General features: G+C 48.2%; 3 protein-coding genes across 3 annotated transcripts; 2 read left to right on the forward strand and 1 right to left on the reverse strand.

Annotated features, from left to right (window-relative positions):
• Positions 1-33,766: 33,766 nt before the first annotated feature.
• Positions 33,767-202,049, forward strand: Hipk2 (homeodomain interacting protein kinase 2). Its single transcript, XM_051174732.1, has 15 exons — positions 33,767-33,964; positions 91,470-92,553; positions 161,420-161,543; positions 162,069-162,188; positions 162,560-162,646; positions 165,210-165,394; positions 169,673-169,835; positions 174,006-174,132; positions 174,920-175,041; positions 177,780-177,922; positions 180,535-180,714; positions 184,808-185,089; positions 197,161-197,399; positions 200,695-200,861; positions 201,464-202,049. Exons 1-15 carry the CDS (start codon positions 33,946-33,948, stop codon positions 201,923-201,925), a joined length of 3,504 nt encoding a protein of 1,167 aa, XP_051030689.1. The 5' UTR covers positions 33,767-33,945; the 3' UTR covers positions 201,926-202,049.
• Positions 202,050-221,994: 19,945 nt separating this feature from the next.
• Clec2l (C-type lectin domain family 2 member L) lies at positions 221,995-236,081 on the reverse strand. Its single transcript, XM_051174717.1, has 5 exons — positions 235,822-236,081; positions 228,238-228,312; positions 224,656-224,822; positions 224,066-224,166; positions 221,995-222,192 (listed from the first exon to the last, which is right to left on the reverse strand). The coding sequence occupies exons 1-5, from the start codon at positions 236,000-236,002 to the stop codon at positions 222,081-222,083; spliced, it is 636 nt and encodes a 211-aa protein (XP_051030674.1). The 5' UTR covers positions 236,003-236,081; the 3' UTR covers positions 221,995-222,080.
• Positions 236,082-258,410: 22,329 nt separating this feature from the next.
• Positions 258,411-272,349, forward strand: Klrg2 (killer cell lectin like receptor G2). Its single transcript, XM_051174712.1, has 5 exons — positions 258,411-259,178; positions 266,996-267,097; positions 267,453-267,598; positions 270,436-270,539; positions 270,903-272,349. Exons 1-5 carry the CDS (start codon positions 258,428-258,430, stop codon positions 271,021-271,023), a joined length of 1,224 nt encoding a protein of 407 aa, XP_051030669.1. The 5' UTR covers positions 258,411-258,427; the 3' UTR covers positions 271,024-272,349.
• The last annotated feature ends 6,716 nt before the right edge of the window (positions 272,350-279,065 follow it).

Consider the following 279,065-nt stretch of genomic DNA (forward strand, 5'->3'; position numbering starts at 1 on the left):
AGTGAGCAACTCAGAGCAGAGGTCTGGGGATGGCTTCTCAAAATACTAGACAGAGAGATGACTCAAGCTCAGATGGTTTCCAGCAACAAGGGGCTGGTGTTGTCAGAGCAGAGCGTCCTCCAGGCCAGACAGGAAACACAGAGAGGCTGGTAAAAGCAACACTGAGTCCTGTGACCCACCCTAAAGAAACACCCATCCAAAGGGAGCCAGGCAGGGACAAAAGCAAGACCCAGCCAACAGGAAGGAAGCATCTACCCTTTCTTCGGTGAGTGGGGAGGAGCCAGAAATGAGGAGGTCCCAAACCCTCATCTCATCCATCTCTTACAAGGAATAGATTCCAAATGCCACAACTGTGACCAAAAAGAAAAAAAAAAAAAAAAAAGAATACAGATTCTATGTCTGTCATTGTAAAACCTAGTATTTGTCAGACTTTAATGTGAATAATGAGTATAACGATGGATAATAATGGGTAATTATGGATAAGTATAATAATGGATAATTCAGAGTCCTTGAGTTCCAGAGTTATTGCAGCCCACAGCCACAGGGAAGGTGGCTTCAGGAACATACTTACAGACAAGCAGCAAGACACCCAGTTGCACATCTGGACAGTCTGAGGACTTCAGAAAGTCTATAGTGGGATTTCTTCCCAAGAACCAGGTTTAAGTAATAAACTGCTGGAAAGCCCAAGAACCCTGGACTTGGCCCTCTGACCTTAGCACTTCTCAGAAGAACATGAATCCCACCAGCACTAGACTAGAGGCACAGGCAAATGTTGGTTTCTTTGGAGGTTCTTGTTTGTTTCTGAGGGAGCTGTTTTGCTTTCAGACAGGGTCTTACGATGTAAACTTGACTGGTCTGGAACTCCCTCTGTAGATCAGGCTGACCCCAAACTCACAGAGATCCACCTGCCTCTGTTTCCTGAGTGCTGGGATTGAAGACCTGTGCCACCACATTCAGCCGGGATTGTTTTGTTTCAATTTTGAGACAGGGTCTCTCTGTGTGGTCCAGTCTGGCCAGCTACCTGCAGAGATGCTGCAGCTGTCTGTCCTTCCCAGGCAGGAGTGGGAAGGTGGGCCATGGACATAATCTCCACTCTCAAATCTCCACCCTCAAATCTTCCGTGTTCTTCCTGCTCATTTCCTACTCTTGTTCCCTGAGAAAGCTCCTTTATTTATGCAGGGCCTACACAGTGCACCAAAAGACGAAAGACATCTTGGTGTACACACACACACACACACACACACACACACACACACACACACACACAGAGAGAGCGCAAAAGCAAAATGTCTTTTCTGCCTTATATCTGTCTGAGCTTAAATTTTAAAGGGAACATGCTTTGCTTTGTCTGTGTGTGTGTGTGTGTTCCTATGTGGGCAGGTACACGGGTGTGTGATCACGTGTCTGCCTTTATGCAGAGTCCAGAGGACAACTTTAGCTGTCATTACTCTGATACCATTCATCTAAGTTGTGTTTGCTCACTTGTTTATTTCAAGACAAGGTCTCTGACTGACCTGATATTCACCAGTTCAGGCTAGGCTAGCTAGCCAGAAAGACCCCCATCCCCAAGAATCTGCCTGCCTCTGCCTTCCCAGCATTGGGTTACAGGCATGCATAGCCATACCTGGCTCTTTTATTTTTTTCCCTACACAATTTCTGGGATACCATACTTAGATCTTAAAATTTGCAGGGCAAACTTTTTACTGACAAAGCCACCTCCCCACAGCCCTCATAGGTTATCATTATTGTGATAAGAAAAGAGTTCTGGAATATCTTTTGGTTTCTGTCAAAGCACCTGATTTGAAGACCACTATTCTGGGGCTGTACATCCCCCCATCTCTGACTGAAAAGGTCACCCCCACAACGCGGGGCTGATGCCCTGTCTCTGTGTTCATGCATACTTGCTCAGTAGGAATTCAGCCTTGACCACATAGTGCAGAACAGTTCAGCCCGATCCAAAGCCTTTGCTTTGGAGAGACCTCCCACTACCTTTTATGGTCCAGAGGAAGATGTCAACTGTTTGGCATTCCTGAGCATTGCTGCTTTCAAGGATGGCAATAAGAAACAAGTGTAATGCACTGAATTGCCACCCATAGAAGACTGTTCTGTGACGTGAATTCCAGTTATACCAAGGCCAGCATTTGAGAGCCTGGAATATAAGAGCTGGAAGCCACTGGGCCTAGATTTATGACCATCCCTACATTTCAACCATCTGCTTCAGGCACACACCTGAAATTTATGAAAGGCAATTGGTCTGGCGGATACAGGCCAGGAAGCACAATGTCGAGAAAAAAATAAAAATAACAAAACCTACCTAAGTAGAAATGGAGTCATGTGGCCCAACTTCAAGCTTTGCTTATTCTAAAGGAGGCCTTTCTTATCATAATAGAGTATATTCTGGGACACTGCAAGATTACAGATCAGCCCATCTTGCTTCAAATGTTCTGGAATATCCCTACCCAGAGGTCCCTGGCCAATTTCCATCCTTAGAGTGACTCCTTAGTGGCTCTTTCAGAATAGAACAGTACCTTTCTTTTTATTTTTATTCCTTGTCCTTTCCACTCTCTTTCTTACTCCATCTTTCTGGTGTTTGTTTGTTTGTTTTGGGCTTTTTTTTTTTTTTTGAAAGATTGAGAATTACATTTTTACTGTGTGTGTGTGTGTGTGTGTGTGTGTGTTGATGGATGTCTACCATGTGCATACAGATACCCAAGGAAGCCACAAAAGGGTGTCAGATCCCTTTACATAGAGTCATAGGTGATTGTGGGTGCTAGGAACCAAACCTGGGTCTTCTACAAGAGCCACCTGTGAGCAGGGCGGTGGTGGCGAACGCTTTAATCCCAGCACTCCGGAGGCAGAGGCAGGTGTATCTCTGTGAGTTCAAGGCCAGCCTGGTCTACAGAGTTCTAGCACAGCCTGGGCAACATAGAGAAACCCTGTCTTGAAAAAAAACAAACCACATGTTCCATTGGCCACAAAGCCCTCTCTCCTACCTATTCAGTCTTTACAACATGTCTAGATGCTTGTTTAGAAGTTAGTCCAAAATGTCTCTTTTCAAGAGATCCAGTCATGCTATGGACTCATTCCTAGCCTACAGTCAGCAAGCTTAGACCCGGATAATCCTCCCAATCGACATCTCAAGGAAGGAGACCCTGCTCCTTCTCTTTTGACTTCTCCAGAGAGGACAATTTGGCTATGCACAGCTCTGCACAATCCCATTTAGTCAGCCCTGTACTTCTGGAAGCAGGAGGGTCAGGAGTTCAAAGTCGTCTTCAGCTATATGAGTTTAAGGCAGCCTGGGCTCAAACAGTAAACAAGCACTTATGGGGGGGGGTGGCTCACTGGTTAAAAGGCTTGCCACAATATGAGGACCAGAATTCAGATCCCCAGAGCCCAGATAAAAGCTAGGCTGTTGTGGTAGTCTGCCTGTAAGCCCAGCACTGCAGAGACGTAGACAGGACAGTCTCTGTTAGTTGGTTACGTAGACTAGCCAAAATGGTGAGTTCCCGGTTCAGGAAGTGATCTGACCTCAGGAAATAAATTGAGGAGTGATCAAGAAGAGTATCAGCCTCAGGTCTCTACATACAAGGACACACATATATGTGTGTGCACCAACACGCATCTGTGTCCACACACATTCAGACGTGCATGTGCACACGCATGTATGCTATGCACATGCACATGCAAGCCAATAAACAGTCTCGTTGGGGAAGCTCCCAACCCCTCCAAGTACCGCCTATTTGCATGAGAAGCTTAGATTCCTTCTCAAATTTGTGTATGACATCTAATAAGTGTGTGTGTGAGTGTGTGAATGAGTGTGTGAGTGTGTGAGAAAGTGTGTAAGTGTGAGTGTGTGAGAAAGTGTGTGAGTGTGTGAGAAAGTGGGATGTGTGTGTGTGTATGTATGGCACACACACTGGGATCAGAGAAAAACTTGCTTAAGCCTGTTCTCTCCTGCCATGTGGGCCCTGGAGATTGAACTTGGGTCATCAGACTTGGCAGTAAATGCCTTTTCCCACTGAGCCATCTTGCCAGCCCAGGAGTCTAAGCTTCTTGGGAAATTTCTGCTAACCATGAAGGTGACCCAGTGCTGAACCTGATGAGGCATGGCCAAATGCAGAAAATTTATAGATCTATACTTATCATAAGCAAGAAATAATATTTCTGCATAGAGATTTTTGAGAAATCTAAATCAAAATGGATAAGGTTGAATCCATTTTTTTTTTCAATTCTACCAACTGAAATTTGAATGAAATATGAAAAAAAATCCATTTTTGGATTTTGCCTTTCAGACTGAGGCCATTTGTAGATAGAATCTTAAAGACATCAAACTTTTTTTTTTTTTTTTAAGGAAAAGCTCCAATTTCTCTCAGGTTTCAGTAACAATTTCTACAAGACCCATGTCTAGGCGAACTGGCATAGTTTGAGGCTGTGTGATATGGTTAGCTTTAGCTCTGTTATGGTCTGCTTTTAAATATTTGTTTGTGAAATATAAATCTTGCTAAGATTGAAATCTGTTCTGGAGAAGTGATGGCAACTTTGGCCGTTACTTAATGGAACCGTTGAATCTGCTCAGAAAACAAAAAGATTCTGTGTTGTAAACTAGTCATCCTTGTAAGAGATGAGCCGATTCTGGAGCGTACGTTATGACTCGCTCCTGGTAAGATCTCAGCTCAGTTTCTGTAGATGTGTTACAACTTAGAACCAAAGACACCATCTAGTGTAGTTAATTGGCTGTGAGACTCGTGGAAAAGGCTTGGAAATTAGAATCTATGTCACCATAATAATGAGAATCCCGCTGATGTCAATACAACTGTGAATTCATCCAATTGCAGCAGTCAATACAGCACCTGCCACACAAAAGAAGCTGAGTCTCAGGTTTGCTCTGTCCCCTAGCTAACTAGCTCTTACTGAGGACAACCCTGCTTTCTGTCCATCCTAAAGTGATGAAATTTATTTTCACTCAGTAAAAGAGACAAGGCCACTGCTTAGAACACCTCATAACGTCAAATATATAAGCACCTTAATTGTTCGTTGTGGTGGATCTTTGTGTGTGTGTGTGTGTGTGTGTGTGTGTGTGTGTGTGTGTGTGTGTGTACCAATTTGGCTGGGCTAGGGGATGCCTGCCTGACTATTGAAGCATCGTCTATGGATGTGCCCAGGAGAAACTTGCACATGAGTTGATGAAATGAGTTGGAATGATTTGCCCTCCAATCTGCTGTGTTCTCCAGTTCCCCACCACCCACCCTCAGAACATAAAGACAGGAAAGGCAAGTGTGCTCTCTATCTCAGGGATGGGGCTCTTTCTTCCAGCCTTCGGGTTCAGAACACCAGGCTCTTTTGCCCTTAGACTCTGGACTCAATGGCTGCCCCTACCTTAGGTCTTTGGCCCTGCACAGAGATTCCTATCACAAGGGTCCCTGATTCTGGGATCTTCAGACTTGGGCTCAGCAAACTACTGGCATTGTCAAGACTTCATGTTCTAGACAACCTATCATGGGACTTCTCCAGCTCCACAGCTATGTGACCCAACCCTCATAGTAAACCCTCTTGTTCATCACTCATTTATTCATCCACTCACCCACCCAGCGTCTGGACTCCATTTCTCTGGAGAGCCCTGCCTAACACAGCCAGTTTCCCAAATGTAGCCTCAGTCATGTTATCATGAGCATGGGGACCTCATGTCTAGAAACCAGCAGGGACCTGCCCTGCTCCAAATCCATACAAGGAAACTGCTCCTCCCTACAAATGCTCTAGTCACATGGTCAGCTCATGCAATCACCAAGCATTTGGTCTTTCTCTGATGCCTGGTGCATGCTTCTATCATGTATCAGTTTTCCAAAGCGATTAGAACTAGAGATAAGGAAGGAGAAATGGAGAAATGTTGCCACCAGAAAACGCCCACTCGCTCACTGTCTACTGTGCATGGACTGAGAACTGTGCTGGGGTGACAAAGAGGAGGCGTAGCCTCTGACCTCAGGATGCTCCCTTAAGAGGGACAACGGGCCCTTGTCCCTACAGTACGGTGAGAGCCCTGTCAGAGTGGGGGAAGGGCACATGCCATGTGGGCAGAGCTGACCCAAGCTCAGAACGACCATCAGAGACCAGGGATCTCCAGGCAAGAGGTGAGATGAGCCACACCCATAGCTGCCTAGAACAGGCTGAGGGAAGACGGTTGCTACATGTTTTGGAATCTTACCAGATGGTTGCTAAGTGTAGCCATTGTTAAAAAAAATTAAATTGTATAAATGAATAATTAAGTGGAGAAGTAAAGATGACAAATACCAAAATTCTATTTTACCATTCATTATCATTTTGCTACGTTTTTACCATTTTCTCTGCTCTGGGGTAATTTCTTTATGTCCTTCAAACCCGGTAGACATATTATACAATGGTGGCTACTGCACATCTCTCTCAAGTCCACAGACAAGAACGCCATGCTTAGATTGAAGACAGACTGGCCATAGTGGGAAGGTTTGCATCAGTGGAAAGGGTCGGGGATTGTCCCCAGTGTGGAAGGCCATTTTGCAAGCTCTCGCTTCAGCGCTGTGGCAGAAGCAATTGAGGGGAGGACCCACTGTGGCTGGGAAGGCACGCCGTGAACGCAGCAGAAACTGACGGCAGAAACATGAGGAGGTGCCACGGTGTCCGTAGAGGAGAGAGAGGCGAGCTCTGATGCTGTTTGGCTGCTGGTTTTGAGCCCCAGCCCATGGGCTGCCACCGCCCACATTTGAGATGTGCTTCCTGATACATTTTCACCTTGTTGGGTGCCCTTCACGGACACATTCAGGTTTGTTTCCTGGGTGGTTCTGAACCCACTCAATCCGCCATGGAAGATCAACTGTCACGGCCATTTGCCAGCAGACGGAGCCAGTTTGGACAGGGAACCCTGAGCTGTGCAGGAAGCCAGGAGCCCGAGGCAGCAGCCACAGACTGGGTGAGGTCAAGAGGGCCCTTTGAGAGTCTGTTGAGAAACCGGGAGCTTGTGGTTTCGAAGGACTTAAGGAGAGAAGAGATCATCTTTGCAGAAGTGTGGGAGGAGCGTGGGGCAGGGTTGTTTAGCTAGAGAGTAGCTGAGCTAGAGGTGACTCTGAGGTTAGATGAACTCTGTCACCACGCAGGAGACAGGTCCTGTGAGAAAGGAGGACTTGGGTGGCTTTAGACCTGTGGAGTTGCAGTGTCTGGTCTAGGAGACCTCTGGCTGAGAATATCCGACAACGGGCTACTTAAGGCAGCCTTGGGGATATCTAGGTTGTGCCTCTGGACCAGACACCAAGTCTTCAGGAAATCTTTGGAGGCACGAGATGACGTAGGACAATGGGAAAAAGCAGAAAGACAGAGCAAAGGGCAGTCAAGGTACAGGTGCATGCAAAAGAGAGTGGGTTGGGGGCGGACAGAAGGGAGCTCCGGAAGCAGGAAAGGAAGAGGGATCCACTATTTATTGTTGTTTTGTTTTAGTTTTCCTAATCTTTTTTTTTTTTTTTTGGCATGTTAACGTGATTGGTATATGTGTGTATGTGGTGTGGTGTGTGTGCACGCGGGCTGTGATATGTGTGTGGTGTGTGTATGTACTTGTGCGTGTGGTGTACATGCATGCATGGGCAAATGGCGGTCAGAAGTCTATGACAGATGTCCTTCCCTGATTGCCCGCCAGCTTTTGTTCCCTCGTGTCCTATCTGTCTCCCCCAATGAATGTCACTGTCGACAGGGCCTGGACCACGAATATTGTGGAAACCATTCTTTCCCTGTCTACGAGCACAAGGCTCGAGGCTTAGCCTAGGTGTCTCGCAGAGCCAAAAGCTCGGAATTCAGCCAGGCCGGCCGGCCAACGGTCCCCACCTGTCTCTGCCCTCGCCCCTCGATGCTGGTGTCGGAGGGTTCTCTTTTGAAGGCTCCTAAGACTGTTTCTGAAATTAATATGGAGTACTTTAAAAAATAGGAAGAAGTTGAGTATGGGGAAGAAATAAACGGAAGGAGGAAAGTCCAGCAAACTGAAGATGGTTCCGTTAGAGGGCGGCGCCCAGGTGGCCGGTAATAAAATTACCTGCTGCTCTTGCAGAGAACCTGAGTTCAGTTCTTGGCGCCCAAGTAGGGCAGCTCACAACTGCCTGTACTCCAGGTCTGGGAGGTATGATGGCTTCTTCTGGCCTCCAAGGGCACCCACACACACATGTCACACGCACGCACACACACACACACACATATAAAAATATATTTTCCCATATATATGTGTGAAGAAGCATGATTGGATTGAATCAATAGGTTGATTTGTTTTTTTTTTTTTTTGTTTTGTTTTGTTTTGTTTTTTTGTAATGAAATGAGTGAAAGAAGAAAATAAACAACCATTGGGAAAACCCTGAACATTTAGGACAGTCAGAATGTCAACCAGGGGGCAGGAGGAGGAGGACATAAGAAGGGCACAGACAGCCAGAGGTAGAAGGGAGAGCAGAGAAACAACAAAACAAGAAAAGAAAGAAAGAAAAAAGAAAAAAACCCAAACAAACCAAAAGCCGTAACGTTGAGCCTCCTGCTAGGAGATAAAGGATGGTTTCCAAGATGTGCATGGTTCGTGCCCTATTGACATTGACAGTTCAGGGGAAAGTCAGATAAGACACAAGAAAACAAACAAAATGATCGAAAATGATGATTAAAATGTACAAGGGCGCCTTTAATCCCAGCACTTAGGAGGCAGAAGCAGGCAAATCTCTATGAGTTCAAAGCCAGCCTGGTCTACAAAGCAAGTTCCAGAGCAGCCAGAGCTGTTACACAGAGAAAACCCATCAAACTGGAAAGTGGCTTTTCTGAAGATACTTACCCAGCACCAGAGAGGTGAGGGCTTCTGCCAGCCAACAAGCAGGAAGAGGTTGGGCAGCGGATGCTTCTCCTGAAAGCCTGGCAGGAAGTAGGGAACAGTGGTGGAGGAAGCTGTGTGAGACCCACCGATGTCCAGGTAGAGGGAGGCAGGCAGTGAAGTGGGCAGGACCCTGGAGGTCTTGACAAAGATTTGGGGCTTTATTCTGGTGCAATGAGAAGCCGTGGCAGGCTGGTTCAACCTGACCTGCACTGGGAAAGATTGCTCTGACCCCAGTGTGAGAACGAGTTGGAAGGGTTGGGGAGGGCAGTAGGTTGTAGTTATCCTAAGGTGTGAGGTGAGCCCCATGGTAACCATGGAGATGGCGGGTGTGGGGGGGCAAGTTACTATTGTAGGGGTACAGTCTACAGTGTTGTACAGAACTGGTTAAGGGAGACAAGAAAATACAGAATGATCCCAGTTCTCTGCAAACGCGTGTCTTTTTAGCAGAGGGCTTCTTCGGGAGTTGCATGAGGCAGGCTAGGCTTCCTGCTGCAGACAGCAGGGACCTCAGAGACTCCAGGCGTCAACTGTGCTAGGAGCATTGGTCTAAATTATGTGCAGGATGACACAGAGTGAGGTTAGTGAAGGATGGCCCGGACCTCATTAAGAGATCTGAAAACGGCACAGGAGGAGAGGGAAGAAGATCTAAAGAAAGGCAGCGGGAGACAATCATGCTGACATCGGACAATAGACAGGCAGAGGGGTGACAGCCAGCCCTGGCCATGGTTTCCAGTGATGGCACGTCTCCCCGGTACAAACACCCAGACGACAATTGTTCCTCTAGAACCAGGACAAGAGTGTTGGATCCAACCTGTCTGGCAAATGGACCACATTCTAGGTCACCAAGGACTATCTGTCTTTCCGATAATCGACTCACTCTTCCTTGGCCTGTAGTTCTAGCTACTTGTGAGGCTGAGGAGGAGGATCACTTGGTGTACACCATGAGCTTAAGGTCATCCTGGATAAGTGCAAGGCCCTGTCATAAATATATATATATATATATATATATATATATATATATATATATATGGGCTGGGCATATAACCCAGAGGTAGAACACTTGCCTAGCATATGCAAGGCCTTAGGTTTAATGCCATGTACTAGAAAATGATGGGGATGATGATGGTAATGATGACATTTAGAATCTAGCAACATTCACACACATCTACTCTGTTGTACTCAATATAATCAATCTTTCCCTAAAAATTAGTTTCCTTCAAGTTTTTTGTCACATTTCAGAGATGAAGTCAGGGTCCTGAATTTTTGGTGGTGCATGAAAACTCTATCTAGGGAATGAAGATTTGGTGGCCACACATTCTCTTCGAGCTTTGAGGTATGGCATTTACAAAGGTGCTGATCTCTGCTGTGGATGGATCCTGTTCTCACACTCCCCAAACCTCCACAGATGATGGTTTTTCACTGTCAGGGCTATCGCCTGGCATTTTGTTTCCTCATGCACCTCAGAAGCCAGATGGCAGGTGGTGAGTCGTGTGTTTGAAGAACAATGTACCTGCTCTCCTTCAGTGGAAGCTTGGCTCCTCCCATCCAGGGCTCCCTGGTTTCTGCCTGCTACACCTCCCCTTTTGATGACCCCCACTCTACACACACACACACACACACACACTCACACACACACACACTCTCACACACACACTCTCTCACACACACAATCTCTCTCTCACACACACACACTCTCACACACACTCTCACACACACACACTCTCTCACACACACTCACACTCTCACACACACACTCTCTCTCACACACACACTCACACACACTCTCTCTCTCACACACACACACACTCTCTCACACACATACACACTCACACTCTCTCTCTCACACACACACACTCTCTCTTTCTCTCTCACACACACACACTCTCTCTTTCTCTCTCACACACACACACTCTCTCACACACACACACTCTCTCACACACACACTCTTTCTCTCTATCACACACACACACACACTCTCTCACACACACACTCTCTCTATCACACACACACACTCTCTCTCACACACACACTCTCTCTATCACACACACACACACACACACACACAGCTTCCATCTCTCACTCTCCTTTATTTCTTTCTTTTCTTCCTGCTTCACTAAATTCTTTCTTTCCTTTCTGGCTTGCTTCTTGTCATCTTTCTCAGAATTCCTGCTTCATCCATCTTCTCCCCCGCACAGCTCAGAGATCCAGGGCAGCCCTTGCCTGAGTCTCATTGTCTGACTGCCCTCCCTGACTTCTGTCTGTTAAAGAAAAAAAAATCTCCATCATCAGAGCTTTGTGACTGCTGGATTCTCGATACACTAAGATTTATTGTGTGTACACAATGGCGACCCCCAGGCTAAGCACTTGGAATGCAGAACGTGAGTGTTCTGAGAAGAATTTAAGCAAGCGTTTCTTTGCTTTAGTTGGTAAACATGCTGTTCATAATTGTTTGAGAAGGTAATAGATGGAATCAAATGAAGTTCATGCAGCCAGACCAATGCTCAGGATCCAGGGGGTTCTGGGAGTCTGGTATAACCCTTTTATGATGCTTGAATAGTCTCTGCTGCAATTGGACCCTTCAGAGTGACCAGGAACCTTTGCCGCTTCTGCTTACCGACTCTCCTATCTCTCTGCCTCCCTTCCAATACAAAGAGTTCATGAGCAGGTAAAAAGTTGATGGACGCTGTTTATTTGGTACAGGAAATACTGGCCGACAGGAGCGGGGAAGCCCCTTTTTTCCTAACTAATAATGAAGCAACCTCTAGCAGCCAGCTGGGTTTTCCATGGTTATTAGGCAAGCCACTGAGAGTAAAGGACTTGGATGGTTTTGTCTATCGGTTCAGCCATTTTAGTTGCCACACAAAATTATATTAGTTACCACACATGATTACATGAGGAAAATGTCCAATTCTGTGGCCCAAATCCTTGCCTGACCTCAAAAGTCATTCCTTGATATGCTCGGAAGAATTAGTTCCAGAATTTTGCAGACACTAAAACCTGCAGACACCACAGTCCCTTGTGTAGTAAAATGGTGTAGTGTTTGCATAGATGCCTCTTCCCACGCCTCTTCTGCATATTTAAAATCATCTCTAGGTTACTTGTAATACCCAACACAATGCAAATCTAAGCAAATAGTCATTCGATGATGTCATGTTGTTTAGGAAATAATGACAATAAAAGTTGGAAATGTTTAGTATGCACGCAATTTTTCAGGAATGATTTTGAACCTCAGTTAATTCATAGATATGGAAGCTGTGACTACAGACAGTTCAGGATGAACAGTGCAGGAGTGGTCCTGGGGGGAGAAGTCTCCTGGGCCAGTTATCTCAAGCATATTCTTTAGAAGTTGAAAACAACACTGAACTGGGCTCCATTGCTAACTGAGCCTGATTGCCTATGGCTTCAAATACTCGTTCCCTTCTAAGTAGATGTGGCTTTTTCTCAAATCATCTATTAAGAATACAAAAAAAAAAAAAAACCAAAAACAAGAGTTGAGCATGGTGGCACACGCCTTTAGTCACAGCACTTAGGAGGCAGAGGCAGGTGGATCTCTGTGAGTTCAAGGCCAGCTTGGCCTACAGAGCTAGTTCCCGGACACCCAGGACTATATAGAGAAACCCTGTCCTGAAAACAAAACATAACAACAAAAGAATATAAAAGCAAGGCTGGGGGCTGGGGATGTAGCTCCTTCAGTAGAGTGTTTGCCTAGCATACATGGAGTGTTGGGTTCAATCCCCAGAAGTATATAAATCAGACATAGAGGAGCATGCCTGGAATCCTGGAACTTAATAAGTAAAGGCAGGGGAATTAGAAGTTCAAGGTCACCCTCAGATACATAGTAAGGTCAAGTTCCAGAGAAAAGGGCGATAGTGAAGGGCTTGTTGGGCAAGCACGAGGACCTAAGTGTGACCCCACCCCCACATAGAAAGTCAGCATGTGCCTGTGGCTCAAAGATTGGGGATGCAGAGGCAAGAGGATCCCTGGAGTTTGCTGACCCACAGTCTAGTCAAGTGAGGTTCAATAAGAGTCCCTACCTCAAAAAAAATCAGATGAAGAAAAGCTGAAGGGGACACCTGACTTTGACCTCTCACAAGAAAAAAGAAAGGAAGAAAGAAAGAGGGAGGGAGGGGGAAAGGGAGGGAGGGGGGAGGGAAGGAGAGGGAGGGAGAGGAAGGGAGAGGGAGGGGGAGAGGGAGGGAGATGGAGGGAGGGGGAGGGAGGGAGGGAAGGCAGGCAGCTTTTAAATGGTAAATTTGTGCAGTCCTCTTTCTACTGGTAAGACTCCACTATTATATTATAATGGATTTTCATCCTATTAAATTTTTGTGCTAAGTGCTGAGGCTTTCTTCAACACTGGGATAAGAAAGAACCTGGAGCACTGGAATGTATCTTTCTTTTGTATACTTTTCTACCAGTTCCGTTGGCTTGCTTTAAACTCCTGGATATCGACACCCTACCAAGTGGCAAGTTTAAGTGAGTTTAAACAGTGGACACAGCTGTAGAATACAGATTGCATGCAGGTATAACAGATTTTCTTTTTTAGTTTGGGATTACTTTTTTTGGTTATGTTTTGAAACAAGGTCAACAATGAGCTGGAAAAGCAATGCTTCTGAGGGAGTGTGGATGACCCCTGGTTTGCCTAGGACTTGCCATGAAGCCCAGGCTACTCTCCAATTCACAGTACTTTCCTTGCCTCCATGTTCCAGGAGCTGGGATTACAGACATGAGGCAGCCCATTGCTCTCCAGATAGAACATTCTGTATCCCTGTGCTCATTAGCTTACAGTCAGGATCTTTAGATTAGTAGCATTTGGGGGTTTGTTTGCTTTATTTTGTTTTTGTTTTCAGGAAAATGAACAGAAAACACAGAAAGTTTCCATACAGCCCTTTGTATCCCCTCCCCCACCTCATGCCATTTTTTTTACCCTGTCATTAACGACTTGCGTTAATGTAGTACATTTGTTACAACTGATGAACCAATATTGACAGAGTATTAGTCACGGAAGTCCATTGTTTACATTAGGGCTCATTCTTCCTATTGTATGTATGTTCTGGAGTTTTGACCAATGTATAATGATGGATCTATTACAGTAAACACACAGAATAGTTTCACTGTGCTAAAAGTCCTCTGTGTCCCACCTGTTTTTGTCCCTCCATCCTCCCCACTTGTCCCTGGCAATCGAGGATTAGTGGGATACTTCTCCATCCTTGATTATCTTAAAATGTCACAGTTAGAAGGACCCAGGAGCATGTCTTTTCACGCTGGTCTCTTTCTCTTATTGCAGCGTCCATGGAAATTCCTTTTGTGTCTTTTTAGCTTGCTACCTCACTTTGGCCCCTGGATAATGTTAGATGGTGTGGATAAATCATAGTTTGTCTGTACAGTTATTTTTAAATCAATATATTTATCCGTTCTGTGATCTACCATAACATGATATGGATAAGAGATGAGAAAATCAGGAACTTTCTAAAATGATTCTATCTTCAAGTTTTGTCTATCAATGAGACATAGGTTAGACAAAATCATATAAAAACATATTTAAAACATTCATGTATATGTTTGTACCAGACTACTCTGACATAGAAAAAGCAATGTTTTTAAGGGAGTATGAGTCTCCTGAAACTAGAGCCATAGGCCTCTTCCCCTGCCTGCTTGAGCACGTGTGTGTGTGTGTGTGTGTGTGTGTGTGTGTGTGTGTGTGTGTTTGCCTGTGAGCATGCTCATGCATAGCCTGAGACTGAAGAGCAATGACAGACTACTAAGGAGAGTCAGCTTCTGCAGGTTGTCCTCTGACCTCCACATATATGCTGTAGAACACACATGCACCCCTGTAATAAATGCTAAAATAAAATACAATGAAATAAAGTTATTACAAACACCCAACCAAGCATGGTGTCATACACCTATAATCCCAGTACGTGGGAGGTAGAAACAGATAAGAAGTTGAAGTTCATCCTTTGTTACCTAGCAGGTTCAAGACTAGACTTGAGAGTGTTTCAAAACAGACCCACAAAAACCCGCTCTGGACCCCAACCTCGTTGGTTTGTTTTGGTTGATTGGTTAGAGTGTATATGCAGGTGTAAATGCCCACATATGGACATACAGAGATCAGGGGAGGACTTTGGGCATCTGCTTCTATATCACCTCATTTTCCAGATAAAGTCTCCTTTGAACTCAACCTTTTGGCTAGGCTGGTCCTGTTACGAGCAGTTTTCCTGCCAGCCTGGTTCCAGAGCCGTGTCAGCCCCAAATAACACACAGAGACTCTGTATTAGATATAAAGCTGTTGGCCAGTTACTAGTTTCTTATTGGCTAGCTCTGTCTTAAATATTAACCCATTTATATCAATCTAAGTATCTCCACATGGTCTTATCGGAGAGAGGGTCTGGACCTCTTCCTCTCTCAAGTCTCTACATCTTGAATCTCCTACTACATCTTCCAGAATCTCCTAGTCCTGCCTATCTTGCTTTCCTATTGACCAACAGTGCTTTATTCATTAACCATGTTCAAATGTTCTTGAGGCCTGCCTGCCTCTGCTCATCTACCCCCACTCCCCCCTCATCCCCACAGCCCCCCCATGCTAAGGTTACAGGAACTTGTGGCCATTGCCCACTTTTATGTGGGACTTAATCTCTGGTTCTCTTGCTCTCACAAATGCCCCTACCCTCTGACCCTTCTTCCCAGGCTTTTGATTTATTTTTTTGAAACAGGATCTTGTGTAGCCCAGACTGGCCTCAAATTGACCATGTAGCTGAGGATGGCTTTGAACTCTGGCTCTCCTGTCTCCACCTTCCAAGTCCTAGAATTAGAGATATGGACCACCATCCTTGTTCGTTTGCTTGTTTTTATTAGTAATGACCTTTATCCAGATGCTAGACCAAGTTTTATAAGAAACTGGCAGTCTTTAACTTTTGAGATCTACAGGGGAAATACAGATAAGAAAGTGGCCAGGAAATAAGCCACCAACCAGGTTGTGGGTGAGGTCTGTTAGCTGTGTGTGTGTGTGTGTGTGTGTGTGTGTGTGTGTGTGTGTGTGTGTTTTGTTTGTTTGTTTGTTTTTCAAGACAGGGTTTCTCTGTCTTAGAGCCTGTCCTGGGACTCGCTCTGTAGACCAGGCTGGCCTCGAACTCACAGAGATCCACCTGCCTCTGCCTCCCAAGTGCTGGGATTAAAGGTGTGCACCACCAACGCCTGGCCATGAGCTCTTTTGGCCTCTTAAGGGCTGTCTTATAGAAGAATCTCTGTGTATTGGTCATGGGGAGGATCCGGGTCTCAGCTTTGAGGTCCAGGTACATCTATTCTGAGAGTTACCAAGGACCTAACAAGTTGACCCAGTCCACTCAAGCCATAGGTTTATATTGATTCTTCTTAAAATCAAACTAATAATAATGCACTGGAGGGGGAGAGGAAGGGAAAGAGGTGGAGAGGAGAGAGAGATCCTTTTAGGATCCAAATATTTAGGTGTCAAATACTTAGTAACCTTTGATACACCAGAAGCTGATACAGTAAGTATTGTGTGAGGAATTAACGTGCTATGTATGGAATCAGCATCTTGTGTTTCTCCAGAGTGTACTGTATCTTGATACATGCAGATACCCTGCCCCACTTTGGAGAGAAAAAAATAAGTATCATCCGAAGAACCAAAATGGACGTGTATACATACCCAGATGCTTTGTTTTCTCTTTGATTCTTTTTTTGCTAGTTTTACAGAGCCCACCATCTGCTTACATAAGCCATTATAAAATACTTGTTTTTATTTTTTTTTTTTCCAAGACAAGGTTTCTCTGTGTAGCTTTGGAGCCTTTCCTAGAACTCACTTTGTAGACCAGGCTGGCCTCAAACTCACAGAGATCTGCCTGCCTCTGCCTCCCAAATGTTGGGATTAAAATGTACATCACCAGCGCCCAGCTAGGTTTTTGTATTTTTGAGACAGAATTTCGCTATGTAGCCCTGGCTGGCCTGGAACTTCCTATGTAGATAAGGCTAACCAACCTCAAATTCACAGAGATTCACCTGCCTTTGCCTTCTGGGTGCTGGGTCTATCACCACGACCTGTTTATAATTAATACCTTAAAAAAAAAAGTTCAAAGTAAGTGTAATCATTATTAGGAGTGAAACAAAAGCCAGAACTCAAAGATGTAGAAAGAAAAGTTTCAGAGTGACACATTCCCGTCCCTTGCCTGTGAATGGGCAGATAGGCAGAGTCTGGAGTGTGCCAGCCTTCCACACTTTCTACTGGGCTTGTGTGAAGACACAAAACACCACTGGGCAGTCTCGTATTTCTTTTATAAATATTGTATGATGCACCTTACTGTGAAACTTACTCCATCACTAATGTATCATGGACACTTCCCCTTGGTCAACAGAGATAGTTCACACTCATTATTTTTAGAAGCCATATCATATTTGATCATTCCCCAGCCGCCTTTGTGGTTAGACGGTGTCACAGTGCTGAGTTTTGCCCATGTAGTGTGGACAGAAGATAGGGTGCCATTCCTCGGCTTGACGCATGGAGCCCACCCACAGAAGGGGGCATGCTGTCCTCTGCTGTCCTCCCACTGAAAATGGGGCACTCCAAGGGTCACCCACACTGGCCCACTGTGGGGACAGGCTTGCACTGTGTCAACCACGATTTGAATTATCTGCTCCTGCAGTGCGTGTTGTTTTACGGAGATAACGGGCTCACTACATTGTTGTTTTGTTTTCTTTTTAAATGGATAGCCAGATATAAAACCCCGATTATATGTTGACCAACTGTGTATTAGCCTGTCACACACTTTCATAAGATTCATTAATTCATATGAATATAATCTGGAGTCTGGCTACTTATCTATGAAAATAAATATGTAAGAGCAAAACCAAACCAAAACAAAACAAAAAACCCGAAAACAAAAACAAAACAAAAATCAGTTTGCCTGACCTGCAGATGTTTTCATCCTTACTACAGAACTTCATTTAGTTTAATCAAAGTGCAAATCTCATTTCCTTTGTCCATTTTCCTTTTTTAGTGCCATCTTCTTGTTCTTTGTCCCTGGGTCATCACTCAAACTGTGCAGATTTTGTTTTAATGGGGATAGAAACTTCCTACATAATTATTCCAGTTTCATAAACGCTTTGTTTGCTTGTTTGCTGGTTGGTTGTGTTTGTGGTTTGGGGTTTCCCCCGTTTTATTTTTGAGATGAACTCTCAATTCTACACAGTCGGGTCTGCAGGCCACGTCATAGTAACGAAGCTGGCTTTGGTCACGACTGGCCTGTCTCGGCGTCCTGATTGCTGGGGTTACAGGCATAAGACCTGGCTTGTTGCTTGTTTTGCTTTGCCTTAAAGGTAGGGCAAAGAACAAATGAGAAGATGTTGGAAAAGTGAAAGGGAGGGGAATTTAAAAACAATAAGCAGGACTTTCAAAAATCGTATTTGTGGTGTGGATGTTTAAGTCATGGACCTAAAAGAGCTTCATTCTCCGTGTATGTGCTTCAAACTACCAGCTTCGTGGCGGAGACAAACCATACAGTTAAGCCTGAGATCTCGATGAAACAGTTCGGGGTAGAATAGATTGTCACTTGTTAACAGGTTTGATTGGCAAAAGGGAACAATCACAGAGGTGAGTATTACAGTGGGGAACAAACACGAAGAGATTTTTAGAATTTAGCTGAGCTGCTCAGATCCACAGCCACAGTCAGGCTCAGTATTGCTTGATGGAGAACCTGGCCCAGCCCTAAAAATGTTATAAGAAAAAGCACACTTTAGGATACATGGACTCGAGGGTATACACAGCCACTGGGTCATGCATTTTACTAGTACACCAAGCACACTAAAACTATAGGCATTTTTGTGATTTCTCAAATTATTACAAAGCCCCAAAGATGGAGGATTCATGGTCCCCAGAGGTCAACTCACTATTACTGCTCACGAAATGGACATGGTAGCACCCTGCCCCCTAAATCTGTATGTCTATACCCACAGATGAGTGCAGCCCTCAGACTTCATCAGATTGTGCTGCTGGTGACCGTTAACGTGGCAACACACAGCTGATCGAGGCACAGAGAGTAGGTGCCATTGGGGTGGTCAGTGACAAATGGAATATCTTTATTACCACCACTACCTGCAACGGCTCAGAGACCATTACAGAAGAGGAGGGTAAGAACCATACAGCGAGAAACACCAGGGTTAAACAGGGTCTTCTAGACCACTGCACTCATGAGCTCATAGCCCCTGCACAGCACAAGATCATGACCACACAGGGTCAAGACAGTTAACATTCTAGCACGACGGGAGGGACTAGCAAGGTCCTGCCCCTAACAGAGGAGCTATTGATAACTGATGGCTTCTGGGAGAGGGAGAGTGGGTTTCCTTCTGCTGTTTCTTTTTTAAGGGCATAGCCCACGGTAGGTTGACCACCCTCCAGTGGATGACCCTTTGCCCATGAGTCTGTGGGCAGTACAAATAGGGTGTGGTGGGTTATTGAGAGGAGAGGCAGACAGAGGCGGGAGTGGCCAGGGAGACGGAGTAGATCTGGGAAGGGTTAGGGTGAATATGCTCAAAATACATTGTGGTATAGAGTTCTCAAAGGATAAAAAAAAAAAATCATAGTTTTCAAAAGAAAGGACAAAATGTGGCTGCATCCCTGATGGGGTGCTGAGCCAGGAGACAATGGCTCATTATCCCACCAGGACCCTTGATGAGCATGGGTGACTGTCACATACACTGAAGCAGAGAAAGTGTGGGATGACAGTTTATACACCGACTTTCTACTCAGACTTAAAACATTTCAGTTTTTATTTTCCAACCATTCCTCCCCAGTTCTCTCTCTCTCTCTCTCTCTCTCTCTCTCTCTCTCTCTCTCTCTCTCTCTCTCTCTCTGCTGTGCTGCTGCTGCTGTTTTATTGAATTAGGTTGACATACCTTTGCCTGGTATTAAAGGGTCACCCCAGTCCAGTAAAACTGCCTAGCCTATTGTGCACGCTTTATTACCTAACAGCTCTGTGATGTCTGGGCAGGGCCATTTTGGGCGCAGGGATTTCGAGTGCCACGTTCATTCCTGCATCCCCAGCCTTAACCCCCAAATCCTCCTAGTTTGTCCTTGTCTCTCCCACAGCCAATCCTGGCAGGGCTGCGTCCTGACATCAACACCCCAGGCCTCCTCCACATAGCTGATTGGCTCGCTACTCCTCAAAGGTGCACGTGGATTGGGCAAGGCAGCTTCCGGGGTGTAATGACCTGAGAGCCCTAACCCTTAGGGACCACGCACTTGCTCTGCTGTCATGATCTTGAGAGCTGATGTGTCTGGGGTAGGAAGTCCTTGGACTCCAAACATAGTTACTCTTGTCGGATGTGGTAGTAGATGGCTGCAATCCCAGAACTCAAGAAGCTGAGGCAGGAGGATCACAAGTTTGAAGCCATCTTGGAGTATATAGCAAGACTCTATGTGAAAAAATAAATGAAGGTGGAGAGGAGGGAGAGGAAAAGAAGAAAGAAGGAGGACAGGATAAAGTCCAAGAATGAATGGATTCTGGCCTTGCTGGCCTTGGGTTTGGGGTCTGCATTTGGTAGTTGTGTGGCAAGAGAGAGGACTTCAGGTGTGTGAAGCCTGTTTCTGTACTGTGTACCCTTGGACTCTGGAGCTCATGGAGTTGCAGAGTGAGGATCGTTCTCTGGGGAAGGTGTACCAGTGCATTGTATTTCCATGTGTCTCATGGCCTTGTGTGTGCAGGCAGTCAGCCTTCAATATCTGAGGGTCTTTGACCAGGGTTTTAAAACTGAATCTATATTAACCATTTTATCACTTTCCCTAAACCGGCTCCTTATACAACATTTACATTGTATTAGGAATTACAAGTAATCTAGATAGTATTTGAAGTATATAGGAAGAGGGCAGGCAAGATGGCTCAGCAGGTAAAGGCACTTGCTCTACAAGCCCGAGAACCCGAGTTCAATCCCCAGACCTAACCAAGGAAGAGAAGAACTCACTCTCAAAAGTTGATCTCTGACATTCATAGGTATTCTGTGATGTGCATTCCTGTATTCACACATATTAAGTATATACAACAATAATAAAAGCAAACAAAATAAAGCTCAGACCTTGTCTCAAAAGCAAGAGGGATAGCTCCTGAGGAACAACACTTGAGCTTGACCTGTAGCTCGAGTGCACACACACACACACACACACACACACTCACGCATATGCGCGCGCACACACTCACGCACATGCTCATACACACGCATGCGCGCGCGCGCGCACACACACACACACACACACACACACTCACGCATATGCGTGCACACACTCACGCACACACACTCACGCACATGCTCATACACACGCATGCACGCGCGCACACATACACACACACACACACACACACACACACACACAGACACTCCATTACTCCATAGACTTCATACGGACTCTTGAAATCAGCCATTTCTCTGCCCCCTCACTTTCACAGCGGCCTCCTCACACTGCCTCCTAGCTGTGGGCATCTCTGTAGCCAGTAAGGGCTTTTAATGGCCCGCAGCTGATCTGTGACTCCTTAACTTCCCATTACCGCTGAGAAAATCGCGATGAGAAAATGGCGATCCTTTGATGCAGTTTAGAAGGCCTTGCCTGATGCACCTCCCTGACCCGCCCCTTTTCCCTTTGTCCTCTCTCAGCAGCCTCCCGGTCATCGTTTATGCTCTACACAGACTCCATGTCCTTCAGCTGAGGGCTGTGACCTCTCATTCCATGGGTACCCTGCTGCTGGGAGGATTACCCTTCTTTTCTAACATTAAGGGGTTGGCTTTTTGTGTCACTTCCTTTACAATGACCCTATCCTGTGTGCTCCTGGGCGTGGGCAAAATCAGTGCAAGAAGGTGGCCGCAGCCTTTTCCTCTACCAACCACCAAAGAGAATCATGAAATCCTTACCCTGCCTCATCCCGTCTCCCCTAGGAAGAAGGCAAGAGTTTAATTTAATCCACACAAGGAAACCCTGGGATAGCTGGGGTGGAAGGGAGAAAGGAGATTTTCTAACTCTTGGTGTGTACTGTGAATACAGATCCTCCTTGGTGTTGTTCCAGATGTGGAGGAAAAAGGAGAAGGAGATGTGGAGAAAAAAATGCGAGATAGATAGATGATAGATAGATAGATGGTAGACAGATAGATGATAGATAGGTAGATAGATAGATGATAGATAGATGATAGGTAGATAGATGATAGACAGATAGATAGCTAATAGATGATAGATAGGTAGATAGATGATAGATAGATGATAGACAGATAGATAGATAATAGATGATAGATAGGTAGATAATAGATAGATGATAGATGATAGATAGATGATAGACAGACAGATAGGTAGATAAATAGATAGATGGTAGACAGATAGATGATAGATAGGTAGATAGATAGATGATAGATAGATGATAGGTAGATAGATAGATGATAGACAGATAGATAGCTAATAGATAGATGATAGATAGGTAGATAGATAGATGATAGATAGATAGATAGATAGATAGATAGATAGATAGGTGTTAGATAGGTAGATAGGACTTATTGAAGTCTTCTTCATGACTGTGGCAGTATGGTAAGACTGAATCTGGTGGGGCTTAGGAGTCCCATGAATCTTGTGCCTTGTTATTGGTTCATCAGAGCCTGATCCTACTATCTTGGCTGTAACTGGTGTTTACTTGTCTCTTTCCCCACTGGAACGCTAGTACAGAGCACAGGACCAGGCATGTAGTAAACCCTCTAACGACTGACTAATAAATGAAAAAGAAGCTGTACAATAAAACAGACACAACAAAGCAAAATAAACACTCAAGTCACGGAACCGCTAGCAAATGTGCCTGTGGTCACATGGCAACTGAGCTGTGGAAGCAGATGCTAACTATATTAGCTTACCTCCAGAAATCACACCCTTAGTAACTGCCCAGGCACTGACAAACTTCTGATGGCAAGGGTCTTGATCTATCTTACATACTTCTTGAGCTACAGAATATTTCAGGAGAGGTGGGGGGGAGGGGGGACGAAATTACTGAGAACTAGAAGGAGCATGTTCTAGGCCCTGCCTTCTTGTCCACATTGGTGTGGTCTGGCCACTGTTGCAAAATTAGCACTGAGGAAGCCCCTAGTAAAAATCAGCGCTATTCTAGACACTCATCAATGCACAAAACAGTCAAATGCTGTAAGGAGCTCACATATTACCTTAATAGGAACAATAGAAAATGTACTTTAAAAACAAGAAATAAATAAATAACTTATGGTGTTAGAAGACTATCAAATCTATATAAAAAACAAACAAACACAAACAAAAAAAAGCAAACAGCAACAACAACCAAAAGGAGAGAAACCCCAGGGAAATAAGATAAAAATAGGATTATTTTTCCTTTTTCCTTTTCTGATACAGAATCTTGCTGCATAGCCTAGACTGACCTTGAAATCACTATGTAACCCAGACTGGCCTTGAACACAAAGTAATGCCGTTGCTCCAGGCTCCCAAATGTTGGGATTGTTGGTGTGAGCCACTGTGGTTTAAGAAGGGAATTCTTTTTCTTTTTTCCTTTTCAGTTTTTTTTCTTTCTTTCTTTTTTAATGGGAATTCTTTTCAAGAGTGTCTCAGAGATAGCAATCAGGGGTTCTGTGAATTTGAACAGTCAGGGGGCAGGGGCGGTTTTTTATTTTCATTGATCTTAAAACCTCAAGCCTGGGTGTAACAGTTTACTAGTATACTAATAGCAGCAATTGTAACATTGTTACCAGAAATCACATCTTTTCTATCTTTGTGGCAGCTGTTATAATTATCTTGAACTATTATCTCTATTCATTGCTACTTTGTAGCCATTGGGCTTTCTGATTAAAACTTGTTCTTTAGTGTATCAATAAATGGATACTTAGTAACTATGTGTCAAAATACTTTGTTTCATTTGCAACTATGTCTTTTATTTACCTCATGTATAAGCATCTCTTGGAAGCCTGTAATCCCAGCACTCAGGAGGTGGAGGCAGGAAGATCAGGGATTTAAGGTTACCCCAAATTACACAGAGTTAAAGGCTAGCTCCTATTTGAGACCCTTTTTCTCAAGACAAAGCAAGGGTTACAAACAGGAAAAGTAGGGAAAGAAAAATGGCTTCAATGTTTTGTGCATTGATGAGTGTCTAGAATAGCTCTGATTTTTACTAGGGGCTTCCTCAGTGCTGATTTTGCAACAGTAGCCAGACCGCACCAGAGGATAATAGGAGTGGGCAGGGAAAAGGCCCCACTGTAATGTCCCATGGGTCCGAGTTTCTAGTGCATACTTTCCCTGGCCATCCTCATGCCATTGCCTGGCTCTCTCTGATGCTCAGGGTCAGATGTGCAGTGCTGACATCTTGTTGTTTACTAGCCTATTTCATCCGGAAAACCTTCCACTGCTCTCCAGTCTCAAAGTACTTAACATTCAAAGGCTTGTTTTTGCTTTGTTGAGACAAGATCTCATTATATAGTCTAGGTTGGCTTGGAATTCTCTACGTAGCATAGACTGGCCTTAAATTTGGGGGGGGGGTGAGGTGGAGGCAGTACTAGGAATTGAACCTGGGACATCATTTGAGACACTCTACCTCTGAGTCACTGCCCCCTGCCCCCAGTCCTAGCCTCAGAATCTTGATCTTTCTTCTCTGCCTCATGAGTTCTGGGATTACAGGTGTGTATCACAACATGCTGCCAACTTTGGGAATCAATGAAATACTGTCAGAATGTCTAATAAAGTGTGTGTGTGTGTGTGTGTGTGTGTGTGTGTGTGTGTGTGTGTCTGTGCTAGAAAGAGAGAGAGAGAGATCGAGATCTTTTGTTGTTCTGTTTTCTATTTAAGCATCCGACTCAAGGAGATAAAATAAACTAGCTCAAATCAGCCAGCAGTGTCTGTCTCCTAAAGAAGATAAGCAAATTGGCAACACTGGCTGCTGATTAAGTACCACCCAGGGCAAATGGAATGTGAATGGAAAATATTGCCATATTGCAAATTATTTTAAAATTCTAATTCATCTCACACACACAGTGAAAATCCTCAGGATTCTGTGACAAAGGATCCTTTGTTTCTTAAAAAAAATTTTTTTTTACACTTTGAAGCTGTAGAAATATTTTTAAAGAGCTACATGTCAACTGTGATAAAAATACTATCAAGAAATGACAAAAGTTGATTGCTTAAATAAATTAAGATTCTATTAGCTGTGAGGATGGCTCCTCCTGTGATGGCTATGTTCATGGAGAGGTCTGTTCTGTCAATCACATCAGAGGTCAGGGTATCCAAGGTTGGTTCCCCTCCTCACTCCCACCTCTCTCTGACTCCTGAAGCCTCCAGAAGCAACTTAAGTATTTCGTGTTACTGTGACTGGCTGAAGGAGTGGTGTGTGTGTGTGTGTGTGTGTGTGTGTGTGTGTGTGTTTGGTCTCTTCCTATGGAATGATTATATATTATACACACACACACACACATATATATATATATATATATATATATATATATATATATATTCCCCCAGTAGCCCCAAATTTCACCTTTTACCTCCTTGGCTAGAACAGGCCACCATGCAGGTGCCACTGGTACGTGATTGCTTTTCCACAAATTGACTTAGACTGTCACTCCTGGGGCAGGTACATTGCTGTTCAAATAAAACCTGAGTTGCATACCTCATGGGTCTGCCTCATAGATTGAAAGCTCCAAGAATCAAAGCAAAAAGAATCTAGAAGCTTTAAGCTGTGGAAATATATGAGCCTCAGCTAAACTAAAATAAGTGACCCCAGACTAAATTCTTCCTTACGTTTGATCTCTTACATTTTGTATCCCAGGTCACACTTTAAAGATTACTCAGAAACACCCTTCTCCACAAATTGGTGTGCCCATTAAGCTCTTCCTTCGTATCCAACAGTACAATGCTTCACTTGCTGGAAATGCCTGTGTGCTCCGCTAATTTCTACCAATGATGCAGACATCATTATCCAGGAAACTGAGGCTTAGATAAATTCCATATCATCATCTAGTTGGGATGTTCCATTCTCGTTCAGCTGTTTCCAGAGAGGGGAAGATAGAGAAAACAAACAAACAAAGGGAACGAAGAATTTAACCCTGTGTGGGGTGGTAGAGCAAACACGGGCCTGGTGTGTGCTCTGAGGAGACGAAAGGATAACTAACAGCTGGTATGGGGGGGGGGGTCAGGCAGAGCTTCCTGAAAGAGCTTTAGCTGGGGGTGGAAGGAGGGAGAAGACAGGCGGGAGGGTGAGGACAGGGACTAAAGCGTGAGCCCATTGCTCAGGGCAGGTGGGGCAGAGTGGGCAATGCCATCGGAAGCTTAGTTTGGGGCAGATGACAATGAGCGTCTACTGTCCGGTCAAGGTGATTAAGGTTTACTGTGTAGGCAAGGCAGTGGTGACTCAACAGCTCTGAGCAATGGTGTGACTGCAGGAAGACAATTTTGTCAACAAGTTGCATGCGTTCAAGAAGGAATAAAAGACCGGAGTGGGGGTGTCTGGTTAAGCAGGGCTGACTGGACACTGACAGCCTAGGGAGAGAGGAATGTGAACTAGGGAGGTGCTCTAAGAAGAGAAACAGTGAGCGTTCCTACGGACTTGAGGTGGATGGTGTTTCTTCAAGAAGAGCAGATGAGTTAGTTCCATTTGTAGCGGTTTCTAGAAGGCTGTTGGGAATGTAGGACCAGATCTAGGAACACTCCATCAATGCCAAGATCAGCCTAAAAGAAATAGACAAGAGCTTGTCAAGAGAGAGCAAGCAGCGCAGGGAGAGCTACCCTTGGTATAGGCTATCAAGGGCGAGGAGGGAAAGCAGCCCCTTGCCTCTCCTCAGATCAAGTGGTTACCGATCACTAATGCTAATCCAGGGACTGCCCTAGATCTGCGAGTCAGCAGATGCTTGGTCCAGATCCTGCATCTCCAGCTGTCTCCTGCGGGGTTTTGGTGCAGGTGGTTCAAGGACCACACTTTGAGAAACACAACCACATAATCCCCCCCGTATGACCACCCCCTTCCCGTGGATAGCATCACATTATACACGTATGACTCAAAACAGCCCATCTCTGTTGAAATCTCTTGGCTGGGCTCCAGGCTCTAACACCCACCTGCAGCTGAGCAGCTCTGTCTGAATGTCTCAGAAACCTTGAACTCGGTATGTTCAGAACCCAACTCATCTCCTACCCACACCTGGTGCACATGGGATGCAGTACAGGCTCCTCAGTTTGGCATAGTCTCCCAGTGTCCTTCAGCATAGCCTCTGGCAGTGTTCTCATTTTGTACAGATCCTGGATGCAAAGACTTTTCTATGCGCTGTCCTTTGCCGGAATCCCCAGGCTGGCCATAGACCTGCCATCGCCCCTGCCCCCAAACACACTCCTTAGCATCCATCCCTGTGCTGCCTTTGGACCACCTTTAGATCCATGTCATGACAATGCTCCAGGTTGTATTGTGCTCTTTCGCTGATGGTTTTTCTTTGAACTTCAGCACCTCAAAAGCCAGGGCCGTGGCTTTTATACTCCCAGCTCTCACTACAGAATTCAGCACAAAATAAGCCGTCACAGGACAGGTGATGAGTTGAATTTTTCAAGAGGAAAGAAAGAGGAGTTGGAGGAGGGGAGGGGTAAATAACGGAAGAAGAGAATGACCGGGGAAGCTGAAGGACGGAAATTGGAAACAGTTTGGTAGAGGAGCTGAGGGAGGGCACTAGGGTTGGCGTCTAAGAGGTCACTAGCAACTTTAGATCAGTGTCAATCGAACAGTCCTCTGCCATGAGGGCCAGCCTCTCCAGGGCCTGCCTCATAGGGCAGGCTCATGTCAGCAGGGGGAGATTTACAACATAAACACGATACACATTGATGCCCAGGCCCTCTGACTCATCCCTGAGCCAGGTTGTCTGGATTTAACAGGACCTGCTGGCCTTGTAGGCCACTTACCTTGTCCCTCCTCTTGCTGTGTCCTTCCAAACTTCTCTGTGTACCCTGTCTGCCTAGTTTACTCACGTTCAGCCTGAGCTGCATGCAGACAAGGAGCTCCTGCCTGCCTGCCTGCCCATTATCACGGGAGGTCTTCTGCGGGGCCTGGCCACCTCTCAGAACTACTTCTTAGGAACACATCTCCCCAGTCTCCAGCCCTGCCTTCCCGCACCTTTATTGTGGCTTCTCTTTTGTGCATTGGTGGGTTCCATCTTGAAATTTTGTGCTTCCTAACTCCTTTCGGCTGAGTGCTCTTGGGCATCACCATGCCTGACCGCCCCCCCCCCGCCCCCCGCCAAGGTGTCTGATTGTTTTTCTTCTATAAACAGAAGCAGAAAATGAACGATGTTTCCCTGTCATCCTGGCCTGGTCGCACGTCCTCTAAGGCTGCGTGCATGTCTATTTAACAGTCATGTCCCCTTTGCCCTGCCAAGTCTCTGGTCTGATCTACCCTTTGCCCTTAAAGCTGTAGCTGCTATCAGTCTTCATTTGAATACACTATCTACTCTTTCAAAATCCCCTGTGGGTGTGATATTTGTCAATGAACTGTCATTATTAAACACCACTCTCTTACAAAAAGATCATTGAAACAAAGCTAAAGTTGAAAGTGGAAGTACAAACGAATTTCCTAAGAATAACCGAGAAAAAAACTAATAAAACAACAGTAAAACACAAAATTGGCTATGTTATGATTTTTTTAGGAAAATTTTTTAGAACCAAAAGAGAAAAGAGGAGTAGATGAAATAAAGAACGTGTGAAAAAATAGAAACAAAAAGAGACAGGCACAGGGTCAGAAAGAAAACAGAGGTAAATAAGCCCAAAAGAAAGGTCTGATTCTAGAGTCTCTGTGTGAGTGTAGCCCATATGTATGCATGGAGGTCAGGGGACAGCCTCCGGTGTCAGTCTTCAGGAGTTTCTACCTTACCGTAATCTGTTTTCTTTCTTCCTTTTGTCCCCCCCCCCCCCTTCCATCTTTGTTTGCTTGCTTTCTGAGATAATTCTCTTAGGGAACGGAACTCACCAAGTAGACTAGTTTGTTGGCCTGTGAGGCCCAGGGGTCTGCCTGACTGGATTACAAATAAGTGTTACCACAACCAACTTCTTTTTATTTGTGGGTCCTAGGGATCTAACTCAGGTCCTCATGCTTGCAAGGTAAGCACTTTACCAAAGAAGCTATCTCCCTTGCTCACAGAGGTGATTTTGGGAGCGAGAACTTGAGGGTGACCTCCTTCCTCTAGGCACATATTTAATAGACAGACCACAGGTTCAGATTCAGAAATAAGACGCTGTCAGGAAAACAAGAACTATAACACCAAGTCAAAATAAGATGCAACGTATACAGGCACTTTGGGTGGGCGTAACAAGACCCACATCCCTGAAATATGCACCCTAAAGACCACTATCCCTTTCTGGTTGCCCTGAAGATACTGGGATATAGTTTTTTTTTTTTTCCACAACTGTAGGCACAAATACAGAAAGAGACTCCTTGTCATTTGTCATGTAAACAAAAGGACACTGAAATGGGACCAATGCTTGTCCATACTTACTATCTCCTGAGAGAGCTATGGCTTGTTCCAATTTGTAGAACGGTGAATTAAGAAGTGGTATCCGGGGCTTATAAAAACAGCTCTGAGGTTAAGAATATTTGCTGCTCTTTCAGAGGACCCAGGTTCAGTTCCCAGCACCCACTTGGTGGCTCACCACCGCCCATAACTCCAGTTCCAGGCACCTGAGCCTGCCTTGGTTAGGAAACATCATGACCAAAGGCAACTTGGGGAGGAAAGAGTTTATTTCACTCAGTTCCATCAAAAGCAATGAGGGCAGGAACTCAAGAAGGGAAGAAACCTGGAGGCAGGAGCTGATGGACAGGCCATGGAGAGGTGCGGCTCACTGGCTTGCTCCCCATGGCTTGCTCAGCCTAGTTTATATAAAACCTACGGCCACTGCCCCAGGATGCCACTACCCACAGTGAGCTAGGCCCTCCCCTGCGATCACTAAGTAAGAAAATACCCTATAGGCTAGCTCACAGCCTGGTCTTATGGAGACAGTTTCTAAATTGAGGTTTCCTCCTCTCTGATGACTCTAGCTTGTGACAAGTTGACATAAAACTAGCCAATACGGACCACCTTCTTCTGACACCCTCAGGCATCAGGCATGGATGACATGTACACATATACACAAAAGGAAAATGCTCATACACATAAAGTAAAATAAATACTCAAAAAAAAAAAAAAAAGAAAGAAAGATGTGTTTGGCATAGATGATTACCAACTCCCTCCTAGTTTCCTTGCCTTGTTTCCCCCCCCCCCTTCTAAACATTTTGAAGTTGCTTTGCGTTTTGGCCACCTTGAGTTCTATGAATTATAACACATCTGATTTATGAAATGAGTTACTAGTTACACACTCCTCAGAACACAGAGCGCTAAGGTGTTTATGGAATGAATGTATACATGCCTTTCCGTCTCCTCTCATGGCCGCTCCCAGGGACAGCAGCATTGCAACTCAGCCTGTCAGGGCACAAATGCGCTTTTCTCTGTGGAGCTGATGTCCTTTCTGCCTGACTGTCCACCTGTCTCTCTGCCCTCTGACCTATTCCCTCTCCCCACCATTTAGACACTGGTGCTCTCAGGTCATTGTCTCAGACACCCCCCTCCCCCCCATGCCTCCCCACAGCGGCATGCACAGCCAGCTTATGCCTGGCGCCCACTTGACTGCAGTCACTACAGGGAAAGGACATAATTAGCTCTCCTCAGCCTGGCAGTTTGTAGAAGAAACATTGAAGTTCATTTCAATAACAGTTTCCCCCCATCTATTTGATACCAATAATGCTAGTTCAACTGAATTTTTCAGCTGAAGTTTTGCATCCACAGGGACAATTATGGTCCCAGTGACCTCAAAGGGAGGTGGGTGTCTTAGCAGTGTGGCTCCCCCCCCCCCCCCCCCCCCCGTGTTCCTGTTTCGTGAGACTTGTTTCTTTGCCCGCTGTGTCTGCATTCCCATGGGAAGGAACATCAAGATGCTTTCACCCAATACAAGCAACTTTCACTTTAATTTTATTGCAGGTGTGTGCGCGCGCGCGTGTGCGCGCACACACACGCGCACGCTTGGGAGAGTTCCATTCCAGAGACTAAGACTACCCAGACTATCTGCTGCTCACCAGCTTCTCAGATGGAGTTAGAGGCCATTACTAATCAGGGACAAGTGCTGAGCTAAGGGGTTACCCGTGCAAACATGGTGCAGAGCTTTGCCCCAAGGAGCTGCCAGTGCAGGTGTCGGGCAGGATAGTCACTCAAAAAAAAAAAAAAAAAAAAAAAAAAAAAAGGAGAGCCAGCCCAAGGGAAGGAGAGATAAAATCAGTGGGGCTGGTCACAGGGAGGTGTTTGGATAGTAATAACTACCTCTATTGAGCCCCTTCTATACATCAGTACTTTAACACCTTCTCTTGAATACAGTCTCAGAAGCTGTGGTGAGAACGAAATGAACTATCTTAAAAAAATAAATCAAATTCCTAAGTGTTTGGTTGACACAGGTGAAGACAGCGTAAGTTGTCACCATCACCTATTGCCTAGGGATATGATGATAAACAAGACTTGTGTGGTTTCTACCTTCAATGAGCTTATAGACAGAAATACAGTCCCCAAATATGTTAGCCACTAGCCACCCTCGTCCATTAATATTAATGTTCAGTTCCTCAGCCACACTAGCTGCGTTTGGTGGAGACCACCGACCCTGCAGAAAGCTCTGTTGGCCAGCCTGGAAAGAGGCAGAGGAAGCAATAAGTACTATTGCTGCTATTCTTATTATAATCAAGGTGTAGAAACCAACACTAGGTGACATCACACAACGAGAACAAGTTCACACGCCTACCAAACGGAAGAACTGGGATTTGAACTCAGGTTTGTCCTTTTCACGTGCCATTTGGGTTGTTTTATGAAGGGAATGAGCCGACCCACAGGTAGAAATCATTTAAAGAGAGACAGCCCCACTGGGGGGGGGGAGTGAATTTTTGGGCAAAGATGTGGATGAGCAAGGCTGGCAGAGGACCACAGGTAAACCAGTCTGGCTGGAGAGGCCGAGATTTGCTGAAATCATGTCCCAGGAGAGGTAAGTTGGAACCTGCCTGTCTTGAATAAAAGCCAAGGAACTAAGAAACTTAGCACTACACGAGGTTGAGGCTGTATAGGATGCAAGCAGGAGTACGGAGTGGCCAGAACTATGTATGCACCAGGAGAAGGCAGCAGTGCCTAGGAACAAAGCTGGGCAGGCCAGTTAAGGATTACAAGGAGACAGGAAGGGATGAACCGAGAGTGTGAAGAAGGCTCAGCACTGGGGCCTGCAGAGCTAAGGTTAAGGTTCAATACTTTGCATCACTGGCTAGTTTCCTTTATTATTGCGGGTTTCGTTTCTGCAACTACGTGGCAGGCCCAGATGATCTCTGAGGGTCTCCTTACCAACAATAAGTAGCTCAGGAGTCTACAAATGTAAATGACATTAGGGTAAGCGAAGCACTAATTTATGTAGTGTTAAATACAGAGGCAAAGAGGATGGCCATCTAGGACCATCCCAAGATGAAGAGAAACTTATTTTCCAGTAACAAGCTAAGTGTGTGCAGGAACTAGCTTGCCTTTTATTCTGGGAGGACGATGAGCTCCGGGTTCAGAGGAGAGAAGGAGAGTGAGAAAATAATGGGCTTAAAAATAAAACAATGGGCTTGTTTTTTAAAGAAAGTTGTAGAGTTAGAGGCCGTCGTTTTACATCACCACGCCTCAAGATAGCCTTTAAACTATTTTGACCTATGATCCACAGATGGGGAATAATACCATTCACATCAGGTGTCCAGTATTTATACGAGAAAACAAAGGGTTTATCAGACAGCATTTGACCTTCCAAAGGGCAATGAGCTCTAATATTTTGTTGTTGTTGGATTCTGGTAATATATTTTGTTGGATTTTCAAAAGCACTAAATTTGTCCGATGGCGTATTCATGTGTCAGGACTCAACAAGTTTTCTTAAGTTGGAGGCAATGGCAGGGCGTCCTGTATAGACACATCCAGGAGCGAGCTGGAGAGGCAAACCAGGGCAGGACTCTCGGCTGGGCGAGTGTAAAGAGCGTGTCGCTCCGATCGCTAGGAGCGCGCAGAGAAAAGCAAACCCCTGGAGCCGCTAGGTGGGACCCTCCCTCCGGGACGGCGCAGGAGAGGGCCAGGCTCCCTCCCGGCGCTGCCTTCCTTCCCGCGGCGGGCGGGCGGGCGGGCGATCGGGGAGCCCCCCGGGCACCCTGCACCCACTGCCGCGGCGCCGGCGAGCACCGGGCCCGCACGCGCCGGGACCGAGGCACTTTCCCCGGCCGTGGCAGCCGGTTCGGCGCGGCCGGCGCGCGCGCACGCCCACACGCGCGCACCCTCGGGCACGCACACACAAAGTTGTGGCCGCCTCCACCGCGGAGCTCCGGTCGTCGTCGGGTCAGCGCACGGCGCTCCCGCCCGGCCCGGCGCGCACGGCCTCTCGGCTCCCCTCGGGCCGCGCTCGGCCCCCGCCGACGCCGGGCTCCGTCCTTCGGCTCGGCCTTCCCCGCCTCGCATCCGTGCCATCGGCGCTCGATTGCGCGCGGACTCCCTGGGGCTCTTCCCGGCTGGTTCGCTCGCGCCCGCCCGCCCGCCCGCCCGCGCGCCCGCCCGCCCCGCCCGCGCGCCCGCCCGCCCCGCCCCCGCCCCCTGCTCCTCCCGGGCAACTTTTGCCGGCGCCCCCGCCTCGCAGCCATGCGGAGCTGAGCTCCGGCCCGGGCCCTGGCCGCCGCAGCCCGCCCCGGCTCCCGCCCTCGCGGACCCGCCCGGCCCTCGGCCTCGGCCTCGGCGCCGTAGCCGCCCCGGGCCGGCCGAGCCCCCAGCGCAGGGCCCGGGCCGCGGCCACGGCGGCGGCGGCGGAGGCGGAGGCGCGCCCGCCCGCCCGCCCGCCCGGCCCCCTCCCCCGGCGCCGGCCAAGTGAGGCGGTGATGCGGGCGCTGGCGGCCTGGGCCGAGCCGAGAGCGGAGGAGACGCAGGCTCAAGATGGCAGATTCCCACTGAGGCCGAGGGGGCCGAGCTCGCGCGCCGCCTTCCCTTCTCCGTTGCCATGAGCCGCGGACACCCCGGCCCCGATGGCCCCCGTGTACGAAGGTAAGGGCGCCCGCCCGCCCGCCCGCCCGCCCGCCCGCCCGGGCCCCGCAGCTTTGTTCTGCCCGCGCGCGGCCGCTCGCCCCGCAGCCCCCGGCGGCAGCCCCGGCCCGGACGGCACCGCGGCACGGTGGTGCTCGCTGCAGCCCAGGCGCCCGGGCGGGGGTGTGTGCCGGGTGGGCTGCTGCCCAAAGAAAAGGGCCGGGCGGCGGGCGCGCAGAGCCGGCTCCCGGGCTGCTTTCTGTGTATCTGTGATGGGTGGAGGTGACGCGGGGCTCCCCCGCCGCCTTCACGCGCTCTCCCCACTCTTGTGCGTCCTCTCTGCTCCCTTCCCAAGCGTCTGCACTCCCGCCCCGCACTCCTTTATTCTTCCCGAGCCCCCGATATTTTTGGGGGGCGGCGGCGGCGGCGGCCGTGGAATCCGATTATAAGGGTCCAGGCGGTGAGAGAGGGTAGAGATGAAAAGTCCATTCCAGACCCTGGCAGAACAATGACACGGGCTCAGAATCTCCCCGCGGGCAGCGGGTGCAAGCGAGGATGGAGTTTGGCTGGGGCGGGGGCCGGGGGCGAGGGAGGCTCCCTGGCTCGGCCGGGTGCGCCCGTGCGCTGGGCACCCTCACCTGGCGTCGGCCGATTGATTTTTCCCATTTGACTGCCTCGCTGAGAAAGGAAAGGTAAGGCGATGCGGCTGCCTCGCACACTCTTTCGGTTCCCTTCGGTCAGTTCCGTCAGCTGGCAGCGAGAAAAACCAAACCCGAATCAACTAAGTTTCTACACTTCTCTGTGTGTTTTTGGGTGCGTGTAGTGCGGGGGCTTTTTCAGCCAGAGTGTGACCGATTTTTCAGGTATTTTTCAGGTCGTGAAAACGTTTCTCTCGTGAAGTCACTGAAATAGCAGCCTTTTTGCATACTTTTTAGCGTGGGTCCATCTGGCTTTCTTTCGGTTTTGTTCAGATAATTCTGTGGATGAAATCGCAAATGAGAGGGAAAACGGGTTTGCCCGGAACCAAGAGGAGGGGCGAGGGGAGATTGTAATCCTAGGAACCCGGGGAACTGTTGGGGCCCAGTGAGACAGGGATCTCATTAATAGTTTTTATCTCTGCTAGGAGAGGCTGGTTTAAAGGGGGGGGGGACTTATCTGAAAAGAAAATCTGTTATTAGTTCCAGGGCTCCAAATGAATTAGGTTTCTGCACGGACTAAAGTTACCAGTCCGGCTCTGAATAATGAGGCTGTAAATAACCTGTGTACTGTAAATATTTTTTTCCCAGAGTCTCTTAGAAACAAAGAGGCTGTTTAGAAAAGCGACAGAGAAATGTTATTCCAGGGGCTTTCCTCTTTGATTCTGAAGAACACAAGGTCCATTTAACCGTTCCACAAAACAAAACAAAATTTCTGATCATTGCACCTCATAGAACGGGAACAAGCCAGTGGGTATGTGAACACGTAGGAGAGACTGTGTCGGCCATTCATTGTTCATCTGTTGTAGGGGAGGGGGTTGCAGTCAAAGCTCCCACTGTCTGGAGTGTTAAAATGAAACAGTTTTCTCTTTATTAAGTGCCTCCTTGACACTCCCTCTGCTGGACACTCGGGGTGAGCGTTCTAGAAGGAACTTGGCATTGAACCCACAACTGTGATAGAGGGCTGCTTTCCTCTTCCAGGGGGCTGGGTAGGTGGGTTAAGGTGTATTTTGTCAACTTTGTACAAAGTCACCCTGGGGGCTGCATTCATCATGTTGATTTCATTTGGAATCCATGAGGAATGTAAGCTGCCCGCGGGGGGGGGGGGTGGTAAAGGCCTAGTATGGTTGGCCCTATGACTTTGTTCTTTTAGTGATTATGTCAGATAAAGAATTACAGGTGTGTAAGGTGTTACAGTGTAGGACTGTGGATCTCAGGGGGTGTCAGCTCATAGTTTTATTTTCCAATCCTTCTCTGTCCCAGGCAACCTAATTTGTTACCTCTTTCAAACCTGGGCTTCCTTGGATCTTGTCCGAGGGTTCTCTGAAGTGTTCTTTTGTTTGTAGCTTCTATGGGAACATCTCTGTACATCTCCATAATTATCTTCCTAATCTTGCTCAGCACAGTTTCCCTCCCGGCCCAGAATCACTCAGTCCAAAGCTCAGGCCTGTTCTCTTTGAGAGAGACCGTTAGGCATGCTGTGAGACAGATAAATGACCTCCATAGTCAAGGACTATGCTTTGAGGACCTACATGAACTCAGTGTGTGTGTCCAAGACTACAGTGGCCTCTCCTTTGACCCAAAGTGACAATCTGTGGATTTAGTGAGCCTGATTTTTACCATGTCTCAACCAGAACCCCAGGGACTGACTCTCTCTCTCTCTCTCTCTCTCTCTCTCTCTCTCTCTCTCTCTCTCTCTCTGTGTGTGTGTGTGTGTGTGTGTGTGTGTGTTTGTTTGTGTGTGTCTTAAATGAGCAGGGCTTTTCCTACAGACTTCTCCTAATATCCCATATGATCCTTCTCAGAAGTCTAATGACACATGAGACTTTTTAGCTGGAATTTCTCAAATGGAATGTGACTGGAGACTGAGTGAAGCCTGGAATTTAGAAATTTAGACAGGCATGCTGCTTTTGAAACAAAGCATATTTGATTATACAAATTAATAAATGGCAAAGTGTAATAAGTCTTCTAGGACTTTCTTAAAGAATAGGTTTATAAATAGCACATTAGTTTTCAGTGACTTGATACTGATCAAGTTAAACTTCTTGTAAAACAAAAAAAAAAAAAAAAAAAAAAAAGGGAGGGGGTATTTTCTTTAGTAGGTTAAGCATTTGCCTTGTGATTGTTCCTCCATCAGCTTGCTTCCCAATGCCTTTTTAGTATGTAGTGCAAAGGTCAACCACAGGGGTCCGTATCTCTATGGGTTCCCAATTAGAGGGACCTAACTATGTCTCACTTAGCTGAGATGTGGAGGAAACCAGAGAAGTTTTCACACTTAGGCTTACTGTAAACACTGGCATGTTGAAATCCCTCATCAGATGGCCCCAAAGACACCTGGCCACCTAGCTGAGCCATCTCCTTGCAAAAGGATTTTGTGATGTATCTTTGCCTGTGTTTGTTTAATATGTTTTAAGTTAGTAGTATAACTATTGTTTTCCTTGTTGTTACAGTTGAATAGCGAAGCAAAAACTCATTAGTTTTATTTTTAATACTGGACAGGATGGCAGAGCACTCAAACCAGAGAAACTGGAGTTTGTATCTAGCTTATGACCTTGGTATCTTACTTTTCAGAACTTTGAGCTTTTATTGGATTGTGTGAGGATGCAATTAGAATTTGGTATTTAGTGGAGTTACTGCCTAGAGTAGGCATTTTCTCAGTATGTGTTAAATCCCCCAGTCTTCTGAGTTGCTTACAGGCATGACAACCCCAGGGAAAGTATAACCCACAAATAGTTTAGCGAACCAGTAATAGCATTACAGTTTGAATTATCAATCTCCTGCTATTCCTTTTCTAGTTTGGGAATCAGCAACAATAAACCCCCCCAGCCATGGAAGAAAGAACCTTTTTTTCCCTCCTCTGTGACCTTTCCAGAGTGTCTTCCCACCGAGCTTGTGCTGGCTCAGGTAGAGAATGTCTCTTCCATGGCAGTACTCTTGTGTTATGTTACACGTGTGCACACAGATCCTGAGACAGACCTGAGGGGCCGCAGCTGTGCCCCTGGGAAGGCACCCCTAGCAAGGACCCAGTTGTATACAAGGTGGCTGCAGGCTGGTAAGGAGTCCCCAACAGTTGCTTGCTGGTTCTTCTTAGAGGAGAGGCTCCCACCCAGCCAAATGCTAGGGTCTGCCTCACTAGGCATTAAACATGAATTTCTTACCAAAGAAAATTGGGGGCTTTATGCAAATGCTTATATTATTCACATTTTACGTTTCATGCCCCTTTATTTCTTTCTTCCTTTCTCCCATAGAGCAGTCTTAAGGATCGACCTTTGAGGTTTGCACAGAACAAAGTAGCGATGACCAGAGGGTATGACATTTGTGCATTTCTTATTGCTCTCTGAATGCATGCTTTGCTAGTGCTCTCTGGCAGCCTTAGTATGACGGTTCAACCGCTTGGGGTTGCAGTCAAAGGCTGGGTTCGGAATAATACTAGCAGACTTTGTGTAACCACTAATAGAGTGTGAACTTGAAAGGCCCAAGCTCATAATAGCTCCATTTCACGTGACAATATGTTGTTGAAGAAAGGGGGGAAAAAACCCCAGAAAATTGAAAACCCAGAGTACAGGAAGATCTTCGTTTTTTCTTTAAAAGGAACTGAGAATCTTGGGGCTGGTAATGGTGACTGTGACTTGGGTCCTGTTCTTTCTGCACTCTGCATGCTGATCATCCTGTTTGTTCCCTCGCTCCCTGCGCAGACCAGGGCGCATCTTCACACATTCCCTGTGCCCTGGGCCTCCTGGCAGGTTCTGCATTTGGAGAAATGGCAAAGACTTGGCCTCTGACCTCTGGGAGTTCAGGAATGGAGGAAGCGAAAGTCAAAACATTTAAACGTGTACAGACAGACTCACTGGGGAGAGGGTCACCCAGATGCAGTGGTTGCTTGCTTGCTTTTTTACTTGTATGTGACAGTTCTTACATCCTTTTGTTTTCTTATAATGTAAAGGGATGACCCCAACTTCCTTTCTCTTTAGTTGAACTAAAAGAATTATGTATGAATTTCAAAGCTTCCCATTACAGATTTCCTTAGACTTTCTTAAATATTAGCATCTCTTTTGCATAGGATGCTGTTTTCCTCTTTCATTATTTAACTTTTATCATGTGTCCTCATGAACATGAATGCAGTTCTCACGTGCACACGCTGCTGGGGTACGTTTTGCTTTCTACATCTAGCGTTGAAGGCTGGTGTGGTACCCCGTGCATGTGCGCCTGTTGGAGAAGTTGTCCTGGCTTCAACATCTCCCTTGTGTTGCAGATAGTCATGTGCTGGGGACTCACCAGCAGGATGTGTGGGGCAGTCAGCCACACAGCAGCTTTCAGCAGCTCCTTCCCAGGAGCAGATCTTTCCCAGAAAAGCCTGGCTGAACCCTTACCTTGGGGAACATAGAGGCCTGGAGCAGGGGCCTCTGAAATGATAGCTGCCTCCCTGCCTTCAGCAGACTCGACTGGGTCAGGGGGAGGGCGATGCCCTTGTTAGATCATGTATTAGATGACATTCTTTCTATTCCCCTTATGGCCACTGAAGAAAGACACCTCCCCCCCCCCCCCGCACGTGTGTATGTGTGTGTGTTTGTGTCTGTCTGTCTGTCTGTCTCTCTCCCTTCTTCTCCTCCTCTGTGACCTTTCCAGAGTGTCTTCCCACCGAGCTTGTGCTGGCTCAGGTAGAGAATGTCTCTTCTGTGGCAGTACTCTTGTGTTATGTTACACGTGTGCACACAGATCCTGAGACAGACCTGAGGGGCTGCAGCTGTGCCTCTGGGAAGGCACCCCTAGCAAGGACCCAGTCTCTGACTTGAAATCTTCTGCTCACCGGTAGCTGTTATTTAGAAAAGAACATTAGCAAGCAACTCCTTCATCAACCAGTGCTAATGTCCGTGAATCTGTAGGTCCAGAGATCCCTGGGCCGGCTAGAAATTTCATCTTCTTTTAATCCTACTTGTTTCCTTTAATTTTTCCTCTAAAGCCTTTCATATACTTGAAGATAATAACTATACTCTTTACTTTTCCCCCACAGAACTTGTTTTTGTCTCAGAAACATCTCCTTTCTCTGTTGTGAACTCTCTAGTTTCTCTCCATTAAGAACAATAGTGGTAATCAAATCTGAATGTAATTCTTTAGTAATATTCTTATTAGTATGAGATATGCTGGAAAAGGGACTTTAGGGTTCTTACTTCCTGGGGAAACCCTGGAGGGCAAGCACCTTTGTGCCCCACCCCCTCTAGCTGTACAATTCCGTAACCCTAGTAGGAATTTTATAAAACATCCGTGGCATTGCATTGAGTGTTCTTTCTAATGTCATCGAAGCAATACTTTGCAACAGTTTTGCACTATAGTATTTTTTTTTTTTTTTTTTTTTTGAGATGCGGTCTCACTATATAACTCTGGCTGGCCTGGAACTCAATAAATAGACCAGATTAGCTTGAAATGCACAGATATCCACTTGCCTTTGCCTCCAGAGCACTGGAATTAAAGGTATGTGCTACCATGCCTGCCCCTCCCCCACAGCATTTCTTATACTCGTGTCTGGCATCCGCACCTCCAACCAAGCTGTCACCTTCTGATAGTCCATATACACCTCTTTGAATTTCACTTCCAGCTCTTAGGGCTTTTCTTAACTATCTGCTGCAGAACAGACAGAATTCAGGGCACAGACAGTGTCACTAACTTGAACTGAACTTGACTGTAGAAAAGAGTGCACTGTGTTAAAATTCAGTGTGATATTAATTCACCTAGGTTAGAAAGGACAGTCTGTCAGATCCCGTGTAGATTCTGAGTCAGCAAAAGCCATACCTGTTTTACCAGTCAGTGAGCCCGGTGTTTATGAGAGTGGTTATAAGGCCAGCTTCCAAAGAGTGACAGGCTGGAGCCGGTAGAAAGGACACAGCTGTAATGGACAGCCTCATTGCCACTGGACCATTTTCAGGTGGATGAGTTTGCTCTTAAAAAAGCAGGTTAGGGAGATCATTGCCAACACAAAAACAAAACAACAACCACCAAACAAAAAAACCCTTCACAACTGAAAATTAGTTTTGTGGTATCACTTATTTGTGAGCATGATAGCAAACAGATGTGTAGTGACTTCGGTGGTGCTCTGGGTTAACACTTCGTGTCTGTCTTCTTTTGCTGTCGTCCATCCTGATCAGTTAAGTGCCGTGTTTAAACAGAAGTAAGACCGATTGACTCTTCGGTGTGTGCTGATGTGTAGACGTTATAAACCCTGTCACAGAAGATGCCCTCTAATGCATCCTGGAACAGGGCGGTTCTGTCTGTCTGCAGTGAGAACCCCTGCGGATCGCTTCAGAGGAGGGATGGAAAGAGTACTCCTGTACACACTTACACATTGCTTCCTCACTTAGAGGCTGATTTCTGAAAATTGGGCATTGCCCTCCATACCGATATTTCCTTACTCAACCTGTGAATTATTCTTCAATTATAACATGACTTCCAAGGATTTGTCAAAATCCGTCATGCCAGTCCTGTGTAGAACTTTGGCATCATCCTATTCAAGACGTCCTGTGTGTGTGTGTGTGTGTGTGATGTTTGTACCTGCAGCCTGTAAAAAAAAAATCACATGATAAAGATTTGGAAAACTGTTGCTAGTTGTGGAAGTCCCCCTCCCCCAAATAAAGAGCTTACCGAGCTCTGACAAAAACCAGATTGTAAATTCCTGGAATTCTGCAGAAAGACAGTGAGTTTACTCTCCACGTTCTGTGTACCTGTGTCCAGCCATTAAAAACACACTGACAGCAGTAACTTCAGATGGGAAAGAAGTTTCAGAATCTTGTCACCAGGACAGAGTGAAAGGACACAGAAGAATGCACACATGTACTCAGCTTCAGTCTGGGTCATTTGTATCTGCAGCCACAGCCTGGAATGATTACTGTTACTCATTAAGTATGACCTACACCATAAGGAAAAGATTAATCCATATTCATTATGTTTTGCTTACTGAGATGGGGAGGCTTTCTAATGTATTTCAGAAATGAAAATGGTCAAAATAAGGTTTCATTTGATTATACCATGACTTACTCTGTAAAGGATTTAAAACCACATAAAGGGTTAAGTTTCTGGTAGAGAGGAAAATTAATTTATGTAGATCAATTTTGTGGATCGCCCTATTTCAAGGGAAGTTGGGTAAATGAAGTAGTCCTTTATAAAGACAACAGACACAGCCAAAGCTCTCGTGCTGGCTTAACAAGGTGAATGAGCAGAGTGTATAATGGGATTCATTTGCAAAGTAATTTTTGCTTGGCTGGAGTGGTAAGCACAAAATAGACCAGCAGATGAGGACAGTAAGTGTTTTGGATCAGCTGTCAAAGGTTTAAAAGGGGTTCCAATTCGAGAGACATTTTATGGTGTGGAGAAGGGAACTGGTATCAAAATGATACTTGAGCCAGGTAATTTTTAGTGGCCTGGGTGTAATAGGATGAGGGAGGAGACTTGGGAGAGCCTGCCAGGGGGCTGCGCACTGTGGAAGAAGGCGTGGGCGCTCTGGAGTTGGGGCTGGCGCCTGGGTTACCTAAGGGTTTATTCAGAGCGAGTATCTGTCAGTGGCGTCTGGTCCAGAGGGTCAAGAAAGTTTTGTTCTGTTTTGCTTCCCTCCAGTACCTCTGGCAGGGTTCTAAGATCAGGGAGACTAGCTGGTTTGAACAAAACATTTTTTCTATTCTTTAAAGAATCTCTTGGTTTGGTAGGCTCCTTACATTGTATGGGGCCTTCTTTGACCAAAGTACAACTTTGTGAGTTAATGTCCCACCTCTGACGCATGAGGATCCTAAAGTTCATATCAATGAAGGGGCTGTAGATGCATACTAGGGAGGTCAGGGTAAGGGTGGGTTGGGGTTATAGCAGTGTGCAGAGAAGCCCACAACAGTCTAGAATGCTGAGGACAGCTTTGCTGGACTGTGCTGCTAGCATAGCTTCAGCGTCTAGGTTTCTAGGGTTCATCAGAGCCACATCTTCTTGTCCCCAAGCTATGGGGGAGCTACTGACTTCTGGTCTCCTGGGGTTTCTGGAAGCCTGCAGTTATTACACAAAGGCCAGCAACTAAAGGGTGTGTTTTTCTATCCCCCTAGGAGGAGAATTCAGTGCCCTCAGCTCTAACATTTTCAATTTTCTGTTAGGAACATTCCTTATGTTTCCCTGAACAAGTTTACAGCTTGTTAGTATGAGCTACTTATTAACAACAGAAAATCACAGACAAAGGATCAGTGCAATCACATTAGTTTCACAGACCCCCAAGCACTCTCAAGCCACTAAGCAGCTGTGAAACGACTTTGCCTTCCTAAGGTTCAGTTTTGAGTCATTCTTGCCCTTTGACAGTGACCACAGAGACCTGTGACTGGTGTCAGTAACGACGTGACCCCACGTGGACCCTGTGAGGACACTTGACGAGTGGTGGCTCTGATGTGGCTTGGAAAGATTTCTGTCCTGCTGGGTGACTTCTGGGCACAGACTTTAACTCCGAGAAGAGTGCAGACTAAGGGCAGGCTTGCTTTGGCATTGGCAGATCATGGGACAAGAGCGCATCACCAGCCCCCGTCCCGCTACCTGTGCCCCTCTGTCCTTCTGTGAGTCCATACTGCAAACCATCTCAGTTCCTCTCGGGACCGGGGTATCCCAACTGTGCTTGTGAGGCCCATGAGTACACACCCACGGAGCCCGGAAAGGCTTGAGACCTCTGGACAGAGAGTCCTGACACCCAGGGGATGAGAGACAACAAATGCTTAGCCTATGGGTGGGCTCACGCCTTGCTTCGCCTATGGGTGGGCTCACGCCTTGCTTCGCCTATGGGTGGGCTCACGCCTTGCTTAGCCTATGGGTGGGCTCACGCCTTGCTTAGCCTATGGGTGGGCTCATGCCTTGCTTAGCCTATGGGTGGGCTCATGCCTTGCTTAGCCTATGGGTGGGCTCATGCCTTGCTTAGCCTATGGGTGGGCTCATGCCTTGCTTAGCCTATGGGTGGGCTCACGCCTTGCTTAGCCTATGGGTGGGCTCACGCCTTGCTTAGCCTATGGGTGGGCTCATGCCTTGCTTAGCCTATGAGTGGGCTCATGCCTTGACTCTGGGAACTCTCAGCTGTGGAGTGGGGTGGCGAGGCTCTCTGAGTCTTGCCTAAAGGGGGCGGTAGGGGGCTACCTTGTGTTTCAGATACTTGAGAAATGGCGCCTATTTGAAATGAAACAGCTTTCTGTGCAGATGCCAGCTGTTGACTTTGTTACTCCCTGCTCTGCCCCTCCTTTCCCCTCCCCCTCTCCGTCTCTTACTTGCAGTTGCTCTGTAAGCACAGGGATCAGGACACTGACCCATGTCCTACGGCTTGCTAAGGTTGCTCCAGTGGTCAGCATGGCCCTCCCACCCGTGAAACTTCACGGAAGACCTAGTCAGTCTAATGGTAGCTTCTCTGTTTATACATTTTGGCCCCTGGCACCTGGGGCCTCCCCTCCAGCTCATCCTTGACAGCATCTCTTTAACGCTCATTATCTGCCCACAGGGCCCCTCTGCCTACCTATTTATTCTCCTGACTCTCTTCATCTTGTACATGCTTGTGCCTTGTTATCCTGGCAGGTGCGAGGGTCTAAGGGATGTCACGGAACTCTCTGAAGTGTTCTGTGTGGGGTTTGTTAAAACAGGTGACCCTGCCCCTAGAGTTTCTAATTTGGGAAGTCTGGTAGGCCCCAGTTGCATTCCCAGTGGACAGCCATTGTGTGGAGAAATGCTTTCTTAATGAAGAATCGGTGCATTAACGTCAGAGGGCTGTTTTGGTGAAGCTTCCCTCGGATGTTTGGGAGAGAGGCCTATCACGAGCCCTGCTGCCCCTGTCCTCTCCCAGCCGTTCCCATCCCCTCTGTCAGGTCAGCAAGCTTCCACAGCCAGCTAGTCTGCAGGGTACAGTTTGGCCCTGGGACCCTGGAACAGACTGGGCAGCCATCATTCACATAGTAACATATTATTATTAGCTAACATTTAAGAGCTCTGTTATTTTCTCCATTCAGGGAAGGGGAAATTAAAGCTTAGCAACATTTAATAATGTATTCAAAGCCTTCTGACCAGTCATAGAGCCAGAGCTTAAACCCGAGTCCACCTGACACCAGCCTGCTCTTGTCTTAGCATGCAGACTGCCCTCCTCCTCAGCCCTCCTCAGAGGGCTGTTAGAATGGCCCAGACAACACACAGTAACGATCTGGACTCCTTGAAAGAAATAACTTAGCCAAGGCCATTGGAGCTAGATTGTAATCTCCCTAACATAAGTGTTCCTCATCACCCAAACCAGATGACGTAGTGATGGTCAAGCATGGTGTGGAGTAGCTGGCAAGGCGGAGGGGTATGGTACCGGGCAGCCAAGGGGTGCCTGTTGCATTGTGAGGCTTTACTGCATCCCCATGGCGATTCTTCAGGGTTGACGGGACTGTTACAGACAGCGTAGGACTGTGAGGCAGGACAGAGTCCCTCCCCTGCAGGAGAGGGCCCGCCAAGCAGTCATCAGGTTGTGGCTATGTAGTGGAGAGACTTCCCAACCCTTGTAGATAACGCAGTGGATTTGTAAATATGTTGGTTCTTTTCCAGGTCTAAATGACTTTTATTTCAGCCAAAGTTTAGGTATTTTAAAATTGCAGAAGCAGACTTATGTTCCTTTCTTTGAAAGATAAGGTGGTGGACATAAAAGTCAGGCCTGAAAGGGAGTAGTTAACCCAGTGCAAAACCAAATCATACTACTCCCTTCAGTTTAGGATGACTTTTTGCTTGTTTGTTTTTGTTTGAAACCGTCTCTTTCTATGTAGCCTATACTGGCCTCAAACTGTCCATGTAACAAAGGCTGGCCTAGATCTCAAGGTCCTCTGGCTTCAGCCTTACTCCTGCTGGGATTACAGGGTTGTCTTGTCACATTCAGTGTGTGTGTGTATGTGTGTGTGTGTGTGTGTGTGTGTGTACACGCACACACCTGCATGTATCCATATGCATGGGAATATTACTTGGGATCAAACCCAGGACCTTCCAAATTTTAAGCAGATGCTCCACCACTGAGATACAGCCCTAGCTGGCCCCTAGCAGACCATATGACATCTTTATCTGTGGGACAGACTAGGTGAGCCAAACTGTGGACTCTGCTGTTTAACTAATGATGGAGGAATCTCCAAGTGAGGAGAGGAAAGATTATTAGACAAAGGGAATGGTACAGATAAAAGCTGTATGATTTTGCAACACACTCTTATAAATCTTACGTGATTAATGCATGAGATTAACTGAAGTCACCTGGCACACTCAGCACGCCATGTTCTAGGTGTCTAGTGGACAGCATTATGCCAAACGGGTGAAACTCTGCCCTGAAGCAGCTTGTGTTGTAGTAAATGAAAGTGAGTAATCTCATTTATTTTTTAAGCTTGAAGGAAGTAGAAATGGACATTTATTAAATCCTTGGAACAGCTGAAATTTCTAAGATTGGAATCTATAGATGAAATCACAGGAACATATCATTAATATTGTCAGAGTAAACAGTCCCCAAATGTTAAGATTATTTCTGGCTTTGCCATCATGAATTATTCCTCAGGATAATTCTCTGTAACATTAAAGTTTGTCTGAATTTTAAGATCTGTTCTCCACAGTATGTTGACCAGGTCAGGGGCTATGAACATGTTTTGTTTTTTAGATATACATCACTTTCAGACTAAACAGCCAAACTACCTAGGTGAAGAGCTCAGTGACCCCTTACCCACTACTTACTGTGGAAGTAAAGGGTTCCTTGGTGCCCTTGGGCCGGGATCCTGCCCTCTAATTCTTTGACCCTTGAGTGACATGCCAGTTCCAGACTTTGAATTTCAGTGTATCAGTGACTCTCTAACTCTTCAGTACCTGCACATTTTTTTTTTCTATTTTTGAGCTCTGGAGTCATGAAGCCAACAGTTTACATGACATCTCTATGTAGAGGTCTCGTAGGCATCTCAACTTCAATATATCTAAAGAAAAAATTCTTGGTCACCCCGTGAAGTACATTCCCATCCCATGATCTGTGTCCAGATAGTGCTGTGCACACAGTACCTTTCTTCAGAAACACGGAGCCATCCATGCCTTTATTGCTTCATAGTTAATCCATTACCACTGTTCATTGACTTTCTTTTTGCTTCCCAAGTATAGCCATTTTCATGATTAGCTGTAGTTATGTCCTTGAACCTGAGTTAGTGAACAGTGAGCCATCACTGGTAAGAAAAATATAGGTCATATTTTCATCAGTTGATCACTTCATGGCATCAATAACATTGGTGTACATAGGATGTATTCTGATGTTATATAAATTTGTATAATTTTTTTATGATTCTGCTTACAGACAACCTAATTTTAACTTGTATGTGCGTGTGTGTATGTGTGTGTATGTAAGAGGGGTAAGGAAGGGGAATGAGTGTGTGTGTGTGTGTGTGTGTGTGTGTAAGAGGGGTAAGGAAGGGGAATGAACATGTGTGTTTGGGCATGTTCATGCCATGGCTCAGGTGTGGAGGTCAGAGGACAACTTCGTGGAGTTGGTTCTTTCCTCCCAACTTTACATGGGTTTCAGGGATTGAACTCGGTTACTAGGGTTACTGACAAATGCTTTATCTGCTAAGCTGTCTTGCTGTTGATGAACATTGAACTCACAGTCAACAGTGCTATCACTCAAGCTGAAGTGAGCTCATCAAATGCTTGTTTTTTTCTCAGAAGGAATACCACAGCTTTCTTTTACTTTGGAACTCATATGAGCACCTCAGCACAGTGCTTAGAACCTCAGCCATTTTAAACAGCAAAATCACCAAATTAAAAAAATTCACATAAAAAGACAAAAAAAAAAATCAAAGCATCAAATACATGGTGTGTAGGACAGTTGTGGATGGTGTAAGGGCTGAAATACGGCAGAGCATCGCTGCTGAGCGTGAGCTGGGTGCGCGTGAAAGCAGCGTGGCCCCCAGCTGTTGTGCTCTTGCTCGGGAATGAGAGAACGTGCCCTGATCATTGATTTTGGGGTTGCAAAGCAGTTGTGATGAGTGGATGAATTCACAGCACAGAACCCTGAGTAAGGAAGGTGGACTATGAATTGTGAACCCAGTTCTCTCCACTGCTATATCTCCCCTGGGCTGCAAGCTTTCCCCATGAAGGTCCAGATAATATATCTCCTGGACTTTGAGCCACATTGTGCATACTGTAGTAGCTCTGTAGTTGCCATGTGGAAGCAACGTAGACTGTATACTGGACAGGTTGGGCTATATTCTGTTTACAAAAGTAGACTTTGGGCTGAATTGGGTGTCAGGCTGAACCTCCATTAAAAGGTTGATATCAAATGTCTTCCTCAACCATTCTACTTTTTGAGACAGGTTCTTTTCACAGAACTCACTGAGTTGGCTGGGCCGGCTAACCAGTGATCCCCAGGATCTGCCTGTTTCTGCTTCCCCAGCACAGGGTTATGGTAACTGCACCACTGTACCCATTTTATGTGGGGGCTGGGAATGAACTCAGGTCCTCATGATTGTGCCCCATGATTTTAGTCTTCTAGATTGCCTCCTCGTGGCCATTCTGGTTTTTGTTTTGTTGTTGTTTGTTTTTTTGTTTTTGTTTTGTTTTGTTTTGTTTTGGAGACAGGGTCTCTCAACATAGCCCTGAGTGTTCTGGAATTTGTGGCTTTGAACTCGCTGTTAATCTGCCTGCCTCTGTCTCCCAAATTATGGGCTTAAAGGCCTGTGCCACCACAGCCCGCTCTCGTGCCCTCTCTTGAGTGTCCCCAGCATGTTCCAGCAATGACATGAAGTGTACAGTGGACCCTGTCACTCTGCCCCTTAGATGCGCAAGTGCTTCCCGCCCGCTCTCAGCACGGGACCGAATTCTCCGGTCCCCTGGGATGCCAGCCTCCTGTCTGCTTGTCACATCCTGGTTCTTTCGGGTCTGTGGCTGCCGGGTCTGTTTGCTCCTGTGCCATCACACACAGACTTTCTGCATGGGTGCCATCGGCCTCCTGTTCCCTGAGTCCAAATGTCACTTTCCACACCCGACATTCCCTGGCCCTCACTGCCAGTGACATGTTTCGTTCTAATATCCGAGCACCCTCTTTTGCTTTTCAGCCATAACATGTACGGTTTTCAGGTATCACTGGTTTGGGTGACCCTGTTTTCCACTCGGAGAGGAGTATGTTTGCAGCAGTCCCTGTGGTCTTCACATTACAATTACACACTCACTGCACAGATGCCGAGTCAGTTAACAGTCAAACAATATAGTTGTGTTCACACTCGTTTTACATATTGTTACAGTAGAGAAGATGCTGTGATAACGCTCCACAAACATACCAGTCAGTGGTTATGAGGTGCGCCTCTGTCCTCAAAGGTGACTCTGCAGCAGGTCAGGCCTGTCTGCTCGAAGCTTTCTCTCCCAGATAGGAGTGCTGTGTGAAGTCTGCTAGTCTCCAACCCCCTGCAGCCTTGTGGACTTCACTGATGAGGTTTTCAGGTGGGGAGGGGGAGGTAAAAATGTGCTTGTGGAGGCAGGTGAGGATGATCTAAGGAATGGCGTTCCAGTGTGGAGATTATTGTAAATTATTCCAAAAATCCTGCTTGATAATCACTTTTCAGGTGGGCTTTTGTAGGTTATTGGGATTGTTGAAGCTTTATTTAACTCCATTAAAGCACTGAGCGCTACAGAACATTAGGAAATAAGCAAGTAATATACAATGCATGTTCCTGCCCGTTCCCACAGAGTCCATCATGCTTTTTAAATCTCATACTTTCTAGACATCACCACAGTTACACTTTCCAGGTCTTTCTCTATAAATAGAAATGTGAATTTTTCTTTAGATAAAATAATGTTAATCATTTCAAAATCTGCTTTTTTTTTCTGCTAACTTTATATTTCAGTGACACTTATCTTATTTAATAATTTATTCATACCGTGTTTTTGTAATTGAAATGTCTTTAGAATCTGATACACTGAAATGAGCATCCACTCAGGATGTTGTCCTGTGTCTGGTTGTGAACTTCCTTGTAATTCCTTAATCCTGGGCAGTGTCCTGTTGAAGAACACGGCAATTGCTGGGTAGACATGTGTACGTGCTCAGTGAAGAAAGCTGAGTTTCTTTAGAGAGGATGAGCTTGTTTCTTTGTCCCCTAATCCCCTATGCACGAGTTTTTGTTAGATTCAAGTTGACTGGAATGCAGCTGCGCTGGTTTTGTAGTTTGTCTCTGAAATGACCCAATTGGCGATGATATGGTTGTGCCATACCCCACTCTCATAAGCCATACACGGAAGTATTCATCCCCTCTCTGCCTGATGTTAAACTTTTGGAGCTTTGCTGGTAGTGAGATATAACATTTCATCCTTCCTTCCTTTCTCCCCTTCTTTCTTTCCAGACAGGGTTTCTGTGTTTGGAGGCTGTCCTAGAACTCACTTCATAGACCAGGCTGGTCTCAGAGCTCACAGAGCTCTGCCTGCCTCCGCCTCAGGTGTGGGCCACCATTGCCCAGCTCAGTTTATTTTTCTTTTGTCATAAAGACGGTGGAGTGAGTTTTCATGTACTTAACAGGCATTTTATATTTGTTTTGTGTAAACTGTGTTCTGAACTTTACACATTTTGAAAATATTTTGCTGCTCTTTTCTTCTTTATTTCTAATAGTTTTTTATATATTGTCTTTAAGTGCGTTGTAATTTTTTTCCCTAGTTGCTCATGATGTTTAGCTGGTGGAAAGTCTTTTTAATTTAATGAAATCGAATGTATCTCTTTAAAGATGGCTTGTATTTTGAGTTGGAGTTACACTTTCTCTGTGTCTTGTTTTAAGTTCCTTTTGGGTATTACTGAAATCTGATTTTCCCCCCAAATCATTTATATGTTGGTTTGTTTGGTTTTTAAACTAGGATGGTATATGTCCTGAGGTTTGAATGTGGCTTTATGTTTTCCCAGTACTCAGTTGTCCCAACACCATTGTTTCAAAAGTTTATACTTTTTGCCGTGGTATCATAATGTCATAACATGTTCTGTAATTTTGGGGTTCTGCTTTTGGAGTCTGTTTCCACTGGCTGGTGATTATTGAAGCCCATGGTTTTCAGTGTCTGGAAAGACTCATTATCTTTCATTGTACTTCCTCTTCAGAGTATCTCTGGCTCCTCTCTATGTGTTTTTCCATTAAAATTTTAGAGTCAACATAACTTTATTCCAGGAAAAAGTAAGCCTGTGAACCTTTCCATTGGGATCACAGTAAATTCATAAAGTACTTAGGATGGACAGATGTCTTCTGAAGTTGAGATTTTCCCCGTGTATTCTTTCTTGCATATTTTAATAATTTTGAAAGTTTTATTTTTATAGCCTATATAACTTTTAAGCTTCCTTTTACAAATAATGAATTTCTTATTCTAATTGGTTGTTCGAATCACTGGAGTGTTGATTTCTGTGTGTTTTTGACAGCTTTATTGAGAGTCACACAATTAACCTATATAAAGTATATAGCCAGATGAATTTTAGTATATTCACAGAATGTGTGTCCATAACTACTTTGTAATTTTTACATCTTTCCTATCCCCAAAAGGAACCTACCGTCATTAGCAGTTATCTCCATCTTCACCCCCTCCTTCTCCTGAAACCCCCTAATCTGCTTTATATTCTAGACGTTTCTTATAGATGGGGTCATAAAATGTGTGATCCCCTGCAGCTGTCTCTTTTTACTTAGCACAATGTTCTGGGGCATCACCCATGTTGTAGCATGTGTTTGCATGTTATGTTAGTTTTTCTTGTGTGTAATGATGTCTCATTGTATGTAGCTGGTCCCCCCCCCCCCCCCGATTCTCTATATATTAGTTCTCACTTGTAATTCACATTGGTGAGATTTCATAAGGACAGAAAACAGGCTTTCACCTCTGAGACCACAATTCTGATATAGTGCCTGGCAAATATTTGGTATTTAATAAATGCTTATTGAGTCCGTGATTGGATTTGTTAGAGGCCACCTCTACTTTTTAAAGTTAAAATATGTTTTAGCACATATGAATTAATTTCTGTTTTTCCCCAGGCAAAAACATAATTAGAGGGAGGGTTGTTTTTCTCCTCTGGGAAAGTCATGTGTTATATCCAACAGCCTGGCAAAAGTAATTTTGTATGATGTATGGTTTGTGATAATCAACATTACTTTTCTTACATTAAAACAAATGACTGCGAGTTGCTGATATATATGTCTACGAGTCTCATTATCTTTTCAGAAGGATGATTTTTACCACTAGACCGTGGGTACTGAACAAGTTGCTAGCAGATAAAGAACCAAAGTGAGAAACTGGGCGAAGGCTTTGTTCTGGGTTAGGGTTAGGGAGGAGTGTCGAATGAGCTTGGCTGGCTTATATGCATTTCAGAAATCCTAGGTTTACCAGGAGCTGTGTTCCAAAGATGGTTCTCTACATTCCCCTCTAAATTTATTTTGTGAGGTGGTTATAGAAAAAAGTGATGCCGGACAGATTTGGGTGTCAGGCTAGTCTTTAAAAACATATGAGAGGGCTTAAGAGGTGGCTCAGGGGTTGAGAGGGCTGGCTGCTGTCCCAGAGTGCCTGGGTTCTGGTCCCAGCAGCCCTCTAGCAGCTCACAACCACCTGTAACTTCAGACCCTCTTCTGGCCTGCTTACACATGAAATAAAAATAAAAACTAAAGAACGTGAGAGAGAGTGTAGTTGATGCACATGTTGGGTAGGGGTCATGTTGGAATTCCATTTACCTTCCACTCACATCTTTAAGAGACCATAGCTGAAATACATACATTTTATAAGTAAAGGGAAATCATTGTCAGAAAAATAATATTTTAAAAAATGTATTTCAAGGAACCAGGCGTTGGTGGCACACACCTTTAATCCCAGCACCTGGGAGGCAGAGACAGGAGGATCTCTGTGAGTTCAAGGCCGGCCTGGTCTACAGAGCTAGTTCCAGGACAGGCTCCAAAGCTACACAGAGAAATCCTGTCTCGAAAAACCTGTGTGTGTGTGTGTGTGTGTGTGTGTGTGTGTGTGTGTGTCTATGTGTGTGTGTGTGCATATATATTTTTCAAGGAAGATGTTTTGATTATATGTTTGCAGAGGTTGGCTGAGATTTTTGGACATGGTCCAAAGATTTATTAGAGATATACAGTATTAGATTCTTATATGACTTCTGTTTTGTTTCAAAATGTATGACTATAAACATGATTATTACTCATTAGACATGTTTGCATTGGGATAGGAAAAGAGAGGGGAGAAGGGAAGGAGGAAGAGAGAGAAAGATTAATTGATCATTTATTCATTGATTAACTGAGACAAATTGATTTCCCTAAAGTGTCTTGGCCTGAGAGTTGGGAAAAGTTAAAACACAATTCATGCATTTACTGTAAGAAAATACTTGTCTGAATGGAACAAGGACAGAAGTAATATTTGAAGGCCAGATAGATAAAAGGATTAGCTGTGGGTCTAAGTTGAACCAAGGATTTGAAAGCCACAGGAAGCAGATCTCACCAGACCGGAACTGTGGCCTCATGCTGAAATCTCTTCGCCAAAGCCCTGAGGACAAAGGTTTTTTTGGTCCTGGAGGTGTTCAAGATGAATGAGCACCCTTGGATGCATAAAGTAGCTGGTGGACTAGGTGAATTTTACAGACAGCCTTCCCAAATATTTCACCGCAAAGAAGCCGGAAAGGAGTCACGGGTCCCTTGTTGGTCGGACATATCTGTTTGGAGAACAGTGGTGTGGTAGAAAGCTGTTGTTCTGTTTTGGACTTATGTACTGTGTGTTAGAATGTTGGTTGGGGTGCTTTTAGCTTTAAGGGAGAGAACCAAACTCAGAGTCTTAACATAAAGGAAAGCTCACTGTCCCACTGCCAAGAAGTTCTGGAGTCTGTTATAAAGAACTAATGTGGGTTGGCAAGATGTCTCAGTAGGTAAAACACTTGCAAACTTATGAGTCATATACAGGAGAGAACCGACCCCACAGAATTCTCTTCTGATCTCCATACTGAGGCATTTGTCTGTCCTTACACAACACACACACACACACACACACACACACACACACTAAGGATAATGATGATGATGATGATTGTTTTTTTGAGATGTCTCACTATGTACCATGTAGCCCTGGCTGGCCTGGAACTCACCAGACCAGCTTCAGATTCACAGAGTTGTATCTGCCTCTGCCTCCTTAGTTCTACTATTAAAGTCATGTACCACCACATCTGGGCATAGCACTAAATTTTTTTTGTTGTCCCATCCAAGCTCAATGTCTGTAGGAAAGACAGAGTAGTTCTTTCTAGTTAGGCCTTTTGCCAGCAAGAACACCTTTTCTAGGAACTCCCTTCAGCCCTTCCTTCACATTTCCTGGTCAGGACGTTATCACACATCAGTCCCTAAGTCAGGTGATAATTGCAAGGAGGTTGGGTTCACACCAATCAGGCGCTGTACACTCAATGCTGGGAGCACCTGTCTGATCAGATCGATCCCTAAGGCCAACTGCTCACACATAGTCAGGGATGCCTCTGTGCTTTCATTGTATAAACCATGTGCACCCTCCATTTCTAGTCAAAGAATCATAGACTTGCACATGACTTCAAGAGTCCGTCACCCATATTTCCTGTCCAAGGCAGGGGAATGTGTGGTCCCATCATTGTTTACCCTTCTTCTTCCCCTGCAGCTGTGTTGTTTGTTTGTTAGCTTTTAATTGTCATAGAGTCTTGCTGTGTGATTTGGGATGATCTCAAACTTGAGATCCTTCTCTTCAGCCTTCCTAGTGTGGGGTTATAGATGTGCACTACCAAAACTGGCTAATTTCTAGAAAAATGTAAGTTCCTTGTTTGTTAGTTTCTTCAGTGCTGGGAATCAAACTTTGGGCCTTGTATGGTACACAACTCATCTATCACTGAACGAACTTCAGCCCCAGCCCTTGAAATAACGAGGGATCGCTGAGCAGCTGTAGATTTTATTAGCATGCACCTCCCCATGTTTGCACTTATGCATCTGTCTGTTCATTCTGACCTGAGTTTTTGGATGGAGCTGGTTTACTTCTCTACACATAGATCTCTTCCCCTTTTTCCTGGTAGTGTTAGTCATGCTGTGAGGGCTCATCTGAAGCATGCAGACACTTTCATTCAGGGTTCTGGACATACCCAGCTATGCTCTCCACTACACTAACACAGAATGGCTCTAGAGTTGTCTGTTTCCCTGACAGCGAGCTAGATATCTGCAGATTGTCGGCCAGGGGTGCGCCTTCCATCGTAGGAGACCTAGACAAAGTAACTAACACTCCTCAAATGGTTCTGCAGTTAAGGGCAAGGGCCTAAAGGACAGGGTTTCCTTTCTCTTTGCCTTCAGGCCTGACTGCTTAGCAATATGCAACCCCCAACTTTCTTTCTAAGGGTGTCTCTTGGGCCAACATGGATCTGAGGTAACTAGGACTACCCTGAGTTACCCCAGAGAGCAGTCCAGGGCCTTGAGCTTCCCGCTGACCTCTCTGTGTCCATGTCTGGCTCCTGCGTGGCTCCTGCCTTTGAAGTCAGGTGCAGACCAACAGGTGAGGCCGCAGCCCTCCCCTTCCCTCTGCTTATTCAGTGCAACCTTTAGTCTAGGAAAAGTGCCAGTCTTCATTTCCAAGAACCATATCTCCCTAAATGGGGCAATCTGCTTTAAATGCCTCTTCCACTGGCGCCGTCCCCACCTCACAATTGGCACAGTCAAAGGGACAGGTGCACTTTTATTTTCTCAAACTGCTGTAGTGTACTAGATTGGGATAGGTGGCCCAGCACCTACTGGGGTATATGTACATGTTACACACGTGCACAAATAACCAGTCTCCACACTACAAAGTCACTCAACTAGCGTGAAAGAGCAATGCTCTCCAGAAACTTTACTTTTGCATTCTCCTACATTACTTTCTTTCCTACCCCTCCCTCCCTTACTCCATCTGTTTGTCTGTCCTTTTGTCTGTCTGCCTCTAAACAAGTGGGCTATGATGATTGATAAGGTTTTATCTGTCTTGTTGGAGAACTCACATGCAGGGTTGAAATCTATTCTGTCTTTATGGTGCAGGTGGGGGTTTTCTCTGTCACGAGTGGCATCTTTCCCGCCTCTGCTTCCCCTCCTCTGGCACTTGATGCTGTGGGTGTGCCGTGTTGTGTTGGTCATCCGCAGAGCTGTGCTGTTCTCAGGAATGTGTAGGAAGTCTCCAGTGGTTCCTGTCCTCCCTCATTACAGTGTGCTGGCTGCCTGGCTGCCTGGCTGCCTGGCCAGCCCCTTCCATCGAGCTCTTTGGGAACCTGGCTTTTTATTACCCATCACTCAGCTTCAGCCAGTCAGGGCATTCTGGTACCTCTGCTGCACAGAAGCAGCTAACTTTGTTACTTCTCTTTCAGGAGCCAGCCTCTGAACGGCATTGAGAATAAACTAATGAGCCCATGGTGCCCTCCTGAGTCACTTCAGAGAGTCATAGAAGAGCCTTGGGACAGATGCACAGTCGCCCTGTGGTGGGACTTGCCCTTGGAGTTGGTTTCCTAGTAGTGAGGACAACTTGGGCTTGTTTCTGTCCTGTTTGTCACCTAAGGCCACTGTGACAAGGTCCGATGTACATAGTTCCAGCTGATGGCAGTTCACTGGACAGGTGTGGGTAGTTCAGGGGTGAAACTGGAGATTTTAAAGGAAAGCATCTCCCTTTGCAGCAGGGCAGGTGCGTCAGCATAGTGTGTCCATTTGATTGTCTTCTGCTGCCTGTGAGAAAGTCACAGAAAGTAGGCCATGCTTCCCGGAAGCTGACATTGGTGGATATCCCTCAAAGGGAGAAGAAGTCTTCAGTCCTGAGCACCGAGGGAGCAGTAGGTGCAATGGGCCCAACCTCAAGAGACACACTATAGTGCTCCCAGGGAGAGTTTGGTTTCAGTGTCTTAGAAGGAAGGGATGGGCATGACTTGTGCAGAAGGGAGAGGACCGGGTGGGGAAGTTATAGTAGACGGCTCCGGAGTGAGTAGGGGTGAGCTAGACGTGGTGTAGCTGGGGGAGGGCCGCAGAGCCCAGCAGCCGGGGTAACTAGACCATTAACGTGCATTATTTTATTCCCCACCAATAAGGGAGTTTGGAGAAGAACTCTGTGCTGTGCTGCGTCTGTGATTTATCTATTTATTTTTTGGATGTCGAGGTGGACATTCTCTAGGTAGCAAGAGGAAGGTGGACATAAGGGGTGGTGTCTGGACTCTGACTTGCTGTGCCAGTTGTTCAGCCACAGGCTTATCTGTACATGCGAGCGCATATGTGCCTTGTGATACATACATGCTTTTAACCCTAGCTCAGGATGCAGGAGCAGTCACGGCAGGTGGATGTCTGTGACTCTGAGGCTACCCTGGGCTACACAGTGAAGTCCAGACCAGCAGGGGCTATGCAGCAAGGACTTGTCTCAGGAAGAAAAGAAAGCCAGATAGCTAAGCCAATTGTTGGTGGCTTGTGAGCCAATTGCAGTGATATAGATGGAAAGAATTTTCCTAGGCCTGAGAGATCTGGAGTATTCTATGAAATGGGGTCAGCGGATCTGCCCCAGATGCCTGCTTTCTTCCCTTCTTCCTTCCCCCACTGACTCTCCTCACCTTTATCCTTCTTTCATGTAATGCTTATCAGAGGTGAGCTTTTAAGGCTTCCCCCTCCATGATTCTGGGTAGAAGCTGGAGAGGAGCATCTCTGAAAGCCTTCTGAGGAGTGTCCAGCTCCTGCAGCGTCCACCTTCTCCAGCCCTTGGCTGCTCTTCGTTCTTAACTCTCAAAGTGCAGCCTTTAGCAGCCCCCAGTGGTGGAACCAACTGGTATACATGAGTTGATTCAACATTTCTGAATTTATCTGTCCATCCACCCAATCATCAAATAAGAAAACCCTACCCTTCTTAAAGGGTAGGTTTGGGTCAGTTATTCACGAATATACATAATGATTCACTTAAGCTAAGCAGGATTGACTCTGCAGTTACAGAAAGGAATATGGCAGGTATTGGGAGAGGGGACATCAGGGTCAAGCCAGAGTTCTGCCAGATAAAGAGGGATGACTGGCAGAGAGGCAATTCTGACCATCAGCTTTAACATGCTAAGTTTTTGTTTGTTTGTTTTGTTTTTGGAGACAAGGTTTCTCTGTGAAACAGTCCTGGCTGTGCTGGAGCTCACACTGTAGACCAGGCTGGCCTTGAACTCACAAAGATCCGCCTGCCTCTACCTCCCCAGTGCTGGGATTAAAGGTGTGCACCACCACTGCCTGGCAACATGCTAATTTTTAATAGTTTACTTTGGCTACCATATCTTTTCCTATAAGTTTTGACTTGTTTTAAAATGTGTCCTCATGTGCTGTTATATACAATCCAGAAAAAGAATTTAGGAAAAGGATCAGAATAAATACAAATAATTAAGAGTAGTTTAAAGTCAGGGGGAAAAGAATCCCAGACATGAAACTATAGGAGTTTCACATTGTCTCTGAGCGTCATGGCATTAGAGATAAAATGCCAACGTGGTCAGTGCTGTAAGTTCTACTTTTAAAGACACACCAACCATTCATGAAAAGGGAGGGTCTGCAGAGATAGCTCAGCAGTTAAGAACACTGTTTGTTCCCGTTGGCCCAGGTTCAGTTCCTAGCACCCACATGGCAGCTCACAACCTTCTGTAACCCCAGTTCCAAGGGATCTGACACCCTCTTCTGGCCTCTGAGGGCATGCATTCCTACAGACAAAACAAAAAACACAAAATAAAAATAAATCTTTTTTTTTTAAAAAAAAGAAAAACAGGGATTTCTTTAGCTCTTTTTTCAGTCGTTTTGTATGTGAACCATAATTTAGGGTGCAGTAAATACAGCATTGAACAGGGTGTTCAATGTTCCCTCCAGCAAATGAAAAACCGGAATGTCTCTGTTTCATAGTTTTTTTGTTTGTTTGTTTGTTTGTTTTTCTGGAAATTCAAGATAGAACATTAGAATGTACCTCAGCAAATTTCATGTTCTGGAACTTGCAAATAACCCGTCTGAATACTTGTCCTTGGTCTTCTGCTGGCGGTAGTCCATGCCCTGGAACCCATTTAATCTGCAAGATCGCTTCATGTCTGTCACAGTGTTTACTAGAGCTAGAGAACCTGTGTCTGTGCACAGGTATAATAGATCTCCAATATGTGTGAAAGACAATATGAAATGATGTTCCATTGCCCACCATGCTACTTGCTAGCTCACTGATACGAGTCTAGGAATCGACCTGGTAAGGTTGACATCTGTAGGAATTAAGGCTCTCTTTGGAACACTCACAGAGGAGAGTTCTATTTTTGTAAATAGGATAATTGGGTGGAAACTGTGCTAATGTCTATCTTTAACCACTCCTGGGGATGAAGTCTAACTGTTAAAACCATGGAGCCATAACTAAGATGCCTCGTGTCATCTCTATACAGGCCAAGTGTTTAAAGGAGTACAGAAGTCAGAAGCCAGACTGTCGGGTTGAGCAGAGGGGAACAAGAATGGGAATGAGCAGGGAGACCAAGGGGGGTGAATCGGGATAGCAGGGCTTCTAGCTGCTGTGAGTGTTACTAGGGAAAAGGCATGGAGGCTTCCAGCAAATGTCAGAGGAGACTGTGGAGCACTCACTGAGTCTCAGTGAGTTTTTGATGGCCTGACCTTGGGAGGGTTTGGGGATGGCCAGTGCTAGCCGGGCATGGGCCGCTATACAGAGGAGGGGGAGAGGTGGCATGGGTGGGAAGGGGCAGGTATCCGCTCAGTGCTGTGCCCAGGCACCGCCCCTCCCCTGGCCTCCTTAGAGGAAGTCAAGAAATGGCTAGGACCGTGACCATGCTGTCAGACGCTTGGTTCTAGTCCTAAGCCCATTTCCTCATTCAGAGCATTGAACAAAATGATGTTTGTCCAATATCTTTCTTCTGATAAGTGTCAGAGAGGATTGAAACTAGGATTTTTGTTTTATTTTATCACCGGAAGCTCATTGGTCTTGCCTGTTACCTGCCAACATCATTCTCTTATTTATTATGTGTGCCTTGCACCATAGCACCTCCGTAAGAGGTGCTGTCAGGGAAGATATACAGGATTTCAAGAAAACCAAGCATTCCTTTAGCCCTTTGCTGCTGAAGTTCGCATATGGGCCTTAATCTTGGAAGCAGTGATTTGGACAACCAACAGGATTTCAAGGTCCCCATAGCAGATAAAAAACCTACAGTCAACAGCTCTGTCTCGTAGCATCCTCACGGGAAGCTGACTGCAGAAGTAGCACCTGAGGCTCACTGTACTGGTGGGTGAGTTTGTCTTTGTGACCCCATTGGATGAGTTAGGCAGTGATTTACGTGAGGACTGTGGCAGGCTCCATGTGCCTGAGGAGCGATGTTTCGTTACCGGCTTAGAGAATACCCCTGACCCATGAGGAGATGAGCATGGAAATTCTCACCAGTACTGTGACTGCGACTGACAGTTTTTCTTTCTCTTCTCTCCCAAGTTCAGATTGTGGTTTTGGTTTTTAGACCTTGTTGAATCTAGTATAATAGGCTTTAGTTTGCTTGATGTATAATGGAAATAGCCTTGTGTGGCATAAGCTTCTGCCCGAGGTCTCCACCTGCTCCTACAAAGCTGTGCAGCCAATAATTTCCTAGTTTTTTTTTTTTTTCTTCATATTAATAGAATAATGGAAGGCAGATGGCGTGCTAGGAAGAATGCTTTTTCCTTTAGGCTTTGAGGGCCTGTAATGGGGCAGATTACACCCCTCCCCCAATTCACATGCTGAAGTCCTGACTCCCTGCACTTCAGATCGTGACCTTATTTGGAAATATGGTTGTTGCAGATGCAATTATGTTAAGATGAGGTCACACTAAAGTAGGGTAGGCCCCTAATCCAATATGACTGGTGCCCTCATAAAGGGAAACATTTGGGCACAGGCACACCCACATGAAGGTAGAGATTGGGGTAATAAGTCTGTTCACCAAGGAACACCAAATAATTGTCATCAGACACTGGGAGAGAGGCCTAGCACAGTATCCGTGGCAGTCCCGGAAGGGACAGTCCTGCCAACACCTTGATCTTGAACTTTTACCCTCCACATCTGTGAGGCAGTAAGCTTGTTGCTCAAGACACCCAGTTCTTAGTCCTGTTCGCTGCAGTCTTTGCAGGCTAACACCAGATCCCTGGAGAAGTGTAATTTGCAAACTCCAGAAGAGAAAAGAGAGCCCCTGATGTGCCCTGATTAGAGTTTCCGCTGCAGCATGGGACTTTGGATGGAGGACCGAGGGTTCAGGAAGTAGAAAGGAGTAACCCAGACTAACAGAGCAGCTTCTGAAGAATGCAAGTGCTTGTTATGTGAGGACGTTGCTCTGGGGTGACCTTTTACCTCATTACAGAAAGCAGTATTGTTCATTAGAGATGGTAATATATTTTCTTCAAGACCGCAAAGAGCATTGGTTGAAGGTCGGCAAATGAATGAGTGAAAGCATAGAAGGCTCTTGCTTTGTAGGCTGGGCTGGCTTTGAGCGTGAGAACTTCTCCCTGTCTCAGCTTCCGGGTTACAGGTGTTTGCCACCACACCTGGCTAGCTTTGTTTTGTTTTTTAATTGGCCACCTATAGTTTAAATGTTACCATCTGGAACACTAACATCTAACAGGACTTTCTGCAGTGATGATAGACTTCTGGATCTACACTTTCTAATACAGTAGCCTCTTTACCACCAAAGTGCTTAGAAATAATGGAGTCCAGGAACTAAATGTTTTATTTTGTTTAACCTAAGAATGGCTACTGATAGCTTGTGGCCACTGTCTTAGGTGTTGCAAATCTGAAACATACAAATAGCTAAGGCCAAGGTGAATTCCCAGGGTGCCCGGATGCTTTGTGGGACTCTTGGGAAGGTTACCTAGGCTCGCCCTTGCCTGACATGTGTGCAGAATTGTCCTCAGGTGCAGGGGATGGTAGGAGTGAAGAGATGCGATGCCAGCAAGTTTTCTTAATGCTTTACTAAAACAATGGCTAACCCTTCTGCACGTCCAGGTTGCTTAGGTTGTTTAGTACTTCACAGAGATAGGCAGACTGCAGCAGTGAGGGGGCTAAGCTTGTGGTTCAGGGGCACAGGAATCTCTTCACGGGCTTTGCATGCCTGCCCCTGACGTGCTTTGAGGGGCCTCTGGTGTCAGCATTAGGAATGTAGGGGTGTTCAGCTGGACCACTTCTCAGGAGGTCGGAGGGGCCCTGTGGTATCAGTCTGTGGCCTGAGCTGGAGCTGAGCTGAAGCTCAGCCCTTAGCCCCCGTTGGGCTCCCTTTCTCTCTGCTGCCATCACATCCTGTCCCCCACCCCATAAGCTCAGGGTGCCACTGCGTAGACTGCATGTGGGGTGTTTCAGAATCTAAAATGGACCCCGACTGGGCATCATTAGATGCAGTTTCACACTGAAGAAGAATGAGTCCTTGTGAGTGCTCTGGCCATCCTGGACAAATGGCTGTTGTCATTGTATCACTACTGGCTTTGGCTCCGTGCCCAGTATAATTTAAAAATTGCTTCTTTTTCCAGCTCTCCATAGTTATCATTCTGATCCAGAGAGAAACAAATAACTCCTCAAGCCTCATATTTTCTCTGAACCCTGAGACCAGCTAGTGTCATTTGGAAATGCTGTGTGTCAGTCAGAAAGGAACCCGCTCTCCCTGGGCCCCACCCCTTTTGGCAGAATGGCCTCTAGGCAGCTGAGGAGATGCTTTGGAAGGAGCACTGGAAGAGATGTTGTTCGGCCAGAACCACTGGGTTTTGGGTGCGGCAGAAGTTCTAGCTCCAGAAGAGATTGGGAAGGGAGAGGCAGGTGAAGGAAAGCTGCTTTCGAATTTAACAGCTTTGGTCCTGGGCACTTTTTACGCTTGGGGACCTGGGAGACGTTAACAGCCGAGAGTAGCTAGTGCTTATCTGGTTAAGGCTTGCAGTGTGCCAGGAGGGTTCCACGCACACTGCTTTACATACATTAGTCTACTTAAGTACAGACTCTCTCTTCTCCAAGAATTTATCAATTCATTGCAGACAGATTAAACAAAGCAACAAAAGACTTGAAGAGGTGCCAAGTAACGTACAGGGAAGACCATTAGAGAGGCGCAAAGAGAAAGCCCTGAGTGAGGTCCCGGTGTCCAGGGCATGCCCTGGAAGAGGCGCCCACCTTTGCCTCAAATTGTCATAGGACAGTGAGTTTCTAACCTGTCATGACTGGATCAAGTTTTCGGGCACAGGTTTTCTCACTTGAATATAGTTATTTGACTGAAGTAGCCATCACAGATGGAGAATTCAAAGGGACTACACAGAGATAATGAATAATTTGCAGGTGCCGTTGGCAGCCCTGGTATCTCCGTGTGCCTTTCTGTGCCAGCAGGGTGCACACAGACAGGGCTGCCCCCAGCCCCATCTGCTCTGTGCTCCCGGGCTCCAGCCAAGCTTTAATAACTTCCCTGTCACCTGCTGACAGGGGGCCATCCATCTCTTCTGTGTTTAAATAGTTCTGGCTATGACTTGCCGGGTCATGCCTGATTGGCAGCAGGACTGACTTCTGGGTAGAATGAACGTTTACGGAGTCTACAGGGTTCCACCTGTAGTGAACAGATACTGGGGTAGGCGGGCGTGTGGAATGAAGAGCATGGGGACTTGGTGCTTGATTGGAACATTTGAAGTTGGGGATGTGACATCCCCATGGTGACATCCCATGGCAGATAGTAAAAAGAACCTCCAGCTTAGCCTCCTCCAGCTTCCCCTCCCAGTCCATCCTAAGTGGTCCCCAGCAGATCTCAAGTCGTGTTAGTCTGGAGGAGGGGACGCGTCTTCCTTGTCTCCCTGGCCTTTTCATGTTGCACTTGAACACCAAATCTAAAACCCCTGTTTCTGCTAAGTAGTCAAAAGGCTCTGAGGGATGCTTGGAACAGTTGCACCCTGGTGGGCACTTTTCAGGGCACTCCTGGGGTGGGAGGAGGAATTTCTGGGTAACTACAGAACAGCACAGCTGTAAGCGGCCTGAGTGATCTTCTAGTGGGGGCCTGGAGACGAGGCTGGCCCATTTGAAGGCTGGGGATGCCTGGTGAGTAGTATACACCATCCGGTGAACTCTAGCTACTTTTAATTCTTAACTAATTGCAGAGAGCCATGCAGCTGCTCATCTTCTGACACGAGAGGGTGGATGTATGTCTGTCTGGTGTTGCCACTTGCGTCAGGCCAGCCGATGTGATGCTCTCTTTACTTATTTATCTGGAAAAGGAAAGAATTTGGCAAGAATGCCCTTTAATGTGACTTCTAACACTAGCATCTTTTATTTAGGGAGTAATCTGTTTTTCCAGAAAGCCATTCCATAGTTGCTGGTTAGCTTATTATCTTGGCAAGACGCAGCATGGTAAGGTGAATGGAATGTGGCCTCAGGAGTTGGCAACGCTAGTTTAAATTTACCCTGTCTGTCTGTCCATCTGTCCATAATGTGGCTCCATTGTGGCCCTTGGCAACAATTCGATGTTCCTCATCAATTCTCAAGTTTCCTCATGTGTAAAATGAGGGGTGACCTGAATTTCAGGATCAGTGGAGATAATGTATACCAGGCATTGTAACAATTTCCCCTTACCCACAGAGGATCCAGGGTTCCAAGACTAATAGAAGCCTGTGACTGCAGACAGCTCCGAATCTCACACACGATGATGCTTTTCCTACATGCATACAGTGATAATGATAAGAGTTCATCAGTGATAATAAAATAATCCTCTTTCTCTCAAAGTATCACTGTGACATATTCACATATTCATAATGTGAATTTATCTGATGCCTACCCACTGAGTTGAAGTGGGCGGCTGGCCCTTTGATGAAGCATTAGTCCACTGCCTGAGTTCTTACAGCATAAGCACCGTCCTGTTGACTGTTGACTGAAAGATGCCGGTGTGACTGGAGAGCAGGTAGTGTGTACAGTGTGGGCACAGCAAAGAGCAAAGAGAGGAGCCTCAACAGCTCACGACTTCCTCATGCTCAAGTCGTGTTTCTGCCCGGGGTTTAAATTAATATCTTCAGATCTTGGTACAACATCGAGGACTGAATTTATGGAAGCAGAGCAGTGGATTGGGAGGGCTGCTGTACTTTGTGGCCTACTTCTTAAAATAGCGTTATAGAGTTTTAATTCATGCATCATGAAGTCCACCCTTTTGAACTAAGTTACTGGTTATTAGACTGTTGTACACAGTACATCACTGCTGTCTAATTCCAGAACATTTTCGTCATCATCTTCCAAATAAATCTTCTTCTCCTGGTCCTTGGTAGCCATTAAGCCACTTTCTTTGTTGGATCTGTGTGTTGGGAATTTTGCATGTAAGTGGAAGTGTGGCCTTTTGTGCTTCACTTTGCACAGTATTGTCAATTCCCCCACATTATAGCACACATCAGTGCTTTTTTTGCATTTTCATTGCCGAATAATATTTTGTGCTATAGCTGTCCCTCCTTTTGTTTGTCCATGAACAGATGAGTTGCTTCTACTGTGGGACTATTATGCATAATTCTGCCTTAAACGTTTTTGTGTACAAGTTTTTGTGTGGACATACATTTTCAAATTTCTTAACTTATATTATGTTTGACTTATATTTACCTAATGACTAATGATGGTGTATATGTGTTTATTAGTCATTTTCATGTATTATTTGTAGAAATATATAATACATTCTTGTTTTGTTTTTGGAGACAGGCTTTTTTTCTGTGTAGCCCTGGCTGTCCTAGAACTCGCTCTGTAGACCAGGCTGGCCTCGAACTCACAGAGATCCGCCTGCTTCTGCCTCCCAAGTGCTGAGTTTAAAGGTGTGTGCCACCAACGCCTGGCTCTCTTACATTCTTCACTCAGTAAAACTTTGGATATTTGTCCTTCTGTTGTTGAGTTGTACGGATTCTGTGTGTGTTGTGAATTCTGTGTGTGTTGTGGGTAGTATTCTGTTGCTGAGTTGTACGGATTCTGTGTGTGTTGTGGGTAGTATTCTGTTGTTGAGTTGTACGGATTCTGTGTGTGTTTTGAATTCTGTGTGTGTTGTGGGTAGTATTCTGTTGTTGAGTTGTACGGATTCTGTGTGTGTTGTGGGTAGTATTCTGTTGTTGAGTTGTACGGATTCTGTGTGTGTTGTGGGTAGTATTCTGTTGTTGAGTTGTACGGATTCTGTGTGTGTTGTGAATTCTGTGTGTGTTGTGGGTAGTATTCTGTTGTTGAGTTGTACGGATTCTGTGTGTGTTGTGGATTCTGTGTGTGTTGTGGGTAGTATTCTGTTGTTGAGTTGTACGGATTCTGTGTGTGTTGTGAATTCTGTGTGTGTTGTGGGTAGTATTCTGTTGTTGAGTTGTACGGATTCTGTGTGTGTTGTGGATAGTGTGCCTGGGTTTGCAACAGGTCCTCAGTCTATGTTTGCCCCTTGTGTCAGGGTTCTCACCGAGATCTGGAAGCTTCTAGGTGACCTCTAGGACTAATTTTCCTAACACTGAACCCTCTTAAGCCTTCACCTTGTATACTGTCGAAGGCTCTTCTTAGCTCAGAGCCTGAGCCACTCTGGTTCTGGAGTGGGCTCTGGAATTCAGGAATTCATAGCGGCAGGATGGCTGGAGTCTAGAAGTGAATCCATTTAGGACTGCTACTGGGCCTCAGTTTCTAGATAGAGGTGTCACAGCAATGGCACAGCTGTGCAGAGACTCTTCCATCCTGTGCTGTGAGCGCTGGGATAGATACCGGGGAGCACCGGGATACCGGGGAGGGCGACTACAGAGATGCGTGGCCTGGCAACTTGAAGCCACGTTCAGAAACAGCTCAAGGGAAATCATGAAGGGAGCTGTATGGACAGGCCTCGATTGCTGACACTGAGCTCCGGGTCCCAGGGCACACTTTCTGCCTGTGCCCTGCTGCCCTTAGCCCCCTCTTCCTCTCCCCTTCCGCCTTTTGCCAGTGTGGGTTTGGCTATCTTACCAAATCAAGATGGGTCTTGCATTCTCCTGGAAAACTCCCTTGGCTTTTGTGGCTGGAGCCTCTTCAGAGCTGCCCGGGGGAAGGGCCTGTGGTGATGCAAAGGTCTGGCAAGTCCTCCTGGGCTGTGTCCCTGAGAGCCATCTCTACCGCTCTGAGAAGGTGTGCCCCAAACTTGGGCTCGCCTTAGTCAGAGACTTGGATGGGTGTGGATAGACGCTGACCCCTCCTCTCGATTCTTCCTTGCGCCTGGGAGATGTGTGTTGGAGGACAAGGCCAGCCCCACTGTTGGGAAAGTGCCTATGACTGCACAAGGCCATTACAGGAATGGCTGTCCGCACACTACTACCTTGGCATCTCTGAACGTTTTGACCTGCTTTTACTTAGCTGAGGTCTTAGAAAAACCTTCAGAATGTTCCTTACTACTTAGAACTCTTAAGTTTTAAAGTTACTTTGTTGTAACTGGAAGATGGTCTTGGAATATCCAGTTCATTATTTTCCAATCTTTTCTCCTGATTAAACATATTAAATATTTGGGTATAGTTTAAAAGTTTGTTTTTGATAAACAGATTGGGCCATGGGATATATTTGCATGACTCTGTTGGTGATTCATAGTGAGCACAACCATAATAGCAGCTTCGTGAAGTTCTGCAGTAAAGACAGTAGCTTAATTTTATTTACCCTGGCATTTCATAAGCTGCTTGCCCCCAGTCCCTTTCCCCTTAAGTGTCAGTGCCCTACAGGGTACTAAGCACACTTTGGAAACCATGCCTCCTGTGCACACAAGGGAACTGTGCTATATTTGCAAATATTAAGTGATTTGTTTAAAATCAAACTTGAAAGTACAGTTCTTAACTCCTACTCTTGCTCATTCTATACATTATTGCCATCATGTTTGAATAAGGGAATAGATTTGGTTTGTTGTGTCTTGAACTCCTGATCCTCCCATATTAGTCCCCTAAGTGCTAGGATCTCTGGTATGAGCCAGCTGAATTATGTTTTAATTTCATTTGTATTGTTAATAACACACACACACAAACACACACACATAGGCATTAGAGTCAGACTGTGAAGCATTTGAAGCCTGTCCCTGTCCTTTTGCCAGTCTACGACCTTGGGCAGCCAGGCCTTCTGGTGTCCCTGAATATTTTCTTCTGCAGAGAGCCTGGTGACCAGGACAGGCTCGCAGGGGTGCTGTGAGGGCCAGGTGAGGGTACTGGTAAAGACCCTGACTGCATTCTTTGTTTCCTCTGAGTTTTTCTTCACATCAGCAGCTGAGCTCAGAAAGCCGGTACTTTAAAAGCTGAGCATATTCCAGATGCTAACAGCTAATCAAGGTAATTGTAGTGGGTGTGCACCGAAAGGTAACTGAATGGATGCACATGATGGTCCGACTGCCTATGGAGACGCAGAGCTGCTAGCTTCTCATGGGACTGGAGGTGACCCAGGAGGGATGGCAGGTGGACAGCTGCGTGTGGCGCTCTCTCCCTGTCCCTGTCCCTGCCCCTGTGCTTCTCCCGCTCCCCTCCCCTCCCTCTCCCTCCCTCCCCCTCCCTTCCCTTCCCTCTCCCCCCTATCGGAAGGATGTCTTCCTTACCTCACCAGCCTGGCCCACCCCAGCCCCGAAGCTTGTTTGTCTAGCTGTGGAATCTGTACTTGTGCCTAGAAAGGACATGAAGCGTGGCATTTGCTTACTGCCAGCTCAGAGAGGATCCGCACCCAGCACCTGCCATCAGTTGTACTGGTGGTAAACTTGGCCTCTCCTGGTTGCCAGATCATATGTGTGTAGTTTCCTCATTCACGCTAGAATATACCAGGGCTCTAGAGCACCGGTCTTCCCGCCACCGTCCTTCGGTCACTGCCCTCTTCTCCGCCCCTCACGCCCCCTCTCGCTTTGTCTCTTCCAGTTTCTAGCAGGCACTTTTAGGAGTATAATCGAGAGCAGCAGCAAATAACTCTACCGAGGTCCTGAGCAGCGGCCTACGCTGGGCCGGGAGAGCTTGCCAGTGTGCACCGGCTGCAGCTGCTGCTTACCCAGAGCAGCCGGTGCACAGTGCCAGCCTTGACTGCCATGCCAGGTGCCGGCATGCTTTATGGGAGACACAGGCTAGACGCGCCACCGACAGCAACTGCCTCGCGGCTTCCCCTGCTCGTTTACCTTGAATTGAACAGACGCCGACTCCTGCTCTGAATTTAGACTGTCTTTTATAGTGACAGGAGGGCAGCCATTTCTGTGGGATTGCTTTCAGGGTGTCTTGTGTGGAACCATGTATGTTGGGACTCTTGGGGAGTTCAGAAGGCTAATTTAGAAGACATAAAAGTTGAAATACAGAGTTCTCTCGTGACCCAGCAACCGCACTCCTATGCCTATACACAGAAGAGGGATAAAAACACTTGTTCACACAGGCTTGAGCTTAAGTTTATTGCAGCATTGTGCACTGAAGCCAGAAAACACAAGCACCCAGATGTGCATCGCTGAGGAGTGGCAAAAAGGCTGTACCATATCATCTATTCAGTGCACTCTCATGGGGCAGTAAGTGAGAATCAAACGCTGATGTGTGCGTGGAGGAACCTTGAAAAACTTGTTCAAAGTGAAAGAAAGAAGACGGCAAAGCCCACAGGTTGTGTGATTCCATTTTCACGGAATGTGTAGACTAGGCGAGTCCACAGAGCAGGAGGTGACCCAGCGGCTGCCAGGGCCTGTGGGAAGGGCGTGGGGAGAGCGCTAATGCCTGTGGGAGTCCGTTCAGCCTTAGTGATGCCGGTCACACAGCTCTCCCGGAGGGGAGGGGCCAGGTGGAAGAGCAGCATGGGGGGGGGGCGTGGGGGGCGTGGAAGGCTCCTGTGACCTTGGTATTACTCACTGCCTGTAGCTAAGTTTCCGCTGGGGCCTGTGTGATTACAGTGGCTAATGAATAAATGACAATCCTTAGACAGTTAGAAATATTTTATTTGGAAATAATTTCAAACAGCTGAACAATCACAGGACCCTGGGCTGCGCGTCTCCTGGCCACTGTCATTGGCCTTTGACGGGCAGCCCCCTTATATTTCTCTTTTGAATGTATCCTCACACCTATTCCCACTTATTATTTTGATTTAGCAATTTTTAGAAACAAAACTATTTAGCAGGGTAAGGGCCACTGAAGAAATCAGCCAGACTCCTATATGAACCATCTCATTTGAGCCAGGGCAGAAAAGGGGAAAAGGTTTCCTCAGGGAGAGTACCAATGGAGCCTATTAGTTTGTACCTAAGTAAAGCAGAATGAAAGGGCTTGGCTAACAGGCCCAGGGCCCAGAACAAGCTGTGAGAACCACTTGGCCATAGTACAAGACACTTGCCTTGAGGGAGTCAGCTCCGTGTATTTGCCTCCTCACACCCACCACCAGTTGGAACACAGACTCGTATGTATTTCTTTATATTATGGGCAGCAGAGGCACCCTATACGATTTGAGTTAGTGTGTTTTCCCTCCAGGATGGTGACCTCCCCCCATTAAGTCCCACCCCTACCTGGGACTTGGTGATTGTGGCTCTGTAGTGTCTCTCAGCTTTGACCGAGAACATGGTCAGTAGAACATTGAGGCCAGGATGAGAGCTGATTTAGTTTCCAGTCAGCTTTGGCCTTGGAAAATGGGGGCAAGCTGGACAAAAGATTGGCCAGAAGTGTGTGTCTTGTGCGTTCCGCTGCTGGGTTCCCTCGGGGATGGGCCTCGGTTAGGGCACTGGTGGGCCGTATCTCTTAGTGGTGGCAGAGTAGGGTAGGGTGCCTTGGTTCAGCCTGGACCCTGCACTCCGGGCATGCCCTCCCCTCTTCGTCTAGCTCCTTTGCCTGAAGTAGTCATGTGAGCCTGGGTCTTCTCCAGACTGCTGTCTTCTGTCATCAGTCTCTGGACTTTAGATGGGGCTCACCCTTCTGTCTCTGGCTAGGCCTTACCTTTCTGCTGGCATTAGCTTTTTTTTTAAAATGCATGTATGCCTGTGTATGCCTGCTGCCTGTAGAGGTCAGAAGAGGGCATCGGAACCCCCTGGAGCTGCCAATGTGAGCTGTGCCATATCAGTGCTGGGAATCAAGCTGCTAACTGTTGAGCCATCTCCAGTGCCTGGCGCCATCTTTCTTACAGGCTCCCGTCAGCTCACACAGACACCCCCACAGTGGGCTTCCGGCTGAGATGCTAACAGCCATCAAGCTTAGCTGTACTACTCATTCCTCATCCCGAGACCCCACTGCCTTCCCCACTGTATCCTTTATGCCTCCAGGATAGAATCAGAACCAGGCGCTAAATACCTGCCTCACACAGACACCAGCCTATCTCTCCAAATCCACCTGCTGTTGTCCTGACGGGAGCTCAGCTATGGTCGGCATCTGCATCCTTCCCTGTGTCCCCTGTAATTTGGCCCTACCTCAGCTCATCTCAGTTTTGTACTGCAAACCAACCCTGGTTCTGTGGGAGACGGGCAACTCACACATCTTAAATAAAAACGACCCTAAGGCGAGGTCCCTAGCCCTGATATTTCAGCCCCCCTGGGGCCTCTCTCCTGTAAAAGATCACATCCACCACTAGGAGGCCTCTTTCTCTGAGTCGGTGACATTTGACTGGTGAGGGTCACAGCTGCCTTCGGAGCACAGTTATCTTTTCTGGCCTTGCCCCACAGCATGCTGGTCTTTTCAGAAGCAAGTGGTAGGTTAGTTCTACATTGCTTGTATTTCATAGGCACTCATCAGATCATTTTGGCTATTTACCATGGCCTATAGAATAGGTAGTTTAGCGGATTTGGATGAGCAGATTTGACCAGAAATTCTAGGATTATTTTATCAAGCTAATTAATCATCTCAAAGGCTGGTTAGTTGTTCAACCTGGATCATTTAAAGGAAGATGATCCTAGCGTCCAGCCAACAGGGCACCCTCCATGGTCCACGGCCTTTTCTGGAATCTCAAGAGAACAGAAGTTACTCATTGAGCACAAAGTTAAGCAAAAGCACCCCTATGCCTAAGTACAACATCTGCTGTAGAGAAAATGTTTGTAAAGAATCTGAGCAGGACCTCCAAAAACCAGAACCCTCAACTCCTTTATCAGTGGGAAATCAGCATCTTATTTCATGACCACTGTCAATTATCCTTGATTTGGTGTGTTTCATATATTGAGGTTGCAAATTTATGGATATTCTAGTTTATTACACTTTAGGTTAGTAATTTTGGAGTCAGAAATAAGATGATTTGTTAAGTTCTGAATCTGTAGATTTTTAAGGTTTCTTTTCCTTAAGTTCTGTAAGTCCCTACAACATAATAATACTCCTACTAGGGCAATGGGAAATGACTATGTCTCAGAATCCTGCATACAAGATTGTTTAAATTAGGGATCCAGAGCAGTATCAGTTCATTATTAATGAATGGCTGGTACTCTGGGTGTGAAAGCAGTGCTATTTTTAACCCTATTGCTAACTTCAGTGATAAACAGGGTACAGAATGCTCCTTGCTGGACGTGAGAGCGTACCATGAGTATTGCTAACTTCAGTGATGAACAGGCTACAGACTGCGCCTTGCTGGACGTGAGAGCGTACCATGAGTAACATCCATTACTACTATGATGTCAGAACTTGAATATTCTTTACCAAAAAGATAACCATTGCATCCTGGAGCTGAGGATCACAACTGGATCAGGATGAGAAAGGTCCATTTCTCTCGTAAGAGACACTGGTACATGATGAAACAGGTAATCCTGGGGGAGCTCAGGGCTGTGATCAGCAGTGCCCAATCCCCGTGGCCAATTTGGAAGACAGCTTCTCATTTTAGTCACCAGAAGGTGATTTGGTTCAAAGTTTCCAGACCAAACTGAAGGCATTTTTAATAGATAATCCTGTACCTTCTGCGTGTTCAGAAAACCTATTAGGTAGTAATTGCTGTGTATATGCTTGAAGTCACTAACATTTGTAATGACCACTGCTATTCCATTATTTATACCTTAACCTCATTGAAGCATTATTACATTAAAATAAGGAAAAAGGAGATTAAACTACTTACAGGTTTTACAGTCATCCTTACAAAGGTGTGCTCTGGTTTTGATGGGTAAGCACATGGTGCATCAAGACACAATCACGTTCATACTTGCCAGGGATGGTAATATTAAGAGCAATACAGTGCTGGTGAGGATGGGCCCTGATAGCTGGAGGCCACAGGTGACTCACATGACGGTCCATCTTGGGCTGCTGAGGTCTTTGCTTCCTTCAACACACCTTCAGTTTCCCAGGCAAAACAGCCTGTCCTCCCTGGGTGGCTTCAAAGTTCTGGACCAGAATCAATGCCTCTCACTCATTTATTGCCAGCCCTAACTTTTACATTATTCAGTTTGAGTCAGTTGAGTTCTAGCAGGAAATTTCTGAATGGAAGGCTCAAGAAAAGTTACTAAGATTGGGGGGGGGGGGAATCTAAACATTCATATTTTTCTAAGACTTTTCTATTTTTGTGCTTTTAGTAGGTATTAACATAGAACATGAAAATTTATAAAAATAAATACTGTGTATGAGTTTATATGATGAACACAAACCTGCGGTGTGCACATCACACACGGAATCCAGGTCTCAACTACAACCATAAATAATGCTTTTGAGAACCACAAGAGAAATACAAAGTTTATAAAAGCAAATTAAGTGAATATACTTTGCACCCTGCACTCTATGCCGGTCAGGTCTCCCTGGACTAACTCTGCCTTTCCTTCAGGGTTAGTACTGAGGGAGGGGACACCCGTGAGCTCGTCCAACCTCTTCCCATTCCACTGTCTCCTGCTCTGTGGCCCACTCATTACAAACAGCGTCTGTACCCTTCACCTTTGCCAGACACGGCTGAGTATTGCGAGCACCCGTTTTTAGAGCACCGTGGTAAACTGGCCAACCTCCTCCTCATTCTCCACTGCCCACCTTCTTAGAGTTTACTGTGAGCCAGAGTTGCACACGCAGAGAACATGTACACTTGTGTCAGCCACCCAGAGCCCTGTGGCAGACTGTAATAACCCCACTTTCTAGATGGAAGAATTGAGGCACCAAGAGCTTAGGTGCTGTGCCCATAGGGGTCCAACTGCGTTTGACATAGATTCCGGAGACTCAGAAGGCCACAGACAAATTGGAGTTTGCTGATCCCGCCAGAGGCCATCCCATCTTCCACATCCGTACCCACGGACACCGCCAGACACCTCAGCCGCGCCTGAGAGGGGCGCAGCAATAGTGGGCACTTCCGCCAGCAAATGGGAGAAGCCTTAGCAAATGGAGCTGCTGAGTAATAACACCGGGGCAGGGTCAGTGACAGCGGCTCGTAGTATAGAGGTGTTCTTGCGAAAGGCCACAGAGCCCACTTTGATTCACACATGTGAACAGGGACTGCTGGGATCCCAGCTGACTTCCATACAAGCACACATACAATCACATATTACATTATTGTTCGTAATAATTTCCCAAATGCATGGCAGTGTTTCCTTATTATTCTGAGTGTGCACCTGATGTGGGGCTGTTTTGTTTTGTTTTTTTGAGACAGGTTTCTCTGTGTGGCTTTGTAGACCAGGCTGGTCTTGAACTCACGGAGATCTGCCTGCCTCTGCCGCCCGAGTGCTGGGGTTAAAGGCGTGCGCCACCACCACCCAGCTGATACGGGGCTTCTTATTTTCTCAGCTTCTTTCCTGTTTCTCTCCTTCCCTAACTCTGTCCCCCCACCCCACCCCCATTGTTCTGCTTCTCCAAGGACCCCGTGGCCGAGTTTAGTTGGAAGCAGCTGAGGGGATGCCAGAGGTCTCCCGAGAATTAAAGTTGGAAGGCAGAGCTGCTGTAGCAAATAGCTTGTCACATAAAGCGACAGGGGGGGCAGAGTGCCACCCTCTCAGAGGGAAGGTCAATGAACCCCGCCTTGAGATGACTCAGGGGAAGAGGGTCCTGTGTGCTTCCCATCAGCAGCTTCACTGCCTAAGCAACATCACTCACAGCCTTCTGTGAGCAGTTACCTGGCAGCATCTGAGAAAGTGCTGAGAGGCAGCATGCGGGCGTGGCACTGATGGCGCACCTCCTCTGCTATGCAAGAAGGTGGGCTGGCGTTCCTGACGCCATGCTGTTGGTGTCCCCAGTGAGGGCAAAGTGAGGGTTCATGTGGCTCCATGTTGTTCTGAAGTCAGACTTCAGTCACGATACACAGTGTTTGCATAAGGAGGGGTTGTTCAGCCTCTGGCAGTGTGGGGGAAAGCTGTGGCTGCTCTGCAGGTTTTCAGTCTGTAGGTGACAAACGGGCTGTGAGGCCGTGAGGACAATGGCCACTTGGCTTAAGTGACTTTGCAATAGCTAAAAATACTTTGTCGTCGTCGTTTGAGTGCAGACATTTTTTTCAATGAGAATACCCCTGGCGTGTAGTACGGGGTGTGTTTGTTTCCTGGCACTACTGTCACAAAGTAACACCGACCAGGTGACTGAGAACAGGAACTTAGGCTTCTGCAGTGGAAAATGCGGGGCCACCAAGTGGGACCCTCCTCTTCTGGTCCTGGGCTCTTGTGGCCCTGCAGCCCTTGGTGGATCCTGGTTTGCCTCTTCACTCAGTTTCTGCCTGCGCCATCATGTGGGATTTCCTCCTCTCATAGAGGCACCAGTCAGGTTGGACCAGGACTCACCCCGATGACCTCATCTTAACTTGATTACACCTGTAAATACCCTGTTTCCAGGGTCTTCATAGATAGCTGCTGGGGGCTAGGAGTTCAGCACACCCTTTTGATGAATGGAAAGAATTTACCGGTGTAAGACCCAACACTGTTTTTGAATGTCAGATTATCTGGATAACCTTAGAAAGACAACTCAGTAGTGGGCTGGGCATGGAATGAGCAAGCATTTGGGGGTATCTGAGTTTCTTCACAGGGAAATAAGAGCCCGCCAGCTTATGAGCCTCAGTTGATGCTTTGTGAGACACTTCTAAGGGAAAGCATCATTCATGTGAGGCTGACTCACCAGGCAACCGCTCAGCCTCCTCAGTGACTGCTGAGGTCTGCTTGCTGACGTAGTCACTAAGGACTCCATGCACCTGCCAATGTCAGGGAGGGGCTGAAGGGGTCAGGAAACTTGTGAGGAGCGATGACTCGGCACCTGAAACTAAGCCCAGTGCAGGTCTGCTCATTCTAATTTAGAAAACATTGTGGGGCCAAAGCCGTATGGAGTTTGGGGGCAATTCTTAGATGGATTTCATCTGTTTTGAGGTCAGAACTGCAGCTACTATTGTTTTAACAGTATTTGTGGGTATTTGCTGCTTTTCATTTGATTAATAGGTTATCTTATTGAGATCTTCCCTTGGAAACAAATACAGGACTAGGAAAAAAAATTACTAGCCTTTGGAACCAAAGGACAATTTAAGTAACAGGTGAGAATTCATTAACCCCAGAGTGGGCATGAGGACGGGCTCTCCCAGCCTCAGTCGATTCCACACTCAGTTGTAACAGCTGTCAGTTCGAGGGTCTTCATGCAGCTAACGTCAGACCTGTTCACATACTCAGATTCAGACCCAAACCTCATGGTAGTGTTACCAGCCTGCCACTTGCAATTGTCCTTGATGCCCAAGTGACTGCAGTGGTTTCTTTGCAAGCACAGATCCATCTCTGTATGGTCTTTTCCAGAAGCTCAATGACGAACTTTGCAGACCTTAGCTCAGTGTAACTACTTTGCTTGTACTTGTTCCCATATGTGTGATGGAAATATACCTACATGTTATTTAAGGCAGGGTTTAGGGAAAGCACCAAATGGATCATCTTACCTTGAAGGAGAAAAGGCAAGGATTTTTTGTTTGTTTGTTTGTTTGTTTTAATGCCATGACAGCCTGACAAAATTACACTTTATTAAAATGCTTCCAGCCTTCTTAAACTTACTGTTACAGTATGAATTATGTGCCCCCACATTCATGTGTGGGATCCCCGACCCTTAGGACCTCAGAGTATGAGCTTGTTTTTACAGAGGCTATGGAGTGAAAGCTTCACTACGGTGAGTCATAATCAAGTATGGCAGGTGTCTTAATCACAGGGGAAATCTAGACACAGGGCAGACAGCTGAAGAGGTACGGGGAGAAGATGACCATCTAAAAGCCCAGGAAGGAGGCTCAGAGCTCCTCCCTCTCTCCTCCAGCTCTCACAAGGGACCATGTCTGCCAGCCTCTAGAACTGGGAGGTGACTTTTTGTTATCAGTCATCCAACAACCTACCAACGCTGTGTTCAAGAGCCATAGCAGATGAAGACTCCTGTGTTTAGCAGATACTGGGTTTCTGTTTGTTGGCCAGGCTTGGTGACCCATGCCTATAATCGTAGGATACCGAGGAAAGGGAATTGTAAGTTTTAGGTTATTCTGGGCTACATGGTGAGACCCTGTCTCAAGCATTATTCTTAGGTTTTATTTGTTTTCAAATAAGTTTCCATTATTGCAACTCTAGTTTTAAAAGGATTTTTTTGGAGGCCTTCCTTCCCTCCCTCCTTCCTCCTCCTCCTCTTCTTCACAAGCTTTTTTCCTTGTCTCTGCCTGTTATTGTTGAGCCTGAAAAGCATGTGTGTCTCATCCGTAGTCATTCTTTATCTCACCAGCATCAGATCGGCTTACTGCGGGGAATGTATCGTTGCCATGTGCTGTGTTAGACATGGAATCCAGGTCTTGCACAGGGTAGGGAAGAGGTCTGTCTCTGAGCTACCATCCTAATATTCAGATGTCTTGCAAACACCAACACTGTAGGGGATACACCAGACTACAGCTAACTCAGCCCCTGCATGGGAGAGCAGCTTTGGCAGGGCGTCGGCTTCATGCAAGGCCAGTGTAGAGAGGCGAAAAGGGCCACTAAAGAGAAGCGTGAAGTTGTGAACAAGGTTGGCAATTTCCAGAAAGAGAAGAGAGTTTGAACATGGAGAAGGACTGATTTTGACAAATAATGAACCAGTTGATAGGTAAATGTATAAGGAATTTGCAAATAGCAGGGCAAAGATGTTTTCTGAATTAAACACAGCTTATGGTAAAATTTGAAGAAACACAGCTCATGACAAAGTCTTTGAAAAGGCTTTGAAAGCCCTTAAGAGAATTACACTTCTTGGGAAAGCAAGGGGCATATGTGGTGTGTCTGTTTCTCTTCTCAGGAGGATATTCCACCTTTTTTCTCTGACCTCGGGGGAAGGAGAGCTGCTGGCACATTCCCAGCCAGACTTGGTCACTCCTCCCTCTTTTTTGACTCCCCTGAATCAATCCCCTAATCATGTTTATTCTTGCTTCATACGTGGCCTTTCCCCATGAGTCCTCATACTATCTGACATGCTACCTGTACCCTCCAAAGATGACTATGCCTACCGTCTGTTCATCCTTCTGCTATGGTTCCCCTGGGAAGCAGCTTTACTAACGTGGATTCAGTTTTCGTGGAGGTGCCAACCTCTTGCTCACTCTCTTGCCTGCCTTTTGTCTTCACACACAGCATAGTCTCTTTGTTGGCCCTGCACCTAACAAGAACCTTCTCTGAGCAAAGTTCCCTAGCTGGGCTGGGCTTTCACAGTCAGTAGTAACTCTCAGTGTCTTTGGCACAAGAGCCCCCCCCCCCTCCGGTCTCTGTCCTTTAGAAGTCTGTCTCCATTCTGCCCTTCAGTATTTTGGACCTAGCCCGTTGTTTTGGGTTTATCTATGAATGAGGTTAGGGCCACCTCGTCCTCTTCTCTTTCTGGTTAATCCTGTACAGGATTAGCTCATCCTATCAGTTTCCAGTCTCTTTTCAAAATGGTTTGTCTTCATTTACACATCACCCAAGACTAGAGATGACTTAGTAGGTAAAGTGCCTGCTGTGTGAGCGCGAGGAACTGTGGTCTCCCGTGTCCATGTAAGCTGAGCATACGCATGTCCTCCCAGCACTGGGAATGGAGGCAGGAGGCCTCTAACGCTTGCTGCCAGCGGGCCTACATGAATTGGGTCTGTTCTGGGTCTAGTGAGGAACCTTGTGGAGAGCAATTGAGGAAGATACCTTATATCAGCCTCTGGCCTATACACACACAGACACACCCCCTCTCTACCTAAACACACAAACATGCATATGTACACACGTGCACACATACATATTCTCACACCAAAGTTTGCACAGAGGTACTAGATACTGCTTGTCAGATATCACAGCTCCTACACTAACTTGGGAAAAGTGAAGCAGTTACTTTCTGTGTGTTAGTAGGAGTCGATGACTGGGTCACCCGGCACAGATAAGTCATCACCGCTTGGCATCTGGCTCATTCTACCCTCTTTCCCCAAGAAAAATGGCTGGCACTAAGTCCCTCCTCCTGCAAGCTCACTTCTTTGCGTCTGTCAAGTGTGTTTTGGTTCCTCCCCATCCCTCGCCCGCGTGTTCTGGAACCTGTCACTGTCTCACCCTCCGTGAAGCCCTGTGGCTTTGCTCCGTCCCTTCTGCTCTCGCAGACAGTCACTTAGGTTAGACCCTCCTACCCTCAGCGCCGGGCTGTTGTGACCTTCCTGTCTGCCATGCAACCTCTCCAGGCCGCTTAGTTCAGTTTCTTATTCAAGACCAGTGCTCTGGCCGCTGTTCCATTTTACATTAGAAAACATGACTGTCTCTTAAAAGAGATAAAATACATTTCTCAGATGGCATCCTGACCAGAGGAGGCAGAAATGATAGACGCCATGGGCATTGCTGTGGGTGTCCGTCGTGGTTAATGTAGTCAGCTCTGTCCTGTAGTTTAGACCTGTGTTTTCTCCTTTTTGGCTTTTACCGGTCCATGGTTGCTACTCTGCCTGACCTCATGTTTGATGCTTCTAATCTAAGAACCTAACAAGTGAAGCAGAAGCTTGAGTCATGACATGGATTTGAGATCCAGGTAGACCTCAGTCCCAAACTCAACCCTGCTGGCAAAGTGACTTTGGGCAACTTATGTCATCTCACTAAGCACATCCACCCATTTCTTCAGTGCGGGAAGTGTGCTTTCCTTCACAGTCTGAGGTGAGCACCTGGAGGCTAGGAAAGGGCAAGCAAGAACATGAAAGTCCTAAAAACTTTTGTTAGTTACATGTGAATGCCAAAGGTGGGTCAGGGGACAGCTGGGGCACCACACCAGCTTCAAATGTCTAGAACCATTTCTAGAATATTGGTGCTACCAGAATTAGGTAAGCAAGCAGTTGGTATGCACAATATCTATTGGAGATTGATTATTGCAATTCCTGTTTGCTAATATATTACTGATGTGCAAATGTGCTTCATCTGTTTCCAAGCAGAGCAGAAGCTTCCTAAGGACAGAGAACACTGGTGCCCCTACTGTGAGATAGATGGAATTACGGCCTCCTAGTAGGATCTGGGACACCACCCTCATCTTTCAAAAGGTCATCCATCTTTTTAATCACAGCTCATATCTTGTAAAATCTTGCCTGACTATAACCTGAGTGACTCCTGATCTGAACTATGCTGTTTTCTTTGGCAGTTGTTCATGTTGGTTAAAATTGCCAGTTGTCCTTTTAAATTGGCATAAGACTTAACGATGCTATGAGATTCTATGCCCTTTAGGACAATGGCGATGCCCCGACACACACACACGGGATCATACTTTGTGTACTGGTCTCCAGTTCGTAGAGCTGTGCCTATCTCTGCCTCAGGCACGTGCTCCGCATGCCCAGCCGATGGCGATGCCAAGGGTGGCTTTCCTTCTAACCCGTGCTGGCCTTTGATACAGAGGACCTGTCATACAGAGCTGACGAATGAGTTATTCTACTTTTCAAATGCTCAGTGCTGCAACAATAGTGTTATCAAAACAGATTCTGCAGAGCTCGTGGTTAATTCTACACTACTCTAGTAGAGTTGTATACTGTCACTATAAAGCTAGTGGATAAACACCCTCTGATTGAAAATGATAGAAAAGCCCCAAAGGTATTTAGTACACACAGTTTTGAAAATCTGTCATTTAGAAACATGCTAACCTGAAATTGCCTCATATTCTTTTAAAATACAGATTTAACACACAGAATAATGACTACAATTTTATGAATATTCTGTAATATATCAATGAAGAATTTTTTTCTAATACTTTTCAACCCTCCAAAGCATTAAACCATCACAAGTTTATCAAGGGTTGTACATATTTACCCTACTCTACATGTTTAAAACTTCCCATTTAGATACATATATATTTCGAGGGGGAGGGGTTTAAGATCGAGTTTCTCTGTGTAGCCCTAGCTGGCCTTAAGCTTAGAGATTCCCCTGCCTCTGCCTCCCAAGTGCTGGGTTAAAAGCCTGACTGTAGATATGTATTTCTAACGTTGCTTCATTTTAGTGTGTTCCATATCTTATGTGCAAAATATGATACAGAAGACAGGGTATTCTGTTGAGTATGGGAATTAGTTCTTTGAGTTCTGTATGGTGGAGAAACAAACTAACACTGTAGCTTCCATCAGATGCTCATTATTCCGTCAGTGTGTGCCCAGAAAGGGTTAGGGAGTGAGGAAGTCGGTACCTCTTCCAGTGATCTGGACTCTACTCTTTAACTATACCTGGATTCTGAGTGGCAGTCTATTTCACATCTGCCAAACCTGAATTATACCTTAAATACTGATAAAAATGATGCCTAGTTTTACTTATAATTCCTTCTCTTGAGCTTTGCTAAATTCAGTGAAATTGAATCCAATGAAAAAAATTAATCATATAGTTTAGCCCTCACTTATCCCTGTAGCCCACCAGAGCCTGACCGTCCAGGAGATAATCTGGGTAACCCACCAGAGCCTGACCTTCCAGGAGATAATCTGGGCAGTCCCACCAGAGCCTGACCGTCCAGGAGATAATCTGGGTAACCCACCAGAGCCTGACCTTCCAGGAGATAATCTGGGCAGTCCACCAGAGCCTGACCTTCCAGGAGATAATCTGGGCAGTCCCACCAGAGCCTGACCTTCCAGGAGATAATCTGGGCAGTCCACCAGAGCCTGACCTTCCAGGAGATAATCTGGGTAGCCCACCAGAGCCTGACCTTCCAGGAGATAATCTGGGCAGTCCCACCAGAGCCTGACCTTCCAGGAGATAATCTGGGCAGTCCCACCAGAGCCTGACCTTCCAGGAGATAATCTGGGCAGTCCCACCAGAGCCTGACCTTCCAGGAGATAATCTGGGCAGTCCCACCAGAGCCTGATCTTCCAGGAGATAATCTGGGTAGCCCACCAGAGCCTGACCTTCCAGGAGATAATCTGGGCAGTCCCACCAGAGCCTGACCTTCCAGGAGATAATCTGGGTAGTCCACCAGAGCCTGACCTTCCAGGAGATAATCTGGGCAGTCCCACCAGAGCCTGACCTTCCAGGAGATAATCTGGGTAGTCCACCAGAGCCTGACCTTCCAGGAGATAATCTGGGCAGTCCCACCAGAGCCTGACCTTCCAGGAGATAATCTGGGCAGTCCCACCAGAGCCTGATCTTCCAGGAGATAATCTGGGTAGCCCACCAGAGCCTGACCTTCCAGGAGATAATCTGGGCAGTCCCACCAGAGCCTGACCTTCCAGGAGATAATCTGGGTAGTCCACCAGAGCCTGACCTTCCAGGAGATAATCTGGGTAGCCCACCAGAGCCTGATCTTCCAGGAGATAATCTGGGTAGCCCACCAGAGCCTGACCTTCCAGGAGATAATCTGGGTAACCCACCAGAGCCTGACCTTCCAGGAGATAATCTGGGCAGCCCACCAGAGCCTGACCTTCCAGGAGATAATCTGGGCAGTCCCACCAGAGCCTGATCTTCCAGGAGATAATCTGGGTAGCCCACCAGAGCCTGACCTTCCAGGAGATAATCTGGGCAGTCCCACCAGAGCCTGACCTTCCAGGAGATAATCTGGGCAGCCCACCAGAGCCTGACCTTCCAGGAGATAATCTGGGTAACCCACCAGAGCCTGACCTTCCAGGAGATAATCTGGGTAGCCCACCAGAGCCTGACCTTCCAGGAGATAATCTGGGTAACCCACCAGAGCCTGACCTTCCAGGAGATAATCTGGGCAGTCCCACCAGAGCCTGACCTTCCAGGAGATAATCTGGGCAGTCCCACCAGAGCCTGACCTTCCAGGAGATAATCTGGGCAGCCCACCAGAGCCTGACCTTCCAGGAGATAATCTGGGCAGTCCCACCAGAGCCTGATCTTCCAGGAGATAATCTGGGCAGTCCCACCAGAGCCTGACCTTCCAGGAGATAATCTGGGTAGCCCACCAGAGCCTGACCTTCCAGGAGATAATCTGGGCAGTCCCACCAGAGCCTGACCTTCCAGGAGATAATCTGGGCAGTCCCACCAGAGCCTGACCTTCCAGGAGATAATCTGGGCAGTCCCACCAGAGCCTGACCTTCCAGGAGATAATCTGGGTAGCCCACCAGAGCCTGACCTTCCAGGAGATAATCTGGGCAGTCCCACCAGAGCCTGACCTTCCAGGAGATAATCTGGGCAGTCCCACCAGAGCCTGACCTTCCAGGAGATAATCTGGGTAGCCCACCAGAGCCTGACCTTCCAGGAGATAATCTGGGTAGCCCACCAGAGCCTGACCTTCCAGGAGATAATCTGGGCAGTCCCACCAGAGCCTGACCTTCCAGGAGATAATCTGGGCAGTCCCACCAGAGCCTGACCTTCCAGGAGATAATCTGGGTAGCCCACCAGAGCCTGACCTTCCAGGAGATAATCTGGGTAACCCACCAGAGCCTGACCTTCCAGGAGATAATCTGGGCAGTCCCACCAGAGCCTGATCTTCCAGGAGATAATCTGGGCAGTCCCACCAGAGCCTGACCTTCCAGGAGATAATCTGGGCAGTCCACCAGAGCCTGACCTTCCAGGAGATAATCTGGGCAGTCCCACCAGAGCCTGACCTTCCAGGAGATAATCTGGGCAGTCCCACCAGAGCCTGACCTTCCAGGAGATAATCTGGGTAGCCCACCAGAGCCTGACCTTCCAGGAGATAATCTGGGCAGTCCACCAGAGCCTGACCTTCCAGGAGATAATCTGGGCAGTCCCACCAGAGCCTGACCTTCCAGGAGATAATCTGGGCAGTCCCACCAGAGCCTGATCTTCCAGGAGATAATCTGGGCAGTCCCACCAGAGCCTGACCTTCCAGGAGATAATCTGGGTAGCCCACCAGAGCCTGATCTTCTAGGAGATAATCTGGGTAGCCCACCAGAGCCTGACCTTCCAGGAGATAATCTGGGCAGTCCCACCAGAGCCTGACCTTCCAGGAGATAATCTGGGTAGCCCACCAGAGCCTGACCTTCCAGGAGATAATCTGGGTAGCCCACCAGAGCCTGACCTTCCAGGAGATAATCTGGGCAGTCCCACCAGAGCCTGACCTTCCAGGAGATAATCTGGGTAGCCCACCAGAGCCTGACCTTCCAGGAGATAATCTGGGTAGCCCACCAGAGCCTGACCTTCCAGGAGATAATCTGGGCAGTCCCACCAGAGCCTGACCTTCCAGGAGATAATCTGGGTAGCCCACCAGAGCCTGATCTTCCAGGAGATAATCTGGGTAGCCCACCAGAGCCTGACCGTCCAGGAGATAATCTGGGTAGCCCACCAGAGCCTGACCTTCCAGGAGATAATCTGGGTAGCCCATCAGAGCCTGACCTTCCAGGAGATAATCTGGGTAACCCACCAGAGCCTGATCTTCTAGGAGATAATCTGGGTAGCCCACCAGAGCCTGATCTTCCAGGAGATAATCTGGGCAGTCCCACCAGAGCCTGACCTTCCAGGAGATAATCTGGGTAGCCCACCAGAGCCTGACCTTCCAGGAGATAATCTGGGCAGTCCCACCAGAGCCTGATCTTCCAGGAGATAATCTGGGTAGCCCACCAGAGCCTGACCTTCTAGGAGATAATCTGGGTAGCCCACCAGAGCCTGACCTTCCAGGAGATAATCTGGGCAGTCCCACCAGAGCCTGATCTTCCAGGAGATAATCTGGGTAACCCACCAGAGCCTGATCTTCCAGGAGATAATCTGGGCAGTCCCACCAGAGCCTGATCTTCCAGGAGATAATCTGGGTAGCCCACCAGAGCCTGACCTTCCAGGAGATAATCTGGGTAGCCCACCAGAGCCTTATCTTCCAGGAGATAATCTGGGTAGCCCACCAGAGCCTGATCTTCCAGGAGATAATCTGGGTAGTGAAATGGGAAGGAAATGTACCCACAAGTGAGGTGGCTTCAGTTCACCCAATTGTGAAATAGAAAGCTGTGAAGACACTCGGCAGGTACACTGGGAAAGATGCACTAAATGACCCAGTCTTTGTTATATCTCTGTGTGTGCATGTATGCTGATAATTTTTTGATAATTTTTATCTGCAGTATATTCATAAAAATAAGACAGCACATGGTTTGGATACTTACTGGCAAATGAATAACCCAATCTTTTAACAAATGTTGTTTTAAAAAATAATAGGTTTAAAAACTGAAGATCTTGAAGACTTTTAGCTTTTTGTAAATGAACAAAGTTAGGCGGGCATGATGACAGACACCTGTAACCCCAGCACTTGAGTTCAAGGCCAGATGGTCCTACTTGAAGTTAGCCAGGACTACATAGCAGGATTCTATCTCAAAAAGCCAGGAAAAGTTGTCTATAACTCTGGAAAAAAGAATTTCTCTTTGGACCTTGAAGGTTAAGAAAGACAAAGAGTCACACAGAGTTACCTAGGCTTGAACTTCAGATCACTGTTTGGTTTTCTCCCTAGAACATCGTCTGACTTCATGGTGAGAATGAGCATGCTGAGATACAGGATGTTTCAGGCAAAGGCTCACTCACCCTACCCCAAAGACACACCCAGGAATGACCTAAAAATATGTACTTTAATTCTGTTGTGACTGTTTTAAATCAGATTTATAGGCACTACTTTTTATTTGTCATGCAGTGAAGTATTTATTGTGTGATATAAGTTGGCTGAATTTGTAATGAGTTTATAAATAAGTCTCTCTTACTGGTGGTTTGCCCATCCATACCCCCAGGAGCATGGGAAGAGCTGGTGTCAGTGCGTGAGTTTGGCCTGCTCGAGAGCCTCTCGCTGGGGTAAGAGTTCCCCTTTGCAGCGGCTTGCTTCATCTACGTCTCAGTAACCGATGGTTGTGCAACCATTGTGAAGGGTTTACCTTGAGAGGCCACCACGCGTTTACAGAAAGATCTGGATGGGTTAACACCTCTAAGGAGCAGGTGTAATTATTGCAGATTTATTGTGTTATTCCCCGGGTCTTTCCTCCAGGGAGTTAAAACCTATCCTCCCACTAAAGAGAGGCAAATCCACCTTTTCTTCCAAGAGCCTGAGAGGCAGAAGTGAACATTTGAATAGGATCAAACTGAAAATGTCCAGTCGGCTCCTGACACTTACGGAGGAAATTATTACTAGTATCGTTTTGTGTGTTCAGGGGGTCAGTAGTCCTTGAGGAGTACGGGACCATAAGGAAATGAGAGGAAACATTTAGCTCTTCCTTTAGCATGGAAAACATACTGGTTTGCCCGCCCTCTTCCCTGTCCCCTGCCTTAGGGATCTGAACAAATGGAGTGACAAAGGTTGTAGGCTTGACTCAAAGAGAGCTAAACTAATCAGGAAGGTTTGTCCCAGAAAAGCATTTCAAGGAGAAATGTTTGGAAATAAGTTTGATTGTGGCTGTGTGATTATTTTAAAATGAAGCTATAAAACTACCAGTGTTTTATTCCTTATAAAAATTTTAAGGCTTTAAAATAATCATTAATGACTTTCTTTAGGTATATTTTGTTGATCATTCTGCTTCCCAGAGGAAAATGGGCTGTGCCATTGAAAAAAGGTAAAAAGGTTGTTGGAAACATTAGGTCTGGTTCTTGGAATAGAGGCTGTTGACCTCAGCAGTGACCACAGCAGCCCCAGCCAGAGTCTGAGGCAGCTGGCCACAGTGAAGGGTGCAGGAAGGTTCCAGCCATGCAGGTCTCCTTGCTGATCCTGGGCATCTGTCACCCAAAGCAGCCAGTGATGATCTCCACAGTTTTATGACCCTTGGCTACCATCCCAGTAACAAATAAGTCATAAGCTACCCTCTTCCCCTTTGTAAAATTCCACTCTGCAGTGTGGCCTTCCACCGAGAACCTCTGAAACAGTGAGGACCTATGCCTCGGAAGCTTTGTGTGTAACCAGCTTATTTCTCCTTCTTCTTTCCCTTCTCCTCCTCTCCTTTCCCCTGACAGTGATTTGAAGAGTAAGGAATAAGGGACAGTCAAGGGACGGAAGCTGAAGCAGATGTTAATATTGCTTACTCTTTTCTGGGGATAGGTAGCTAAAAGCCAAGGACTGCTCTTTTCTGCAGTGCTTCAAGGATGTCAAAACTTTTGACACTGTAAGGAAATGTCATCTAAAATGTGTTGGGCCACATTCATAGGTGTACTGGGACACACGAGGCCTATGAACCATAGGCTGGATATGTCTGGTTTATAGCATTTATAACTATATGAATATTTAAGTGATGCTAATAAAGAACAATCACTTTCTGTATTTGTAATATTAGGAAGATATTGACATAAAAAGCAGGTGGAAATATGATTGCATAACAAACCAGAATAATCATGCCAGCAATAGTCATGTCAGACATACACAGGCGTATCAGTGATAGTGCCCAGATCAAGGTTGGAGCCATCTTTCAGACCAGAAGGGAAGTCTCTGTTGACCCACGGGTCACGGTAAAGACAGATTCAGGTGGGACTTAGGGTTAGACCAGACCTGCCTCCAGGGAGTCAGAACACAGGGGCAGGGGCACCACAGGGCGCGGCCGCCCGGCCCGCGGAGGAGCTGACGGCCTCTGCTTCGCCCTTGTTTGTGCTGTTGTTTTCATTCTAGAGTATTGTTTGTTTGTTCTGAGCCGGGGTCTTGCTGTGTGGCCCAGAATTTCCTCAAATTCTCAATTCTCCTGCCTTAGCCTTTCAAGTTTAGTCAGGTACCGCCATGCATCTCTCTTGCATTTTACAAATCTTTATTTGGGTAGAAAAGTACTGATAGGTTTTTCTCTGATTTCGAGTCAGGCCTGCTTCTTAGATATATGTGTGCCTGGAGACGCTCCAGGTTTTCGACAGTTAGCAGTGGTCAGGGTACACTGTAAGCTTGGCCTGCCATGGGAAGTGTGAGGAAAACCAAAGAGGTCTGAGGTATCATTGTGGTCCTTGGTGTCAGAGTGTGTAGGAACATGACTTAACCATGTAAAGGGTTAAGAGAGGAACTACTTAGCGGTGTGGTGACTCACACCTGTGATCCTAGCATTGGGGAGATGGAGGCAGGAGAATCAGACCTTAGTCATCCTTGCCTACATAGAGAGTTCGAGGCCAGCCTGGACTATATGAGATCTTGTCTCAAAAACTCAGGCTTGGGGCTCTAAGCGGGATAGTCTTTAGATCAGTTGAGAAGCGGGGACTCCATGCAGAAGGCAGAACCTACTGGAGAGTGAGTGAAGTGAGTAGAGAAGGGACTCTGTTCTGGGAAGATGAGCGCGGCCAGCCTAGAGATGAAACTTCTGGAAAATCAGTGGTTGAAGACAAAACTAGCAAGTGTTTGGGATCAAGATGTGTGTTGTCTCTCCAGCTTTACCTTCTGGATACTAAGGAGTCACTATTAGCTTTTGGACAGAGGAGCAATGCTCAGAAGCTTATGTAGGAAGACAAATCTGGTGGCCAGAAACAGGAGCGTTAAAGGATCATTCAGGTAGGCCAGGTTCCTATATTTACTTTAGGGTTACTTTTGAGAAGTAATCATTTCAGCTGGGTGACGGTGGAGTACGTCTTTAATCCCAGCACTTGGGAGACAGAGGCAGGTGGATCTCTGTGAGTTCAAGGACAGCTTGGTCTACAAAGCAGTCCCAGGACAACCAGGGCTGTTACACAGAGAAATCCTGTCTTGGAGGGGGAAAAAGAGAAGTAATGATTCCAACTTGGGAGTGAGTGGCAAAAAGAACAGGAACTAGAGCGTTGGATTCAAGAGACATTTTGCTTTTTATGGTTAGTTGCATTATATGGTTATTTAAATACTTTTTAATAAAAAAAAAAAAAGGAAAGATAAATCTATCGAGACTGACTACCTTATGCCTGTTGAGGAAATCGGGACTCATCGAGGTAAATCCACAGTTTGGAGCCAAGCAACTAGATAAGTAAATACTGTATTAACAGAATTGGAAATGTTAGAATGGAGGGTTAGATCATTGACGTAGCAGGAGACAGGAATGTATGGGTGGGACATTCCGGTGGGGACGGCTGCTTACGCTGTCTGAATGAATGGTGCCGTCCACGGGAAAGAGAATGCTGGGAGCACCGGCATTTTAGAGGAGGGGGAGAAGGAACTGCCTTCACCCTGTGTAATTAGCCGCAGGGAGGAGGAAGGCAGTTAGAGATTCGCATTAGTGTAGATAAGAGCTTCAAGAGGGAAGACACGGTCAGCAGTGTCAGATGCTGCAGACAGGCGAAGGGAAGAGGCTGAAGGGAAGTTTTCACCTGAAGAACACAGGGCTACCGTGTCTGAATACGCTGGGGGAGGGTGGAGAGGGAGCATGGGAGAGGAGAGCTTCCATTTACAGGTAAGGAGAGTAAGAGAGGGCTGTGACTGCCCTGCTGCTGCCCTCGACTTGGAAGTTTGTGCATGCACACACACCTGAAGGGAGAGGCTAGGCCCATAAGTCACTTGGACAACTTTATTCAGTACCAACTCAAGACCTGTCCAATAAACGTAGAGAATCAGCAGCTTCGAGGAAAAAGAATGGCTGAAACAGGATTCGGGGGGGGGGGGGATGGAAAAATATGGATTAGGAGACTAGCAGGACCTGAGACAGACGTTGGAATTCTGGAAGAGACAGGTGGGGATCTGCTGAAGAGGGAACATCAGGGGACAAGTGATGGGCTTGAGAGGGAAATGTTAAACCATCACTCTAGGTAATGCCGGGGGGTCAGAGAGCAGCTGAAGCTAGATGGCTAAATACCAGGGAAGCTTGACAGACTCTCCACTTTGTAACTGCTGTGTAAGAAATGGTGGGGGTGGGGTGGGGTGAGGGTGGCTCATTCAGTGTGACACATAAGCACCAGCACTTGAGGCCCATCCTTAGCATTCACCTAAAAAGCCAGGCGTTTGTAACCCAGACACTGGGGAAATGAGACAGGAAGACCCCCGAGGCTTGCTGGGTAGCCGGTCTAGTCAAGTGGTGTGCCTCAGACTCACTGAGACTTGACTCCCAAAATATGGAGCCTGAGGAAGACGCCTGTTGTCAACCTCTGGTCTCTGTACACATATGCATGCACACTCAGACGTGTGTGCACATGAACACACATACATGCACGAAATGGTTATCAGAGGCAGCTTAGAAGGTAATTGGTGTTAGTTCCTTCTTGTACCTTTAAGGGTTTTCCCTTTCTTATCACTTAGTGTGTTTTCACATATATAATGAATTACATTTAAAATATTTTCCAGTATTACCATAATTATAAATTGTATGGTTACTCCAGAAAGATCTTAAATAGTTCCAAGATTATCTAGGTTATAGATATGTCAGTATGAAATCATAGTTCTTTCTTTCTCTCAACTTCCACTGTGTGTGTGTGTGTGTGTGTGTGTGTGTGTGTGTGTGTGTGTATACAGGTACAAGTTGACATCTATCTGTGCCTCCTTTAATCACTTTCCACTTTTTTTTTTTTTTTTTTTTTTTTTTTTTTGAGATGAGGTCTCTCAGTGAATCTGGAGCTCACCAATTAGGCTACACTGGCTAGCCAATTAAACCCCAAGAATCCAAATCCATGCCCAACTTTCTCTCTCTCTCTCTCTCTCTCTCTCTCTCTCTCTCTCTCTCTCTCTCTCTCTCTCTCTCTCTCTGTCAGTGCTAGAAATCATGTTCAGTCCTTTATGCCTGCATTGTGAACACTTACTTAGACTGAGCTATCCCCCCCCCCAGCATCTGAAATCTCAGGACTTTCTAGAAAAAATTATTAATGTGTAGGTTGACAAAATAGGTTAGCAAGGAGCCCATGAGTGTTGCTATTTGGCCCTGTCTGAAAAGTGATGCATGTTCTAAGCCAGCTAAACACCAAATCATCTATCTACAACGCTACATAATTCAAGAAGACCAGGATGCCAGATGGTAGGGAGTATGTCTCATTCAGAATGCGGAATATCATGAGAGTCCCTATGATGAAGTTTGTGTGGGAACATGGTCCTTAAGAGTGGTAGAACTGGTTATTTGGTTCTAATTGAGAACCAAATTGAGAAGGCTAAGCTGACTGCACGGAAGAACTAAGTATGTAGTACTTATCTGGGTACTTGATAAGAGTCTCCAGATTTAACAAGATGCAACCTGAACAGGAACGAAGAATTGGTTTCTGTTACAAGTACAGTTACAAGAAATAAATGGTGGACTAAGCCCCAGTTCTGTATCTGATTCTGACTCTATTCCTGAGCCTCCTGTCCTCCTAAGGCTGGTAGGTCTGAAGGCAGAACCCGGGAACCGTTAGTCTCACAAACAAGGGGACTAGAATGCTTCTGAGTGGGACTGATTTGCTTTCCAGGCTGCTGCATTTTAAGTCATTACGCATGCATATGTGTGTGTGGGCACATGTGCGCACGTGAACACCAAGGACTGTGTGGGGACCGGAGGACAGCGCCAGGGTTAGGCCTTATCTTTGGCCTTGTTTGAGAGACGGTCTCGTGTTCATTGCTGTATATGCCCGGATAGCTAGCCCATGAGCTTCTGGAAATTTTCCTGTCTGTGTCACCCATCTTGGTGTGGGAGCTTTGGGACCACAGGTGATGTGACTGCCCAGCTTTCCTGGGTTCTGGGGGCCTGTATTCAGGGCTATACGCCACCGCGACACTTTACCCACCAGTCCATCTCCTGGCCCTCAGCTGCTTCTGAAGTGGGAGGGCGATCTGACCAGAGCCTAAATGAGTCAGTGGAGTCCGCTCATGGAGGAGTAACTCAGATATTTATTTTCCCTTTTCCCTCCCTCTTAGGTATGGCCTCACATGTGCGAGCTCTCTCCCCTCACACCCTTCAATCAAGTGCCTTCTGTAGTGTGAAGAAACTTAAAGTAGAGCCAAGTTCCAGCTGGGACATGACTGGGTACGGCTCCCACAGCAAAGTGTATAGCCAGAGCAAGGACATACCGCCTTCTCAGCCAGCCTCCACAGCCGCCAGCACCTCCTTGCCGATCCCAAACCCAAGCCTACCTTACGAGCAGACCATCATCTTCCCAGGAAGTACTGGACACATAGTTGTAACATCAGCAAGTAGCACTTCTGTCACCGGGCAAGTCCTCGGCGGACCACATAACCTAATGCGGCGAAGCACTGTGAGCCTCCTTGACACCTACCAAAAATGTGGACTCAAGCGGAAGAGCGAGGAGATTGAGAACACGAGCAGCGTGCAGATCATTGAAGAGCATCCACCCATGATTCCGAATAATGCCAGCGGGGCCACTGTGGCTACTGCCACCACGTCCACTGCCACCTCCAAAAACAGTGGCTCCAACAGTGAAGGCGACTACCAGCTGGTGCAGCACGAAGTGCTCTGCTCCATGACCAACACCTATGAGGTGTTAGAGTTTCTGGGCAGAGGGACATTCGGGCAAGTGGTCAAGTGCTGGAAACGGGGTACCAATGAGATTGTGGCCATTAAGATCCTGAAGAACCACCCTTCCTATGCCCGGCAAGGCCAGATTGAAGTGAGCATCCTAGCCCGGCTGAGCACGGAGAGCGCTGACGACTACAACTTTGTTCGGGCCTACGAGTGCTTCCAGCACAAGAACCACACGTGCTTAGTCTTTGAGATGTTGGAGCAGAACCTCTATGACTTTCTGAAGCAGAACAAGTTTAGCCCCTTGCCCCTCAAGTACATCCGCCCAGTCCTCCAGCAGGTGGCTACAGCTCTGATGAAACTCAAAAGCCTGGGCCTTATCCATGCTGACCTCAAACCAGAGAACATCATGCTGGTAGATCCATCCAGACAGCCATACCGAGTGAAGGTCATCGACTTCGGGTCAGCCAGTCACGTGTCCAAAGCCGTCTGCTCTACCTACTTGCAATCCAGATACTACAGGTAAGACTGTTTCCATGGAGAGTGTCTTAGGGTGAAGGAGGTCCACTGGCATCCACAGGGGTGTAGAGAGTGACACAAACATAGCTAGTGCTTGCTGCTGCCAGAAAGAGATCTTACTGTGGGGGCTGGGAAGATGCTGAGTGGCTGAGAGCACTTGCTGCTCCTGCAGAGAGCTGTAGTTTGGTTCCCAGCACCCACGTGGCCGCTTACAACTACCAGTAAATCTAGTTCCCGATCCGTCACGTCACCCTCTTATGGACTCCAGACATACACATGGTATACATGCATACGTTCAGGCAAACACTGTTATGAACAAAAATACATAAATCTTTTTAAAAACAAAAAGAGAGACCTTAATGTAGTTGAAAATTAAAATATACGCAGATGGGAATGTCAATGAGAAGCCAGCTAAGAAGGCATCCAAGTAACATTCTTGGTCTGGTTTTGGGAGTTGGAGAGGATTGTGGGAGCTAGGTGAAGAGCAGAGTGGAGAAGTCAGGGTCTTTGGGATGGAGAGGACCAGGTAGCTACAACAGGAAGGGGTGTGCCAATAACACGCCCAGGGCAGCAAAATGCACGGCTCGTTTAGGGGACGAGGATGAACTGCCTGGCCAGACGGGATTTATGAGCAGTACCTAGGAAAAAGTTCTGGAAACTTCAGACAAGCAGGGGTTTGGGGGGAGGGTGTAATAGGTTGATAGCAGTGTTCTGAGAAGACTTACGTTCCTGTGGAAGGGACTGGAAGGAGGGAAGATCTTTGTCCTGGGACCAGTTACACTCCCGTGATATGTTTATGTCAGGGGACATCTACCCCTGCCACCCTGTGCACCGCTATTATTATTATTATTATTATTATTATTATTATTATGAAATAACCAAGGCTGGATAATTTTGTAAAGAAAAAAGGTTTATTTAGCTCAAGTTCTGTAAGTTCAAGGTCATGATGCTACTAACAGCCTTAGGTAGATGGCCTCACAGTTGTGGGATCATGCACAGGAATAAGAGATTCAAGATTTTAAGACAACTTTTATTGAAGAGAAGTATCTCAGGGGTTAATTCCTTCCAAGGAGCTCCCACCAGACCGTCCACCTCCTGCCATCAGTACACTGAGGACCATTCTTTCAACTGATGACCCTCTGGGCAGGGGTGGGGGTAGGGGATGGGGGGTGGACCTTGCACAATGCTAGCTAGCTGCAAGGCTGTAAACAAGGCCCTGGCCACTCAGGAGTCTCCAGCATGCTGCAGGCTTTGGCATCAGTAGAATCCAGAACAGGGCTGATCCCTACACTGACTAGCTGTGTGATTTGTGCTCACTGCCCACCTTCTACGTCTTCTCATTCCCTGATCTGTGAGCTGGAAGCTGGGGTTTTTATGCCAGTTCTAGTTGGCATAGCCTAGGGCTGTAGAATGGCAAAGGGCCATGCTGGAAGTAGTAGTGGCCAGTCCACAGAGGCAGAAATTGGCAAGAAAAGAAACTCAAAATTCGCATGAAAAGGTAGGCCGACCGTCATCTAAGAGGTTGGCTTGTGGCAGTAATAGGAGAATCCCAGGACTTCTTGCACTGGTGGTGGATGTGCTCCCCACACCTTCTTCAAGGGTGCAGAGGACAGACTGGACAGACTTGAGCTGACCTTCGGCGGTAACACCGCTGACCTTCGACCTGTTCTGAAGGCTGACCACCTGCCTGTGTGGCCTCCTCTGACTTGCTGCTCTCACGGATCAGTCACATGTCTCCTGTTCCGTCCATGCTCTCCACCTTCCTTTGTCTTGTGTTTTGATCTGACTCAAAACATGGGTCTCAGGTCCTCTCCGTCCCTCTGAAGAGGGACTCCTGCGTTGTAGGAGCTCTTGCTAGTGATGGTTTTCTCTCTGACTTCAGATACACCCTCTGCTCTTAGGACGAGTTCTCACAGGTGTCTACATGTTTGTGAGGATCAATCTACCCCTGCTCGGTTTCTTTCCCCCATTCAGCCTGGGGGGAGCCATGGGCCCACTGCTGGAGCCGCCCAGGAAGGTGGGGCTGGACAATGGGAAACGGTACGCTCCTTGGTAGAGGAGGCCAACAACCGTTATTCTCTGAGAGGTCCTGGCCCTTCCTTGAAAGCCAACTCAGTATGGGTCAGTACAGGGAAATGTCTCAGAGGTGGCCATTGCTGGAGCGTTTTTCTAGTTACTGTACAATGGAGGCTGTCGCTGCCACTTTAATTTAGACTTACAAATCCAGGGTGCCAAAGGCTGTTTCTTCCCAGTTCTTGGCCTGAATATAGGGAAAACTGTGCCAAGTCAAGGGCTGTGTGAAAGTTCTATTATTTAGTTAACCTGTATTGCTCTAGTGAACACAATCCAGCTTCACTGAAGTTTGCTAAAAATTAAGCATGGAGGCTAACTATGTTTAATAATCAATGCATCCTTGTAGCGAAATGTGACTCAAGTTACATTTGGGACTGCTCCGAGGCCCTCTGTGCCACTGCTAAGAGCTCACTGTCCACCCCTCCTGCTGAGGACTCTGCAGTCACCATAACTCAGAAAGATGTTCTGAGCTAGGATGGCAGTGACGTATCCATGGGAACTGGGGCAGGGCTAAATCCTCTGCTTGAACTTCATGTTCCTCCTCACCTGCTTTCAGGCCTAGTCAGCCATTTGAGGGCCTCATTTGAGGGGTGATGAAGGCTCTTTGCGTCCTGTGGGCACTTAGGAGCCTGCCCGCCATTCCTCAGCAGGCAGTCATCCCTCCTTCCTGCGTCTGTGTCCTTACTTCCACAGACCTCAGCTGCCTGCCACCCAGGTCTGCGGGACCTTTGAGAACAGCATCCAGCTTTGAGCCATTTGTCATTGCTGTGGAGGACCGGCAGTGTAGGTCCCACAACTTCACCTTTCACTTGAGGAAAGGGGACAAGAGAAACTCTTTGATTGTCTGTCATTAAGACCCTTGTCCTAGAAGAGCACACTTTCATGGACATTTTGAGAGAGGTGGGGTGTTTTCTGGCTGCCTGGACAGAGATGCCATTACATTCCCACATGGCCTTTGTCCTACAAGGCCTGTCTTTCCCGAGGGGTCCCCCGCCTTCAGCCTGGCACATTAGCCACTAGGGACACCTCACCTCCAAAGGGTGACTGTGCTCTGCCCTCTCATTTTCAATACTACTATATTAAGTGCCACTCCCGTGACCCCCTGTCAGGCATGATTGAAAATAGTGTAAATTTCCTGTTTTTAGCCGGAGGGGCCTGGGAAGGAAGGGGTGGCCTGGAAACCACCTAGTTCCCCAGCAGCTAGGTGTGTGCTTGCCTCTGCCTGCACCAGTCACTGAGCCCAGGGCCCCTCTGCCTGCACCAGTCACTGAGCCCAGGGCCCCAGTGCCTGCACCAGTCACTGAGCCCAGGGCCCCTCTGCCTGCACCAGTCACTGAGCCCAGGGCCCCAGTGCCTGCACCAGTCACTGAGCTCAGAGCCCCAGGAGCCTGCACCAGTCACTGAGCCCAGGGCCCCTCTGCCTGCACCAGTCACTGAGCCCAGAGCCCCTCTGCCTGCACCAGTCACTGAGCCCAGGGCCCCTCTGCCTGCACCAGTCACTGAGCCCAGAGCCCCTCTGCCTGCACCAGTCACTGAGCCCAGAGCCCCTCTGCCTGCACCAGTCACTGAGCCCAGGGCCCCTCTGCCTGACCAGTCACTGAGCCCAGGGCCCCTCTCCTGTCAGCGGTCTGCTCAGCTAAGCTGGATTCTCAACAAGGCCACGGAAAGAGCTTTGTGGAGGGCCGGGTGCAGCAGAGTTAGAGAGTTGATGAAGTATTTAGGCAGAGAGGCACAGGGCACGGAAGAGTATGCTCAGTACAGGGTGGGGGGGGGGGGCTTCTCAGACTCACACTTGGCTGCATACAATTATGTGCATTACTCAAAGGTTGAAACTGACCAGGTTTAAAGATTAAGCAAAGCTTAAAATTTAAGTAAAGTTTCAAAAACAAGTAAAAACCCACGAGTAGGTTAACTTATTTCTCTTACATTAAAGGTTTTCCTTTTGTAAATGAAATAGTTTTATGAGGTACACAGTTTAGATTTGGGGTGAGAGAGGTATGTACTAAAAGGTAAAACTCAAAAGTCTCAAAATTCTGTCCCTAAGTGGACCTAGCTCATTTGTTTGCAACATCCTAATTTGAAGTATCCTTAGAAAAACGCGATTACTTCTGTGGGCAGTGTTGGCTTTGTTGGTTATTTTGAACTTTCACTCAGTCAGTATAGGAAAGGAATGCCTGCCTTCCCTTCCCTTCCCGTGCGGCCTTACTCACGCTCTATTTCTAGCCTGCCACAGAACTGCTGTGAGGACAGTCCCATACGTGCCGTAAGGAAACAGGGTTGCTTTTTCTGGTCTTTGTGAGTCTAACGGTGGGGTGGAGGGGGTCTTCCAACTTGACTGTGTCCTGAAGGTTAGCCCTGAGGGTAATGTCAGCAGAGCTAAGAAGCTGGAGAGCTTGTTGGAGAGAATTCTTTCAGACCCCATCCCAGAGCTACTGTGCCCTCGGTGGGGAAGAGATCCCTGACCCGTGGAAGTCTCCGTCCTCTACGCCACCCCAGAGACTGACTCTTGAGAAACCCTGTTTGGGCTGAGGGCAGGACCACACACGCACACGCACGCACGCACGCGCGCGCGCACACACACACACACACACACACACACACACACACACACACACACACACGGTGCTACCCTTCAGGTGCTCATGCCCCCAGAGCACAGTGGCAGATGACCGTGTGCCTTTACCAACTCACTACAGAAGTACCTACCCGGTCATTATTTAATTCTACATTGGTCCCAAGGTTTTGGTTTTTTGAGTAAGCAATTAACTGGTGCTGGGTTATTTCTGCTGTCAATATGACCTCTAAATTAAAAACAAATATTAAACTCTGAAACACACACACACAAACACTACTGTTGGACAAAAGATAGTCAAAGGTGACAATGTGTACAATTTTGTTTCTGCTCTGCGCTATTCAAAAGTATTCTGTATAGATGTTTTCTTGAGAGTTGTAAGACCATCGTTCTGAATCCCAAAAGTGAACATAAAAACCCAGGCATAAGGGCTGGTGAGATGGTTCAGGGTAAAGGCGCTTGCTGCCAACCCTGACACAAAAAATAACTAGCTATGTAGGTACACAGATAGACAGATAGGTAGGAAAGACATAAAAACACAAAACCTTAGGACAGTGTACATGCATGTAATTTTCTTTATTCGTTTTCATTTGATTCTTTTGGGTGCAGAGGTTTTTAGGTAAAGATGGAAATTTTAATTCCATTCATTATGTCATACACTGAATATATACATATTTGAGGATATAGCAAGTAAGATATGCTCTCAAATTTTGAGTTAATTTCCTCTTTCAGATGAGAAAAATTCCTAGAAATATAATTCTGATATTTGGTATTCCAACAGCTGCTTCTCACAAACCCATTGTATACGCGATTGAAATGGATGGTAGAAGGGAATAGACAGCCTACAAAGTTCAGTGAAGGAATTTCGCAGCATGGGCTGAGTACGGAGTGAAAGCTGTGGTGAAGGGATCTCGGGGTAGATCTCCAAGGAAGTGTGAGAGGTCTGGGCGCCGTTTATAATGAGCGGGAATGTGGGGGAAACACAGGGACATGCAAGCAGCTCCAGGCCTGGGTTGGAGCACAGTGGTAGAGATGTGAGGTCTGACAGTGCAGAGTTTTGAATAAAGCATCAGGGGCTGGATGGTGTTCAGTCGAGCTATGAGTTGGAAGCTTCTGTACATTCTTGAAGAAGCAATAATAATCTGATGAGGTCAGTGATGGTATAATCAGTTGGAAAAAAGGCAAAATAGACCAACACTTGGTGGGAGACACAAAGGCCAGCAAATAACTGCATTCGGGAAGGAGGACAGAGGTGTAGGTTGTATCATTACCCTCCCTGTAGTCGGACTGTGGACCCTTTAGTGCATTTGACTTTTCTGATAGTTGATCACAGAACTGATTTAGCAGAGAACAGTTTGGTGTTTGTATTCTTGTTTTGTTGGGTGGCTTTGCTCCCTCTTCCAGAGTTCCGGTCTGCTAGGACCTGGTTTCAAATCCCACCACCACTACAAAGTAATAGTCTTTAGCCTCAGTCCTGGCCCCGCCCCCACGCCCGCTCCCCTGACTCACTGGAGAGATTTAGCTGTGAGCCTCCCACACTGTTCCATCTGGCTAATTGTGGCCAGGACTTGTGCTTATCAGGCTGTGGGTCAGAGGTGGGGATTCTGGCTATGGTAGAAAGTCTTTCCTCTGTGGGTGACTCTGGTATCATTAACCCCCAGGGAACCTTCCTTCATTTCCCATGAACACAAACAGGGCATATTCCGCAGTACAGACTGTGGGCTCCAATGGAGCCCACAAACACAAGTTTCAAAAATAATCTGGCTAATTGTGGCCAGGACTTGTGCTTATCAGGCTGTGGGTCAGAGGTAGGGATTCTGGCTATGGTAGAAAGTATTTCCTCTGTGGGTGACTCTGGTATCATTAACCCCCAGGGAACCTTCCTTCATTTCCCATGAACACAAACAGGGCATATTCCGCAGTACAGACTGTGGGCTCCAATGGAGCCCACAAACACAAGTTTCAAAAATAATATAACTTACACAGATCATAATATATAAAAAGTGACTGGCCCATTCTGGAAAAAAAAAAAGAGCTCTGCAAGCAGTTATGTATGGCAAACGTTAGCTCTTAAACTTGCCTTCTGTTACTAATAGAGGCAGCAGGAGAGGCATGTGCTGGCTCACATTGGAGGATAGATAGTATGTGAAAGCTATCCAGCGTACTGACAGTCTCATGTGCCAACTTACACGTGAAAACAATCGGAAACACTGTTCTGCTTCTATGAAGAAGTGATCAGTAAGTTACCTGGGCTGGTTAGCTGCCTTCAAATCTCCGTTGTGTCTGGGACCTTCAGTTATATAGTATACATTTTGAAATTAGTCGTTCAGTAATTATTAATTTATGTTCATAACTACCTGGTAATTGTTAATAAATACAAAATAATTTTCAGTGCTGTAGTCTGTGGGTACTTGAGTATCTCTGCGCTGCAGCCTCGCCATACACAGGAGAGCAAGGGCTCGTGTCTGCCCCTGAACTCTGACTTAGGTACACAGTGAAGCCCATACACGACATGCAGCCATGGGCGCGTATGAGAAAGGGCGACACGCGGTACTGTGCCGCACTCCACACGGGTGCTGATGCGCACAGAGACAGAAAGGAGATGGGTGCGCATGAAAGGAAAGCCGAGAGCACATGTTCAAAACAGGAGATGAGCATGCGCCCCAGACAGCAGAGCAGCCGCCTCCCAAGTGTCCCTGGGGCCTGAGGGCCCAGTCGCACAAGTGCTGCCGCTGCCCTGGAAACAGCGGCTCTCGGCCTTGGTGTAGGGCTCCAGCTGCATCCCTCTAAGCCCGAAGATGGGAGGGCTGGGACCACCCTTGGGCTCAAGGGTTAGGCCAGTTGTTTTCAAAGTGAGCTCTAGGGACCCTGCAACCCCATGGTGCTTGTTAGGAATTAGGGATAGCTACCGTGCTAAACTAATTTAGTAGGCAGGTATGCCGGGAGTGGGACCAGCTATTGGTCAAGTTTCCCAGCAAATGCTTTCCTCCTCTCCTCCCTTTCCCCTTCTTGTTTTCCTTCTAGTACTGGGGATTGAACACAGGGCCTTGGGCATGATACCAAGTGCCTCATACTCAGCTACATCCCTGCCCACCCACCCCCTTTACCCCTCTGTGTGTGTTTTATGATAGTGTCTCACTAAGTTGCTTGGGTTGGCCTTGAATTCTGTCTGTTACTCTAGGTTAGCCTTAAACTTACAGTCCCCCTGCCTCAGCCTCCTGAGTAGCTGGAATTACAGGCCCGTGTCATTGTGCCTGACTGCTTTTCTTCTTAACACTTTTAACGAGGAATTTACATTCAGAAGGCTGTTGACAAGTTGCAGCTGTGAACTGTAAAGTTTGTAGATAAAGACCACACATCTCCATCCTTCTGCAGTCGCCTCCTGCCGCCTTTGTTGCTATGGTCATTGCCGTTCTTTGCAAATGTGCTGCGGAGGGTGTGGGCTGCATAAGTCTCCTCTCAGTGCGTAGCGCGTCTTGTCAAGGTTAGAGAAGGGGATACTGGTGCCAGCCTGGCCCTGAGCTCTTGATCTTTCTTCTGAGTGGTAGGTAGCTCCTCGGAAGGCCCATTTGTGGCTAAACTCCTAACACTCGGTGGTGGGGATGTGGAAACACAAAAGTGGAGAGGGTGATAGACAAGGCCTTGAGGGTTGGCACACTCGGGTGTGTTTTACAGTGGGTGGGGATAAGAAGGCAGGGGTCCAGCAGAGGCGATAGTGCTGTGGAACTTTAGCAGATAGCACCTATCAGCATCACTCAGGCGCACTCCCTGTGCCTCAGCTGGGTTGAGAGCCACAGTTCCCATCCGGGCATCACATAAACAACTCTTTGAATTCCCAGTGTGTGCCAGGCACTGTGTTTTATGCTGAGCTCTAAAGACCGCAGTGGGAGCGGCCTTAGCTATGCAGGGTTTCTGCAGCCTGAGAGGGATGAGCCCCCTTGTCTTGGCCCTGCCTCCGTCCAAACTGAGGAGCAGTGGCGCGTGTTACCCTCAGTCACTGTGCTCATCCTCCTGGGGGTCGGGGCCTGCAACTGCTTCAAGTCTTCCCCGTGGCAGCAGCCTCTGCTGACCTTTGTCCTCCAACGGGTCCCTAGCTCACCGCCCTGCGAAGGAGGTGCAGGGCAGCCCGGCTCTTTCCTGTCCCCAGCAGCTTCTGGCTCACATGGAGTTGTGAAGCAGGGTGACTGAGATGAAACAAGCCACACACAGCTTGTGCCAGCTGGTGGGTCAATGTTTGGAGGGTACCCAAGTGCATGGCCCTTGACGCCGGAGAGAAGTTGGGAGGGTGACATTAAGGAGCCATTGCCTTACGGCTCCTTAAGCAGATCCCTGAGACAAACAGGGTTTGAGTGCAGGTGGGCTCTTTGGTAGATGATCCACAAAACAGGAGTAAGTAAGGGCTAGCAGAAGTGCTGGCCGTCATAGTGCCTGTGAACCGCTGCTGCAGGCCGTGGAACTCCATTTCCCCGTGAGGAGTGTGCACAGCGTAAGAACGGCAGGGGTGGTGTTTGTAAGTGGAAAGGGATGGAAAAGAAAATGCTTCTGTAGGCAGATTTAAGACTTACAGGCAAAGAATGTAAAGCTCAGTTCTGTGCCGTGTTTAGGGGATATAGGGACCTGAAGCTAGTAAGAGTGAGTGTCATCTCCACTGTAACACCAGTAGCCTTCCTCCAGGGTAGTGCAGGGCTGGCCTGAGATGGTCTACAGACGTGCTGAGGACAGGTAGGCCCAAGAGTGGAAATGGCAGAGGCAGATGGGAGGTCATGCGAGGTCAGCCACTTTGTTCCCATACACTGTCCATTCAGTGTGCAGGTTGGAGCTACCGCCCCCTAACACTCACATGTGGAGAGGGATGACTACAGAAATGGGTGGTGGGTGATAACAGCAGTTTCCTGTGCGTCATAATACAACTCTCTGTCATGTACCAGGCACCTCTGCCTGCCAAGCTCTGTGTTATTCCTCAGACAAATCCTGTACCTGTTGAAAAGTCTTGAGTTCATGTCATTTGGCTTCTCTGAGCCCTAGATCATAGGGACTAAACTTCAGCCTCTTGAGGAATCATACAAAACGCGCACGCACGCACTGTGTTTTGCCAGCACATCTCTGTGCCAGTCAGACTGCAGTTAAAACCTGAAGGCAGTGGTCCTAACTAACCTTTAAGTGGCCAATTCACCAAAGTCGGCCAGCATCTACTTGGTCCCATTTAGAAAGTGAGAAAGGGCTACCCCAGGGGGACAGGTAAAGCCTGCTACGGGAGCTGGAGATGGCACCCTGGGTTCCATGACCTCTTGTTTCTTTTCTGGTTTTGAGCGTTTAGGATATGATATGCAGGCACCCTCTAGCCCGTGTGAACAAAGACTTCCTGGAGAGAAGAGAGCTCATCATAAGCTGCTGTGCATGGGCCTGGGGCAGAGGAAGAACTCCTAAATACTAGCTGCTGCTGTAATCCACTGTTGTTAGCGCTGTACGTGTTCCTTTTGCCACCGTTACTATATGTAGCAGACAGACCTGGGTTTCATTTCTACATCTGCTACTTTATGACTGTGTGACTTCAGGCAAGTTTCCAACCCTCTCTGAGGCTTCTTTTTTAAGACAGGAAATGGTAACTCATGATGTCATATGAGACAAATGGGCAGCTCCATGGGTTCAGTTCAGCACTGGGGCATCTGGGCCATAGCACCATACCGTCGCCTCCCAGGTCCCACAAGTCTCCCTGACGTGGAATGGCTGTGCGTCTCATCTGGCATGGTTCGCACTTTACAAGATGCCCCATCCCCCAAGCATCGTGCATCACTTCCCTTCCAGAGGGGTTCAGGGAGCACACCTGCAGACCAGGGATGTGGCTAATGGCTTCTCCCCACAAGAGGGTGACAGAGGGCGCTGCAAAGGGAGCAGCACATAGGCAGAGTAACATGTGTGTGGGCAGAGGCTTAGCCCGTGCTTGGTGGGGAGGAAGGGGATGTACCAATCTATCTTGAAAGTCTGACTCACTGCCACACTGCTGCTGCACCCCTGCTGCTATCCTGTGGCCTGTGACTAGGGCAGGGACTAGAGGAGAGTCACAGGAAAGGGACACAATTGTATTTGATACCTGATGAGCCTTCCTATCTCAATCTCATCATCCTAAAGGTCAGAGACAAGAGGGATGCTGACGATTTCCCCTCAGACACAGCACTGTGGAGTATGTGGGCTAGTTGTGCTATGCATGTGTGTTTATTATCCCATGTGTGTAGTAAGTGGCAGTAAGTAGACTGGTCCAGCATCCCTAGATCCCGAGTTCTTGTGCGTGAGGGACAGCCTCCAGTGGGATTCTGACTTACATAGATGCTGGCCATGGAAATAAGAGCTCTGTCGCCAGAACAAACTGCTGATGCCACCTTCTCTCCATGTACCTACCTCAAGAAATGCATCCTAGTCCTCTTAGTTTTGTAGGCAGATACAAAAGCACCAACTGTGAACCCTGGAACATAAATGGCTTGTGCATATAGAGAGCCAGACGTCACCCTGATGAGCAGCAAGGGTCAGAGGCCAGTGGGGCTGTGTGCCCTCTGAGTGGAGGGCGGTAGAGCGAGTCTGTGCATGAGCCAAAGCTAAACACAACAGCATCAATTTAAAATTCCTTTTCAAAATTAAAAATGTAAATATTTCCTCTTTAAAAAAAAAAAAAGAAAACTTCTAAAAACACATGGTAATTTTAACTTTAGTGTGCCTGATTTCTCTTCCTGTTTTTGTTTTGCCCTGTGGTATTTGGGTAAAAGATGTCTTGTTTATCCTGTCAGAGAAGGGTCAGAAAGAGGGGAACAGTCATTTCTGGAAATGGCTGCGTGTGGGGAGGGAGGGGCCTAGAAAAACAAGCGTGGAATAACCAGCTGCAGCTGACGGAAGCACGGAACGCAAGCAGCTTCGGTCAGTGCTCGCCCTCACGGGACAGTGAGCGGACGCTGAGGTGCCCACTCTGTCCCTCCGGGTCACAGCTGAGGTGCCCACTCTGTCCCTCCGGGTCACAGCTGAGGCGCCCACTCTGGACTTCGCGACACGGGCTTCCAGTCCTGAGCTCTGTCCCTCCGGGTCACCCCTCCCACACGCCATGCTTTGGCCTGCTCGCCATCCCTTATGTGACAGTGGGGTCCCCTGCAGTACTTCCCGCCCGAGGCCTCCCGTTTCTAGGCATTTTCATACTCGGTATAAAAAGTGGCCAGTTTTGTAGGAAAGACCATTTGCCCCTGGAGTGAGAGCACCTGCTGGCTGTCCTGGACGTGTAAGGTGGTCTTGCCGAGTCTCAGCTGCAGGGCCTTGGAGGATGACTTGGCAGCTCTTCCTGGGCCCCACACACAGCTACACTGCAGCTCAAGGCCAACCATGTCCTTCCTCGCTTGCAGAAGCTCTCCTTGTTTCCTTGGAAGAAACAAGGTCATGAGAATGAGGGTATTTCTTGGCATCCCTGGTGGCGTGGTTGAAGTTGACAGGGAACATGCCTTGTGTTTGCTGAGCAGACCTCTTGGTCACAGCAACTGTTAGCTGTGCTACTCTATCCGGCATGGAGCACTCTGGCCACACCACGTTAGTGTGAGCATTGCTAAGGTCGCTCTTCCATGGCTTACTGTCTTCCTCCCAGCTGGAACCCTTACCTGAAGCTTGCCCCTCCATTTTCTGTTAGTCCCTCCCGTCTTAGCCTGTCCTCTGCACCCCCAGCCTGTGATTCCCGGATGTGGCGGTTCTGTCCCTCCCCAGCCACGCTGTCACTCACTAGCCACCTCCAGCCTGAACCTTCAGCTTGGATACTCCTGCTTTCACTCCATCAGGCTCGAACCTAACCTCCCCACTCCTTCACTAACCTCACCACAACCCAAGGAGATTTTCACACAGTATGAGGGTTACCTTCGTTTGCTTTTGATTGCTGCGTTAAAATGGTGGCTTTGAGGCGCTCAGGAGGCAGAGGCAGGTGGATCTTTGAGTTTGAGCCCCTTCCTGGTCTGTAGAGCTAGTTCTAGGACAGCCAGGGTTACACAGAGAAACTATGTATCCAGAGAAGAAACAAAATCAAAAAACAAAGATTATTGACCAAAAACGACTTGGGAAGGAAAAGATTTATTTATTTGCCTTCACAGTCTCTTGTAGAGGGAGGCCAGGGCAGAGGCTCAGGAAAGGCAGGGACCTGGAGGCAGGAACTGAAGCAGAGACAAGGGGGGACCTTGTTACTGCCCCACACAACAACCTGCTTCCTTAACCGCCCAGCACCAGCACCGCCTGCCCAGAGCGCTGTGCCCGCAGTGGGCGGGGCCCGGCCACACAACCATAGTCAAAGTGCTCTACAGATTCCCTGCAGGCATTGATGGGCGCTTTCCCAATTGAGGTTCCTCTTCCCAGATGGCTCTAGCTTGTGTCAGGTTGATAAACAAACAAACAAACAAAAAAAATACCCCACTAGGACAGGGACCCAAGACCAATGGAAACCACCAATTTAAAGATATTGTAAACAACTTGCCTCCATTGGATGAGTATAGGGGAAGAAGTTAGACAAAATCTCAGCTCCCTGCCAGCATGTACTTTGGGCCTAGTGTGTCCAGTGTCTGGTTCAATGTCTCTGCAGCTCACTGAGTAGGAGTGAATGACGCACTGCATACCTGACAGCTCCTTTGTGTTTGCGTGGAGCAGAGGATGTAAATACTTCTAACCGCAGCCTCCCTGTTCCCGGCCTTTTCCTTCTCCTATGCCTGTCTGTGCTACCAAGGCCAATGGTGGACACTTCAGTGAGAGTAAACGACTCCTCCCCATTGGCGAGTATAGGGAAGATAGTTGTCCCAAACAAATCCAGGTAGACAGGTCTACGGTGGATTTGCCTGCCAGACTCTGATGCTGGGCATACAGCGAGGAGAAATCAGCTTCCAGAACACTGGCACACGACTGTTTTCCTGTCAGAGTCAGGACTCCTCTGAGGAGTGGCTCCTCAGTTTCTCAGTTTCTGGTTAGCTGATCCAAATTAGGCGTTGCTGACACTGACCAGAACCGAGAGATTGAAGGTAGAAATGTGCCGCCTTGTACTAGTCCAGGCTTTTCTGCTCCATGCCGTGTCTTGGCCCCATATCTATCCCTGTCTCATTGCTTTGCTCTAGAAGCCGTCTTCAGCAATGGTTGTGTGTTCCTGCTTTTTGTTTGTGTAACTTACCGGTAGGGACACAAAACTAGGTTTGGGAGAGAGAGTGCTGTGGTTTCTCCAGAGCGACAACATCTCTTCTGAACACATCTTATAATAACAGTTTCAGGGCCTTTCAGAGCCCCCCCCCCCCAAGCCTGGATCCAAAGCCAGTCATATAAGCGGCCTTGGGGAACCCACTGGAGGATTCTGTAGAAATTTTGGCAAAAGTCAAAAAAGAACAAAGGTTTCCTTAGGCTGACTGGAAGGCCTACTGCATACAGATTGAGGGAATTCAGTGGTGTGTACAGGAAGTAGCCATTTATGAAACTGGGCGCCTGGCAAACTCTGCTTCTGCTATACATAGTTTGAACTTGACCAGTCCTTAGTCATATTGGTGACTCAAGTCTGTGTGTTTCCAGAAACAAGGCTCTGTGTGCTCCCTGCAGTAGCTCTAAGAGCACTCTGGAACTTTATGTCCTCATTCCACAGGGCACAAAGCCTAACCCTGGGTTATCTGTGAGAAAACCCTCCCACCTACCCTAGAAAGCAAGGGCTTGGGAATCGCTGGCTATCCGCAGAGGTGTAAGAAAGCCTCTGGCCCTTTGAGAAGAGCCTGAACACTCCCAGCCTCTAGAAGGTGCTTAAGCAGCTTCCTTGCCCCTCCCCCCTCTTAAACAGCTGGCAGTTGTCCCCTGCAGAATGCTGTCAGGGTTTGTTTTCTTGTCACATAGGAAGCTTGTGTTTGGTCTGCACGGACATCCTGTGACTCTGAGAATTATTGTTCAGTTCTATCTGTGGCCATGATGATGATAACGTTGATACCACTGGACAGAGCAATACCACACACACACACACACACACACACACACACACACACACACACACACACACACAGACACACACACACACACACAGAGAGAGAGAGAGAGAGACTGAAATTGGGATTCAGTGTCAGATCTGAAGCAGGCAGGGTATGCAAACATAGTGAGCCTGCCTGTTTTCCCGGGTGTGCCTGCACAATGCCCAGCTGTACATCCATTTGCCTGCTTGTCCCCTGGTGAACACAGGCTAAAGCTTGCTACTAAGATGGAGTCAGACCTGAAGCAGCCATACCCTAGACACTTGTTTAAGAATGTGGACCAGGGGCAGGCGGGTGCGGTGGGTGAGGTTGCTGACTTCAGCGGTGGGGAAAGTCGCCTGGTGCTTGGTACACAGGGTCTCATTCCAGCTCACATTCCCTAGTTATAGCCCTGTTAGCCTTCTGGACAGGTGAGCTCCAGGTACTCATGCCAACCTGTGTGGTGGGTATCCCCTCTGGACGAAGTTCAGTGTGTGCTGTGATGGAGGCTGAAGAAGGAAGGCATGCATGGCTCCTGTGTAGCCCTGGTCCCCAGGTACTAAACAAACAGGGAAGAGCCCTGCACATATTCATTCTACTCCTCTTTCCATCTAGCATGCCAGGCTCATCACACATAAATACTTTCAGTTTTGCTTGCATAGCATGAGAATTGCTAGGTTTGGTTTTACTACTGAAATTGAACACTTCTAAAGACACATGATGGCATTCTCTTTTCTGGCAGGTGTGGGGGGGGGGTTCTCAGGAGATATGCTCCCCACAGCCCTTTGGGAGTGAGACAGTACTGCTCAGTACTGGTTCCCAAGTCCTAGGGATGAACAGAGTTGGCTGAACTCCCGCAGAAGGCAGGGCATCTCCAGAGATGTGGTACTCAGTGCTCCATGTGGCTACTGTGTCCTTGCTTACTATGCCTGCTTTTCTGTTCATGCAGGTTTCCCTTCTCTACTTACCTTCCTGTGGCCACTCCGCCCTCCTTGCAATGATTCCTTTTCTGCTATAAATTCTTACTTCCTTAAAAATCTGTATTAGACATCGCTGCATCTGATGGAAATCACAGACAGACATTTGTTTGCTAATTGTGTCTGGGTGTTAGTTCTGGGCAGCCAGCTGGATGGGAGACATTTCTGGGTGTCTGCTCTGTTCTGGTAATTACCATATTGTCGGTACTTGATGGGGAGTGGGGCTGGGGATTGGAGATTTTACAAGACCTAGTAAAGGACAGTTCTCAGAGAAATCCCTAAGATGTCATGGCACATAGGGGTCAGCATTAATGAAAATTGTTTTGGGAGTTTTTTCTTAAATTGTTTAAAGTAATTTTCTCTACCCTTTCTTGCTGGTGGGAATGTGGAAAAACAGTTTGGCAGTTACCAAAAACATCAAACATAGAATTGCCATGTGATCCCTAGAATTTCATTCTCGGGTTTATGTCCTAAAGGACTGAAAAGAGCTAGTTGAATAGTTGTATGTGTGTATGTACTCTTCACAGTAGCAGAAAGGCAGACCATCCCAAATGTATTTCTGTGGTTGACTGTATAAACAGATTGTGATAAACCAATATAACACAATTTTATTTGTCAAAACAACAGTGGCAAGGCAAAAATGGAATGATACATTGATAACCGCCACGCACACACGCAAAGCTGTATGTCCACACTGCTTGCTCGGGGAAAGAAGGCTGACACAGGTCAGATTGCAGTGGGTTAGCTCAGCAGAGTGCAGGCATGCTTGCCAGGGGCCAGTGAGAGGGCAATGCAGAAGCGGCTTTGCGGGTGGGGTTACCTCAAGTGAGGACAGCATTTGGGCACTAGATATAGGTGGGCTTTGTACAACACTGTGAATGTACTGAATATTCACCTTATAATGCTGATTTTGTAGTATGTAAATGTGACCTCAGTGAGCCATTTTTTAAGCAAAAAGTGTGCTTCCTTCATAATTTTAAGCAATTTGTCTGGAAAATTTTTGGGTATATTTTATGACTATAAATCTCCTTTATCTGTGTTTTCATCCGTGGTGCATGAGTATATGTGTGTGTGCAAACGTGCGCGTGTGTGAGTGTGTGGGTATGTTGTGTGAGTGTGTGTGCATGTGCATGAGTGTGTGTGCGTGTGTGTATGTGGGCGTGTGCGTGCGTGCGTGTGTGTATGCATGTGTGTATGTGAGCATGTGCGCGCGTGCATGTATGTGAGTGTGTATGTGAGTGTGTGTGACATGCTTGCATGTGCTGGCTGTCCATGCCGAATGTCCTCTCAGTTACTTTTCACTGCATTGTTTTGAGACAGGCTTTCTCTCTGAACCTGGAGACCACAGTTTAGCAAAACTAGTTGGCAAATGAGCTCCAAGGGCCCCGCTGCCTCTTCCCTGCCAGGGTTGGTCAGCAGTAACGGCGCCCAGCTTTTTACGTGGGTGCTGGGGATCCAAATTCTGGTCCTCGTGTATTCTCAAGAATCATTTACTGAATAATCCATCTTCTCCAGGCCTTTGAGGACATATTCTTTCTCAAGAGAGTCTGTACTGGTTGTTGTTTTGTTTTGTTTTGTAGACTTGTTGTCCTATGAGGCATTCCACAGCCTAGGTCTGATTTGCTTTGGTTCTTGGCTCTTTCCTCTGCCCTCTTAAGAACATTTTTCTTTCCTAGAGCCCAGATATAGCCATTTATATATCATGAGTATGAAACATTTTCCCCACAGAGTGCTGATGTCAGGTAATTGGGTTGGCATTCTCGGTCGGCCTCTTAATTGTGTGACCGGAGGAGATGGTGTGTGAACCCCCTGAGGCTGCCCAGCCTGCTCTTGATAGAGGGTGGCTCTGGCCATGCAGTTTTATTGAGGGCTCCCCTGCGTCCGAGCTGCCCACTGCGGTGGGCACTTTGATGACGAAGACTACAGGATACAGGGTGCAAGCAGCCTCCTCATCTAATGATAGCGCACACGTGACTGCTGACAGTGGGTGGGAGATGCTGTGAATAGTAATGAACTGTATTTTACGTTTACTGCCTTTTCATTAGGTTTTCATGCAGACGGTGTTTGTGAGTGAAATGCATGAGCTATAGGCAGCTGTTTGTTTTCTCGACAAAATGGCAAACTTCATAGCCAGAAACCAAGGCAGGAGAAACAGCCATCCAGCAAAGTGCTGACGAACACCAGCAGGCTATGGACCAGAAGGCCTGTGAGTTCCCATGTTTCCTTGCCATCTCAGGCAGATTCATGCCTGGTCCCTGAAGTTTTACCGTTATCTCTTTTGTGACAGACAGGAATGTTATGTTAGTGTCAGTTGCAACTGTTAGAGCAGGCAGCCGCCTGTCTCCCTGTAAGTGGTAATGGCCCGGAGTTTACATGCCTAGCCTCATCCGCTGTCTAATGTCTCTCTGTCAGACCAAAGCAGACGCTACCTGCATTGTGACAGCTGTGTGTTTTTGTAGATACAAAGCTGGACACACAGGAATGATGGGACTACCAGGTAATAGGAGACTTGTCCACAACCCAGAACAATATAGGGAGAGGTGCTTTGAGACCCAAGTTGACAAGCAAGGGCCCGTGGCTGTATGACCTGAGTGGCTCTGAGCTGGGTGGAAGTGACCCCTCAGCATAGTGGTGCCTTTGTGTATGACCTGCCTTGCTTTGGGGAGAGATGTCTACTGGAGCGCTAAGCCATGTGTTGCTGGGATGAGGATTCTAAGTTACATGGGTGGAGTGATGGTACATGCCACCACTAGGCTGTGTGGCAGAACCACCTAGCTCCTGTCTTTTGAAGGACCTGAGAACATGCATGTCTTTGTCAGGATGGAGCATGACAAAATGTTTGAGAATTGGAGGGGAATGGGCGTGGTCAGTGACTACAGAGGGGGCGAATTGAACCTTACACATTTATCTCACGAGCCAGAAAGATGAAAGGGATTTTGCTAATTTAGTGTGCCTGTGTCTGCAGGTCAAGTGAGAGCCCTGCAGACCCTGAGTGCCGAATGACGAAGCCCATTCAGACTGAACCATTCTTGACTGTGTCTTGATTGTGTGTGCTTTTCCTGCTTTTCCAACTCCAAGGTTTCTCCTCAGTTAAGAATCGCTTCAAGGAAAGACAAGACTCTAGGTTTAAAAAAAAAAAAGTGGCTTATTTTATAGTTGGATTATCATTCCTTTCATATGTTGAACCTATGATAGTATTTTAGTGCCTTCGGTATGTGGGATACGTGGTTTGCCGTGAGTCACACACCATTAGAGAATAAAGATAGTGCGTGTGGATAAGTTTCCAGGTGCCTGACATGTGTCTATCTCAGTGTCATAATGTAAATTCTCTTACTTTTTCTGCACAGATATTTAACACAACAGCACCAATAGCACCCTGAGCCTTCTGCTGCAGAGCAGAGGGTGAGGGACTGGGCAATGAAGCACCTGCTGAAGCCCAGGGACCGTCCCCGTCTAGTAGATGAGAAAAGGTGCTGCCACCATGCAGTGCACTGCCACCATGCAGTGCACTGCCACCATGCAGTGCACTGCCACCCCGGGCAGATCAGGTCTGCCTGGCCCTCCTGCCAGAGGTGAATTTTTTTCCTTATCCTCAGCATTGCGATTATGAGCTCTATGCATTCGTATGTTATATTGGATTGCCCTTGCTTTAAAACTAGGGTTCCAGGCATGCAGATGCATCCACCCCACGTGTGGGGTCTAACTAGAGTTACTGTGTGCTCAGTACCTGTTTTGTACCAGAAATGTTCCATATACTCTGTTCTTTGGGACTCCTGTAGGTAGGTAGCATCATTTTATAGATAAAGAAATAAGTTCAAGTGGGGTAAGTAAAATTGTCAGTGACCCCATAGCCACTAAATGGTACAGAGCCTGTCTTTGTGCCTCAACCTGGTCTGTTCTGCCAGAGTGGTTGTGCTCTGATCTGTAGCCATCCCTGCTCACCACTGTCTGAGTCAGTGCCCCTCATTGGCTCTAATATCATGTACTCGTCTCTGTATGTTTCTAGTACTAGGTCACCAAACTTGTTGGAAAACATTTTATGTAAGAGCCTAAGGACCCAGATGCTAGTCTCAAGCTGGGCCTGTCCTTGAGCAATGTCCTTGACTCTAAGGACCCAGATGCTAGTCTCAAGCTGGGCCTGTCCTTGAGCAATGTCCTTGACTCCTGGAAGTGAGAACTATAAGCCCCTAGCCCTTGCTTCTCTTCTTCCTGGCATCTATCACACATAAGTGAGAATCCAGATATGCTTTACTGCATAATATATAGACAACTTATGCTAAATGTATACACACGTGACTTTAGTTTTTTTTAGAATGCTTGTAGATGTTATTGTGATGAATATTATTCACCTAGTAGGGCTTTTTGGCATTTCAAACTTTTCTCAATTGGAAAATAGTAAATACTAGTGACTGTCATGAGAATCTAATCCCTCCCCCGCCCACCCCCACGCAGATGAGGATAGAGTTCTATTTCATGTCGGAAGCCAGGTTCCCTAAGTCTGCATCACAGGAAAAGCACTTTTGACAGGGTTACTAGATTACTACATGATCCAAGGACTTGAAATCAAGATGAGTGATACACAGAGCTAGGTCCTAAGCTTTGTCCTTGTAAGGTGGTAGTGACGTTCAGCAGGCTCCAGGTACCCCCTCTGCAGCCAGCCTGCATGAGCTAGGTCTGTGGGCTTTTTTTCTTTTGGAGGGGCGGGGGTCAAAGACATCTTTGAGTTATGTACAGATTATAGATTTTGTCCTAAGTAGTCATATATGCCAAATAAACATTATTAAATGTATGTGCTTCCTTCTAATGAGAACGTTTGAGATATATCATAATGAGAAATTTATCGCAGGTTGTTTCTTTGAGCACTTACACTCTGGCTTAGCTTAAAGAAAAGCACCACCTGCTTATATATAGTGCTGGTATGCTTGCTGTTGTATCGAACACTTCTTCCCTAGGCTTCCTTAAACTTGTTTCTAATACATACACTTTTAATATTCTGGCTTGGGCTGATTAAACTTTCCTTAGAAGGAGCGATAATAGCGCCACAAATCTCCTTGCAGCTTCTTAACTTATTAATTTATTATCTATTTTTAAACTATAATTTTGCACTTGACCGGGCACTACCATGCTATTTCACGTGCTCATCAGAGCAGCTCTGTTTCGTCCCCATGTGCGCATGTGGAAGCGGAGAACCTGACTTGTCCTAGGACCCAGACCAGGACGGAGTGGAGCCAGCTGGTCCTCGGTCATAGCCAGCTCTTCCAGCGTTAGGGTTCACAGCCTGCTCCACTTGGTCCTTCGGGGTTTGAGAGTAGCCGAGGTTAAGGACCCTGATAGTTTCCCACAGCGATGGCATGGCGTACAGGGCCAGGTTAAATGGTTCTAGGCAACAGTCACGGCTGAGGGGCTATGGAGATGAACTCAGACAGACAAGTCTTAACCCTACTACATATGAGGTGCATACGTCGTCGTATGTAAGAAGGAGGCAGACATTTGTTGTCACTCTCCACTGATGGTGAGCACCATGTTAACTATAATGGTGGAGGCTCACCAGAGGGCTAAGTAACCAGACACTGCCATGTCATTTGACACTCTACTTTATCAGTAATAGTGTGGCATGTTTGAACAATGGCAACCATGGAATTACAGGGATGTATTAGCCAGCTCTGCAGCTAGCCATATGTATGGGCAATATGAGGCTAAAGAGAAAAGGTTCCCACAGGACACTGTCACTGGGGTCCCTGAAGAGATCTCGGCAGCTAGATAACCCTGTTCCTCATCAAGAGATCCCTGTTCAGCTAATTATCGTCAAATCCATACTGGCACTCCACCCGAGCTTCAGGAAAGTTTGCAGACCTGTGAACCAGCTATCAGCTGGAAGGAGCCCTACTATGTCTCAGCTCACTTGACTCTGGGTAATGCCCATGCCACTACGTGAGGGCAGGTGCTCTCTGGAGGCAGGCTTTAATGTACATATGGTCACTGACGGACTGTTGTAGCCCAGCAGTGTGGTCTAGGGTTCTCTGGGACCCAGTTCGTCTCTGGGACCCAGTTCGCCTGCTGTCCTTTTAAACCTGTGCTGGCAGCTGTTTCCTAGGCCGAGGCTTTCCTAACCTCACGGTACCCTCTGCATAGGCTCTTACTCGGTAAGGGAAGACAACCCTGCTCAGCCTGGGAAGCTGCCTGCAAGCCTCTGTCCCTGACCCCTGCTGCAGAAGCTGTGTTTCTCATGCTTACTCACTCATTCCTCTTATTCCTTTCTGCCTCGTTCTCATTTTCTAATTCCAGTTGGAGCTGGAAATCGCTAGGCCCCAGTTAGTCCTGACTCTTCTCTAACAAAGTATAAGCCATGACTTTGGAGCTCTGGGCCACAGGATTACACGTGAGGTGACACATTACTCTCAGAGCAGAGGTAGTTGTGTCTCTTCAGGACAAGTGTGAGGGAGGAGTCCAGTTGGAGCTCATGGATCAGAACATCTCCCCCTTTCCCTGCAGCAGGCCAGGGTAGAGCCCATCACTAACACGTGGCAGTCGGGGCAGGCTGAGTCCACCTCCAAGGAACCTGCTGTTTGGTTAATAATAAATGATGTTGGCTGAAAAGAATTCTGGGCGATTTCACAAGAAATATTTATTTTCATTCCAAATTGGATAGCAAACGGATGCCTTTTCATAAGAGACCACGTAACAAAATAACTTGAGGATGACACACTTTATGCCAGCTACACCTCGGTCTCAAGCACTGCGTGGGATTCACTGTGCTGGCTGAAGATGTCTTTTCCCACAGCTCAGCAGGCCACACTACCAGAGGTCCGTTTGTCCTCTCTCAGGGAGGGACACCGGGCTCTATCTCAGGCCCCAACAAGAATGATCTTTAGCTTTATCTCTGAACCTGGGGACTGACGATTAGGAGAGGTGCATTTTGGGTGTCTCTCAGTTGACTTGTTTTGTCAGGGCCGGAGTTGCAGTCTGGGCTTTAATGACACTAGAATTCAGGGTTGGAACAAATGTTGATATGCATCAGCTCCTAAGTGTACCCCAGAGTCTTATGAGTTTCTGGCCAGTCCTGAAGACACTATGTATGCATGTGGGAGAATTCTTCTTTAATGGACAGTATTTTTAAGTTTGCTGACTGGATGATTGTTAGGTGGGAGGTGAGAAGAAGGAAAATGATTTTACACGGAACTCATCTCCAGTGTTAAAAATAGGCAAGGGAGTCACGTGAGTGACACACAGATGCTGCCCTGAGCCACGTTTCTCTGGGAGGAGTGGATGAAGACTGGGAGCAGCTAGTCCTCTGACACCCCTGGGGTCACACCCCTTATGCAGCGAGCGGCAGAAAGCCTGACAGGAGCCACCCTTGGCTTTACCTTCTGGCCCTGATCTTTTCCCCGGACTCCTGGGGTGAGGGGGTAAGAAGCCAGTTCTTTGAGACCTTCCCCCCCTACACACAGTCTGGCTGCTCTCAACAGGTATCATTTGCTAATAGCCGTTCCCAGTACAGGAGAGACTGGGACTGAGAATTGTAGGACAGTATGAGGGGCTAGAGTTGGCGGGGCCGAGACAATAAAAGGGGTCACCGCTCAGTAACTGAGCTGCTAGCCGTCCATCCACTCGGTCAGGACCTCAGCAGGATGGAAGAGGGACAGGATGTTGTGTGGGTTGGCCCTGTGGCATGTGACTCCAGGCCCAGTGGGCCATGTGTTTGCCACCCTTGGCAGCATCTAACAGTGGGTCGAGGGTGACAGAAATGTGTGTTGCTTAAGAACAGATGTATACTTTGGCTATGTTTAAATCCAGAGTTTTAATAGAAGTACTCTAAAATCTAATGGTTTCCAGTGGTTTTAGCCCTTCTCTGGGAAATCCATTTAGTATCTGGATTCATCTCCCACCCAAGCATGTGTGCACCAGGCCAAACACTACCTCAGAATATCAGTAAACACGGATGCAAGTGGTTTGAGGCAGAGCTTTGTTTAATTTTGGGCAAGAGGGGTTGGTTACTACACCAGTCCTATATTGCTTAGGATTTTCATGTGAGAAACCCAGGAAACAGTACCTTCCCCAGGGATTTCCAGGGTTGAGCCTGGTGGAAGACTTTAGACATGGGTTGGGTAGACTGAAGTACAGACTAAAGTGGCAGGCAACACACCCTACCCTTTGTTAAAACCCATATCTCTAAGCAGTAGAGATTCCATGTTCATTATACTTGTCTGCTTTCTCCAGCAGCGCATCCTGCATCTCAAGCACAAAATCAAGCCTTGCATATAACATATACTTGCCACAACGTATGTTATTGAATGTTATAATTAATTTCCAAAGGGATAGTCATTTAGAGTTTTGAATTACTTGTGGAACTTTACAATAATCCACAGCTTGATTCGCCTCTAGATGGGTAGGATGCTATGTGTGAACTCCTGTCTCCTAGGGCCTGGCCAGGGAAGACAGGTCTATATGCATGAGCTCTTTCTGAAGGTATCCTTAGCTTTGGCTGAGGTTGAGTGATTCGCCTCATTCTGGTAACCTTAGGCTCACATCAGTGAAGGAGTGTTCCCTAGGCAAGATGGTATGCTATGTTGCCTACTGGAGAGAATGGAAGAGTTGTTACTTACGCACGTTCTGTTCCTTGACCTCTGTTTAGAGCTATCAGCTGAGGTTGGCTTATTTGGTTGGTTGGTTGATTTAACTTTTGTTTTATGAATTTTTAAGACAGAGTCTCACTCTCTTTGTAGCCTAGCCTGGCACTCAAAATCCTGCTGCCTTGCTTTTTGAGTCCTAGGAGTACAGGCATTTAACAGCATACTCGGGTATCAGATGGGTTTTAAAAGAGCCAACATTTGATCATAAGCATTTCCTTATCTCAGGAGGGCTGTTTGTTTACATTTTGAAAAAAATGTACTATACAATAGGATATTGTTTTTGAAAACTAAAAGCATAGTAATGTGTGTGTTATGTATGTGTCCATGGGCCTGTGTGTGTGATGGTGCACACGCATGTGGAGAGCAGTGGCCATCGTAGGCGCCTCCTCAGTACTCTTCCGCTTCCATCGAGACAGGGTCTCTACTGCCAGTGAGCTCCAGCTGTTTGCCCGCCTTCATAGCTCCCTCACTCCCGCCACTGGGGTCACAGGAGCTGGCTACCACCTAAGACTTTTCGTAGGTACTGGGGATCTGAACTCAGGTTTGATGCTCCCAACTGAGCCATTTTCCCAGCCCCCACAGTAGATCTGGGATAGAGTAAACATGTGTTTCTTTCTAGCCATTGTCAACCTACTAGCCCCTAACCTGAACCAAGCCAAGGACTGTCTAGCCAGCAGTACAGGAAGGTCTCCATCCTTCACCTCACACACTCACTCACTCACTCACGTACGTGTAACATGTTCATATATTTTTAGACTACTTGAATACAATGCTCACAGCAGCATCATTCACATCAGCAGAAGGTAGAGTGTGCATCAACATAAGATGGAGAAGTAGTGTGCAGCACACACATAATAGAATATACACACTAGAACATTGCCCCAATTTGAAAAAGAAGGGAATAGGACTGCTGTAGCCTAGAATATGCAATGCTCTGGGTTTGATACCTAGTAAAACACACACACGCGCGCGCGCTCACGCGCACACACACTCACACACGCACACACACACATACACACGCACACACGCATGCACACACACACTCACACACGCACACACACATACACACGCACACACACATGCACACACATACACACGCACACACGCATACACACGCACACACACATGTACACACGCACGCACACACATACACATGCACGCGCGCACACACACTCACACATACATACACACACACACACACACACACACACACACACACACACACACCCCAGAAGGGCAGTGGGAGACGGTTCTGATATGCTACAACATGGATGAACCTTGAGGACGTTCTGCTAAGTATAATTAATGAGACACAAAAAAGACAAATAGTATGATTCTTTTTCTATAAGATTCCAAGAGACAGAGAGTAGAACAGTGGTTACCAGGGATTGAGGGTATAGGAGTTAATTGCTTAATGAATATGTATAATAAAATAAAATAAATAAAAATGTAATTCCATTTTAGAATTAGATGTAAATGGTGGAGATGAAAGCATAATAAAGTGAATGAACTTAATGCCATTACATATATATATATATTCTATATACATGTATAATATGTATATGTTTATGTATATATACATGTAATCTCCCTCTGAAAATTCCAAGCCTGTCATATATTTACAACTCCTCTCTAATGTATTGGCAGCCCTTCAAGACCATAGGAGGAAAAAAAAACTGTTGAAAAATTCTGTTGGTAAATCTGTAATATAGGGTTATGAATCTACCTACCTTCCTATTTGTGTCTGACCTTGGAAAGGGAATAACCAACCATAATGGAGATATATGAATGTCATTGCTAGAGTGTGCCTGTGGTAGCCAACTCCCAAGATAGCCCCCAATGGTCCTCACCACCTAGTATTCAGGGTTGATTTGTGGGGTCAGTGGGGTCTGGCAGAAATGGTGGCATGTCACTTCCAAGATTAGATTATAGATGATAAGTCGGCTTCTGCCTTAGTGTCTGTCTGTTCCTTGTCTTCCTTTATGAACAGCAGCCCTGTAGAGACCCACATGTGGAAAAACAGAAACCATCCACCAACAGCTATGTTAGTGAACTTGGAAATTGATTGCAGCTTCTTGACAGACCCTGACCCATATCACCCAGCTACGACACTGCTGAATCTCTAACTTACAGAACTACTATTTTAAGCTGCTGTGGTAATTGGTCATGTGGCAGTAGATGGCACAGATCTTATAGTATTTTTGTTTATTTACTTAGTATGCAGGGTTCTGCTTGTGTGCCTGCAGGCCAGAAGAGGGCAGCAGATCTCATTGCAGATGGCTGTGAGCCACCATGTGGTTGCTGGGAATTGAACTCAGCACCTCTGGAAGAGCAGCCAGTGCTCTTAACCTCTGGGCCATCTCTCCAGCCACAACCTTATAGTATTTCCATCTTTATACATGCAACATATATGTGTCAGAAGACCATAAAGATGGTCAATGGCTACACTCAATCTGAAACTGCAATCCTTTGGGAAATGCTAAATATTGTATAGCCAAGTTTTAGTCAGTAACTAGTGCACGTTGTTAGTGAGCTCATGGAAGGTTGGTATGAAAATGCCTCATCTCTAGGGTGAAAGCACATTTTCCTTCCCCACATGGAAGTTGCTGTTGTACTGCGTTGACACGTCATCAAAAGGAAGGGATGTTTTCTGCGTGCCTTCCTCATTTGTGACTCTGGAATAGCCCCAGGAAGAGATCTTAACTGTTCAAAGCTGGGAGAGTGCACAGCTTGTGTGTGGCTGGGCAGGCCCAGCATTCAGAGGCTCTGGCTGGGTCTTCTAGGTCTTTAGAGGAGATGGGGCATGGGCTTTCAGGGTAGTGTTCATAGAACGTTGCTACTTCTGCGATTTACCATGGGGTATATTTGGAACAATATTCATTCGAGAGCACCCGCCACATGCCAAAGAGGACGTTGGGTGCAGTAGGAACATAGGGATGAGGGGGACATGACAGGTCCTGCTGTGAAGGAACACAGGTTCTCGTGCAGGCAAGAGCCATGCATGTCCCTGTTCACCAGAGAGAACTATAGTGTGGAGACGCAGCTGGGGTGGCCAGGGAAAGCTTACATGGAAGTAGCATCCCAGCTGGGCCCTGCAGGGGGCATAACTGGAGTGTCTGTCCTGTGCTCCAGCACAGATATCTGTGTTCATCTATTTCTGCTCAAATAGAAGCGTCTTGAGCCTGGGAATGGGTCTTATGCAGTGCCCTGGCTCCAGTACAGTGCCCATTGTAGGTCCTTGGGAGAAGATCTGAGTAGATGAGTGTGTGAGGGAGGGAGCGAGGGAGGGAGTGTGTGTGGGGTGATAACACTGAAGACATCACTTAGGACCAAAGTATAAAGGGCCTTCACTCTGCAGCAAGTAAAATCAGAATCTGGGGTAGTAGCCACAACGTACCTGACCTTGAGGACCAGCACTGCCCTATACCCAAAGTCATGTCAAATCAGATTGAGACTGGGGCAGTTGAGCATCTCCAAGAGAAGCTCCCGGAAGCAGCCTCAACACAGAGTGAAGAAAAGATGCTGGAAGATTACAATCTAGGAACTCTGGCCTCCTCCCCATAAAAGCAGAGCTTGCCTCAGCAAACTCAGCTTGGCACATGGACATCCAGGCTACATTCCATATTCTTAGAAAGTCAGGAATTTTCTAAAGTTAAGAGCTTTTAAAGGATGGAGAGGTGGCTCCATGTTTAAGAATATTGGCTGCTCTTCCAGAGGACATGAGTTCAATTCCCAGCACCCATATGGAGGCTCACAACCATCTGTAATCCAGCTCCAAGTTATTTGACACCCTCACACGGACATACATGCAGGTAAAATACTAATGCACATAAAATAAAAATAATTTTTTTTCTTTTTTAAGGAGCTTTAATTGTCAGGATCTTTACATATGTTCCCTGGAAGTAGCTACCACATCCTTAATTTTCATGTAAAGCAAACAAGTTAAATTTGAATTCCCATAAACAAACACCTCCTTCACATGGTGTTCAGCATTCATAGAGATGTCTTCCTGTCCTGCCTTGATTGCAGAAATGAATAGGCATGCACGATTGGGGTTTACCATGTAAATGTACCAATACATTTTTTAGCTTCAAAATCCAGACATCTTTTGGCTTTAGGAGTGGATTTGTGCTTCAGTTTAATTTGTGGGGGTGCCCAGCATTTGGAAAATGCATCACAAAATTTCAAACTCAGCTAATAAAGCCACTTGGAGGGCCCAGAAAAGCAGGGCCGCTTCCCCCTTCCCCAAGTTTTGATCCAGGATTGTGACACACTCCTGTCATCAAAATTGGCCCCAGACAGAAAACTCTGAAGTAAAGTGGTCCAGTAATGCAGTAAGACTGACCCACTTGAAATTCAGAGCTGTGTTTATATCAGGAAAGGTGTGTTACCAGCTCCTTGTGTAAAATGCGCCTAAAATGGAGATGGAGATTGGCTGTGCCACTCTGTGACTCAGCATGCCTTTATCCTACAGCGAGTTAGTGCCAACAAAAAGGAGGGATAACTCAATATGGCCATGCTCTTTTTACAGGAATCAGTGGGACTGGAAAACCTGGACCCCTGTCCCTCACTAACTACCTGGCTGCAGGATGGACTGATGGCAGTCGTGCGAAGCTCGTGTGAATACGCACACGCCATAAATGAGACAGGGTCTGTCTTCTGAAGAATTCTAGCCCATCTTAACCTCTCTCTCTCTCTCTCTCTCTTTAATCACTTGCTATATATGAGGAATTTGCAAAGCCATTTTGGTTGCCACCACTGATCACTCTTGTTCCTGGGGACATTGAATGCTCTCATCTGTCGAACTCTGTAGTTTTCAAGCAGCCCTTATAAAATGGAATCCCTTTAGAACTCAATAAGGAAGGGGTCACGAGAAAATCAGTAATGGGCCCAGGGGAGTTGGATAGCTCTCACCATCCAGGTCTATGCCTTGCTTGGGCTGTGTGGGTGATACTGGGACGTGGGTGGAAATCAGGATCCGTGTGTGAAGCACCATGCGGGGGAGGGGGTCAGGGCAGCAGCCTGGCGGCATAGACCTAAACAGTGCAGAGCAAAAGAGACATTGCCTGGGACTGTGGCCCTGAGAGCTTTCAAAATGCTAAGCTTACACAAAATTCAGATTGATGGTTTTCAGAGGGAGGAACATTTCCGGAGATTGGTTTACCTTTGAAAATTCTAGATTCATCTTTGCTTTCAATCTACTTTTCCAGTGGACTTTGTTCCCTGGGGTTCTAATGTCCATGTCAAAATGATTCTTGATAAAAGCACCAGAGATGTTAAATATTTATTTTAAGTTAACTGTTCTGCCTCTGAGAGGGTAAAACACAAATGTGTTTTCATGCAGAGCCTTTCACTCATCAGCTTAAGCTTCTTTGAGTTTTCTCCTCTGGCACAGCAGCAGGCAGCTAACTAACTGCATTCCTGAGATGGGCTGACAAGGGTACAGAAATGAAGAAATAAACAAAAAGCCATGTTAATTTCAAGCTTCACTAAGAATACAGAAAGTAATATTAACAGTTGCTGAATGACAAATAATGAAATGGCTGGAAAGTTTTAATGCTTCCAGAAAGCTTTTATAATCTTTCATGGAATTTCCACCCCGTCAGGAATAGCACATTTATAGCCAGCAGTGTGTTATATAGGTAGTTTGGTAAGTTGTCTAATTTAAAGATTGAGACATCCAAGCATGTAGGTCTATCTACACTACAATTCTTTAGCCCCGTTCACGTGTCCTCCATATGCTGGAAATAACCCTATCTTCTTAGCCTAAAATCTTCATAATTGTTTGCCCCTTAAATAAAAGCCATCTTACCAAGCTTGAAAGACGGTCACGATGTTGCCATGTTGTTGTTACTATTGGTTAGTAAATACATATTAAAGCATATATGTGCTCATGTGCCCTTACATCCTAATGTAGTATTTTACACATTAAGAAATAGTTCTGAAACGTATACTCATGTATCAGTTAATAGGGCATGGTTAATTTAAATTTAATTCAGTTCAGTGTAGCACATGTATTTAGAGTATGCAATGTACAAGGAACTATGGGAGGTATTTTCTGGTACTTCACTGCTCACTAGGGCCCTTTCTTCCTAGTCTTTGTTTGTAAAGAGAAGGAACAGTGGTGGCCAAAAGGAAGGGGAACTTAGTGTCAGTGCTGACCTCTTTCTGGTCACTCTGCCCACCCAAAAAGCTCTGCCGTTCACTCTGTAGACCCACATCTGTAAGAACTTAGCGATCGGCGGGCCCTTGATAGGAGCCTGTTGAAGGGCAGCCGGGCCAACAGGAAGATGGCGTGGGTGTTAAGGTCTGATGAGAGTCAGCAATGATAATGACTGCTCATGGTGCAAGGCATGGAGTGGCCCCCAGGGGAATTGGCACTGTTGAGCCTGGGTTCCATGCCAGGGAGCGGGAAGTAAAGAACAGCCTGTGTAATGGCCATGCCCATTCCTTCATCCACAGTCTCTGGTACCTGTTTTGGTGGTGATGGGGTAGAGTTGGCATGGCTGGCCTCCTAGGCTTCTTGAACCTTTGTGCTCTGTAGGCAGAGATGAAGAGTTGGCCACAGAAAGGAGCTGCAGCATTATAGCCTGCTTAGCTGAACATTTATTACTTTCCACACAGAGTTTACAACTAGGTCCTGCTAGTTGCAATAGAGCAAAGTGCAGTTAGTTACCTTGGGGCCGTGCTCTAAAGCAGCAGTGCCTCCTGGGAAGAGTGTGTGGTTAGGGGACTCAGTGTGGGCGCATTGGCTGGGTGGGGCTGTGCGGAGGAGGACACCGCAGCTCAGTGTCCCTACTCACTCACCACACAGGAGTCTGCTGGAAAGCTTGTGTCTGCACAGTTAACTGGGTGTGGCAGCAGCTTTGTAGCCACCTTGGGCCCCAGGGGGCAGTGCTGCCTCCTCCTGCCTGTGTGTGTGTGTGTGTGTGTGTGTGTGTGTGTGTGTGTGTGTGTGTGTGTGTGTGTGGCAGCTCCCTCCCACAAGCACCCTGGAGGGCAGGGACAGGGGCCGCACTCACACTTCTGTGTGGCCCAGGACTAGTGTAACATTTTTCACATCGCTTTCTTTTTGAATGTTTGATGTGACACAGCCACTGAACAGTGTAGGAGAAACATACCCTATCTCGTTTCTATAAATTAGCCCGAACACATCAGCCTAATAATGGTAAGCGTGAGCATCTGTCAGTCTGATGCACCAACATCTATCAGACAAAGCACTTAAACCCATGTCAGTCACTGTGATACAATAAAACTAAAATTAGACCCAGGATAAAAACACTCCAGATGAGAGCATTTATCCCAGTTTTGGTTTCAAGACTGATAGAAACAGATGCTGAAGCATCCTGGCTCTGAGATCTGGTCAGGAGACAGCTGTTCAGTGGAAAGCCGGTCTTAGCCGGCAGGAAGGTGAGGGTTGGAGCCCAGAGGCCGTGCCTTAGGGTGTGGAATCTACAAGTTTTGCAAATGCAAGTAGGGTTTTATTTAGAGATAATCCACTCCTTAATGAAGTAGTTAATTAGCTCTGGAGATTGAAGCTGAAAACACAAGACTACTTGATTAATATGATCGCTGTGTTCATTTTTTTCTTCCTTTTGTCCAAAGGAACCAATATTTAGTCCATACCAAGTTTGTTGCTTCTTGAGGCTAAGCTAGTATCATTTTGCTTAGAGTTTATTTTTTATCTTCTTGCAGCTTGTCCTGCCCCAGAACTATTCCATGTCTGAGGGTTCTCTCCTCCCTTACCTTTACCTAGTCAGCACCATACAAGGCTTAATTTTTCTTACTGCTTTTGTGTGGGGTAAGTTTAAAAAAAGGTCAGTAGGCACAGTGCTTGCCACACAAGTCCAGATTCCTAGCACCCATAGAAAAGGCAGGTTTGGCAGGACATACCTAATCCTAGCACTAGGGATTACAGAGACAGGTGAATCCCTAGAGCTTTCTGGACGGCTATATCATTGAGCTCCAGGTTCACTGAAGAGATCCTGTCCCAGAAACTCTGAGGTAAGGGATTATAGAGGGGCACCCAGTGTAAACCTCCAGTTACACACATACACTTATTTATATGCATGCACCCCTTCCCAAAAATAAAAGATTAAAAAGAAAAGCAAAAAACCAAGCATCTGATTTCCTGCATTAGTTGTTTGAAATCTGACCTCAGTGGATCAAGAAGAGAACTCACCAACAGGTCTGAGTATTCAAAGACCTAAAGCAGAGAAAGACCCAATAAAGCTATAAATAGCCTCTTCAATTTAGTTATTGGCATCATTATTAATATCAATGTGGTCCTTGGATAAATGTAATCTAACATCTCTACTGCATTTATGCTTAAGATCGCTAAGCCAAGTCAGCATGTTTTTAGTGTTGGCCTGGCAGCTTGGTGGAAACAACAACAGATATTAAGTAAGTCAGAAAAAGTAAGACTTCCTAAACTCCTACCACATTAGAGGCCCCACACAGAGCACACCCAGTTGGTAACAGGTAAACCCAGCCACAGGGCCCCTCACACTGGTAGCCTGTGCAGACCTCAGCCTCCAGGAACCTCCCCAAGCCTCTCTCTCTCCACTTAGTCTTACAAAAGAAGTGGGAGGTGACAGAGAAGCTGGGGAGCAGAGATGGCAACTGGCAGAGCGCTGATGGCAGAGACCCTGGGGGGGGGGGGGCGGAGAGGAAGCGGACAGAGTGTGGATGATGCGGAGACATCATTGCCAGGATGCAGCCTGCAACCATGACAGTCTGTGTTGCCAGCCGCTGCCCTTGAGTGTGCTGGCAGCTCTCACCCTTGTGTGCATACTCTGTTGCGTAGCTTGTGTCCCTTCCCCTTGGGTGCCAGAGCCAGGTAGGTTTCAGTATAACTTAGGGGCTTCTTCTCCAACCCTCTTTTTCAGGAAAAAAGTTTTAAACGCCGCTTCTCGGGTCATCACCATTCTAGCCACTGGGACTTTCTGTTCTAACAATTAGATTGCTATTAATGCAATTGTTTTAATAACTGGAGCACTGGTAAACATTACTTGCTTTTAGGCTTTGTTCCAGTATGTTTTGCAAAGATATTGAGTAAGTTACAGAACACTTAATCATACCATGACAAAGAACAGTGAAAGTATAAATTCTTTGTAATTTGAGTTAAAAATGGGTGGTCAAATAGAAGATAATTCATAATGTTAAGTAAATTGTGGTTATGATTCATTGATCTTAATCATCAAAGTTAATAAAAATGTTACTTTTAATATCTTTTGAATTTCTCCCATTCTGAAGTCTGCTAAATTGACTTCTTCTTTTTTGCAGTAGTTCTTAGTTGATATATTTAGAATTTCTCCAGTTTTTAAAATTTTTTTATTATTTTTTTTTACATTCCAATCCCAGTTCGCTCTCCCTCCTGTCCTCCAGCTCCCCCACCCCACCCCCACCTCCCATCTGCTCCTTGGAGAGGGTAAAGTCTCCCTAGGAAATCTATTAAGTCTGTCCCATCATCTCGTGAGGCAGGACCAAGGCACCTCTCCACCCCACACCCCTGTGTCTAGGCTGGGCAAGAAATCTCCACATAGAATGGGCTCCACTAAGTCAGTCTGTGCATTAGAGTTAGATCTTGGACTCACTGCCAGTGGCCTCATACACTGTCCCAGTCACACCACTGTCACCTGTATTAAGGGAATCTAGTTTGGTCTTGTACAGGTTCCCCATTTGTCAGACCCGAGTCAGGGATCTCTCAGTAGCTCGGGTCAGCTGTCTCTGTGGGTTTCCCCATCATGGTCTGGACTCCTTTGTTCATATTTCTGCTCCTCCCTCACGTTGATTGTACTCCAGGAGCTTGGCCCAATGGTTAGTTGTAGATTTCTGCATCTGCTCTCGTCTGTTTCTAGAAGAGGGTTCTATCTTCTTTGGGGTTATGGATTGTAGGCTGGGTATCTTTGCTTGATGTCTGGTATCCACTTATGAGTGACTACATACTATAATTGTCTTTCTGGTTTTGGGTTACCTCACTCAGGATGCTTTTTTCTAGTTCTGTCCATTTGCCTGTGAGTTTAGGATGCCATTGTTTCTTACTGTTGAGTAGTACTCCATTGTGTAAATATACCACATTTTTTTAATCCACTCTTCAATTGAGGGGCATCTAGGCTGTTTCCAAGATCTGACTATTACAAATAATGCTGCTATGAACATAGTTGAGCAAATGTCCTTGTGGTGTGAATGGCTTCCTCTGGGTATATGCCCAACAGTGGTATTGTGGGGTCTTGAGGTAGGTCAATCCTTACTTTTCTGAGAAATTGCCATACTGATTTCCAGAGTGGCTGTACAAGTTTGCACTCCCACCAGCAATGGAGGAGTGTTCCCCTTTCTCCACATCCTCTCCAGCATAAGCTGTCATTGGTGCTTTTGATCTTAGCCGTTCTGAGAAGTGTAAAATGGAATCTCCTGAGGTTTTGGTTTGCATTTCCCTGATGACTAAGGATGTTGAGCATTTCCTTAACTGTCTTTTTGGCCATTTGAGATTGCTCTGTTGAGAATTCTCTGTTTAGATCTGTACCCCATTTTTTAACTGGATTGTTTGGCAGTCTGATACCTAGTTTCTTGAGTTCTTTGTATATTTTGGAGATTGGCCCTTTGAAAGATGTGGGGTTGGTGAAGATCTTTTCCTACTCTGTAGGGAGCCGTTTTGTCTCGTTGACCATCTTCTTTGCTTTACAGAAGCTTCTCAGTTTCATGGGGTCCTATTTATTAATTGTTGCTCTCAGTGTCTGTGCTACTGGTGTTCTATTTAGGAAGTGGTCTCCTGTGCCTATGTGTTCAAATGTATTTTCCACTTTCTCTCCTTTGAGGTTCAGTGTGGATGCATTTATATTGAGGTATTTGATCCATTTAGATTTGAGATTTGTGCAAGACGATAGAATGTCGATCTATTTGCATTCTACATGTTGACAGCCAGTTATACCAGCACCATTTGTTGAATGTGTTTTCTTTTTTTCCATTTTATTTTAGCTTCGTTGTCAAAAATTAGGTGTTCATAGGTGTGTGGGTTGATATCAGGGTCTTCAACTCGATTCCATTGTCTGTTTTTATGCCGATACCAAGCTGTTTTCATTACTATAGCTCTATAGGAGAGCATGATTTCATGGATGCTGATGCCCCCAGATGATCCTTTATTGTACAGTATTGTTTTGGCTGTCCTGGAATGTCTCCAGTTTTTATAATATTGACAGGTGTTTCATATTCAAGAAATTTTATGATTTCTTGCCAACTTAAATAAAAGTATCAATTGATTTTTAAATTAGTAAGCTAAGGATCAAGTCTATTAATGCTCAAGTGTTGCAAAGTTGAATGCAGATATCACGAGGGAAGAGACTCCTTACTGTCTGCGTCAGGTCTAGCATCTAAATCAGTACATACCACACATCATGTTCAGTAGAGAAATCTTAAATGAGTGATAACTACAGGAACAATGAGAAGTCTCAGTAGGCACAGGCACTTGTTGCCACTCTGGGCCCCACATTGTGGAAGAAGAGCTGATACCTCAGTGAGTTATCTTCTAACCTAAGTAAGTTATCTGCTAACCTCCAAACTCGCACTGGAGCATGTGCACCTCTGCTCATGCATGCTAACTCCTATATTAAATATAACTAAAATTTAAGGAAATTAATAACAAATCTAGACCAGTATATAAGAAACTTGAGATATGTTTTTCAAGCAGCGTGCACAAACAGCAGTAACTAGTAGTCCTTTGTGTTCCTATCTGAATGTTAACATTCCATGCCTAGGTTTTGCTAATGATGATTTCCAATTAATGTACTGCTCACTTCTTTAAACTTTATTCCCAGCTGAAGACCTGGAGTCAGTCTAATCTATTCCAATACACAAGTCATATAGTTTGTAATCAGCTTTAATTTTCTGATCTACCTTCAGCAGTATTTACATAGGCTAAAGTTCAGGGCAGGGCAATCACCATTGTTTGAGAAATTGCCACGTCAGTAGTTCTGTTAAAGTAAATATATAAATAGAGATTTCATCAGTGATGTTTTCTGTAAATCTGTCTGTGCTATAATTACTATTTTAAGTTTTCTGGTTCTTTCCCTTTATATTCTTATGTTACTGTTTGACATGCCACTTTGTTTCCTGAGTTTCTGTTACAATGCTTTGTTGTCTTGACTATTATAAAAAAAAAATCTTAATGTTCTTTCTATAGCAAATCCCTCTTTCATTTCATTGTTTCACATTGTGGCTTTTAGAGGTTTTGCTTTTCCAGTTGTTCTCAGAAGATATTAAACTCAACTCTGGTTTGTTTGTTTGTTTGTTTGTTTGTTTGTTTTTTGAGACAGGGTTTCAAAAACCTGACTATCCTGGAACTGTCTCTCTAGCCCAGACTAGCCTGAAAGTCACAGAGATCCTCCTGCCTCTGCCTCCCAGTGCTGGGATTAAAGGTGTGCATCACCACCGCCCAGCATCAACTCTGTTTTGAATATCAAGGATGCCAATGTGGCGGCCAGATGTGCCTTGCTGCAGTCAACAGGGTTGATCACCGATTGCTTGATAGTTCTTGTGCTTCGTAAGTAGCTGCACAGAACATCCGTGTCCCTAACTTGGAGTGCAGATTTGGAGGGACATTACAGGCCTCCACCCCTGGGCCAGCACTGTAAAGCATGCACTTGACAGTCAACGCTCTGAGGCTGCCATCTCAAGCCAGTAGTGATGGGGGAGTGTTCAGCCTCTGTTGTGTCGGCTCTCACTCGCCAAATGTCTGAAAGCAATTTCAGAGCCACTTCAACCAAACCCTCATGTTCGCCTGGTGAAGAATAATGTTAACTGTCCTTCGAGCTCCACTTTGCTGCTTGGCCTCTCCATAAATAAAGCATAAAGAAGGTGGCTGGCACAGGAGGGACATAACTGCTCTCTTTCAGAGGCTGTAGGTGCTCTTGTGGTGGCCTTTCCTGTTAACCTCGCTGTCACACGACTGTCATCAGCAGCTCTTTATATTTAATTAAGTCCTCTAACACATGTCTGTAGACTTTTCCTTCCAAAAGCATGGTGTCAGGTGTGTGTGTGCGTGTGCGTGTGTGTGTGTGTGTGCATGTATGTCTGTGTATGTATGTGTCTGTTTGTGTGTCTGTGTGTGTGTGTCTGTGTGTGTGTCTGTGTGAGTGTGTGTGTGTATGTGTGTGTGTCTGTGTGAGTGTGTCTGTGTGTGTATGTGTGCGTGTGTCTGTGTGTGTGTCTGTGTGCGTGTGTGTCTGTGTGTGTGTATGTGTGTGTGTGTGTCTGTGTGTGTGTGTGTCAGGTGTGTGTGTGTGTACTTTGTCGTGTCACTTACTTTCCCTGACGGTTACAGTATTGTTGTAATAAAACAGTGCTGCAGGACTAGGAATTTCCCTCTGCATTTATGTGCTCTCCTGGTCAGCCCTCTGGTTTGCCTGATATCAGCCACATAAAAACTAATCCACAGATAATTTTTGTAGAACTTATTTCAATCTCATTTTCCCACTCACAAATGAGTCTTTAAAGGCTAAATTTAAGGTTTTTTTTAAAGATTTCTTAGTGTACAGAAGAAGAATGCTCTTACTAAATGTTACCTCTGTCTTTAATTATGTGCAGTCACAATATGCTTATTTCCTTAGTTTATCTCCCCTGCCAGATCGCCTTGCCGAGAGAGAGAGAGAGAGAGAGAGAGAGAGAGAGAGAGAGAGAGAGAGGGGGGGGAGGGAGAGAGAGGGAGGGAGAGAGGGAGAGAGAGAGAGAGAACATGGCTTCTGTTATGTCATCCTTTGAAATGACTCGAGTGGGCTGTATATAACAACCCTTTAGCCAAGAGGGTTGAGCTTAGCTTCTGGGTAGGAGGAGGGTTCCATGATCTTTCTGGAAAGGTCACTTTCCACCGGGAATGATAAACTGAGATTGTAGTTGTTAGCTCAAGAGATTAACTCAGAGGAAGAGATGTTTAAGACCACGTCATTGGTTTTGTTGTTTTTGATAGGAAAATTGAGCTGGCCCTTTAGTAAATTGAGTGCATTATATAAGGCACAGGCTGAAGTGAGCCAGTAACATGAATTCTTCTGCAGTTATTTGATTGTTTTCAAAATACCTTTGACATTTGAAAGGCACACAGACAAAGGCCAACCCTGTAAATTGTTATTATTAGAGAGGTAAAATAAAATTCCATTCATTGGCCTTTTTACTTTAACCATCTGGATCCAAAGCAGGATTTGGTTTCAAATAAATAGAATAGCCAACATATAGTTTTATACTGTGTATATTTATTGTGCTTGGTGCTATACTAAAATATACAATTTAATATTAGTACCACTCAGTTACAGAAGTTTTGAATATTTATAACTTTTCATTACAAAATGAATATTAAACTCTAATAGAATGCATTCATTTGTTAACGTCTTCTAACCAGTGTAAGGGATTTAACAGTACTTGAAGTAAAAGCTATCTTACATGATGGGATAGACTTAGTAGACTTCCTAGGAGAGGCCTTACCCTTTCTGAGGAGCAGATGGGAGGTGGAGGGAGCAGGAGGGGAAGAGGGGTAGGGAACTTGGATTGGAATGTAAAAAATAAATTAAAAAAGAAAAAAGGATGTCTCACTAGATACGCAGTTAAGTGAAAACTAATTCGTGACTTTTCTACAGCATTTCACATTAACCAGACTTCTTTGATTTGGATAGAGGTTATTATCTATTGTTGCATGATACTGTTGATTCTAATTAATTTATCATTTGTTAATAAATAGTCTCTTCACTCTCACCTAAAAGATAATGCCCAGTGAAATAGAGTATGCTACTACTTGCTACCAATGAAACTAGGTTGTTCTAGGGTATGAGGAAGTTAACCAATGTTTTCCAAGTCTCGGGAGGCCTAAAACTCTGGTGGCTGAGATTAAAGAATAGCCTAGCATCCCAGGTCACTTTAAACTCGGGTTTTGTTTATTTTGTCTTGTCCTGTTCCTTTACCATTTACTCAGTTTGACCTTTTACCTGAAGGAAAGAGAACTAAAAAAAGAGAAACCATTGTTCTTCATGGGTACCAGAGAATTATTGTAAAAATATCAACCCATAAAAATATGCTTAACACAACATCTTTTCTTAGATATGATTTTTATTGTGTGTGACTAGTAGTCTTTCTAGAAACTGGCTTCTGGCTACCAAGAGTCACTGCCTATCACTAGAGCTTATTGCTATACTGAAGCACCGTCTGGACAGCTTGATGTTACATACACACACACACACACACACACACACTTTTTACTGGTTCTGAAGAGCTCACAGTTGGAAACAGAAGACTCAGCAAGTGAAGACCCCCTGCACAGCTCCAGGTGGACAGGTCACACTGTAGACCTGCACAGTGAGCAACATGCTGAGTGGGTGTCTTCACCAAAACATCTTTTGGGTCAGGTCAGGTAAGCAGTTGGCCCAGGAAGAAAGGAAAGTTAACCTCTGGGCACTCATTTGCAGGGGTTGGATTTGAACATGTGAGACTTTGGAGTGAGTCAAAAATTTTAGTAGAAGTGGGTGGGTAGTGTCAACAAAAACTACAGCTCACATCTCTCTTCTTAACGAAAGTGAGAGATAGCTTATTCTGGAGCCCTTTTGAGTGACCATGGCCTGGAACACAGAGTTAGGTTACCCCAGATCCCATGTTCCAGTGGGAGAGCAGTTTCAGGTAGTTTTATAGTTGTACAGAATAAAGAAGGTTATACTAAATCATTGGTGGCTACATCAGAGAGGTGTGATTATGGCAAGATGGATGAGACTTTTCTGTAGACCTCGAATGTTATCTGATTACATTCTTAGCTTTTGAATTGGTGGAAGCCAATGATCTACTAAGTCAATAGATTCCAAAAGGTTTTTATTAGTGACAAGATGTTGGTTCAGACACAGAGTCAAGGAATGACTGTTTGGGGGGCTAGAATTAGCCCACGATAAAGTAATTCACCTCTGAGCCTGCAACATTCCCGTTTTTCCACAACGCTGAAATTCTAACTAATCAATCAGTCTCTGCAGATACAGCTTCTTTCCAGGAGTTTTTATTCACAGTGGGTAGGTGATAGATGGGTGGATGAGTGGACAGGAGTCTGCTTTGTGAGGCCAACCTGGAGAAATAGGTCAGAGCATATATAGCTATGGCATTATTTAAGAAAATGGGGGAGATACTGTAAATTCAGATATTTTACATAGAAGAAACCTGCAGGGTTTTTAAAAGTTTTAAGTCAAGTATGGTGCATACCTGGAATCCCAGTAATCCCAGCGTTTAGTAGTCAGAAGGGTCAGGAGTTCAAAGCCAGATACACAAAGAATTAAAGGCTACCCTAAGACACATAGGCAGGCTCTGTCTGAGGAGAGGGGCAAAGGTTGGAAAGAAAGCATTGGGTGTGAGATCAGGAAGGACAGTTACTAGGTAGTAGCCAGAGGCATCGTCAACACCGGTATCAAAGAAAAACTGTCAACAGGGGATTCTGAGCTGCTTATATTGTTACTTTGTGAATATTTATTAGGATACCTATGCATTCTAGAATTAGGGAGCAGTCAGCACCAAAGGTTACATTTTTTCAGTCATTTGTGCTTTGAACAAAGAAAAAAGTGGTCAGAAATCAAGGGATACTTAAGCGAGCGGTAGAGAGAGAACAAAGACCACAGAGAAATATAGGACTACCGCATAACTTGGGATTACTGAGTAGAGGCCAGCAGAGGTGTAGCTCTTGTGTCCTTTACAGTAAAGGAGTGCACAGCAGGAGAAGGGGAAGGTATGTTAAGTGTTTGCAGGGGAAATGCGACGGGAGCAGTGGCAAGGGACCGTGCAGGCGTGATGGAAAACGACATGAAGACTCTGCTGAGTCCGTGTCCACGTAGACATGGGGACTGAAGTGAGGTGACGTGTGTGTGTGGGGGGGGGGGCTCATGGAACAAGGCTGCTTGGAGCTCAAGTGCCTGTACCCTTGTCCTCACACCAACCTGAGTGGGAAGAAAACGTTAGCGTGCGGAAGCTTTTGGGGGTGGGGAAGCTTTGGGGAAGGTAATTGTGTAGGAATAGATGGTCGCTATTAAATGGTCAGTCGTCAGACGTGACAGTGGCAACACAAACTCAGGGCCACGTGAGAGAGAAAAAGTCTTGTGTCACTTGACGATGAGAATACTTTCTGAGAAATGTGTCCTCAGGTGATTTTTGAACATATAATCCTAAGGAAATTAGATCACATGTGGCCTGTCCATCATCACAGAAACATCCTTACATGGCCCATGACTGTATTTAGAACAAGTAATAAGTATTGTGTGTTTATATGGAACATCTTACAGTCATGTGACTGTGGCAAGTCATACTTTTGATGTGAAGGGTAGTTAAGAAAGTGGGGAGGAGGTGTTTGTCCAGTAGGCAGAAGAGAAGACACATGAGTTTGAAATGCATGGGAAGCTATCATGTGAAAGACACCGTGGGCAGGTAGATTTAGTCTCCATCCCTCGGTGAGAACACATAGAGCCTTTGCAGCCTTCTAGGCCCCTTAGTGAAGGGTGAAATGGGTTTGAGGGACAGTCAGCCAGGACTCTGTAGCAAGGACTCTTACGTTGGCTCTAGGGTGAGCATCCAGGATTTCTAGGGTATAAATATGACACACCCTGAGCTAGGCCTAAACTAGATACAAAATAATCAAGAACTTTGTGAGCTAGGAATGGAATTGTTAGTTCCTTGAAATTGACCATAGAGATGGTATTTGTGCCTAAGAAGTCAGCAAAGTTGAATGATCACCTCACTCCGCCCAGGGTCAGGTCTCAGCATACCACCAATAACCCCAAACTAAAGGATGTCTGTTAGAGCTGGGATCCTCTGGGATGTGGGAGGGCAAGCTGGGGTGGAGGCACTAGTGTTGGTGTGCTTTGGTCTTTTCAGCGTCTGGTTCCCTTTCGTAATTGGGCGGAGCTCTCCTGCTAGTGCACATACCATTTCCTATCTCCTGCCAAGATCTGAGTCCCATGAGTTTCTCTGTCACTGGATCTGCCGGGGAAACTCGGCTATCCTCTGTCTCTTGGATAATTCTTTCCTTGTTTTATGTCCTGTTTGGCTAGCCTTCTGAAGAAAGTGCCTCCCACACCATTCTTTACACTCCCTGAAAGGACTGAGCACAGCTAATGAATTCAGCCAGAGTAAGGGGGTTTGGAAACACCTGGCTGCTGAGAACAAGTAATTGCAGGTATGAGGTCCAGCCCACAGACTAAGGAAGGTCCTGCAGGCCATACTGCAATAACACCCCAGTGAGGGAGACTTGGGCTCACCCCAGATGAAAAGCCTCTGTCTCTGTGCCAACCGGGGCAGAGGGCTGACCCCTGTTGCTTATTTCCTTCGTTTCTTTTTGCAGAGAAGACTTAAAGTCTGAATCACGATGTATGTGGAAAAATCAAATGCCTGTGCTAAACACAATAGGCAAATTCTACTTTAGTCATGCAAATCTCATTTGAGTTTGTTTGTAGGCTCTAAATAAAAGACAAAAGCAAAACCAGAGACTGGCTGCATTTGCTTTCCTGAAATGCTTACAGCGTTTGAAACCCCAAAGGCTTTCCCATTTCCCAGGGACCCTTCTTCCTAACCCTTTTCAGTTTCCTAAGAGACAAATAATACCATGGTCATTTGGGCCGCAACCAGCTCCAGGATCCTAAAACTCTGGAAAGCCATGAGTAGAGTAAAGTGTATATTTTAGCAAGTAAACTTGATGAACTTTTTATAGTAAAACAACCCACCCAAAATTGATTAATTGGAGCAATTTTGAGGCTCAGTATTCAAACTATAAGTGAGGAGGTTGAAGTATAGTATTTATATTAAATATATAGTTATATATTTTGAAGTTGTATATGATTCTGTTATAAAGCTGGTTAATCCTAAGGAAAGATGCACTATATCCCTGTGTGATGATAAATACAAAGGGTGTCAGAAAGGCAAAAAAGGAAGAAAAGAGACAGCTACAAGTTCATAGGCTGGAGACTGCACCTTTTGAAGAGAGGTCTGTCATAAGGCCCAGGACAGGGAATAAAGAGAAAACGGAGTCCTGCTGCAGAGCTATAGGACGGCATCATCGAGGTGTGGTTGGTCATTTTAATCAGAAGCCTGACCAGGACACTAAGAACCCAGGGAAGCGTTCCCTCTGACTACTCAAAGTCCTGGCTTGGGCCTAGAGGAGCTGTGGGAAAGTTGGACTTGTAGGGATGCAAAGCTGAGGAAGACTTGGAAAGCCAAACACCCAATCTCCTCTCAGGGACTAGGGTTTCAAAGCCTCTGAAGGCTTTTCCTTTCCTAATTTAGGGCTGGTCAGTTTGAAGAAAGCTAGGATGGTTGAATGGCCCTGAACTTGTGTTGCAAGTCCTGAGCAGGTCTTGAACTTGTTGAGATGGCCCATCAATAGCAGGCCTGCTGGTGGGAGACAAAAGCCTACAAGGCCTTTGTTTTAGGCTTCAAGGCTTTTGTCTCAAGTCAGAAGGGTCAGGAGGAAGCTGGCCATCCTGGCAATTTGCCACCTTTATTACCTAGCCATGGCCCCTCTCCCTATCTACCTGCCTAGCAGAGAGTGTATCTCATTGCCACATAGAGCCAGCCTCCATGAGAAATAACGCACATCAGTGAACTTCTTATCATGCAGTAAACCCAAGGTGAGGTAAGCTGATGGTCTGGTGATGGATGTTGGCCCACCAGTGTACAATCAACAGACATCTCAGTGCTCTCTGAGGTTAAGCCTGAAGGGGCGGTGGGAAACAGCTATGATAGTGACCACTTGGAATTGGAAATGTCCCAACAAGACCTCCCCTCCACAGCTCCAGCTAGATTGCTCCATTCCTGTGAACTCTGCCTTCTCCCCACCCCCCCACCCACCCAAATTAAAGCCTTTAATAAGCCAAGACCGTGCAAACTTTTAACAGATGGCTGTTTTTGTTTTCTGTGTGTATGCGCGCGCGCTACTAATGTTGTCATTAAGTTAATTTCTATGAGAAAAAAGGTTTTGCTTTTCCATTTCACATGGAAATCATCCCATGGAAAGAGTTCAATGGAGTTAAAAAAAATAGTTGACTTTTATCACTTACTTGTCATTTTGCACAGCATTTATTGAATGAGCAAGAGAGCTAGACTTCTAAGTTCTTCACATACACTGAAACTCAGTTAGAATTCACCCCAACACAATATGTAAGGTCAGTGGTTCTGATCATCTTACAGCAGAGGAAACTTGGGCCTGAAATATATAGATGGCAGAACCATGAACACTGTGATGGTTTGAACGAGAAATGCCCACCCCCCAGTCTTTGGTGTTTAAGGCTTGGCCACCAGTTGGTAGCCCTATTTGGGGAGGCTGGAAGGTGTAACACTTTGGGAGGGCTAGAAGCCCTGAGACTTCAAAGTCTTCCACCCAGTTCACTGTCTGCTCTCTGCTTGTGCTTGAGGGTGCGAGCTCTCAGCTTCCTGCTCCAACAGCCAGACACACTTGCCGTATGCCTTCCCCATGGTGGACTCTTCCTCCTCTAGAACGCTAAGCCAAAATAAACTTCTTCCCTAAGTTGCTTTTTGGCATGGTGTTTCATCACAACAGAAAAGTAAGCAATACCAGCACAAAGTAGGTAAGGTTAAAGCTTGCTTTAGAAGCCAGCTCTTGAATACTGATGCAGTCCTCTTAAGGGACATCTAGGAAAATGGTGGCCAATCAACAGATATGAGGCAAAATAGTTGGTTGAATTGTGTTTTGTTGAGGCCCTGTGATACCGCATGGGGATATAAGCATCTAGAAGGAGAAGGTGCCATGGACTTTCATAGAGAAGCTCACAGCTTAGTTGGAGAGATCAACTGCTGCACCTAGAAGCAGTAGCATACCTAAGACGGTGCCTAGGCTGAGTAGACGGGGAGCTGAAGGGAAGAAGAGAGTTCTGAAAGGAGACTTGAGACAGAATCTTGGGTAGAGAAGGCCAAGACCAGGGGGTCCATGCAAGTGAAGGTATTTCCAGGGACATTGAGTGGAAGGAAGGCGGAATGCACAGGGTCCACCCATAGTTAGAGAAGAAGCCCTTCACCTGTCGGTGAAATCTAAAAGCTCAGTGTGGAAAAGGCCTGAGAACCAGTAAAGTGAAAAATCACACCAGCAATGTCTAAAGGCCATTGGAGCCAACATACGCCATTCTCGCAGCGTGATCACAACCCATGGTGCTGAGACAAACACTGTCTCACAGAAGTCACTGGGCTCTCCTGCAGAGCATCAGCATTAAGTCAGGCTGCAGAGCTCACTCTGAGGCTTTCATGTAGCGCCACAGCCCAGGGAAAGGCCATGAAGGGACTGCTGGCAGAAGGGAATGCAGAACTGAGCTGGGAGGATGTCAGATTAGAGGGGACAGAGAGAAACGGCTCACAGAAGCATGGAGTAAGAAGGCAGCCCCAGGTGTGCAAAATGACTGTGAAGACACGATTCAAAGGGGTCGACACTGGAAACTGGGCACAGGGGAACTTGGAATAAGGGAACAGTTGTTTTGGGGTCTCCCACGTAATAAGAACTTGTATTTCCTGTGATGAACAGTTGGTTCTTTAGGAAGTGGGGTGGAGAAAACAAGTCCGGCTATCATTGACTGGGAAGTGGGAGATTGGAAACAGAATGGCCTCTCCGAGATCCAGGTGAGCCTAGGGAGTTGAGGGCCGCAAAGGAGCAGAGATGGAGTTCAGCCTGATGTTCATGGAACGCTGGCTTTTATCCTTAGCTCAAAGTAAAACAGAAGACAATCTACTGCATGCCTGTAATAATCTCAGCAATTTGGAAGTCGCCACAGGATGAAAAAGAAAACACAAGAGAGAGAAACAAATGTGTGATGCTGCACTGTTGAGCACACTGACTTCAGGCAGGGAGAGCATCACGGTTCTTCTAGAAGCGTGGCGAATCGTAGAGTAGGAGGCCACCGAGTTCATTCTAGGCTCCAATAGAAACTTAGAAAGACTGGGTCTGAGGCACCAGCCTGCTTATGGTGATGACAGGGAGTGAGTTCACCACCCCGTCAGGTGGGCAGGTGGGCCAGGGTGCAGAAGGAGGAGCCAGAAAAGGAGAGTAGCAGGGGTGAGTCAGACCCTGGAGGGGTTTGGGAGAGTGTTGGGGACAGCAGGCCCATTAACCAGAGAAGGCTGCAGGGTAAAAGCTAGAGGCCAGGAAAGGCCTGTGGGCCTCAGGGGAGTGTAGCTTCTTTAGTGTGTAGTCGGCTGGCTGTCCTTAAATTACCTCCATAGCACCCGCCGGCCTCCTGACCTGTCTCCCTCCACCATTCTCTACAAGCTGGACAAAGGGGTCCTCTGCCTTTAAGAGCATCACAGTATTACATGGCAATATGGCTCCCAATACAAACCTGCCCACATGCCTCTTTTTGTACCTGTGGGTTCCTTCAAGCATGAAGAAAGGCTGGAGGAGTGTGTCAGAGAAGCAGGGCAGAAGCAGGGCAGGCAGTGCCGTTTCAGCCCTAAGAACTAGAGGAGGGGAGGGAGAAAGCAACTGATAGCCCAGAAGCCCTGCAGTGTGGGGTAAGAGGATGCTCCTGCCAAGGAAGACAGGCGGGCGGGCGGACTCCCGGCAGATCCCCACACTCCTGCCAAGCACAGCGCCTGGGAAATGCGGCACGGGAACCCTGCCCTGCTGCCCTGGCCTGGGCTCACCTGCTGGCTTCCTTGGCACTGGGCTCATTTCTTTGGTCAGAACGGAAGGTGAACCTTGGCTCTGTCTCACGTGTTGCAAAGTGTGTTCATTTTGTGTTTACTTTCCCACTCTTCTGGGTTTCGTCTCCTATAAATGTCACCACTTAGCTGAGTGGCTGATGCCATTAGCACCATCTTGTGGGTCCTAAGAATTCAGTGACTTGCTCATCAGCGTCTTAGCTCCAAGCTTAGGACCCTGATTTCTAGAGACATTTTCTAATCCAAGTGAGTACCTCCCAGGGATAGGTGTCTTTCTGTGAAGAGACTGCTTCGTATTGCTCTTTGTGTCCTGTAGAGGTGAAGTGCCACATGATCAGGAGGGAAGCATCTGGCGGCCGCAGGCTAGAAGCCTGCTGTTGGCAGGGACCTCCCACTCAAAGGCCCCCAGCAGCCCTTACTAATAGCAGTTCCCTTGGTCTAAACTGCCCCTCAAAGTAAATACTGGATGGGTGACCCAGTTAAGTTGAGAGTTGATATTACCAGGTATATCAAGATGAACACGGGTTTTTTTTTGGGGGGGGGGAGGGTCATTGTCAATTAGAATTTCCTGGACTTATAAATATGCACATGGCACTCTAGCCTTTGTCCTTCCTGAATTTTCACTTGTTTGATGCTATCTGTCCCACTGGGAAGTAGCTCTGGATGACTTCCTAGTGTGGAGGGCAGAGGTAGTGAGACCAGGTGACAAGCTCCACTCACCCAGAGGTCACAGCAGAGCCATTCTATGCCCTGACTAGTCCAGACATGTGTTTGTAGTCATATTTTAACTTGAAGAGTCACATTTGTGTCACAGCAATTGTATGTGTAGCTTGTGCAGTTAGGCCTGCAGTAGGAGCATGACCTGTCAGTCTGAGAACGGTCCAGATCCTGATTGGTCTTTGACTTTGTCATTCAGCCCACTTAGCATAGACACGTGGTTCCTGCAATAAAGAAATGACCTCGCAGCGCACGCCTTTAATCCCAGCGCTCGGGAGGCAGAGGCAGGCAGACCTCTGTGAGTTCCAGGACAGCCACGACTGCATTGTGGGACCGTGTCTCAATAAGCAAAAAAAAAAAGGGGGGGAGGGGGTCCTCAGAGGCTCAGTGAGTGTGTTGCCTACACCCTACCACCTTTGGGAAGAGAAAAAAACAAAAAAACACCTTCCTTGTTCCTCTATATAAGCCTTACTACAGAGTGATAAGACAGAACTCATCACTTGTCATGTGGGCTTCACAGTGGCCTGTCTTTACAAAGAGGCAGGGAGCTGCGTCTACAGGTCTGCTGGTCAGACGCAGACCTCCTCTGTGTGGTGGTGTGGGAGGCATGATCGGCCTCCGCACTGTGGTTTTCAGGTACTCTTGTTAGGAGGAAGATGTCCTGGCCCTCTTTTCTAAGTGTGGAGACCAAACAGAAGCTTGTCCACCGCAGGGCTGTGGCGCTGTGACAAATGGTTCCCGCCCTGGCATGGCTTGCCCTTTGACTGCTTGTTCTCTTGAACATTCCTTGCGTGCCCAGCTCCGTACCACCTCTTAGGCTGCTTTCTCGCCTGCAGCTTCCTTCTTTTCTCTCCGCTCTGAAGTCTGTCTACTGCTAACTCCTTACATTCTCTGTTCTCTCCAGCCAGCACTCCCTAATGACCACTGGAGCACTGGAGGCAGTGTCCAGCACCTACCTGGCAGATGTTTGATAAATGCTTATTGAGTGGAGAGAGAGAGAAGAGGGAGAGGGACGGAGGGAGGGAGGGAGGGAGAGAGAGAGAGAGAGAGAGAGAGAGAGAGAGAGAGAGAGAGAGAGAGAGGAGAGAGCTCCCTCTGGCCCTCCATGTATCGCTTGCTGTGGGCACGAACCAATTGCTAGAATTTGTGAAAACAGAAACCATTGCTTAGTATCACCTCTAGCAGAGTCTCAAATGTACTGAAAGCTCGATAAATATGAGCAGTTGGGGTTGCCAGTGCTCACTGTGTTGAGGGAAACAGGGCAGCTCATTCTGCCCTGCTCTTGCTCTCCTATAAAACTACCCTTGAGTGACTTTGGAACAACCCAGGGTCTTCTCTTCCCTGCTGAGCGTTTGCCCAGTCGGGCATGGTACTCCTGAAAACATGATATGTTAACCCTACATCCTTCTTCCAGAATTTTATACAAGTTACACAGGGTTGTTCACAGCAACTCTCCAGTGGTTGGCTAGTTAATTCTGAGTAAGCCACTCTCAAAACTGATTAGAATTCCCTTTCAAATACATAACTGGGAGGCGTCCAGAAAAGGGTATATTGTTCTATCTTGTAGGAGGGAATAACGCAGCAGATAGTCACAGAGCTGTGGCGCCAGAGCCTTCCTTTCTTCTGTTATTGTAAATAATGCTGTAGTGGGAAGCCAGATTGCAGAGATGGAGCAGAGGCCTCACATAAGAGCCCTTCCTAACAAACCACGGCTGTTACCGTGCATGCTGGTGAAGGTAGAGGGCAGTCATTGTTTTCTGTCTTTTTTAGGTTCTAAACTGCCCCTTGCCTCTGGGGAAGCTGTTAACTGAAATTTCTTTTTGTTTAGGGAAAGAAAACTAATTTGAAAGCACAGGGCATGGTGGCGCGTGTCTGTTAGGAGTAGGTTTCCTTGCTGGTCTGGTCCCGCCACCGCGCCAGCCCCAATTAACACACAGAGACGCTGTGTTAGATACAAAGCTGTTGGCCAGGTACTAGTTTCTTATCGGCTAGCTCTGTCATAAGTATTAACCCATTTCTATTATCTAAGTACTTCCATGTGGTCTTATCTGGTGTTCTTCTCTCTCCGTCCTCCATCTTGGATCTCCCTACTCCTTCCTCTCTCCTCCTCGTCTCCTAGTCCCGCCTATCTTGCCTTCCTATTGGCCAGCAGTGCTTTATTCATTAACCAATAGAGAAACATATTTACAGAATGACATCTCCCAACACATGTCTGTGGTCCCAGCACTCCTGAGGCCATCGTCGCTGTGAATAAATACAGGCCCTGCCTGGAATTACCTGAGCTTTTGATTTTTGTGAGAAGCTGGAAATCCCTACTCTTAGGATGTATCACTTGAGTTCTCAGTGTTAGAAATCCTTTAACCCCAGCACTCGGGAGCAGAGGCAGATGGGTCTCTGAGCTCACTGCCACCCTGGGCTACAAGAGTGAGTTTCAGACCAGCTGGGGATGTGCAGAAAGATCCTGTCTCACTAAATAAATAAATAGATAAATCTTGAATATGAGCAAAATATGTATGTGTGGAAATGCCATAATGAAGCCTATTATTATATATAACTAGTATATGCTAATACAGTTTTTAATGGGCATTTTAAAATGTTTAAGTTTTATGCAGGTCAAATTGCTGATGTCTGTGGGTTCTCCCCACGGGGTAGCAATCTGCAGCCTTCTTCCTGCTCTTTCGGTTCCGCCAGCTTTTAAGTGTTTGGCATTTTTCAGCATCGTGTGATTGTGGGACCCATTCTTTGCAGCTGTCTGAGTGGTTCCAGTCAGGACAGGGACTAAGTCCACCCCACACAAGTGTCTGGGCTGCTCCACAGAGGCTAGCTAGAAGAGTAAGTAGAGTTGCTTGTCACAGATCTGCTCTCCTAGACGCATAGCATTCCTATGCATGGACATGAGCCACGACGATGGGACAGGCTGCCCTAAAACTTAGTGCCTTGTCCAGTGTTGATCGCCTCGGTTTCTGGGGGTTAGCAACTTGGCTTAGTATAGACAGAAGTTTCTGCCCTGCCTGGTCCTGCAGCCAGTCAGTCCCAAGCAAGCACACAGAGGCTTATATTAATTATAAACTGTCCGATGGCTCAGGGTTCTTATTGGCTAGCTCTCTCTTAGTTATTAACCCATTTCTATTAATTTGTGTATCTCTACGTGGTCTTGGCTTACTGGTGATGCTTCCTCTGCAGCTGCATGGCATCTCCCTGACTCACCCTACTACCTTTCTCTATCCCTGTTTGGATTTCCTGCCTGTGCATTGACTGAAACAGCTTTACTCATCAACCAATAAGAGAAACATATATTCACAGCATTCAGAAGGACATCCCCCAGCAGCTTAGACCTTCCTGACTCAGTGGGAAAGCTGCGCCCACTGAGCCCTGAGCTAGGCTGTGAGCCCTCGAGAGCTGACTGGGGTGTGGATCTGCTTAGGAGAGGCTCTGTCACCACTGGCAAGACAGATGCTCATTGTCATCTCAGCCGACCACTGCTTTCCCTGTAGCCAGTGATTCAGAACTCAGCAGGCTGGGAGCTAGTGTCTTTTTATGACTCACCTCACAAGTCAGACGTTATTAGTTCTGTGATACTTCATTGATTCCACGAATTCACCCTACTTGGTGTAGTGTGGCACCCAGTGAGGAGACGTGGACTATCACAGACCATCTTGGAGGCTAGCTGTCACTGCTGTGCTTTCCCATGAGACCCTCAGTAAAGTCCTTTATCAGTACACACTTAACATTAAAAGGACTTTCCCTAAGAAAATAACACGCACACCACAGCAATTTGTGTTTCATTTGCTAAACAAACCTCAGAAATTAAATCCCTTGCACGCGCGCACACACACCATCTTACAAATGCCTTCTCTGGAACTATCTAAAGTCACTTATTAAAATTAAAAGCCTGCTCATATTATCACGAGAGCAGTAGTTCTAACCTTCTAATACTCTGACCCTTTCCATACAGTTCTTCTCGTGTGATGACCCCAACCATAACATTATTTTCGTTACTACTTCATAACTGCAGTTTTGCTGCAGTTATGAATTGTAATATAAATATCTGTGTTTTCCAGTGGTCTTAGGCGACCCCTGTGAAAGGGTCATTCGGCCCTAAGGACTGGAGACTGACGGGTTGTGAACCCCTGACGTAGAATGGTAGCTTCAGGGGTGTCCTACCCCAGGGCTAACCCTTGTCTTTGTGGACATGTTGTTCTCTCAGTCACTAAGGGTGCCATTTCTGCTGAGCCCAGTGGTTGTTGGTTTGTTTCTTTTTCTGTTTGAAGTAGATGGGGAGGCGTAAGCAGGAGCGATGGGAATTTACATCACAGACAGTGATGCAAGCCGGGAGGATAAGGGCCAGTTTGGGGGCTATGCGCCAACATCCACTGCGCAAAGCCTCATTGCTGCTTGTGTTAGTTAATTGGAGGAGTGGAGTCCCCCAGTTTCTGCCATGGTTTCCATTTCTGATACTCCCTCTCTGGTCCACACACCAACTCAGAGAGCAAGACAAGAGGGTGTCACTGATTTTCTCAAACACACACACTTCAGGCCCCATTTCAAGACCACACTTCATATTCATTTAAAAAAGGTTTAGCTTGAATAAAAATGCTAAGGGGGAGGAAAGGCACCCCAATATGATTTCCCCTAGGAAACCCCCAACTGGTAGCCGGTTCTTGTTTGTTCAATAAGACTGAGAATTGAAGGTCGCCACTAACCACATTGTATGGCCCTGTAACATTTGTATGTATGCCCGAGGGAACATTGTAGGGCCCGGCCCCTGAAGCACTTGGTGGCAATGGCCACCAAGTCCCAGTGTTAGTAGATGGAAACGAAATGTATAATTCATAAGGCCATGGCGGCATGCAATCTGTGTGTGTGGGGGGGTTAATTATAGAATTGAGAAATGAGGCTTCCCTTTCTAGGGAAGAGGCTGTGTGATAGGTGGCCTGCATTGGGCTCCTTTTGACCTTTTCCTGAACTTCCCTTTAGAAGAACGGAGGAAATATAGTTCTGCCGTTTCCCGTATTGTTTTTGAATGGTGCCTTACGATGCCCACCCTTAGCATTTTTGATCTTCCACTGGGAATTTACTTTCTCTCCTGTGCTCTGCTGTTTCCCATAGAAAAATCTAATTGCTAATAATTCTGCCCTAGTGTTAATGCAGAATACAGAGGCTACACAAATATTTGTCCATATTGAACACATGCTTATGAGGAAAGGAAAACTCCCTCTGTCCCATGTTCCCTGCCAAGTGGAGCAATCAGGGAATGGCCTTCGGTGATGAGGCCAAACCCGCAACCAACACCACACACAGTGGTACTCCAACGCGCACTCCACAAAGCTTCATTGCCCTTTCTGTCCTGATCTTATTATACAAAACCACTACGATGTTTCCCTTTGGAGGAGGGGAGACAGTAGCTGAGGCTGGCCTGGAACTCGCTGTGAGAACCTCCTGCCTTTGCCTCTGTCTCAAGGGCTGGGTTATAGGTGTACACCAGCATGGCCTGCTCCATTAAGACTTTTTTCAAAGGCGTATATAAAACATTTTGATCGTATTCACCTCCAATTTTGATTACTCTTTCCTACCCTTCCCTGCCCTGGCTGGTCCCTCCTCTCCCCAAATGGTCCTCCTTTTGACTGTTTCTACTGTCACAGTATTTGTTGAGTTATTGTTGTTACTGTTATTTGAGTCTTTATGAGATAGGACTATACCCATATATCCTACACTGAAGGCCTGAAGCAGGGCTATGCTTATGCCCTCCCTTTCTCTATTAGACTCCCCGCTTTTTTAACTTGCAGGGTTGGTATGTTTAACAAGCATAAAGGAGTTATAATTTGGAGATGCCCTCCAAAGGAAAGATAAAGGTTCCAAAGCCCACAACACAAAGCTTTTTTGTTTGTTTGTTTGTTTGTTTGTTTGTTTTAAACCTACAATAGAAACGGACTCAGGAACAGAGCACTCTGCAAGGCCTAGAACAGACCCACACAACCTGGGATTCTTTCATCTTTAAGAAAGAAAAAAGAGTGATGTATAAGAGCCTATTTTCCTCCATCTGTACTTGAATAAAATACTCGGAGTGTTTTTATATGGAGGCCATCTGGAGTGCCCCCCCCCAACGGGCTTGATAATTTGTCTCACAGCTAAGTTTGTGTATGTTCTAGCCTTTGGCTCATGGCTTTGTAGAAATTGTTAGGTGGCTTCAGGCATGGTGGGAAGGACATTAGACACACACACACACTTGACCAAAGTATAAATGAACCCATCTTCTGTTTCCTAACCCTTCGGAGTACAGGGAAACTGAGGCAGCTGGTTAATGAACCTAAGTCCTCGTAACAGCGCTTGAGTCCCATCCATTTTCCTGCGATGGCATAACTTGATTCTGCATGGCTGAGTAAACATCCACTGCCTGTAAACCAGGGTTTCTTTATGCATGTGTTTGTTAAGAGCAATTAGGTTAATCAACCAAGAAGACTTCTGTGCGGTTTTTATCCAGGTCAGAATTTCTAACGAGGCAAGGTTTCACTTAGCTTCAGAACTGACTCTCAGTTGAATCTTGGGAGGATTTGGGAGTTTTGTTAATTTTCTTTCTTTTTAAAGTCAGTTTTTAAGGCCAAGTGAAAAAGAACTTGATGGTTCTAGGTTAAAGCCTTTCCACCTAGAGCCTTGAGTTTGGTTAGAGTTTGGTTAGCTCTACATGTCAGCTGGCGCTGAGCCCCTGCCGTGCACATGCTTTGCCCAGGAGGGTGTCACCAGCACTTCTGTCTCCCTAAGGAGCTTGTGGTCTCACGGGAGCTGGGGCAGGGCTGAATACACACATGCCAACACACACAGACACGGCTCTGTCCTCAGGAGGCATGTGTGCAGACCACCACTGCTGGTGCACATGCTATTGCAAGCTCTTATTCTTTGGAAACATAGGTCTTCATTCCAGGATTGCAGCCATTATTTCAAATAGCTATTAAGTTGCCTGGGAAAATAGATGATTTTTAAAATCTCCTGTGTAATCTTCTCACTCCACTCTCTGTGAAGAAATAGTGTGTGTGTGCGTGTGTGTGTGCGTGCGTGTGTGTGTGCGTGTGCGTGTGTGTGCGTGCGCGTGTGTATGTGTGTGTGCGTGCGTGCGTGCGTGTGTGTGGTGTGTGTGTGTGAGCGCACGCGTGTGTGTGTGTGTTGGCTTACACATGCTCATGCATGTTCTTTTTCCCTATCACATCAGTCTACATACATGTTGTCAGATTTATACTAAAAGTAGTGTTTCTTTTTTGTTTGTTTCTCCTGCAATTTCCCACATTATCAAATAAGAACTCAAAGAGTTTGCTCCCTCACCTTCTTTCTTAAAAATAAGCAGAAATTGCTGTTTTTCAGTCAGCTAGTGTGATAGAGCATTTACTGCGTCCTTATTGTAGGAAAAGTTACCTAACTGAGCCATCGTTGTGAAGAGAGTCAAGCAGTATTTGTTCACGCCTCCCATTTCCTGCTACAAGGTTCTGCTAGGTACCACAAGGTGCAATGACATTGGCATGCAGCGCCTGTGGCCCCAAGGTGACTTGATTTTTCTCATTTAAAGGAAAGGCAGGTTATCAGTGACCGTGGATTCGATTCTAATGTGCGTGAGAATATAGAAGAGCGCCCCCCCTTGGTGGGAGGAGAGTTCTGAAGGAGACAAGGTGTTTTCCAGAGACACAGAGTGCTGGAGGCGATGGAGGCAGTGACCGACCGGAAGAGGGAGCGTTTCATGGAGAGTACACCCTCTCAGTCCCAGATAGTCTCTTTCTGTGCAAGTCCCTTTTCTTTCCCTTCTCTCAGTTCTCATCCCCAGTTCTGGGACCTCCCTAGTTAGCACACTCTTCTAGAGTAGTGTTTGGTATTCATGAGAACAAAATGAACATTCTAGTCTCTTGCTGAACGTAGGTCCATTCGTAAGGCGGCCCCAGCTCTTGGATTACAAAAGAGGCTTCATTGTTATAATAAAACCAGCGGTTTATGGGAACCGGCGTGGGGCACTGGTGTTGCCACCCGGGGTGGGGGAGTAGCTCTGCATCTCACAAACAAATATCTGCTTAGTTTGCCGTATGTGTGTCCCAGGATTTGGTGGCTGTCACCAGGGGATACAAATGCCATCCATCCCTGTAGAAATTTTCATTCAAATGACATTCAGATTGCCTACCTGCTACACTTCTGCACCCCCTAGTGGCAGATTTAAAGAGTCAGTCGAGTGTTTCTTGTGGGACCAAAACATAAGGAAGCATATTTAGGTTTAGTTTTGTTTTTATCCGCACTCCCACAGTACTTGAGTATCGAACGTTGCCCCTTTAAAACAGATACTCTTGGCTAGAGTTTATACCCACCTTGTCCAGAAGAATTCCCCTGTTCCTAAATTCTGCTAAAGTTCCTAACTTCTGTTCCAACAGCTGTAAGAGCTCTTCCCTTATCCTGGCCCTGGGCAAATCCAGGGGGACGTACTGTGAGACAATGGACCTTGGTTAAGCCTATTCTGTGAGTGTTTACTGCCGAAGGGCACCCTCTGGAGAGTCCCCTTTGCAGGTTTGGTTTCCTGGCCAAGCCAGGATCATGTGCACGTTTTCCCCAGAGAGCTGGCCTCATCCCTGTGGCTCGTCTAGACCTATGAATGCCTGCTTGCTTGAAGATAGCCACATCCTGTACTTACTGGGTCAGCACACCCCAGCAGCTAGCTCCTAGCTTCTGCTAAGAACTTGCTCTGCAGGGTGTTAGCAGGCTTTGGCCCTTGGTTCTCAGTAACCCTCTACTTGAGATACAGAAAGAGACCTCCGGTGCTAACCCTGCCACTGTGGTGGATTGCCATCGTGCTGTGGGGTCTTTTCCATAGCTCAGGTTTCTGGCTTCTGTTCTCTGAATTGACCTGGCTCCAGGAATAAGTTTCTATTGTCAGAATCCTCTTTCTAATCTGTAGTCAACGGCAATAAATAGTGGCTTGCATTGACTCTACAAGAAGGTGACCAGATGATGGCAGAAGGAAATGGGCTTGACTAGGGTTTAGTCACTGCCTGTGGGGTGGAGGCGCAGAGGTCTCTACCGTCCAGGCAAGGCACTGTGGGAAGGAAAGCAGTGTGCTCTTATGTTCGCGTTCATTTACCCAACAAACATTTACTGAGTGCTCAGAATGAATCAGTTGAAGCTAAATGTTAGAGCAGTGAGATCGTGACATTTAAATCAATCAGGTACCACATAGGTAATGTCACTGCTTTGGTGTGCTTCTTATCTGGGGTGGAAAGGGAACCCTGAATACTGGGCTCACATGGGAGAAGCTATCCCTTCCAAGGCATGGCATCTCTTTTTCACTCTGTTGGTAGCTTTGGTGTGTGTCACCAGGCTGAATAGCGGGAAGATACTGTAAGTGCACTTGATCCATGGGAGTTGAAATTCTGAATTTCCTCCCAGGGTAGGAGGAAAGAGGGGTTGCCCTTAGAAAGCTGTGACATGTGACAGCAGGTGACCGAAATGTTTGAGTTGGCCCTTCCCAGTATCAGCAGGTTTCCCCTTGGAAGCCATAACTGCAAAATTTTAGCCCCCAGCTTTAGTCCACAGACTTAACAAAGCGGAAGAAAAACTCAACAGAAGGAACTGTGAGGAGATGTCACCCAGTGAGTGGCCATGGCTCTGTCTGCAGTTGCATGAGGCTGGGGATTCACTTCACCAGTGTGACCCGCACCCATCTCTTGTGTGTGCCTTTGGCATGAAGGCTCGGGTTTCAAAGCTAAGGGGTAGTGTATGAAAGACGAGGGGCTTTTGACATTCTGGGATGCTCTTTGCTGTAGTTGTCTTTGCTTTCTAATCATTTTAGCTCTCTCTCTCTCTCCCTCTCTCTCTCTCTCTCTCTCCCTCCCCCTCTCTCTCTCCCCCCCCCCCCCCCGTCTTCCCTCACCCTCTTTTTGTGTGATCATACAGAGGCTAGAAGTCATCTTCAGATGTCATCCCTCAGGAGTCATCCACACTGTTTAAGGCAGGCTCTCTTGCTGGCCTGGAACTCCCTGCTTTAGCTGGGGCCCTCTGGTTAATTAGAATACTGCAGAGACCTCCAGCCTCTGCCTCCCAGCACTAGGGCTACAAACATGGGGTTTTCATATGCGTGGTAGGCCTTCCTAGCCCTTGTTGTGTACTTCTTTGTGTCTGTCTTTCTCAACAAAAATGAAATAAGATTAAAAAAAAAAAAAACTATTACATGTGGGTACCAGCAGACCTCACAATTGCATTTCCTGGGCTGACTGGTAACTGACTGTCCACTAACCTTTGTTGAGCATATACTTTGGCAAAAGGCACCGACTTAAGTCTACCTTGTCGGCACTGTAGTCCTGAACAGGCAATATAAGTACGGCACCACCAGGACGGTGAGGATTCTGGAAATCTCAGGGTACCGAGTGTTTTTGAAATGAACCATTGTGGCTTTTCCTAGAAAGGATCCACGCTGTTTCTTCCTAGGAACACTTCTCAGTGAGCTGTGCAGTGCGGAGTTTGTTTTTATTTTTACCTCTTTCCCTTCTCCCCTGGTTTTCAGATGTCGTGGAGCAACAGAGAAAGGGGGGGGGGCCCTAGTGTGGCGTGAGACTGACACCGACATGTAGCCATGATTGTGTCACCTTCCCATGTGAGCATGTCTGTTTTGTGAGCACCTCGGCCATGTGTCTGTTCCTTCCGGACTCAAAGCCCACTCTGTGCAGCAGAGAAGGCAGTGTCTCCCGCTCATTAGAGCTGCACAGTGGTGTTGGCAGCCGAGCCGGCTCCCGAAGGTGTGCTTAGCCCTCGCTGGTGGGCTGCCTCCCACTGGCCTCTGTGTTCTCAGCTCGCGCTCTGCTCTCTACCCTCGCGATTTCCGCTGCTGTTTCTTGCGCCCTGTGTTGGCTTCCGCGAAGTCTCACCAGGTCACCAGTCTCAGAGCTCACGACAGCATTGCCAAGCCTCCTTTAGAAACATAAGATTTAACAACCCGTCTGAAACACATTTTTACATTTTGATTGCTTCTGCCCTAGCCATACCAAGGTTACTTTCAATCTGCATATATTTGTGGGAACCGACTTCTTCGCTGCAGTTCAATTTGAGTACACCTTATAATATCAGTGATTATAAAATACCAGGGACTAATATAGTGTCTTGCTTCCAAGGAGTTCAAACTGCTTTATAATTTTACTGGCCATAATTTATCTTCATAAGCTACTATACAGACAAGAGAAAAAGTGAGATTAATAATCGCATTTTATAGAGAGTGAAATAAAACTAGGAGAAATTGAGTAGCATTTTCCCAGAAATGCTCAGCTCTCCGCTGGCTCTCCAGATGAACTGCAGACTGATTCCCCATGTCAGGGATGCATGTGAACCTTGCTTTGTCAGAGCACTGTGGACAGGAATAAGACCTTGACTCTGGGCCGCAGTTAGCCGCGGCTCCTGACGAGTGTGTGCCTAGCTCCTGCATGGAGACCTGCTTTGTTGCGTGTTGTGAGCACACACACAGGATCAGCTTTCTCCACCTAGCTCCTCAGACCTCCTCCCTGGGCTCGGTTCCCAGGGTGTCACTCTGATAGGAGAACTGCCCACAGCATAGGGCGGGGTGCATTTCCAGTCCTAGCCTTGTAGTTTCGTGCGTGCTGCTGCGGCTTGTGTTGGACAAAATAAACGGAAGACTTGGGTTATAGATCAAAAGTTCTGTTTCTAAAGTGAGGTGAGTGGTCTGTGGCTGTGGGTTCCAATGTGTCCAAAGAAAAGGCATCTTTGAGATAAGGGGGCAAGGGAAGTGTGAGCACATTCCTAGCATGAGCGAAGCCCTGGGTCGGGTTCAGAGAAGAAAAAAGGGTGTTCTTTCTGTTTGATCGCTGCCGTACAGATTGAGTCAGATGGTGGCTGAGTTATTTAGTGCTTTCAGTGTTGTTTGACTGCCACGCCTTGCCCTGGAGCGTATGTGAGGTGCTTCACACCATGCTCTATTTAATCTTCTTTCTGGCATCTCATTCTGGAGTGAAGTACATAGCCAGTGCCTAAAAGCCTAGGATTAGAGCCGTGGGCACTGACTCCTGGCTGCAGTCCTCCTCTCTCTCGGAGGCCCAGCCTCTGTGGGGTCACGTGCTCTGGGCCGAGCTGGGAGTGACTTATCCCTTGTGTGAAGGCAAGAGAGCAGTGGGACAGATGGCAAAGCTTTAACTCTCATCCCACTGAGAGTGACAGCTGTGGCCATGCATGTGCGGTGACTTGTGATGGCCATGTTGTAAGGGAGCAGCCACTCTCTTTCTTGGGCCCAATTTTGTCTGGCACCTCGTGTATGTGTTTAAAGTGTTTCTGATGTTCCGAAATAGCCGTGACGTTCTTTAAAGTGGTTGTGTGAGGTGGCCTGTTAGTGGAGGTGTGGAGCAACCCTGTCAGATGTGTGACCCAGTAACAGGAACATGCTCCCAGGGCCCTTCAGGCACCGGCACCGGCACGCAACACAAACAACCTCCATGGAATGTGACCACAAACTCCCAAACCTGGAGAAGCTGAGCAGGTGTCACTGCCGGGAGCTGTGGTTAGCACCGCCATCCCTTCTTCTGGAAACGTACACTAAGTGCCTTCCACGCCCGCGCTGGCAGTACAGCAGTGACTTGTGGGAGGGAGGAAGCTGCCTTGTGCTGGAGGCTGCCCCTGCATTCGCTCAGGGTGGACCTGTGCGGGAAGCCCCAGATCTGCCTTCTCTCCCAGTGCGCATCCCCTCGTGTACTACATACACATTCCGTGCGGTGAGCTGTGCTGGGCAGTGGCCTCAAGCAGCCACAGGGCTCACAGGGTTTGGGGTTTGGTCTCCAGCATAGTGCCTGGCCCAGACACTGAGGAAGAGCGGCTCATGGCTGGGCATCTGAGTAAGGAGTGAGCGGGCGCAGCTGAAGCAAACCATTTTAGAATTACTGCTGCTCAGAGCGCCCCGTGGGAGACAGGGCACTGTGGCAACCATTGACGAGAAGAGGCACACTTGAGAGTTGACTTGTGAGCCTCCATGAGCTCAGAGCCTGGCAGTTTAGCAGCACAGGGACGAGCTATCTTCAGACTCATATTGCCAAGAATTTCCGTCCATGTAGAAATCAGAGAACAACTTTGTCAGTCCTCTCCTTCCAAAGAGCCCAGGAATCAAACTGGGGCTGTGTAGGCGTGCCTCGCAAATACCTCTACCTGCTGAGCTCTCACACTGGCCTGAGAAGTCTCTTTCCTGAACATTCAAACCGTTGTCGAAAGAACAACTTTAGTGTATCTAGCTTGAGATCTAAAATAAATACGACACAGACCTTGTCTTTGCAGATTTAAAAGGGAACAGATAAACAAATGGGCAAATGGGTCAAAAATAGCAGAATGTATTTTTTATTGGAAACTAGAACCTAGGCATGTGATACACAACTTTAATCCTAGCACTCAAGAGGTAGAGGCAGGCAAATCGCTGTTGGTATGTAGGTCAGGACAACACTGAACTAAGTTTCAGGCCAGCCAGAGCTATCATGAGCTTGCCCATGGGACACCACTTGCTGGGATGTAAGAAATGGCTTTCTCTTTCTTAGGTGCAATTTTTTTTTTTTTGACACTTCATGTAAGTTTAAAGGGTTTATGGTGTCCCAAATAATCACAGGGAGATTTCTTTAGGGTGGCTCTTTGGGGGTAGGGTATCAGATGCTCAGTTAATATCTCTTGGACTAGCCATTCATGCTTACATCTTGATCTGCTAGTGTGGACAGCAGACCAAAGTGAGCAGCATGTGTGTTGAGTAAGGATGATGGGCGGGGCGGGGCGGGGCGGGGCGGGGAAAAGCAGATGGGAAATAGGGTTCGTGTGGAACTTATTCCCTGAGATAGAAGAGGCTGAAACCAAAACCGGAGGCCAGTTAGTGAGTGCAGTAGAGGCACGGGCTGAGGGATACCTGTGTTAGCAGCAGCAATGGGTGCTGAGCAGGGACACCTTCATGGCGCCGGCCAGTGAGCTCCTCTGTGAGGACGGTGACCCTCCCCCTCCAGGGAGGGGGGTAAGAAGGCTTGGACTAAACAGTCCTGAATTCTGAGTCCTACAAGACTTCGGTCCCACGTCCACCTTCCCTGGTTGGCAGCGACATGCCGATGCCCCTCCTCTCCATCCGTGGCGAGTGTTTCTGCCCCAGGGCCCTTCGCTCTCCTTTGTCCGCACTCTGCCTCAGCTCTCCCGGCCTCTCTCAGAGTCTCACTTTCCTATACGTAATCAAGGGTTACTCAGTCAACACGTGTATTGACTGAGTGGCTACTGGCACTGCGCTGTCCTGGTGGGCTTGGGGGAGAGGGAGGGAGAGAGAGAGAACGAAGGTCACGGGGAGATGGAGACTAGCTGGTGTCGGGAGGTCTGTCTGGTGGTGACGATTGGGCAGATGTGAAGGATGAGGAGGCTGCTAGCTGTTGGGGAGCTATGGGTCAAGCACGGAAGCAGAAGCAGCTGCATCACCTGAAGGCTGCAGGCTTGTGCTGCTGTTGTGGATGTTGAAAAGAAGCTGCCAGCAGCCAGAGCCTGTTGAACGAGAAGAATGATTTAAAGTGACAGTGGATAAGCAAACTGGATCCTTAACTGGCGGGGGGAATCCCTGGGCCACGGGAGGGGCTCGCGTATCCTGAGTGCTGCCAGAGCCTCCGAGGGCTGGAAACAAGTGGCTTTGGGGGGAAAGAAAACAGATAGGAAGCCCCAAGTGAAGCAGTGGCTGGGGGGGGGGGAGGCAGAGCATTGGCAGGGCAGGGGACAGACACTGACTGAAGGCAGACTTTGGGTGTGGGCACATGGATGCATTGGGTGGTACCAGAGGAAAAGGGCAGCCAGGGATTGGTCCTGGATCTCTTGCAAAGCATCTGGGTAGGGACAGATCCGTCTAGTAGAATGAGGGAGATGGGGGGGGGGGGGGACAGAGACGAGTTTCCTTTCAACTGTGAATTTGGCCATGCCTGAGATTCAGCATATGAGGTTCCAGGCTGACAGACGAGCCTGGAACTGAAGAGACAGTTCCAAAGTGAGGCAAAATTAGATGCAGAATTAAACCTGTGAGGGTTACCAGGATTGCTCTGTCAGTCTCATAGAGCTGCAAACAAAGACCACAGAATGCATGACTTGAAACAGCAGCTACTCTGTTGCTGTTCAGGAGCCCAGAAGACTAGAGTCAGGATGTTAACTGGGCCGTGGAGCCTGGGGAGAGGGTCTGTCTCTGCCGTCGCTGGCCTCTCATAGCTGTAGACTTGAAAAAGCAGGTAACCCCGCACACGCTGTGCCACAGCTGCCCCTGCTTTTGGAAAAGTGTCCCCTCTCCTTCAGGGTTCAAGGCCCCTTGGTGTGTGGTGCGTAAATGCCGTCTTGTCAGTGACTGCCCAACTCCCCTGTCCTACCTAATAAGGACATCAGTCATATCAGATTAGGTTCCACCTTCTATGTTACAGCTTCATCCCAAATAATTATACTTACAACAACCCCATTTCTAAATAAGTAAGAGTCCAGTACACCTGTTTTGTAATACTGGAGAGAAAGCTCAGAACCTTGTGCGTGCACACTATCTATCCCTGAGCTGTGTCCACAGCCCAGCATATCGGTTGGGGCGAACACAAAACCATGGCAATCACTTAGGGAATACAAAGAAAGGAAAGAACAGGGACTGTGGAGCAGTTGGATGGAGGAGGAGGATGAATAGACGGGAAGAAATTTGGATATGGGAAAGGGGCACCTGGAATGCTAGGCAAGCAGTCAGTGGGCAGTGCATGGAAGAAGGGCAGCGCTCCAGTCATGGAGCTGGGATGCCGACCAATGGACGGGACAGTGCCAAGGCTCATGAGCTGAGTGAGGCGGGCTTATGACGTGGAACAGCCACGGGCATCCTTAGCTTGTGGATGCTACTGAGCCTAAGCAGCCTCAGGGACCCAAACACTTAGTTAGCAACTGCACTAAAGGGGACAGAGGCGTTGGGGGAGGGGCTGTCAGCTGCTGCAAGCAGTGATGGAGCTCAGAGGACAGGAATACCTTCCAGATGGTGCCACGACAATGTCCTCTTTGCCCTAGCAGTGGTGTGGCTCTGTGCTAGACGCTGCGATCTCCCTCGCCCCAGGAAATGCCTAAGACAGCGCACTTGCACGCTGCTCCTTTTGTGAGTTTCAGTATAGGATTGACTGAGGCAGACACAGACGGGGAAAAGAGTCAGGGGCAAGTGGCCACATCCCCAGTGGGCTGAGGGCTTCCTACTCTAGGTTCCACTGAGTCAAAGTTCTACCTCTTTCCAGTGGTGTCACACTGGAGACAACCCCTAAATAAATACACGGGTCTCCGGGAGGCATTCAACATCCAAACCATGGCACTTTCCCTTACTTCCCAGAACGACCATGGTAGCCCCACAGACGCACACAAACACACGAAAACCCAAAACTTTGCAGAAAAACACTGGCGATTTTGTTTTTTCAGTACTGTTTCATAGGGGAGATAGCTCACTTGGGGGCCTGAGTTTGGTCTCCAGGACCCTCATAATAAAAGCCAGAAATGGAGCAGTGTGGTGGTGGCGCACACCTTTAATCCCAGCACTCAGACAGAAGCAGGTTGATGTCTGTGAGTTTGAGGCCAGCTTGGTTGGTCTACAGAGTGAGTTTCAGGACAGTCAGGGCTACACAGAGAAACCCTGTCTCAAAAGAACAAACAACAAAAACCAGGAATGATAGTGTGTGCTTATAATTCCATCACTAATCACTAGGAAGGTAGAGACAGGTAAGCTTCCCTGGGGCTTACTTGGTAAGTTCCAGACCAGTGAGATAGTCGGACAAAAAAAAAAAAAAAAAAAAGTAGGTAACACCTAAAGAATAATGCCCAAGGTTGACCTCTGGCCTCCATAAACACACACATGATAGCAACAAGACCAAATTTAAAAAGAGGTGAGCATAGCTGTTTTCTGACCAAAAACTATACAGCTAGAAGAGGAAGATCTGCGGCTGATAGAAGTGGTTTCGGTACTACCCTCCTTCCCCTGGCCCTTGACTCCCACTCCTGACTTCTAAAGTGTGGCACAGCAGTGTCCTGGGCATGACTCTATGGTGTGGAGACTGTGTAGAGAAAGCATCTCATTATTAGCACAGTGCATTGAGCACATATTAAGACAGGTCAACTGTAGTTACACCTCAGATACTGAGCCTATCTTGTACCAAAGCATAGTACTACTTACTCGGGACAGATGCTTAAAATAGAAGGTATGGGTGCTAGAGACTTGGCTAGTGCACATCCAGAAGACTCAAGTCTGGCTCCCAGAGTCCCAGAATTGAGTGACTCACAGCTGCCTCTAACTCCAGCTCCACGGAAGCAGGGTCCTCCTGCCCCACATGTGTGACATTCCCTCACACAAATACACACATGTACACGTGAGTAAAACTTAAAAGAAGGGTTACACTCTGTAGTCTGGTTTTGGATACCAAATACATGTGTACTTTCCTCTTTAAAATTCCTTTGAAATTTCCAAACAGACACTGAAGAAATCCAGAGAATCATCAGGCCCTTATTCAAAAACCTGTACTTCAAAAACTGGAAAACTTTAAGGAGATGGACAATTTCCTTGATAAGTAACACATACACCAAAGTTAAATCAAGAACGAATGAACAACTTAAATACCCCTACAGCCCCTAAGGAAATAGAAACAGTTATCAATAGTCTCCCAACCAAAAACCGTCCAGGCCCAGATGGATTCAGTGCAGAATTCTACCAGATATTCAAAGAAGATCTAATACCTATACTCCTCAAAGTGTTCTACACAATAGAAACAGAAGGAACATTGCCAAACTCTTTTTATGAGTCTCCAGTCACCCTGATACCCAAACCACACAAAGGCACAACTAAGAAAGAGAATTATAGACCCATTTCCCTCATGAACATAGATGCAAAAATACTCAATAAAATACCGGCAAACTGAATTAAACAACACATCAGAAAAATCATCCACCATGACCAAGTAGGAGTCATCCCAGAGACACAGGACTGGTTCAACATACAAAAATCCATTAGTGTAATCCACCATATAAACAAACTTAAGGAAGAAAAACCCACATGATCATCTCACTAGATGCTGAAAAAGCCTTCGACAATATTCAACACCCCTTAATTATAAAGGTCTTAGAGAGAACAGGGATACAAGAGCATACTTAAACATAATAAAGGCAATATACAATAACCCAACAGCCAACATCAAACTAAATGGAGAGAATCTCAAAGCAATCCCACTGAAATAAGGAACAAGACAAGGCTGTCCACTCTCTCCATATCTATTCAACATAGTACTCAAAGTTCTAGCTATAGAAATAACAGCAAAAGGAGATCGAATGGATACAAATTGGAAAAGAAGTCAAACTCTCGTTATTTGATGATGATGATAGTTTACATAAGTGACCCCAAAAATTCTACCAGAGAACTCCTATAACTGATAAACCCCTTCAGTAATGTAGCAGGATACAAGATTAACTTAAAAAATCAGTAGCCCTCCTATATACAGAAGACAAACAAGCTGAGAAGGAAATCAGAGAAACATCACCTTTTACAATAACCACAAATAACATAACATTCCAGTGTAACTCTAACTAAACAAGAGAAAGACCTGTATGACAAGAACTTCAAGTCTTTAAAGAAATAAGATACCAGAAAATGGAAAGATCTCCCATGTTCTTGGATAGGTAGGATTAATGTAGTAAAAATGATAATCCTACCAAAAGTAATTATAGATTCAATGCAATTCCCATCAAAATTCTTCACATACCTTGAAAGAACAATACTCAAATTCATATGGAAAAACAAAAAACCCAGGACAGCCAAAACAATCCTGTACAATAAAGGATCATCTGGGGGCATCAGCATCCATGAAATCATGCTCTACTATAGAGCTATAGTAATGAAAACAGCTTGGTATCGGCATAAAAACAGACAATGGAATCGAGTCAAAGACCCTGATATCAACCCACACACCTATGAACACCTAATTTTTGACAATGAAGCTAAAATAAAATGGAAAAAAGAAAACTCATTCAACAAATGGTGCTGGTATAACTGGCTGTCAACATGTAGAATGCAAATAGATCGACATTCTATCATCTTGCACAAATCTCAAATCTAAATGGATCAAATACCTCAATATAAATGCATCCACACTGAACCTCAAAGGAGAGAAAGTGGAAAATACATTTGAACACATAGGCACAGGAGACCACTTCCTAAATAGAACACCAGTAGCACAGACACTGAGAGCAACAATTAGTAAATAGGACCCCATGAAACTGAGAAGCTTCTGTAAAGCAAAGAAGATGGTCAACGAGACAAAACGGCTCCCTACAGAATAGGAAAAGATCTTCACCAACCCCACATCTTTCAAAGGGCCGATCTCCAAAATATACAAAGAACTCAAGAAACTAGGTATCAGACTGCCAAACAATCCAGTTAAAAAATGGGGTACAGATCTAAACAGAATTCTCAACAGAGCAATCTCAAATGGCCAAAAAGACAATTAAGGAAATGCTCAACATCCTTAGTCATCAGGGAAATGCAAACCAAAACCTCTCTGAGATTCCATCTTACACTGATCAGAATGGCTAAGATCAAAAGCACCAATGACAGCTTATGCTGGAGAGGATGTGGAGAAAGGGGAACACTCCTCCATTGCTGGTGGGAGTGCAAACTTGTACAGCAACTCTAGAAATCAGTATGACAATTTCTCAGAAAAGTAAGGATCGACCTACCTCAAGACCCCACAATACCACTGTTGGGCATATACCCAGAGAAAGCACATTCACATTAGGTGCACAAGAACATTTGTTCAACTATGTTCATAGCAGCATTATTTGTAATAGTCAGATCTTGGAAACAGCCTAGATGCCCCTCAACTGAAGAGTGGATAAAAAAAATGTGGTATATTTACACAATGGAGTACTACTCAACAGTAAGAAACAATGGCATCCTAAACTCACAGGCAAATGGACAGAACTAGAAAAAAGCATCCTGAGTGAGGTAACCCAAAACCAGAAAGACAATTATAGTATGTAGTCACTCATAAGTGGATACCAGACATCAAGCAAAGATACCCAGCCTATAATCCATAACCCCAAAGAAGATAGAACCCTCTTCCAGAAATAGACGAGAGCAGATGCAGAAATCTACAACTAACCAGTGGGCCAAGCTCCTGGAGTACAATCCACATGAGGGAGGAGCGATAATATGAACAAAGGAGTCCAGACCATGATGGGGAAACCCACAGAGACAGCTGACCCGAGCCAGTGAGAGATCCCTGACTCGGGTCTGACAAATGGGGAACCTGCGTAAGACCAAACCAGACTCCCTTAATACAGGTGACAGTGGTGTGACTGGGACAGTGTATGAGGCCACTGGCAGTGGGTCCAAGATCTAACTCTAATGCACAAACTGACTTAGTGGAGCCCATTCTATATGGAGATACCTTACTCAATCTACAGGGGTGTGGGGTGGAGAGGTGCCTTAGTCCTGCCTCAATGAAATGATGGGGTAGACTTAATAGTCTTCTTAGGGGGGGCCTTACCCTCTCTGAGGAGCAGAGGGGGGGCAGGGGAAGCAGAAGGAGGGGAGAGAGGATGGACTGTGATTGGAATGTTAAAAAAAAAAGTAGGGGGAATGTCTTTGAAATTTCTAGTATGTGGTCTTGCCTGTCATTTGCAGAGACATTAGGTCATACAGTCAGGAGTAAGCTATCTGTTGGGTTTATAAAGGAATTCTGGTGAACTCTCAAGATGATCTATTCATGAATGGGTTCTATAGCTGTAGCATTAAAGGACTTTTATAGGAATTAACTATTTAGAAACTGATGGAGAAAGTAATAGCAGTTTCTTTGAGGAAATGTGAAACAGATGCCTAAGACAAAGATCTTTGTGATAAATGGATGCTGGACTTACTTGCCTTATTTTAAGTGGGGGCCTGAAAGTAGGCTGTTTCAGAGTTCCTTCTTAAAAGCCAGGCATTCTTCATAAAGAACCCCAGGTGTTCAGCTACAAAGGCTAACTTCCTCCTTTCTCTGCTGCTGCCGGTTGATGAGTTTGTGTGGTCAGTGTGATGGCAGTGATGCTCACAGACCTGTTGTACCACCGCCCACCTGACCTTACTCTGCACTAGCAAGCTAACTAAGTCCTCTTCTAACTAGACGATAAAGCCGAAGGCTGGAGCAGTCATCGCAATGCAGACCGCTCTCAAACCACAGACCCCACAGGCAGTCATGGCATCCCAGGAGAGAGCTAGAGCACTGACTGTTCTTCCCCGCCCCTCTCCAGGGCCCCTGAGATCATCCTTGGTCTGCCATTCTGTGAATCAATTGACATGTGGTCCCTTGGCTGTGTCATTGCTGAGTTGTTCCTGGGCTGGCCGTTATATCCCGGAGCTTCTGAATATGATCAGGTAGGTATGGGTGACACAGGAACTCACTGTGTGACCATTCTCTATCCAGAAAACCCTGGATTACCATGTCACTTAGAACCTGACACGTGATTATATTGTTTTGTTTTGTTTTTGTTTTGGGGGGGGGGCTTCTCTATGTAGCTTTGGAGCCTGTCCTGGAACTCACTATGTAAACCAAGCTGGCCTTGAACTCACAGAGATCCACCTACTTTGGTCTCCCGAGTGCTGGGATTAAAGGCGTGCAACGCGACTGCCCAGCCACTATGATACTCTTATGGGCTGACTGACTTGCCTCTCTTGCCTGGCTTCCTGTTATTCCCCCCTCCCCCCACACCTTCGTGTGTGTGTGTGTGTGTGTGTGTGTGTGTGTGTGTGTGTGTGTGTGTGTGTGTGTGTTTCTTTACTCTTTCTTCTTTTCCCTCTAAAACTAATAATTCCATTTTCCCCAAAGCCACTAGAGCCATCAGTATACCATATGTACAGTGACAGGAAAAGCCCTGACCTCTTTTTCATCTTTTCTTGCAGATTCGGTATATTTCACAGACACAAGGTTTGCCAGCTGAATATTTATTAAGTGCAGGGACAAAGACAACTAGGTTTTTCAACCGTGACACAGACTCTCCGTATCCTTTGTGGAGGCTAAAGGTAAGAAAAGGGCCCCTCCCTTCCGTGCTGGTGGCCAATAGTGAAGAGAAAGGAAAAACAAAAATGAGCTTTTGATATTTTCAAATTGATAGCTTGAATTTGGCCAACAAAATGGGGATGCAGGATACAGTTGTGAATACAAGATGTGGCCGGATCTGAATGTTTAAAAACACCTGTTTCTTTGGCCTACTGCTGCCGGAGAGGCTGTCTCCCATGGTAGCTCTATCAGTGTGGACAGATACAGGACACTTTCAGAAGAACCAAAGTCTCCCTCTCTTCAGGGTGACAAGACCCTGGGGCAAAGCAGGGGCTCAAACTTGAGACTCGGTGACTAAGAGAAGCGTCTCACCAGGTTTTGCCTTTTCCAATAGACACCAGACGACCATGAAGCAGAGACTGGGATTAAGTCAAAAGAAGCGAGGAAGTACATTTTCAACTGTTTGGATGATATGGCCCAGGTGAGCTCCATGGCTGAGTGTGCTGCACAGCTTTAACCACTGCAGGGCGAGGCATGGTGGGCGTGTCTTTATCCCATCACTCAATCCTTGAGAGTTTGAGGCCGGCCTAGTCTGCATAGTGAGCTCCAAGACAGCTAGGGCTAAATAGAGGGACCCTGTCTTAAAACAAACAAACAAACAAATAAATAAATAAATAAAAGCCCACCAGCAGAGAGATTGATTTGAGAGCAGGGCATGGTAGGAGCCCCGTGACCCTGCTGTGCTTAATGCTTTGCCTTTGAACAATATGGGCCAGACTTGGGTGGGGGCAACCATTTGGTACATGAAACCAACCCCTTAAAAAGGAGCTCCATTAAAGAGACTCAGAGATCCACAGCCAAGCACTGGGCCAAGCTCTGGGATGCCTGTTGAAGAAATAGAGGAAGGATTTTATGAGGGGGAGGGTGGTATGAAGGTCTTGACAGCTGAGTTTAGGGGAGCTCACTGACTCTGGACAGACAGCTAGGGAGCCTGCATGGGACCGACCGAGGCCCTGTGCATGTGTGTGGCAGTTGTGTACTTTGGTCTGTTTGTGGGGCTCCAGCAGTGGGACCAGGACCTGTCCCTGGTTCTTGAGCTGGCTTTTGGGAACCTATCCCATGCGGGTTGCATTGCCCAACCTTGGTGCACCTTGCTTTTTGACTCCCGTGGAAGGCCTGCCCCTTTCTGAACAGAGTCAGAGGAGGAGCAGAAGGACAGGGGGGAGGGGAAACTGTGGTCGGTATGTAAAATAAATGAAAACAAAACAAAGGAAAAAATATTGCTACTTTTTAAGATAATAGCTAACCTTACTAATGTTTTCTTCTGTGTTGCTAAAAGGGCCTGAACCCAGGGTCTTGTGTGTACTAGGCCGGCACTCAGTGCTGAGCTGAGGAGTCCAGCCTGTGGTTCAGTGTGTCAGTCTCTTTGGGCCTCTATAACAAGATAGAGTGAATTGGATTCTCTCATAGTTCTGGAGGCCAGAAGCTAAAAGTGTGGCGTAAGGCCCTGGTGAACACCGTCCATATGCCTGGCTTCTCATGGCCCCTAGCAGCCTCAGAATCCCTTGCTCAGAACTGCTTCACTCTAACCCAGCCTTATTTGCCACGTGGCTATGATCCCAGTGCCAGATCTCTTCTCTTATAAAAGCACTGGTTATTGGATTCAGGACCATCCTAATCCAATATGGCCTCATCTTAACTTGATTCTATCTGCAAAGACCCTCTTTCCAAACAAGGTCACATTTATAGCTTCCACAGATTAGGACTGGAATTTAAGCTTTTAGGGGAATCCAATTCAGAGCACTATACTCAGTTACTGTCCACTCACAAGAAGAGACTTTTCATCCACTGCAGATGTCTTCCTACCTTTGTATCAGAGATAATTCCACATCTGTGGGTATTTTTATTTAGAGACTAGTCCAAACTCAGAATGAGGTTTCCTTTAAAATGCTGAGAAGTAAAGCTGTAGCCCAATAAACACTTCTCAACCTCTTAGCAAAGATAAGTGTAACCAGAGCTGCTGATTCTGAGTAAAGTACACTTGTCAGTTGATTAGTAACTTAAATGGTCTGTGAAAACTGAAATTGCTTTCCAGAACCCCTCTTGGAAAAAGCCTTTTAAAGGCTGTGCTGGTAGATGCCTGCCTCTGGGAAGGAGTCCTGTGTTCAGGCCCACTGGCATGAACACAGGAACGGAAATCATTCTGGCCCCAAATCTGGGAGCCATGGGAAGGAAGGGGAGACCCAGGCTCTTCCTTGCCCTCCAGAGCTGAGCAAACTTTTTCTATCTTCTTATACTGCTTTATCTTAGAACTTTTGAGGTGTGTGTGTGTGTGTGTGTGTGTGTGTGTGTGTGTGTTTATTTCTTTGTTTTTGTTTGATTGTAGTAAAACACATTCAGCATAAAGTTTCTCATCTTAGCCTTTTTTAAGCATAAAGTTCAAGAGTGTTAAGTACATCCACACTATTATGCAATCAGTCTCCAGAACCTTTCATCCTGTGGTTATTTTTAATAAGGTGTGATATAAGCTGCATTTTGCTTGGCCAATTAAAACAGGAGCAGTTTTGTACCTTGTCACTGGGATATATTTGCAGGGGTCAACCATGGTGGCCTCTTTCTGCCCCCATCCCCACCTGGTGCCTGAGTGCCTCAGCCACTCTGTTCCTTCAGTATAAGAAGCCACAACCAGGGGCTGGAGAGATGTCTCAGAGGTTAACAGCACTGACTGCTCTTTCAGAGGACCTGAGTTCAATTCCCAGCACCCATATGGTGGCTCACAACCATCTATAATGAGGTCTGGTGCCCTCTGCTGGCCTGCAGGCATACATGCAGGCAGAACACTGTATGCATCATACATACATATATACATACATACATACATACATACATACATACATACAGCCATGACCTGTGGACAGTAGCAACACACAAGACTTTGTCTTCCATTGGGGGCAGTTTACCCTCTGGCAACTGGGAGGACAGGCTTGAGATAGAGGAGGTTACAGGCTGCGCTCTGGCTCTTACCCATCCCTGCTTACTTCCAGGTGAACGTGACAACAGATTTGGAAGGGAGTGACATGTTGGTAGAGAAGGCAGACCGACGGGAATTCATTGACCTGTTAAAGAAGATGCTGACCATAGACGCTGATAAGAGGGTCACTCCCATTGAAACCCTGAACCACCCCTTCGTGGCCATGACGCACTTGCTTGATTTTCCGCATAGTACACAGTAAGTGCCCTCGTTGGTCCTTTGCACTAGGGGCAGGGTTTCCAAGGCCCAGATAGTAAACACTTTTTAGCCCTCTGGTTTCCGCTGCTGCGCCACAGTTCTGTTACAGTTGAAAGCAACTGTGATATATCACATAAGCAAAGTTGGGGTCTGCATTCCCAGGAAGCGCCCAGAAAACGTGTAAGGGCTGGACTGGGCCTAAGACTGTAGTTGTACCAAAAAGGAGGGAACGTGGCACATGGGAGACCTTGGGGCCGGATGAACTCAGATGTCAGTGCGCAAAGAAAGTGAGCAAACAGCGCTGCCTTATCAGTAATCTGGGGGGGGAGATGTCTGTAGCATCTTGCAACTGGGAGGGTGCTGATAACTTAGTGACAGCCATTTCCAAGCAGAAACTCGTTCAGCATGTTGAAAGGTGAGTGAGTAGAGAAGTAGATGGCAACCTTACAGGGGTGATTACAGGGGTGATTACAGGGGTGAGGCTGTGAAAAGGGAGGGAGGAAACAGAATGGCAAAGGGCTAGAGGAAAGATGCTTGTGACCAGTTTCTTCTGAGCTGGTGTTTAAGCTGAGTGGAGAGGTGGGCCCTGCCACTTAAAAATGGCAAGAAGAGGCATGGGCGTCCACAGGTGTACCGGATAGCAGAAGGAAGTTAAGGGGGTTCTGTCCCACAGCTTTTGTCTCAGAAAAGAGGAATGATGCTTTAAAATTGTGCTGCAGCTGGAGAGGGGCTCGGGGATGAAGCATTAGCACACAGGTGTGAGGGCTGGGGTTGGGACCTCTAGCTCCCACATAACTGCCAGGTGGTCTGCCCATAACCCTAGAGCTCAAGAGGTGAAGAGAGAAGACGCCACGGGCAAGCTGGCTAGCTAGACCACTTGAAGGGTAGTCAAGAAAGGTAATCCGGGGCTAGAGAGATAGCTCAGTGGCTAAGAGCCCTTCTGCTTTTTAGACGACCTGGGTTTGAGTCCCTGCACCCACGTGGTAGCTAACAGCTACCTGTAACTTTTGTCTCAGGGGACCCAGTGCCCTCTTCTAACCTCCCCAGGCACCAGGCAAACATATAATGCACAGACAAACAACATAGCCAATGACCTGGAGAGATGGCTCAACGATTAAGATCGCTTACGGCTGGCTCTTGCAGCTCCCAACATCCACATCAGGTGGTTCACACCCATCTGTAACTCCAGCTCCAGAGCATCCACTGCCCTATGGCTTCCTCAGACACACATATGATGCACATAAATTCACGCATGCACACACACATACACATATAAATACAAGTAAATAAATAAATCTTTTAAAGAATAAACAAAGATATTGTGTCAAGCTCTGCCCTTCGTATCTATACATATACACACACAAACACACTTACTTAGTCTCACACACACACATGCATATGCAAAAAAAAAAGAATGTTAGGAAAGAAAGAGAAATTGCAAAAGGGGGGCAGAAGGAGGGAGGAAGTCGATCAAGGGAGCAGAAGGTGACAGCACGCTAACCAGAGAAATAGAGGGGGAAGGTGGGTTTGTAGAATACATCTGTAATCCCAGCACTTGGAAGGCTGAGGGAGAGGGAAGGAGGTGGGAAGAACTTTGAACATTTGAATCTGAGCGTGAATTGATGTTATAAGTGACCACCCCACCCAGAGCCATAGAGAAAACAGTTGTGTTTGTCCAGGTTGACCTGCTGCCAGGCTCTTAAAAGAAAAAGACAAACAGTTGAGGTCGATGATGCTGGGAATATAGTAATTATAGTCCCAAATGGAAGCTATTGACGGTTCACCTGAGGGAAAAGAAATTCATTAGATCCCAATGAATTATGCCCTCTGGTCAACTCTAAAGATAGTTATAGTTAAATGTACCAGATAGATGGAGAATGAGGCCAAGGAAACAGAATGCTTGAGCTTGAGACTTAAAAAATAGTCCAGGTCTGACAGCCCAAGGAAGGAGTGAGGAGGCGGAGGTCTTGAGATAGGTTATCAGTGTGGCTACTGAGGAATTTCTGGGTGGTCAGAAAATAGCTTGGAGGGAGGTGGCAAAGGTCTCCGTGATTAACAAAAATTAGAGAAAGGATGCCTTTTGTGGGTGGGAAATAGGTTATATCACCTCAGCCTGAACCCGGTACCTGGGACATGAAAGCATAGATTCCCATCCTTGCATTTCTGCAGGGAAAGTAGCATGTTCCAGAAAACTGCGTTTCTCATGGGTTCTGAGAACTGCTGGGAGAAAAGCCTGGAGATAGATGTTTGCAGACCATGGTCAGCAATGCTTTCCTGGCCTAACAAGTGGGTTGCGACTAAAGTATGCCTTGCATGTCAGTTCTTTTCCATAGCATAGTGAACAAACAAACTGGTGGTCCTGGAGAGAAAACATGCTCCATCCTCACTGGTGATCAACACCGTGCCCGCCCACAGCTCCTGTGAGCACCGCTTAGATGAGCAGGTTCTTTGTGTTCAGTGGGGAGCACCCATGGGTTCATTGAGGAGCAGGGGCAATTTAGAACTCAGAAGTCAGCCTGAAAAAGAAAGGCAGGCCACCCCTAGGTCTACCTGAGAGTGGGCTGAATCTTTTGTGGGCTTCCAGAAGACCATGAAGAACTCTAGAGTGGGAACAAGCATGCTGACAGACCTACCCACCCTCGGGGCTGGGCCTAAGCTGCTCTAACGTAGGGTTTTACAGGTGAAAGTGAAGCCACTTGTTTCTCTACACCCAGGTTCTAGTGTATACATTTGTAAAAGCCAGTCTTCTTATAAACTAACTCAAGGCAGAAGTACTTGTCACATCCTAACAGTCAAGCTCAACCCTGTAGTGAGAAAACTCTAGAGTCTGGAGACTATACATTGAGCCATCATAAAATCGCTGATGTTTTAAGTGTGTTCCAAAAAGAATGCACCCAGCATCGTTTTATTGTCTTCTGCCCAATGAGAAAGCACTGAACAGTAGACTAGGTGCTCACCGGGGCTGTGGGCAGGCACTGTGTTGATTACCAGTGAATATGTTTTCTCTCTAGGACCACCAGTTTGTTCACTATGCGTTGTGTATTGAGTAGTTGTGTGTGAATAGCCATAACTTAGAAAGAAGTAGGAATCTCTAGGTCATGTCTATGTTTACTGAAGTTTGGAATGTATCTAGCCTATTAACACCTATTTAGTCCAAAATAGAGTACACCTATAGTACACAGCAATTTCTACTAATTTTAAAGTAGTAGAAAACTGTTACCTTGTTTATATTCTGTTATTGCAATAGACATTTTAAACTATAGATTCAATGAGGCATTATCTTGAATATTAGCGCTTGAGGAAAAGTGAACCTAACTAAGAGGCACAGTGCATGAGGAGCAGGGTATGAACCGAGTCGCCACAGCGGATGGTCAGGAGCTGCAGTGATCACTAAAGGCCTTCCTTCGCGCGTGTACCTGTAATCCTTTAATACTTGTGTAGTTGGGGTCTTGGTTTTGATTCACCAAGACAATGGAGGAAGAAAAGGGGGCAGAGAATTCTACTTCACATAACTAGACAAGAATTACCAGAAAGTGGGGGTAAGCAAATTAGAAATGTGTATGCGAGAGAGGGGTAGATAGAGTCAATGCCAGTTGTTATTATCTAGCTGGCTAATTATCTGTCCTAAACCTTCGACTTTACTTATAAAATTGAGACAATGATCATAATTCCGTCTTGTGGATGTGTAAGACTGAAAGGGTATTGCAAACACATACCACTGCTCTCAATAGAAATCGGTCATCATTGCCATTCTTTCCAATGCTTGACAGGTTCCAGTGAGAAGTCAGCTGCCTAAATTCATGACCCTGGATAGGAGAATTATTTGACTGACCTCTAGATGGCGCTAGTAGCCTGGGGTCGTTAGAGTGAGTGAGGGTAGACAAGTTGGCTCTAAGGAATGTGGAAGTAGGCTGTAGTGGCTCCTTGATGTCCTTGGTTGGTGAGTCATCTTGTTGAGTGAGAACTACCCTGAGAATGAGCGGGGAGATTGGAGGCAGAAAAGTAATGGGAGGAAGATAAAATGAAGCATGTCTGTGATATGGGGAACCGGCTCACCCAGCACAGGAGAAAGGGTAATAAGACAATGGGGCCTTCTCTCACTCAGTGCTGAGTCACAGGGGCAGACTCTGAGCAGGCCAGGAGTTTTGAAGCTAAAGCAGAGCTGCGGTGGTTGTCTGTTTACTGTGTCTCCCATCCTCACTTTTTCTCTCCTTCCCCACCCCACCCCACCCTCTCTCCTGTCCCTTGGGCCTCTGCCTCTACCTTTTGCATGAACAGTGTCAAATCTTGTTTCCAAAACATGGAGATTTGCAAGCGCCGGGTGAATATGTATGACACAGTGAACCAGAGCAAAACACCCTTCATCACACACGTGGCCCCCAGCACATCAACTAACCTGACCATGACCTTTAACAACCAGCTGACCACTGTCCACAACCAGGTGAGTGACAGACACTAGGGAAAGGTGGGCAGGGCTGGCTGTCAGTGGGCATCAGGACTCAGATTTCCCCAGCAGACCCAGGGAGGTTTCCCTGTGCTGTCTTTTTGGGTCTGTAAGCTGAAGTACTAGCTTCCATGATTAGTTTTTTAAAAGGCCAAGAGTCTGTCTGTCCTAACTACTGCTTCCTGAGATGGTACCTCTTCCCGTTTTCCTATGAGCAGATGTGGGAACAGAGCCTTCTAAAAAAATTTCTAGAACCAGTGTGAGCAGGAGCCCCTCCCAGCACCCCTGTGTCCTTATGGCCTTTGTTCAAGAGGGGTAAAACTTGTCCATTCTCTAAATCATAGAAAAGCCAGCTCAGCCAGCTCCTAGGTCCTGTCACTGCAATCCTAGCAGCTTTACCCAAGGTTTCCTTCACACAGACCCCCAACCTTCTGCAGACTGGAAGATTTGAAATGGGTACTGGATGAAGAATCCCCCATCCTAGTTCACCTGCCTCCAGCATCTGTTACTCCCAATTTCCAATCGTACGAGTCCCCAAAGAAGTGTTCCCAGACTTCCCAGTCGCAATCTGTAATGACAATGGCGTGCGTTCCTGTGTGTTACTCTCCCTTGAGCAACGCCTTCAGGGAAGAGAAATAGATATGTAACCCTAATGTGTGAACCCCATCACCTGTGTGTCCCTTTAGCTGGCTGGCCCTCCTGTCACTGATAGTCACTGGCCCCTGCTCTCCAGCACAGTTCCTACTCTTAGCTTAGACTCTGGAATCTGCTGCCCCCTGGAGGCCATCAGCTCTCGACGCTGTCTGTAGAGTGAAGAGCTCATTGTCCTGGCAGCCCTGAGGCTTTTGCATCTAAGGCTTCCCAACCAGAGCCACGGAGGTTTCCTTCGTTACCTTGAGCTTGCTTCTCCCATCTGCCTCCCTAGGAGACTCTTGATCCTAACTGCCTAACTGCAAGTCCCTTGTCCCCATCTGCCATCTGTCTGTTCCTTCCATACCCAAGGGTCTAAGAGGGCACGTGGGAAGGGAACCCTCTGATCATGTGTCGGTCAGGTGAATTCCCCTTGTCCCACCAGCCTTTCCATGGACATCTTCATAGGCTGCAGACTGAGGGGCTGGAGGGCCCTGACCACAACAGAGCAGGTCACCTCCATGTTTTCCATAAGACAGGCAGCATGTCCATTCCAGAGATTTGATAAACACAAAGGCAGGTCCCGCATAAGAACACCCTCTCCTCCGTGGCACTGAGAACTGCAAAGTTGGACTGGAGTAGAAAAGGCTGTTAACATAGTGTAATGGTGGACTTGAGCTCTGAGGGAATGAGATTCTACCCTACAAAAGCATGATCCTAAGAACAAAGCCTCCATCATCTGAACTTAGAAAGGTTGGGCCCTAATTAAATATATCCTAGAAACAAGTTATTCCGGTTATACCCTAGACCTAAGCACTAAGGCATGCTTTCCCTCCCCTGATAATGTTACTGAATGTTCACATGGCTGACAGAAAATATTACAGTGTCAGACTTTCTTCAGCCTGGCATCATTCGGCCCTCCCAGCTTCCATGTGGAATAGGTATTGTCATTGGCACTTTAGAGGCAGGGACAGGCACAAGGCATCAGCCCTCTTACCTAAGGCTGCCTGCTGATGCACGCGAGACAGAGTCTGCTGCCAGCCTGCACTCCTGCAGCGCAATAAGGCTTCTTCTGTGTCAGTGACCCCGTGCTGTCCCTTCCATGAGGCCCTTGGAGTTTTTGTGCTCATTCTAAGCATTTGGATGTTGAGAAGCAACAAAATACACCTGTTGTTCTTTTGCTATAATTATTGCCTATGAAACACAAACACGAGACTCAGCACCCACATGGAGTTCATTGAGAGAGGGGAGAGAAAGGGGGTACCTGATGGCCAACCGAAAGCAGGAGAGAGAGAGAAGAGAGAGAGGCACGCTTGCTTTAAAAGGGAAACTTGCGCATGCGTAACTGAGTCCCCTGGCAGCCAGGTAAAGCTTGAGCAGCCAGGTAAGTCATGACGTAGAGAAGACATGGCCATGAGCGTCCCGCCCATCATCAAGGGCGGGGTCAGCAGACTGCTGGTTCCCAACAACTCCTACAGCCTTATGTTAGTGAAAGGACATAGAACTAGTTCTGTGTTGCTCTTAACATATAACCAGTAGAGTAACCACAGGATCTTTCCCAAGTGCTCACTAATCTGTAACTGTTTATGTCTCAAGGAAGCTGGGTCAATAAACCATAATTTTATGTACTTTCAAAAACTGGTCCCAGCCAGGTGGTGATAGCGCACTCCTTTAATCCCAGCAACACTCAGGAGGCAGAGGCAGGTGGATCTCAATGAGTTTAAGGCCAGCCTGGTCTACAGAGCGAGTTCCCGGCCAGCCAGGGCTGCACGGAGAACCCTGTCTTAAAGAATCACTTGGCCCCATCTTTGCAACATAGGTTTTCAGTGACCTCGCTTTTTCTTCAGTTGTCTGTGTTAACCAGGACAGCTGTTAGCAGCCCTTCCTGCCCCTCACAGACAGCTGATGGCACTCTGTCAGAACATGAAGGACAGAGTAAAACTCTTCCTCACCCTCACACACACTTCTGCCAGCTGACCCATAGCAGCATTGGAAACTGAGGGAAACTATGCCCATGCCCATGCCTAGCGCTCACACTGGGGACTGGTGCTCACTCACAGCAGGGTATGCGTCCACTTTTCTCTCCTTGACTCTACAAAGAGCTCATCATCATTGTAGATTCCTCTCAAGAAGCTCATGGTCTCCATGGTGAAATAGGAGCTAAAACAGATCCAGGTACAGGCTGCACACATAAGAGCCCAGTAAGGCACACAGACAGAGGACCAAAGTAGAACCCAGGCTCTTCTCCCAGAGAGGCGTCAGGATGCTGACTACACTGCCCAGCACACTATCGTGGAAGTTGATTAATACAGTCTGCTAGGGAATGTTCCACTTTGGAGCCCTGGTACCCAGGCTGGCCCCAAAACACAGAGGCTCAGAGAAAAGCCTGAGCCAAAGGATTCCTAGGAGATGAATACCCTATGCTCCTAGAAATGTAGGAAAACAGCAAGTAGACTCATGTCCTGAAGGGAAGGAGAGCTGACATTTATCAAGGCAGGTAGCAGAGGTGCTTAAGACAGCAGAGAGTACTGGGCCCAGAAGCGTCCAGCACATTCATGGGGCCATGAACGTACGTGCAGAGCAGGTTGCTGATGTGCAGAGTGGTCTCTAAGAGGATGACAAGGGTAGAGAGGCATGGCCTCTTCCAGAGGACCCACACTGTGTCTCCAGACCATCTGTAACTCGAGTGCCAGGAAACACTGCTCTTTTCTAGCAGGTACACACGTGCTACACGCTACACAGACATACATGCAGGTAATCCATACGGAACTTGTGGGCTGGCAGCATAATACATGTGCACATCTAAAACCCCTCGAGTTGGTAGAGCCTTGCTGGGGCAAGGAGAAGAAAGGCAGGGCTCACCTTTTCCCACCCTCCCTGTCATATTCCGCTGTAGAATCCACGGCATACAAAGGCTCTCCACCCAAACCTGGCCTTCAGATGTGAAGCAGACTCTCATTAAACTATTTTCTGTTGTTTGTTTTTCCCCTCCTGGGGTGGAGAATTAATTGGAGCTCATGTAGCCCAGGCTAGCCTCAAACTCGGTATGTAGCCAAAGATAACCTTAAGCTTCTGATCCTCCTGCCTCGGCCTCTTGAGTGCCGAGATCACAAAATACACAGAAGATTAGCATAGCTGTTTTTATGCAGTGCTAGGCATTGAACCCAGGGTTTGATGCATGCTAGGCAAGCACTGTACTAGCTGAGCTACATCCCCAGACCCGCAATCAGTTTTTTAGACTAAGTAGTGTGGGCCCCACAAATGTGAGGGCACAGGTGCCTTCCTCTGAGGTGTCAGCTAGATTCCTGCCCCTTTTTCTTTCTTTCTATCCTTTCTCTCCCGGTTTGTTAGTTCTCCTCTAGATTCATTTATTTGATTTAGATTTGTGTCTCCCAACATAGCACCTCCCTCATTTTTTATTTTGTTTATTTTTGTTTAACCCCATCGTTCCTTCAGGCTCCCACCCCCACCAGCGCCACTCTCTCCTTAGCCAATCCCGAAGTCTCCATACTAAACTACCAATCTACACTCTACCAGCCCTCAGCGGCATCCATGGCCGCGGTGGCCCAGCGGAGCATGCCCCTGCAGACAGGAACAGCCCAGATTTGTGCCCGGCCGGACCCCTTCCAGCAAGCGCTCATTGTGTGTCCGCCTGGCTTCCAAGGTAAGGTCAAAGTGGGGTTCTAACCCTGGCGCCTCCTGGAGTGCTCAGCACCAAGGGAGAAGCCCTCTCCTTTCCTCCCTTTAAATGCTAGCATCACTGAGTCTAGAGGACGCTCTCCTCTTGCCACCAACCTAGAAACAATGCGAATTGTGCTCTAGTACCACATCCATTTGTCCTCGCCAGCTGCCTGCGAAGAGGCGAAGAGGCACGTAGTCTGGCCGCATTGTTATGCTGATGTCAGCTCCAGCTCCCCTTGCATGAAATGCTCTCTGAACGTTATCTGTAGAAAATTGCCAGTCTCTGACAGCCAGCGTGGGCCCACTCCATGTGGAGAATAGACTGCGTCTGAAAAGTGCCTCCCTGGGCCCCCTCCCCTTTGGCCACGATCCCAGGGTTTTTTCTGTTAGAGAAGACGATGTACCTCATCGCTCTTTACAGGTTTTGGCAAAGCCCCATGTGAGCGTGTACACTGGTGCTCAGAGCTCGTCTGTACAATGCCGAGAGCCGGCCACTCTGCCCCAGGCGTTTGCAGTGACACTCAGTTGTGTCTCCACGAGCAGCGCTTGTTTTCCTCCTGTAGTTTCTCATCTTAACTGTCCTGTTTTGAACCATACATAATTTAATTTTTGGAGGGGTGTGTTTGTGTGGAATAGGGGGACTACTTTTTAGTTGGAAACTAAAAAGAAAACTCCCTGTGGCTGAGCAGTAAAGCTCTCAGTGGTTAGAAGGGTCTCTTCAGCGCTCAGTCACTCACCTCCCTCCTGTCCCTCACCCATGTCCTGAACAGGCCTGCAGGCCTCTCCCTCCAAGCATGCTGGCTACTCAGTGCGGATGGAAAATGCTGTTCCCATTGTCACCCAAGCTCCAGGAGCTCAGCCTCTTCAGATCCAGCCAGGTCTGCTTGCTCAGGTAATTCCCTTCCGTATTGCTCACATTCCACCATCCATGTTAATACTTTTCCAAAAGACACGTATCTCTACTGACTCCCTCCCTGGTAATGGGGTAGGAGCTCCCAGGCATTGGAATATGTCAGTAATGTTCTAAGTGATCCCTGAGTGAATTACCTCCCTAAGTGTCTAGTGACAATTCCGAGTAGAAATTTAGATACAGTGAGTCTGGGGAAATTATTATTATACCTTGGTAAAGCAAATTCATCTAGGAGACCTAGGTTTTAATCCTAAATCTACTAGTAATTCTCAGTGACCTAAGGCAAGTCAGTTAACATCTCTTTGCCTCCAATTTCTTTCTTGTAAAATACAAGTGATTCTTAGAGCCAAAGGAGCCCTGGAGATTATCCCTTCATTTTTAGAGTTGGGATAAAACGACTTGTACAAGCTATGGGCTGGAACCTTCCTTTCTAAACATATAGGTATTCTAACTGTGGAATGAGATCTCAAAGATGAAAAATGATTGAAAGTGTGTAGTGTTACGTGAGTTTATAGTAACAGTACTGGGACAAAGCCAGAAGGCAATCCTTAAAGATACTTGAACTCAAATAACGAAAGGATTGTCTTTATGCCATGCACTTTACAATTTTATGTTTAACCCCCACAACACAGGAAGATACCCGTCTCTACTTGACAGATATGAAAACTAAAACATGGTTTTGCTCATAGCCATACGACAGTCGGGCATGGTGGCACACATCTGTCATACCAGTGCTCAAATTGTTAGTTCAAGGCCACGCTAGGCTACAGAGTGAGTCTGGGTCATCCTGCACTACACAGTAAAACCCTGTCTCAAAACAAAAACATTACACAGAACTAAATACCAGAACCAGGACATAGTCTAGACATCTGGCACAAATGTCCATATTTTCCTACCATCGTGACTACTTTCATCTCTCTACTGTCAGGCATCAAGGATGGCTTGACCTGTTAGTGTCAGTGTTGCTTTTAAATAAGGTAGTTTTCCAAAAGATTCCCCCAAAGTGTCTCAAGTAGTTTGTTTACAGAAGTGCCTTTCCTTGTTTTGGTTAGGTGGTCAAATTGTGTGGCTCTGTAGTCCATTGGCCTCTTTAACAACAGCTGTCTTGATATCTGGTAGGGAAGGCCCTGCTCTTTAATAATTCTTCAAATTTCCCTTAGGTATTTGGTTTGTTTTCTTTTCCATGTCCATTTTACCATCATTTCTCCAGAATAATGTTGGTTTCAAAAAAAAAAAAAAAAAAAAAAAAAAAAGGAAAGGAAAGGAAAAGGAAACTAATATGCGGCTGGAAAGACGGCTCAGCAAGCAGTTAAGAACACTGGCTGTTCCCCAGAGGCCCTGGGCTTAATACCAGCACCCACACGGCAGCTCCCAACCCTCTATAACACCAATTCTAGGGGATCAGGTGACTCCCTCTTACGGCTTCTGCAGGCTCTAGCACACATGTAGTGCACAGCACACATGTAGTGCACAGAAATGCACACAGGCTCTTATAACTTAAATTAACCCGTTTCTATTGATCTATGTGATGCCACCAGGCCGGTGGCTTTTACCTGTCCCCTACATGTCCCACTTCCATTGCCTCCAGCTGGCGACTCCCCCTTCCTCTTCCCAGAGCTCCTTCTGTCTGGAAGCCCTGCCTGTACCTGCTGCCCAGCTAGTGGATGTTTAGCTTTTTATTAAACCAATCACACTGACATAACTCCACACAGTGTGATTGAATATTCCACTACCCCTCCAAGAAGTGTTTCACCTGAGTGGTAGTCCTTTAGGTGTCCACCTTTGGACAGCTGTGTTCAGTGAGAATCACTGAATGACCAAAACAAGCAGAGACGAGAAGAAAGCACAGAGAACTTAAAGCACTATACACACCCGTCACACCCGACAATTAGTCATTCAAGGAAGGGCATAACCATTTTTCATCTTGTGAGGACGGAAGCTTGAGTTCCTACTAGTCTTCTACTAGTTCCTACGTGTTTTAAGGAATTGAGGTATTTGCCATTTAAGCTTAAATTCACAGATAAATTCATTATTTTATACCGATTTCTCTCAGGTTAAGGCCAACACCAGATAGTCCATGGTCTCCAAGTCATATGGAGTGGAAATTAAATCCGTAAAGTGAGACTCTACATGCTAACTGACAAACCATAGTCAAGTATCAGATCTAGGACCCTAGATCGAAGGCTTCCTGAGGGCAACGAGCTGTCCCCATCTGACCCAGCTCAGTTAGCACATAGTTTACAGAACAATCAGTGGGTGGATTTCTAGAGAACTTCAAGTATTGTTCAATACAGCAAATTCATTAAGAAGTCATCTTTAAGATGAGTAAAATCTATCCAATATCTCTGTAGCCTTATACCTATTCATCTGTTGTCTCTCAGGTTTGTGTGTGCATGTATAATTTATTTATTTTTCTTTTTTTAAGATGTTATTATATATACAGTGTTCTTCCTGCATGTATGCCTGCAGGCCAGAAGAGGGCACCAGATCTCATTACAGGTGGTTGTGAGCCACCATGTGGTTGCTGGGAATTGAACCCTGGACCAATGGAAGAGCAGCCAGTGCTCTAAACTGCTGAGCCACCCTCCAGCTCTCCCTTGGTTTTTTTGAAGCCAACAACCAGTCCAGACTGTCACACTCACAGATTAAGTTCTGGACTCGTGCAAACCAACTAGGTCATTAGCAAAATGTGATGGTTGTGAACACCCTCTGTCTTACAGCAGGCCTGGCCAGGCGGGGCCCAACAGATCCTGCTCCCTCCAGCCTGGCAGCAGCTGACAGGCGTGGCCACCCACACATCGGTGCAGCATGCGGCTGTGATTCCTGAGACCATGGCTGGCACTCAGCAACTGGCTGACTGGAGGTAAACAGGAAACCCTTCTGTGTTGAGCAAGTGTTTCTGAGAGGGGCGTTGTGTCCACCACTGGCAGAGAACATCCTATGCGCTATGACCACAGTGTAAAGAGAGGTGGTTTAAACAATGTACCAGGGTGCCAAAGATTTAACTTGATCAATGTATAGTTACTGTCGTTTTCTACACAAAAGTTCAGTTGTAGCTTTTACACACCAGTGCAGCTCAGACCTGGCTGGGTTTTTCTCAGAATTGAGTTCCTTTCAGAGAGCAAGGGTTCATCACCAGTGAAGGATTATACAGAAGAGTCCCCAGAGCCCTGCCCGAAGCAATTCTTGAACGTGTTCTCGTGAAGTTTCGAGACACATGTGCCTGTCTGTCTGGGCTCCCCAGGGAAGGCTTGACAGATGCGGTGTATTCGGAAGGAGAAGCTCTAGCATGCTTGTTGAGTGTGCCTCTACAGTTAACAGCGTGTCTCACAGAGAAGAGTTCACCCTCCACAGACCCCAGGGACTCTAGCCACTGCCTGCCAGCACCCTGCGCTTGTTTGCAACTGTCCACGCAGCTCACTGACTCCCTCGTGGACACCCTGCTCTGTTCTCATAAGCACTTGTCACTTTTCCTCTGGCCCTCGCCCCAACACCACCTCAATGCCCCCCTGGCGCCAGCAGAGAGCCATATGAGCCCTCCAATCGTCCCCAGCTCTGTGGCCCCTTTGGGCTGTCCCTTCTTCTGCAGAAATTACTCCCTGCTACCCTCTGGTAGTCTGTACTCCATCCTGAGGGTCCCCCTCGTTCCTTCTCTGAGCATAGAGTTCTTGGTTGAATGTGGTAGTATATTTTTGAAATCTTGGCACATGGGCTAAGGTACACACGAGGATTACAAGTTTGGGGACAACCTGAGTTACACAGTGAAACTCTGTCTGAATAAGTAAATAACTCTTGGGGAAGGGTAGACAGGTGGCTAAGCCATGTGCACTGCAGCCTTTTCCTTCTCCATGTAAAACTACTTTCTGACCACAGCTACAGTCTGTGCTCAATGGAAGTACTTTCAAACCAGGCGAAACTGGTTTCTGTTCTGGCTCTGCAAGACCTGGGGCAGGTTATTTAACTTTTATGGCCTCGGTTTCCTTTTCAGTAATGTGGGGTCATGATGCTTACCTCACAGGGTCGTGGGGCATGGGTGGAGAGGAGGAGTGTGTCAGTGTGTCAGCTAAAATGAAACACAAAGCACTTGGCCTGTCTTTAACATGCAGTCTAGCAGAGCCTGAAGATAACAGAACGAATACGCTTGGCATCTTCCCTCACCCGTTCAGGACAACTCTCACTCAGCAGGATTGCCTTTCTTCAAGCTCATTAGGAGTAGCAGCCAAGTGGGAAGCTGTGTGACCTACGGTTGGGTCCCCCCGCCCCCCGATTCTCCTGAAAGACACTGTCACCACCGCCACATCGCCACATTTCCCTTTGTCCTCCAGGGTTAGAGCTCGGTCTCAGCAAGATCCATGCACTTATTCATGCATATTTCCCTACCTGCTTCCTTCCGCCTCTCTCCCATCCATTCTTAGCTGGCACTCTCTGCCGCCCAAGAGCATCCATAACTGCGACCAGAGAACAAAAGAGGGGCCAGTGGGACCAGTGCCCCCTCCTTTCCAAGAGAGAAGGCCTGTCTGTGGGGAACAGGCGGCAGCGAGACGCCCGCGGCCATTTCCAAGGCCGCACACAAGTCTGAAAGACGCCAGACCCACTAGAAAATGCTCATCTTCTTCCCTTACCATCCCTTCCAGTTACAAAGATGGACTTTGATTTTTTTTTGAAGTTTAAATGATTCCTTAGCTGTTAATTTTACCGTGTGTTAAATGGGCTTTTATGAACAAATCTTTGAATGAATCCCTGTAACCGTTTCTGCTGGAAAACAAGGCTTTAAGAACCATAAAGTCTGATGGTGAACTTTAAAATGTAACCCATTTCCAGGGTGCAGGCTGCCAGCATAGTTCTCTCTGCATGCGTATTAATTTTGATTTAATACAAACGCCACACATGTCTAGTCACCCTTCAGTTAATCTGATTGTTCATTCAGCAAGCGTGTAATTAACTGATCAGCTGCTACATGTCTGAGCATTGTGTTAGCCATGGGAGGGAGGGGGGAGTTGTTCAAAAGAACACTAACGATTCCTAACCCAGAAACATGGCTCCCAGGCACCAGTTTGTTTTCCACATTAGCCACAATGTCCTCATTAATAAAATGCCATTTCTGAGCTATCCTACCTACTTCACAAAGCAGAACAAAAGAGCCCATTGAAGTTGCTATGTAAATCCTAAAGCAAAGTGTGCGTGTTAACGACCAGCATAGTCACCTGCCCAGGGACTTTAAAGGCTGTAGGAGCTACTTATCCCATCTCTCTAGAACTTGACATTCTTTCCCCTGGAAAGTCCTGGTTCTCATCAACCAGCCTGATTTCTCCTCCTTCCTCAGCACAGGACTCCTGTTCTATCTCTTCAGCCGCCTCCCAGCGGAGGGGGCAGTAACAGCAATGGGCACCCTTTATCTGGGGCGAAGCTTCGTCTTACTAAAGAGCTCAGCTCCTATAAAGACCACTAAGGGGCCTTCTCCTGTTTCCCTTTCAGGAACACACACGCTCATGGAAGCCATTACAATCCCATCATGCAGCAGCCTACACTCTTGACTGGACACGTGACCCTTCCAGCAGCCCAGCCCTTAAATGTGGGTGTAGCCCATGTGATGAGGCAGCAGCCAACCAGCACCACCTCTTCCAGGAAGAGTAAGCAGCACCAGTCATCTGTGAGGTGGGTCCTGAGAGCCTTGGGGGGCAGAAACAGCTGTAGGTTGAAATGCTGCGCACTGCTTGGAAGGAGGGATTGCTGGTGCACTATCCTGGCATGGTGCAGAGAGCAGCTCTTCCTACAGAGCTGGGGGCACACTTTATGGTACATGGAATACTCCAGGGTTTGCTTAAAGCGTTCTCTCTGGGCTCTGTGCAGCTGCCAGCCCGCCTCTCGACTCTGCCCGGCCCCTGGCCCTCTGGCACTCTAAGGTGGAGGGGCCTGAAGTCATGGTGTACCTGGTGTCCTGAGTGCGTCAGGCCTTTTTACTAAATGAAAAGTAATAAAGCACAGTAAGGGAGATTTTGAGACCTCAGGGATGGGTCCAAAAAATGCTGCAGTGGAGGAAAAAGTGGGCTCAGTTCTGCACACAGCTGGGCACTGAGGGTTTGCAGCCAGAGAGTAGTGTCCAGGTCGTGTAGGGAAAACAGCTAGGAGACATCAGAAACTGGAGGGTTATTCTCTGATGCTGAGTAGCTAGCTCTCATCCAAGGGACAGTGAGGATGAGAAATATGATCGGATGGATATCCAGAGGATGGGAAGGGCCCCCGGCCAAAATGAACTATCCAGGCTCTTAGCTGAAACCAGACTTTATAAAGAAGGGCACAGCTGAGGAGGTTCAAAGTCGGGTAAAAGTTGGCCACACAATCTGTCATCTTTTCTAGAAACAGCAGCCCTCAAATTACAGAGATATCTTTTTCAAAAACACTAGAAAAAATGCACTTTCTTTAAGATTTGAGGTCAGAAATATAACTGGTAACTTAAAAATAGGCCCTATAGCTAGCAAGTTAGATTTAGATCATGGAACTACACAGCTGCTTCCACATGAACACGATTGGCTTGTTGCGTAAATATAACTTTGGTGACTCCCAGATGCTTAGCTGTGGACTGCTAACATTTCCCCTTCCCCTGAACTCTTAAGCCATCAAGACTGATACAAGGTTCCATGTTACATGTCACTTTGATGAAGACAGACATAGAGAAAAGTTAGAAGAACCGGAGACTGGCCATGAATAAAGGCATCCCAGGGAAGGAGCCTGAAGGGAGGGTGGGGGAGAGAATAGTTCTATATCTGGGTTGTAGGTGGAATCTGTAACCGTGTATTCGTCAATAACTCATCAGACAATTCAGAAGGCAGGGTTTTAGAGTATATAGTATCAACTATAGACTCCAATAAACCTGACTTTAGAAAAGAGGCTTCTAAAAATAAACAGGAGCAAAAACCACAGCTACAGCTGGCCAATAGATTTAGATCTTGTAAATTTGGAGTTGCTCCCACAAGGCCCCTGGCAGGAATTTAGATGCACATATTTTTTTGATGGGGTGCATTTAAAAAGAGAAATCAGATACATAAAAAGTCTAGTTGTTCGATTTTGCTTTTCTGTTTCTGTGATTAAAAAACTGGACAAAAACAACTTGGAAAGGAAAGTTTACTCATCTTACAGGTTATCTAGTCCATCACCCAGGAAAAGCCAAGGCTGGAACTAAAAGCAGAGGCCATGCAAGAGCACTGCTTACTGGCTGACTCCCAAATCATCCTCTTCCTTTCCTATACACTGCAGGCCCACCTGCATAGAAATGTTACCCTCTACAGTGAGCCAGGCCTTCCTAAATCAATTAGCAACCAAGAAAGATTCCCCACAGGCCAGTCTGATGAACACCGATTTCTGAGGCTCCTCTTCCCCGGTGTGTCAAGTCTATCCATCATACTAGTGAGTCTTGTTTTGTTCTCTTTTTTTTTTTTTTTTTTCCTTCTTGCTCATATAGCCAGGTGCCAGAAGCTAGATTTGCCTTCTTTCTTTCTCATTCAAAAATTAATTCAAGCAAGAACTGATTTCCCTCAAGCTGGCATCCTTCTTCATAATCCCTTCTTAGGGTATTTCTGATAACACACAGAAATTCTGCTTAGATCAGTGGCAGCTCCCCAGAATGCTTTTGTGTGGCAGCCCTGTGACAACATGCCATTGGAGGCAGCAGAAACCACTGCTTTGATCTCTATGCTCCATCAGGCCCAGCCAGGCGCTCTCCCAGACTACTGATCAGACAGAACTGAGCTTAGCATTCTTGTTACCACCCTACTGGGTAAGATAGTCAGGACCCTTGGCCCCACAACCAGTTCAGCAAGCTCCTCCCTGTGTTCTCACCACCCAGCTGCTTTAGGTGAGCACACTGCTTATGCATGGCAAAATCAATACTCACCATGCAAGTCTTTTCCTCGATTCTTTGTTGTTACTGTTTTTTGGGACAGGGTCTCACGTTGAAGCTCTGTGTGGCCTAGAACTCACTATGTATGTATGTGGATGAATCCTGGCCTCAGATTCACAGAGATCCGCCTGCCTCTGCCTCCTGGGTGATGCATTAAGGGTGTGCACCACACGTGATAGATTTGCTTCTCTTTACGATCAGTCCCCAGCGAGACTGTGAGGAACCACACAGATGCTGTCCCTGTGTAGTGATGCAGCAGACATGCTTTTTCCTGAAGCAATACTGAGTTGATGCTGTACTGTAAGCGCTGAAACTGTAAAAGCGATAACACGCATAATAGAGAGCCTTCCTACCAGCTCCAGAGAGGGCTTGATTCCAGCTACAGACAAAGCCAAGCCCATGTTCACCCCACCATTCTCATTGTGCTCTCTCTCCACATCGACGGCACTAGACTCTAAGGACTTCCATCTTCACTGTGTAGGTCCTAACCAGGGTCAGCAAAGGGTTGGACGGAAGAAAAGAAGGTAATTGTTCCCTAAAGTTACCAGAACTAATATAAACTTTCAGGTTTACCCATCCAAATTAACAAGTTCCTTTTGGTGGGCTAGAGGGATGGCTCACCAATTGAGAGCACTGGCTACCCTTCCAGAGGACCCAGGTTTGACTCCCAGAACCCCATGGCAGCTCACAGCTGTCTGTTACTCCAGTCTCGGGGGGTCAGTGCCCTCTTCTGGCCTCCTAGGGCACCAGGCATTACATACGTACATAGGTGCAGAAGAAACATACATACACATGAAATAATGAATGAATCTAAAACTAGTAGATAATTTTAAGAGCGTTAGAACCATACTACAAAAGTCAGACTTGGCTTATCCAGAATTTTTTAAAAGTCCTTTTAAAGTGTACCTTCTCCCTATTGTATTTGTCACAGTTTTTTGTTTCTTTTTATTACAGTTCAAATTGTTTGATAAGCCTTCAATGAGGATGAGGTCAAAATCTAAAAAGGTTTTGTTTTGCTTTCCGTTGTACACGAATCTTGATGGCCATAGCTTTTCCAGAAGGGAAAGCTGAGAGTCAGTCCATCTGTAAATGCTTGCCACACGAGCATCAAGACCTAAGTTCAGTCCCTAACCCTGCACAGAAAGCTGAGCACAACAATGCACACTGTAACTCAAGTATTGGGCGCAGGGGTCAGAGACAGGCTGATGCGGGGGGCTTGGGCAGCCAGCTGAGTCAGTGAGCTCTGGTCAGGGAGAGGCCTTGTTGTGAAAAACAAGATGGACAGCTGCTGAGGAACATGTCCCTGGGGCTAACCCCTGGCATACACGCATACACACACCCACCAGTGAGGCTCTAGAAACTCTGTCTTAGCCTAGCAGTGTGGCTCCATTCTAGAGCGCCTGTGAAAGCCTGCATTCAGTCCCTAGCACTGGTGGGAGGGGTATATTAAATAATAAACCAACCGTCACCAAGGAAACCAAAACCTGTGTGCCAAACACCCTTTTTCACCACTCCTAAAACGAGGCGTGGGTACCATTCAGAGAGGACAGATGAAGCCCAAAGCTGGGGCTTAGCCCTGAAGATTATCCCACGTGGCCATGTTGGATGAACTAGCTAACTCCTGATCAGGGTAGCTGCCCCTAGAAGACCAACTCTGGAGAACAGGTATGTGGGCCCAAACCAGAGCCCAGAGAAGGTCCTGTAGTGACTGACTAAAGGACTCTAGAGGCGCCACGCCTTCTGTCGGACAGGGAAGCCAGCTGGTCTGGGCTTCTGGTGTTTTCTGGAAGTTGGGCCCCGTGGATGGCGATGTAGGGCCTGACGTACGTATGTGTTGTTTTGTCATTACAGAAATGTCTCCACCTGTGAGGTGACCTCCTCACAGTCTACCAGCTCCCCTCAGCGATCCAAGCGTGTCAAGGAGAACACTCCGCCTCGGTGTGTCATGTCGCACAACAGTCCAGCCGGCAGCACCTCAGTCACCTGTGGGTGGAGTGACATGGCCTCCAGCACCACCAGGGAGCCACAGCGGCAGACGATTGTCATCCCCGACACCCCCAGCCCCACAGTGAGTGTCATCACCATCAGCAGTGACACCGACGAGGAGGAGGAGCAGAAACATGCCCCCACCAGGTGAGGCTGTGTTTCGAGATTTTCAGGGTAGAGCAGAGCGCATGCATGGTGCCATATACTGCCTTATCTGGGGTTCTGGGCCATTCCGTGAAACATGACCATTCCCTGCTGATCCCTAAAGTTTCATTTTGCCATGTTCTTGCATCCACAGTTATTTCATGAGAATGACAGGTAGGTTTGCCGTACTTTTTCAAAACCAAAATAATTTTGATTGAGTTTGGCCTTAAAGAGCAGTTACAGGTCAGTTCCCCTGGAGCCCGGGCTCAGCTGTGCGCCCTCAGCCGGCCTGGTGGCATTTCCCGAGGCTCCCCCTTACTCCTGCGCCACAGTCCAGGCCGCTTGCCCTTTGTGGGCAAGGGTGTGGTCCTGGAACTCTGTGGAACCCTCCACAGACCCTGAGAGGTGCCCTCACCTGCTGTCAGTCAAGAACTGCTTCATCGGGGCCTCGGTGGTCTGTCACATGTCACATGTCACGTGTCACGTGCACCTGCCTGCAGACGAGGTGGACACACAGCTGCTACAGGACCAGGACGCAGCAAGGAAGGAAGCCTTCGGCAGAAAGTTTCCCTCTCCTTACTTGGTGTCCAACTGAGGACAAGGACACCCCTGCCCAGTGCTTCGGGTGTTTTGTCGATGCTTTTTCCCTTTTTAGTTGACCGGATGGAAAGGGTGATAGGGACAACTGTCCTCCGTTGAGAAGGGAGGGCGAGAAAACCGGGAACTGAACCGCCCCAGCCCCTGTCCTCTGTCCCGTCCCTGAAGATGGGGATGGAGCTTCCTGGACCTATCCAGGCAACGTGTGATACATTGGGGGAGAACGAAAGAATCTGTCCCTCATAGGGAATAAAATTCATGATGCAAACTGAAAGAAAAAGTTACAGTCCCTAAACATTTGGGAGCATGAAAATATAAACATTGGGCTCCCAACCCGAGGTTAACACTTATAAGTTTAAAGCTGCTGCCTCGGGCTATTGAATGTATTCCCAGTTCTTCAGGGAATTTCTCTAACATTGCCTTGGCTCATTCAGAATTTGAAGGAGTTGTCCAATTAATCAGAAATTTCCCTGTGTCCGATTAACCCAGTCCTTTAAACTGCCAGTTGGCTCTTCACCCAGACCATTGCTGTTCATTCCTCAGTAGCAATAACTCATTTTACTCTGTGTGTGCTCCCTAGGTGGAGGAAGAAATATTTACTGTATTTGGAAGGCTGCTAACCCTGGCACCAGAGCCTCTTTTCTGCATTTGGCAGCCAGACTCCAGCAACACGTACCTTCCTCTTGGGCTGCCAGCTCAGGTGGCCCAGATAGATGTCCACCAACCTTGTGTGTCCACAGTCTCACAACCACACCCTGCTGGTACCTCTGTATCAGGAACGAGGCCAGGGAAGGGGGCCTGCCACCCCAATCCAGAGCTCCCAGTCATCCTTGTACTTCCCGTGACTGGGTACAAGGTTCTGTGTTCACAGTCAAGCCCAAGTGATTGGTTCCTGATTGACTATAATGCTGCTAATTATTAACCATAATGCTTTTGATCAAGTAATAGATTTCATGCTGAAGACCGACTGTAGCGCTCTCATTGTAGCAGTCCCTGAGGGGGCGGCCCTCCCTCCCTCCCCCCTCCCTCCCTCCCTCTCTCCTCCCTCCCTCCCCCTCCCCCTTCCCTCGTGAAGTTTGGTGGTCTGCTCTCACCAGTAGGGCTACTATGTGTCTCATTAGTGTGTCCTTTTTTCCTGCCCAATGGCTGCGAGTGGTCATTGGTGTAGGTCGATAATACGCTGTTGTGTTTTTGCTGGGTACCTGAGGGGCACAGGGTTGGTGAGAGCAGGCACACGTTTTGTGCTCCAGCAACACTTAACCCTGCATCTTCTCACTCCAAGACTGGCTTCACTTTCCTTTGTGGTTTCAGCCCCAAGTTGAGTCAGTGTTCCATCTTTCCAGTCCCGAGACAACCCGAGGGCTCGGCCCTCCCCACCCAGCACCGGCCCTGGCTGGGGAGGCATAAGAACGCTGCGCTGCGCCCTGAGCACAGCTGGAGAAATGCAAAAGCAATTTAAAGACCTAGCTGTCAACTAGATCACAATGTCACTTTCGAAGGCTGAGATCTGAATTGACACTAACTCTGAACACGAGTGCCCAGGAGAGAATTGAATAGAGAGCGGGAGGGCGGGGCGGGGGGGGGGGATGGATGTTATCTCTCCAGCAGCCAGAGCCAACAGGGCTGAGCAGAAGGCACGTGGCACACGGGACTGTTTCCCCGGAGGGAGCGACTGACGTGTGGCAGTTTGTGAGAACTATGATGAAAACGACTAAGAGACGGGTGGCACTGGGAGGGACAACCCCAAATGGAACCCCGTATAGGGACTGCCAGCCTTCTGCAGGGTCGGGAAAACGCGGTGGAGATGCTCTTCTAGTGGCTACTGACGGAAGCCACAGGACCACATGAAGGGCCTCGGCTGCCCACTGTGGGAACAGGGAGCTTGCAGAGTGCATCTTCTGCAGAGATGAGTGGCTGCTGCCTTAGGAAATGGTTCCGTGCCCAAGAGGATAGGGAAGTCTACCTAAAGAAGCAGCAGCCAGTAGCTCTGACTCATAGAGAAGCCACTATGTAATTGGATTGTGTAATTGTGACTTTAACAGTGAGAAAGTAAAGGGACTTAGGATTGCCTGTTCCTGGAAATCATAATTATCATAAAATTTAACATGGTGAATATTTACTGTCTCCACGACTGTAAGATCTTATGTCTGGAACTCCAAGTGTTATGTAAATAAAGGGGGGGGCAGTCTCTCTTCGAGAGGCTTGCAGGTAATAAGCAAGATAAGACATGTACAAATCATTCTGACACAAAGCAGAGCAGCCCAGAAAAACCAGCCAAGTACTCGGGGAAGTAGTTGAGGGAAGAGTTGTAGATTTAAGTGAGGTGGCCATTGTGGCAGAGCCTCAGAGGTGAGCAGATTGGGGGGGGGGGCATCACAGTAGCAAGGCTCATTCATGAGAATACAGACCGTTGGAGAAATGGGTTTGGCATGAGAAATGGTTATTGAGAGATTATTGAGGGATGAAGGATTTGTCAGAAGACGCTAAGGAGCTCAAAGAAAAGCATCCATTCTAGAAAACCAAGAGTTTACAATATGCACCTCAACAAGAAGGCACTTGGCCCTGGGCTCCAGAGCTGTGCAGAATCCCTTGTCCTCTCCATTTCCAGTCTGAGTACTGGAGACATTCCATCCCTGTATTAGTTACTTTTCTATTGAGAGAAACACTATAGTCAAGGCAGCTTAGAGAAGAAAGTCTACTTGGGGTTATGGTTCTAGAGGATTAGAACCCATACAGCAGAGCAAAAGCAGCCAGCAGCAGGAACAGCTAAGACTTAAGTCCTGAACCATGAGCAGGAGGCAGGGAGCACTAACTGTAAACCGTAGAGCTCTTCTGAAACCTCAGAGTCCTCCCCACCCCCCAGTGGCAAACTTCCTCCATCAGGGTCTCTCCTAAACCTCCCCAAACAGCCACAAACTTGGATATTCACATACCCAAGACTTGTAATGAGGGACTTGTCATTCAAACCACCACAATCCCTAAATCTGGTCATCCTTGTCACCAAACTATATTTCACCTTAGAAGTGAGCATCTTCATTGTTCTGTCTTCCCAACTTAATGCCCTACTTGATGATTACCCCAAATCTGGCATTTATAGTTCCCAGTGTGATCCTGAAATGCTGGTTGTTTCTCTAGTGTGACTCAGCCTCAGCACAACAGCTAGATCTTGGGTCAAGGACGCTCACGGAGATAACCGCCTCACCAGTGTCTTTTAGCATCAGCATAAATGACAAACCACATTTTTAGACCTTATTGACGATGTCACTCAATCTCTAAGACTAGATGACATTGTTAAAAGAAGGTCAAGGGAGTATCGTTATTCTTGACCACAAATATGAGCAGTGTTAGTTGCCAAAGCAATGGCAAGTCTCCCACCAATCAGGAGAATTCCAGAGCATGTAGAGGCACATGGGACAGAGTGAATGAACTAGAGGAGTCATAGCAGACCTGCACACATGCTTTACCCACGACCTTGTCACTTCTATTCCCCTTCAGGAAATGAGGGAATTAAGACCCAAGAAAGGCAAATGACTCAGTCAAATTAATAAAGGTTCAAGTAGAAGAATCGGGATTCATTCAGGAAGTGCTGTGCCGTAGAAGAAATTATATTATTCATTACTGACAACATAACTGATTTCTTTTCAGTCACTAGTTTATCAGCTGTTGATTCTGTCCTGCCTCCTCCTGTAACCAATCCCATGATAGCATCCAGTGTGTCCAGGGAGCCCCTGGCCGGGCCATGAGGCCGCCTCAGGAAATGGGTAGAGGTTTAAATCTCCTCACTGTCGCAGAACATTTTAATGAATGTGCAGGCCACTGAAAAGCCGGTGAGCTCTCTTTTTAATGCTTCACTAATAGACTAGGGGATTTTTAAATCATGGCTAGAGACTTGGCATAAAGACAGAAAAACTAAACAATAAACACCTTTTGCTGCATTTCCCAGGACTAAGTAAAACTGGACTTATTTTCCATATTTTAAATGTTTTGATGAGGGAAGCATTCGATTGTCTCTATGTCTTCTTTTACCTGGAATCTTCATGAACAGTGTTTACAAGGACGCATCTGTTTATCCAAACCCTGGTGCCTAACTCACCTTACTCAGAAATGGTTTTATAGAAGCTGTGACATACAAACTTATGTCGTAAGAAAAACATTTTAAGTGTGTGATCAAAGTAATTCATTTCAGCCGATCTGCAAAAAAAAAAATGTTGTCTGCCCATTTACTGAGCCACTTGACCAACCGTCTCTAGTAAGGGAGCCATGTCACTGAGTACCTATATATCCCACACTTGGAAATACACAAGCAGCCACTCGAGGACTGCTCAGCCAACTTTGCCAATGCTGTCACCTCTAAGTATGTAGATATTAGATATAAAAGCAATTTCGTAAATCGCTCTTAAAGTGTTTATCTAAAACAAAATGGGGGGGCTCAGCTCGCCTAGGGCTGTAGTTCTGCTGATTATCCAGAATGCATGAGGCTCTGAGTTTAGTCCCTACCCCAAAAAAGGGTCAACCCAAGATGTTTTGTTTCTTTATACTAAATTGAAAAGGTGGTAAAATTATTCCTGAAAAGTCACAGTCAGAAACTTACAAACTAGTGTCCAAACAGCTTCTGCCTGAAAAATGAACAAGAGGAAGAGGAGTAAACACTCACTTATTATCGCCTGAGCAAAAAAGCCAACCCAAGGTGGAGTTTCTTTCATTGACACACAACAGTGTAAGCTCACCACCCTCCTGTGCCCGTTAGAAAGCCCATACAATCAGCCTCAGAATGCAGGCCTGGGCCAGTGACTGCCAACTCAACCGGGGGACAAAGAAAACGGACCCACTGTCATGTCAGGGAACTTTGTTTTGAGCTACAACACACCCCTAAGTGGGAAACTTTCAGTCTTGTGGGACTCACACTCAGCAGTGAAAGGTTGTACATTTCAGACGTCCTCACTGAGTCTTCATCACAGGGCCCACTCAGAACAGGCCAGTGGGTGGAGAGCCTCAGGGACTACATCTTGAACAAGCAACACTGTGCCAACCTGTCTGTCCCCAACAGCTTACCCTAATGCTTTAGCATACCACAGAGCCACACTAATGTATGGTGGCAACCTCCTGGTTACCCATGACTCTCAACAGGTGGGTGGGGCAAGGGTACCAGAGAGGGTTGGATCCGTCCTAGCAGGGCAGTGGCTTACGTGACTGGCCAGCTGAGTCCAACTGGTTTAGGAAGAGAGAGAAAATGAACTCCTGAAGAAAGGACAAAGAAAGCCTGCAGCTCCTTCCAGGCCCTTCCTGATGTCCTACAGAGCAGGCGTGTGAAGGCTGACCTTAATGTTGACACACACTCAAGTGTACACATACAGATGTAACTATCATGTGCATGGAATGTATGCACCACATCAAATGGTTGTGGGGAATGGGAGATAGTTCTGTTGGAAAAGTGCTTGCCATGCAAGCACATGGACCTGAGTTGGAACACCAGGACCTTCATGAAAGGTTGTGTATGATAGCGTGTGCTTGTTATCCCAGTCCTGAGATTAAAGACTGGCTGACCCCTGGGACACAATGGTTGACTGACCTAGCCTAGCCTACTTGGCAAGTTCCAGGCCAGAGAGAAACCTTGTCTCAAAAAACAAGATGGGCATCTCCTGAGGGATGACACCTGAGGTTGACCTGACTTCCATACCTAGGCATGCATACACAAAACAGTAAACAAATTTAAGGTATCTTGTCCCTATTAATAGCTCAATTAAACACTGCGTAGCATCAGAGGGAGCACTTTGGTCCGCAGGCCTTGACTTCTAATCTGTCTCTCGCTGTGTTTCTGGTTTCGAGCCTTGGAATAGAAGGGACATGGGGACAAAGCGGTAAGGCTAGCTCAACCCTCATGTCTTATTTCCTGCAGCTGGGAAACTCCAAGCAAACCACCCCATGCCAAGCCCAAAGGAAACCACTGTTAACAAATGGGCCCTGGAAAACCCAGACAGGAGAGTTTGCCTCACCCCACCTTCCCAGTGTTTGCTGGGAGCCTCTCTGGGAACGCAGAGGGCAAGCAAATGACTCGAGCCCTCGCTGTCTGCAGCTCCTGCACCGAGTGTCCGTGCGGTGGGGGCTGGAGGAAGTAGCTCACGTACAGCACTTTGAATGGCAGTTGCTATGTGTGTGTCACCTTATTTGTCATCGGGGTTGTAATGAAGAATGGGTTTGTTCTCTGGTTTGGTTAGGTTTGGTTTGGTTAGGTTTGGTTTGGTTTGGTTAGGTTAGGTTTGGTTTGGTTAGGTTTGGTTTGGTTTGGTTAGGTTTGGTTAGGTTAGGTTTGGTTAGGTTAGTTGGTTTTTGGTTTTTTTGGTTTTTTTTTTTTTTTCACATATAACATTTACCCTGAAGTCAGGGAACATAAAGGAGTCATGAAAAGTTTATTGGAGAAGATGGATTTTGACCTTGGTCTTGAAGGATGAAAATGACTGAGATTAGCAAATAGAAATCAGAACCACATCCAGACAGGCTCCTACCGGGATGGGGTCAGTGGCTTGCATCTGACCTGCTGGCTGTGTTTCCTCTTTTCTATACTTCTTAGCTCCTTATCTCCTTTCATCATTTTAAGATGATGAAAATCATCTATGGCCATGACAACACAATACAGTTGTGAGGTCTTGCTGCTTTGTTTCTTATTCAGAAGTGGTGTCTGTCAAGGCCATGTGAGCAACTATTTCTCATTCCCCTCCCATGGCTGTCTCTCTCACTTCCATTAACGAGCTCAAAATGGGATTGATAAACTGTCAATAATAATTAGAGACAATGGTAGAGTAAATCCCAGTAGTATCGACATATCCGAGCCTGAAGGACTTGAGGTGGCAATCTCTAATGTGTGCTTGGGTTCAAAGTGAGCCAGTTAGCAGCTCCCAGTTAGTTCTCCAGTCTGGGTAGTATATTTGTGTAGAGCACGGACATTTCTAGCGGAGACCGATTAGAAACAGAGCTGTCAAACTAATTCACTTTTCCCAAAACTGCCACATAAAAATCCAAGAAGATAGAACCTTAAGCTGTGCGGTGTGGCTTGGCTTGTTAGTCATGGGGCTTCCCAGATTCAGACAAAGGAAGGGAACTCATGGAGAGTTTGGGGAGCTCATGCCAACCCTCCTCCACAGATAACACTGACACCCACCACTCACTGCCTTCCCCCCAGCTCCCAGCTCTCCTAGGACTCTGCTCAGAAAGCCTTCCTTTGATGTCAGTTCATGACGTGGTTCGCCGTGCCTTTAGAAAGTTCCAGAAATGCTGGGAAAAAATTTACCTGCATTAAGCTAGAGATTCTTTAGAATTTGCAAATCTGTGCTACAAATTCCACAATTTGAATTGTGCCTGAGGTGAGATTACAGTTTGGTCCAAATCCGTGTGTGTTGTTTTACTTGCTCTCTTTCTAAATAACTGATAGCCTAGGAAGGGAGGCTCAGCAGGAACTGGCCAGGACCACGCTACGTTAGGTGCTCACTGAGGAGATGTGTCTTCTCCTGACCTGAACAGTAGACTGGATTTTATCTTGACTGTCTTTCATAATAAATCTTTGAGGGATATTCAAAACGGGCCTTTCATACTGCAGGTAATCTTTCCCACTTCCCCTTGTAATTTCAGAGTGGTTCAGAGCTGGAGGGATGCACAGGGCCATGGTTCCTCAGGGTCCACCTGTAAACTAGAACTCACGTGCCCTTTGCGTGGGCTTGAGTCCGCCACCTGCAGCAGAACATACCCCACTTCAGGACATGACAAGAGGAGCCACCGTGTTTGAGTTAGCCCTAAGAGAGGAGCAGAGCAGCCTCCTGCATCCCCTTGGGCAACCCAGGCTCCATCCCTGGTCCTGGGAGCAACAGGGCATCACACAGCGCTCTGCTCAGAGGCCAGCGGCCTCCTTTACCTCTCCTACCCAGAAAAGAACGGCAGATCCTCCTCGTTCCTCGCTTCCCACACTGACTCCCAACCCACACTGCTTTCTCCTGCTCTGCAGGTGTGGGGCCTCTTCCTGGAGACTCATTCTCTAAGTGTTGGGACAGATAGTTACCTGTGGCCCCTGCGAGCTGCTGAGACACTGCTTCTACAGGGCCTAAGGCTGTGCCCTGTGAGCTTTTTGTTGTGGATAATCCATATTCTACACAATCTACCCATTTACTGTGTACAGTTCACTGGGGAGATTGCATATTCATTTTTTAAATTATGGTAGAACATGATATCTGCCATTTTAACCACTGGGGGGCACTGATTGTCACCATTGTTTATTTCTAAAACTTCTCTGTCATTCCGGCCCAATATTCTATACCCGTTAAGTAATTTTACACTTTTCTCTGTTCACCCCCCCCAGGCCTCTGGTATCTATAATCTGTTTCCCTTTTGTTTGCCTGTTCTAGATAGTTTGTATGTTGGCTCATGCAGAGTTTGTTTCCGGCTTATTTTATGTGATATTTTCAGGGTTCGTCAGTGTTGTTGTGCGTTATCAGAACTTCACCCACGGGAGTGGAGAGATGGCTGAACAGTTAAGAGCACATGCTGCCCTGCAGTGACTTATGCTCCATTCCTAGAACCCATGTCAGGAGGCTCACAACCTCCTGTAAGCCAGGGTCAAGGGCACCCTGATACCTCTGGCTTCTGTGGGTACCTGCACGCACACACGCACACACAATTAAGAACATGGTGTGGGTATGCCAGGTTTCATTTACCCACTCACTTGTTGGTCAGTGCTCACACTGTTTTCTCTCCTGGGTGTCGTGAGCAACACTGCTGTGGACATTGAGTCCCATCCCCAGTGCCTTTGATAACGTGCCTAGGAATTGCGTCGCTGTGATAACTCTGAAATGCATGTAGACCTCCAGGTTTAAATCGTTACAAGTGAGGACTGTGGGTCTTCATTAGTTTAAGTGTGCCTGGTCCTGTCTGTTAATGTAAAGAGCTGCAAACACGTGTGACCAGTTCACACCGCCCCTTCCTTTGGCTCTTAACAGTTATCATCTGGGAGAGAGTGTGACAGTCCATCGTGGACGTCTTTGTGACTCCGTTATTCTAGCGTTATTTTAAAGCTTTTTCTGTTTAACTTGTCATGTTGTTATACAGTCTCCCACTGAGCTTTCCATCTTCTCGAGGACAGAGGCATGTTTCTGTTTCTTTGTGCAGCTATTCCCTGTGGCACTGACTGCAGATCTCCAAGATTGCAAACTAATGGCCTGTCATTCCCTGGCCCTCGGTCCTCTGGCCCAGCACAGACTAGAGAGGAACTCCTTCAGCGAGCCCTCCCGTCTTTGTGCCTGATAAGGTTCTGTGCAGAGCTCGCTTCCCATGTTGTCTGTCTCACGTAGCACAGCTACGTACAAGCTGGAAACCCTTTATCCAGAAGGCGTCTTTAATCCTAGCACTCAGGGGCCAGTCTGGACTACAGTGGAACTCTGCCTTTTAAAGTGGCTTGGGACAGAGCCTGCACAGGTCTAAGGAGAAGTGACAGAAGCCCCCCTCCCTAACTCAGAAGCTATTTCCACACCCAGCACAAGAAGGCCAATGCTAAACAAACTCCATGGTATTTTGAGAGGACTTTTGTCTCAGGGGTTTGTCTGGGCATTTGTTTTATTTTATTTGCCTTACAAGTCTTTTGCTAATATATTATGGTTTCTAATTTTGTATTTTTGTGTGATTTCTGGAGAGGAGGGGGCAAACCTCTGAATCTGTGTGTGTTTCTTGTGAGGTTTTGGTTTTTTAGGTTTTTCTTTTTTCTGGTTTTTTTTTTTTTTTTTTTTTTGGCTTTTTTCTGCTTGTTTTTTCCTATTTTAATTTGTTTGTATGGTTGTTTTGTTTTTGTTTCTTAGTTGTCTAATGAGAGAGAGAGAAAGAAATAGAGAGAGGGACTAGCCTGTTCTACAAGGCTACACAGAAACACCCTATTTTAAAAAACAAAAAACATACTTGAAATCAAAAATGTTTCAAATTTCAAAATTTCCCATATACATATCCTCTAACGAGAATTTTATACAATTATTTTTAGTATGCCTGCTTTTTGACCACAGCCTGTCACACTTGTCCAGACATGGGATTTCCCATTTATGATACCATGTCAACACTCAAAAAGTTTTAGCTTTGGGAGCATTTATGAATTTGGATTAGGGCAGTTTATCCTGTATACTAATAGTGACAGTTCCCCTGATGAACTACTTACATGTGTCATGCAATAGAATTGTCTCACTAAGTCCCAAGAACAGCCTGTGACAGGTTATGTAGTCATGACCGATATTATTGCTATGTGGACAACTAAATCCCTCAGAAATTGATGCTTCCCAAGGCTGTAATGAGCACACACTGACTAGAAGCCGTGTTCTAACGGGCAGCCCCTCTAGGGACCTTATGGCCTAACCCAGAAAGGATAGTTGTATGGGCAATAAAGGAGTGGCCCAGCCCTGGCATCACTCATGCAGGATATCAGGAGCAGAGCCAGGCCCCCAGAGCCTTCACCCCACTGCCCGTCCAGCCCTGTAGGTCTACAGCCCTGCTGACCTGCTAGCCTTCTGCTTAGCTGCTTTTAAAAGGGCCCACTTCCCTATCCTCCCTGCGGTGCCTAAAAAAGGAGAAACTCATATTGGAAATAGCCTGGGTCTGTGGCTTCAGTCAAGACTCTGGGGTAGGAGGGTCAGATTCTAGAAATAGTAGCTTCTTCTCATGTCACAGTACCTGGAAAGTGGCCATCTTGTCTAGGCAATTGTTATTTCTTAAAAATAACTGATCAGTACAAAAATAAATCAACATCCATTTTTAAAACCTTACATAATGCGGGATTAAATTTCACATCTGCCATACAGCATTCTATCACCAAGCCACAGGCAGATGGGATCGGTTCCCAGGGGACCACAGGAGCAGGACGCTCTGTGAAAAAAGCAAGCGCTGCATCTCCCTGTTTCCAGGTGAAGTCCCACTCAGGAGATGAAGACCGGGGTTGGGACCCACTTGCCTTTAGAGCTCAGGACAGTGCAATCTCCCAGCCTTGGCCCACAGAAGGGGAACTGTGCAGGGAGGTCAGGCCATGGTCCCTAAAACTGCGTACCCAGGGGTCTTAAACACAATCACCCAAAGTCAACTCAATTCCTATTTCTCGTGGTTTCTGAATGATGATCTGAGATCTCCAGAGTCTCACTCCTTCTGTCCCCACCAGCATGCTGGGTCACTGGACACCTCTTCCCGCCCTGCTTACACACTGCTGATTCTCACAGGCCCAGGGCCCAGACACAGGGCCATTTCCCCTCCAAGCTGCTCCTCTGCCTGCCTGGTTCATTGCTCAGACTCCCAATTCTGGTCAGAGGGGTTGCCACCAAACTACCGAATCTGCCAGGTGCCCAGAGCCACCTGTGCTTGCCTCAGTCAGCGCCGGTGTGCCGGGCCAGCCCTGCTCACGCGGGCCCTGGATTTGGTTGTCTCGCCTCATAGCCGGCCCATAGTTCTAACTTCTCCCTTTAACTTTGCAGCACCGTCTCCAAGCAAAGAAAAAATGTCATCAGCTGTGTCACAGTCCACGATTCTCCCTACTCCGACTCCTCCAGCAACACCAGCCCCTACTCGGTGCGGCAGCGAACAGGGCACAGCACCTTGGACACTAAGGGGTCTCTAGAGAATCACTGTACCGGCAACCCCCGCACCATCATCGTACCCCCACTGAAGACACAGGCCAGCGAAGTGTCGGTAGAATGTGACAGCCTGGGGCCAGGTAACCCGACCCCAGCGAGTCCACCGCATTCCTCTGCTTTCCTAGTTCTCTGCTATTAGAAATGATAGTCACAAAAAGTACCTAAATTATTTCAGATGGCCTATATTGTATACACGGCTCTGTGGGATTCTGCCTATGTCCTAGAATATGATTATATTCTATAGAGAACATTTTCCTCTTGAAACTCTGGAAGCATGGCTGTCCTCGTGGTGGCTCTGCTTCTGCCTAGTTGGTAAACAATGAAAGCTTCTGCAGTTTCCCGCCCACTGGTCTGGGGGCCCCTGACATCATTCGAGGGCCCCACTGGGGGAGCAGGCGCCCTGTGGAGCAAGCATCTCCTCTGAGCTTGCCATATGGGGGCCATGGACCCTTTATCGGGACTTTTTCTGGGGCACAGACTGGTGAGCTGAGTGTACCTCTCTCAGCTTTGTGTAAAGGACTAACATTTCATGAGGCTTGTTCTGAAAATTGAGGCCTAGCAGGAACTGTGAGCTGAGCTGAGCTTGGAAATGAGCGCAGCTGTTCACCATGCCCTTGCTCAGCAGTAGCTCTTCAGGGACCCCTTCACTCAGACTCACACAGAAGGATCGGGAGACTAAGCCCTCATCAGCCACAGGGAGGGACATGAGAGGCATTGTTCCTTGCTGGGGACATCCTGTCTGTCACCTGACATGGTAACAGGAGACTCCTGAGGTTACCCCGGAAGATAAAGTTCTTCTTGGCTGGTTACAGCATTGGCCAGGCCTACATACAGGCTGCTGGGGTACAGCAAGGTACAGCGTAGAATTGAAGATGAGCTCTCTGAGGACTCTTCCAGTCCCCTGATGCAGCCAGCCTGCAATACTTTCCCAATGTGCACAGCAAGCTTGTGACCACCGCCCCTTTTTACACCAAGAGCCCTGCCTGAAAGGAAATGGAACCCATCCGATGGGGGTGGCCCACGTGTGGTACGCTCACCGATCTCCTTGTCCCGGACACCCCAGCCACCTTCAGGAGACAGGCTCTTTAAATACATCTGCCTGCCACTGCTGCTCACTTTACGTCCTAGCTGGTCCCACAGGGCGTGGCTGGTGGTAGTTACAAAGTCCTTGCGCTAGTGATGAGAAGCAGAGCGTGGGACCACGGTGCCCTGACTAAGAACTAACAGAGGCCGCTGAACCGCTCAGTGAGGGTTGTGCGTTTGGACTGAACCCCACAAGGGTTCTGTCTAATAGAACGTCGCAGTACTTGCACGGCTACTGTGACTTGCAAACAAAGGAACTGCAAGCATGCAGCGGCTCTCGGGCTAGCCCCGGGCATGCAGCTGGCCCCTCGGGAGCCTGCTGAGGACACCCATACATGCACTGCTCGAATGAGGCTCTACATTACAAGTGGTGGCCCCTTGCCACCTCTCTGCTCTCACAGCCTGACCCACTCTGGCCCAGCCCCCTCATCTTGTCAGTGAGGTGATTGATAGGGGAAACAAACACCAGGCTTTCTAACGTTGCCATTTTGCAGAGCCAAGCTGTAGATCCCTTGAACTAAATGGTTCTCCCTCTAACATACCTACAAAGTTTCTAGGATGCTGAACTAGATCATCAGGGAGGAGCTCAAGTCCAGCACACAAGGTCCTGGTGCCTAGAGAGAAAAGGAAGCTCTACTGCTCACCAAGGCATGCAGCTTTGTTTGACCCCAAGGACCCAGGTCTGCGCTGGGCTTTGGAAATCTAACTGGCTTAGCTTGGGACCGAGTCCTCAATGCCGACTGCCCTAGTGCCTGGCTGCTCTGGTATTGGCCTTCTGTCTTGAAGCATGCCCCCCCCCTTGTGCAGAGCCCTCCCAGCTGGCATTGCAGTCTGCCTAGGCTGGCACTTGGTTGACCTGGGGCAGCGGGGGGGAAGGGGGTAGAGGGGGGTAGACTGCCCTTCAACCTCCAAACCAAAGCCATTTTCTTCCCAAGTAATTCTTCTTCGTTCTTTAGCTTTTAAGGAGTACAATTAATATGTTAACTGTGGCTTTTAAACCATGCAGCAGCAATAGTACAGTTCATAGGCTTCTTTTGCTCCTGCAGGCATTCAAACAGAACCCAGAGGAGGTGTCTGAGACCTTCTCCCACCTCTCCTGGGGGGAGTCACATCTGGGGTCACATCTGGAGACATGCACAGTCACCTCAGGGCTGTGTCTGCTTGCTGCCTGCCTAGTGTTGGCACACATCTACAAACCAGCACAGAAAAAGCAAAAACAGGAGGATTGCAAGTTTGAGGGCAGCCTGGGTTACATAATGAGGCCTTATCAAAAACAAGAGGGGAGAAGAGAAGGCCACGGCCTGTCCATTTAGGTGTCCTTTGCAAAGCGTCGCTCTTGCTTTATTCAGGGGGTGAGGTCTCCCTCCTGCCCGGCTGCACAGTGCAGGCCTACCCCGCCCAGCCATTAGCACCTCCCTGCATCCCCAGCCTCCGCCTCTCGCCTTTGCGCCCCGCGATGGCTCCTGGTTACCACTCTCACCCATCCGTTCCTGCGTGGTGCATGGGCCACAGTGGCTGGCGACAGCGTGTGCTGAGGACGCATTGGCTAGGTTAATAAAGCCGGGGCTCCCCTTAGCCGGGTACGTAGAGCCATCTAATGTGAGTACTGCCTTTCTCGCTCTCCTCCCACCCAGCAGCACCGACGCCCAGGGCGCTAGAATGCACTCATGCCAGGCTGGGCTCACATTGACGCAAGCATAGAGCTGCTCCTGCCCGGAGAGGGGCTCTACATCGTCAGTAGCATAGGAGCAGTTGGTATTTCATATTCGGTTCTTGTGCCATTCCCCGGGAGAGCTAGCCTCATCCTGCCTTGGGTCTGGAGAGCTGCAGGGTTATTGTAACTTCTGCTGTTCACCCTCGTTGTTTGTTAGGGCCAGCCGTAGGCATGATCACACCTGACTCCCTGGCTGCCCAGGAGGGAACCAGGCAGGCCTCCTCCTTCCACACGTCTGCCAGGTGTGTGCTGTCTATACACTTAGGGTACTTTCCCTAGAGGACCAATGTGGGCCCAGCTTGGGCCTGTGCCTTTACCGGGGATTTCGTTACTTCCGTCTCCCTCGTTTGTAACTCCAGTCCACTATGCAGCTGGGGGCCAGAACCCAGTCGCCTCTCCACAGTCAGGGTGAACGCCTGACCGGGCCCAGGGACTGACTGCATGGTTCATGCCTGGGCAGTCTCAGGAACATGTCCCTTCTGGAAGGCTACTGTTTACAAGTGGAGGGAACACATCTTCTAGATAGCCAAGGACATGCATGCCACTAACCTGTGACCCGTTCATCCTCCCTCCCACAGCAGTTAACGCCAGTAGTCACCATCCAGCCCCCTTCAAGTCCAAGCCCTCCGGCACCGTGACCTCCACCAGTGGCCACTCTTCAGGGAGCTCATCAGGAGCCATTGCCTATCGGCAGCAACGTCCAGGCCCCCATTTCCAGCAGCAGCAGCCCCTCAATCTCAGCCAGGTAAACCCCAGCAGGCTAAGGGGCCTTGATAGCTTGTCCCTGTGCTAAGCCAACCCTGGGAAAGGTGGTATTCACAGAGAGCCAGCCCAAGCAAAATAATAGAGTTCTTAGTGACGTGGTGCCAGGGCTGGCCTGCTGGCCAGAGGGCCCACATGGGCCCAGCAGAGGGAGGGCATGGTGTCCTGCCATTGCTCTGGGTCACCGGGAAGTCCTTGCAGTCAGCACCCCAGACCCATGGAAAACGTACCCTAGGACTTGCTAACGTACTTGCTAACATGCCCCAGTGATTTGGGTTCTCTACAGGAGAGAAGGCTCTTTGCTTGGACTGGTTCTGGAAGTCACCAGTGTTAGAGGGAGAGCTCACAGCACGCGGGAGATCAGTCACTACCCGGAGAGCGATCCCTTCAGCAGAGCATCTCGCTGGCTTTGCTCTGGACTGGCTGAATGTCACCCAAGTCTGATGACTAGCCAGTCAGACATTACTTCCTCAACCCAAACAGATGTCTATGCGCTCTGCTTTTGAAGGGAGGCACCTGTAGTCAGTCTTGCTTCCCATCCTGTCCCCTTAATTAACACAGTCCCCGTGCTATTTCCCTCCTCAGGCTCAGCAGCACGTGGCTACGGACCGAACTGGGAGTCACCGCCGACAGCAGGCCTACGTCACTCCTACCGTGGCCCAGGCCCCGTACCCCTTCCCGCACAACAGCCCCAGCCACGGTACTGTACACCCGCACCTGGCTGCAGCCGCCCACCTTCCGACCCAGGCTCACCTCTACACATACACAGCGCCCACAGCCCTAGGCTCCGCCGGCACCGTAGCCCACCTGGTGGCATCCCAAGGCTCAGCGCGCCACACTGTGCAGCACACTGCCTATCCAGCCAGCATCGTTCACCAAGTCCCTGTGAGCATGGGACCCCGGGTCCTACCCTCACCCACCATCCACCCCAGTCAGTATCCAGCCCAGTTTGCCCATCAGACGTACATCAGCGCCTCGCCAGCTTCCACCGTCTACACTGGATACCCACTGAGTCCTGCCAAGGTCAACCAGTACCCTTACATATAGACACTGCGGGCCCGCAGGGAGCGGGGTGGAGGCCCCGCAGACCCGAGGCTGGGTTTTCTACTGCAGGTGCCGCACACCGCGCATAGGGAGCAGGGAGGAGGACGGTAGGGACAGACGGGACTTGAACTAGGCAGTGGGAGGGCTTAGAGCAGAGAAGAGGACATTTTAGAGAGGAGGGGCTAAGGAGTGGGAAGAAATCTATGCTTTTTATTTTAAAGAAGAAAAAGGAAAAAAAGAAAAAGAAAAAATGTTAGTAACAAAAGAGGAAAAAAGAAAAGAACACAGCTCACAACCCATTCTGCACCAAACTGGAAAGGAAAAGGAGCTACAGAAGATTCTGGAAGCAAGGGGCCCCAGTGTTTGAAGAACTTTATGAACTTTTTAAAGATTATTTTCATATGGCAGCAAGTGACATTGAAGAATTTGCTGTCAGGGACACCTGATATGGAAATCCAATAGATTTTTAATTAATTGAATATGAAAATTAGGGATTTTTCCAGAACTCCAAAAGGGTCAGCACCCTTTCAAATGTCAGGCCGTGGCCTAAGGAGGCTCGCATTTGGGGGTGGCCTGGGGGTGGCAAGCCCAGCTCTGGCTTACTTGTCAGGAATAGTGGGGTCCCCCAGACTGATGGAAAAACCTCGGCAGACGGGCAGGCTTCCTCTTTTGGGGCATTCTGGATAAATCTCCCAGCAATGTTATTCCTCAGATGTCATTAATAATGTGTGTTGCAGTCTTTAATTTTTTTTTTCTTTCCTGAGATTTTTTTTTCTCTTTGAATCAACCCCTAGTCGTGTAGCATAGGGCTAGTGGTGGTCGCGGACACCCTAGTAGAATGTAGCACTCTGGGTCCTTGTTTCCTCCTGCGTTCAACTCCAGTGATACCAATAGACTATTCCTCAATAGAATTGCACAAAAGATATAACATAGGCACGGCACCAATGTGGTGGTCTGAGTGAGCGTGCGTGCGCGCGTGTGGGTGTGAGCGGGGCTGCCACCCTCCCCGTGTGTCCCTTGGCACCGCGTCACAGCCCTTACAGTCTTGATTTTACATCGTTCCCTCCTAGTGCCTTAACGACCGACAGACAGACAGACACGGTGAAGGGTTGACTTCCACTGGTACTCCAAGAAACTGGCTGGGGCTGCTCAGATATGTTCTCAGCTCTTGCGTTAGGCTGTTAGAGTATTTTACTTGGGTCTTTTTGTTTCTGTCATTTTAATGTCATGTGGATTGTCTTTCCCGGGCTCTTTGTGGCCAGAAGGGTTTCAAAGAAGCTGAGCTTTACTCTGAGGGAGAGGTCCAGAGGGACTCCCCGCCTCCGCCTCATACGGCGCGAGCGGGCCTTAGGAATGCCAGCATTGCCAGGCAGCTGCCTCAGCCTCCAAGCCCACCGCCTCCTTCCTGGACCCATTTTTGGTACCTCTCGTCCCGCAAGAAGCCTGGTAGTCTCAGACACGCCCACATTGTCTCTCCACCAGCTCTGCGGGCTGCGGTCGGGCTCCTCCCCTGCGGTTTCCACTGGTGAGTCTGCTGTTACTTCTTTCCTGAAATTAACCTAGGTCTCCCAAGACACTGTGATCTCAGAGACAGAGAGCAGGCAGAGGGGCTGGGGGACAGTTGGGGAAACGCTCCCATGGACAATTCAGCCTCCAAAGAAATCTTTGCGCCTTTGCTATGTCCTGGGTGTTTCTCCAGCTTTGAACAGTGAAGGGGGTAAGAACTTTCTTTTCCTCCTGAGAAACTCTGAAGCCATGGAGGTTGGAGACCGGTCAGGTCCAGGATGGGACATAGTAGCATGGTATGGACTGTTTGGTCGTGGTGCGAGCCCCAGCTGGCCCCTAATCCACATCTTCAGGTAGAAGGTCTCTGGCCAGCAGTCCAGTCTCCCTCCCTGTCTTCCCTCTGCAGGCCCTGAGCAATGTACTGCGAAGGGGCGTCCTCATGACACCTGCTCTCCTTCAGTAACGAAGCTTACTTAGCTTTTAGCTGTGAAAAACTCTGGAAGCTTCCCCACCTGTCCATTCTTATAAAGTCCCCAAACTGGACATGTCTTATGCACCTTGGGCCAAAAAAAAAAAAAAAAAAAAAAAAAAAGATGCTAGAGCCTGGCAAGGCCCGACCCGGCTCCGCCAAGGAAGTCAGTTCAGAGGGGTGGGGAGCAAAGCCTCTGGAGAAAGAACCCTTGGGCCACAGCCCTCTGCCACATACTCCCAGCAGCCGGTGGCAGCGTTTCCCGTGGGACTGACTGACTTTGTCCTGACTGAAAGCGGTTTGCCTTGCCGGGTGGTAGCATCTGGAAGAGTAGTCTTCTAGGGATGACTGTCCTCCAGCGCCTCCTCCTGCTCCCATTGAGACTCCTCACCCTTCTACCCATTGTGTCCTCCTCCCCCTCCCAGATAACAAGGAACGTTCCTTGCTGCTCATAATTTAGTCTTATTGTACTGATTATTTGTGTTATTGCCACTGTAATTATGATCTTTACCACCTTGTTGCTATTTTAGTCAGGGTTTGAAGTATACATTTATTCCAAGTATCTTTGTGTTTTCTTCATAATATTTAATTTTATTTTATTGTATCTGTGAGTATATGAATAGACTGGCGGGACATGCAGATGTCCAGTCTTGTCAGAGGAAAAGAAAAAAAGAAAGGACAGGAGGGAGGGAGGGAAGGCCCAGAATTAGGCAAATTGTTTCTGTCATCTCTGTGCCATAAAGACCTACAAGAAATGCATAGCGCAAAGCAGGGATTCGGATACCCTGGGTCGTCCTGTGCACGGCCCCGCCGGGCACACAGCCACTGTTGGTGCAATGTCCTCTGGACTCCGGCAGCTTCTCCACACTCTCTGTGTTTCCCCCCATGTGTGAACTACTGACCACATTTTACCGCGCCTCACCTCTGACATTCAGCATGAAACGGCCCCTCTGTCAAAGCTGCCCTGCCCTTCCCCTTCCCTTCACGCTTTCCTACCAGCGTAGTTAGAGTGTGGCTTGTCTCCTTCAGTGCAGACAGTGGTCCCACCCAGAAGCCATCAGGTGTAGTGAGTTGTAGGCATTAGTGCCTGTGAGATATTTGCGTGTCCTTCTGTCCTTCTGCGCAGTTACCACGCTTCCCATTTCCCTAGCCAGCTTCTCCCACAGCCACCCTCCCAGTACACGATTCCAGGGGGCACAGGAGAGCCCCAGGCAAAGCCCAGCCCAGCGTCTGCCAGACACCGCAGGGCCAGTAGGATGGAAGCCGCCGCCCCCCCTCCCCCCCCCCCGCTCTGTCTGTGCCCTTCAGTGCCTGCACTGTGCTGATGGGTGTGTACACCCCCACTGTCGCTCGGAACCAACCAGAACCCTAGCTAGCTTCCCCAAACAAGACAGCCACTCCGCAAACCTCCCGTTCACAAAGACCCCAGCTAGTGGGTGCCCTCACCCAAGTTCCCACTGAGGGGCTCAGCACATCCATTTGGCTAAAACAAAAAAAAAAAAAAAAAAGGTGGAAGAAAGGCTCTGTGCTAGGACTAGGCTTTGAATGGAGGAGGTGCGCTTAGTCCTTAACAGACCGCGTGTCCCTGGTGCCTCTGGCTGTCCTTTAAAGAGGAAAGCCTGCACCGCATGAGGAAGACCAGAAGGAAGCAAAGGGCTGTGGCATCGCGTGACCCTCCGCTGGGTCCTTGCTGACCATCTGGGCCTTGGCACCGGGTCTCTGTGTTAGTGTGTCGGGGTGATGTTTTAGGAGAGGAGCCGAGCAGGCCAGTGGGTAGGCAAGGCTGGTGTTGGTGTCAGTTAACCCTGTGAAGTGGGTGTGGCTGATGTAATTGGAAGGGAAAGGTGGGGGTGGCCCTGTGCCCCCTGGACTGAATGCGAGTGTCTCTCCTTCCTGGTGGCAAAGTTGTGTCCTGCTATAAATGCCAACTTGGCTTTGTTCCCTTTGCCTCTAAGGACTGGGACTGACTGAGCAGGTCAGGAAGGGAGGTCAGCCCAGCAGAAAGGACCTCCCTGGACCAGGGCTTGGGAGTTGCAAGCACCCGTTTTTCAAGGGTGTGGTGGAGGAGTGGGTTGGGTATGGTAATGAGTGGAGGTAAAGTTGTGTGGCTTAAGGATGTGTAACTGGCGGTCCATGGTAGTAAGGGTGACTGGTTGGGTCCTCACTCTGTCCCTCCCTCCCCCAGGTTCTCAGCTGGCTGAGGGCAGGGCAGGGTGTGGGCATGGCTCTTGCTGGCCTGCCAGGTAGCTGCTAGGACAGAAGACAGAAGAAAATCGCTTGATGCCCTGCGCTAGCAGACAGAGCCCATGAGAGAGAGGCAAGGTCTTCCGTGGCCCAGCCTGAGGCCTCACCACCCAGCCAGCCCCTGGGCCACACATCCCAGCCCAGGGCCTCCGGGGCTTGCTCTACCCCTAACTCCTCCCTTCCCTCTAATGTGCTTTACAGATTTCCCATGGGGAAGCCTCAAAATTAAGCAGGCCAGAGATGCCCTTACAAATTAGAAAAGAAAATAAAACTGTCCCTTTCTGTAGCCAAAGAACCCTCTCAAAGACACCTCTAGAGATGGACAAATGCTCCCTGCTCCTTTCAGGGCAATACTGACGTCAATGATGCAAATCCATTTATACTTCCTCTCTGTCCTGCCTCTTATTATTTTTTTTTTTTATTTCACTGCATTTATTTCAAAACCACTCGTCTTTAGGAGGAGTGGAGTAGTGATCCTAAACGCTGCTACTGCCGAGAAAGTGAGGCCCCTCAAAGAAAGTGCTCGTTTCGCCTAACTGATATCGTGCTACTGGGGAGCTAGAAAACAAGCAAGTAGGCCTTCCCGGGTGACCCACACGGCACCCCAGGCTTAGGGTGCACAGGACTGGCTTGACTAGCAGTATCTGTCAGTCAGTACTCAGACAAATCCCTCAAGCCACTAGCGAACCAAAGATGGCAAAATGAGGCTTACTTAGTTGCAAAAGAGGCCGCATGACTACTCTGGCACAATGGCTCCCTGTAGTGACCAACCGAGGAAAGGGTTCCCGAGTCTCTGGGAACATTATACGGACTGCCTCGTGCTGCACTGTTAACCAACGTTCACAGAATGCCAAGGCCTTTCTGAGCATCCTCTCTCAGACCCATCTCAGCCACTTACCCCTGGCAAGAGGCCAACACCCCGCATTCGACAGGCGGAAAAGCCGGCCCTCTGAAGTGCATGTGTGAAAGGAAAAATATAATGCAATGCGGAATCCCCAAGTTTCTGTTCCTATTCTTTGTTATGGAGACTTTACTGATGTGAAATTGTTTCCCTGTCTAACTAACTGCAGTGAGCAGCCCGTCTCTAATGAGTCATCCAGTGACGCTCCCATCCCGTGTGCCAAACACTGTGCTAAGAATTGCTGGATGAGCCCCACACACCCAGCTAGGGAGAAGGGAACCGAGGGCTTGACATCCTATCTGCTTGGCTCTAGAGTGGAGCTCACAGACACCAGCCCCGGCTGCCTCCCTGTGGGGCAAGGACAGTCTTTCTCAGAATGTCATGCCCTGTCTCCCCTGTGGGACCGTGGACGGCAGAGCAAAGAGGGTCCCTGGCGCAGGTGCAGGAGGGAGTCTGACTTTAAGAAAACTCTAGGAGACTTTCTCTGGATTCCTACCTAGAATTCCTTTCTGGTTTCTTTCCAGCAACTAGCTTTAGTCATGCTGCTACAACTCTTATAAGAGTGAAGGGACAGTGTTCTTTTCTTTAAAAAAAAAAAAAAAATAGATAAATAAATAAATGGTTTGCTTGCTTATAGTTAATCCTAGAAAGGCAATACTAAAAGTATATTTTTTTCCAAAATGCTATTTTTTACTGTACTTGATAAATACCCTGACAGCTCTGATCTCCGTACTGGACCACCTCTTCATGCCTGGACAGAGCCAGGAGCCAGGTTCACACCAGATGTGTAAATACCATTTGGGTCTGTAGCCAGGAACTTTTTTTTTTCTATGAAGAAACAAAAACAAACAAACAGGAGAAGGGAAGGACCAAGGCAAGTTGGGAAGAGGAACAAATTGGAGCTTTCTTGCAAGCGACACCCTTGTCAAAGACATGGGCAAACGAGCGAAGCAGCTAAGGAGTAAGAAAGAGGCGCCTGGCTGCCGTGAGCTTGGGACAGACACCAAAGCCACAATCCAGTCCACCCGAGAGACGGCAGAAACCTAGAAACGCTTTAGGGCTAGAGTTTAACTTCTTAAAACTCCTAGCGTGCACTCTTAAGTTTCAACTCAGTTGTTTTGGTTGGGTTTCTTGTTTCTCTTTTCTTTTAAAAAGAAAAAAAAAATCTTTACAGGCTGGCTCCAGGCTTGTTTGCCTAAATTCTTAGGTCGTTTACACAAGTTCTGAATTCTCCTAGAATTGGAAGCAAACTGATGTGCAGATCTGGACCCTGGTTGGTGGCGGTAGGTGTTCTGGGGCTCCGGCAGACCACCTTGCAATGTTTTCAGAAGGTTTTAGATACATTATCTTACACAAACTGTGAGCTAATGGCAATAATTACCTCAAATGTGGGCATTTGTCCTGGTTTTGGCCTTTTGTGAGATCATGTAGCCAGCTTAATTTGTGATTTAAAAGACTATGAATTCTCTGCGGGCTGAAAAGGATTAATGCGCACCCTGGTCACTGTCGCTGAAATGAATTCTGAGACTAGCTTATCATTGCACCGGAAGTGGGACCAAGGAAAATATGTGTCTGTCACAAGCAGCGTGCCCTGCTGTTCAAGTGCACGTGGAGCATGCTTCTCGCACAGTAACATGCCCTTTGCTTTCTCCAGTATCAAGTGAACTACAAAATTGACTGTGGATAGATACTCGAGTGTATTTCTGGCTACATTTTATAGAAAGTATTTTAGAGTTTACATTTAACCTGGTACTTTTTTAAAGAAAATTGTTTATAACTGGCATCTTCAACCAGAGCCATTGATTGATTGTTAGAAGCTGTGTCTCCCCAAGGCAGGCATGTTCCACTTAATTCTGTTCTGTAGCCCAGTATGTGCATCTCCTTTATTGTTGCTTTCTAGTGAAGCTGAGAGAATGTGAGAGGAAGTCTAGATGGAATGGGAAGGGGTGAGTCCTGAACTTGGGCAGGATGCGGAGTCCTGTGCCATGTTGTATCAACACTTGTAGTCAAGGCCTTGACAGCATGGAGGGTGGTGAGAAGTGACTTCTGCTTCATCAGTGTTTGTCTTGATCAGGGTTTGACTAGATCACTCACCTGGCAATAGATGACACTGGTTCTCATAGCTTTGAAGGTGTGCTCACTGTTTCTGGGTCCCCGTGAACCTCTGGTCAGCATTTTGAGAGGGAGACCCCTGTGCCATAGTCACTGGCTGGGTTTTCCACAAATCACTATCTTAGTTTTTAATTTTTTTCTTTAAATAAAACCCATATAAAACGATGTTTTAATTTACCCATTATCCAACTAAGCTGTGAAATCCAGTTCAGAGGCTTCTGCTGATAGATGTCGGTGCTTCTGACCCATCGGAGCCAGGGGAGGTCAGTGAAGGATGGCCCATGGAAACTGGTCCACAGGCTTCAGAGACAAGTGTGGGCTTTACTGGTAGGCAGGAGAAACAGGAAATGTCAATTTCCTTGACAGTTTTATTGGGTCTGGGTTTGGGGGGTTTGTTTATTTTTGTTTTGTTGTGTTGCAACTTTAAGACAGGGTCTCACCATGTAGCCCTGGCGGGTCTGGAACTCACTATGTATGTGGACTGGGTCTTGGTTTTTTTTTTTTTTTTTTTTTTTTTTTTTTTTTTTGTGCTGCTGCGGAGCATCCATGATGCTCTGTGGTGTGATGTGGTCGTCGTTCCTCCAGCAGATACCCTGAGAGCTGTAGCATGCCAGTACCAGGGCACCCGGGGCTGGCCACCTCTGTTTGCTGTGTACCTGTGACCGGTGCTGGCAGCATGCTCCTGTGAGCCCTGTTAGAATGTCCTTGTAGAATGTTCTTCATCTCACCCTTCTTAGTCATACTCCCAGGCTCCTCAGAGTGTGTGTGTGTGTGTGTGTGTGTGTGTGTGTGTGTTTTCCTTTGCACTAATAAACCAAATGAATTTTGTGTCACTGTCTTTGGAGCTAACCCATGTTTTTAGAATGAGAGGTATACAAATGGTCTTTTCGTTATTATTTGAAAAGTATAAATTTACTATATCTGAAGAAGAGCTCTGCTGTTGCGCTCCTTAGTTTCCTCTCAACCAACTTCCAAATGGTTCTCTCCTGCCCCTCCCCCTGTGTTGGCTCACTGCTCCCCACAGCCACCTCTGCCCTCCCTGCTGTCACCACAGACCCATGCTCGGGCACTCAGGACTCCCAGGGACCTCAAGAGCCAGCTAGAAGACTTGGCTTAGCCTTGAGAGCCATGCCCCTGCCTCCCTGGCTGGCCTGATGGGCTGTGGATTTTCTATTGTTGTTGTACTTTGGCTCAGGTTATGAGGAAGGACGTAGAAGTTAAAAGTGACTTGACTGTGCCATCCTCTAGCTTTCTGTGACTCTGAGTGGATTGAACACACACACGCGCACACGCACACACACTGCGTGCCCCTCAAAGCAGAGGTCCTGTTCACCCTGCCTCCGAGTCTGCTAACCCCCTCCCTTCCACGTCCCTCTCTCTTGTGGACTGCCCATTTGAGGCTGGCTTTCTTCTGTGGGTTACCCAGGGCACAATCATTTCTAGCCCTAAAAGCATCCTTCACCGTGTGTGTGTGTGTGTGTGCGTGTGTGTGTGCGCGTGTTTCTTAACCAAATGAAGCTGACAGAGGCGTATGTTGGGGCTGCAGGGTTCCTACTGTAGTGTAAGCACTGTATAGAGATGTTGATATATGTGTGTGTATATATCAAACCAAATTTCTGATGGGAAAAGTACAGCTTTATGGTTGAGAAGGAAGAGGAACCCTTTAGAGGTTTGAGCCAGCCTCAGTCTGTCCAATGAGCAAGGCGCATCCTGCTCTAGCACCCAGCCCTTGCTGTCCAGCTCGCCTCAGCAGAGCTGGGAGACCTGAAGGCTGTAGCTCTGCTGCTCCCCAGCAACAAAGGCACAGGGGAGTGAGAGGACACAGATCAGAATGGCTGGGATTTCCCTTCCCATTTAGCTCTGACCACATGTATTGAGCTGCAGCCTGATATTATATCACATTTCCAAAAACAAAACAAACAAACAAGCAAAAAGGCAGCTGGAGATGGTGAGAGGGCCTGTAGCATGCTTCCTCTTTAGCCACCTGTGACGTCAGGACGCTGTGCACAGAAAGACACTCCCTAGGACAAGGACAGGGAAGAGGGAGCCTGGCAGTGCCCCCTCCCCAGCCCAAGGCACGAGGGTCCCTCCCCACAGGTCACCTCACCTAGCTAGGTCTCCGCCAGGTCACCTCAGCTCAGCCTGTAACCCCTTGAAGCCCTGGCCCATCGTGTCTGTAATAAAGTGTTAATCCATGTTAATCTGTGTGGGATTATCGCGTGCAGCAGTATTTCTCGTGTACCTCTTTTTCCTCTGTGACATGTCCCTCTTCTTTTTATTTATAAATGTCTACTTTTTTTTAAAAAAAAAAAAAAAAGGACAAACCAGTGTGTCGTAGAGCTCTCTGTGACCTGTTCCTTAGTCTCACTATAGGTATGTTATAAGGATGGATATTTTACTTGGCTTTAGAATGTTTTTCAAGAAAACTAATTCTTAACTGATGAAGTTGTTGCTACTAAAATGCTTGTTTTCATCATGTCGTGCGCTTCTAAATTAATCATCATTTTCGTTGTAGAAAAATGGAGTGAATTTATATTAGTCTTGGAAACTAAGAATAGCATTGTAAATTTATGAGATGATTTTAACAGAAAAAAAATATAGAAGAATATAGTTATTTTAATTGTAATATTACTAACTGTAGGGTGAGGAAGGGAGTCTGTTGTGGTGAACTCTGTTATAGCTTGTTACTCGATTTCTTTTTGATCATTTTTTCGGTCTCTGAGGTGAAGCGAGTTATTAATGGGATCTGTAAACTCACATATGCATATTGTGTATGTGCAGAGATGTGATCACACTGTCTTGGAATTACATTAAACTGTTTGGAATCACTGTACTTTGCCCAGCAGCTTCCTTATGTAGCGCCTCACTAGAGGGCGCCATTGCAAGTAATGTCTTCAGCCTTCCTGCAACCGCGCTCAGCCCACCCTCGCTCTGAAGACTAGAGGCGGACCTTGCAGTCATTTCGCTGCCAATTCCACCGATCACTGTGCTGAGCTCTTCTGATCCTCATTGTCTTCCAAGCCACCCTGACCCTGTCTGTGCCTACTCTCCTCCCGAGACCCAAGGCACAGCGGTCGCACAGCGGTCCCTGCTGCCAGCATTCCTCCCAGGGCTGCGCTCTGCTCCTCTGCCCGAACCCCAGACAACCTCAGGGTCAGGACTGCCATTCCGGTGGGGGCGGGGGAGGGGAGGGGAGAGAGCATGAGCACACACACCCACACACACCACCTCAGTCTAGAAGATGCCATATCCTCCCCTAGTCACACTCCTGGCTTCAGTGACTTGTTTTGTTTTGGGTTTGTTTGTTTGTTTTGCCAAATATCTACAAATGTTGCCATTCCTTTCCCTCCAACCTGTCAAACACCACTGCATTCTGGCTTTACAACTTGCCTGTTCCATGCACTATGCATGCAGTCATTCATTATTTTACGCCTGGCTTGTTTTAGAGCAATGTGTTTAGGCTCACCCATGCTAGAGCATGGGTCAGAACTTCCTCTTGCAGACTGAACAGTACCCATTATAGTGACATGCCGCATCTTGCATGGACACCCTACCCTGCTTTCTCCTCGTGGCTTTTCTAACACCCCTGTGAACTTTGCCCTGCTTTTCACTCTCTCAGATGTGTCTTACAGAGGCCGAGTTACTGGATCATTGCGGCACCTGCTGGGTAACGTAAGGGCCACCATAGCCTCCACAGTGACCCGCTCTGCGTCCCTCCTTGCTCTCCTCAGCGCTCTTGCGTGGCTTCTGCCTTTGGGCTCCACGGGATCTTCTGCCTACTAATCTTATGCGCCCCTATTCGCCCTGAACACCGCGGCCCCTTACCTTACTTCCTCCATCTTCTCACCCATAACTTCCACCTGCTGTGCACTAGGCCATCCAACCGCTCACCTCTGAGATCTGTGGGAGCAGACCCCTGACCCCATAGACAAAACCAGCAGCCCTGTGACCCTGCAGACCCCTGACCCCATAGACAAAACCAGCAGCCCTGTGACCCTGCACACCCCTGACCCCATAGACAAAACCAGCAGACCCCTGACCCCATAGACAAAACCAGCAGCCCTGTGACCCTGCAGACCCCTGACCCCATAGACAAAACCAGCAGCCCTGTGACCCTGCAGACCCCTGACCCCATAGACAAAACCAGCAGCCCTGTGACCCTGCAGACCCCTGACCCCATAGACAAAACCAGCAGACCCCTGACCCCATAGACCACTGACCCCATAGACCCCTGACCCCATAGACCACTGACCCCATAGACCACTGACCCCATAGACCACTGACCCCATAGACAAAACCAGCAGACCCCTGACCCTGCAGACCACTGATCCTGCAGATCCCTGACCCTGCAGACTACTGACCCGACCCCTGACCCTGCAGACCACTGAAACTGTAGACCACTAACCCGCCCCCTGACCCTGCAGACCACTGATCCTGCAGATCCCTGACCCTGCAGACCATGGACCCTGCAGACCCCTGGCCCTGCAAACCCCTGAAACTGTAGAACACTAACCCGACCCCTGACCCTGCAGACCACTGACCCTGTAGACCACTGAACCAGCAGGCCCCTGACCAAGAAAACTCTCAACACCAGATTCCCCAACTTCCTGAGCCATGCAGACAAATGGCCTGTGGCTGTAGCCAGGCCCCCTGTGTCACAGACTCCTGTGACTGAGGAGAACTGCCTTACTTTCTTAGATTCCTGTCTCCAGGGTAACCAAGGGAAACCTACAGCCTCCTTAGCCCCAGTCCCTCTCTGACTCCAGGAGTCAGCCCCACGTGTCCCGGCCACTCAGCCAGAGGCCGCAGCACCTGGACTGCCCAGCAGACACCCAGCCTCCACCCTATAGAAGCAGATCGGTGGATCCAAACCACTCCTCCAGTACTGAGATCATCCCCCAATATTCATTCATTGCTTATTGGTTTATTTGGGGGTACCTGGATTTGAACACAGGCCTTGAGCATGTTAGGCAATCACTCTACTGCTAAGTACATCCCCAACCCTTTTTTTAAATTTTTTTTTTTTTTTTGAATGTTGAGAAAGGGCGTTACTAATTAACTCAAACTGACCTCAGGCTCACTATGGAACTCAACCAGGTCTCAAACTTATGATCCTCCTGCCTCAGTTTCCCCAGTAGCTGGGGTGACAGGCATAGGCCACCAGACTTGACTCACCATTTCTTAAATACATGCCCCACTTGAACTCACAGAGAAATAACCATATAGGGCATCTTCTATGGGACATTGCATCTGCTGGCACTTATAAAACAATGCTGGACTCCAGGTCCCCTTACAGGAAAGACACTTGACATGTGTGCCATTTATATTCTATTTCAGTGGTGTCTTGGGTTTTGTGGCAGTGGCTTTCTCAAAATCTCTACCCATGGAGCAGGGCTACTTGTGAGAGAAATCCTTAAGCCTTGATAGAGGGAAGGAAGGCCAGGGGCAGAAGGAAATGCTGGTGCCAGGAGGCAGCCCCACAGTATGGGAAAGACAGCCACATGTTGTAAGCTGCCACAGGTCACCGAGGTATGGACAACAGGCTGTGTGGTTGTTCCTGGCCAGGTTCGACTCCAGGATCTCTCATGTTCTCCCTGGGAAATATGGGAAGCCCCTAGGCCTCTGGTGCCTCGGTGACCTCAGCAATGTGCACACTGGTCAGACAGGGCCCAAACCCTTTCCATTGACAGTATTGGTTTCCCGTTGCTATTGAGCCTATTTAAATGTAGAAATCACTCCCTGACAATAAAACCTAAAATGGCTCAGCGGGTAAATGGGGCCTGCTGCCAAGCCTGAGGACCTGGGTTTGATCCCAGGACCCACATGGTGGACGGAGACAAGCTCCCACTGACCTATGCAGACACATGTGGCTCAACACACATACACTAAAATGTAAGGATATTTTTGAAACATACAAAAAGTAATGTGTGGCATTAGCTTGGCAGATGAAGAGGGAAAAAAAAAAGGAAGAAATTGATTTCAGGGCTAGAAATATTGTGGTCCAGGTAAGGCTTGACTAAAACCTGGAACAAGATGAAACACTGGAAAAACTTGAAGCCAGATGGCTCCCCAGCTTCTGGGGAGCCATCAGGAAAAGCCAGAGTATTAGCGGTGGAAGCAGACGCCATCGCCTTGCAGTAAGGTTTTGGGTTTTTATTGTTGTTCTGGTTTTATTTTGGTTTGGTTTGGTTTGGTTTGGTTTTTTTAAGACAGGACTTCTCCATGTAGTTCTGACTATCTTGGAACTCACTCTGTAGACCAGAGTGGCCTCGAACCCAGAGATTCACCTGTCTCTGCCTCCCAAGTGCTGGGATCAAAGGCGAGCACCAAGGCGTATTCCACCACTGCCCAGCAAGGGTTTATTTTATTTATTTATTTATTTTTTTGGTTATTCCATTTTATTTTTGTGGTGGTTGTTTTTAATTTTTACTTACTCTTCTCAGCAAGGCTTTATGAAAGGTAGAATTAAGCAGGAATCAGACAGGCATGATGTTGAACACCATTAATCCCAGCGCTCAAGAGGCAGAGGCAGGCGATCCCTGAGCACAAGGCCAGCCTGGTCTACAGAGTGACATCTGGGGGCGGGGGGCGCGAGAGATACTCCTCCGTTTGAAAACAAACAAAAGAAAATGAAATTCAAAATGTGAAAGGCTCAACAACGGTAAGAAGGTAGGCTCACACAATCCCAGCACTCAGGAAGCTGAAGCAGGAGGCAGACCAAGAGTTCAGGGCCAGCCTGAACTGTGTAAGATCCCGGAGGGTTGGCGCAGAAAGGAGGCAGGGAGGAAGAAAGAGGGAGAGGGATGCTTGTAGCAACAAAACATACACAAAACTCAACTGAACAAATGCCAAGATTGCAGCACAGCAAGCCATATATATATATATATATATATATCACCCCAATTCCCCGAAGACTGTACCAATAGGTTAACAGAAAAACACGGCTAGAGCCAGCAAAGAAGAAAATAGAAACTAGACCTCCCTGAAAACCTGGGGAAGGACTTTGATGGGATGCAGATGATCAAAAGTATATTGCATCTCCAAGGAAACAGCGTTACCATAGAAACCTCACTTCCTGCAGTTTGCTTCTGCCCCCAGAGCACTCAGACAGGTCCTAGGCTGGTAGCAGACAGCTAGAGCTGGGCAGCTTACACACTGACCACTTCAGAGGTGGCCAGGAACAGGGAGAATCTGCAAAGGGGTCGAGACTCAGCACCGTGTGCCGAGGAGCAAAGGGAACCTTCCCCACCTGAGGGAGGAGGGAGGGATTCTCGGCCTGGCCCTCCCAGAACCTGGCCGCAGATCCCCGATTTCATACCCCAGAGGAAGAACTTCAGAACTTCTGTAAGCCAGTGGATCCTCAGCAGGCATCTCTTTTGCAATTATTCTGCCTCTAGCCTGGTTTACACTAAAGATAGGCATGGTGGCGCACGCTTTTAGTACCAGTACTCAGGAGGCAGAAGCAGGCAGATCTCCAAGTTCAAGACCAGCCCGATCTACACAGAGAGTTGCAGGTCAGCCAGGGCTCTGTCTCGAGGTGGGAGGGGGAAAGTCATTCCAGCAGATGGACAGATGAACCTAAAAGAGAGTTTAGGTTTCCCTCCTATGGAAAGGGGTGACGCGGCTTTGTTTCTGCTGGAGAGATGGCTCAGCGGTTCACAGTGCTGGCTGAACTTCCAGGGTACCTGGGTTCAATTCCCAGCACCTACATGGCAGCTCACAGCTGTCTATAATTCCAGTCCTAGGCAATGGCCTCATCAGGCCCTGCATACACATGGTGCCCCCCCACACACACATACATGCAAGTAAAATACCCCTCCACATAAATGTCACTCTTTATACACCTCCTTGGTGTATCATTCTTAGGAAAAGCACGAGCGAGAGAGAGAGAGTGAGAGCGAGCGAGAGAGAGAGCGAGAGAGAGAGAAACAGAGGAAGAGAGAGAGAGAGAGCGAGAGAGAGAGGAGAGAGAGAGAGAGAGAGAGAGAGAGAGAGCGCACAAGAGTCACCTATAGGCAGAAAGATGCCTCCCTGAGGTAGCCCTCTTCAGTGACAAGCGTACATAGGTCACCCTCCACCTCAAGCCACTCAGTCAGGGGACCCTGTAGTTTCCCAAAGGGCAAATCTTCCCTGGCCCACAGCACCTAAGAATCGCCTAACCCCAAGGAGCCTCTACTTGTCGTTTAGATTGGCCTTTTATCTACCTCGCAGGCCATGAGAAAGGTAAGGAAGCATCAGTTATGTGGCTGAGGCAGAGCCAAGCTGCCCCTGGCCCCCCCAAAGGCTTCCCAAGCTGCGCTTTGCCTACACAGAGGCCTCGCCTGCTGCCTGCTCCGTCCCGAGGCCCAGGCTGGGATGTGGGACAGAAACTGCCTAGTGAGACTGAACGCCCCTGCCCCGGGCCCTGATTTTAGGTACACTTCTTAGTAAGAGTCACTCCCAAAGAGCATGAGAAATGGTTCTGGAGAGGGGACACACAGCTTGGGGCTGGGGTGGGCACAGGCTGCCTGCCTGGCCACAAACAGCAGAACCCGGGGCCACACTCCCTGCGCCAGCTCAGACGGCTTACAGATGGGGCCCTTACAGACCTCAACAGATGGCGTGAACCGGTGAGGGGCACTCCTCTGCCCCAGTGTAGCAGAAGGAAGCTGGCCATGTTTGGTTTCACCCGGGATTTTCTTACCTGGCTCCCTCGGAACAGATAAGGGAGGGGATTTCTTTTTAATGTTTTAAGGTTGTTTACTATTGGTGACTCAGGAGCCTGTGGTTCTAAGATGAGCCCAAGGCTAGCAAAGCTGTTTTGTGTGGTGCCCTTAAAGCCTCAGGCGGTGGATTTTTTTTTCATTGTATATATTATTGTTCATATGTAGGAGTGTTTTGCCTGCATGTACATCTGTGCATCACATGCGGCTGACTGCAGAGGCCTGGCCTGGGACCCATGTGCTACTGCAAAGAGACACCGTGACCACGGCAACGCTTATAAAGGAAAGCATTCATTGGAGCCGGCTTACAGGTTTTGAGGTTTAGTTCCCTATCTTCATGGTGGCGAGCACAGCAGCATGCAGTCAGACTTGACAGCTGAGAGGTGTACATCAGCCGGGAGAGAGAGAGAGAGAGAGAGAGAGAGAGAGAGAGAGAGAGAGAGGTCCTCCATCAAAGCCACATCCCCTAATCCCTGTGCCCCTGTCCAGTAGTGTCACCCCCTGATGGCCAAACACTCACCTAGAGCCTGTGGGGCCATTCCTGTTCAGACCGCCACAGACCCTGTGGGACCTGGACCCGACCCTCTGCATGAAGAATAAGGTGCTGTAACACTGAGGCGTCTCTCCAGCCCAGTGAGCATTAATAAGACGTGAAGGGTCACCTCTGAACCCTCCAGCCCTTCCAGAGACTTTGATGACCACACACAGATTAGAGCAACACACTACCAGGTTCCTACCACACTAATAATAAGTGGCGGCCCCCCTGGAATCCCCTAACCACTTGGCCCACATCCTGCCCTCCCACTGACTTCCCTTGAAGACCCAAATTACCCAGATCTGAAAAAAAAAAAAAAAAAAAAGATCTAGAAAGCGTGGAGACAAATTAACAGAAACGAGTAGTTTTGTCTGAAAACTACACTCAAAGGAGCAAACAGGACCCTGGAGACTGCATTTTGCCTCTGAGGTGTTTTCTGAAAATGGGCCAGGACCCAAATGCCAGGACACCATCAGGAAGTCAGGTCAGGCTCCCCTACAGACTGCTTGGTGATGGGGACTCCCCACGGCCCCTCCAGCCCCTTGCCAGGCAAACCTGGGTACTTAAGACCAGAAGACTCTCAAAGCTCATACCCAGCCCAACATGAACATCACCAAATCCATCCCACTCATTACCCCATCCTCCCAAGCAGAATAAACCATTCTTCTTCAGTGTTCCAGAACATTCTAGCGCTCCCTAGTTCCTCTCTTCTCCCTAAATGTTCCCTGGGGCACACGGACACAGGTTCCCACATGCCTAGCATGGTGTCTGTCATATGGTAGATGTCTTGGCTAGGGTTTCCACTGCAGTCATGAAACACATGGCCAAAAGCAGCCTGTGGAGGAGAGGTCTTGTTTTCCTTACTCGTCCACAGCACATCAGGACAGGAACTCTAGCCAGGCGGGAAGATGGAGGCAGGAGCTGATGCAGAGGCCGTGGAGTGGAGTGGCTTTCTTGCTTTCTCCCATGGCTTGCTCAGCCTGCTTATAGATCCCAGGACCACCAGCCCAGGGATGGCCCCTCCGGGGATTGACGAGACCCTCCCCCATCAATCACTAATAGGAAAATATTCTACAGGTTCGCATGCCTACATCTGTGGAGGCATTTGAGGTTCCCTCCTCTTAGATGACTCTAGCTTGTGTCAAGTAGACCTAAAACTAGCTGATACAACTGATTCCTTGTCTACTAAACACAAACATACCACTTTTCAATTAAAACCTCTTTCTCATTTGTCACAAAGATGCTTTGTTAATAAAATATTGCAATATAACTCGTAAATGACTTTAAAAGTTCCAGTCTTTACAAATTCAAACACTTTAAAAATTCAGCCTCAGCGGGCGATGGTGGCACTCACCTTTAACCCCAGCACTAGGAGGCAGAGGCAGGCAGACCTGTAAATCCCAGTCCTGCCTGGTCTACAGAGAGCGAGTTCCAGGACAGCCAGGACTACACAGAGAAACCCTATCTTAAAAAATAAATAATAATAACAATAAAAATCAACCTCAAAAATATCAACTCTCTTTTAAACCCCAAAGTCTCTTAAAACTCTCTTTAAAAAGTTCAGTCTTGCAACCAACTGTGGGCCCAGTAAAATAAAATAAAAGCTTTCTTATCCCATGACAACCCAGTCACAGAACAAAGCAAAACCAAACTCCAGCAGCGAAAATAACTCAGCGCCCAATGTCTGGGACTCACTCACGGTCTTCGGGGGTCCAGCGGGCTTGCCACGACAGCCACACTTGTCTCCCCGGCTCAGGCAGGCTCCGCTCCATAGCTGCTGCGGCCTTTGGCAATTGTCCCATGGCCATCTGGAGTCTCCAGAGTGCCAGGGTCCGAGGCTGCAATTGGGCTAGTTTAACCCATAACTTCCTGGTGCCAAACCTGAACTCCACATGACCCCTTTAGTCTGGGGTTTCAACTGCTACTGAGGCTGCACCTTCACCAAAGGCCTCTCAGACTCTCACAGCACCGAGCCTCAGCTGCTCTCCATGACCCTCCCCTTCATGCCTTCTAAACCAGCACCACCTGGGAGACTCTCACAGGTGACCCTCAGAGCTGCCGGCACCAGGCGCGACCTAGTCCACCCCGCAACACGGCTCCGGTGTGCGGCCCCTGTGGAAACACTTCCCAGAAGACTTCACCTTGGTGATGCGGTCTCTTCCTCTTCAGTACTAATTTCTCAGCTCCAGCCGACCAGCAGCAACTGTCCCAGGGCAGCAAAGACTTTACTTTAGTGGTTGTTACCTTGTTCATCACAGCTGATTCTTCTGTTTCAGCTGACTGGAATCACGGGATCTTAAAATAGCAAACGCCCTGACGGACTGTAAGGGCCTCTCAACTTCCCTCTGAGTGGCCGTCAACCTTCTTCCAAGCTCACACAGAACAGCTCACCAAGGTCTGAAGTCCCCCAAAAACACATGGTCAGGTCTGTCACAGTAATACCCCACTACCCTGGTTCCGGTTTGTTTTGGTTAAAGTCTCTGTTACTGTGAAGAATACCAGACCAAAAGCAAGATGGGGAGGAAAGGGTTTATTTGACTTAAATTTCCATATCACTGCCCATCATCGAAGGAAGTCAGGACAGGAGCTCAGGCAGGGCAAGAACCTGGGGGCAGGAGCTGATGCAGAGGCCATGGAGGGATGCTGCTTACTGGCTTGCTCCCCATGGCTTGCTCAGCCTGCTTTTATACAGAACTCAGGACAGCCAGCTCAGGGCTGGCACCACCCACAATGGGCTGGGCCCTCCCCATCAATCATTAACTAAGAAAATGCCCCCGAGGCTTGCCCGCCCCCAGGCTTGCCCGCCCCCCCCCCAGGCTTGCCCGCCCCCAGGCAGCCTGCTCTTCCAGAGACATTCTCCATTGAGGGTCCCTCCTGTTAAATGACCCTAGCTGTGCCATAAAACTCGAGCACAGGTGACATGAATAAGCTTTTGTCATATGGAGTCAAAAGGTAATGAAGACACCCTTCACAGGGCTGAGAGTAACAGCCGCCACCAACATTAAATGAACCCTGGGCTGGCACGTGTGTTCCATTTCCTTGCATCTTTATGGCGGCCCCCACAGACTGCCTGTCTGCCCCTCCCCCAAGCTGTGACCCTCAAACAAATGGCCGCAGACTCATAGATGCAGTTATGCCTTTATTCCATTAGTGATCAATACAGCACCACAGCACAGCGGGGGCCCTGCCTGGGGACCCTGGGAGAGCGGGAGGACAGAATCAGGGGCCTCCAGCCCTGGCTGCTCTCTCCAAGGTGCAGAGGAAGCTGTGCCTGCCTACCTCCCCCAGCAGTGAGACAACCCACTGGAGAGGGCAGGCTGCTGAGCCAAAACCCACTGGACCCATGCCAGCCCCCTTCTGCCCAGGAGCACCAGGACTGCAGTGAGGGGGCTCCCAGGCAGAGCCGGGAGCCTGCGCGTGTGTTGTGTGCACGTGTGTACACGCATGTGCTTGTGTGTATGGGGGCAAGATGTCTACACTACTTAGCACATGAGATAGAATTGCTAAGCCGCAGGACCTGCCTGGGGACAAGAGAGACCAGGAACCAGGGCCTGGGAGGGGACAGTGGCAGAGACCATCTGCCACACAGCTTCCATTCAGAGAGGGTGGCGGCCCCTCTTGGGAGCAGGTGGAACAACAGACACTGCCCTTGGGCCTGGGCACAGGGGCCACCTCCGGCCGGAGCCACATCACGTGTAGGCCATCTTGCTGCACACCCAGGGCCGGGTAGCCAGACACTCGGTTGACACCAGCCTGGTAGGTTCCACAAAGACGCACTCCCCCATACCCGAGATGGCGAATCTGTGACGGGAGAGAAAAGACCAAGCGCTCACTCGCCTGCAGCCCATCACAGGTGGTCCCACAGGCCCTCTGGCCTGTCCGTCCCTCAAGCCATCTCTGGAGTATCTCCCGAGACACACATCCATGCTCCTTTCCAGCCTAGTCCCCCACTGTGCCAGCCCTGTGCTCCAGCCGCTGGAACTAACCACTCAGCACACCAGCCGCCAAAGCTCCCTGCCTTCTTTATCCTGTTCCTATCTCCTTCTAAGGTCAGCTCCGAGGCTCCAGCCCACAGTGGCTCTCTGACGGCCTTACCTCCCACAGAACCCTGTTTGCACCCTAAGGCACCTTTCACCACAGCCTTGAGGGGCTGTGGTCCCCACCCCCAAGGCAGCCAGCCTCTGGACAGGGCGTCGGTTCTAGGCCCTGTTCCTCTCGGTTCCCTCACGGCACACCGCAGTGAAAGCTCAGGAATGCAGTCACCCTCGAAAAAGGGAGCTGCATACCCTGGAATTCACCACAACCATGTACAGTGACCGGAGATGTCATTCTGTAAATATGCTTCTCGGATTGGTTAATGAATGAAGCACTGTTGGCCAATAGGAAAGCAAAATAGGCGGGACTAGGAGACAAGGAGGATTCTGGAAGTAGTAGAGGAGAGGATTCAAAATTTATGACCAAGAGAGAAGAACCCCAGGCCCTCTCTCGGGTAAGATAAGACCATGTGGAAATACGTAGATTAATAGAAATGGATTAATATTTAAGAAGATCTAGCCGATAAGAAACAGGTAACTGGCCAACAGCTGTATATCTAACACAGCGTCTCTGTGTGTTATTTGGGGCTGGCGCGGCGGTGGGACCAGACCGGCGGGAAAAACCACTCATAACAGTACAGCCCTGGAAGGGTTCCGTCGAAACCGTGTGTTCACCCGGTCTCTGCTCCCTGGTAGGTGAGATGGTGGTGATCCAGGGGCAATGTCCTTGCCCAGTGGTCAGCCCTTGAGAGACCCTAGCCTCCAGAACTCCCTGGGGCACTAACAGCAGGAAGTTTCCAGAAAGGCAAAGAAAGGGTCTTCCATGGTCTTGCCTGGGAGAAAGAGACACTGCAGGGCTGGGGAAGAGATCACAGGAAAAGGCGCGAGGAAGGCTCTGGCTGGCTCAGGTGGGCCACACCCATCAGCAGCCCTACTGCCAGGAGCCCTTCTCACTTCAGCTACGGCCTTGGGGACACTCCTCCATCACCCTCCAATTGGCAGCCATGCTTTCCAAGCTGTCAGGCTAGAGCAGGGCTCCACAGGTGGAGTCTGGACTAGAAGCTGAAGTGACCTGCCTGTCCCTAACCCAGCCACCACACGCACCTACACGGCAACGACAGTCTCCTGCCACAATCACACTTGCCAGCCCCAAGATCACTGCCTCAGTGCTTGGGCCACACAAACACAGCGCCACTGTGCACCCATCGCCTCCCCGGGGCAGCTGTCACAGGAGAAAAGTGATCAGTAATGCCACTGGACAACTGTGTCTCCCGTTGCCACAACGCATTCGGGGCCCCGCTACCTATAGAAGTCACATCGTCCATCATCCCTCGCAACCAGGCGGGGACACGTGACTAAACGGTGGCCAACAGGAGCAGCATAGACGGAGTAGTCACAGGAGATGAGACCTGTACCTTTCACCAAGAAGCTGTGCGTATGGGAAGGCTACCAAACCAGGGGGCCTAGAGGGGCTTTCATAAAGGCCCCCACCACAGACACCCCCCAACATGCCCTAGAGACGTATCAACTCTAGCTAGCTCAAAACCACACGTGTCTATCTGTCTGAGAGCTTCCTCTGGGCTTACACCCTCCTTGTCTAAGCTCAGATCTCTCTTCTAGAAGATGGAGTCTCCGCTCACGTGTCTGGGTCAAACGGGTCCCCGTTGACCCAGTGGAAGTCGTCTCCAACTCTGCGCAGCCCAATCCAGGGTTCCCTCCGCGTGAACTTGAACATAAATTCCTGCAAAAGGAGAGGGAGACCGGGCATGGAGTCCAGTCACTGCGGCAGGGCCCGAGCGGCGGGCTGGGCCTGGATGGTGCTGGCCCTGGAGAGATATGAGCACTGAGATGGGGGAGTGAGGGTCAGTGACTACAGAACCCTGGGCAGTCACACTGCTCGGGTAAGACTGGGCCAGCTTCCCAAGCTTGCCACAGATGTCCCCAGACCCAGCGACTTGAAAAGGGTCCCACCCCCCATCCCCCAGCTTGCCTGGCCCACAGGGAATGTTAGATCCCCGGCCAGATTTTACCCACTGCAAGTTACCCTGCCTGACTTGTGGGACTTTCTCAGAAAGTGACACAGAAACATCGTGCGTCGCAGTCTGAGACCCACTCCTGTTCCCCAGGAGTGCTGCACTGTGCACAGCGTCCAAACTGAGCAAGAGACCAGGGTTCTGCCTCCCTCAGTCCGCAGGGGCCTGGGCGTGCCGCCTCTGACCCAGGCGCTCACCAACTCCTTCTGGCTTTGGATCACAGCCAGTGCTGCCTCGTGGGTGTGGCAGTATTGCCTCCCCGTGTTCCAGTCTCGGGGTTCCTCGGAGAAGTAGTAGCACTTCCTTCCGTAGAGCAGCCAGTCCTCGGGGCAGGGCGTCTCACACTTGATGCAGCCCTTGGAAGCTGCGGGGAGGGAGAAGCGGCTGAGAGTCCCCGGGTGCGCCTGGCCCTGCCATGCCCCCTGTGTCAGCAGCCTAACCCCACAGTTCCTTCCCTCTGACTGGACCTCAGTGTCCCTCAGAGAGACTGCTGAAGTCACTGTGCCTGGGGTGGGGGGGGGAAGGGGTTCCAAATGACAACAGAGGCGCTGAGGAAGCTGGCCAGTGTGTCTCCGTGGGGGACAGTATGGGACAAGCCCGAGGAAAGGTCTCTCTCTTAACCGTAGGAGCTCATGTCTGAAATGACCTGAAGGCCGCATCTCTGCAGCCAGGCTGTGGCCCTGGCAGGACAGTGTGCCCTTCTCAGAACCATGCTCTCCCTCGCTGGCTATCTCCATAACCCTGCTCAGAACATTCCTTTTAACATACCTGAGCTGGGTAGATAGATGGCTTGCTCAGTGAGCGAAGACGCTTTGCCTCCAAGCCTCACAGCCTGAGTTGCATCCCTGGGACCCATGCAGTGGGAGGTGGGAACTGAGAACTAACTCATGCATGTTGTCCCCTGACTTGCATACCCACGACTCCACCACTAAACATAAGTGAAAAGATATTCTAAAGTAGGGGCTGGAGAGATAGCCCAGACACACATGCACACACACGCGCACACACACGCGCACACACACGCGCACACACACGCGCACACGGACACACCCTTTACTGGGAAAGCAGTTCAGAATGTCTGTCCACCCTCCAAGACCCTCTTTTCCAAGTGTTTTACTTACACTCTGCATCTTCTGCAGGTCAGAACACACATTAATCCAAAACCAGGAGTTTGTGTGGCTTGGATTCACAACTTGCGCATTTCCCCTTATCTTGGGCTCATTTGAGGTTTGGCTTGGTTCTGCTATTTTAGCCCTGGCTGCCTGGACCTCACCACGTAAACCAGGCTGGCCTCAAATTCACAGACCTCTACTTGACTTTGTCTCCCAAGCTCCCGGATTAAAAGCATGAGTCACAGTGCCTGGCTCATTAGTTTTATAAGTAAGTTTTAGCTTTGGATTTTGACACAGTCTCATGTCACCAAAGCTGACTGTAGCAGTCTGTGTGTAATTGGCACCCAAAAGTTATGGGAGTGGCTTTGTTGGAGTAGGTGTGGCTTTGTTAGAGGAAGTGTGTCAGTGTGGGGGTGGGGCTTGAGGTCTTCCACGCTCAAGCTATGCCTGGTGTCTCAGTTCACTTCCTGTTGAATGCGGATGAAGATGCATCAGCTCCTTCTCCAGCACCACGTCTGCCGACTCTGCCTTAACCCACCAAGAGATACTGTACTAAACCTCTGAACTGTAAGCCAGCCCCAGTTAAATGTTTTCCTTTGTGGCCACGGTGTCTCTTCACAGCAATGGAACAGATTAAGACACTGACTTCAAATTCTGCAAGGCTGACCTTGAACCCCTGATTCTCTCCTGCGTCTACCTCCCCAAACCTCAGGTACCAGGTGTGTGCCACTATGTAGGCCTTACAGGCACATTTTAATCTTGATTGTTTTCCCCAATTAACCATATGGAATGATACTAACTGCAATTCCATGAGCATGTGGGGTGTTTTCCTCTTTATATAAGTGATTAATTAAGATACTGAGTAAGATAGGGCCAAGAATACAGCATACTACCCTGGGGGCTATACTGTCCTGGGCATCTACCAACACATGGGCACTGACACACTGTAGTGAGCTGTTGCACTGACCACGCCCATTGGGGGCGTGTGGACAGGTACGGGCATGACCTGGGGGGACTAGGTCTGGGGTCCCGGACCCAAGCTTGCTCTCTTACTTCCTGGTGGGAAACAGAGAGCATCTGGAGGCATCCTTGGAACGGGAACCTGCGGCGGTCATCTGTTTCTGGTGTAAGTGATTTCTCCCCGAATAAATTTCCATCAGCCTATGGTTTCCCAGGTTCTTATTTATCACGCTTTACCACACTGCTGGACGCTCTCTGGGCACACCTACGCACTGACTCAGGCCTGCTTGGCAGTACTGTCCACGGTGTAGACTCCTCCCTGGTTCTCCTGAGAGAAAGCTAAGCTTTGCTGAAAGCGCCAAAGCTGTGTCCACACATTCCCTGACCTGCCCAGGACAGGGATGGAGGGAAAATGACTCCTTCTGTAGCCTCATTCTAGGCAAAGCTGATCTGGCCCCAGTGGCCTCTCAGACCCTCTGCTTGTCAAACAAGTTGGACAAGGGAGATCTTGGTAGAGAGTGATAAAGTAAGTGGATTTTCACCATTTTAATGAGGCTACCTACTCCTGGTCCAACTGCCTTCTAAAGATTAAAGAGGCTGGAGAGATGCTCAGTGGCTAAAAGCACAGGCTGCTCTTGCAGAGAACCTGAGTTCAGTTCCCAGCACACACACAAAATAATAAAAAGAAAATACGAGGGTGGGGATGTAGTTCAGTGGACGGGCGCTCACCTAGCATGCTCAAGGCCATAGTCTGATCCCCAGCATTGCATAAGCCGGGTGTGGTGGCACCCACCAGACAGACCAGGAGTTCAGGGCCGGCCTCAACAACACCAGGAACTCAAGGCCAACCTGGGCTACATCACAGAGGCCAAGACACTTTCCCAGAAGTCCCCCGATCACTCACCCCTCCCTGCTGGGAGCCTCACCTGCCCTGCTTAACCCCTGCAACTGTCTCGCAGCACTCCATGTTTGCAAGCCTCACCCCCTTAAAATGTGTCCTGTGTAGCATTTAGAGTATCCCACTCCTGGCAGGGCAGTGGTGGTGCACACCTTTAGTCCCAGCACTTCAGAGGCAGAGGCAGGCGGATCTCTGTGAGTTAGAGGCCAGCCTGGTCTACAGAGCGAGTTCCAGGACAGGCTTCAAAGCCACACAGAGAAACCCTGCCGCGGGAGTATTCTACGCCAAAGGACACCCCTTCAGCATAAGGGTTATGTTGAGCTAAATACAACTTAGAACCAACAAATGCAAGCGAAGCTCGCTCTCCCTCTCTCCTTCTTCTTTCCTCCCTCTCCTCCCCTCCCTCCCTCTCCCCCCCCCCACCCAGCACTTACTCTAGGACCTGACATGTTGCAGAGTTCAGTAAGTGTTTGTTGAATGAATGTGACATTTTAAGTCTGATATCTTCAAATGTCACCTCCAAGAGGCTTTGCCTGCCTGGCCTAGCCTGCTCTGAATGCCCATGGCATTTTTGAATGAATTCCTTGGCACCATCGCTTCCTATGTGGCCAGTGAATGGGATGTGCACGGTCCGTGTGGAATTGTATTATTTCAGGGTCCAATCCCATTAGCAACCAGCCACTTCGTTTCTACTCTACTGTGTGCCTGCCCCCATTCCTACACACGGAGGAATGTGCCCAGCTGGGCATGCTGGGACGAGGTGTGCACACTGGTGTGTGCTGCTAACACATTCCGACACCCACACTCACCCAAGATGCTCATCACCACCAAGATGGCGAAGAGAAGGACAGCAATGGCCCCCAGCAGCAGGCGCGTCGTGGTATCTGCAGAGAAAAACAAGCAGGGCGCTGTCAGCTGCCACCTGCCCTCCTATCTCCAACCCCCCCCATGCCGGGTCCCAACAGCAGGAGCCGGACGGACGGACCGACGGATGGACGGATGGACGGGGTGGAACTGAGCAAGAGCTAGACCCACCCTCGGGGAGGCTGTGATGATGCCTGCCGTTGCAGAGCCTGCCGTTGGAGACTCTTCTGGACCACAGCCCCAGCTCGGCCACCCACAGACTCCTTCCTTCTATGCCGGCCACAGCTTCCTGACCTAGACTCTCCTGGTGTTTTTCCAGCACATTCCAGGCTCCACCCATCCTTCCCTCACAGCCTTGTGACACCGTCTCTCTGCCCATCTTTACCCATTTTCCAGTCCAGTCCTACGTTATTTCATGAGTGGAACCTTGGAGCACTTTGTCTCCTGTGTTAGGCCTATTTCACTTAACATGTTTTTAAGACTCATCCGTGCTGTAGCTTGTAACAAGACCCTATTCCTTTTATGGTTCGTTATTTCATTTTATGGATATACCACATTCGGTCTATCCATTTGCGATGGTTAGTTTTGATGGTCAGAGCGTGACCACCCAGGAAGAGAATTTCATTGAGCCATTGTCTCGGTGCGAGTCTGCGGGGATTGCTTCGGCTGTGTTCTTTGGTGTGGGAAGAACCTGTGGGTGGCATTCTTCCCTGGCTTGGGAGCCTGTCTCGATTGTTAAGATTAGAGAACATGTACTGAGCAATAACCATGCATCTATCCCTCTCTGCCCTAACTGTGATTTGACAGCTGCTTAAAGCTGCTGTCCTGACTTTCCTGCAATGGTGGACTGGAACCTGGAACTGTGAGCTGGAATAAACCCGGAATTGTTTCCTGCCTTGGACTTTTATCACAGCAACAGAAGCGAAACCAGGCAGAAGGTAGACACTGGGGTTTCTTCCCTTTGACCACTATAAATAACACAGCTATGAACATATAAATAACTCTGTTGGGACCCCTGCTTCCAATTCATTGGGGTGCAGGACTAGGAGCAGAGCTGCTGGATCATGGGGTAACTCTGTGTAACTTTTTGAGGAAACATCAAAGTGTTTTCCACAGTGATCATAACAATTTACATTTCCATCAGCAACACTGCAGGGATCCAGTTTCCCAACATTCCAGCGCCCACAGCTTCCTTTTTCTTACCATTATCATCATTTTTCTTACCATTATCATCATTTTTCTTACCATTATCAGCATTGTCTATAACATTTGGAATGCCTCTTCCAAACTTTTTGGTTTGGCTTTTCTGCCATCTTGACCATTACATGTACAGACCCACTGTCTGGGCATCATATTGGTGCTTAGCAATTCAGCATATGAATATCGGGAGGAAATTATCATTCAGTCCGAAACAATTGTCTCAAAGATGTGGCCCCTGACCCTCCTGACCTGCTTAGTCTGACTGGTTGTCAGCTGCCACCCTGGAGCCCCCTGAACCAGTGGCCTGAGAGTTCCTCGGCCCCAACCCTGTGCTGCTACCCTGTTCTTCCTCTCCAGTGTCTGCTCCAGTGGCTGCCCCAGGGGAGGGGAGGGGGAGAGGAAGGAGAGGAGGGACCAGTTTAAGAGCACAAACATTTGAAGACTTGGACTTTCAGAAGGAAATCAGAACACGAAAGAGAAGAAACCACCAGTGATATAATTTAAGAAAAACCTTCTGTCACTGAAGGACACGGATTTCCAGGTTGAAGGGGCCCATCAATTGTCCAGTGAGATAGATAGAAATATCTATACCCAGCCAATGTGTGACATGCAGGATGGAATTCTTGGATAGAAGCAAACTAAGTAGTTGGAATAAAGCAGCTCATGGTGAGACGAGAGAGCTAGGCTTTTCCAAAGCAGCACCTGGTGCTAGATGACCACAAACACTTTCAAAGTTCAGAAGATTTCCAAGCTAAAATATTACCTCCAGGAGGACTAGTCACCATGGTATCTAATAATTTTGCTTGGTGTTATGGTGGATTAGTGTGTGTGTGTGTGTGTGTGTGTGTGTGTGTGTGTGTGTGCACTCAAGAGTCAGCACCTGCAGAGCCCAGAAGAGGGAGTTGGGTCTGATCTGGAGTTGCAGGTGGTTGTGAGCTGCCTGATGTGGGTGTTGGGAACTGAACTCAGGTCTTCTGCAAGAACACACTCTATACCTGTTTATCCCTCTGTCCTTCAGTGTCAAAAACATTTTAATTATATCATAGATGGTCTCTTTCATGTTCTGATTTCCTTCTGAAAGTTCAAATGTTTGTGCTCTTAAACTGATCCTCCCCTCCCCCTCCCCCTTCTCTCCCCCTCCCTTCATCCTTCCCCCCTCCTCCCTCCTCCTATCTCTTCACCTCTGGTTTATTTCTGGGAAGATTTCAACTCCCCCCCCCCCCGTCACCCTTCTGCCAGGCTTTCACTTCTGTGACAATAATTTAAGGGGTCGGGGGTTTGTCGCAGCTGTGCTGTGGCGTCCTCTCTTACAGCAACTATTCTTGTTTTAGTGATGGACGAGCTTCTCTGAAGATGCTACTGAGAGCTGTTTGACCAGAGAAGCAGCGGGAAGAATGTTCACTCCTCTCAGCAGAGTCTTTAGAAATGCTCGTTGGGATTCCTGCAAGTGCTTGGCTATTGTTCACAGCTAAAGGCAGGAGGGCTAAGGAGTTCCCTGGAGCCCTAGCCACTGCTGTCAATGGGAGTGTGGCGGGGGCTCTGGCTGATTGACTGGGGCTGTAAATTTTCTTGGCTTCTTCCACGTGGGTGGACTGGAGGAACATCTTCTGTCTCCTCCCCTGAGGCTGTAGTCTTGGGGAGGGCTCTTCCTAAGAAGGCTGGGAGAGTACCCTCCACACTCAGTATGTGAAAGTGAACTTCATGGCCCGCTCATTATGTAGTCCTGTACAGTAGTCCTGAGTCTTGAGAGTTTTACCTCAGGTTCCTGCCAGAGATGGGGACAGGCTATTTAGATCCGGGTCCATATCTCTGAAAGAAATTCCATACCCTTCTTCCTGTTTTCAGCCCATCTTCCACCATCCCCTGTCCCTGAGCGCTTGGATCCTCAAGTGTGATGCCCTTGGCTGCTCTGCTCAATGGCCTTTCACAGATGGGCCTAAGTCTGTCGGGCTCAGCCCGTCTCACAAGCTCTCAGCTCCAGTCCCTAGTGTGACTGGCATTTAAAACGTCCCTCTACTGCTTCTTAATGGGCTTCTAAGGGGATAGAGAGTGAAATCCTGTATTCAGTCAGTGGTCTTGACCTGCGAGACCCTCAAACATTTTGGAATCATTTCCTTTGAGCAGGTCTAAGCACCACCTGCATCTACACCGCATCTACACTGGCCTGTACCAGGAGTTTATGCTGGATTTCTCCAGGAACTAAGCCTGACTCCTCAGCGGGTCAACACTGTGCTCCACTGGGGCCCATGCTGGGTTCCTCTAGAGCAGCGGCTCTCAACCTGTGGGTCATGATCCCTTGGTGGGGGGGCAGTCAAACGACCCCTTCACGGGGATTGCATAAGACCATCAGAAAACACAGATATTTACATTAGGATTCATAACAGCAGCAAAATGCAGTTATGAAGTAGCAATGAAAATAATTTTATGATCTGGGTGTTGGTGGTGCCCGCCTTTAATCCCAGCACTCAGGATAGAGGCAGGTAGATCTCTGAGTTTGAGGCCAGCTTGGTTTACAGAGCTAGTTCTAGGACAGCCTGAGCTACACAAAGAAACCGTGTCTCAAAAAACAAAATAATAACTTTATGGCTGCGGTCACCATAACATGAGGAACTGTATCAAAGGGCTGCAGGGTTAGGAACGGTGAGAACCACTGCTCTAGAGACTTACCCTGCGCTAAAGACTTTTCCTGCGCTATTCCAGAGTCTATGTTGAGTTCTAGAGACTTTCCCTGCGCTATTCCAGGATCTATGTTGTGTCTTCCACAGTTCTACACTGAGTTATCCCAGGGTCCAACAGTAGTTTCCTCCAAGGGTATATGCTTGTCTCTTCCAGGGGCCCACACGGGGCTTCACCAATGGGGTTTACTGTAGGATCTTCCAGGGGCCCACACGGGGCTTCACCAATGGGGTCTACTCTAGGATCTTCCAGGGGCCCACACGGGGCTTCACCAATGGGGTCTACTGTAGGATCTTCCAGGGGTCTACACTGGGCTCTATCATGAGTCTACGTTACATTCCTCCTGGAGTCTATGCTGGGGTCCACCAGAGGCCGACACTAGGCTCCTCCAAGGGTCTATACTAAGCTTCTGCAAGGATCTCTACTGTGTTTAGAGGCCTATGCTGGGCTCCATCGGGGAGCTACACTGGGTTCCTCCAGAACTCTGCTGGGTTCCTCTGGGGGATAAGTTACATTTCTCAGGGGCTTCTATGTTGAGTTCTACTGGGGTCTTGCTGCAGTCTGCACTGGATTCCTTGAGGGGTCTGCACTGGGTCTCTGAGGGATCTACCCTGAACTGCACCTGGAATCTCTGCCTGCATCCTCCGGCAGTGTGGGTGGGTGGCTTCAGGCAGTGTGAGAACCCTAAAACATGGAGCTTGCTCTCAGTACCCCGCTGTCTGTAGGCGGAGATTTGCCACAGACCCCCTCATACCCACATCCCAAAAGAAGCCCATGGTTGACGTCTAAACCACCCACGGCACAGGCTGGCCAGCATAACCCCGACTATTTTTAAATGCCCAAATGTGAAGCTTGGTAACTTTTAAATTTTTAGGTAGCATTTGCCAAATGCATGTGTGTGGTTTTGACCAGGAAGTTGTGGGTTTGTGCCTAATAAAAAAAAAAAAAAAAACTTTCAACATTAAAAATTCAGAATTGGTGGCCACTGAGAAATCTATACAGCCTGAAGTATGCAGGGTCACTCTGTCCCCTCTTCCTTACCCCGGAACACTCTGCCCCACTCTCAGGCCCAAGGCTGGAAATAGCCCCATCTCCAATCATCTTCAGGGTTCTCTGACCCCAGCAGGGCACTCTGGTCAGCTTTACCAGCCTTCACCCGGAAGGACAGACTCACACTGGTAGGGAAAGCAGCCTTCACAGGCCAACTAATGCCTGGTTTCTGTTCCCACAGCTAACCATTCACTAAGGACTGTCTTCCAGACCCCAGCCTTCTGACTGGAGCTCTCCAAGTCCTTCAAGCTACGAGGAGGGAAGAGCTTCTCCTGAGAGTGACAGACTCCTCTGATGGCCCAGGAGAGGAGAGCCATGTGCTCAGAATGCAACTGGATCCTGCCCGCTTAGCTTCTCCCAGCCAGTGTGTCCTTGCTCGTGCCAGAAGAGAGACAAGCTTTTCACATCAGAGGGCCCCATGGCAAACCCCATGGAGGGTTCCTGTGTTAGCAGCCAGTGTGTCCTTGAGTGAGGTATTTCAGATGCTCACACACCTCACTAAGGGCAGAGTGTGAGTTAAAGGTAACTAAGGCTCACACTCAGCCCCCTGTGGTCACAGCCGCTTGCTTGCTTGCGGCAAAGTTAAGATCAGAGTACAGCTATGTTTGGGGGCTCAGTGGTATCATTTCAGAAGCTTCCCCCTTCCCTCAAGATAGAGACCAGCCTAAGCAGAGGCTGCAAGCCCACTGGGTCCCCAGGGCCAGCAGATCTCTCCGCCACAGTGTATCATAGGAGAACTGAAGCGGAAGTGAGGAATAACAACAGCCTCAGGGGCAACCCCAGCTGAGCAGCTGCTCACCGCTGTTCCTGGCCCCTCACCCAGGCTGTTCGGGGAACTGGGAAAGGAGGCACCTCAGAGCCTACACTCCAGACCTTCCTCTGATTAGTGCTGTGAGTAGGAATCATGACATGACTAACGCACGCACCCACGACAGGAGAGAACCGGGAGAAGCCTACCAGCCGGAGGCTCAAGTTTACCAGTTCTTGGCTCCTCACCAAACTGAGTCTGGCCCTGTTCTGGGACCTCTGTGAAGGCTGGATATGACCAGGGCCTAGGAAGGTGTCTTAGAGTGAACAAGGCAGCCACTGACTGGTGAGGACCAGTCAGCCCATGGGCTCTCCTCTCTGGATTGAAACACCCAAGGAACATCTAGAAGACCTCAGAGGACCAACCAAAAAGCCAAGGCATTGAGCACCCAAGAGCCATTGGAGGGGATGCTCCTACATGCACCAGAGACCAAAAGAGGGGCTGTGGGGACATCACTGGGGACCCATGCCATTTCAGATGAACAAGGCTGGACTGTAATACCACATACGGTGGTGTGCTGGGCCACCACAGAGAGCTCCTCGCCTTCCTGCTGCCCAGCGTGTACCCTCTTCTTCAGCTGGTGGGCAGGGTCGGTCAGCCATGCTACCCTGAAACAGCCCTGCCCAGTGGGGGTAAGGGTAAGGGTTAGCAGAGCTGACCCTCTCAAACACTCACAAAACAAGCTTGTGTCACCCAGAAAACCCAGCCCCTAACCAGAGACAGCATCCAATACCGGCTGCTTGGTCCTTCTTCTGCACAAGCTTCCTGTCTGTTTCTCCACCCTAACAGCCTTGCTTCTGGGGAAGCTCCGTGTTCCCAACCACTATTGGGTTTCTTCAGAATCCTCAGAGCCCTCCACACACTGTCCTGCCCTGGCTCGCAGCCCTGGCCAGGGGTCCTCCATGTTCTGCCTCTCCTCACCTATGTGGGCACCGGTGGCCTTGTTCCCTCCAGATGACACCACCTTCCTCATGGACGGACGACCTTCCACGGCAGTCTCCTCCCCCCCTGGCAGACCTGCTGCCTTAAACCCTCACAGCTCCCTCAAACAGGCAGGCGCCATAGCCTGGCCTGGGTGGCCCCTCGGACACACCCGTTCTCACATTCTTTCTCGTCCCTCCCCTCACCCCATGCCTTCATCCCTCAGTACCCAGCACCCTAAGGCTCAGCTGTCCTCCCAGCCACCTGCTCTCAGTCCTTGTCCAGGAACTCCCCTGTCTGTCCCACACTCATGAAAGATCACCTACTCTGAGACACCCTTCTGACTGTCCCTAGTTACTGCATCTGGAAGCTGACTCTCCCTGTGGCTACTCCAGCATCCCCCCAACAGCACCAACCCAGGTTCCCTAAAAGGCATGTGTCTCCCGGCTCCGGGGTCACTCCCTGAGCCGGGACCGCTGGGACCCTTCTTCTTCCTAAGCCCCACCTCGAGCAGAGCGCCCCTCCCATCCCCACAGAGTACAGGCACCATCTCGGGGAACCATAGGTTTTGCTTTTACGAAGCACTAAGTGTTTTCTCCGCTACAGATTCAGGCCGTCACTCAGCAAAGCGGGGCAGGTGATTCGATTCACACAGGACCCAACTAAGGTTGGAGCAAGGTCAAAGAGGGAATCTGCAGCAGAGGGTCAAGGCTGTGACCAGAGGTGGTCCCCAGCGGCCCCTCCTACTCCCGCGGCGACTTCTACCTGCCCCGCCATGAGTGAATTCTCCCTCCCTTCTGCGAACTGTCAAGGTGACTGGGGCCACTTCTGGGTCCCGAGTCGGGGGCCGAGGGATGGAAGGCAGCGCGCTTACCCTCCAAGGCCGCCTTCCAGCTGGTGCTACCCTCATAGCCTGACCCCGATCGTCGCAGCAGCCCCTCGGGGCCACGGGCCTCGGCCTCGGCTGGCGAGCGTGGCCTGGGTGCAGCGGGCGCGGGGCGCGCGGCGGGGGGTGGCGGGCGGGTGCGCGCGGGGGGCTCCCGGGCCGGCTCCATGCCGTGGCGCGCGCGCACTCCTGCACCCGGCTGCGGGGCCCGGCCCCACGCGCACTCAGCGCTGCGTGCACCCCGCGGGCCCCCCAGGCCGACTCGGTGTGCTCTCGGGCCGCGGCGTCCACAGACCCGGGCTGAGCCGGGCTCCCGGCGCCGGAGCCGCTCTGGTCCCCGCTGTGCGCGCCGCAGCCTGTGCGCGCGGGGGAGGAGCCGGGACTGCGCGGGAGCTGCGACCGCGGGCGGGCGGGGTTGCAGGGAGGGAGGACAGTTCAGGTCACCAGCAGCGGAAGGCCAGGACAGTGATAAACTAAGATGCTGGGCGTGTGTGTGTGTGTGTGTGTGTGTCTGTGTGTGTGTCTGTGTGTGTGTGTGTGTCTGTGTGTGTGTCTGTGTGTGTGTGTGTGTCCGTGTGTGTCTGTGTGTGTGTGTGTCTGTGTGTGTATGTCTGTGTGTGTGTGTGTCCGTGTGTGTCTGTGTGTGTGTGTCTGTGTGTGTGTCTGTGTGTGTGTCCGTGTGTGTGTGTGTCTGTGTGTGTGTGTGTTCCCGGGAGAAGGTCCTGGGAAGGCTGCTCCTGGGGTGACCTGGAGCAGACGGTCCCGCCCATTCTCAGCAGCTAAGAGGAACATCTCACACTAAGGAGACAAGGCAGAGCAGCGGGACAGCCACGACTGACCATCTACTGATTCATGCACTCTCCTCCCCCACCTCGTTTCTGGTTTAGGTGGGAGTGTTCGCAAGTGCTCGTGGAAGCCAGGTGTCTTTATGGTATATTCATTCTCCATTTTTTTTCTTTTAATACAGCCCTGGAACTCACTATGTAGGCCAGGATAGCCTCTGGCTCACAGCCTGGCTCAGCCTCCCAAGTGCTGGGATTAAAGGCATTCACCACCACACTAGACACCATCTTATTTTTTGAGACAGTCTCTCACTGAACCTGGGGCTCACCAATTCAGTTGGACTTGCTAGCACCCTCCCCGGCATGTTGAGAATGGAGTTAAGAAAGCACAGGGCACAGTGGGTATGGGAGCCCAAGTCTGTCACCCTGCTGCTTGGGAGACTGAAGCAGGAGAATTAAGAGTTTGAGGTCGCTAACAGGTGGTGGCACGCGGTGCACACCTTCAGTCCCAGCACTCGGGAGGCAGAGGCAGGTAGAACGAGTTCCAGGACAGGCTCCAAAGCAATACAGAGAAACCCTGTCTCGAAGAAAAGACACAAAGAGTTTGAAGTCAGCCTGGACTACATAGACTGAGCCCAGCTTAGGTTGTATAGTGAGACCCTGCCTCAAGGATTAACAAGCAGAACAAGCCAAAGGAGTTTCTGAAACAGACACAGCAGATGTGTGGTTGACATCTCCCTGGCCTGTGCAGGGCCTTGGCTTGGCCCACGGGGGGCAGTAGGGATACTGAGTCCCTGCTGGCAATGTTTCAGATGGTGCAGAGCTCCACAGTTACAACACATACTGCTAAACAGGCTCGATGAGAACAGAGATGGGCGTGAGAAGCGGAGTCTGGATGCGCTGGCGAGATGGCTCAGCAGGAAAGGCACTGTCTGCTAAAGCTGAGAATGTGAGTTCAGTTCCTAGAGCCCATATGGTAGAGCCCACCATTTGTCCTCTGACACACACACACACACACACACACACACACACACACACAAATATAACGTGTTTTAAAAAGAAGCAGGCCTCTAGGAACCATCGCTCTCTGCAGAGGCGCGTTCCTGTGTCTAGAAGGCTCTGTGCCAGGTGTATTCTTCCTCCTGTCTCAGAATGCTGACTTTGTCTCCTCCCGCCATTATGTAACTGTGGATCCTGACCCACAAACCCAGAGTTGGGGGCAGGGGATGGCGTTTCCTTTTTTTAAATCAACTGAAGTGTGATTTTGGGTCACTGTCCCACTGGGGTAAAAGGAAATTCCATTTCAGCTTTTAAAACTCTTTCTCATCGAGATCAATGTAGACAATAGTTTACAGCCCAGGGCACGGCAGGGCCTGCAGGCAACCCCAGCATTTCCGTTCAGTGTCAACCTTGGTTATTTAGTGAGTTCAAGGGCAGCCTGGATGAGCTACATGAAACTCTGTTTCAAAACAAATAATTTTGATACCATTTTTAAATCTATAATTCATCATCCTTTAGTATACTCACAAGCTTGCATGCCATTCTACGATCTCATTCTAGAAGGTTCAGCCACAAAGGAAATCCCATACCTATCAAGCATACTCCCACCTCCTCTGCCCCAGCCCTGACCCCACACACACACACAGCCCCATATGTCTGAACCTTCTGCAGTCATGGATTATACGCTGACATAGCAAGCCCAAATCATTCCCTCTCCCTCACATGGCTTCTCATCAGGTATTTGGTGAGAAGGACGGAGAATGTGGCTGATATACCCATCAAGCTCGTGGCAGCGCCTGGCTTCTGTCTTATTCCATGAGGCAGGAATACCCAGGGCCCTGCATGGGCCCTGATAGCCGAGCCGTTCTGCCTCTCTGTCCTCGCTCTTTGCCCCGTTCCCTGGAGTCACATGTAGCCCAGGCTGGCCCTTACCTTGCTGTATTGCTGAGGGTGACCCTTTTGCCTCCACCTCCTGAGAGAGGTTCAGCAATGCGGAGGCAGGAGCAGCTGCTGGACCTCACCTCGGTAGACCAGGAAGCAGAGATATCCTGTCAGAAGCAGAGCTAGGCCAAACCTATCCTCCAGCTAGGCTCCACATCCTAAAGGTTCCACAGCCACCCCCCCCCCAAAAGAGTGCTCAAAGCTGATGAGCAAGTGATCAGACGTATGGGGCTGTGGGTGACATCTCACACTCAAGCTATAGCAGGGTTTCTTTACTTAGCTTCCTTGTGCCTCCATGCCCTATCTGTACAGAGCTGCAGTCGGTACAGAGGTCCAGCAACATGTGCCTTGTACCCATGAGGGTCTGAGTTTGACCCCCAGAACCCATATTAAAAAATAAAAAAGCCTTTAGTCCCAGCACTCTGCAGGCAGAAGCAGGAGGATCTCTATGAATTCGAGGCCATCCTGGTCTACAGAGCAAGTTCCAGGACAGGCTCCAAAGCAATACAGAGAAACCCTGTCTCGGGGGGGGGGGGACAGGCTTATTTGGGGGGCTGGAGAGATGGTTCAGTGGTTCGAGCGCTAACTGCTCTTCTGGAAGACTGGAGTTCAGTTCCCAGCACCCACATGGCAGCTCACACCTGTCTGTAATTCCAGTTCCAGGAGACCCGACACCCACGGCAAAACACCAATGCACATAAAATAAAAATAAATAAATTAAAAACTAAATAAAAAAGATAGGTGTGGTGATGTGCCCTTGTAAGTTAAGCACAAGGGGCTCCCTAAGCCAAATTGTCAAGTTGTGGGCCAGTGAGAGACTATCTGAACAGTTTTTAAATGGAGCTCAGCGGGTAGAGCCACCAAATCTGATGACCAAGGCCTCTCTGTGGGACCCTGCAAAGGGGAAGGAGAGAAGTTACTCCCATGCGTTGTTCTTTTACCTCTACATATGTGTTGTGGCATGTACACACATGAACACACTCACAAAATAAATGCACATAATTACAAATCTTCCACTGAAGTGTGAGCCTAAGCCTTTAATAGCTGCACATTTTCCAGCCCCCTAAAACCTCTACTAAAAGTGACAGTTCCTGCAGAATGGCCCAAAGTCGTCACCTGGCCTTCCCACATGTGTGTACAGGGCACACACACACACACACACACACACACACACACACACCTACAAGGCACATACATACTTCTCATGCTGTGTCATGAGCGGACAAATCGATATTAACACAGGAGGTGGGAGACACTGAATAATGACTATGACTCCCCTAACCCCAGCCTAGTTTCGTCCTCTGTGTAGTAACTTTAACTTGTACCTGGGACTCTGAGCCCAGGACTGCAAGCCAATGCAGAAAGACCTTTCTGGACAGAGCTGCATCCCAATGCAGAAAGACCTTTCTGGACAGAGCTGCATTTGTCTCCCTTTATTGCACGCTGTCTGCAAAGCTGTGGCCAGATACATACAGTATAACAATGAACCATATGAACCGCTTTTTGACTGGCCAGCTCGGCGCTGCTCAGCACACTCATGCCCCTAAGCAGCCATCACCACAGCCCACCTCCTGGGCATTCCTCATCTCGTAAACTTCTGCATTCATTAAACAACCCCTGTCCCACCCCACAGCCCCTGGTACCCACCATTTTACTCCGTCCCCATGGGTTTGACTAGTCTAGGTGCCTCCTGGATGGTACAGAAACAGCATAGCACAGCTTCTGCTGTCAAGATAATTCCCAGGGTGAGCACCAGAAAGGCAAGCCCATACCAGCTGAGGCAAAGGAGACACCTCAATTGGCTGTCACCACTGAGAGGTGGGCACCTTTGGCTAGACTCAGGCTCCATTTCTAAGATAAGCTCTGCCTCCCCTCAGTCTGCCTTTATCTTCTCCATTGGCTTCATCCTCAGACTCCACAGAGTGGAAGACAGCCACCATCACAACATCAAACTTTCGTCTTTCCGTGTGCAGAATCATTGGAGAAAGCGCTCATGTGAGGTCCTGCCAGCGTGGCACGTCACATGCAGCCTGTCTTAGTTATGGTCTCTGTTACTAAGAAAAATGCCATAACCAGACCAGAGCAGTCCACGGGGCCTGTGGCAGTGAACCAGGTTGTATCCCTGGTGCACAAATGGACTTCAGGAGCATTCCACATAGAGGGATGCTCTCTCAGCCTAGACACATGGTGAAGGGCCTAGGCCCTGCCCCAAAATGATGTGACAGACTTTGATGGTCCCCCATGGGAGGCCTCACCCTCCCTGGAGAGTGGATGGGGGCTCAGTGAGGGGCAGGGGAGGATGGGATGGGATCGGTATGTAAAATAAGATTGTTTTTAATTTAAATTAAAAAAAGAAAACTTGCTATCCATTTGAGGGTTGCTTTAAAACGAAAAACAAAAACACATGACCAAAAGCAATTGGGGAGGGGAGGCTTTCCCACTCTGAGGACACTGAGGGAGATCAGGGCAGAAACCCAAAGAGGAGCCTAGAGGTGAGAACTGAGGCAGAGGCCATGGAGAGGCTGCTCACCGGCCTGTTCCTATGGCTTGCTTAGCCTGCGTTCTTATACAACCCAGGACCAGCAGCCCAGGGATGGAGCCATGCACAATGGGCTGGACAAATCCACATCACTCATTAATCAAGAAAAGCAACACAAACTTGTCTACAGGCAGAGCTTGTGGAGATTTTCTCAATTCAGAGTCCCTCCTCCCAAATGATTCTACCTGGTGACAAGTTGACATAAAACTAACCAACACTTGTCTCAGGACAACACATGTGGTGTGGATCACACATCTAACCCTGGGGTTGGCTGGGGTCAGGGCCATCCCCGCCTGGATTGTGGGATTGAAAGTGGAAAGAAAAAGTCCCAAAAGGAGACCCAGGCTACTGCACAAGAGTATAGTTCAGTGGATAAGGGTCCCCATCCAATCCCCAGCACCGAAGACAAAGAATGAATGGGTGGGGAGGGGGAGGGGGGAGGAGGGAAGGAAGGAAGGTCAGCTGGGGAAATATCGCTGTCACAGAAGCAACAGGGCTGCAGAGACAGCACAGTGGTTTAGAACACTTGTTGCTGTTTCAGAGGACACAGGCTTGGTTCCCAGCACCTCCACGATAGCTCACGAACGTTTATAGCTCCAGTTCCAGAGCATCGGATGCGTTCTCTTAACCTTCACAAACATCAGGTGCGCATGTGGTGCACAGATATACATGCAAGCAAACCACCGTACACACACAATAAATAATTAAACAATTATCAGGAAAAGAAAAAGGGAGGCAGGGAGGGAGGAAGAGCAGCTTCCTCAGAGACCGGTCTGCAGGGGAGCTATGTTTAGCATTCCCTGAGGGGACATCTGCAGTCCAGAAAAGCTGCTTCTTGCAGAGAGGGGGACTTCTGGGTGAAAATGATGCCCTCAGTAATAACCTGCCAAAAACCATTGCCTCATGCATTAGCCTCTCCCAGAGGGTAACAGGAACCTGCAAGTGACAGGAAGTTCCTCTCACACTGGCTGAGGAAAAACCCCAAATCTGATATAGGAAGTATTTTTAACAACAGGAGTAAATAAAGGTTTTCTTGTTACAAATCATACCTAGATGGGCTGTTTTCCGTAAACAACACATATGTTATTTAAGTAAATTTCCTTTCAAATTCAATATACTGCATATGTGCTTTTAAATGCTTCAATGCATGGTCTGGCTGTGGGTGTAGATTTGTTGGTAGAACGGTTACCTCCAACACACAAAGCCTTGGGTTTGATTCCCAGTACTTTATAAACTGGGCATGCCGGAGCTTGCTTGTAATCCCTACACTCTGTGTAAGGACAGGAGGGGCGGGAACGTAAAACCACCCCTGACTCCTTAGCCTGCACTACAGGAGACTCTGTCTCACAGCATAAATGGTTATGATTTTTATTTTTTTTAACCAAAAGTAGGATTATTTAATATTTTCTGTAACCTTCTGAATTTCTCCTCTTCTCCTGTTGACACATATGCAAATTCGCAAAACAAAACAAAAAGTAAAAAAGAAATCAATTTAAAAAAAGAGAAAGAATTAGACTCAAGAGAAGCTTCACAAGCATCCCCTCCCAAGAGATCAGAGCACTTGTGATCCAGCCACGCCCAAGGCCACGCCCAAAGCCACGCCTCCTCACATGGCTGCATTGAGGACCAAATCTTCAATTCCAAACTATGAAAGCACACAGCTGAAAGGCTTGAGTCTCAGTGTGGGGCACTAACGGGAAGTCCGGGGTGGGGGGGGGAGGGGGTAAGGGAGAAGGAGAGAGGATTTGTGTAGTGTGCCTTGCATGAAGCTTTCAAACTGCAGGGCTAATGCCATTCTCGTTAATATTATTACGGCTACTACTGCTATGACTGTTGATTTACCGAATCTTAACTACTGCTTAATTATGCAAGCTGTAATCCCACCGAGCCTGGTCATGTGAGGAAACTATCTTGAAGACCCAGGTCCCTTAGACGCCACAGGGCTGTCCGCAGACGCGCGCTGCTTTGCCTTTGCACGCGGCCGCCCTCTAGTGGCACAGGGGCGTATCGCTGCGTTCTGGCGAGCCGGCGAAACGGGCACCCTTATCTACGTGGAACCTTCTGGTTTATGCAAACACATTGATGGTGGGGAATACGCCTGCTGGCAGACCCTGCTAAGGAGCTTGATTCGTGGCTCTGCCCTCCTTGACCATCTACTGGAAGCCTACTGGTGACTGCCCTATTGAAACTGTCCACAGGGCACACACCCTGACTGAGGGGCACATTCCCTGCTCCGGCCTGCAGGCGGCCAAGGACTCTCACCACTAACGCTCCTGTTACAGACTGAAGATTCCTCGTCCCTAAAACTACTTCTCTACACCCCACCACTCCCTCTTGCCCCAATCACACATGGACTCAAAGAGCAAGTCTTTGGCGCCCACCACAACACAGCAGGACCGGAATCCAGATTCCTTAGATGCCCGCCAAGGTCTTGATCAGTGTTTCTTGCAGCTGCCTTTCTTGGGCAGTGGGATCCATCTCCCACCTGCGCGCCGTGGTGAATGCATCAACACAAGCCCGTCAAGATGCCTCGCAGGGCTGTGCAAGCTGTTCACTCGCTGTTCACTGAGGGCCATGGGGATCTGGAATTCAGCCCTGATCTGAGAGCAAAGCTAGACTTGCTGGTGAGGGGCATGTGCTGGGAGAAAGGGGTGCAATTTTCTAATGACTGTTCTTGTGAGCAGGAAGGTAAACGCAGGACTCCCTTTTTCCAGTGTTTGCAGAGGCGCAGGGTAACAGCGACAATTTAAATGTGAAATGTCCCCTACACGTGCTTGTTTCGACTACACTGAACCAGTCACAGTGCTGTTGTAGGAGGCTGTGGGATGTGGTCTCTAGGTGGTGTACTTATGACAGTAGAGACCTCCCAGCTCTCTGAGTCCTTACTCACCGAGACTGGACAAGGCTATGCCACCCCACCCACTACCGTGGACTCCACCATTCTGTCCTGGCCATCTGATCTGAAACTGAGTCAAAGCAAACCCTTAAGTTGCTTGTCTGTTTTTCTGCCACAGTGATGGCAAGCCATCTGCAGCCCTTCAGAACCAGGGGACACTCCCCGGAGCAAGCAAGTGTCCTGGAGGAAGATTCAGCCAGGCTCTGTCTTCCTACATGAAGCAATTCCTCCAAAGCACCCAGGGTAGTCACTAGCCCAGGAGGGCACTAGCCTGAGCGGCTCACTTCATCCAGGTTCTGTGTTGCCCACCAGGGACACCTCTGGGGATTGATGCCAGCTCTTGAGCTGAAGGCTGGTATTGATACATATTTACTACCCTCTCTGTCTTGGTACCTCAAGCCTATCTCTAACAGCTAAACTCGTTTTTCTTGTTCCCAGAACACCTCCGGCCTGAACAATCATTCCAGCCTCTGCATTCTAGTACTATTGGTATAGGAGGCATCCCTGGGAAGTGCTTATGTAAGACCCTCCGTCTAAGGGGCCAGAGAGCCAGCTCACTGATTAAGAACACTCACTGCTCTTCTGAAAGACCTGGGTTTAGTTCACAACACCCACACGGCAGAGCTCGTTACTTTAACAGATTGAGCTCTGTGGTGCTCAATCCCTTTGGGGGTCAAACGACCCCTTCACGGGTTGCCTAAGAAATATCAGATATTTACATTACCATTCATAAAAGTAACAAGATTTATACAGTAGCAACAAATTTTTTTTTTGTTGTTGTTGAATCCACGAGCTTTATTTGGACTAATTACAGGAATATGGAAGAGTGTTGTGAAATAATTGATTACATTGTGCAAAGATGTGCCACTATGGTTTTAAAAGAAGCTAAAGGGCCAATAGCTAGGCAGGGAGAGCAGGTGTGACTTCTGGGAGAAGAAAGGAACTAGGGATGAATTTATGCACAGGGAGATGCCAGCAAGATGCAGAACAAGTTGGAAGTACAGAAGGAAAGAAAGGTAAAAAGCCACATGGTAGCATGTAGATTACAAATATGGGATAATTTAAGATACAAGAGCTTCTTAGGAAAAGATAGTTACTAAGGAGCCTTTTATAGGGTCAAAGGGGACTCAAAGGTAATTGCGGCACAAAACTCCAACCTAGCATGGGGTGTAGATTACAAACCCTGGCCATCTGGAAGACGCTGCCCACCTGCAGGCATACCCACAAGTTAAAGGATGCCCTATCTTCATGGATCCCTTCATTTGCAACAAAAATAATTTTAAGGTTGGGAGGGTCACTACAACTGTGTTAAGGGATCACAGCATTAGGAAGGTTGAGAACCACTGCACTAGTTCTAGGGGACCTGACGCCCTCTTCTGGTCTCTGAGGACACTGCGGGTTGAGTAACAGTTTCCTCTCAGATGGAAACATTGCTTCTTGCAGTGAAGCTCCTTAAACAGGAAGTGAACAACACAGAATAGCTTCAGGAAGTCCCTGAAACTGAGCAGATCCTCTAGGCCCCTCTCTGCCAGAGTAAGCAATAAAAGCTGAGACTCTCTCAGAGGAGTGCAGTTGCAAAGTGTGAGAAAATTAATAGCTAAAAGAGACGGGACTCATGGCAAGAAGAGAAAACCAGAAAGAAGTGCTTCTGCCAATAGACACAGACAACTCCCTGGTTGGAGAGCACATTCTCCCTGCCCCCCCCCCACCATTATCTTAGGACAAGGCCACTGAGCCCGCCGGTCCTAGAGAAAGAAAACTCCCTGACCTTGCAGGTGCACAAACAATCCCGCCTTGTAAAAACTTTGTACTCTATGAAATTTCTGTAACCCTGGAAACCTTATGGGCTGGGACTGGCAGTCTCAAGCTTCCCTTTCCCTTTAAAAATGCTTCGCAATTGTAAGCGGGCGCCTTATTCCTCTGATAGAGTGAGGTCCCAGTCGGTTCGGTTCCTAGCAATAAAAACATTTTGCTTTTGCAGTCGGGAGTCACCTCCTTGGAGGTTGAGGAAACCAGGTATACACAACACAAAGAAGACTCTGAGGCCAGACCAGCTGCCTAAAAGTGATTTAGACCAGAGTCACTTGAAAAGGACAGTTTCCAGTCTGTTGGCCTGCCTGTAGGATGTGCAGTGTGCTCCAGGTTCCCAGCTTTTGTGAGCTGTCACCCATGCTGGGCTTTGGTGATGCGGCTGTCTTTGAGTCATTTCTGCCTCTGTAAGTAACCCCAATAAAACTCATTGATTTACCAAATTGGGCTTTGGTGGTATCTGTTCTTTGGTCTTTTGTGGGCTCCTTATCCAGGGTGAGTAAGGCATTTGTTGCATCCTGCCAGGAAATGTTTAGTCACACAATAACATGGTATACATACAAATATTCAGGCAAAACAATGATACATAAAAATATAAATACATAAATAAATAAATAAATAAAAAGTTTTAGAACTTGTTTTTAAAGAGACCCTCCTGTCTGTCACTTGGACAAGCCCTTCCCATCTCTGTACCCATCTAAGGAAGCCAAGCCACCTTTCCTAAAGTGACAACAGAGGCTAGGAACAGGAAAAGCTGGATTAACATGGGCCAGGGCTAGGGTATGAAGGCGCCTCATGCCTGATCAATTCAGCTGGAGACAGACAAGTACAAAACCAGACAGAGTCAGGAAAGATTACCCTCCCAGGGAGCTAAGGGGCCACTGAGGCTTCTAGATTTGCCTCTTCTTAAACAGCTTGAACTATCCACCGTCTGTTGTTTTTCATTAAATTCAGTAGCTGCCCCTTAAGCAACTGCTGTCCTAATCTGTAGCCACCAATAGCGGTTTAGCCACACTGGCCATAGTCAGGTGGGAATTCTGTTCCCTCAGGCACCTGCTCTAACACCACTGCTGAAAGGAATCTTACCTAGATCTTTATCCTTCTATACAACTCAGGATTCAAAGGTTGAGGTGAGATTCTGCTCCCTCACAGAGGCTGAATAGCAAGTAGCTCACCTCCTCTCCTAGCTCAGTCTCCCAAAACACCAAACCTCCTTCTGCTCTGTCCCCCTCAAGAGCCCTAGCTATTCATGATTCCTCCCTCCCACTTACTATCAGCTAGTTGCTGACTCAACCTCCTGACCGCAGGTTAACGTTATTTAATCAAACAAATGGAGCACGTCTTGCATCATTAAACAAATATTTCACAGCATGAACAAATGTTAACACATCTTAAATTAATATTCCACAACAACTGTGGCCAGCCTGACGTCTAGCTTGGTGTCCATCCTCCCCGGAGCAGCTTCTAGAAGCTTTTAGAGGCGGATACAAGCAGAGTCTGGTGGTTTTGCCATGAACTTGGTCTCATCTTCAAACTCTGCACAGCAGGGTCTAGAATGGGGTATGGTGTTTGGCAGGGAGACCCAAATCTTTGCGCAGGCTAGCCATTCACTGAGACATGGGCACAAGTTCTAGAAGAGGGGCTCTGAGCAGGCTGCAAACTACTGGCCCCCTGAGGGTACACGCGCCCAGTCTGCTGCGGAGACATGGGGCTGGGTATGAATATGTACCCAGCAGTAGGCAGGAATAATAGCAGGGTTAGGATGAGCCCTCCAACTTCATTAGCAGCGAGAGAGAGAGATTTTATATCTTCTTCTTAAAAGCATTTTTTTTTTGTCCCAAAGATGAAAGTGTCCCTAGCCCCAGGGAGAAGTAGAGAATTTGTTCCTAAAAGCCTTCACTCATAAAATAATAATCCAGGAGGTTTGGGTAGAGGACGATCGGTGGATTGAGTCCTCGGGATGGCCCAAGGTGAAGGGACACGCAGCTGGGTCAGCTGCTCCCAGAAGTTGAGAGCAAGTGTCAGGGCCCAGACTGGAGAGGGCGTGAGGGGAGGCCTAGACCCCTGAGGGGACACTCTGAGGGGACACTCTGAGGGGGCACTCTGAGGGGGCACTCTGAGGGGGCACTCTGAGGGGACACTCTGAAGGGACACTCCTCTGAGGGGATACTCTGAGGGGGCACTCTGAGGGGGCGCTCTGAGGGGATACTCTGAGGGGACACTCTGAGGGGGCACTCTGAGGGGACACTCTGAAGGGACACTCCTCTGAGGGGATACTCTGAGGGGGCACTCTGAGGGGGCGCTCTGAGGGGGTGCTCTGAGGGGACACTCTGAGGGGACACTCTGAGGGGGCACTCTGAGGGGACACTCTGAGGGGACACTCTGAGGGGGCACTCTGAGGGGGCACTCTGAGGGGGCACTCTGAGGGAACACTCTGAGGGGGCACTCTGAGGGGGCACTCTGAGGGGACACTCTGAGGGAACACTCTGAGGGGGCACTCTGAGGGGACACTCTGAAGGGACACTCCTCTGAGGGGATACTCTGAGGGGGCACTCTGAGGGGGCACTCTGAGGGGGTGCTCTGAGGGGGCGCTCTGAGGGGACACTCTGAGGGGGCACTCTGAGGGGGCACTCTGAGGGGGCACTCTGAGGGGACACTCTGAGGGGACACTCTGAGGGAACACTCTGAGGGGGCACTCTGAGGGGACACTCTGAAGGGACACTCCTCTGAGGGGATACTCTGAGGGGGCACTCTGAGGGGGCGCTCTGAGGGGGTGCTCTGAGGGGGCGCTCTGAGGGGACACTCTGAGGGGGCACTCTGAGGGGACACTCTGGGGGGCACTCTGGGGGGCACTCTGAGGGGGCACTCCTCTGAGGGGGCACTCTGAGGGGACACTCTGAGGGGGCACTCTGAGGGGACACTCTGAGGGGGCACTCTGAGGGAGCACTCTGAGGGGGCACTCCTCTGAGGGGGCACTCTGAGGGGACACTCTGAGGGGACACTCTGAGGGGGCACTCTGAGGGGACACTCTGAGGGGACACTCTGAGGGGGCACTCTGAGGGGACACTCCTCTGAGGGGACACTCTGAGGGGGCACTCTGAGGGGACACTCCTCTGAGGGGACACTCTGAGGGGACACTCTGAGGGGGCACTCTGAGGGGATGTTCTATGGGGCAGGCAGAGGCAGGGGCTTGTCGGAGTCCTAGAGATGTAGGACCAGTGCCTGGAAGCTGCACTGGCTTTGGTGGCAGGAGCGGAACTGAGGCCTCTTTGAGGACAATATACATCTCGGGAGCCTGGTATAATCCCCTGAAAATGGATTCATAGTGAAGCCACACAACCTCATAAGAACTGAATGAACATGGTCCGAGGGAAAGGAGGCGGCATTTCTTACCCCTGAAGAATTATGTCCAAAAAAGCACATTACTACCCACTACTGACCTTTGGGAGTCCTGTCCATCAAAGAAATCACAACACTGCCACAATAAGAAAGGAAGGTGGGGGCTGGAGCTGTGGACCAGCAGTTGGGAGCACTGGCTGCTCTTCCAGAGAACACGGGTTCAATTCCCAGCACCAAGCTGGCAGCTCACAACCGTCTGTGACTCCAGTTCCAGGAGATCTGACACCTTCACCTAACAAAGAGTCAACCTCCAAAGCTACCCCCTAAGGTTAGGGTTGCATTGATGAGTAAAGCCAGCCATCAGGGAGGACATTCCCCACACTGGCATTTAAACCGTTGGGATCGCTAAGCTCTTACCTGAAAACACAATCACACAGGCCCCAAACAAGGCACTGTTCACACAGATGGGACAAACTCAACATGGCCCCTCCTCTCTCTGCAAGAAGCTCCCTAAAAGAAAGACTCAAGATTCGCTTGAGAAGTCAAGACAGGCGAGGAGCTAGAGAGTGGGAAGGAGCACCAGGCCCTTCGGCCCTTGGGGTGGGCTCCAGTCCTGGGAGCCAGCGCAGCACCCGTGGTCTTCGGTGACCGTTTTTCACCACAGATGAAAGGGCCTGGCAATCCAAGTCCATGTGGGTGAGGGAGGCATGGCCAGGCGCCATTAGAGGAAGTGCTGGCTAGGAACTTCAGAAGGGCCTAGGGGACAAGTGGCCTAGAATCTGGGCTGAAGCCAGGAAGGGAGAGCTTGGGGGAGAGGAAGATAAATAGAAGAGCTTCCATGGGGCATGAGATAGTTAAGCAGCCAAGATGGGAGGGAGAACAAGGAGAGAGAGAGAGAGAGAGAGAGAAACCCAGCCAGTCTTGGCAGGCTCTGCTGGCGCCCACAAAGCCACCCACTGAGAGGCACTACAAGGAACTATTGCCTTTCCCCCAATAAATCGCTCTGCTTGGCTCCCACCGGGTCTAAGAGAGGGACCATCTCGGGTAACAGGGTCCAGAGTGGGGAACTGATGGATTAAGAGTTGTAAGCTGGGCGCTGGAGACAGGGCTCCGTGGTTAAGACCACTGACTCTTCCAGACAGTTCCCAGAGCTCGATTCCCAGCACCCGCATGGTGGCTCACAACCCTCAGTGACTCCGATCCAGGGGGTCTGATGTCCTTGTCTGCCCTCCTTGAGCACCGCATACACAGGCTTACATTCAGACAAACCACCCCCCAAAAATAAATGAATAAAATTTTTAAAAAGAGTTGGAAGCCAAACACTAGAGAGAGAGGCGCCGGTCCACACCCCACCCTGGGAAATGATCGTTTTGCTTTTGCTTGCTTACCCACTGAAAACAAACCGTGACCTACCCTGCCCTGGTGTTGGGCTCTCCCTCCAGGCATCAGATCCCAGCAGCTGGCATCAGTCAGAACGTGGGATGCGGGCTCTCCCCACCCAAAGCAGAGACGCAGACATTGCTATGGAGCCTGTCCAAGGCTGGCTGGTGGTTCCCCGGCTTCAGGCATGGGGCAAGGCAGAATGTCATGGTGACAGGAGACTGTAGCCAAAGATGCTGCTCAGCTTGTGACAGCTAGGAAGGAGTTGAGGGGGAACAGGGGCAAACTTCAAAGGTTCGTCCCCATGACCTGTTTCCCCCAGCCAGGCCATGTCCTGAGAGCCGTTCAGCTGTGAACTCATTAGTGGATAAGTCCATGAATAAGGTTAGTCTAGGGATCCAACCCCCACTCCATAGCACTTGAAACCCAGACCTTTAACACACGAACCTTCTTGAAGTTCACTTCATATCCCAACTCCAGCAGGGGTGGAAACCTCCAACAAGGGTGACGGCTGTGCTGACATTCAGATGACTGGAGAGGGGCACCTCCTTCTCCACGTGGCTCTTCCCTGGGCCTGCGGCAAGCTGTACACAGCAGGAATGTTTTCTAAACCCCAAGGCTGCCTCATCAGCACGCCTGAGGGGTCGCCACCTCTTGGACCTCCACCAGGGACACATTTGTCTCTACAAGACCCAGCCCAGCTCCAGGTGGGTCCTTCCCTAAATGAGAGCTGCCTCATGTCTCAAAATTGAGAATAAACACCCTTGAGAGTTGCAAGGGAGGTGGCGCATAGCTTTAATCCCAGCACTCGGAGGCAGACGCAGAGGATCTCTGTGAGTTCGAGGCCAACCTGGTCTACAAAGTGAGTACCAAGACAGCCAGGGCTGTGACACAGAGAAACCCTGTCTCAAAAAACCAAAAGGAGAGAGAGAGAGAGAGAGAGAGAGAGAGAGAGAGAGAGAGAGAGATGCAAGAGGCAAGCACAGAAGATACGTGCCTGAAAGAACTTGAAAGCCTGACCTGCTGAGGGGCTGGCCAGGACCTCTCCTCCACGCCAGCCTAGAACCTACAGGGACTAGATCAGCCAGCATGAGGATGACATGCCTGGGAAGCAAGAAGACAGGGTGCTGGCATTTGCTTGGCACCTGGTGAGAGCCTTTTGCTGAGTCATAATATAGTGGCAGTATCCCAGAGTAACAAAAGGAAAGCGTGTGAGAGATAGCCTGATTTTTATAACAATGCTACTCCCAGGAGAACCCACTGAGAAGCCATAAAATGTTCTCAATTTATTTTATTCCGTTATGGGTATGCACGTTTTGCTTGTATATATCTATCTAAGTGCTCCATGTCTGTACCTAGTGCCCGAGGAGGTCAGAAGACAATGTCAGATCCCTGATACTGGAGTTTTAGATGGTTGTGAGCTGCCTGCCATGTGGATGCTGGAGATGGAACGTGGGTCCTCTGGAAGAGCAGCCGGTGCTGTTAACCTCTGAGCCATCTCTCCAGCCCCAGAGAGTAGAATTATCCATTGTGAGGGCTCATGCCTGATCATCTCCCCAAGCCCCATCTCCAAAAATACCATGGGTTTGGAACCTGGGGATTACGTTTCCCACGTGTCAATTTCAGATTCAATCCACTGAAAGGACCTTCCAGCATTATCACAAACTGTAATTGGACCCAAAGGCCGGATGGAGTGTGGCACCTCCTGATGGCAACCAGGTTTGAGAGTCCCTAGACACCGTGGTGTGGTGGTGTTGCTCTGTGAAGAAGATGCTGCTGATGCTCTGAAGGAGTGAGCTTCAGGAGGTTTTCCCTCCTCCCCACAGGGCGCAACCTTAACAGAAAGCAAAGTAGCACAATGAAAGGCAAGTATCAGGGTCTAGAGAGGGGGGTATACTTCAGCTGTGTGTATTCATTACTGAGAAAATACATAACTAAATCCACAGAAGGGAGGGAGGGATCGAGGGAGGGAGGGAGGGAGAGAAGGAGGTAAGGAGGGAGGGAGGGAGGGAAGGAGGGAGAGAGGGAGGGAGGGTTGCTTTTGGCTCATAGACTGAGGGTACAGTCCCAGTCTCTCTTGCTGGGCATGAATGGCAGCTGGAGCCTGAGGCAGCTGGTGACGTATTCAGTCAGGGAGCAGAGTGCAATGAACCCTGGTGCTCCGTTCCCTTCCTCCTTTCCTTCAGCCCAGGACCCCAGCCCAAGCAATGGTGCCGCTCACATTTAGGGTGGGTCTTGCCCACAGCTTAGCCTCTCTGGAGAACCCTGAGGTGTGTTCCCACCGCGACTCTAGATCCAGTCAAATCAACAATGAAGGTTGATTACAACATTTGTATTCTTTTCCACTTTCCTCGACGTTTAAATTTTTGTCAACTAAAAACTACTAGAGAAGGAGAAATAATGAAATATGGTATGCCAAGCACCCTGCCTACTGCCCTATTTCAGCATTATTTATAGCAAGTATTCACTAAGCCACCGGGTGGCATCATCCCAGAGCAGAATGGGCATGTCAGACCTCGATCTCAGACACAACAAGTATTTCTAGAGAGCCAGAGACAAGCATTAAATGACAAAACAAATACATGAGCCATGTTGGCCACTCACAATGCTCAACGTTGTCCAGAATGAGATGGAGGATGTTATCACCCTGGCACAGGTGTCTAAACCATAGGCAGAGGAGCCATGCCGGAGGACCAGCTATGAAGGAAGCAGCCACTTGGCCCTGTGTGTGCCCATGGCCCTAGAAAGGCCTAGGATGCCCCAGGGAGGTAACATAGCTGCAAATTCAAGTGACCATGTTTGTTCCTCTGTGGGGAAATCAGGCTGTGGTAAACTCACACATAGCTGGCAAGGCTGATACCATCAGGCTTCCTTGACCAGTGAACTCTAAGGTGTGGTCAGGCCACTTCCTGGAACCAGCTAGTGACCTGGAACTAGCAACCAGTGATCTCGGTGGCCCTTTAGCCAGGTCATGAGGCTGGCCTGGACAATTCTCAGAAACACCATTAACAAATGAAAAGGCATCCAACCTCACACTCATGCATAATTAAAGCAACGCTCGTTGAAATTCAATATTTTCATCCATCTGCTGTTTAAAAGCTAAGGAGATTGACAACACGGGGCCCTGGTGAGGCAGAAGGGAATGACCCTTAGAGACTGTTTGCCTAGCCGATACGGGGTCATTTGGAACTACCCATCACAGCCAAAATTTTCACTTGACTGAATCTGTTCTGAGCTACTCAGAGAGATGCTCTTTTAAAACCACCGTTCGAGTGCCACGGTAGCAGTTCAAATGTTCACCAGCAGGGGCAGCGCACTGACAATAAAGCTGGGTGGAGGCGGAGAGCAGTTAGAATCACCCAGCAGACTTCAGTGCCAAACATCACTCCTGGTGAGAACAAGAGACAGAGACTGGGCAGGCAGATGGGGCCCGGCAGGGAGGCAGCAGCACCCATGCCCATGGCTCTCCGGTTTCTCAGCTCCTCCTAAATGAGTGCCCCTGCCCTCCCTGAGGCTAGTCCAGACGCTAGTCCCCAACAACCGTGGAACGTAACCTCTGCATTTCCACGATGGAAATGCGTCTACCCATTCCCCAGTGTCAGCCTGTCTCCTAAATGGGGATGTTATCCCTGAAGGGCCAAAGAGCAGACTCCACCTCTGCTTTGGGTGGAGACCTAACATTCCAAGGTACACAAAGCAGAAGAGTTAATCCATTGGTCCTATCAATCACCCAGCCAACGAACCACCATCAGAAAGGGTGATTCACCGTAGGCCACGCTAAAGCGATGGGAGAGATAATTATTCCCTTAAAAGAGATAATGTGCTTCTCCTTCCCAGCGTCCCAGACCTCTGAACAGCGGATACAGAACCAGAGGCTGTGCTAGATCTGGCCTCTGAGTGAGTCCTGACTCAGGAAGATGAACTCCCTCTTTATCCTCTTCTCTGCCTGACACTGGCCAGTGTCCCAGTACACTTCCCTACGTACTTTGGGCTTTCCCATTCTTCCTCTGATGCCATGCTAACCCACACCCACACACATACATCTGTAAGCTGAACCTCCATGTCTACCTCATAGAGAGAAGGGAGGAAGGAAGGACCATCGTGGATACTTGTCCAGAGATGTCGGTAACTCACCTGGCTTAGGTGTCCCACCAAGGAGAAATGGCCTGCTGGCACCAGGGCTGTTGTTTCAACAGAACCCAAAGACTTGGTAGGACGTGGGCTCTCTGCCACTTATATTTGAGTAAAGGATGTGCTATGTGTGATGCTATGTTTACCTGGCACAACCCAGATCTAATCACCTGGGATGAGTCTTAATTGAGGAATTACCTAGATCACGTTAGCCCAGGGGAGGTCAGTGGGGGAACTGTCTTAACTGGCAATTCATGTGGGAAGACTCAGTCCACTGTGGGTGGCATCACTCCCTAAACAGGGAGTTCTGAACTGTATAAGTCAAGTCAAGCACAAGCAAACAAGGATCATACACACACTTACTTCTCTCTGCTCTAGACTGTGGGTGACATAACTAGCTGCTTTGAATCCCTGCCTAGACTTCCTTCGGGGATTGGCTATAACCCTGAAATAAACCTTTCTCCTCTAAGTTGCTTTCACCACAGCGATTGAAATGAAACTAGAACACTAAAGGACGGCAAAGGACAGGCAGGGTGCACAGGGTAAGGGTACACGGAGTCTCCTGAAGCCCCAGGACTGAAGCCATGTGCTCCAGGCCCAGCTTAAAGCCTGGGGTCGGGGCAGTGTTTGCTCCCACTGTGGTTCTGACAATTCTGCTCTGCCTCTGTCACATCGAGATTCCTACGAAGGACACAGTCACACGGAAAGGCGGATGCTCCAGGCACCTGCCACACACACTGCCGGCCGCCCCGGGTGGCAGAGCCCTCCCAGGAAGGCGGCCAGGGCACAATCCCACAGACTGAATGGCTTCAATCCCCTCAGTTCTGGAGACCAGAAGTTCGAGAGAATGTGTGGGGAGATTTGGTTCCTTAGGAAAGCGGAAAGCGCCTGCTTTTTGCCCTTCTCCTGGCTTCTCCTACCTGCTCCCAGCTTGCTGGCGTCCCTCATAGTTAATCTGGTGTGTTTGTCTGTTTGGCTTCTGAGTCCATTACCCCAACGTCTGCCTTGGAGTTCTGGCATTTTCTATGTGTATGGCTCTGCGTTTCTGTGGCCCCCTCTCAGCTCAGTTCCCAGCTGAGGGCCCGGGAGAGAAGACTCCAGTATGTAGGTTTGTTGGGTGGGAAACACTGAAACCGGGAAGGTGAGGAGAAGCTGAAGCCAGCAGACTTGGGGCAGCAGAGCCAAAGGCGGGGAGGAGAGCAGTTGCCTTTGGTGTCGGGAAAGGTGGAGTGAGGAGGACAGGACAGTGTGGGGACGGGTGTTTGACACTAGGACCCCTTATCCCCACCCACTACCTCCGTTCATGTCCCAAGTACATTTCAAACCACTGTCGTCCTTTCTACCTGGCCAAAACCTTCCTTGTAAGGGACACCCCTGTCACCAAACCCAGCAGGTGCTGCTCCGTCCCTTCTGTCCCTTAGAAGCCTTTGCTGGTTGTCACCCTCTCCTGTGTGTGTGTGTGTGTGTGAGAGAGAGAGAGAGAGAGAGAGAGAGTGTGAGCGAGTGTGAGTGTGTGTATGTGAGTGTGTGTGAGAGAGTGTATGTGTGAGTGTGTGTATGTGTGTGAGTGTGTGTGAGAGAGAGTGTGTGATTGTGTGTGTGAGTGAGTGTGTGGGTATGTGAGTGTGTGTAAGTGTGTGAGTGTGTGTGAGAGAGAGTGTGTGAGAGTATGTGAGTGAGTGTGTGAGTGTGTATGAGAGAGAGTGTGTGTGTGTGTGAGCGTGTGAGAGAGAGTGCATGTGTGAGTGTGTGTATGTGTGTGAGTGTGTGAGAGAGTGTGTGTGATTGTGTGTGAGTGAGTGTGTGGGTATGTGAGTGTGTGTAAGTGTGTGTGTGAGTGCGTGAGTGTATGTGAGTGTGTGTGTGTGTGAGTGTGTGTATGTGTGTGAGTGTGTGTGTGTGAGTGTGTGTGTATGTGTGTGAGCGTGTGTGAGGGTGTGTGTGAGAGTGTGAGTGTGTGTGTATGTGTGTGAGTGTGTGTGAGTGTATGTGAGTGTGTGTATGTGTGTGTGAGTGTGTGTGGGAGTGTGTGTGGGAGTGGGAGTGTGAGTGTGTGTGAGTGTGTGTGTGTGTGTTTCAAGACAGGGTCTCTGTGTGTAGTCTTGGTTGTCCTGGAACTCGCTCTCTAGACCAGGCTGGCCTTGAACTCACAGAGATCTACCTGTTTCTACACGTGCCACCACCCCTTGCTTTAAACTTGCTTAAAACATGGCTATTGTGCCAGACATTGGTGGCGCATGCCTTTAGTCCCAACACTCAGGAGGCAGAAGCAGGTGGACCTCTGTGAGTTCAAAAAGCCAGCCTGGTCTACAGAGCAAGTTCCAAGACAGGCTCCAAAGCTACAGAGAAACCCTGTCTCAAAAAACAAACGCAAAACAAACAAAAAACAAGCAAATAAACAAACAAAAAAAACCCAAAAACATGAGTTTTGTGTGTGTGTGGTTTTCTTCTGTAACTCAATTGCATAGTTCTAAACTAAGAGCTTTACAGATGACTATGTTGGAAATCACAGTTCTATGCCTTTTAAGACACATTTTTGTGCTGTCAGAGAGAAAATAACTCAGTTGGCAAGGTGCCTGCCATGCAAACAGGAGGCTTGAGTTTGACTTCCAGAACGAACGTATCTTGCTTATCTGAAGTCAGATTTGACTGAATAATCTCTTTTATCTGATAACCATGGAGGTATGGAAGGAATCTATTTTAAATGGCTATTTAGGAGCTGGAGAGAAAGTTCAACATAAAGAACTTGCTGCCCTATCATGAGGAATCGAGTTCAAATCCCAACACCAACATCAGACACAAATACTTGTACTTCCAGGTTCAAGATACCCGAGCTTCGAGAGACAGCCACAGACACCCTGATACACACATTTCAACGCCAAAAGAAAACCTACAATAATAAACACCGTACTGGGACAAGCACAGGGGTGCATGCCTTTAACCCCGATCTGCATAGCTAGCTCCAAGGTAGCCAGGACCACCTAGATTGTCTCAAAAAACAAAAGAAAAACAAAGTAAAAACCCAACAACTACAGAAACACAAAACAAACGAAAACCCTCACAAAACTAAAGTCAGACCATGCTCCCTCACTAGGCTGGGTCGAGTGCGCAACACTTCGTGGGGGTATGAACATTCGTTCCTCAGTTCTTTTTGTTTATATATGGTTTCACTATACAAACCCTGGCTGATCTGGAGCTCACAGGTAGACCAACCAGGGTGGCCTTAAACCCAGCCTCTAGAGTGATGGGATCAAAGGCGTGGCCAAGGCACCTGACCCATTCCTCATTCTCCACATGGGTTAGTCTACCAGTCGTCAAGTCCCAGAGTTGGAATCAGGACTTCAGCCTTTCACCCTCTCCCAAATTGTGTGCAACCAGTGACCCTCTGCCTCTTGCTAGAAGAGCATCCCTTTCCTTTGTTCTGATACTTAAGTCCTCGTCCACGCGGATCTAGCCAATGGCTTCCCGCTCACTCTACAACACGGGGTTGGGAGCCAACTCGGAGAAAGGGTGGGACCCGCGATGAGGGACGGGGGAATCTGCAAGCTCGCAGGGCTGCTTTTAGAGCCACCCCACCCAGTGCCTCGCTCAGCCCGCCCCTCCCAGCAACCTGTGCCACGGAAAGGCGGGGCTGGAGCTCCGAGAGGCGTGGCCAAGCCGCAGCCACAGCCAATCACAGAGGGGTCCTCCGGAGACGGGTGCGGTTGACAAGTTCAGGGACACAAGTTTCTGGGGACCGCGCCTAGTGCGGCGCGTGGCGAGGACGCGGCGCGCGGGATGGAGAGGACCCAGGAAGCTTCTGGGGGAGGCCAGGCGGAGGCCGGGTCCCCAGAGGAGCCCTTGGAGAGCCCGGAGACGACGCGATCGCATGTCGTCGCGGAGGCGCCGCCACCCGAGGTCCCCGCCGGCCACCCGAGGGCGGAGCGGGCCGGGCGGGAGGCGGCGGACGCGGAGCTCCTGGAGCTGACGGAGGAGAAGCCGCAGCCTCCGGCTCTGTCCGGGCCCCCGCGCTTGCAGCCGCTCAGCCTGGGCTACGGCGCGTTCCGCCGCCTGGGCTCGTGCAGCCGCGAGCTGCCGCCGCCGAGCCCCACGAGGGCCGAGCAGCCCCGGGACGGCGAGGCCGAGCTGCAGCCCTGGGCGGCGACAGGAGAGCCCGGGCCCTGGGCTCCCGTGGAGCTGCAGGTGGACGTGCGAGTTAAACCCGTGGGCGCGGCGGGTGCCAGCCGCTCGCCCTCGCCCGCGCCGTCCACGCGCTTTCTCACCGTGCCGGTGCCCGAGTCGCCCGCCTTCGCCCGCCGCGCCGCGCCCACGCTCCCGCGCCTGCCGCGCGCCCCGTCCCCGGGCTCCACGTGGGGCCGTGGATCGCCGCTGGCCGCGACCCCGACCGAGCGGGGCAGCGCGGTTTCCCCGGGCTCGCCCACCTGCCGCTGCCGCTGCCAGGGGCCCGGCCCGGACAGAGAGGACGCCGGGCTGCTGCAGCGCGCGGGCATGGACAGCAAGAAACTGCCCCGGGCCGTCACGCTCATCGGTGAGTATTCAGCGGCGCCAGGGCCCCGTCTCTGAACTGGCCTAACCAGGAGCCCATCCGGCTTCTCCGTGCCAGGATTAATAACCAAAGCAGGGCCCTGCCCCTCCCCCAGGGAACTTTCTCATTCCTTCTCCGTGTGCGCTGCGTCTTGGAGAAGTACAAATGGAAGGAACTTCGGGGGAGGGGGAAGTGATTCAGAAGCACGTGACAGTGGTGGCCCGGGCGCACCTCCTAGGACCAGGCTCCTTCTCTCCGCCTAGGGGAGGGTCATCCATCTGCACGTAACTAAGCTGGCCCGGTGGTGCCAGTTGGCCGGGGTGCGAGGATGCTATGTTTGCTTGTGAAGGGGAGGCGAGTCCAGCACTGCAGAAAGCCGTGTGTTAGTTTGACTTCTCTTACCAAAACCAACCTGGGGAGGAAAGGATTATTTGGCTTACGGGTCCATCGGGGGAAGTGAGGGCCGGAACCTGGAGGCGGAGCATCTTGTGAGCATTGGGGGTCTGGCCTGGGCTCCCTAGACGACGGTGGTGGTGTCAGCAGGGTTGTGGCAGGACTGTGCCCTTCTCAATTAGGCTTGGGGGGGGGGGGGGCAGAGCCTCTGCTGTCAACCCCAGTGATGTTAGGCTGGACTCTGCAATCCTGCTTTGCCTCCCTCCTCGTGGGTTAGGACCCTCATGATAACCCTGGGACCAGGACAGCCTCTGTTTCTGGGTCAACACCCTCACCACCATCTGAACCTTAATTCCTCTTTGCCCCATGGTCTAGTGTGTTCACTGGTTCTAGGGATCTAGAGGTCTGCGGACATCTTCGGGGCGATGGTGTGCCAGCCTATAGCTTTTTACAAAAGTCTTTCATGTCTATTTTTAACTTTTATGTGTATGTATGACTGTCTGCATGTATGTCTTATGTTCGTGGTGCCTACAGAAGCCAGAGGAGAATATCAGACCCCCGGAAGTTGTAAGTCCTACCTTGTGGGTGCTGGGAACCCAACTCAGGTCTCGGCACGGGCAGCCGGTGCTCTTTAACCACAGCCATCTCTCCAGCTCCTTTATCAGATTCTTTAAGAACTGCGGCTAAAGAAAAAGCAGTGCTGAAGTGTGGCATTGTTGGACTAATAGAGTTCCTCCTCCTGGGGGAAGACTGAGGCAGGGAAGAGATGGATTTAGGTAGAAGATGGGCTCGGGAGGCACAGTCAGTGGGCAGGGCCACGGGTTGGATACAGCTGAGCTGAGGGCGGAGGTCTCTCCCAGGGTTCTGAGTAACTGGATGGCAGATTGACCGACCTCTTCCACAAAGGAAAACATGGCAAGGGGTGGAGAAATAAAGAAGGAGGTGCCTTGGTCTTCAGGACCCTGCTTGGATGAGGAACTCTGTTGAGTGCTCGATCAGATCATCTCAACAAGAGAGGTAGTATAATAAGCCAAGACTGACTTGCTGGACCGCAGGCCATCTGCTTCCGGGTCCTTTGAGAAGTTGGGAGGAAGCGAGCCACGGTAGAGAGGGCTGGGGATGTTGCTGCTTGGTCTGTCCCTGTTTGTTTGGGCAGGTACCCTGAAGGAGCTGTCTAGCAGGCTGCCCTCAGACTCACTATATAGCTGGAGTGACCCAGGATTGCAGCGATGTAACACCACACCCGGTTTATGTGATGCTGGGGATCGATCCTGGGGCTCCGGGCACAATAGGCAAGTGCTCTACCAACTGTTGAGGCAGCTGAAGAAGGGAGTGGAGTTTGTAAAGCCGAGAAAGGGGAAGGGCTGTAGCCTTGTGTGGTGAATGCCTCTCCCTCAGCTCTTGGCTTGGACTTAACTTCCCTTCTCCCCAAGGCAGCCTAGGGGTGGCTGTATCTCACACTCTGTTTGGATTGTACTTCATTAACCCCAGGTAACGATTGCTTCCCTGGGTGGAATTGAAGGTAGAGGCTGGGACTTGCCCGCATCTCCAACACCTGGCACATTAGTGGCCTCTCTGCCAGCCTGCCTGTGTACAAGTCAGAACTTATTATCTCCTGGATCCCTCTAGGGAAAAGGCAGTGTTTGATCTCGGTGCAGTTGGCACATCACCCCACCTGGCCGCTGGCCGCTGGCCTCCAGGAGTCCCTGGCCCTGCCCGGTGGTCACCTGTCCTCCATATTGTCCAGGCTGTTGGCAATGCGGCTGGAGCTGAGGACTCTTTGGAGAAAGTCAGACAGGGTTAGACTTCCAAAGATGGTCCGGGTTTGATGGGTCTCTGGGGAGTGTTAGGATTTTGAAGCAAGAATGCTCTTGGAGCTCAGTGCAGAGGAAGACACAGATGTCATGGAGAGGAAGCAGGGCTCTGGCCAGAAGGAGGTGAACGTGCTGAGCCTCCTGGCATAAGCCCTCTTGTTCTTTGGGAGCCATCATGTCCTTTAGCAGTAACTGCAGGGCTGGGGACAGGGAGAGGATGTGTTAAGGAGGCCCAGATGTGTCCGTGGTTTTGCAAGCTGAGTGTGTATAGAGTGTATTTGTGTAACTTGTGTGACCAAGAGTTGTTATGTCAGCCTGGCAAGGTGTCTCGGGCCTGCAACCCAGCACCCAGGAGGCTGAAGCAGCAGAGAGAGTTTTGTCTACCCTGGGCTACATGTTGAGACCCCCATCTTAAAGAAAAAAAAAAAAGTGGCATGTATGTTGAAGCCCGTAATCCCAACATGCCAGTTTGAAGCTAGCCTGGACCAGAAACCTCCAGGCCAGCTGGGCTGTAGAAACCCTATTTTCAAAACCTAAAACAGGAAGTGGTGTGGGTACTTCCACTGTAGCCCTCCAGGGGCCTTGCCAAGCTCAGTGCCCTGAACTAGGAGGGGCCCCTACCTGGTTTGAGAGAACTCACTCACTCACCCACTGCGTTTCTTTCATGCTTGGCTCTCTGAAGGTCAGAGCTAAAGGAAGATTCAGCCACAGGAATTACAGTGACTGATGAGTCTATCTTCCTTGTCTTGGCCGAGCTTTCCAGTTCTGCTTTAACTTGTGAACCTTGATTTAGGGCTGGGGCATTGATCAGTGGTAAAGCATTTGTCTAGCCTGAACAAGACCCTGGTTCAATCCCTGTGGGGGGAAAAGTCACAACTCTCACTCAGTTTACACATACTGCTTTGTTGTTGTTGGTGGTGGTGGTTTGTTTTTAAACTGTGTATGAGCGTTTGGCCTGCATTTATGTCTGTGGATCATGTATGTGCCTGGTTACCTGCAGAGACCAGAAGAGGGAGCCTGATCCCTTGGAATTGGGAGTACGGGAAGTTGTGGGCTGCCATGTGGGTGCTGGGAATTGAACTCTGGAAGAGCAGCCAGTGATCTACTTAACCCCTGAGCAATCCCACAGCGCGCGCACGCACACGTGTGCATGTGTGTTCTTAAGGCCTGGCCATGTAGCTCTGGCTGACCAAACTTCATCAAGCTTCCCTTCCTTTTGGTACCAGGTGTATTGAGATGCAGTTCACATATGTACAGTGCACCGCTCAAGGGGTTTTGCATATTCAGCGTTTTTGTAATTATTTTTTCATGCTGAAAGCAAGTGCCCCCCCCCCAGCCCCTGTCTCTGCACACTCGTCTGCACTTCCCTCCCATCTCACGTAGCATGAGCTCTTTGCTCTGGCTTCTCCCTGTTTTGTTTGTTGACAGGGTTTTGCCATGTAGTTCAGGCTGACCGGAAACTCCTTTTTCTAATTAACTTACTGTTTAAAAAAATTAAAAATGTATTATGTTTTACATTCCAACCCCAGTCTCCTCCCTTGTGCTCCCCACTCTCTCACACACAACTCCTATCTGCTCCTCAGCGAGGGTAAGGCCCCTAGGAAGTCAGCTAGGTCTGTCCCATCATCTCGTTGAGGCAGGACCAAGGCGCCTCCCCACCCCACACCCCTGTGTCTAGGCTGAGCAAGGGATCTCCATACGGATCTCTCACTGGCTCGGGTCAGCTGTCTCTGTGGGTTTCCCCATCATGGTCTGGACTCCTTTGTTCATATTATCCCTCCTCCCTCACGTTGATTGTACTCCAGGAGCTTGGCCCATTGGTCAGTTGTAGATTTCTGCATCTGCTTCCATCTGTTTCTGGAAGAGGGTTCTAGCTTCTTTGGGGTTGTGGATTGTAGGCTGGGTATCTTTGCTTTATTTCTGGTATCCACTTATGAGTGAGTACACACTATATTTGCCTTTCTGGGTCTGGGATACCTCACTCAATTAATTTACTTTTCTGTGTATGAGCATCTGCCATGTGGGTGTGGCCCAGAGGAGGGCGTGTGCCCTTTTGAGACTGTACTTGTGAGCTGCCAAGTGTGTGCTGGGAATTGAAGACCCTCTGTGAATACAGCCAGTGTTCTTAACCCTTGAGCCTTCTCTCCAGTTCCTGGCCTGAAACTCTTAATGCCCCTGCCTCAGCATCCTAAATGCTGGGACCACAAACGTGGCTGTCTGACTTCTTTGGCTTAATTTTCTCTCTCCCTCTCTCTCTCCCTCTCTCCCCTCTCTCTCTTCCCTCTCTCTCTCCCCTTCCCTCTCTCTCCCCTCTCTCCTTCTCTCTCTTCCCTCTCCCCTCTCTCTCCCCTCTCCCCTCTCCCTCTCCCCCTCTCTCCCCTTCTCTCTCCCCTCTCCCCTCTCCCTCTCCCCCTCTCTCTCTCCCCTCTCTCTCTCCCTCTCTCTCTCCCTCTCTCTCCCCTCTCTCCCTCTCCCTCTCCCCTCTCCCTCTCCCCCTCTCTCTCTCCCCTCTCCCTCTCTCCTTCTCTCCCTTTTCCCCACCCTACTTTTCTCTGCCACCCCCCCCCAGTCCTGGAACTCACCCTCTAGACCAGGCTGGCCTTGAACTCACGGAGATCCATCTGCCTCTGCCTCCCCAGCGCTGGGACTAAAGGTGTGCGCCACCGCACCCAGCTTCGTGCATCTCTGACATACTTCTATCACTGGGGCAAATGTTTTCTCCAATGCAAATGAAAAAAAAAAAGAAAAAGAGTTTGGAAAGTCCCTGAGACTGAAGCTGAGAAACGGTGAATGTGTTCTATTAAAACCTTGCAACGCTCATCCATCCCTCTGTGTAGACACTTAGCATTCGTATATGAGCATGTAATGTACTTGTATACACGTTATTTTTCTAAGTCAATTATTTGGTTTTTTTTTGTTTTTTTTTTTTTTTTTTTTTTTTTTTTTTTGAGACAGTTCTACATAGCCCTAACTGTTCTTGAGCTCGGAGATCCGCCTGCCTCTGCTTCCTGAGACCTGGGATTAAAGATGTCTCCACCGGGCCAGGCACAATTATTCATGAAGTAAAATCCTGATCAAAACACTCTTTTGTTTTTCTTGCGGTTTGAGGAAATACGGTAACTACTCTCTTACCGCCCTCACCCTCCCTGGCACGATTACACACTCACTGCTGCCCCTCATCCCTGAGCAGCGAATGATCCCGAGGTTCTAGGAAGGGCATTCCTCTTTGCTGTAACTCTGTAAGCTTCTGTGTCCAGAGAGAGCTGGCTGCAGAGAGCCTCAGGGTCAGGGCTGCAGAGGCCGAGCACAGTCACCTCTGCTGAAGTATGACATCACTGATGCTTCTTTTCGTGACCTCTCCATCTGCCACTCGGGCTTTCCAGGCTGACAGCTAGTGGGCTTTTCAGCTTGACAGAACCTAGACTCAGGCAGGGAGATGGGTCTCCTGGCAGCTTGTGGGATAACTTGATTGTGTTAACGGACGTGGGAAATTCTGTCTTAATTATGAGCAGAACCATTCCCTATGCCCCTCACTGTCTCCCTGTTGTGGAAGTCATGTGACCAAGTGGGCCAGGCTCTCCCTGCCCACCCCCCATGGATTGTACACGGGAACCGTGAGCCAGAACAATCCCCCTCTCCCCTAACTGGCTTTTGTCAGGGCATTTTATCACAGCCACCATGGGAAAGGTAACTAAGATACCTCAGTAGTCACTATCAGGGGGACTCACAGCACTTAAAGATATGCCTTGGGCCAGGCGTGATGTGGACTCCTTTAAAAGTACTGTTATTTTTATTTCTTAGTGGTAGGTGACGTGTGTGTGTGTGTGTGTGTGTGTGTGTGTGTGTGTGTGTGTAGCACAGCATGTGTGTGAAGGTCAGGAGACAACTTGTGAGAGTCGAGTTTTTCCTTCTACCATGTGGGTTCCAGAGGTCAGACATCAGGCTTGGGGATGAGTACCTCCACCTGTGGGGCCATCTGCCAGCCGTGGTCACAGCCTGTGACCCCCAGCTTCTCCAGAGGCTGAGGTGGGAGGATCACATGAGCTTGGGAAACAAAGTGAGACCCTATGTCAAAACAGGATAGCTGGACGAGATGGTGCAGGCTATAATCCCAGCACTTGGGAGGCAGAGACAGGCTGCTCTCTGAGTTCAAGGCCAGCCTGGTCTACATGATGAGTTCCATGACAGGCAGGACTATACAGAGCAATGGTTCTCAATCTATGGGTCACAACCCCTTTGGGGGTAAACGGCCTTTTCACGCTAAGACCACAGGTATTTATGTTGATTCATAACAGTAGCAAAATCACAGTTACAGACTTTATGGTTGGGGGTCACCACAGCGTGAGGAGGAACTGTCTTAAAGGGTCGCAGCATTAGGGAGGTTAGAACCACTAACGGAGCGATCCTGTTTCAAACAAAACACAACCCACAAGGATAGGAAAACGGGAAACAGATGGGTGTGTCCTGTCTCCTGTTCCTCTACGCATTCCCTGCCTGTGGCCTCCCAACTACCTGGTGTCCTTGAACTTTCAGCCAGACAAGACCCATAGCTGCTGACTACCCGCGGTGGGAACAGACTGCCCGGGTCTTCACTCATGGCCCCAGGGACACTGGCGAGGCAGCTGAGAGTCGATGAAAAGCATGTAGACTTGACCTGGACCCTGCAGAGCTCAGTCTAGCCCGTGCTCTTCCTGCTGTGACGTGTTGCCCATGGTGTCGTGGATTCTGTCACCTGCTGTCCATCTATAATACTACACTGCCGTGTGGCACAGCACAGTGTGGACGGACATCGCTTGCTCTGTTTCACAGAGCCTGTGTCTTCAGCGCATATTCTAGCATGACTCCTAAATGAAGTTCTGATCTAACCTGCGTGCTGGGTGTCTTGAGTCAAGGTGATCATGGTGTGAGTGTGTGTGTGTGAGAGAGTGTGTGTGTGTGTGAGTGCGTGAGTGCATGCCTGTGTGTGTGTGAGAGTGTGTAAGAGTGAGTGTGTGGGGCGGGGGGGGGGGGGGGGGGGGGGGGGGGGGGGGGGGGGGGGGGGGGGGGGGGGGGGGGGGGGGGGGGGGGGGTGGGGGGGGGGTGGAGTGTGTGAGAGTGCGTGCGTGTGTGAGTGTGTGCATGCATGCGTGAGTGCATTGTGTGAGTGCGTGTGTGAGTGCGTGCATGCGTGAGTGCGTGTGTGTGAGTGCGTGCATGCGTGAGTGCGTGTGTGTGAGTGAGTGCGTGTGTGTGTGTAAGAGTGTGTGAGTGCGTGTGTGTGAGTGCGTGCGTGAGTGAGTGCGTGTGTGTGTGAGAGTGTGTGTGTATGAGTGCGTGCGTGTGTGTGTGAGTGTGTGTGTGAGTGTGTGAGAGTGTGTAAGAGTGAGTGTGTGCATGCGTGAGTGCGTGTGTGAGGCGGGGGGGGGGGGGGGGGGGGGGGGGGGGGGGGGGGGGGGGGGGGGGGGGGGGGGGGGGGGGGGGGGGGGGGTGAGTGCGTGCGTGTGTGTGTGCGTGAGAGAGTGTGTGTGAGTGAGTGTGTGCATGTGTGTGTGCACGCGCGCGTGCGTCCAGTGTGGTTCTAGGTTGGATGGTGCTGGGATGACTTCTCACGACTTGTCTTTGTTTTCTCTCCAGGGCTGCCCCTGTACATAAAGTCCCTTCGCTGGGCCCTGGTGGTCATGGCTGTGTTCCTGGCTGTCTGCACTGTAGTCATTGTGGCCCTGGCCTCTAGAGGCGGTATGGATTCCCGTCGCTGTTGTATACTTGTAGCACCTTTGAGACCAGAGTGAGCTCAAAGGTGCTGTGTGAAGACGCAGGCCTAAGACAAGGAAGCTTGACCCTAGCCCCCCCCCCCCCCAGTGGCAGCTTGTGACCTGGCTGGTAATGAGCATACCAGCCCCTCTCCAGGGAAACTTTGCACGGTGCAAGCTGGATAGCCTTCCCAGGGCTTTCCGTCCACGTCTGTCCCACCTGGACGCTTGCCAGCTCCCTACCTGTAGATCAGCCAAGGTCATGGCCAGGTTTTGTTTGCTCAGTGTATTCATGCATAGCTCTTAGGATCTCCCTTTGACCCACAGATCTTTGCTTCCAGGAGCCAGTTGCCAGCCATGCCCTCAAGGTTGGCTGTGGTCTCAGGAACACTGTTACTACCTCTCTGAAGATGCCCAAGACTGGGAGGGCAGCCAGGCATTCTGCTCAGCCCACCAGGCTACACTGCCCCTGCTGAACCACACCCAGGTGAGAAAGGCTGGCTAGGAAGAGGGTGTGTCATCCCAGATCCCTGTCTTCGTCCTGGAAGGAACCTCTAGATCAAGTCCTTCATGCTGTGAGGGTCACCAAGGCCCCAAAGGAATAAAGTGGCATGCACAGGGACCAGATATCAGGTGTCCAAGGGTTTCATGCCAAGAAGAAGGCAAAGCTTGGATGGTCCCATCCCACCTGGGTTACTCAGACAGTTAACAGTGGACCAGGCCTGCTGGGGGAGACCCATGAGTCCTCCCAGGATGTGGTGTAGACAATACAGCATGTTTAGTGGTATTAGTGTCAGGTATTGGCTCTAAGGGCTGGGAACAAAGGATCTTAGACATTATTTAGTGCCATGAGCACCATAAGCATTTCTTTCCTTTTCTTTCTTTTTCTGCCCTATTTTATTTTTTGTTTGTTTGTTTTTGTTTTTGTTTTTTTTAAAACAGTCTCACTATGTAGTCCTGGCTGGCCTAAAACTCTGTGTAGAGCAGGGCTTCAGATGCACCTCCCTCTGCCTCCTGGGTGCTTAACATTCAAGGCATTCACCACCACACTCAGCTTACAATAATTGATTTTTATTCATGTGCAAGTGAGTATTTCTGCATATGAGTACAGGTGCACATGGAGACGAAGGTCAGATCCCCTGGAGCTGGAGTTACAGTTGGTTGTGAGTCACCTGACAGGGGTCCTGGGAACCAAATTCAGGTCCTCTGAGAAAGCAAGTGCTGAGCCAGTCATCTCTCCAACCGTGTGTCTGTGTGTGTGTGTGTGTGTGTGTGTGAGTGTGTGTGAGTGTGTCTGTGTGTGAGAGTGTGTGTGTGTGAGTGTGTGTGTGTGTGTGTGAGTGTGTGTGTGAGTGTGTGTGTGTGAGTGTGTGTGTGTGTGTGTGTGTGTGTGTGTGTGTGTGTGTGTGTGTGTGTTAAGGTGTCTATTGCTGTGATAAAACACCATGGCCAAAGGCCACTTGGGGAGGAAAGAAAGGGTTTGCTTGTACATCATCCAGGGAAGTCAGGGCAGGAACCTGGGGACAGGAGCTGACGCAGAAGCCACAGAGGATTGTTGCTTCCTGGCTTGCTCAGCTTACCTTTGTGCTATCCAGGGCCATCTGCCCAGGGTAGAACCACCCACAGGGGCTGGGCATAGCAATCATTAATCAAGAGAACGCCCCATAGACTTGCCTACTCACCAGGGTTATAAAGACATTTTCTCAGTTAAGATTCCCATTTCCTCTAAACGTGATTTTTGCACAATTTTAATCCCAAAACTGGAGGCAGAGGTCAGTAGATCTCTGTATATTCAAAGCCAGCATGGTCTACATAGTAAGTTTCAGGCCAGCCAGGGTTACATATAACAAGACCTTGTCTTAAAAACAAAACCAACAACAACAAAAATAATCAAAATCAAAAGATACCCTGTTCCTAGATATGCCTAGGTTTGTGTCCACTGACTCCTTGTCAGCTTGACACACACACACACACACACACACACACACACACACACACACACACACACGTACCACTTATTAATTCATAACCTTTCTTTTCTTGTTAACCCCTACAGCTCATATCGATATAAATATCACAACACAAAACATCCAACAGTTATAAATTCGTCTCCTCTCTTTCAAAGTTCAGTCTCCCAACTTTAGGAACCCATAAAACTAGAAATAAGTTAAATACCTTCTTATACCAAAAAGGAAGAATCAGGGGCAGTCACAATTTGAACAAAGCAAAACCCAATCCCCACAGTGTAAACAAGTCAGAGTTCAACATCTAGGACTCACTCACAGTCCGGGCTCCAGAGGACTTGGACATTCGCACTGCTCTGGCTGTGCCGTTGACCATACACATCTTGTCTCCCAGGCTTAGGCCAGCTCTGCTCCGCGGCTGCACCCCCAAAATGTTGGGGGCTCCCCTGCAACTGGGCTAGAGCCTCAGGCCGCCTCTCCTGGGATTTTTACAGGGACTCTGACCCTGCCCCGTGTGTCAAGCCTCAGCTTCTCCGCCTGGCCCCTCCAGTCCCCTGGCTTCTACTTTAGCTGAGGCTGCACACTCACCGATGGCCCTCTCCCACCACGTGATGCCAAGCCTCAGCTGCTCTCCGTGACCTCTTCATGCCCTCAAAACCAGCACCACCTGGGAGATTCTTACACATTACTAAATCTGGTTGCCAGAACAAGACGAAGACTTATCCCCTCTGGAGCGCAGCCTGCGCGTGCTGACCCTGAGGAAATACTTCCCAGATGCCACCTCAGTGACACTGGTGTCCTCTCTTAGTCACAGCCCTTGTTGACTATTCTCCATTGTCCCAGCAAAGGGTTCACTATGGCGGCTCTTTTTTTGTTTTATAATTTATTTTCATGTGCCTCTTCACGCATGTCTGTGTGAGGGTGTCAGGTCCTCTGGAACTGGAGTTACATACAGCTGTGAGCTGCCACGTGGGTGCTGGGAATTGAACCCAGGTCCTCTGGGGGAGCAGACAGTGATCTTAACCATGGAGCTGTCTCTCCAGCACTTCAGCCTGCTTTCTTATAGGCCCGTATTAGGGTTCTCTTGAGTAACAGAACTCATAGAATGAATTACACACACACACACACACACACACACAGTATATATAAAGGGGACTTATTAGAGTAGCTTACAGACTGTGGTCCAGCTACTCCAACAATGGCTGTCTTCCAAAGGAAGGTCCAGGAATCCCGTAGTTTAGTTCACAAGGCTGGATGTCCCAGCTGGCCTTCAGTACATGCTGGAAGCCTGTAGAAGCCTCAGGGGAAATGGATATAAGCCGTGATATATGAAGAATGGCTGCTTGCTTTTCTTCCCCAGGACTTCCTAAGAAAATACCACATCACCAAAGAGTCCTGGGTGGGGGCCCAACGAGGCGCTGAAGGCTGGCACTGGACTGATGGGGTCCCCTTGCCATCCCAACTGTGAGTACCTGGGTTCCCTCCCGCTCTACTGTGTTACAGCCTCCTCTGCCCCACCCAGCCTTCAGTACCAATAGGAGACTCATTCCAAACCCAGCCAAGTGGGGCTAGTTTTGCCTTATCCTTGTCACTCCAACCCTGGTGTGGGTCCCCAACACATTCACTCAGGCAGAACTGTCATGTCTGCTTTTCAGATACGAGATCTGTGGCATAGGAATTTGGTGGTTTTCCCATGTAGCTGGCCAGTGGGAGACATTGCCAGGGTTCTTTGCAGATATTTCTAGCCCTGGTGCAGTATGGGGCCAGCATGGGGGCGGAGGCCCAGCAGCCTGAGTGTCTTCTCTCTGTTCGCCTACCTCACCCCAGGTTCCCAGAGGACAGTGAGGACCACCCAGACTTCGGCTGTGGCGGTTTGGAAGGAGGCAGGCTGGTGGCTCGGGACTGCAGCTCTCTCAGACCCTGGGTCTGTGCCAAGAGGGCCAAGTGACTTAGTGTCCTGTGGTAGACCTGTCTGGAGCTGTGTTCGCTGCTTGACTTCAGGAGGCAGGAGTTACCAGGTTCATGCTTTCAGAGGGTCGCTCCCACCTGGTGGAGCTTGCCCAGTCCTCGGGAGCAGGAGCATGTGCCAGAAAATTCACGTTATTGGGGACCAGAAGCAGAGGGCAAGCCTGAGTCAGGCCTGTCACTGTTGACATGCCTTGACAAACCAGGCTCTACTGTCTAAAGCTCCTACAGTCCCCAAATCCAGCACAAGCAGCTAGAGACAGGCTGGTAGGGATCATGTCAGATTCAAACCAGAGTATTCCTGTAATGTCCCCAGGAGACTCATGACTGTCTTGTCTCGGTTTTTTGAGACAGGATCTCTGTGCAACCCTGGTTGGCCTGGAACTTAACTGGTGGTCCAGGGTGACCTCAAGTTCTTAGACAACCCTCCCCAAGTACAGAGATTGTACGCCACCACACCCAGCCTACGGCCAACTAATGCAAAATCCATCCAGTCCCAGTTTCAAGAGTTTCCATAGTCTTAACAGTTCTAACATTATTCAAAAGTCCAGACTCTTGAGATCCCAAGCAAAGATATTAGCCTTAGGGGGCTGGAGAGATTCCACAGTTAAGAGCACTGGGTTTTCTTCCTGGGGACCTGGGTTCAATTCTCACCACCTGCATGGCATGTCTGTAACTGTAGTTCTAGGGTACATGACATGCTCATACAGTCACACTTGCAGGCAAACACCAATGCACATAAATAAAAAGAACTTTTTTTTTAAATTCTAGCTTTAAACACAAATGGTAGACTTCTAATATGAAGTAACAGAATACAATTCTCATTCCAAGAGGGCAGAATAGGAAACTAGGCAAGATTAGACCAGTGCTCAAGACTGAGCTCCACCTGAGCAAATCTTAAATTCTGCTGCTCCATGCCCATCATCAGATGTTTCAGGAATTTGATGGCACTGTGACACTCCGGACTGTTAACTGAAAGTTTACTTGAATTGGGGCATCAGCCACTGACTAGGTGACTAGAATTGGCCGTAGAGAAACCAGCAATTTGAATAGAGAAGATGCCTAGGAAGGGAAGGGCTGAATCGCCTTATTTATAGCTCTTCAATCGATTAACATTCTCAATTTTCCAGATTTCTTTTTAATGACAAATAGGAAAATTACAAAGACGGGTGGATTCTTGCGTATGTTGAGCCTTTAGCTGATCTAGTGCCTGTAATTTCTCTGATGTCCAAAGCCATTGCTTCACCCACACAGGTTTGCCATTCAACCCTTTTAAAGTTAGGACTTTAAAGTTGAGAGGGAGGAAGGGAGCCCCCCCCCCCCCCCGGGCTGGCTGGTGAGGGGAAGACCCATTCTGAGTTCGACTGCGATGTTCCATGGGCTGGGGTCTTGTTGTGAATAAAGAGGAGTGAGTTGAGCCGAAGCTGCCTCCCTGCTTCCTGACTACGCTGTGATGTAAGCCGAGGCCTCCCACTTTTTAAGATGTTTTTGTCAGTATTCCACTGCAGCCATGAGAAAAGCAGCTCATATACTAAACACCGTCACAGGTAGAGGCCGTGCCCCTGGAACAGCCTGTCATGCCTTGCTCTCTGACACTGACTCTGAAGGCCTGAGCCCCACCAGCTCCCTAGTATTCCATGAGCCGCTAAATGTCCCTGTCACTAGGTGCCCCTCCCTGAAGTTTCTCTGGAGAAGTTTGAGGTGTGTCATACTGAATTTGTTCTTTTTAAGAATGAATTGCTGCTAGGTGGTGGCGCACACCTTTAATCCCAGTACCCGGGAGGCAGAGGCAGGCAGATCTGAGTTCGAAGACAGCCTGGTCTACAAAGTGAGTTACAGGACAACCATGGCTGTTACACAGAGAAACTCCGTCTCAAAAAAACAACGGGAGAGGAGGAATGAATTGTTTCAGCTTCCTGTCCTTGTTGCTCATGTGTGTATTTAGAGAAGCAGACAGTTGCATTATCCTGGCGTCCCTCACTAGAAGTCTACTTGTATGTCCCTCTGTCCAACAAGCCAGCATCCACTTAGGCAGCTGGAGCCATGGGAAAGTCCGGAGCAAGAGGAAAATCCAGGGAGTCCATGTCCTTGCAGGCCACTATCATGGCTCTTTAGTCTTCACTGTGGGATGAGCAGCCTGTTATGAAGCCAGCAGCACTACAATCAAGTTTGTGCCTCTCGACGGTCCCTTCCCCAACTGTGGAAGGCCTAATTCCCAGGATCTGCAATGTGACATTTTTGGACATGGCTTGTTTGTGCACAGTCAGGTAAAATTGAGGCCATTTGTGTGGCCAGTGTGTTATGACTGGTGTCTCTAAGAAGCAAGATTACTCAGTGGGTCGAAGCACTTACCGCCCAGTGTCCGTTCCCGCTTCTTGGGTCTTAAAAACCCTTTAGTCCCTGACCATAGCTGACAACCTATGCTTTGGAGAGAGGCTTGCCTTAGAGTTGTAAAGGCATTTCTCCACTATGCACATGAATCTGTTAAGGTAGTGTTCAAGGACACTCCAAACAGCAACACTAGGCAATTTCATCCAGGAAAACTATCCATCCTTCGTTAACAGCCCCAGTGTTCTATACTAGGTCGGGTGGACTCCTACCTTTAGTAAACAGGAAAAACCAGTTATAAATACCCAAGCAGAAGTGCTTCAATAACTTGTCCTTGTCAAGAGCTAGCCAAGCCAAGCTGAAGCTGCCGGTCCCCAGAAAGGTCTCTGCCCATCTTGGGCAGGCTCATGCGCAACCTCTGGATCGCTGAACCGTGGCCAGGAGTGAAGCCACACTGCAGCCAAAGAGGAAACTTCCACACCAACCACACTGAGATGTGACGATGGGAGGGAGTGTCCTTAACAGGCGTATGCAGCAGTGAACAGCGGATCTCCGAGTCAAACAACGAGCAAACAGTACGGCAAACAGCAGGAATCTTCCAGGCTTGTGTTACTCCTGCATTCTAACGTTGACTCAAAGAGGATAAGGATTTACAGGGCAGCAGAGAAGAGGCTATGAGAGCAGACCCTGGAGATGTGTGTGTTCCTGGCTGTCCTGAAAAATCACTACATAGACTAGGCTGGCCTTGAACTCATGGAGAGCCAGCTGCCTCTGCCTCCGGAGTGTGGGGATTATCTAGCCACACCTTTTTTGAAAAGCACATTTTTTTGTATGTGTGTGCACAGATGAGTAAGTGGGGGTGTGACATGGTGTGTATGTGTAGGTTCGACAGTGGGGTGGGTGTCAGTCTTCACCTCCCTCGTTTGACGTGGAGATCCGCTGTCCACTGCTGCTGCATATGGCGAGTTAGCTGGCTGTCAAACTGTAGGAGCCACACCAGGCTTGGTAGAAGTTCTAGGGATTTAAACTTCGATCTTTACATTTGTATGGTAAGCACTGGGTTTTCTCTCCATCCTGTAAATAGCTATTGATACACACAACACAGATGAACCTCCAGGAGGCAGCCAGACTTGAAAGTGCCTGTTGGTAATTCCGCTTGTGATATTCCAGAGACAGAACTAGTTTGAGAACGAAAATGATTCTGTCAGAAACCAGAGAAGGCAGGCCTTTCAACTGTGGGATAAATCTGTCAAGTTTGCTAGGTATGTACAATTGCTGAATGTCGTTGGGTACAAACTCCTTTCAGGCATTCCACCCCGCCCCAGATAGGGTTTTGTGTGTGTGTGTGTGTAGTATTTTTATGTATAGATTTTTGAAGACTTTAATTTTTCCCATCCTTCCACTGACCCACCCCGCTCTACCATCCACTCCCCAGGGAGGGTGAGACCTTCCAAGAAGGATCACCAAAATCTGTCAAGTCATTTGTGGCAGGGACTAGGTCCTCCCCCAAGTGTCTAGGCTAAGGGAGTATCCCTCCATGGGGAATGTGCTCCTGAAGTTTGTACACCAGGGATACAATACATCCTGGTTCCCTTGTCAGAGGCCCCTCAGACTGCCCAGTCCTCCTAACTAACAACCACGTTCCTTAGTTTGGTCCTATGCTGGTTCCCCAGCAGTCAGACTGGGGTCCATGAGTTCCCGCTTGCTCAGGTCAGCAGTTTCTGTGGGTTTTCCCAGCATGGTCTTGACCCCTTTGCTCATCACTCCTCCCTCTCTGAAACTGGATTCTAGGAGTTTGGCTCAGTGTTTAGCTATGGGTGTCTGCTTCTGTTTCCATCAGCTACTAGATGAAGGGTTTAGGATGGCATATAAGGTAGTCATCAAGAAAGAGACACATCAATAGAGGGAGCCATTATAGGTTTAAAGAGAAATGTACAGAGAGCCACAAGGATGACCCCAACTAGGAATCTAAGCAATACTGAAGAGGCCCTTCCCTTAAATGCCCTTCCCCGATAATGAGAATGATGACTGCCAGATAGGGTTTCTTTATGAACTAGACAAAACTAGCTCTGTAGACCAGGCTGGCCTCGAATTCAGAGATACTCCTGCTTCTGCTACCACTGTCCAACCCCTTTAAGCATCTTGATCATATAATCTGCCATTAAATAAACTTGAAAAAAAAAAAAAGAGTTGTAGTCTCAAAGTCAGTCTGAACCGAATTCAAATCATTGATTCCCTGAATAGCTTTTGGCTTCCTTAAACCTTGATATCTGAGAAACTGCATTCAACCCATCAGTTCACAGGTGTGCTGGACCGGTAGAAGCCTCAGGAAAAGTTCTTAGTTGTGGGGCTGTTACTTAGTCTGGCCCCACTATGTGGCCACATAGCTAGTCGGTCAGCCCCCATGCTCCTGCCCAGCTAGCACTGCCTTCAACACGTCTGGTGCTTTGTGTCTTCCCCTGTGGAACATTCATCAGCAAGGAGTCCAGGAGAAAACTCATGCTCTGCTGGAATGCTTTAACAAAGAAGGAAGCAAGATGCTCCACAGCAACAGTTCTGTTTTGACAGACAAGACAGGTGAAGGGCTCATAAATGCTCAAGGAATCTGGATGCCTCAGGGAAGAAGGGCAGGTTGTCCTGTAAAGTGCCGTGTGTGTGTGTGTGTGTGTGTGTGTGTGTGTGTGTGTGTGTATGTGTGTGTGTGTGTGTACTCAGAGATCTGGATGCCTCAGGGAAGGGCAGGTTGTGCTATAAAGTGCCGTGTGTGTGTGTGTGTGTGTGTGTGTGTGTGTGTGTGTGTGTGTGTGTGTGTGTGAACTCACAGAGACCTGGATGCCTCAGGGAAGGGCAGGTTGTCCTGTAAAGTGCCGTGTGTGTGTGTGTGTGTGTGTGTGTGTGTGTGTGAGAGTGTGTGTGAGTGTGTGTGTGTGAGAGAGATAGAGAACTCACAGAGATCCACCTGCCTCCTGATAGCTGGGATTAAAGGTCTGCACCACTAAAACAGGCTTCTCGTGACTTTTCTTTTTTCGGACACTGGGTTTCTCTGTGAACTGTCTGGGGACTCACTCTATAGACCATATTGGCCTAGAACTCACAGATTCCCTTTGTCTCTGTCTCCTGAGTGCTGGTGTTAGAGGTGTGGCTGACTCTTGTTCTCACTTGTAAGCTTGTTCAGCAAACACCTTGTGTGTGTTGCTTTCAGCCATCTTTTGTTGGCTAAGAACTCTGGTGGAGGATGAGCTTTGGCCTCCCAATGTCCTGATTTCAGAAGCCAGCTTCTCCCAGCTTCAAAGCCAAGAACTCCCAGCTTGGATCTCCCCTACCAGGACACCCCTTGTATCTGTGATCTCGTGTGGACACAGACAGGCACACCTAGATGTCAGGCTTGGAATCTGAGGGAGAAAGTGACCAGGACTATAAACACAAAGTCTCAGCTTTGCCTAGAGAAACAGGGTGACATCTGGCCCATCATTTTGAGCAGCTACTCCTGTCCAAAATTGGCAAACCAAGTAGCAGGAATGCCATTTTACAGAATGAAGATGAGGATGGTAGTCCCCAGGAAGGGACTTGGGAGGACATCCTAGGATGTTCTATCTTAATTGGGGTGAGTAATACATAAACAAATGCAAAACCATCAAAATACACTCTGGAACAGCAAAAAAGCTGCTGCCTCTTAACAGGAGCCAGGTACAGATAACTGGCCTTCAGAGGACATTGTGGTGGGGACGTATACCTTGGGTATGAGGTCAGAAGGTAACTTCTGGGTGTGATGATTTTTTTTTTTCCTTTCACGTGGGTTTCGGGGAATGAACTCAGGTTGTCAAGTTTGCCTAGCAAGTGTTCCTGTTTGCTGGGCCTCTTGCTAGCCATAAGACTATTTTAAAAAATAGAAAACTGTAACATTTTAAAAGACATGTTATTCTCAATCATGTATATGTGTGTGTTAAGAGTTACAGATGGAAGACCCTGACGAGTGTTGAGACCCCAATCAGCCCGCTCTATGAACTACTTACCCACCCAACATGAGCTCTGTCCCTCTAGCACCAACACTCATACGTTTTAAAAGTACCCATATCTGTGGACTTTTTATTTAAAAAGGGCCAAGACTAAATTCAGAAATGGTTTCTATGATCTTTTCACTTCTTTATAAGCCTGTGGTTATTGCTGAGGTAACTTCTACCCTAGTTTTGGCCTCTCATCTGCAACTAATTTCTTTCTACAAAAACAGGCGGAGAAAAAGGGCCCAGCCACTGTCTATATGGCAAAATTCTAACAAGCTCTTTCCATCGAGCCTTACAGGTTGCTTATGGCTAACACTGTCATTCACCATGGAATATCCCATAGGCCAGTTTGGAAATTCCTAACTAGCCCCAGGCAGCCCCTCTGCTCATCTGGCTCACATTAGTGCTACCTGAGGTAATTAATTCATTTCCCCTAACTTCTGGTTTTGAGTAGTGACTCAGATGGAGTTACCATCTCTAAATGCTTCAGATAGACCAATTTTTGTTTGGGTGGCATGGAGAATGTAACCCAGAAACTCAAGCTACACAACTGCTCAAGCCACAGAAACTGCATATACTCAAGGTTAGAGTATTACATATTACACTTGTCTTTCAAGAGCCTGCATGTGGCTGGGCATTGGTGGCACACGCCTTTAATCCCAGCACTCAGGGGCATTTTAATGCAAGCCTGTGTGGACTCCGCTGCTTGTACTTGAATTCACAGAGATCCGCCTCCCGGGCGCTGGGAGTTGGGTCCTTATGTGATTTTGAAACAAAGTGTTCAGAGACCACATTTTTACAAACTGCCTAAGCAGCCCAGGCTGTTTGGTGTTCACCTTGAAACCCTCTCACCTCAGCTTCCCAACTAGCTTGGGCACACTCAGCATGCTTGCTCAGCAGACACTTTTGACGGAATACTTTGAGACACTGGGTGGCTCTTACTGATTCCATGGATCTGGTTTTGCAATGCTAGGAACAAACCCTGGGCCATCATACAGGGTAGGAAAGCACTTGATCACTGAGCTTCACTCCAACTCTCAAGTAATTTATACAACTTTGGAGGGAGGAGGCACTCTGGGATCAATTTGCTATGATTATTTTCATGACATTCTTGGTTCAAAAGGAAAAAACACCCGGTATTGCCTGCCTCTCTTGTACTGGAAACTATTTCTAAATCTCATCATCTACAATACAGAGCTAACCCTAAAGTACATGTATAGATTTAAGAAAAATAGTACAGAGCACTGAGATGTGATAGAGATATATAAACCACTTGGCAACAACAAAATTGGGCCACAGTAAAGACAGGTTTCTTGGATTAAGCGATATAAACTTGTGGAAGGAAGTACAACTGCAAAGTTCACCTGGTAAATCGGAAACTTTACTGTCCCCCACCTGACTTTAAACTAGTGATCCACAAGCCTGAGCCACAAGCGCTTCAGCACTGGGATAGCAAGCACATTCCACCATGCTTTTGTTCCTTTTTGCTTGGGGGAGGGGGGGGGAATGGGGAGGGGTGGTGGTGTTAAGCTGCAACTGGTGGACTATGCCTATTTATCAACCCAACACCTAGGGGGTTGAGAGAGGAAGTTCAAAATTAAGGCAGCCAAGAATGGATAGCAAGAGCTCAGCCCCTAAACTCGTAACGATCTAACATCGCAGAGATGGGAATTACGTTTATGCTCTTTCACATTCA

The sequence above is a fragment of the Phodopus roborovskii genome, unplaced genomic scaffold (assembly GCF_943737965.1).
Source record: "Phodopus roborovskii unplaced genomic scaffold, PHOROB, whole genome shotgun sequence".
Classification (NCBI taxonomy): domain Eukaryota; kingdom Metazoa; phylum Chordata; class Mammalia; order Rodentia; family Cricetidae; genus Phodopus; species Phodopus roborovskii.

What these genes read in the sequence shown, in the direction of transcription:
- Clec2l (XM_051174717.1), bottom strand. Translation starts at nt 236,002, where the DNA reads ATGGAGCCGGCCCGGGAGCCCCCCGCGCGCACCCGCCCGCCACCCCCC. An exon ending in TCCAAAGCCAGAAGGAGTTG is followed by an intron (nt 224,167 to 224,655) that starts GTGAGCGCCTGG and finishes CTCCTTTTGCAG; the next exon opens with GAATTTATGTTCAAGTTCAC. An exon ending in GACCCGTTTGACCCAGACAC is followed by an intron (nt 222,193 to 224,065) that starts GTGAGCGGAGAC and finishes CTCCCGTCACAG; the next exon opens with ATTCGCCATCTCGGGTATGG.
- Hipk2 (XM_051174732.1), top strand. An exon ending in GAGCTTCTGAATATGATCAG is followed by an intron (nt 161,544 to 162,068) that starts GTAGGTATGGGT and finishes CTTTTCTTGCAG; the next exon opens with ATTCGGTATATTTCACAGAC. An exon ending in CAGCACCAGTCATCTGTGAG is followed by an intron (nt 180,715 to 184,807) that starts GTGGGTCCTGAG and finishes TTGTCATTACAG; the next exon opens with AAATGTCTCCACCTGTGAGG.
- Klrg2 (XM_051174712.1), top strand. Translation starts at nt 258,428, where the DNA reads ATGGAGAGGACCCAGGAAGCTTCTGGGGGAGGCCAGGCGGAGGCCGGG. An exon ending in CCGGGCCGTCACGCTCATCG is followed by an intron (nt 259,179 to 266,995) that starts GTGAGTATTCAG and finishes TTTTCTCTCCAG; the next exon opens with GGCTGCCCCTGTACATAAAG. An exon ending in CCCTGCTGAACCACACCCAG is followed by an intron (nt 267,599 to 270,435) that starts GTGAGAAAGGCT and finishes TTTCTTCCCCAG; the next exon opens with GACTTCCTAAGAAAATACCA.